Here is a 255,382-nt window from a genome sequence, read left to right as displayed (position 1 = left end):
AGATAAGAGGTTGGGGGAGAAAAAACAAAAAATCGTCTGCATAAGCCGCCACTGTGTGGTCCACCGACCCCACTCATACCCCAGCAATGTTCGTATTATTTCTCACATGTCTAAGAAAGGGCTCTAGGGTCAAAATGAAAATAAGGGGGGAGAGAGGGCAGCCTTGTCGCTTTCCGTTGGCTATAGGGAATGGAGAGGAGAGAAGGCCATTGACCGAGACCTGAGCCGTAGGGTGGGAGTACAGGGAGCCGATCCACTCTAACATGTTAGGTCCAAGACCAAGGTGTTTGAGTGTGGCAAAGAGGAATGGCCAACTGACTTGGTCAAAGGCCTTCTCTGCATCCGTGGATAGGAGCATGGTGGGAAGGCCCGAGGAACGGACATCATGGATAATGTTAATCGCTCTAGTAGTATTGTCCCGGGCCTCTTGACTTTATTACTTAAAGTGTCACTGTCGTTTAATTTTTTTTTCCACAGAAATCAATAGTCCAGGTGATTTTAAAAAAGTTTGTAATTAGGCAAATATGCCATTATCTGCATTCAGATGCACTGATCATTATCAGGAAATCTCAACTCTATTACATCAGTCGTTTCCTGTCTGTTCTATGGAAAGGGTTGGAGGGAGATTAGTCGCCAGCAGAGAGCAGAGAAAAAAGGAGGGAAATGTGTTAAAGTCGCTATTCAGAGGTCAGAGAGGGCAGTGCTGACCTCATAGGAGATAGTGGGTGAAGTAGCTGTAAATTAACCTTTTGTTGTCCTGTTTTGGTGCCTCATCTCCCTCCACCCCTCCCCTCTCCATAGAGAACAATGAAGAAAGGGGGGAGAGCTTCAAACTGCTTTTACATTATAAAAATGCATTTTTCGGATAATAAACCCAATTAAAAAGTTTCTTAACATCGCCTGTACTATGAAATGATGTGAAATGAAATGACAGTGACACTTTAAAGTCAACCCAATCAGCCAATGAATGCATGAATGAATGTTTGCACATTTGTTAGCTAATCACTGGCCCTATAACACGCAGTGTTATAAGCCTGTTTGGCTGATAATCCCCCCATGTAATAGGGCCCTTAAGCTCTGCAGGAATATCAATCGTGTAAGATTTACTCAAATTTCCCCCCCCCCCCCCCCCCCCTCCTAGATTGTGCAAATTTGCAGCCAGATGGTAAAATCCTTATATTGTATTTTGGGAACCAACAGTGTACAAACAAAACAAAGATGCTATTGTAATCTGGGCATCAAAGGCTACAAACCAATATAAATAACTACATTTTGTTCAGATTAGTTACACATCCTCTTTAAAGGTGTTTTTTCCCCATAACATCGACTACATTTGCTTTCAACATCTTGGGTCATATTGCCTAAACGGCGATTGACCACCTATGCATGGCCACCTTTTGCTAGTTAAACTGGATGGTAAATGTTTTATGTGACTCTTGGATAGGGGTAAAGAGGACATATGAGCTCTTCTGGGGCACCTTTATATTGACAGCTGGATGTTAACCCCTTGAGAACAAAAATCCAAAATGGCGGAAATCAGGGCACCGCCTCCCACAATAGACATCAGACCCAGTGGTCGAACCTTAACCCTTTGAGGACCAGGCCCAAAATGACCCAGTGGACCGCGCAAATTTTGATCTTAGTGTTTCCGTTTTTCCCTCCTCCCCTTCTAAGAGCTCCAGCACTTTCAGTTTTCTATCTACAAGCCATGTAAGGGCTTATTTGTTACAGGAATAGTTGTACTGTGTAATGGCGTCTTTCATTTTACCATAACATGTATGATGGAATTCCAAATATATTATTTATGAAGATATAAATTGGTGAAATCGCAAAAAAGAATGCAATATGGTAACGTTTGGGGGGTTCCTGTGTCTACGTAATGCACTATATGGTAATAGCGACATGATACCATTACTCTATAGGTCAGTCCGAACACAACCATATGCAGGTTTACACAGATTCTCTAATGTTATATATTTTTTAAAATGAAATCCTTTTTTTTGGCAATTAATTATAAATAAAATGGGCCTATTGTGACGCTTATAACGGTTTTATTTTTTCACCTACGGGGCTGTATGGGGTGTCATTTTTTCCGCCATGATCTCTAGTTTTTATTAATACCATATTTGTGAAGATCGGACGTTTTGATCACTTTTTATTAATTATTTTATATATATAATGTAACATAAAATCGGTAATCCGCGCACTTTTTTCCCTCTTTTCGTGTACGCCGTTTACCGTTCGCAATGACGCTTGTTATATTTTAATAGATCGGACAATTACGCACGCTACGGTATATTATATGTTTATCTATTTATTTATTTTTATATGTTTTATTTATATAATGGGAAAGGGGGGTGATTTCAACTTTTATTGGGGGAGGGGTTTTGGGGTAGTGTGTTAGTGTTTTTAACTTTTTTTTTTTTACACATTTGAAGTCCCTTTGGGGGACTTCTACATCCAGTACTTGGATTTTTACACTGATGAATGCTATGCCATAGGCATAGCATTGATCAGTGTTATCGGCGCTCTGCTCATTGAGCCTGCCTGTGCAGGCTCAGTGACCAGAGCGCCGATCGGACCGCACGGAGGCAGGTGAGAGAGCTCCGGCGGCCCGTTTTACCGATCGGGACCCCCGCAGTCACACTGCGGGGGTCCCGATCGGTAAGTGACAGGGGACTCCCCCTGTCACTTACACTTAAACTCCGCGGTCGCGCCGTGATCGCGGCGTTTAAGGGGTTAATGACACGCGGCAGCTCCGGAGCACGCTTCATAGCGGGAGAAACACCCAGGGCGTACAGTTACGCCCTAGGTCGTCTGGGGACAGACTTCCATGGCGTAACTATACGCCCTGGGTCGTCTAAGGGTTAATTATAAGTTATCACCGACGTACAAGAACCACTATAGGGCATATAAAATATAACTTTTAATGATTTATTAAAAAACACGGTCCATATACAACATAAACAGACATAGACACCCTATTGTGTACTATATATACAGTGTACTTTCCTCATGGGCACCAATGGATGGGGGGAAACATATGGCCTAATGGCATACAACCAGGGATGCTGGTATAATGCAATGGGGAGATTGTGAGGAGAAGGGGGGGAGGGGTGATGGTGCACCCTACTCTAGACCCAGATACCCTCTTTCCCTGCCTTTTGGGGTGCCCACCTCCTTAACAGGGTGGCCCCAACCACGATGACAGTCCCTCTCCTATTACAGGTACCTAGGAGAAAACAACAAACGAAGAGAGAGAAGACAGAAAAGTGTGCGAAAAAGTGACAACTCAAACCACCTACAACAAAATAAAATGCAGCAGTAGGATGTACAAATGTTACTATTAGGAGTACGTATTGGGTAAACCGCACTCGTTCGATGCGTTTTTGCCATTCGGTTCTCAGACGGGTTCATCAGGGAACAACTCTAGCACTCCAAAGAGGATGTGCCCTGCATTGTAACTGCTGTGAAGATCTTCTCTCAATGAAATGGACTTCTTATGATAGGATACACCAATACATGATATAACAAGTAACTTGTGATGCCACCTTCTGACCCAGCAAGCTCCAGCTAAGTAGCCTCATCTATACTTAATACTCTGGTACATCTGTATTCATAGACATTGGGCTTTTTTTGCATCACGAGTTACTTGTTATATCATGTATTGGTGTATCCTATCATAAGAAGTCCATTTCATTGAGAGGAGATCTTCACAGCAGTTACAATGCAGGGCACATCCTCTTTGGAGTGCTAGAGTTGTTCCCTGATGAACCCGTCTGAGAACCGGACGACAGAAACGCGTCGGCACGAGTGCAGTTTACCCAATATGTACTCCTAATAGTAACATTTGTACATCCTACTGCTGCATTTTATTGTGTTGTAGGTGGTTTGAGTTGTAAATTTTTCGCACATTTTTCTGTCTTCTCTCTCTTCGTTTGTTGTTTTCTCCTGGGCACCTGTAATAGGAGAGGGACTGTCATAGTGGTTGGGGCCACCCTGTTGAGGAGGTGGGCACCCTAAAAGGCAGGGAAAGGGGGTATCTGGGTCTAGAGTAGGGTGCACCATCACCCCTCCCCCCCTTCTCCTCACCATCTCCCCATTGCATTATACCAGCATCCCTGGTTGTATGCCATTAGGCCATATGTTTCCCCCCATCCATTGGTGCCCATGAGGAAAGTACACTGTATATATAGTACACGATAGGGCGTCTATGTCTGTTTATGTTGTATATGGACCGTGTTTTTTAATAAATCAATAAAAGTTATATTTTATATGCCCTTTAGTGGTTCTTGTACGTCGGTGATAACTAACCCCTTGAGAAACCACACCGTAATAGTACAGTGCAGACAGCAATAATTCGGCCAATCGATCGTTTAACGATTTGGTTTTTATAACAGTCAGCGTTTAGACGAATAAATCATTAGAAAAATTGTTTGAAAATTTGTAAGAAAAATCGTTATTGCGATGGTTTTTAAGATTGCTTAAGCCCATCTTTTACATAGGGTAAATCAGTGAAAGACTGTTTACATGAAGCGATCTGCGAATTTTCAGCGAACGACGAAAGACAATTTAAGAACACGTTGTAAGATCAAAATGAACGATTTCTCGCTCGTCGTTTGATCGTTTGCTGTGTTTACACGCTATGATTATCGCTCAAATGCGATCGTTTATGCGAAAATTTGAACGATAATCGTTCCGTGTAAACGCAGCATTAGGGGGTACAATTAAGAGAGCTAATACTGCATGGGCTACAGAAAGGAGCATTTTTATAATGACATTGGATGCCACAATAAGTATAAACTAACAGTTGCACCAGTACTATAGCATGTATACACACACGGGGCATAACTACCACTGTAGCAGTCATAGCGGCTGCTGCGAGGCCCACTGCATCAGGGGCCAAGTAGCCCACTCCTGCAATACACTGCACCCCCTGAGCCCTGAGATTTGTTTAAAGGGGTAATCTAAAGCAGACAACCCCTCTTCCTTTGCTAGATCCTCAAAGTTACATCAAGATGGCACTGATCCAGGCATCCAGCCTTTTTTTTTTTTTTTTGATCGAACCTTCTTTATGACATAAACGATTGACCTCACAGTTCTCACAGTTCATGGTTACCATGGTTACGACAGGGCCCCACAGTGAAGCATTAACCCTTTAGTGACTGGCGATGTGTTTTCTAAAGAGGTCACTAAACACCTGTGACCAAGCAGCTTATGGTCACTAGGAACACTAAATAATAAGAGCTTCAGGAAGACATGTACAGATAGTGGAAGATGTGATATGCCCGAGAACTGTAACCAGCATATACCTCCCAACTGCAAGGACAACCATAGAGGGATACATATGGTTGCTTTACATCAATAAGGGCCCTTTTATACCCACAGATTATCTGACAGATTTTTTTGAGCCAAAGCCAGGAATGGACTATACACAGAGACAGGGCCGTTTCTAGGTAATTTTAACTACAGGGCGAATCTTGCTAAATGCGTCCCCCCCGTTTGTTACTAGGGAGAAGCAGTGTGTGTATTATGGCATAGAGCAGTGTTATTCAACTCAATTCAGTGTTTTTCAATTTGAAGCAAAAAAAAAAAAAAAGGCATTTAGTGGCTCACAGGTGACGTCTTCTTTGTTCTGAGGCGTCACTTTCCTTTTCATCCTCCATCCGGCCCGGACCACCATGATGATTTCTTGCAGCTACAATTCATCTCTTCTGAACCTGCGAGGCAAACATCTTAGGCTCCGCACTTTTTCAACAACTTCCACTTTTTTTGTGTCATCTGCAGTAAAGTCAGTAGGTATGTGGGTTGCCCCCTGTATGTAGGATCCCCTGCTGTACCCCCATATAGTAATAGTGTCCACAGGCCCCCCTGTGTGCATCTGTATAGAAGTTAGGCCTCTCTGTGCAGGTTGCCCGCAATGTAGCCAATCTCCACAGCACGTAGCAGGTAGGGATCCCCCCAATAGTAAGCCCACCAGTATGTAGTATTCCCTCTTTAGGTAATCCCCCGTAAGTTAGCCCCCACCCCCTTAAGCATTTAGCCATAACCCCTGTAAGTAATCTCCCTGATAGTTAAACATCCCCCCCTATATATAGTAACCCCCAATGTCGGAGACATGGCAGTTTAGGTAGTTAGTTAGCCCCCCCAGCAGATAGCATCCCCATGGTAGGCACTCTCCCTGGTAGTTAGCCCCCTGCCTCTTTTAGACATCTTCTCTGTTAGTTAGCCCTACTCACCTGCTATGTAGGCATCCCCACTATGATTTAGCCCCCTCACCCCGATTTAGGCATCTACCCTATGTAGGACCCCCCCCCCCCACCTTACTCCCCTGTTAGATCATCCCCCATGCAGCCATCTCACCTGTTAAATACCCCCCATGCAGCCATCTCCCCTGTTAGATCACCCCCCATGCAGCCATCTCCCCTGTTAGATCCCCCCCATGCAGCCATCTCCCCTGTTAGATCCCCCCCATGCAGCCATCTCCCCTGTTAGATTCCCCCCCATGCAGCCATCTCCCCTGTTAGATACCCCCCATGCAGCCATCTCCCCTGTTAGATACCCCCTTGCAGCCATGTCCCCTGTTAGATCCCACCCCATGCAGCCATCTCCCCTGTTAGATACCCCCCCATGCAGCCATCTCCCGTTAAATCACCCCCATGCAGCCATCTCCCCTGTTAGATACCCCCCATATGCAGCCATGTCCCCTGTTAGATCCCACCCCATGCAGCCATCTCCCTGTTAGATCACCCCCCATGCAGCCATGTCCCCTGTTAGATTCCCCCCCATGCAGCCATGTCCCCTGTTAGATCCCTCCCATATGCAGCCATCTCCCCTGTAAGATCCCCCCCATATGCAGCCATCTCCCCTGTTAGATCCCTCCCATATGCAGCCATCTCCCCTGTTAGATCCCCCCATATGCAGCCATCTCCCCTGTTAGATCCCCCCCCATATGCAGCCATATCCCGTTAGATCCCACCCCATGCAGCCATCTCCCTGTTAGATCCCCCCCATATGCAGCCATCTCCCCTGTTAGATCACCCCCATGCAGCCATCTCCCTGTTAGATCACCCCCCATGCAGCCATATCCCGTTAGATTCCCCCCCATATGCAGTCATATCCCGTTAGATTCCCACCCATATGCAGCCATCTCCCCTGTTAGATCACCCCCATGCAGCCATATCCCCTGTTAGATTCCCCCCATATGCAGCCATGTCCCCTGTTAGATCCCCCCCATATGCAGCCATCTCCCCTGTTAGATCCCCCCCATATGCAGCCATCTCCCCTGTTAGATCCCCCACCCATATGCAGCCATCTCCCCTGTTAGATCCCCCCTATATGCAGCCATCTCCCCTGTTAGATCCCCCCCCATATGCAGCCATCTCCCCTGTTAGATCCCCCCCATATGCAGCCATCTCCCCTGTTAGATCCCCCCATATGCAGCCATCTCCCGTTAGATCCCCCCCATATGCAGCCATCTCCCCTGTTAGATCACCCCCCATGCAGCCATATCCCGTTAGATCCCCCCCATATGCAGCCATCTCCTCTGTTAGATCCCCCCCCATATGCAGCCATCTCCCCTGTTAGATCCCACCCCATGCAGCCATCTCCCTGTTAGATCCCCCCCATATGCAGCCATCTCCCCTGTTAGATCCCACCCCATGCAGCCATCTCCCTGTTAGATCCCCCCATATGCAGCCATCTCCCCTGTTAGATCCCCCCCATATGCAGCCATCTCCCCTGTTAGATCCCCCCCCCATGCAGCCATCTCCCCTGTTAGATTCCCCCCCATATGCAGCTATATCCCCTGTTAGATACCCCCCCATGCAGCCATGTCCCCTGTTAAATCCCCCCATATGCAGCCATCTCCCCTGTTAGATCCCCCCATATGCAGCCATCTCCCCTGTTAGATCCCCCCCATATGCAGCCATATCCCGTTAGATTCCCCCCCATATGCAGCCATATCCCGTTAGATTCCCCCCCATATGCAGCCATCTCCCCTGTTAGATCCCCCCCATATGCAGCCATCTCCCCTGTTAGATCCCCCCATATGCAGCCATCTCCCCTGTTAGATCCCCCCCATATGCAGCCATCTCCCCTGTTAGATCCCCCCCATATGCAGCCATCTCCCCTGTTAGATCACCCCCCATGCAGCCATATCCCCTGTTAGATCCCCCCCATATGCAGCCATCTCCTCTGTTAGATCCCCCCCATATGCAGCCATCTCCCCTGTTAGATCCCCCACCCATATGCAGCCATCTCCCCTGTTAGATCCCCCCTATATGCAGCCATCTCCCCTGTTAGATCCCCCACCCATATGCAGCCATCTCCCCTGTTAGATCCCCCCCCCCCATATGCAGCCATCTCCCCTGTTAGATCCCCCCCATATGCAGCCATCTCCCCTGTTAGATCCCCCCCATATGCAGCCATCTCCCCTGTTAGATCCCCCCCATATGCAGCCATCTCCCCTGTTAGATCCCCCCCATATGCAGCTATCTCCCCTGTTAGATCCCCCCCATATGCAGCCATCTCCCTGTTAGATCCCCCCCCCATATGCAGCCATCTCCCCTGTTAGATCCCCCCCATATGCAGCCATGTCCCCTGTTAGATCCCCCCATATGCAGCCATCTCCCTGTTAGATCCCCCCTATGCAGCCATCTCCCTGTTAGGTCCCCCTAATATGCAGCCATCTCCACCGTTAGATCCCCCCCATATGCAGCCATCTCCCCTGTTAGATCCCCCCATATGCAGCCATCTCCCCTGTTAGATTCCCCCCATATGCAGCCATCTCCCTGTTAGATCCCCCCCATATGCAGCCATCTCCCCTGTTAGATCCCCCCCATATGCAGCCATCTCCCTGTTAGATCCCCCCCATATGCAGCCATCTCCCCTGTTAGATCCCCCCCACATGCAGCCATCTCCCCTGTTAGATCCCCCCATCTGCAGCCATCTCCCCTGTTAGATCCCCCCCATATGCAGCCATCTCCCCTGTTAGATCCCCCACCCATATGCAGCCATCTCCCCTGTTAGATCCCCCCCCCATATGCAGCCATCTCCCCTGTTAGATCCCCCCCATATGCAGCTATCTCCCCTGTTAGATCCCCCCCATATGCAGCCATATCCCCTGTTAGATCCCCCCCCCCATATGCAGCCATATCCCCTGTTAGATACCCCCCCATGCAGCCATGTCCCCTGTTATATCCCACCCCATGTAGCCATCTCCCCTGTTAGATCCCCCCTATGCAGCCATCTCCCTGTTAGATCCCCCCCCCATATGCAGCCATCTCCCCTGTTAGATCCCCCCCATATGCAGCCATGTCCCCTGTTAGATCCCCCCCATATGCAGCCATGTCCCCTGTTAGATCCCCCCATATGCAGCCATCTCCCTGTTAGATCCCCCCTATGCAGCCATCTCCCTGTTAGGTCCCCCTAATATGCAGCCATCTCCACCGTTAGATCCCCCCCATATGCAGCCATCTCCCCTGTTAGATCCCCCCCATATGCAGCCATCTCCCCTGTTAGATCCCCCCATATGCAGCCATCTCCCCTGTTAGATCCCCCCATGCAGCCATCTCCCTGTTAGATCCCCCCATAGGCAGCCATCTCCCTGTTAGATTCCCCCTATATGCAGCCATCTCCCCTGTTAGATCCCCCCCATATGCAGCCATCTCCCTGTTAGATCCCACCCCATGCAGCCATCTCCCTGTTAGATCCCCCCCATATGCAGCCATCTCCCCTGTTAGATTCCCCCCCATATGCAGCCATCTCCCCTGTTAGATTCCCCCCATATGCAGCCATATCCCCTGTTAGATCCCCCCCCCATATGCAGCCATCTCCCCTGTTAGATCCCCCCCATATGCAGCCATGTCCCCTGTTAGATCCCCCCCATATGCAGCCATGTCCCCTGTTAGATCCCCCCATATGCAGCCATCTCCCTGTTAGATCCCCCCTATGCAGCCATCTCCCTGTTAGGTCCCCCTAATATGCAGCCATCTCCACCGTTAGATCCCCCCCATATGCAGCCATCTCCCCTGTTAGATCCCCCCCATATGCAGCCATCTCCCCTGTTAGATCCCCCCATATGCAGCCATCTCCCCTGTTAGATCCCCCCATGCAGCCATCTCCCTGTTAGATCCCCCCATAGGCAGCCATCTCCCTGTTAGATTCCCCCTATATGCAGCCATCTCCCCTGTTAGATCCCCCCCATATGCAGCCATCTCCCTGTTAGATCCCACCCCATGCAGCCATCTCCCTGTTAGATCCCCCCCATATGCAGCCATCTCCCCTGTTAGATTCCCCCCCATATGCAGCCATCTCCCCTGTTAGATTCCCCCCATATGCAGCCATATCCCCTGTTAGATACCCCCCATGCAGCCATCTCCCTGTTAGATCCCCCCCATATGCAGCCATCTCCCCTGTCATATAATCTGTTGGTGTAATAGGGCCCTAACACAACCAGCACACGCCCTACAACCTCTCTGTAACTGTCAGTGACTGCACTACTTACAGTGTCTGTGGTTGTCATGGTAATGCTGCCACAACTAAACATGGACGTTCTGCAGTGCCCTTACATGAGATGGCGGAAGCATGGGGGACAGATAACTAGATATAGATGTCTGGCCCCAGGTTTCAACAGGTCCTTGGGCCCTATTCCACGGGTCCTTGGGCCCTATTCCACGGGACGATTATCGTTCACATAATCGTTAACGATAAACGATCCAAACGACTGCTATTGCGAAAGACCTGAAATCGTTCGCCCATTTACATGGAACGATAATCATTACTTATGATCGTTCTTGTCGTCGCTATTGCGTTTGTCACTACTGTGAACGACATCTTATTCAATGCGAACGACTTGCGGACAAGCAACAATAAAAATAGGTCCAGGTCTTATTAAACGATCAACGATTTCTCGTTCGGTCGTTAATCGTTAACTGCTATTCAAATGAACAATTATCGTTTAGATTCGAACAATTTAGCGATAATCTGAAGGATAATCGTCCGGTGGAATAGGGCCCTTAGGGTGCCTTTACAGAGAGTTAACCATGCCTCCCAACTGTCCCGGATCTGGCGAGATAGTCCCGATTCTGGGGTAATGTCCCACTGCCCCGGGACAGCCCCAATTTGCCCCTCTTTGCACTCAGCAAATGTTGGGAGGTGTGAGTTAACTGAAAGATTTTTGAAGCCAAAGCCAGGAATAGCCTATAAACAGAGAACAGGTAATAAAGGAAAGACTGGGATTTCGCCTCTTTTTAAATCCATTTCTGCCTTCAAAAATCTGTCAGATAAATCTCTCTGTGTAACGCCAGCCTTTACAAGCCTCGGGGAGGCGGGAGGCCATGTTACTGGGACAGATCCTGCCCTTTTCTTTCCAGAGCAGGAAAGGTTTTGTGCTGCTCTTAGACAGTTCCTCACACAGACAGAGGTGGCAGCAGAGAGCACTGTGTCAGACTGGAAAAATACACCACTTCCTGCAGAACATACTGCAGCTGTTAAGTACTGGACTTGAGTTTTGTTTTTAAATAGAAGTAAATTACAAATCTGTATAACTTTCTGACACCTGTTTATTTGAATGCATTTTTTATCACTGGAGTTCCCCTTTAAGAGTCAGGTCGGTGTCGTCTGTCATGTATTCCTGCCCTCACATCTGCAGTGATAAAAGTGCACGCCTGTATATTGTCATGGCTACAGCGGAGATGCCGTATGCAGCAGTGACGCCCGTATACAGGTGACACCCGGGTCACCGCCCGCACCTCCTCACCCTCCAGCGGGGAAACACAGCGGACACGTCACACTCCCTCCTGGCCCCGCCCCCAACAGACGGCTTCCCCAGACTCCCGGCAGTGTGAGGTGAGTGGGCGGGTCCCTGGTGACCATGTGACCCAGCAGAAGGGCAGGGTGGGCTGGGCGTGTCGCTGAAGCTTTGACAGAGAGGGAGGAGAAACAACAAAGCGGAGGAGCCGGCAGAGGCAGCAGCGGCAGCTGTCACTGAGTTGGAGACCGGGTGAGGGCGCGACGGCGGCAGCAGCAGCAGCAGCAGGTGAGTCAGGTGCATGCGCGGCTGTAGTGCTGCTGTGTACAGCTGTGTGTGCTGCACTCATGTGCCGGTGCACTCGTGTCTGCCAGCCGTGCATTGTACACATGTGTGCCCGGACTGTAATATTACACACCAGTGCGTCACACCACACCCACACAGTGAGGAGGCTCCTCACCCATAGCCGCATTGTGTACAGATGGCTGGGACACCTCCTGGACTCTCTCAGTCAGAGTGTAAGAAGTGACTGCTGGCCTCTGTACACATGGGGGCACAATCAGCGCTGCGTTTCCTTCCTGACATGGGACCAGGAAGTGTCAGTAAGTGCAGACCTGCTGTCAGCTCCCTATGAAGTGCCAACCCTGCTGCTGGATAGGAAGCAACTAGTAAGAGAGTGTGCCAACCCTACTGCTGGATAGGAAGCAACTAGTAAGAGAGTGTGCCCACACCTGTAATGCTCCCTCTGTATAGAACTTATTGGTGTCATCCGGACTGGAGTTAGTAAAGTGCAGCAATTCCCAGTTTTCCTCCAGATGGGATTTGGTTTAGGACTCCCCTTGGTGCAGTACAGCAGCAGTGACCACCTCAGTCCCCATTGTAGGATGGATGGCAGCTGGTTAACCTCCTCGCTTTCTCTGGTCGGCCCTATTCTCCCTTAAAGCCCCCGTCCTCTTTTGTGTATTAATAATTGGAGTTATTGTAACGCTTCGCAGAGCCTCCTCTCCCCGTGGCCCCCAGAGATCCATCCCCCAGCTGCCTGCTCTCCTGATGCGCTAATGTATGCACGGAATCAATGATCAGCCACATTTAGGGATTGATTGACGGTGGGGGGAGGCCTCGTCTGGAGGGGGTGGGCTACACTTCTGTGACATTACAGTGAGAGGCAGAAAAACTGTCCACACTTAAAGGTATACACACAGTGTATCAGGATAGCTTTTAGCTGAAGTTCCTCTCTAGGGAATGACTTGCACAAAAGAGAAATTGGTAGAGTAGTTACATAAATGATGATGGAGGAAGAAGACGGTTATTACATAACATTGCTTCTAGGTATAGGGGGTTGTTTAGCTGAATCATTACAGTAGATAGGATGCGGGGTCTTACCAGTATTCCTCAACCTGCCGCTCTCTGGCTGTTGCAAAACTACAATTCCCTTTGGCTGTCCGGGCATGATGTGAGTTGTAGTTTGGCAACAGCAATAGAGCCGCAGGTTGGGGAACACTTGTCTGAACTATGAGGCTAAGGACCCTATTCCATGGGACGATTATCGTTCGAATTATCGTTACATCGTTCGGATCTAAACGATAATCGTTCGGTTGAATAGCAGCTAACGATTAAACGACAAACGAGAAATCTTTGATCGTTCGCAAATCGTTCGCATTGACGTTTGGTCGTTCACAGTGGCAACGAACGCAATAGCGACGACAAGACGATCGCAAGAACGATCATAAGTAACGATTATTGTTCCCTGTAAATAGTTGAACAATTTCAGGCCCTTCGCAATAGCGGTCGTTTGAAATCGTTTATCGCTAACTATTATGCAAACGATAATTGTCCCGTGGAATAGGGCCCTAAGGCTAGATGGCGACAAATGTTTGACAGCAAACCACATTTAAAGGGTACTGGTCACCATGATTTTTTGTGCAGATCAATGGGCAGACGCTGTACGTTCACATTGCTTTGGATCCCTCTTTGTCGACCAAGTTCCGTGCACAGGCCCTATTTATTATCGATTTTTAAATTGCCCTATGAAGAAGGGTTCACATACAGATCGTCAAATAAAAAAAAAGTACAGGCAACAAGAATAAAGTGACAGACTGGTACATAGCGAGAGAGGATCCTGCTGGCGAGGGTGTACAGCCTACGTGGTGAGTGGAGGGTATAAGAGCCTGGATGTGCGGTTAGGATGACAGAGCAGAATCAAAGGTGACCTCAAGGCAGGGACTTGTTGGACAAGGGAGAGAATGCAGCCATTGACTGTGATGGGTAGATCAGGGTGGGGGTCTGGAAAGAGATGGAGAAAGATGATGAATTCTGTTTTGTCCATGTTGAGTTTTAGAAAGCAGGAGTTAAAAGAGGATATAGCTGGTAGACACTCTGGGCTCATGAACAGAACTCCGCTGGTGTGGGATGTATCCAGGGCAGCAAGATCTTCTGGCGTAGGCCTAACTGCAAGACGATCTGCACAGAATCATCAGGACAGGTACCTTTTAGGTCATGCAACCAATATATTTTTGTGATTTGCTGTTGTGACTTTTTTATAGTTGCGATGTGGCTGTAAAAATATAGCCGTATCACAGAAATTAAAGGGAAAGTCCATGTCAAAGTGCCAGGGAGGTGAAAGATGGAAAAAAAATAACATGCACTTACCTCCCTGGCTCCAGTGCTGGTGCCCACATACTGCCCTGGCTGCTCCCTCATTTGAGAGGGGACCTGGGACGTAACATTCTAGGCCCGTTTAGCCAGTCAACACCTTTATCAGGGTCTCACCTCTGTTTCTGACTGGCTGAGAAGGCCTGTCACATCACATCACATCCCAGGTCCCCTCTCAAACCAGGAAGCGGCCGGGGACCAGAGCAGCGGTATGCGGGCACCAGCACTGGAGTCGGGGAGGTAAGTACATGTTGTTGTTTTTTTCATCCCTCCCAGCACTTTTGAAAAAAAATCCCCCTTTCTAGACTTCTCCTTTAATCACAGTCGGATTTTGTGTGACCGTGCTGTTATGGTCTTATTACAGTTGCATTGTAATCACATTGACAATCATTAGATACAATGTCACAGTACAACATTGCCATCTTCACGTAGTTTGACCAAAGCTGCCATGATGCCCTAGTCTTACTTTGGGGCTTTTGTAACCTAAAGGGTTAATAATAATAATAATATATAATAATAATTTTTATTTATATAGTGCCAACAGATTCCGCAGGACTTTACAATTAAGCTTTAACATTAGCAAACTAACTTTTTACACTTTGTTAAAGCAAATATAGCTAGCAAGCAGGACAAGTATACCCTCAGACGTGTTTCCTGCCCACGTCCCTGTAACGAGAGTGTACAGGGATCTCTAGGATCTCATCTGCAAAAACTGCAATAGCGGTGAAATCTGCTGTCAGATGTTTCATCATACAGTCTCGGGTTTTCTATGGACATTCACTTCACTGTGTTATCTAAGAAAATCTGAAAATGAAATGAGGTTTTCCCGCTGTAGACTTTATTTACAGGTCAGTTAGACATGTCATTAGTTTCACATCAATGGGGCTGTGACAGCCAGAATACTCGCTGTTGTATGCTGTTTATGTCAGGTCCATCATTTTAATAGAGAGAAAGCTATCTGTGCATGTTCATCCAGTAAAACCAGGAGCATACAGTAAGTGGACATGTTTGCATGGGCAGCTCCCCATTAGACGGACCAGATCCCCGGGCCACATCGCTCTCGACATAATGGTGCCGAGGAGTCCCACATATGTACAGGGATCCAGTTCTTCCTTAAAGGGGTTATCCAGTGCTACAAAAACATGGCCACTTTCTTCCAGAGACAGTCCCTCTCTTGTCTCCAGCTTGGGCAGAGTTTTGCTGCTCAGTTCCATTGAAGTGAATGGAGCTTAATTGCAAACCGCACCTGAACTGGAGACAAGAGTCGTGTTGTCTCTGAAAGAAATGGAAACTGGATAACCCATTTAATGGAAATGCCAGGTGCAACAAGCTGGATCTAACTGACATCTTTTCCACTGGCCCATATGCAGAGATGGGGGATCTTCCTAAACCTGCCAGGATTGGCCCTTTAAGCCATGTCCTCACTTGATATGCGCAGTTTTTCTGCAGTGACTGTTATGTTGTAGGGAGTGCTGTCCATTATTGTTTACTTTGTCAAACAGATAAGTAAAAAACCTTTCATAGGGTTTAGCTTCCTGTAGAAGGGAAAATTCCTAATGACTTTCCTGTATGCTTCTGTCATTCTAATACTTCACTTTTCTCTCTCCAACTACGTAAGCTGCTGTTCCTTTTTACAAACCGTATGCTGCTATGTTAAAAAGTGGTGAATGTCTTGTCGTGTTTTCCATGCTGAAGAACATACAATGGGTATAGGTGATGGGGCTTTATAAAAAAAAAAAAGTCAGTCCCCCACAGGTCTTGCAGCAGTTCCCGTCTTGTCTGGTCCTCCGCTGCTCCTGTCTTCAGCTTGTTTCTGGGACAAGAGCTCAGACCAAAACCTGCCTTCGTTTGAAATCCATAGGCATGTGGGGCTGTGTCATAGTTTAGAAGAGAAGCCGGGAAGTGATTAGATCCATGGGGAGGACAGTAAAGCAATATAAGGTTCTTTACTAAAGGCAGCTCATATATGTATGTGGTACACCTCTGATTTTACCACTTTGCTTCAGGGCAAACCCAATTATATATGCAGGTACAACATCTATATTACAGGTATAATAGCTCCCTCACTTCTAGGAATCCTTTCTACAAGATCTTAGAGTGTCTGTGGGAATTTTTGCAACCAAAAGAGCAATTGTGAGATCAGACATTAAAGTGGAACTATCAGCAGGTTAGATTAGTCTCACCTGCTGATAACTCGCTATTGCGCACAGGACGCTGGAGATGAAGATATGCCTCTTATTTTCTTCCTTGGTGGCATTCCCTTGCAGTTGTCAATGTAATCATGCCTCAGGTTAGGCCATTAGGAGCACTGCCCCACCCCAAGATCCGTCCTTGGCCGACTCGCCCCTTCTAATGATTATCAATGTAGTGAGCTGGCCGGGGGTGGGCCGCATCAGTTCTCTGGGGGCAATAGCACCTCCAGTGCTCCTATCGGCCTTACCAGAGACACAATTACCTGACCTACAATCTCCATTTTTTCCCATTAAATAACACTATATATTAGTATATATATATAAGTAAAAGACCAAAACCTATACTCACCTTCCCTGCTCCCCACCACCTCACTTATCACAGGAACTACAGTCCTGTTGTGCAGCACTTCTTGGTCTCTGTGTCAACACAAGCAGTTACCCACTTAGCCAATCATTGGCCACAACAGTCAATTGGCGGAGTTGGCAATTCCTAGTGCTGGCATAAATACCAGGAAGTACTGTGCAGAGCTAGGTGGTGGGGGAGCAGGAATGGCGAGTATAGTTTTTTTTTCTTTTACATCCTCTTGGGCATACTTTTTTTTTTAATAAAGAAATGCTCCTTAGAATAACCCTTCAACAACTTAAGAATTATATTTATAATCTAAATCAACTTCCTACTTATAATTAATTTTTTAGATGTGTGGCAGATTAAGTTCTTGAGGTCTTGTCAGTACCATGGACAGTGGAGTGAACTTTAAAGATCCTTGTATCATAGCAACTCATCAAATGGTTAAGCTTAGAAATGAAAAGCAGTTTAAAGTGATGGGATTTTATGTTTCTTATCATGTTTTTCCCAAAGAGAAATGGCTTTGAATCTGACACATAGAGAAATGTTCATCTTCAAGATAAATTACTTAATCTGGAATCTAAGAAATCTTTCTGTGGTATACATGCCTTCTTAAAGGGGAATTAAACCATGAGTCATCGGGGTGGTCCTTGGCGCAACAGCCTTGATGAATATCTCCCAGTTTGAGTATAAAAGTAGATTTATCAATCAAGGCAGGGTAGGGAGAAGCCACCAGGGACCAGCCTGATAACTAGTACTTCAGGCAGTATAAAATATCTCTACTCCTAGGCTATGTTCATACACAGTATAAGACCGGACGTTCTGTGACCCGGGCGGCTTACAAAATGGCCGGTCTCAGAATAGATTATTCCAGCCGGTACTGCAGTACCAGCCGGATGATCTTTGATGCCGCAGAGTTCTGTTGTGGACGCATCCGTGCGCGCCCATTTCAGAACTCCCCACTGCACACAATTCACTGAATAGCAGACGCAGAAAACTGACATTTCAGTTTTCTACGCTGCCGCTATGGATCCCGGCTGGAATGTATATCATGTGTATACATTCCTCCCGGGATCCCTTCAGCCTGCAGTACTACCTAAGTTACATGGAAATCACGGCTGTTAAAACAACGGCCGTGATTTCCATGGAACTTACGTAGTGTGAACATAGGCCGTCATTTATTGCTAAATCATAAATCAACGCAATAGCCCAAGATTAGTCATTCTTTCTCATTTTCTTGGACATATTGGGATTTTCCCATTTATTTTGATGGCTAATTTTGAAAAAGTGACAGCTGTCAGTTTTGGATTTTCTTCTCAGCAAGTAGAATTTTTATTGATTAAAACGCACTGACATTATGGCAATTGATTACCAGTGAAGCTGATTCAATTGACCAATTATGGCTGGACTTTCTGTAGTCGTGGTAACACAAAATAGTTTCCTCAACAAAAGAGCAAAATTGCACATCCGTGTATGTGTGCACCAGAAAATACCTAGTGTCCTTTATGTACTTTCCTGTAACTACAAGGTATGGTTTGCTGATTGAGCCGCTGAATTTGCTGACATGTAATTTGCTTGCATTGATTTTTCCACTGTATGCACTGTCTCTCTGGTTCACTGCAATAGTTGTGAATGTGTATCAAACCAGAAAAGACTGGTTCTCAAGCTGTCTCGAATATATAGATCATGGTTAATATAAGGGAAGACTACATGGACCAACATGTCAACAATCATCTATAGTTCTTTTAATAGAAAAAACAGTTTATCATATACAAATGAGAAATTGACTGTTTTTGGGATATAGCCAATATGTTTTAATGAACTTAATAAATTAATTGCACTTACTGATCTTTATGATTCCCTTGTTGTATGGGATATAACTAGATGTGGTTGTAATCTAACCATACATCCTATGGCTATGTTTCGTAAAAGTACGGTCGTTGTTGCCGATTGCAACAACGGCCGTTGTTAATATGAAAATATACGTTGCCGTCTATGGAATCCCGGCTGGAGCATATACACATAGTATACGCTCTGGCCGGGATCTCTAGCGGCACTACAAAAATTGACATGTCAGTTTTCTGCGGGTGCTATTCACCTGTCAGTGCACACAATGAAGCGAGCGGCTCCAGCTGCACGCTCCATTGTGTGCAGTGGAGAGTTCTGCTGCGGGCGCATCAGAACTCAGTGGCTCTAAAGATCATCCGGCCGGTACTGCAGTACATGGAACGCCGAACAGCCGGTGTCATACAATGTCATAAAAGAGCTTCATCCAATTTCTTCAGCCACTGGTATTCAAATGATGAATGATCGGACTCGAGCATACTCAAGTTGCACTCATCTCTATTAAAGAAAAGACAAGAGTCCTAGTTCAACCCTATGGTGTTGATCCAGAAGAAGGCAAAAAGCCTTATCAGGCAGATGCCAATTACCTCTTACTAGGGGAACAATTCCTTCCAGACTCCAAATATGACAATTAGAATTAATCCCTAAATCAACTCCCAGATATATAGGGGGAGATTTATCAAAGGGTGTAAAATTAAGACTGGTGAAAACTGCCCACAGCAACCAATCACAGTTCCTCTTTCCTTTCAGCACTGCCTAAAGCTGAGCTGTGATTGGTTGCTGTGAGCAGTTTGCACCAGTCTAAATTTTACACCCTTTGATAAATCTCCCCCATAGTGTCCTTGACTTATATTGTTTTTCAAAAAAAGGCATACCATGGTCTCATTGCTCTTAGAGTAAAGCATACCTATCTGTAATCATGGTAAAACCTTCTTTCCTTTAGATGTAGAGCAGGGTTGGAAAACCTTAGGCTTGTATGATAAACTTTCTATTACAAGGACCATATTCTGTATATATTTGAAATTAGGGCTAAGCGATTAATCTAATTAATTCGATTAATTCGCCTAGAATTCTAGAATGGATTTGAATTTCTTTGAAAATCGTACATTTGCGCTCTGACCTGCAGGGTGTAAGGGCTTGCAGAGCCTGGGCATGAGGTTACTGGGGCCCTCTAGCTTGAACGGGGCTTGGAGCGGCAAGCTGCTCCTCCTGCAGGTCAGAGCGCTTCCTGCTCTGGGAACCAGGAGGAGGAGGAGGCACCGTGTCCGGACCCTGAACCACGACAGGCCGGAGAGGCGGTCCACAGAGCCGGAAGCAAGATGGTGAAAGTTAGGGGAAGGGATCGGGCGGGAGCAGTGCTGCTGTGGTGTGGTATGTGTGAGGAGAGCATGACAGGTGTCAGGGGCAGAGCTGAGGTTGCAGCACCATGTGTCAAGGTCCTGTGGGGGACACAGCATAGACCAATCCACTATAGTACCCCCCATACCGAAAAGAGACACCATAACATAGAGAGGAGCCCCATACTGAAAAGTTCCTCTATACTATAGTTGCCTTCATACTGAAGAGTGTCCCCATAACATAAAGAGCAGTGCCTCTATACTGAAGAGTGCCCCTATAACACAGAGAGGAGCTCTTCTGCTGAAGAGACTCCATAACATTAAGAAGAGTGCCCCCATAATGCTACTACTCCTCCCACTCCTGATACTAGTACTCCCACTACTATGGCTAATACTACTCCCACTACTGCTACACCCTTCATCTTCTATGCTTCTACTAATACTACACCCCCTCATCCACCAAGCCTCTTCTACTACATCATAATTATAAAAAAAAAAGAGATAGAAATTGAGAATCAAGAAAAAGAATTTAAAAATTTAAATTTTATTTTTTGCCCATATCCCCCAGCCCTATTTGAAGAGCACTATTTGAGAGACGGCCTTTTCTGCTTCTATATACATTCATTGATGTGATTTGGTGGATCTCCACACCCCACCAGGGGCTTGGAGATATGCCTATGCATTTATTTTTAAAAACAATATCTCGCCATGAGAGGTACCATACCATAGAGAACCTACTGTATAAAAGGGCCCTGCGGGGTTCTTTAGAAATATGAAATATCTCTCCACTGTGACGATCATTGGAATTTATAGGTTATAGGTCTAAAGCCTGAGGCTGAACTACTGAGATTTACAGGACATATCTAGGTCTGATTTTCGTCAAGTGTCGGCTTGTCACAGAAACTGTGTTGATATTTATGTCCCCACTTATACATATGGCTGCTCATTTATGCCATGCAAATAATAGATATTGTTTGTTCGGTGAGTTTGCATTTTTTTAATAGACAATAAATATCTTTTCTCTCTATCTTCTCACAGTAAATAGGACCCCTCAGCTCCCCTGACACTTGTTTTAGTAATTTATTCTGCAAGAAGTTGAAGTTCTGGAGTATGTTGTGTCAGTACATTATTCGTAATAGAAATGTATAAGTAAATTAACAACTAGGTGTTACCAATTGGGAGGGATTGTCTCTGCATACACTCACACTGTCCAATCAGTGCTAATAGTAGTAGACTGCAAGGACACGCCCTTTTGACAAGGGGAATGGCAACATCCATTAGTCAACTTAGGCCAATGTTTAGGGGGAATAACAGAGAAATGACCCAATACAGCATTGTAAGAAAAGAGGCCCCAGTATTGTTGTTCAATGTGGAACGCAAGATTTGACTACACAGATATGTCCAGAGAGCTGACAGGTCTTTTAAAATGCCATCCTTGCAGTTTAGTTTACTATTTAATTAGCAATGTTCAAACTCTTTCTTGGGCCTTACTAAGGCGGTGACCGAAGTCTATGTTTTGGCTGCATTATCTTTAATTATTAACAATCTTATAAATTTTGGTGTAAATAATTCAGAGCATACAGTGACTGGCAGGAAATTGGAATGTCGCAGGTGACAAGTTCACTGCTCCCTTCATGGACAACATATTTTCTAGGTGTATAATGTTATAAAAAGTATATTCACACATGGCTGATATGTTAGTGCATGGATTTCTACAAACCACTTTCAGATGAATAAAGCAGAGAAATTTCTGGAATAAATCTGCAGGGTTTTAATTTAAATTTATTTTTTTTTTAATGTAAGGACCTGGCTTACGCAGTGAACAAGCTCATTTCAAGCTGACAGTGGAAGTCCATATTTTGCATGTAATCTAATAGGCAGGTCTAACACTGCACACTATTGATGTACATGCTAAATATCATGTTGTCAGACTGTCTCTAGTAACAGGGAGATCAATAAAACAAAAAAAAGTCAGTGGAGTCAGTGGCTTTTGCTATGTACTGGAGAGAATGGGAGAGAGCCTTATAAAACCTGGGCTGTGTACAGTACCTGCACACTGAGCTTGTGTACTTCCTCGAGAGGAACCACACTGTTCCTGCAAGGTAAATCAAGGGTTCCCTCTTACCTCTCACTGCCTGTAAAGCTTATAAAGGATTGCAGTTTAGTGCTTGCTGTGCTGCCGAAGCCTTCTGCCCCCATCACTTAGGGTAGGTTCACACTACGGAATCCGCGCTGAGAAGTTTTGGCGGATTCCGTGGCTCGTACCCGTTCACGGCTGTGCGCTTTTCTGCCGTTTCCATAGACGCCATTCTATGGCTGGGCCGATTCCGCGTTCCGCCGAAAGAAGAGACATGTCTCTTCTTTTGGCGAAACGCGGAATCTGCCCGGTCATAGAATGGTGCCTATGGAAACGGCAGCTATGCACTTGGCCGTGAATGGGTACGAGCCACGGAATCCGCCGGAAACTTCTCTGCGCAGATTCCGTAGTGTGAACCCACCCTTGCAAGGAAAGCCTTCTGAGATGTGGAGGGGATAGATGCGGGTGCATATCCAGATCACCTTGTGCTGACAAAAACACAGCCCCCACATGATATTCAATAGCTGCCTCTTGTGTACGTTGGGGAGCAGTTAGCTTCAGCCATCTTCCATCGGTTTACCTGAGGGATGTTTTTTTTTTTTTTTTTTTTGGGGGGGGGGGGTGTTACGTTAAAGGTCATAAAGTCTGGAGTAGTTACTGCACTACTGGATGGTGTCCTGTTGCAACAGCATATACAGAAGTCCTAACTATTTTAAGTATATGTGGTCAGTATGTGTAACCGCTATACAGGCTTACAAACCTCAGTTTGGTCAGGCTGGATAGTGTTTACTGAGCACACACTCCCTTTAACCTTTTGGTTACTGCTGTAGTCCTTCACATATTAAAGGTATATCTGATTGTATCCTTATTAAATAAATGTATTGTCAATGCAATCCTGCCCACTGTGTGTACACATCGTTATTTGTAAAAATTTTTGTGTTCCTGCAGCCGATAGAGAGGTATCAGCTGCAGGAACGTCCTGAATGCAGCCCGGCGGCCCGCAGTTTAACAGCGTCTGTTGCTATGCAAACCATGCTATGTTAAACCAGGGGTGAACATAGCCTATCCCATACTTTGGTGTTAAGACATCGGTCACTCCAGCACCTTTAGCTCCATGGTAGTCCTCCACTTGCCTCTGTTTACTTGCAGCAACAATGGCTGGTCTGCACATGCCAGCTGCAGATGATGACTGGCCACATGACATACATACTGATACCACTAGTGCTTCCTTATCGCACCTTATTCTCCTGCACAAGCTATTTAAAAATTCTGTGTAATCAAATATTCATCCATGATGACTGATGCTTCTAGCCCTACAGTATATACTGTCCGGTAGGAGACTTTGTAGGATATTTGCCAGGTTGAAATTCTGTACTCAGCCAGCAAATAATTGTAACTACACCGTGACTGTAATCCCTTGTTTAATACCACACCAGTGTAGCATCCTCTGGGGCAAAAGTTCAAGATTAACAGCAAAGACCACCACCATATATAAGGTGACATTGAAAGAAGTAGGGCAGTGAATGTGCTGGAGGCGACGAGCTTGTCAGTGGGGAGTAAATTATCTGTCATTGCCGGGTCAATAGTGCAGCCCTGTAATGCGGCATAGGGGGATCAGGGGCTCTCGTTCTGTTCTCTCCCTCGTATATACTAGTTTTTTTTATTTCTGAAGATCAGTGGTCTAGTGATTGGGAAGATTACCATGCGGCTTCCTCATTGTGTGCCTAGCCTGCCTCGTAACACGGACAGAATTCCCAGCTCGCTCCTCTCTGGTGTTTGTCTACGACAGGGCTGTCTCTGCTTGGCACTCGGGGACTGTCATACACAGAAGGTGGGTGCGGGGAATTGCATGAGATGTCTATTTAAAGTATCAGTCCTTGAGTATATATAAAGCATTGTATACTGTTTACATGTTTCATTTGTTAGTGGTCTGTACTTTATTTTTTTTTAGTAGTTTTTACTTCTGATTGCACAGAATACATAGAGGGATATTATTACTGTCTTAAATTTGGACTGCATAAAACTAGACTGGACAGGCAGAAGTATCTTCTCCCTGTGTCTGTGTGGGTTTAAACCCATACTCCCTAATGTAATAGGTGAATTTAGATTGTGAGCCCCAATGGGGACAGAGACCGACTTGAGTGATGACAAGCACTGTACAGTGATGCGGAATATGTTGGTGCTTTATGGATACAGGAATTATCAGCTGTATTTGTTGCATTTTGCTAGATTTGTTAGACTCTTTCCTTGGCTGGCTTGCTGCACACAGGTATTTTGCACACCATTGATAAATCAGGGACATTTTATGATATTGCTTGACAATGCTCTCCCTTCCTGGACACTTTTCAAATTGCCCATTGAGGCTCAAAAAGCGTCTAAAACATAATAAATCAGACGTACGTATGCAAAACAATGTTTTGTAGATTTAGAGACTGAAATTTGGCTGATTTTGCTTAGTAAATCTCCCTCTGTAACTACATTCTCTAAAGTTCTCCCATTCACTTGGATGCTGTCAAATGCGATACCTTCCAAATCCACAATGAAGAGTATGGCATTAACCAGGCTCACACTAATGCAAACAGTGAAGATGCAGCAATGCTTGCACAAGTGTCACTGCACCTTCAAACGGCTGATTGGACCCCTCTACCAATCTAACTAAACTGATGGCCTATTCTGAGGATATCTGTGCCCATGGGGCAGGATACAGGGCCTTCCCCTTACCACAGACATCCTAGTCTCAGCAACCAACGCATAAGAAAGCCTTAGTGGATGGGAAAGGGTCAAACAAATGCCAGGCCCTTCTGTCCCCGTGGAGAATGCAGGTCACATTGCTGTTTTTCAACAAAGGCCTCTATAGAACAGCTTGCAGTGGTCTAAAACCACAAGTAATGGCACTGTCAGAAACCTAACAGTAGTGTCATTGTGTCTGGATAGATACCATGCCCTGATAGATTGTTAGCCCTGTGTACCAGCTAATTTAAGGTTTGTTTCTATTGCAGGGTAACACTCTTGTTGGAGACATTTGCTTTGCCAAGTGGTGAATAAGCTGAATGCACAAGGTAAGGGACTCAGATTTTCTAATAATGTTATCCATCGAATTTAGTGTGCAATGGACAGGTTACACTGCGTGTGTAATAGATAGTGTGTTCAAATACTCCAGTATTTTTCATCTTTCTCTTTTCTTGGAAAAATGTATGTATGTAGGGGAATATGTAACAGAGCCAAGTTTGCGTTTGTCCCAAGATATCTCAATGTATATGTGGTTTTACACAGAAATTTAGTTGAAAAAAACCCATCTTTATTTAGCTCATCTGCTGCTTAGTATAGGAAATGTTCAGATGTTTTATGGAATGTAATTGAATTAAATATACAGTAATATATAGTATAAGTGAGGCACCAGGACTTTTCTTACCTCTGTATCCTGATACGTAAGTACAGAAATAGAATTTGTACACATTAACCAAATTATTTCCCAACAGAAAAGAGTGCATGGCTCTTAAATAATCCTGCAAAAGTATTTTAGTTGTTCATTTTAAACATATGCAATTATAGTCAAGTTTGTGTTACTTTGAAATCAAACCTTTTGGGCATGTGATGGTATATCCCACTTTGCACAAGCGCTGAATGAATGCTCCATAAAGGAACATTCAAATTTGGGATTTGGTATGTGTGAATAATGAAAACTGTGATGCCATGCCTGACCCATGGTAGCAATTTACCATGCGTGTCCAACAGACTCCATTGATTTGTGATGGGGTCACTGGGTTTTAGTGAAGTCCATCAAAGACGAGCCTAGCCTAATTTTATTATAATTGATCGTTTATCCACATTTGAATAGACATTGTCATTTCAAACAATTTCCCTCCTATTTGATGAGGGTCCATTTACACAGAAAGATTATGTGATAGATTATCTGCCAAAGATTTAAAGCCAAAACCAGTAACCGACTATAAACAGATCAGGTCATAAAGGAAAGTCTGAGATTTCTCCTCTTTTCAAATCCATTCCTGGCTTTGGCTTCAAATCTTTAGCAGATAATCTGTCAGATAATCTTTCTGTGTAAATAGACCCCATTCACTTAATCACTTACTAATTATTTCATTTACCAAAAATCTTGAAAGTCTTGGTCAGTAGGTGTCTCCCTTCTTTGCAGCCTGCTGTTAGCTTCTTGTTGTTAGGTTCAGCCAGTCTCTAGCATTAGAGATACCAAGACAGAACACAGAAAGAAAGGGTGGGACTTCTCCCCCCCCCCCCTTTTTTCTTTTTTCTTTTCTTCTTCTTCGATTGCTGTTTGAGCGTTAGCTCACTCCCTAGTTGGTTTACGTTATGCCTACCCACCCACCGGGAGCTGCGGATCGCCTTGGTATTTGCTTACTTTGAGTTTTATTTCTGACTTCTGCTGTACTCATGGCTATATCCTGTTGATATGATTATGTGTCAGTGCACCTGTGAGTGCAACATGTTGCTGTATATTTTTGTTATGTAAATTGGAAAAAGAATAAAATTGAGAATTTAAAAAAAAAAAAAAAGAAAGGGTGGGACTTAACTACTGCTATTCACAGGAGAATGTCTATACAATGTACCTGCAATCTGTGAGTCTGTCTGCCTTCTCTAAAGGATACAATTGGTGGATGAAAGGTAAATTAAGGCTTCTGTCTCCTCTCTGACTACATATAACAGTCTGAGCAGCTTTCCCTTATGTTCTTAATACTGCATGTACACAGTGATGCCTCCTTAATGCAATCTACCCCCGTCCCTTTAACTTGTAGTCATCAGCAGTTCAGTGCTTCCAAGTAACCCCTTTCTTTCTGTTTCTTTAATTTTTGCTTAGATAGCACCTTGTAATGTCATTGCATCAGTATTCACCTCTCTCCTCATGTGCCAATTATAGTATTGTACTTTAAATCACTCCCAAGCACAGTTCCAGCCTGGTCAGGTTGGTGCAATTTCATCAGCTCTAAGTAATGGCATAGCAGTGAGGAAAAGATTATGTTCTGTGATTGCCAGTAATACACGCTCACACGTATCCCGTCCCCCGTACCCTTTCTGGCCACACAGCTCAGCTTTGGGCCTGCCCCCTTAAATCGAGGGGAAGAAAAACAGCTGTTTGCTGTATAGGGCATTCTCACAGACTTGGTAACAGCATTATACCCTAACAATTCATTTTTTAAATTTTGAAATAACAAAATGTGTCCCAAGCACTAAGTTTTATTCCCTATGGCACAGCCAGTCCTATATGACAGTGTCTCAAGACCTCATACAAATATATATATATATATATATATATATATATATATATATATATATATATATATATGCAGAATCTATAAAGCAGAGATCCACATAGATCAAGTACGCCTGACAGCAAAACTACTACATTGAAACAGTAATTGGACAGCAGCCAATCTCCAAAGCGGCAAATGACATAACCCTTTTATTCCACAGACTATAAGCTGTGTGTGCTGCAGGCTGATTATATGATACAATCTTATAACTATGGAGACATTTACATAGAACAGCTCAGTGTGCAAGATACATTTTCAGGGTTTTTTTTACATGCTGGTTACAATGTAAATGCTTTTACTGTACCTCAACAGTTTGTACTAGAATTTTAATGTCTAAATTACGACAATATACAGGTTTATGTGCTAATGTAAAAAAGTTATTTTATATAAGGTACCCAGGGATGTGCAAAATAAAGAAACCAACACACAGCCTTAAAGCGTAACTGTCATTTCAGGGTCATTTTTCTGAAAACATTAAATATCAACAGTACAAGCGATTTTAAGAAACTCTGTAATAGGTTTTATGTACTAAAAAAGTTTCCTTCTGTACTGAAAAAGCAATCTCCCAGCCTCCCCCCTCACATCAGATGAAGCAGGATTTCTGTCTCCATTATGTGGCTATGGAGAGGGGAGGGGCTGTTAGGAGTGACTGAGCACGGAGGATTTCTGCAAAGCACAACACCCTGCAATCTTCTCTCAGTTCATAGATAAGCACTGACCTTTCTGACAACTGAATTTAGCGTTTTAGCTGCTCAGAGAGTCTGCAAACAGCTGACCTTCATGTCACCTCTTCCTGCTCCCTCATCTCCCTCAGCCCCTCCCCCCTTCATAGGCTTACAATGGAGAGAGCAGAACCCGTCTTCACTGGCTTCTCTGTAATGAAGACGTGTTTGCCTGATAATGCACAGATAAGAAGTCGGGGGGGGGGGGGGGAGGCTGGGAGATTGCTTCTTGAGTACAGAAGGAGGCTTTTTTGGCTGATGAAACCTATTACAGAGTTTCTTAAAATCGCTTATACTACTGATTTCTGCAATAAAAAAAAAAAAACATGACAGTTACGCTTTAACTTCCCTCGCTCCCCTAATCTCGCTGGGTTTATGCAGCCTCAGTCTCTGTTGCAGCCAGGAGACTATACACCACTGAAAGTATAAGTCTGTTCGGGTAGCTATGGGTCCCCCAATAGGTCGGGGCCCCAGGCTACCGCCCAAAACTGACCTATTATAATCCGCTACTGGGGACCAGTACTGCTGTCTTTCTGCTCAGTGACACATTCTTCATAAATGTGCTGCTTTTTGAGGCAGTTGGCCTGTTATATGTCCTTCAGCTAGTAGATTTAATATAACCTTCTCCAATGCATAGTCAATACATGGAGTAATGAATTCCACACTCTGTCATTGGATGCATTTCACTTTTTTGGTTCTTTATGGTTTAAATCATTGATTAATGTAGAATAATTCTTGCCTGCTGTTGCCTACACATATTGCACAATTTAATATCCAGTGTAGTCTTCAGTTCCCATATGCAGATGATTTACAGCTCCATTTGCCAGTTGTGCATGGTTTCTTTGTACTTACTTATGTAGGATTTCAGAAACTCTTTTTAAAGGGGTCCTATGAGATCAGAAAAAGGGTCTTCTTTTCCCAGTGTTTTAGAAATGGGCACAAGAAAAGTAACATCAGTGCTATAGGGACAAATGTCAGCTTAAGGGGTAGAAAGTTTTACAGTGCTCATGTTTTGAACCAGACCATAACAGGGTGAGGATTTCATTCATAAGGCAAACTTTATATAGCCTCACCCTTCCATCTATAACTTAATTGTTGACCACCTGCTCAAAGTACAACCACAGAGTGTGCCAGTCTTTTGCCTGACCCCAAAAAACCTGACATGGTAAAATTCTGGGTTTGACAAAAGATGGGGTTTTTATTTAAATATACTCTTGGGTGTTTTAAAACACATGTGTATGTGCAGAGTATTCTTCAAGGAAACTGGCTTAAGTTAGGATCCTGGTCGACGTCTTTATGTTAAGGTCGAAACCACAAATTCAGATATAACTTTATTAAAGCAGCACTTATCTGGTGCCTAACATATGGTGTGAATAGGGCCTTCCAGAGAAAAGACTAGTCTGCTGTTATAGATCAGTGAACGTGAAGGAGGGCTGGACCCCCTTTGATCCTTTTCTGCTCCACTGTGTATTTATAAGGTAGTGGGTACATAGCAGGATAGTTTTTGCATACTGTGATTCGCAAGCCATACATATACAGCCTCATCCCCTTTGTAACCAGAGCAGTATTTCCTAACCTGTGGCTCTCCAGCTGTTAGTTCTCATCATCCTCTGACAGACTGTGGCACAGGACATGATAGGAGTTGTAGTTTAGTAACAGCTGGAGAGCCAGAGGTTGGGAAACCGTGGACTTCTGCTTTAGTCTTGTTATATTAGGTTTATCCAGCAGGTGGCGATATTTGTACTTTATAGACTACAGTCTGAGGATCTGGCTGCACTAGCACAATATATTTTCCAGAACACATCTCTTGCATCTCTGCATTATATCTAGATGCTGTTTTTGTGCCCCTTGTTTATAAGTCACAGTAGCATGGCATCTGGGAGAACGAGAATACACAAAGCCCATGAAATACTTTTATAACAGGGTCATGTGGTTATTGATGTTTTCACGCTGTAAAGCTGAGTTATATGCTTGAATTTACTGGATTAAAGGGATTCCTGTAAAGAGTCAGATTATATTTTACACAGATGTGACATGCGAGGCTTAACTTGCTGCAATCTAATCTTTGATTTGTGTCTTTCTGAACAATGGAGATGCCCAGCAGTATTTCTCCAGGGCAGTGCATGGAAATTGTACAGCTCAGGGACGTTCATATTCTAAAAAGAATGTACATATTAACACACATTGGTAACATGGGATAAAATGGCAACACCACATATTGTCTGGGTGCCCTGTGGGAAGTCTCACTACTAGGAAGAAGCACATATTAACCATTAGAGCTGTTTGTAATATACATGGTGTATAACTTTGTTTTGTGGTTATAAATATCTCAATGAAGTATATGCATAGTGTTAAAAATGCAGATGCATCTGTATTGTATAAATCTGTTGTCAGTATATGTTTCTATTTAGGCCACGTTCACACTACGTATTTTATCCTTAAAAACGGCTGTTGTTGCAATAACAGACGTTGTTTAATGACAGCGGGCAATTTTATTGCAGACTATGGAAAGATGGCCGTAGTGTGTACCGTGTACACACTGTATACACTATGGTTGGGGTTCTCTGCAGCTGCGCAAAATAATTGACAGGTCTGTTTTGTGCGGATGCTATTCATTGATCAGTGGCCGTACAACAAAGCCTGTGCACACAATTTAAAGTACGGCTCCTGGCCCTACTTTACATTGTGCTCTGTAGCTAATAGGAGTGCGGTCACACCCAAATGTTCCTGCATTCCAATTAAAATGAAGTGATTTTCACCCGATACTGCAGGATGTATGCCAACACAGCTTGACAGTTTTATGACATTATGGATAGTGTTAGAGTATATTAGCTTATTGACAGAGAATGGAATTTATTCATACATTTCCATGAGGAATAGCACTATAAATGCATTTTTAAATCTTATTTTAAGGACATTGTACTGACATGTCAGGAGAGCTGGTAGGGCCTTTTGTTAGTTTTTTACCAACACAATGCATTCTAAACCAAGCCGTCACTTCGTGAATATAGTATAGGCATTCAGGGGTTTAATGAAAATGCACAGCCTTAAAACTGTCTATGTGTGTAAAGAAAGCATGGAGCGGCCATGACAGACTCTGCGGGAGGAGATCACATACTTCTCAACATCAGTGTCTGTCAGCCTGTGTGATCTCTCTGGGCTGTAGAAGGGAACATAGTACAGGATTGAAGCTCTGCTGATACATGCCACATACATACATGCCAGCTACAGCCACATCATGGATTCTCAGAACTGGTCAGATTTATAGGGAAAACTACCTGATTGACAAGGGACAGAGGACAACTGTCACCTGAATGAATAGTGCTGCAGCGCGATTCCATTTACTCTCTATGGGACTTCAAAACATTACCAAAATCTGAATTCTATATTTGGAAGCCCCATAGGTAGTGAATGGGAGAGGTGGATGAGCTTGCGTCTTGATATTCTGCCCAATTGGAGACCTAAAGACCTCCATTCTAATGATTGGTGGGGTCATACTTCAACTGATATACTAGTTATTCTCTCTCCTATGGATAGGTGGTAACTTGAAATAACCCCTTTAAAGCTTACATACACTTTAGCAAAAGTTGGCACTTTCAGTAGGGCCAGCTGACTGTCTAGTGTGTATGGGGCTTTCCCGACTCTTCCCCCAACAGATGATGTCTGGAGGGGGAGGGGAGTAGGATCAGGTATGTTGGATGTCAAGTGCCCGATCCTTTTGTTCTCTGAAAGAAAAAACACTTGCATGTATGGAGAGATCAATTATTGTATGTGTATGGACACTACCGACATATGTAAAAATCCTGTTGTTCCTGTTTACGGTGTCCATAGTCTCTATACATGATGCTGGATAGAACATTGTACATTTTTATTTTTACATTTTTCAGGTTTTATTTTTATGGAATTAAATCATTCTATCATGCTATGCATCATCTGCTATTTTTATCATACAGTTACCACTTTTCCTCCCCCATTCACCTCCAGTCTGATATTTCACAGTTTCCGTGTCTAGACCCTGCTGTATAACATTGCCTGGTTTCTCTGGGAGCATACAGGCACCAGATTAGACTGACAATGCTAAGCTCTCATCGTCGCACCATGGAGGTCAGGTGTTATCACTGCTGCTTTGTTACAGTGGTTGCTATGAGTTATGTAGTTGTGATAAGAGATTGTGCTTTTTAAGTGAATGTCAATTTGTGTTTGTTTCTTTCAGTAATTTTACTGTTAACATCTAAAATCTAAATAGTGTGACAGTGTATTACTGTGGGCAAAATGCTCCCCTTTCAGGAGGCTTCAGGAAATCAGAAGTGTGTCTTGGCCGTGAAAACGTAGAAGTAAAAAAAAAAAATTCTCACATGCTGCAGCAGTGCTCACAGGTGGCTTCTCCTTCGCTCTGCATGTGCATGAGTGAAATCACTCATGTGCCGCAATGCTGGTGGAGGTAGCAGCCTCTTATGGCTGAAGGTATAATGCTGTCTCCGGCCACAAGAGTGATTGACAGGGTGGGGAGCCAATGGCTCCTGGCCCGGTCAGTCACAGCGCCACTTTTAACTATATGCGCTCCTGATTAGCACCACATACTGTTTAAGGCAGGGCTGTGGAGTCTGAGTCGTGGAGTCAGAGTCTGAGTCTAAGCTGGTTTTGACTGGAGTCGGAAAAAATGTACTCCAGCCTTAAAAAAATCTTTAATACATTTAGAATGGAGTTTTGATGTGAATTTTATAAGTTTTGCTCATAAATATATATTATGAGCAACATTCTAATAGGACACTGGCCCTATTAGATAAGGGTGGTCGGGGAATATATCAGTAATAGAACACTGGCCCTATTACATAAGGGTGGTACAGGAAAAGTTGTTAGCCACTATTTGGCAGTTTGTTTCTGAGCTGGAAGAGTTCGTTGTGTGGGGGGAGATCTGTGCTGTTCTCTTCCTGGATGCTGGATGACTGTATATGAGTAGCAGTGTAATATGAAGATATCCTGTGTAATATAGAGGAGGAGGAGAAGAAGTAGTGAAGTAACCTTTGTCCTCAATGTGGTGTTTTCTCTCTGGGAGAAGAGTGTGTGTTTTTCTTCAGTGTTCTATGGCTGCAGCTGTGTGTGTGTTATGGCTGCAGAGTGTTGTGTGTGCTATGGCTGCAGCAGGTTGTGTATGTGTGTGTGTGCTATGGCTGCAGCAGGCTGTGTGTGTGTGTGTGTGTGTGTGTGTGTGTGTGTGTGCGCGCGCGTGCGCTATGTCTGCAGCAGGCTGTGTGTATGTGTGCCATGGCTGCAGCAGGCTGTATGTATGTGTGCTATGGCTGCAGCAGGCTGTGTGCATGTGTGCTATGGCTGCAGCAGGCTGTGTGCATGTGTGCTCTGGCTGCAGCAGGCTGTGTGTATGTGTGCTCTGGCTGCAGCAGGCTGTGTGTGCTTTGGTGTGCCCCCACAGTGACCCCTCTATATAAATGTGTGACCCCCTGTATATCACTATGGCTGACCTCTATATTACAGGCATCTGGCATTGTTAGCAGTGTTTCTTATTGTATGGTGAATATTAGTTAGAAACATAGAAGATTATCAGCAGGAAAAGACCACCTGCTCCTTCTAGTCTACTTCTGAGTTGTTCAGGACATAGAGGCTGGAGACTGGCTGCATCCTTCACACACAGGAGAAGCTGCTTTGTATCTTTCCTTGTTCCCTCAGAAGTTGCCCCAGGATCATGTAGGACATTAGGGAGAAGCTGCTGAGCCAGTGTGATAAATAACTTCCCTGGTATATGACTGGCCATTTATGAAGAAGCAGGAGCAGGAGTCGGAGCTGCGGCTTACCAACTCCACAGCCCTGGTTTAAGGGCCAGCATCAGCACTTTGTGGCACTTGCACAGGTGCTGGCGCCGGTTTAAGCTGCCAAGCAAAGCATCTGGAGCTGTCTGGAATTCTGGATGCCCCCATTTTTGATATTCAAGATGTAAAAATATGAATACCTTGCCCTCTATCAATCAGTTTTCCTTTTGCAAAGATGGACCCTTGCTATGGCAGGTGATTATAAAGTGCACTGCGTGAAGGAAAAGGCCTTGTGAGGATTTCCCGTGACAAGGCTGCCTTATAGGTTCCTGGTTACCTGTAAGTGCAGAGAGGTACATGTGAGGTTGCTGCTGACTTCTTCCAATGAGCATACTTTTATGGTGTTGTTTATCAGATTTCCTGCGGTACTCACACAGTCCCTTGGATGTATACATTATGGCCACACAACTTTTCCTAGGGCAATGAAACTGTTTAGAAACTCTCTTCCAGTCTAAAGCTTTTCCATGAAGAAACCTTTCCAAACAAGTAGATTTGCTCTAAAATTTTATATATCTGCTTTAATTTTTTTTTTTTTAATCTAAAGCCAAAATAAGAGTTTGGTTGTTTTATACTCTAGAATGCATGTAATCTTTATAGTTCTTTAAATACACCCCTTAGATGTTCATGGGAAATGTTTAAAAAGGAGAATGGACCACCAAGGATTTAATGACTTAAAGTTATCATAGTCTGCTTTATTTGTTTTGAGGATGACTTGTTTTAAGCTTGATCCTGAGCTAAATCAAAGCATGCTATGCCCACATTATCCCTTGCTTTAGTAAATCATAGCCTGAGACTCTTCTGGTTTACTGGTAGCTTTCAAGTGGGGTTCATCTGGTTTTGTTTCTGGTTGGTTTACAGCAATGGCTTTATTTAGAGATTACAACAACCGAAAGAATATTCCTTCAGTAAATAACAGTGTTTTTTTCCATAGTATGTTTATGTCCTTGTAATGAAATGCAAAATCTGCTTAATGAACATCTTTCTGCCGGGCACATTTAATGCGTTGTTTAGATTGAAGAAAAGAAGAATCACTTGATTGTCAAGACTTCCAAAGTACAAATATGTAAAAAGAAACATAAACTGACTTTGTTAGGTCACATGCTGAAAATATCCCATGGCTGCACACAGATCACAGATCATTACTTGCCTTTGTTCACATTTTACCGTCTTCTGTATATTGCTTTATCTGAAAATCTTGACCTAATCATAGATAATGCAAGCACTGCATATGGCTTGGATCAGCTAGGATGAGTGGATGAACTGCCAGATAAGTTAAGGTAGCAGTTTTGCACTGGGGTGTCTGTAGAGGCTCAATGGCTCCTCTTCCACATTGAAAGACCTTTCTTGTTAATGACACATGATACCTATACCTGCTGTTTCAGGATAAGCTGCCGTGTGTTTATTAGGTATCAGCACTAAAGATGAGCAAACCACGAGCATGCTTGAGTCGATCCGAACCCGAACTTTCGGCATTTGATTAGCGGTGGCTGCTGAACTTGGATAAAGCCATAAGGCTATGTGGAAAACATGGATATAGTCATTGACTGTATTCATGTTTTCCAGACAACCTTAGAGCTTTATCTAAGTTCAACAGCCCCCGCTAATCAAATGCCGAACGTTCGGGTTCGGATCGACTCTAACCCGAACCCGGTTTGCTCATCTCTAATTAGCACTATATCTGCCCATCATAAATATGTGGCTTTTTTTTTGCTCAGTAATTTTTAGTTCTTGCATAGATGATGTGCAGAGCCGAACGTCTATGGTATCACTGCACACACAGGAGGATGCACTTTTCTAACTTGTGTACAAAGCAGCAGCATGAAAGCCATAAAAAAGCTAAAATAAGCTAAAGTGTGTATAAAGCCCTGGGGTGAGATTTCTTACAGAGCAGTCTCATGGCTGTCTTTCTCTCAACCTATTTACCCATGCATCCCCTCTTTCATCTCCCTAGGAAGGAAGGAAGCATTTTTGTCTGGTAAGATATATTACAACATTTCTTATCTTTACTGTTGATCTATGCAAAGTTTGTTGTAACAACAGTGCCTACTTACTATAGTTTTCTTATTAGAAACCAGAAGAACCATCGGCAATTAGCAGCGGTCTAACTTAAAGGGGTTGTCTGAGATAAATTCTTAATTAGCCATGCTGCCGGGGTTTCTCTGCAGCTGCCAATACCTACGCCGCCCATTCTGTGCCTCTGTCAGCATTTTGACAACATATGGTGATTTGGCGTTTCCACAGGAAATGGAAGGTCAGCATGGAGTTCCCCGCAGTCCCAGGAAAATGGCTAATTTAGAAATTATCCTGGACATCCCCTTTTAATTAGCTTTTGCTTGTACTTGCTATGTACTGAAATGCCATTATAGCCAGTAGCCTCTAATAAGGGTTCTGAAGGGATGTGGTGATGTGAGTAACCCCCTACCCCTGTGATGATATAGCACGGTGTCTGGCAGGGACTGCCTCTCTGGAAGAGATTAGGGCCAATGTTACAAAGCATACCTAAAATGTTAATACCTAAAATACATAGACCAGTAACCCACCTGCGTCCAAGACGGGACACACTAACAACTGACCCTTAAAACATGTAAAACCTGTAATCCTTGTATTGCCCCCTTGTTTGATTGGTGTCTGAAAGTTGAATATTGTATGTTCTGTAACATCCTGTGTTTTTTTTGTATTGAGAACACCATGTGTTTGTAGAACTAAATTGTACACAGTACTCCCTGCGGTCCACTTGCATTACGGGCACCATTTGATTCTATGGCCTCTAGTGTTCAGTTACGTCCAATATGGTGCCGGACTGCACACATGAGAATGCCGCTCTTTGGTGACACAGTTTGCATTTTGATTAGTGCAAAGTCCATACTTCACCCATTTTTGATATAAGAATGCTCACATTTGACCAATCCTATACTCTAGATAGAGACGGTGGAACATGTGAGATGTTTTTCCCTTTGATCCCCTTTATCACTCACATGGTAACATTTACCCTGAGTACACAGCCTTTTGGGCTTGGCATTAGTACTGCATTATTTTCCATTGCTGCATTATTTTTATGTTACAGGTAATCCATGTTGTGTTAGGGGTCAGTTGTTAGTATTGTATTTTAAGTGTTTTTACTACTGTTGTTGGTCTTGTGAGGAGGCTTGTCTTCCTTTTTCTGCTTCTCTTTTCTATAATTGTGATTAAATAAAGTATTGTTTGGATGTGCAGCTCCCTGTGTACATATGATTTTTTGTTGTTCTCTTATCTTTGGAGGAGATGGTATATATACAAACGGACAGAGACTTCTTAGAACCCACAAAAACGTTACTCACAAGAGGTGCTAATGGTTGCCGATTCCAGGAACGTGTATACATGCATTGAAAGTGCTGCGCTTCTCACAAAGAGACACAGCATTTACACAATTTGCTGGCAGTTCTTGTGTGGCTGGAACTAAAATCAAATTCTCTTACTCTGGTTTCTTTTTTCTGGAGCCTACAATACACACACAGTCTCTGTTCCTAGTGACCTGGGATCTCTATAGACAGTCCCTTCAACCCGTGTGACCAGAGCTCTCACTACACACGCAGATTGGCTCTGTTACAGAGCTATGCAAAGCCCGTTTATTTCCTGCACCCGGAAACATTAACTCTCCACTGGCCTGACGTCCACGCGGTTTTATAGCTCTGTATTGTGCTGTGACACTGAGACAATACTTGGCTGCTACTATGCTAGGCCTAATTGTAATGCTCCCAGCAGGCCCATGTGCACATACTTGCAGTCGCTGTCTTGTTTCTCTGTTTTTGGTCTATGGTATACAGCAGCATTGCAAGCAAACATTATCTGGTCTAGGCGCAATTTTGTGGCATAATGCAAATAAGTACAGGCATTGTGTCTCTACATAAATCCCCAGAGCCGGACTTAAAGGGGTTCTATCAGCAGGTTAGACAAATCTGGGACGCTGAGGAGAAAGTTATGTGTCTTACCTTCCTCCTCAGCGCTGTTTCTGCGCTGTTAGTCGGGGTAAACTCCGTTCCGGAGCACCGTTTGCAGCACTACCACGTCATCCAGCCTGCCCCTTCTAATAATAATCAATGGAGGGGGCAGGCCACACGACATGGCAGTGCTCCTAAAGGTTCTCTGGAACAGAGTTTACCCCAACTAACATTACGGGATGGGTGCCGAAGAGTAAGGTAAGATACATACCTTTCTCCTCAGCTTCCCCGGTGCTATAGGGGACTATCAGCAGTTTAGATTCGTCTCACCTGCTGATAGTTCCCCTTCAATTGCCGGACTTAATAAACGTCCCTCTTGGTGTATGGAATTACATACTAAAAATGCAGAGCAAAAATACAACTCTGTGATAACCATACCCTTATTTATTGAAATTGTACTATAGCTTTTTACTTTTCTATCACTGGTGATAGGAATATGTAAGGATATGTTTGGCACATTAACTTTTCTTACATATTTAAAATCATCAAAACAATGTAAACTTCAGACCTGTAATAAATCTAATTTTACATTACGGGAAGACAGCTCAAGTGTGACAATCTACATGTCAGATCCTGAAGCAACTAATTGTCTCACCTGCATACTGTAGGCATAAAGACAGAGGCACTGCCGAATAGACAGCTGCTGCCTTCAGGCAGGTTATCCGTTTACCTCGGACACCTTAGACATCTGTCTGCCAGCACTATTTCTTTTCTGCTTTTGTCCTCAGTTTTTAATGATTTTGCTTAAAAAGAAAACCATGAAAGAGCAGCTGTCGTAATTATAAGGAAATTACCTATAGGAGTGCGGGTACATCTACAAGTACTACCTATTGTATCTTTTATCCACCTGCAATATTATGTGACCACTGTATAGAAGAATAACAAAACTGCTATACAACAGAAAACAAAACCGAATGTACCAGGATATAAGACAACTGCTTACTACTCTGCTTGCATGCCTCCGCCTGCTAAAAAAATACTTATGTTCTTGTTTACATCCATATATTGAAACCCATATACATTATGCTTCTAACATGTGAGGTTATGTTTCAATTACATAGTGTGTAAGCAATACATTTCACCTACCAGCAACAATGTAGAGTACTTTCCCACATCGTCTAACATATTTAGGTGGGGGTTGGTGTTTTAATCCCTTCAGACCACAGGAACTTTTCATGTTTGGGGGGACTACTGGAAAGCTTAACAAGCCCATAGTATAGGACTGATATATTACCTTTGGTTGTTTTCACTTATGTATAATTTTTCTAACTGAGCCCTAATATTGCCTTTACCCAGGATTACTGTTACATATGTTATTTTGCAGCTATGCTTTTAATTATTTTATGCAAGCTAAGGTTTGTTGGCTCCTGTCCCATTGCTATTCCAGCTCCAATGACTATATGCATAGACATCACTCGATTCATCAACAGAATATATTTCTTAGATGAGGATTTTAGATAGGGGAACTGGGAGGGCACTTGTACTTTGCCCCAGGGCTTGGTGTGAATAAGCCACTATGGCCATGGTATTTTGATAAAAGGACAGGAAGCAAATCTAATTGGGAAATATCCAAGGACATCATTATTTTATTCATTTTTTTTAACATATGGCTGGGTACGCATTAAAAAAATAATAAGAAGTGATACTCGCCTAACACACTCCCCTGCAGCTGCTATTCTGACATCTCCCTGCTCTACTTGTTGCTTAGTTTCCCTACATGTTGTAGTTATGTTTTGACTTTAGCATGTTAGGGTATGTAAAATCGGTGGAATTGCCGCCGCTCTCCACGCAAAGAATTGATATGTTAATTCTGTAAGCTGAGAGTGACGAACGTGGAGGTGCGCAAGCCCTCCCATAGAGACACTATGGGACACTTAGGCAGGCGGGATTCTGAGGTGGAGAGCTCCGCCACGGAATTGTGCCTATTTTTTTTTACTCAGTGGGAACTTACCCTTAGGGGTGAAACTGCCAGGATCCGAGGTTTCTCTAATGGTGTGTTTAGACCAGGGGTTGGGAATCTCTGGCTCGAAGGCCGCATCCAGCCCCCGAGATCTCCTAATGCGGCCCGCGGACTTGTGGACAGCATCCTTCTGTGTCCGGTGGTGTCATGCCGCGGCTGCCTAACACAGAGGAGGATGCTGTGCCCACCAGCTCCTCTCAGCCTGAGCGGCGCACGTCTAACTTCTCCTGCGGGCCACGCGTGATGACGTCATATCATCGCGCGCCGCCTGCTGGAGAAAACATGCGCTGCTCTGGCACGAACTGTAGGAGATGGCAGAGGACCCGGCCAGCGCTGGAGCGAGGAAAGGTGAGTGGAATGTTTGTTTTTATTTGGCACTAAATACCAGGGCATGACAGGAGGGGGTTAACTACAGCTATCAGGGAATGACAGGAGGGGTTAATTACAGCTATCAGGACATCACACGAGGAGGTAACTACAGCTACCAGGGTATGACAAGAGGGGATAACTACAGCTATCAGGGCATGACAAGGGGGGGTAACTACAGCTATCAGGGCATGACAGGAAGGGGTAACTACAGTTACCAGGGCATCACACTTCAGAGGGGGTTAACTACAGCTACCAGGGCATCACAGGAGGTGGTTAACTACAGCTACCAGGGCATCACAGGAGGGGGTAACTACAGCTACCAGGGCATGAAAGGAGGGGGTTAACTACAGCTATCAGGGCATGTCAAGAGGGGGTAACTACAGCTATCAGGGCATGATGGGGGTAACTACAGCTATCGGGGCATGACAGGAAGGGGTAACTACAGTTACCAGGGCATCACACTTCAGAGGGGGTTAAGTACAGCTACCAGGGCATCACAGGAGGGGGTTAACTACAGCTACCAGGGCATCACAGGGGGGGGTAACTACAGCTACCAGGGCATGACAGGAGGGGGTTAACTACAGCTATCAGGGCATGACAAAAGGGGGTAACTACAGCTATCAGGGCATGACTGGTGGGGGTTAACTACAGCTACCAGTGCACCAATTAGGAAGGGGGGTTAACTACAGTCATCAGGGCACCACTTTGGGGGGAGGGGGAGGGGGTTACTACAGCTACCAAAGGCACCACTTGGGGGTTAACTACAGCTAACCGGGCACTACTTTGCCTTGCACAGTATAACATTAAGTGCGACGGCCATGTAGTGTATGGCCCTCGAATGTTTTTATAAATGCTCAAATGGCCCTCGAGCAGGAAAAGGTTCCCCACCCCTGGTTTAGACAGAGAGATTTATCTGACAGATCATTGAAGCCAAAGCCAGAAACCGACTATAAACAGAGAACAGAACATAAAGAAAAGACTGAGATCTCTTCTCTTCTCAAATTCATTCCTGGATTTGGCTTTAAAAATCTGTCAGATAAATCTCTCTGTGTAAACCATTACACTGGGGACTGTCACTTACTCGCAGTGGGATATCAATTCTGCTCCAAGCATATCTTTTAACTGAAAATGACAGGCAAGGTATTCGCAGCGGATTTCGCTGCGAATCCACCGTGTGAAATCCGCTGTGAATCCATTACGTGTGAAACTGGCCTTAAAGGAGACCTGTCACCCCCGTGCCGGGGTGACAGGCTCCCGACCCCTCGTTAGAGCCCCCTATACTCACCTGATCCTGCCGGGTCCCGCTTCCTGAGCCGGTCGGGTCACAGAGATATCAGCGCCCGAATCCCGGCGTGCGCGCTGACAGCAGAGTCAGATGCCCATAGAGATGAATGGGGAGTCCGATGCTCCGTCATTCTCTATGGCCATTGGACTCTCCTGTCAGCGCGCGCACCGGGCTTCGGGCGCTGATATCTCCGTGACCCGACCGGCTCAGGAGGCGGGACCCGGCGGGGTCAGGTGAGTATAGGGGGCTCTAACAGGGGGTCGGGAGCCTGTCACCCCGGCACGGGGGGGGGGGTGACAGGTCCTCTTTAAAATGATTCTGCTTTCACATCTGCAGCCTATTTGGAGAATGTGGTCATACATGATGGTTTGTATGGATACATAGCTCCTGGAAATAAATGATGACCATGTGCCATCTATGAGGTCTCCTTTTATCCACATTAGTATGCTAAAATAAACTAAATGCTAGATAAGTTTATAAAGCAACTTAGAGCATAGAACAAAACAAACTCTGTCTGTTGTAGTTTCATAAACTGTTGGCAGGGAATTGGTGGCATTCAGCCTGCTCCGTCACGTATAGTCGGCAAAGATGTGAGAACTTAGAGAGTCTGTCAGTAGTCTAAAGCCCTTAAAAGTGCTGACAGTGCTATATAGAGGGCAGGAAGAGTCGTGAAAACATACCTCATGGTTTTGTAGGTTGCGTAATTTGCTTTGATGTTCCAGCCGCTGCTATTGCATATGTCCTGGCATTTCCAATAACGGGGGCCTGTATATTAAAACAAGTTTTTCATGGTCAGCCAGCCTGCATGACCATAACCGAAGGTATGTTTTCACTGCTCTTCCCAACCTCTATATAGTTCTGTCAGCAGGTTTGAGCTCCAAGACTCCCATTAAGTATACATATTAAGAAGTTTTGTTTGTATTGGGCAAACCTAATGATAATTTAACAAAGCCAACAAAAACTATATAAGAGGTTGGGCTCTTTTTCTTCCAGCAGACATGGTATCAAAGTTTAATAATGCATATACTCATGGTAGTAATATATACATGGCAATTGTACATGGCGTTGTAGACTTACAAAAAGTTCACAGGTTTTGCTAAGCACAGAAGTCAAATAATTTACATTTTGTAGAAGCACTAGTTGCCTTTAAGGACTGTCAAAGCTCTGTTTTTTACTTTATTGCCCTTTGTAAAACCTGACATAGAGCAGAAACAGAAATTAGGAATTCACTAGGATTTCAACTTCAGCCTGTTTGGTTAGAGGCCAGAAGAGGAGAATAGAGCAGAACACCAATGTTGTAGCACATGGGTGGTATCTATTGCTCATGGAAGAGAAGTCTATTTTACAGCAGTTGTGTGTTGTAAATAGACCCTCATGAGTGCTCTTACTATATAATCCGGCATACTGACTCTACTGCGGCCTGCTATATGCTATTAGCAGAATTTATTACAGCACAGACAGCTAATATAGTTTGATTGAAACCCACTGGTCTGGTCTTTTGGGAATTGACCAGCAGTATAGTATATCTGCACTAGGTGTTAGATATGCTTTAAATATGTGATGGTACAAAAATATTAATGCATCTGGCTGATATTTGCTCTTTTACTGTTCAAAGTTATAAAGAACTGTACATAAAGAATTTGTGTTGCTTCAGGTGACTTTTCTGAATGAGCTGCCATGTGTTTGCACATGAGGGATTAGCACTATATCTGGCCATTTTATATCTTGTATATAGAATTTTTCAGAAGATTTCTCCCAGTGCTAGGGGGCAGAACCTAAAGCCTATATCTAAAGTAGTTTCTTTTAGCGTATGAAGTTAGCCATCACCCTGTTTTTGCACATGTTTTTATAAGATCCTTGCACAAATAAAAATTGGAATTTTACTGGACCCAGGCGCTGAATGTTTTTCTTCTCTGTAAGTTTCCTCCCAATTGTCTCCGTGTAAAGCCCCATGTACCACCGGTATACCATGCCAGTTCAGGTACCGATTACTGATTGTCTGGCATTATTTTTGGTTGTAGCAGTAACCGGACACTTTTGAACTTCAGTGTCTGCTATACACAACACCCACAGAGGAGTGGAGCCTGCCATTTTGTGTCTGTGCAGTGCAGCAGGGAGCAGTCTAAACTTTGTTTACAGCCCTCTCTTACTAAACAGTCTCATAGCTGTCTCTTTACCTATGTACCCAGGCATTCCCCCTCCTATTAAACAATTGGATGCAGATGGGCTAACTGCAGTAAGATTTATCACTTACTAAAGTACTGTCTGTAGCTAAAATGCCTCTATATGCCAGTCTTTCTTGCAATTATATGAGCATACTACTAGGGTATATTTCCTGCCTGTGTGGCATCATATACTCTGAACAGAAGGTTCTCTCTCTTCTCAACCTCTCTGGAGGTCAAACATCATATGCCAGTTATCTTTAATTCCTGTCTTTCCGGCTTCCTCCCCGTCTCTCTTTGGGATTGTGTTTCAAATGCTGGGCAGCAGAAACTAGAGAGCAACAGAACATCAGTGTTTTCAGTATCAGAGAGTGATTATTTACAATTTTAGTGCATACCTTGCAACAAGAGAGTTTACAAGCAGCTGTAAATTAAGCCAGTGCCTGTGAGATTGGAGAGGGATCATGGAAACTATAGCTCTTCATATCAGTAATTCTAAACAGCCATAATGAACAAGAAACTAAATATAAAACAACTACTTCTGAGCTATGGCAAGATCATCTAATGAGCATCAATCAGACACATACACAGTATACACAGCGACCCCTTTTAATATTAAATATTAAACTTTTTTTTTTCAGATTTTTTACAGGAGCCATAAATAATTTTAGAAATGACCTAGAAATAATATAATGCTACAAATAGAAGAATACTGTCTGCACTCAGTTAGCATGTTAATGTTGATGAAGAGAAACACTAATTATTAACATAAAGAGGAATTCAGAATTTAGTATTTATAACACTGATGTCAACCTTATTACTCAGTCCCTTGAAAGGTAAAGCTTTACAGAGGCACGTTTTTTATTTTTTTCATAATATTCTCTATATTTCTTACTGTGTTTCACACCTTCATGGAAACCACTTTCTCTCACATTCTTTCAGTGTGTGGTTTTCTTCAGTCTTGAGGAAACAGAAAAATCCCATGAACATGAAACATCTGGAACGTTTCTGCAAGATAGAAAGAGCTCAACATTATAATCTTAGCCAGACCCGTGCACTATGAAAAAGGATAAATTATGTTTTTGTGGAAAAAAAAATCATCTGTTTCTACCAAAGACTTGGAAGAAGCTCCATTTTCATGTGTTTATTTTGTTATTCGTGAATATTTTGGCCGAAATAAAAATTAGAAGTTACAATGATGGTTCTTAGTTCTTCTATTACATTGGTCCTAGAAGTGTCCTTCTGTTGAAAGAAAGATATCATATCTTCTTCCTCTACTCCTTGTAGATATCCCCTCACACACAAAGAACCACCATGGTTTTAGTTAATCACTAGAGCTGACCGAACCTGGAGCACGCTCTTCTTCCTCCGAACCTGAGCCTTGCTCATTTAATTACCAGTGGCTGAAGAATTTGGATACTATCTACTACTTTAGTTACCGAGGATCAAATGCTGCACACTTGGGTTCGGACATCTCTATTAATCACCTTACTCAGTTCCATTTGTGGTCGCCACTAAAGGATGTGGCAACCACAACAGCCTAGTCTTTCTGCTGGGACTCTTTCACACCGCTCTATCTTCTGTGTCAGGTGCTACGGCAGAGGGAGCTCCTTGTTGCTTGCTAGGCCTGGTTGGCTATTTAAGGGGGCTTCAGTATTGATCCTGATTCTGGCCTTGCCTTTGTTCTTAAAATGACTTGTTAGCCTGGTACTTATTCTACTTCTGGCTCTGTCTCTTGGTTTCATTACTGACTATGCTGCCATCTCATTCTGTGAACTGTTGTAGCAGCATTGGTCAGGATACACCATCCGAATCAGTGATGCCAATGTGTGACTATTCTGGGCATGGCAACCTTGGGATCATCCTGCAGAGAAGTCTACTCTTTCTTACAGGGCCTAAGGGTGACTGTCATGGCATCCCTTGGACCCTACACCCCAGTCTAGCCTGTTCAGAATGGATTGCAGTTATGAGAATCATCTTTCCCAGGACGTAACTGTGACAGTGCTCTTCCATCACCCAATCGGTACAGATGCACACACTCTCTTACAAGCCTGGAGTTTCTCTGGAGTTGGGGAAATGATTACTAGTGTCTGACAGATGAGTCTTTTTCCATGTTGCCTTTAGTTTACTTGGTTACTCTGGAAACCTGTTTCAAACACAAATAGCTTCTAAATACACCTATGGAGTACAGTAACAAGTATTGTTACACACTGTCAGGTGTATTTGTACTATATAAAATGTGGCTCCTGTAAGCTCCTTGTGATTTCGGCCTCTTGCTTTTCCACGTCATTACTAAATTTCCAGTTACTTTTTGCAAGGTTCCAAAGCAGTGTTGTCATGGTAACTGCTATCATTTTACTGTGCTGTTTTTATGGGCTGTTCGTTATGGGGGCTTTATTATCCCTTCCTCGAGGTGCTCACATCCAAAAGACGCAAACCATGTATTTTGTGCAAAAATGTTCAACTTTTTTTTCTGATGTGTGCCACTTGCACCTGATGGGTGGACTGAGGGGGGGGGGGTGGCCTCCTTCAGCATTTGATTTACTTGCAAACATAAAAATCTGCATATGGTAGCCTCATATTTGCTGGATATATTGAGAGGCGCGCACCTCTAAATAAATCCAGCTGGGGCACAGGGGAGGGGATTTAGTTAAGACCGAAACTTGAGTACTCTTTACTTAAATCCATCTTTAAAAACTGAAACAGACTATGAGCTTACTGAGGGAACAGGTAACATGCTGCCTATATCAGGGAAACCTGATACATTGCTTTCATAGGAAAATCTTTATAAATCTAAAGTATTTTTTAACAAGTGCACTCCTGAGAACTCTGTTTAGCGTAGTAAGGTTCTGCACCACTATGAAGTACATTGGAACATGGTCATGGTTGAAAGTATGCTTATCTCTTGATGAGCTTATGTGTACACTATGGGGAGGAGTGCATAGGTAAGTTGCTGTGAAGGGCTCTTGTGTGTACCTTCCTGGACTTGGCAGTTAGCGCACTTTATAAGGATGTTACTTGAAATGGGTAAGATTTCTCAGTGCTGGTACTCATATGCTGGAAGAAAAATTGCCTTCTGGCACTTTATCAAAGTTCCATACAAAATAAGTGACCACAGTTATCTGTCCATTATGTTTGCTGGTTTATGTTTTTAAATTCTAGAATTTTTTTTTTTAATTCCTATTCTTGTTATGTAGCATACATGTCTGAGAAGCACTGCTTTTCTCTTGACTAGTTTGTGTACTGCAGCTTTTGCATGTTTTATAAATCTGTGTTCTAGATCTGTCTCCGTAACCTATTTAGAGTAAATGAATGTTTCTCTGGTTTTCACCCTCTTCATTTAAAGGCAATATGTCACTTACAAACATAGGAGGTAAGCAAGGACAAGAAGAGATCCAAGGCGAAAATTTCTCTGCAATTTTTGTGGGTCTTTACTTTTTTCCTTGGCTTTGGCTTATGCAGGGAGGGTGTTCAGTCTAGAGCGGAGGATGTACCAAAGGCCAGCTCCATTACTTATAAAAACAGTGACGGCAAAGTTTTAAAATTCTTTTTTTTAATGTACATTTTCTCATTGATGGATATCTTCGCTTTAATAATACTTAAAGGGGTTTTCCAGCTAAAATAGTTATCCACACGATAGCTCATCAGTCACTTATCGGCACTCGCGTTACACAGTGAACAGAGCCAGAAGCAGCTTGTCTATGTTCACTGTGTTGCGGCGGCGCCCTGTAACTGAAGCTCAACTCCACCCTTCAAGTGAACAGAAGCTGAGCTGCAGTTCACTGAGCCCCTGTTCACTGTGTAGTGCAGGTACCAAACAGCCCGCACCTGTGCCGGTCAATGATAGATGAGCTATCCTGTGAATAACTCATCAGTCTATTTTGGCAGGAAAACCCCTTTAATGGGATGTGGTGTAGTCTGGTCTAACCACAGCCAAGCCACGTTTTTCCCTTCTTTGCTGTCAGCAGTGTGTTAATCCAATGCTAAATATCTGTTATGTTTGAGTGGTTTCTTGGAATACGCTGCTTACTACAGTTTTTCAGTGGAGTTTTCAGGGAGCAAGTCTACAGCAACCAGTCTCGCAAAATACTCGGTTAATTTTGAATAGGCACTGTCATTTCAACAGACTTGGCGCAGATCAAAAGTACAAGTGGATATAAGAAACTTTTAAAATATATCTTATCAGACAAAAATGTTTACTTCTCTCCCCTTTCCTGCTAAACCCTGTCTTACATCCAGACAAATCGGAGTGTCCTGTAGTTAGCTCAGGAATATGATTAGACTAGACTCTGCAAGCACACATTCTCCGGAGCACCCAGAATTCCGGAGAGCACCATAGACGCACCCAGAATGTTGCTAGAATTCCGGATGCACCTACATGCTAGTCTGGGCCAGTAGAAACAGATTGTAGTAGAAACACACTGATGAGGGGCAACACCCCGAAACAGCTGTATGTGGATGGTTACCTGGCCTTGGTTTATCCCTTGTCATTACATTGACTTATAGGGCCACTTAATATGGTGGTTTTGGTGGTTTCCTAACAGGAGATACCCCTTGGCTGGGTCCTTCCCGGAGGGATATCTGGCTAGTCCTGTGTTTTGAGACTATTCAATGAGGCTCCACGGGCTCTTCTTTTGCATAGTCTGGGCCAGTGACACATAATGAGAAGCACATACAATTAAAGCGACTCTGTACCCACAATCTGTCCCCCCCCCCCCCAAACCACTTGTACCTTTTGGATTGCTGCTTTTAATCCAAGATCTGTCCTGGGGTCCGTTTGGCAGGTGATGCAGTTATTGTCCTAAAAAACAACTTTTAAACTTGCAGCCCTGTGTTAGTGGCCTAGAGTATCTGTGCCCTAACCTTGCACCACCCCTCCATCCCTCCTCCCCACCCTCTTCATCATTAGGAATGCCAATGGCAGGATTTTTCCTATTCCTCTGCAGTGAACATTGCACAGGTGCCTTAAAGATCCAGCCCATGTGCCGTGTTCACACAACTGATGAATAGGAGAATACCTGCCTGGGGCATTCCTAATGATTGAAGAGGGCGGGGGGAGGGACAGAGAGGTTGTGCCAGCCTAATGCACACAAACCCTAGGCCATGCTAGTTTGACACAGGGCTGCAAGTTTAAAAGTTGTTTTTTAGGACAATAACTGCATCACCTGCCGAACGGAGCCCAGGACAGATCTTGGATTAAAAGCAGCTATCCGAAGGTGCAAGCGGTTTGGGGTGGGCAGATTGTGGGTACAGAGTCACTTTAAAGGTAGCCATTGGCTCCTGGCCCTTTCAAACACTATTCTGTCCGAAGGCAGCATTATGCCTACAACCACAAGAGGCCATTCCCCTCCCCCCACCCGCATGTTAAAGCATACAATTGACGTTACTTATGTGCTTCCAGAAGATGAAGGGAGAGCAGGTGAGTATGACCTTTTTGGGTTTTTTCTTTTAACAGTTTTTACGGTCCGTAGAAAAGGCCATGGACCTGTGCAGGAGGCCTTAGCTTGCAGAGCAGAAATCTGCAGAAAAACGCATAAGATATATGATGACCAAATGTAGTACTGCTCTTTATATACACCATTTGAATAGTTTTTATTTTGTTCTTGTATACACCTTATTTTAGTCTGAGAAAAGCATGACTGCCTTTTATATATCTGTGTATATTGGCAATACCAAGCAAACCTTTTGTAACCTAATCACAGAGCAATTCTTAAGTTGTGTCTCGTAAAATCAGTTTGAATTGCACCAGTGATGAAGTCACTGGGTGGTGCACTGTCTGCTTCATTTAATTTTTTATTATTGGGTGTGGAACTAGTTTAAATATTTTCCAATATAATTGTTTACACCTTTAATTTTCAAAAGATTAAGACTGGTTCCTTTATAGGACAACTTTCATCCTTATAAATTGCACTTATAAATAAGTCTTCCTAGTGTACAGTATATTTCACACGTAAAGTCTTTTTCCAGGAATCGCATCCATAAGGATTTAATGTTATTTACTAGTTTTGAGTAGTTGATTCCAAATACCACTTCTGCCATGAATGATGTTTGGAAACTGTAACTCTTAACTAAATCTTCCTACTTATTCCAAAGCTAACTTGTCCCCTATGCTGTGGATAGGGGACAAGTAAGATATCACGGGGGTTCCGACCTCAGTACATCTTGGTGATCTCCATTTCGACCCTGGCTCCTTTATTTCGAATAAAGCCGTGGGTACGGCACGTGACCTGCAGCTGTATTCATTCTCTATGGAGTGTCGGAAAGAGCCGAGTACTGTACTCAGTTCTCTCCTTTGGCTTCATTCATTCTCAATGGAGCTGCCAAAGAGAGCCGAGTACTGCACTTGGTCCTTGTCCATCAGGAGCAAGACCTGGGTGAAGATTCTATCATGAATAGAGCCATTTCAGTAATATTTTTTCCTTTCCATATTGGATACTGGGACAGCACCTTTTAGTATATGAGTCATATTCCAAAAAGTAAAAACATATACCACCCATAATATGAAGTGTGTGCACTCCTCCCGCTCTAGATTGTACATTGGTGCCAGAGTACACATGTAAGGGTAGTGCCTTTGTGAGATCACAGAACCAGTCTGCTAGAATATCTGCTGACACTTAGCAAGTAGCAGAGCCATATGAAATAACATTGTGTTAAAAGCTTGGAGACAGCAGTGATACTATGACTCATCACATACAGTACATGGTGCACAAATGAAAGACAGTTGCTGTGAAACTCCAAATCCAAGGGGAAACAAATGATTTTCCCAGCTCATAGGTTTAAGACACAGTAATGGTATATGGCGTCAGTGTCTGGCTGCTGGGTCCCCATTCTGCCATTGCCTCCAGTAAACCAGGCACAGCCTTAAAAGGGGTTCTCTGGTTAGACAAAAAGTTTTTAGTGAATTAAAATTTTTTTTATTTATTACACTTTCTAATTACTTTTAGTATGGTAGGTGCCTCAAAATGCTGCCATCAGTGCCAGTCTCGCTTCACTTATTGGGTTGATCCAACACAGAAGGGGAGCATCTGTGTTGGCAGGGGATTAGTAATGCACTGGATGGGGGTTATATATTTATCAGTTCAGTAGCTTTCTCTAATCACAGCTAATGCAGACAGAGAGGTGACCTAGGTTAAACAGAACCAGATGGCTAACCTCTTTCCAGCATGTTGCTAGTCATGGGCTGACATGGTAGGGGAGCTCCCCCTGGTAGAGAACCTGGAACTATAGAGGGGACCAGCACTGACTAGGACAACTATCATACTTATTATATATCAGTAGGTGTAACCAGTTTTATTTTAAGCTCATAAAACTTCTTATATGGCTGTTACCATCAGGCCTGGGCTGAAGCACTGAAGGCGGGCCAACCCACTCCCAGTGGGAGGAAACCCCCACCCCTCTATCATGCAGCTCCATTGATTCTAATGGAACCGTGTCAAAGAAGGGCAGGGGTTTCCTCCCACTGGGAGTGAGTCCATCCACCTTCAGTGCTTCAGCCCAGGCCTGATGGTACATTCCCTTTAAACCTTTTGAAGCTGGCCATACAAATTAGATAAAAGTTGGCTGGACCTGACCTGACTGTTTTTGGTTGGATTTACCAACAATGTAATAAGTATGGGGGGCTCCCGTATCCCACCACTCCCAGCTGAAAAGAAACATATATCCTAAGCAACAATATTGCTTTTACCAATAGTAATCTTCATTGTGTGGCTGGCTTGACTCTAGGAACAATAGCTTGCTAACTTGATTGTGGACTTGTGGGGTCCTAGCATTCAGTATACCACTTATCCATCCATTTTTCCATCATTGTCTAGGTCATTTACTCCCGACCCAATGCCTTATAACTGGTTCTAATTTGAATATATAATTATGCAGTAATAGAACACATCTCTCTCTCGGCCCATTGGGGCATAAGGTCAACACCTAATAAAAACAGTTGAATTACTTTAAGCAAGTTATCAAAGTAGAAGTGTAAGTTCAGCTTTTTTATTCAGTCAGCGAACCAACTCTGTTACCTTGAAGTTCAGCTTGATGTGTTCTAATAAAGCATCTTATCACAGTTTACATCCACTTAACACTGCTTTAAAATATCTCACAGCTTTGTGCAGCTCTATTAGATGAAGCCCTAATAATAACCTCCCACATTTTCCTTTGGTTGCAATACAATAATCTGTTCCTGTGCTAAGTCATAAATAAAGTATACATATAAGTCATGGTGTATATTATGTCAGTTTGGAGAGTTCTTTGCTTTTCTTGTACATCTTCCAAGTCACTGCAGAAGTGTTTCAAGGATCTTTTGCTACTACAGGGAAGATGTGTATGCACTGTAGCCCTGAAAACAGCCCATTGTTACGTGCTGTAGACTTAATTTAGGTCATACGATAATAATGGAAAACAAATTGTAATAAAGGGTTTTTTTCCCATCTTAAAATGTGATGGTGTATAGTAAGGATAAATAATTACTATGTTCAATGGGTGTCCAGCCTCTGGGAATCCCACCAAGTCTGATAATAAGGGGGTGCATTTTTTCCCCTGCACTCTCACTAGATAACCTTTTCTTAGACCCATAGCTGTCTAGATGGCCCCATTAACCCCAGCCATCATACTGCCATGGCCACCAGGGACTAGACAAAGTCAGTTCTTGAAGGGGATGTGTTGGTAAAAAATTGGTAAAGATCCAAATAACATAAGTACCATGTGGCTATAAGGCTAGACGATTGGACCAGAGCATCTCCAATGCACAATGCCCAGGGTGCACATACATGTTAAAATCTATATTACACCTGGAGCTCTCATAGTTGGACTAAATATGGGTCACCATAGGCTCTTATTATTACTTCAGTTTGGTTCAGTAGATTTGCAGGAGGTTTGGGTATTATCATCAGTATGTTAAGCAGAATGTAATCTTGACCTTAATTCACATGACCATATTATTGGGCAATGTAAGGGCTGTACAGGATAGGATCCTGTCGCAGTCAAGTAGCAAAGCTTTTACAAATATTTTTTATTGCTTTCCATTAACCGAACCTGATTTTGTTATGAAAGAAAATATATATTGTTGGTGGATTTTTTTTTATTTTTTGTTAACTTAGAGTGTGTGTTTCCACATACAGTTAACATGGGTTAAGTGGGAAGGGGCTGGGGATCCTGTATGTGTGAACACACCCTTACCATATAAATTGTGTGTGTGTGTGTGTGTAATATATATATTTGGTTGGTTTAAGTGGTATGGGGTGGTATGATGACACTTGAACAATTCATTAGTTTTAGATTATTTTCACCTAGTTCTTTGGTAGTTTTGAAGACTCAAAGAAGGTTAAAGTTTATTTACACCTTCTCAGTCTTGTTGCTATATTAAATGGTATGCGACAGAGCAGTGCGCAGAGGAGGACACATTTGAACATTTTCCAGATCTGCCACAATCTATTCTTGGCATTCATTGTAGGCTTATAAAGCCTGACTTGTTTCAGTAGGACCTATGCAGACCATAGCCAGCTGGAGATGAGAGAGCTGAAAAGATCCACTCGCTCAAAGATGTTCACTGCCTGGCACATAGTCAACATGTTCCCAGCTCTTTCCACTCTGGCTGCTTTGTTAGTATCTGCTAAGCTCAGAGTTGCCACAAATGAGATCTCTGTGTCAATGTAGTGAACTGCTGGGAGCATCTGTGACCACTGGTCATAGCATTCTTTAGTAGAGCAGTTGCTTATTTCTGTTTATTGACTTGGGGAAAATAAGGTTGCCATTAAGGGGTATTCCAGAGAATATTTTTATGCACAGCCAGTGTAAAAAGGAATTAAAACCTATACTCTCCTTCCCTGCTCAGCCCACTATTCTGACAGAGCCTGGTCCTGCCATGCAGCACTTTCTGGTGTCTTTGTCAGCCAATAACAAACTAGCTCCATCGAAATGGTGGCAGTGGGGGAGCAGGGTACGTAAGTGTAGGATTTTTTTTTCTTTTGTACACTAGCCTGAGCCTGTGTCAAAGTTACTGTCAATATAAGTAGGGTTTTCAGTTAATGACTACTTTACTGCAAGAATGGAAACCTCTGTGTTGCAATTCTGTTCATTGTACCCTTAATGAAGTCATTTACTTTAGACCCAATACAGAATTCTTGTAGGTTCCGCCTAAATCTTTCCACTTGACTGTATATAGCATGAATAATACATTGGTTCATGTATTGTTATATACTTACTGCCCTTGTATTCCCAGGATATATAAGGTGCATATTACATATCTGAAATGTTTTTTGTACCCTGATATAAGGGATGATTTCTGTGGAAGCTATCAGCGAAGTAATCTGGTGGACAGTGGAGAGTTAAAGGGTGTTACGCATGGAAAGGATTACTGCAAACCTTACAGACATGGAAGGTTGTAACGCACTGAATCATTCTACCAGACATGTGTGCCAACATTTTCAGTGAAGTAATGTTTTCAAATTTGCATGCTAATTTTACTATAGCTTTGCATTTTTTATGCATAAATGCTGAAGATAAAGTGGCAGTTGTGGACCAAAATATGGAGCTAATGTTGACCCTTGGTTTTTTTTTTTGGTTTTTTTTTTAGGTGATTTAAAGGGACACTATCAGCAGGTTAGATAGATCTAACCTGTTGATATTTTCTTTTGCACAAAGAGCACTGAGGATGAAGGTATGTCTCTTACCTTCATCCTTGGCACCGTTCCTGTGAAGTTTTAATGTAGTCCTTTGAGCACTACCGTGGCCCAAGAGTGCCAATCCGGCCATCCCCAATCCGGCCATCATTGGAGCTCTGGGGGCAGTGCTCCAAATGGCCTTACCGAACAGAGGACGACATTAAAACTGTACAGAAACTGTGCTGAGGATGAAGGTAAGAGACTTAACTTCACCCTCAGCATTTTCATTAAACTAGCCACAATTCTTCTGTGCACAACTATTCTACAGCTAAAGGGGCACCCCCCAATCTGAAAAAGCCATTGCTATGTAGAACTGCTACTGTACTCAGTAGCCATGTATGAATTGCAGCATCACTGTTCTGCTGCTCCCCAGTGCTGTGTATCTCTAAATAATGATACCCAATGCTATACCAAAGGCTTTCTATCTGCAGTAGCAGGGGAAGAGGGAGCTGCAACTGCAGATTACCAGATGCCATACCCAATTCCAGACAAAGAGAGAATCTGGTATGGCAGTTGTTTGGGAAAAGGGAGCTACACCTGCACTCGTGCCAGTACCGTTTCCCTCCAAATCGTTTTAGCGGATGCAATACCCAGTGTTATCTGTCTCTGGCATCAGATATAGCGTTTAGTGATACACAACACTGTGGAGCAGCAGAGAGCATAGTGCAATGATACTGCAATCACTACACTGCTACTGTATACTGGATCCAGATTGAGTGGGGGAAGGGGGCTTCTTTAGCTGCAGTTTTGGCATAAAAGAATTGAAATGCATGTGAAGTCTTTTCATTGACTAAACTTAAAAAAATGAAAGCCCAGATTTACATGTCTGTATAACTAGCTGTACATCACAGACTGCACTCTACAGGACTCCCTGCGTCATAACTTATTATGATAGAATGAGCTCTGGAACAGTAAAACACTACACAGCTGTAGTCTTTTGTGATATCACTGTATTTTAATGAATATTGATTCCTGTTAGAGGTGAAAGCTTCGGTCTGTAACAAACAGCAAGCTGACGGACTTTATATCATGGACGTGTGAATCTGGCCTAACTTTTTTATTTATACAACAGTGAACAAAATGCACACCACCTGAAGTACGCCAAACGGACGTTATTTTGGCCTACATCAGGAAAATAGTTGGCCTGTGGCTATGCTTGACGTGTGTGCTAAAGCCCCTAGAAAATATCAAAGAATGCAACAGTTTTCTGAGAATTGCTATGCGTGTAACCAGCTTTACTATGATACCCTTGAACTGGCTCTGAATAAGCTAGATGCTTCTAGGCTGTGTTCACATATTGCAATAAGCATAGGGTCACACTGCGTTTTGTGCCCCCATCAAGGTATCTGGCAGTATCTCACCAAGAATGGGATGGTGATGGTGCTTTTCATTTCAATTGCCGGAGTCACATAGACACTCTATTAGTGCCGTACTCACTCATTTTAATGGGTAGCGGAGTCTGCTGCATTATTAAGTCCTGTTAAATTAGTGTATACAGTGTAGTAATTGTCTGTCAGCCAGTAGGTGAGGCTTTAGGCACAGTATTAGGTTTTATTGTAATGGCTGATTGTTATATGCTATACTAAGCAGTATCAGTCTTCCCTATCCTATTCCACTATCTTACTTGGCATGGCCCAGCATTATTTTTCATGCAACAAAAGTGTGCAGTATTTTTTCCTTTTTTATTTCAACTATATATAATTTTGATGCCGCATACCCATTTACAAAAACTTGATAAACATTCTATATGTCGTAGATTTCCTACAAATTCTTGACTAATGCTGTGTTTACACGGAATGATTATCGTTTGAATTTTCGCAATAATGATCGCATTTGACCGATAATCGTTCCGTGTAAACACAGCAAACGATCAAGCGACGAGCGAGAAATCGTTCATTGTGATCTTTCATGTTCTTAAATCAGTGTTTGTCGTTCGCTAAAAATTCGCAGATCGTTTTGTGTAAACAGTATTTCAAAGGTTTACCCTATGTGAAACATGGGCTTAAACGATCGCAATAACGATTTTTCTTACGAATTTTCTAATGATTTTTCTAATGATTTATTCGTCAAAGCGCTGATCATTCTAAAAACCAAATTGTTGCTTCAAAATCATTTAATGATCGATTGGGCGAATTATCGATTTGTGTAAACGCAGCATTAGATGTCACCATCTGCAGTGCAAATTGTGCTGCACAATTGTGGGCATATGCAAAAGCATTCGCCACACCTGTCCTCAGATTATGTGTGGTATTGCAATTTGATTCTATTCAACAGGACTGAGCTGCAATACCACACACAACCTGAGGTCAGAAGTGGTGCTGTGTCTGGTGAAAAGCAGTTATATTTTCATACATTTTATATTTTCCTAACACAAGTTACAGCTATGTAATTTAAGAGAATTGTTTAATTGACGCAACCACTGTCCGTATGATCTATTATGGCATATGGAAATAATAGAGGGGCTTGGGAGAACCCCCTATGAGCTCAGGACTTTAAACAAAGTAGCAGCTTTTTCTCTAGTAGTTTTTGGCCTCTGATCCCTGCAGATCATACCTTCCCCCGTGACGTGTGAAAGGGGTTTTAAGAGATATGTAAAAAGAGATTTATAGAAATAAACTGTACAGGTATATTCAGGCAGCAAGCACATGCATTTCCTCATGTCCCATTAAAATGAATGGGACAGTCAAAGAAATTCTGCAATAAATCTGCTGCATGTAAATTCACCATTCGGCCCCTTCTTTATTCATCCTGCAGTTCATCACAGTTTCCTTCCGGTGCAGTAGCAAAGTACCAGAGGGAAACTGATCTTTGAATTGATCCCATTTATTTAAATGGGACAGTTCAAACCATCTGGCGCTTGTATCTGGATGACTTGTAACTCGAAGGAAGGAAGAACACATCTTGCAGTGTTCTTCCGTCTGTCAACTTAAACAACTGATGGATAGTGAAAAAAAGGATAGGATACCTAGTGACAACCGATGCATTTTGCCATCAGTTGCCCTGAAAAGAAGCATACCAGACCACCTGATACAGTATATGTGAACCCATCCTTATACAATGGTTCAATTCTCCAATTCCATAGCATTTACGAGAGCCCTGCTTGTTGTTAGGCTGCATCCATATGTTCCAATGCACAGACTATATATATATATATATATATATATATATATATATATATATATATATATATATGATGTGCTATGGAACAGACTTAGGAACTCTTTGCCTCATCTTTTATTGACATGTCATGCACTCCGAAACTGTTTAACTCTCTGCACTACTGTACTGACACGGCTATTCTGAAATCCATTCTGTAGCACATTGTTCATATATACAGAACATGCATGGAACAATTGAATCTAGCCTCAGTGAAAGAAGACATTCTTGGAAAATCTGGAGCACATATCTTTCTCCTGCTCTGATACTTATGTATCAATATAGAATGTTTCAGTCTGGAGTCCTGGTCCTGTAGCTCACAGAGGCTTGTCTAGACATCTGTGACCCACCATAGTAAATATATGGTGTGTCATGGTTCTCTTAAAAGGAGACATTAGCAGCTAGAGCCCAGCACTAAAATTCCCATGTGTAGGGCTAAGCGGTAATTCTCCTGAGTAGGTGCATGCTTGCACTAATATTACTAATAGAACACAGTATGAGTTCTCCATCTGGAAGGCCAGGGCCTGTACGCGTCTGCTGGCCAGATGAGGTGTGTTGGCAATGTTTTACTAGACTCTAAGGCAAGAATATATCACATTGTCAGTATGCGTTCTAATACCATGTACAATCCGGATACTATAGATATAAGTAGATGTTTGCAGATTTAAAGCAATGTGGCACAAAAATATCCATCAATGCTAGCGAAGATGGAGCTAGTCCAAGAGGAGTACTATAAGAGAACAGGCACCTCCTCCTCCCACCATGTACAAGCAAGGAGCTGGAGACCTGACAACTACTACAGGCTTCTGTAAAGGTTCCTCTTTAGTAAAGAAGCAATAAGTGATGCTGCTTGTTTGATCATTTCTGCCATTGCTTGTCACCACAATACAATGAATGCACACGTCTAGTTACTGTGATTAATGGGACTTGTCACATGCTCCGCTCACTGTACACCGCCAGCATTACTCATTAGGGGGCTACAAATGAGTGCGGCCATGTGGCTGATTACATTGTCCCAATAATTATGTGGGTATATTTGGTGGAGTGTTTATATGGCCTATTATGTGCTGTATTTGTGGTGCACTATGGAGCAGTCCCCAGCACAGCCTGCAGACCTCCATGCTGCATCAGGGTCCATGATGTAGCCCTGCTTGCTGCACATTGCTGGAGAATTGTCTTGCAGTGAATAGATCTTTGTGTGCACAGCTGCATATCAAAGAGCTGAAAGGAAATGGTTAGAGGAAAAGCAGCCTGAGCTGCAGCACAGAGAGGGAGGAGGAAGAAGAGTCACAGGGGTGTGTAGAGGGATGGTGGAGAGGGAGGGGGGGGGATGTTTTTATCCTTTGCTGTTTTGCACATCCATCTTAGCCCGTTTACGTCCGCACTTCCCCCATATGCTGTGTGTGTTTATGTTCTGATTTCTGGCTGCATCTATTTGATATTAAGTGTGTATTGTGGAGCTAGATTGCAGGGATCTCGTGAGTTAGCTGGTTGCCATGGTAAGGCACCTAGTCATGTGACCAGGATGCTGCTCCAGGCTGTTTTGACGTCAAGCTATAGACAGAGAGAGAGAGGGAGGACGAGAGAGAGAGAGCGAGATCCGTGGCAGCAGCAGCAGCAGCAGGGTCGCAGCCTACCCATAGCTTACAAGCTGCATTATAAAGGGGCTGCAATTCACGAGCCTCATTCCCCACTGCAGACCAGTCCTTCTCATTTTAATCCTATTGAATCATTTCCCCCAGTTACTGGGACAGCTCCAATGCCGGGTCCTACCCAAACGCTGTCCCCAAATGGAGAAAACAACAACCACGACATCATCCATGATAATGGGAGCATCATTCCTTTTAGGAAGCACACGGTGCGGGGAGAACGTTCCTACAGGTATTGCCGTGCTTGCTGTGTCTTGTATGGAGCAGGGCAGGGGGGATTTTATTGGTTGTCATGTATCTGCATTGTAAAAGCTGGTGACATTCCCAGAGGTAGAAGGCATGTTCGGATGGAAAAGGCTTTTTTTGTGATTGTATTTGGGTTGTGGGAAGGAGCACGTCATGGCAAAAAAGAAATAGCGGATTAACACTTTAGATGCTGCGAATGTTGTCGCTCTTCTCTCCTGCTAAGCGGGGGTTTAAATATCACCAGGCGTGTGCTGGATTTGGCTCTGCCTTGTAGCAGGAAGGTTATGTAATTGGAAAGTAATTGGTGCCTGGTTACTGTATGGAGAAAGGTTCTAGCATCCAACGCATCCTCATGTACAAGGAGGCAGCCGAAACGTGCCCTGACTATTATATAATATTTCTCAGAAGCCATGTTGGAGGTCAGTGCCGTGGCTGGCATTACAATTCAATCACCACCATGTCTGTGCTTAAAGGGGAACATTGTGTTTTTTTTTTTTATGTGTTTCTCTGTAGAGCTGGTGGCAGCATGAATATAATAGATCATTGATCCATTCAACCAATTGATGTTATTGTCCTCATGCATTTTTGCTTGATTTATGTCAGGGCTGAAAGGAAAGGGCAGGAATCTGAGGAGTCCAGAGCTTTCTGGCAGCGTGCAGTCATCTCTTTTCTGTTTTCCTTTCTTTTCCTCCTTGATATAGCTGTTGAAAAACGGAAGGAAATGGTCGAGAAGCCGAGGGCTCGTGTGTGTGTGTGTGTGTGTGCTCGCTCCCTTTCTGCTGTTCACAAAAATAAGAATCCTTACTGGGCTAAGCTGCAGTCTGCAATGTTACAAGCCAGATTGATAGGGCTTTGTAAAGGTCCAGCTTTGTCATTGGTGGAAGAGTAGATTGTAGAGGTCAGAGGGTCATGGCTTTACTTAACCCGTTCTTTCCCAGCGACTATTCATCATTGTATTCAAGGTGGTGCTGATTTATGTATGTTTGGCTACTGCAGTGCTTCATGATAGCCACCACATAATGTCCGCCTAGCAAATAGCTTCATGTTTCCTTATCTATGGAATAGAAGACATCTGCAGGAAACACTTCTTCACCATGTGTGTAGTCTTTTCTTCGTTGTCTTTTTGCAGTCCTATTGAAGAAAAATGAATTGCATCAGTGCTTCTCAGAAGGGAAGCAGCCCTCGCGGCAGTCTGGTTTTACTACATACAGTATTGTTTGGCTGCTGGTGTGTTTGTCACAGCAAGGTGAGCTTGCTAATGTGGATGGGAATCTCTAAGGGGTCGTAGGGGGCCGGTCTCTTTTCCAGCACTGCAGGCGGTGTTTTGATGAAATGTATATTACCGTATCTGATGGTTGGATCAGTGGTGGTTACCTTGAGAAAATAATTTATTATCACATTCTGTACATGTACACAAATACCTGCAGTCTAATAGGGGCAGGTTTTCTGCCTGCATTAAAGAAACAACATGCTTTAAGAGTTGTCACATCCTAAATGTAGGCAGTCCTCTGATTCTTCTCACATTGCCAGTCACATCCACCATATTGAAGCAAAGATATGCTGTGCTGTCGGATCATTTTCATCTCTGTACCGCTTGGTGGGAATGTGAGGATGTTTAGACTGCTCCTTTTCTGACTCCTAAATTTATCTCAGACTATTAACTGTGGACACCTTAGATCCTGGTTTGCATTGGTGACTTATAGTAGTGACAGGTAGTGCTGTTGCATCAGACCATAGGATATCTGGGTTTAGACTCCACTATAGCCTTCAAAGTCGTTTGTTTACCCAAAGCCAATTTTGGTGCAGGCCTGTGGATAAATATTGGGACAGGAGACCCTCTTCTTTTTAAGGGTAAAGGCTCTCCCCATTTGTGGAAGAAGGGGAAACAACGTTTGTCGCTCCTTTAACAAATATAATATCCAGTTTTATAAATGTATCTCCAGTGATGCTTACAGTATTCATGTCATGATGACGGTGTATTTCTTATGCCATACACAGCGGTATATGGTATCATTGACTTTAACCTTGACCACAATGGAGCAAGAAACTAATGTGTGTTAAAATGGTGCTGAATGCACCTTCCAGTAGCAAATAGTAGCAGGGAATTATCACTAAACATGGTGGCATATGTTGAAAAAAGTGAGATCCCTAGCAAGGGCAAAATGGCCTTCATGCCATGTGACTTCTACCTCATTAGGACAGAAAGTTCTGCTGTTTGAGTTCCGCACATTTTCTTACCAGTAACAAAAGAAATGGGACCAACTAGGGCTGGGCCCCATAGCAGCCAGATTGACTGGCGCTTCGGTTTGTACCTTCTTGGCTAGACACTGTTGTTAAGTGTTTCCATCTTTAGTATGGAATATAATAAAGGCCATCCCAGAACCATCCCAGGACCCCTGGTGGTGAAGACCCCAGGGCAGTTGCTCCATTTGCCCTCTCTATAACCCATTTAGCAAATAGCCTCTATAGCAGGTATATAGTGTAGTGAAGTTTGCCAAGGAGAGGTGAAGCAACTTGCATGGTTTAGGGCTATATTACAAAGCCTGACTACTGCCCAATATGGAAGCTAATCTTTTAGGTTGGCTTTTATTCTCAGAGCCTATTATAAGGCTTAATATCGGGCAGCCAAGGCCACATGGGTGAATGCTGGATTGCTTGTGTTGTCCTTTCTCCCATTCTACAAATGGAAAGATTTTTAAACCTAAAAAATTTCACCTTTACAATTCCACAATGGGCCTGTTTATTGGCTGATCGCTGGGTTTGTTGCGTGGGGCAGTTATCTGTATGTTTGACTAATAATTATCCCATATAATACAGCCATTTTTAATGCCAGAAGGATGTCTAAACATTGTTTTAAAGTAAAAAAAATATATAAATAGTTAACTCCTCGGTTGGAGCATTGTGACAGGTTTCTTTATCACAGTACATTTATACTAGCCTCAGATAACCCTATGACCTCAGCTGTGCACAATAATCACAAAGTCTGATACAAGGCAAGTACACAAAATGCATGTTGGTATTTAGCAAGAGTTCAACTAAATAATGCAAAGCTAAAGTGCATGTACTAATATATGTCAGCCTTACAGGGTCCAAAAAGACCTTCTTTTCTACGTCTGCTGTAACACCTCAGCAGTTCCTAACAGACATCATTATAAGTCAATAAGAAAACGTGATCACAGCCTAAAATGTCATTTCTAATCTATAGTACGTTCTGTAACTCAGAATCAGTACATTATAAGCAAAGTACTTGCAAAATGAGTCAATATTTATGTATAATGGACACATATGTAAAATGTAAGTACTGTTTAAGGCTGGGTTCACCCTATGTATATTTGAGGCTGTATTTGGTCCTCATGTCAGGTCCTCATAGCAACCAAAACCAGGAGTGGATTGAAAACACAGAAAGGCTCTGTTCACATAATGTTGAAATTGAGTGGATGGCCGCCATATAATGGTAAATAACTTCCATTATTTCAATACAACAGCCGTTGTTTTAAAATAACAGCAGATATTTGCCATTAAATGACGGCCATCCACTCAATTACAACATTATGTGAACAGATCCTTTCTGTGTTTTCAATCCACTCCTTGTTTTGGTTGCTATACAGCCTCAAACATACAGCCTCAAATATACGTAGTGTGAACATAGCCTAAAGGTGAATATCCTTTGTTTGTAATCAGTTTTGGATTTGCCCACCAAAGGGCCCCCAGCTCTACAACCTGCACTAACACTGACTGCCCTCATTTCCTCTGGTTTGTCCCAGATACCCCAGTCCGACACTGTCTGTGATTTGTCATACAGACTGTATATAGTTTGTATATGACTGACTCATGACTTACTTTTTATAAGAAAACACCAGTATATTATCGGGTGGGGATAGATGTTTATTCCTACCGCACACTACAGTCTAGATGGAAACTGAAGACAATGGGGTATTTTGCCTTTGTCCATTATACCACTGGTGATGTATAATTTAATAGGTCATTTAGCTTTGAGTAAGAGTATTGTTAAGTGACCTCTATTATGTTTTAGCTGTTAGAAAAAATGCCTCAAGGTGGCCAAAAAGCCTAAAGCATGCTTTGTAAATAGGAACTTGTAAGTGAAAAGAAGATGATTATTCCTATCTGAAGAAGTTATTCCCTGGCCACATGATAGGGCATAAAAAGCTGATTGGTGGGGTCCAACCACTGGGAACACCTACCGATCCTGATACCGGGGACAAAATTATCTCCGGAATGAATGGTGCCTAAGACCAGTGCCCCATTCTTTCTATGTGGGCTGCTGATCATTGCTGAACACTGAGCAATGTTTGGTGGGCCCATAGAGCATGAATAGAGTGTTAGCCGCTTGGTGGGGGTCTCAGAAGTCAGACCCCCCCCCCCCCCCCCACACACACACACTTAATTATTTGTTCCTATCCTGTAGATGGGGGATAGCTGCTTTAGATGGCAATACCCCTTCAACATTTTGAATTCTGGATAGTATATCAGTGGCTTAGTGTTGGATTCCTGGGCTATCAGCTTTAATGCGCCTCAATAACTGTGTCACATTGTTCTCTGGGATTCTGTTAGTTACCTAGTATGCCAAGTGTGAACAGTCAGTCCTCCTTATTGACCATGTGGTTTAAAACATAGGGGGAGATTTATGAAAGGGTGTAAATATACACCTGGTGTAAACTGCCCACAGCGACCAATCACAGCTCAGCTTTCAGCTCTGGTAGGATAAAATATAAGAGGAGCTGTGATTGGTCGCTGTGGGCAGTTTACACCAGGTGTATATTTACACCCTTTCATAAATCTCCCCTATAGGGTTAAAGTTTCACAGCTGGCCGTCTATTTTTGTACATCTTTTGGCCTTTTTGCCGGCTGTGGTATCTGTGTAGATGCCATGTATCTTGCTGGCTAGACAGCTCAATATATAAATATTATAGTGAAATGAAGCTAGACACACCAAGGATTTTATGTGCATATTTGCTTTTCTCGTTCTTGGCAGTGAGCACAGATGTTTCAGGATTCTTGTTTTTTCTGCCAAGCACCTAAGTATAATAATATGGACACTTAGTTTGATCTAGTAAATGAGTTTCTTGGATTTCAAGGCAGTGCCCAAGATGAAATGTCTGGTCTAAGCTTAATAACATTCCATTTTATGATGAGAAAGGAGTATGTTTTATTGATGAGATCCAAACATACTTCTTACAAGAGTTTTTCCTAAACTATATAAATGAAGCTTAAAGGGGATGAAGCTTAAAAAGGTCCTACCTATTTTACTCCACTTCCTCCCTCTAGCCGTAACATTGAGATGCTCACTCATTGACATGCACTTGCCCCACTTGTGTCTTGGAGGGTATACTCCTGAGATGGTGAGAGAGAGAGATAATCAAGCACTGGGGATGAGTGTTCAGACCAACTGATCAGTAGAAGGAGCTGCCATGCTCCTCTTACAGCTTTCTGTCCATTAAACCTGGATGACCCCATAGACTTGCACTGGAAGTCTGCCCCACTGTCCCATTAAAAAATAAAAATAAAAAAAATAACTATATATATATATATATATATATATATATATATATATAAATATATATATATATATTATAATATAATATATAAAACTGTTTTTTTTGGGGGGGGAGGGAATTTCTGACTACTGGGACAGACTTCCAGTGCAAGTCTATGGGGTCATCCAGGTCCCAATGGACAGAAAGCTGTGAGAGGAGCATATATGTGTGTGTGTATGTGTGTATATATATATATATATATATATATATATATATATATATATATATATATATATATATATATATTATACATATATGCTTGAAAAAGATCTCAATGAGAGATCGGAACGTCGCACATTGATGGGTGAATAAAAACCTTTTTTCATTCACTATATACTGGAGTGCCGCCTCGTACAAACTTTCATATATATATATATATATATATATATATATATATATATATATATATATATATATATATATAATATTTTTTTTTTTTTTTTTTTTTTAATTGTACATATATTAATAATAAATGTATACCCTATCCTGTCAATAGCTCAGTCACTTGAAATCAAAAGGCTAAAATCCTGTTCGGATTTTAATTATAACTTGAGAGAAAGAATATCCCTGGCACTCGCCACGTAAACACACTGGCACTTTATTACTTCACAACAGGCATATACACTTGAAGAGGCATGGCTCCATCGGCCAATGACCACAAAGATAAAAATTGATGGCCTGTCAGCAGGATGAGCCATGCATGCTAATTCCTTGTTGATCAACTATTTAAAGAGGTCATGGCGGTCAGGCAAGCACTGTAACCTTGTTTACATCTGTATGCACTTACTTTCCATGACATATGTGCTTCTGGATATTGCGGCTGTGTTCCATTCACTTGAATTGACCACCACTGATTTTCCAGTGCATTGTCTTTGATTTAAAGGCGTCTTTGCTGGATTTTCATTTATTTATTTATTTTTTGTCATCAAAATGTAATGCTATTTTGGAACAATAACCCACTATTCCAGGACGCGGCCCTCTAAAGACCTAGTTAATGATTTGCAAACAAGATCCAGAGTCCATCGTTTAAACAAGGTGTTAGCACTGTTGAAATCTGCTCAATTACCGGAACAATGCAGAACTATTCCCAGCTTTATTTTGTAATCTGGAAATAAGAAACACATGCTTTTGAACTTTTTGTTTTTTTGTTTTTTGCATTCAAGTAAATAAAATCTGGGGAAATTGCAGGGGAAAAATAATTTAGTTCAAGACAACAGGAGACATAACTGTTTTGATTGGCTACTTTGTATCTCGCCACATATGGGATTGGTCAGTGTTGAATTGAACAATTTCTTTGATAGACAGAGTTAAGCATGTTTATGTAATACATTTAATAGCAGCGTGTGCGCCCAGTATACACTGTACGTAGCCACAAATGTGACCGGTTAAATGCAAATGGTAAACATCTGCTATCCATTTTCTCCTGTTACATTCACATCCCTGCCTGTTCTCTGCGGCATCATGGAAAAGGGTGGACAGGGACTTCTTATACAAAGAGTCCCATCCTGCACATAAAATCTCCTTGTTTCCTTGACCGTTAAATCTTAAAATGTGAATTGATACACAAATAAAACAAGGGGCCCTAAGGAGTTATTACATAGCACCGATTACACATCTGCTTCAGGAGCCCAGTGTTTCCTTAACCTAAAAGATGCAGTGGGAGCCGGGTGTAAATCATGCTGTACAGAGTAAATATTGGCTGCTCAATCTGGCCGGAGGCATGCTGGAGTATCTCATTCTCTCCTTTAGGCCTCATCTTCTGTTACTCTTACTGGAATACAAGGGTCAGGCTGACAATCATGCATGTTCTCTACATTTTTACAACAAGTATACAGAATATACATTATGTAGCCATGACTAATTGTTACCTATTACTAATTATTTATTATTTTATTTCTAGTAATAATAATAATAATAATAATGCTTTTATTTGTATAGCACACACAGATTCCGCAGCACTTTCCATAGTTTCTCCCTTTCCCCAATAGGGCTTACAATCTAAATTCACCTATCCGTATGTTTTGGGTGTGGGAGGAAACCCATGCAAACACGGAGAGAACATACAAACTCTTTGCAGATGTTGCCCTTGGTGGTATATGAACCCAGGACCCCAGCGCTGCAAGGCTACAGTGCTAACCACTGAGCCACCGTGCTGCCCAGTGTTTCTATAGCAGTGTTTCTATATACTGTATATACAATATTGTCTTTAAGGCAAAGCTTTATTAATACAGTTAACAGATTATCAGTAAGTCTGATTCACATCCCATTAGTCTCAAATTCACCCCCCCCAGCCTAATTTATACCCCCTCAGCCTTATATATAAATTCCCCAAACCTAGAATTTATACCATTGAGCTTTAGTCACACCCCAGAAGCCTTATGTTTACATACCCCTCAGTCTCATATTCACACCCTCTGAGCTTAGCAGTCAGGGAAAAGTGCAGATAGTGAACCATATAGTAAAATTCTATATTTTTGGAACAAGAGAGCATTTTGCAAAAAAAAAAAAAATACCCTTTAGAATCATGGCACCTGAGACTACAAAATGGTAGTCTGGTCCTCTGCAGATACATTGTTTGGAATTAAGGATGGTCCGAACCTGCCGAGGTTCGGGTTCGTATGAACCCGAACGCTCGGCATCAGATTCCCGCTGTCTGGCTGCTCCGTGCAGCGGGTGGATACAGAGGGAGGACCGCCTGGAAAACTGGGATACAGCCTATGGCTATGGCTGTATCCCAGTTTTCCAGGCGGTCCTCCTGCTGTATCCCCCCTCTCCACGGAGGAAGAAGACAGCGGGAATCATTGCCGAGATTTCAGGTTCGTACAAACCCGAACCTCGGCAGGTTCGGACCATCCCTATTTGGAATGTTAAAAAAAAAATAAGAAAAAATAAATTTTGTTATTGTACCGCCTGAGAACTTACAAACCTCGAAGGATGTGTTTACACATTCAGGTTTTAATTGCAATTATTGAATGCAAAGCCCAGAGCAAATCACATGTGGAAGACATGTATAAACGAAAGACTGAGACTTCTACTCTCTTTTAAATCCATCCCTGGCTTTCTATTCAATAATTGCAATTAAAAAACCTGAATGTGTGAACACAGCCCTAGTTGATTTTGTGGTTGTTATTGATGGGATCTTTTGTATTGGAGATTATAAATGTCTATTCTCTCCATATGCAAAAGGTGTTAAGGTTTATTCCTAGAAGAAAGGACTAATATTTGCATTGGTATTCTCCATGTTATATTTTATTGCCATATTTTTAGAATTTCTTTTTGTTGGATTTATAGATAATTTAATATATAAACAACTCAACTGGAATAAGTCTCTGAGTACCATATTACTGTATAGTTCTACTTATAGGTTGGGTCCACCAGTTTAGGTGCTGTATTTGTTGAATGCATGAGGCTGTCAAAGTTAATAGTGGTGTTTTGTATATTGGGTTTATTATATTGGTATATCTAGGAGACGTCTAAGTTTTTCTATAAATAAATAGCTTAAATGGCTTTTCACCAGGTCTGTTCTTGTGCTTACCAGTGCGGAAGGGCAGCGTTATTTACAGTTCAAAATACTAACTTGTTTTCGCCCTGTAGTAAACAAGTCTACCACAGTGCCGGGGGGGAAATTTGTATTTTCTTCATGTTTTTATTTTCCAGGCTGGCATCAGGATAGTGTTTAGTGATGGCAAACCACTCAATCGTGGGTAAAATCCACTGGAAAATTATTATATCTAAGTACTTAATTATGAGCAACATTGTATGAAAGTGACAACCAATCACTTCTTAACCAACCAACTTATTATCTTCTCATGTGTTATATACCTCATTATTTATTGTTGTAGAGATAATAGACTCTACTAGCAGCATTAGTTTGGCCAAATAAATACGGATTCAGCACATTTTAATTCTGAAATAATATTTCTGTTGTTTAACTTTGGGAATATTTATATGGCGGCTCATTGACCACCACTGAGACTCCATGGGGAGAAAATCTGCAATTATTTTAAAACTGAACTGTCTCTGACCCTATATATTAGGATGTGTTTATTGGTTTAAAACATATATTCTCTAATAATAAGAGCGACTTCAATCATTCCATTTCCTCCCTTATTATACATGGTCATCTTTTCTATGAAACGTTTATGTCACTTTTATCTGACCTAACACTGTGTATAATCTAGTGGATGTATCGCAGTGTGCTTACTTATTCTTTTTGTTTTGTGGCCCATTTAAGTCAAGACAATACTACTGCACCAATTGGTTTTTGTGTGTCCACCTGGCTAAGTTTTATTCAGATAATGCATGCCCTTCCCCCATTATTTGCAGCCCATTCTGAAGATTGGGTTTTGCTTGTTCTTTCTTATTCCCAAATTCCCCTCCCCCAATGTAATTATCCTTTTTGTCTCCTTCTGTGTCTTTGTGTGTCATTGTGTGTGGTTGCGTACCAAGGTGTGTACGATTATGTAGTAATAGTGCGTTTCATGTAAATGTGGCTTCAAGCCCCTGCTTTAGAGATAAGCAAACTGGGACAAGGTTCGAGTTCGTAAGAACCCGAACCATCAGCATTGCATTTCTTCTGTATTCCTGCTCTGTTGGGAAGGTGGAGATAGCCCGAGTCTGGCCTGGAAAACAGGGATTTAGCCTATGACCTAGGTTAATGTTACTTTTAAGCCAATTTTGATACATTTACAAAGTTGTTTTACTATACAAAAAAAGCTTACATGGTTGGAAACCATGAGCTATATTATTTAGACATTCTGAACTTTTCTCCAGTTTGCAGCATGGTATCTGTTCTTTTTTATTACGTGGTTCAGTAAACTGCTCTTGATTATTCCCAAATGTATTTGTGGAGCACAAGAAGCCAACTGTATTTCTAAGTGCATTACTGTGTGCTATGTACTGATAATAATATGCTTTATTTATATAGTGCCAGAATAAACATCTAGTAAATTAATTAAAGAATGGAGGACCTAGCCCATAAGAACTTACAATTAAAAGGAGATAAGGGGAGTGACACAATGGTTGCCGATTTAGCCTTGTAGACCGTCATTTTTAAGAACAATGAGGACTGATAATAATAGAAGTGAAACCAAGACGCTTAATAAAGTACCATAGCACTATTTCTAACGTATTTATGTTGGGTCAGACAGCTAATATAAGTTATTAGCTGTCTGACCCAACATAAATACGTTAGAAATAGTGCTATGGTACTGGTTCCTGTTAGAGTTGATGAAAGTAGGTGATTTCAACCAAACTGATTTGTTTGTCAAGTTAAAAAAAAAAAAAAAAAACAGTTTTAGAAATGTATGAAGAAAAGAGGCAGATAAGATGAGAAATAAGCAGGGAGTAGGGATGGTCCGAACCTGCTTTGGTTCGGGTTCGTATGAACCCGAAAGCTCGGCATCAGATTCCCGCTGTCTTCTTGCTCCATGCAGCGGGTGGATACAGTGGTAGGACCGCCTGGAAAACTGGGATACAGCCAATGGTTATGGCTGTATCCCAGTTTTCCAGGCGGTCATCCCGCTGTATCCACCCTCTCCACGGAGCGGGCAGACAGCGGGAATCATTTCCAAGAGTTCGGGTTCCCTAACCGAAGCGGGTTCAGACCATCCCTAATAGGGAGGAAGAAAAGGAAGAAGGGCAGGGATTAGAAGAAAATAAAAGGGGGTGGGGTGGATAGGAGATTCCATGTGAAGGACATAGGTTAGGCCTGTGAGCTCAACTTTTGGTTATCAACCATTTTTAATCTTGAGAATCTTGAAGCAAAAATTACAAAGTTCAAAGGTAGAGGGAAGTGTAAGTGATTTCACAAAGCACAACGGCCAGTTCCTTCTCCTTCCGAGTCTCATTCCATCCAGTGAAATTTAATATTCATTTTATTCAATCAACAACACACTCTTCTAATCTGGAAGGAAGTCTGTCATGCTTTAAATATGTCTTGAGTGTGTATGATTTAGGTGGCCATTATCCAAATGCTCCTTCCATGAAAGATCACTCAACCTGCGCCCATCATGATCAATCATATATGGCTAGTCAGTACTGTAACAGCCATTATGGGCTAATGCGTATTGCTGCATTGGCAATAACTGTTTACTTGACATCTGTTACCAGTTGTTAAACCATCAGCTTTCTTTGGCTTAGTGTGTTTGGCCATTGTTTGTGCCCTGTTGACAATTGTTTTGTATACTGCATGGGCGCAAGAATCTGGGGCACCACTTGCATAGTGTCCAGTATCAATAAATCTTTAGGTTAAAAAGAAAGTAAAGATTAATTTTATATTTATTATATTTTATCTATGTTTTTTTGTTTGTATTTTTAAAGCTGAGTAATGTATTCATAGCTAAACCTGGGAAGTGTTTGGTAAATCCATGATGCCAACTAACACTCATACTGATATTCTATGGCTGATGTTTCAGAGGTTTGGTAGAGCACAGCACGATTTAGCTTTAATATTCTTTATAAAATCTTGGAACATATTGGCTAATGCTTTTAGCTAAATAATAGGGACTGTAATAGTGGGATTAGCATGTAATAGTGTGGATTAATGACATATAGAAACATGGTATTACCAGGGCAGATTAAACACCCATCACACTAGTACTCTATCTTGGAAAGAACAGACGATTTTTTTTTTTAATCTAGGGAAAGTACAATTTGAAATAGAGACCACCAGGGCAGTGTGCTTAGGGGGACAGTATGATGAGGATACAAGCACCTTTGTTGATGAAAACAAGGAAATATGCTTGGATTTTATACAGGGATCTATTCTTAAGGATAAAAAATTACGCTATGACAAGTCCTATTTTAGTTAATTCTCATGATACTGTTTTATTTATTTATGGTATTATAACTACACTGCAACTTGCAGAAGCAGTGTATTGGTACATAAATGAAAGAAGATGTTTTTTATGATATATTAGACACGGCTACATGCCAAGTCTCCCTAACAAAGTTGATTATGTGAGTCCCTTTACTGGTAGACTCTGCAGTAAGCTGTTATCAATGGCAGAGTCACATTGTAATTGCTCTTGTTTGAAGAAATCAATGGCCATTTAGTGATTGGACTCTTGGCTCTTCCTAGTAATGGTTGCTCCTGAGTAAAGGATCTATTAACTTTGGTTGGCCATACCAATCTCTGTTGTGAATAGGCATATTTGGCTAAGGGGACAGAATAATAAAATCCAGTGTGACAGATCCTTGTTTTCAATCTGTTACTTTACTTTTTGCATAGCATATAACATGGACACTATTGGGTCCTGGCTGCAATATCCATGGACGACAGTAATAGCCATAAATTCATTGTCTGTATATCCTGATAAAAGCAGATTAGAAATTGTCAGCTATTAGGTATATTGAGATTCTCACCAGTCAAGCTTTTTCTTTAGTGCTGTGGTTGTTGTGATAGATCATAGGTCAGAGCATCACATTAATACTGCCATGAATTATTTTATTATAATCGTCATAAGTGAAGTGTTAGTGGGTTATGGCTGTAGCCGTAAATACATGACATGCAAATGACTCATTTATGTTGTGAAATTTAAAGGGGTTGGCCACTTACATAGTAAAATTGTTCAGTGTACAGTATTAGTAACTGCACTCACTGCTCAACTTACTGACAGAAGCTCCCTGTGTGCCCCATAGAGCTAAAATCAGACTCCCCTCCTCCAGTTTGTGCTGGCCTGCTCTGTAATGAGGCTGTCCATAAGATGGCTGACATGGTAGAGCATGTGACCATGCCCCACCCACATTGTCCTCCATAGACATATAAAGGCTCAGTGGTGGACACTGGGGGCGGAGCATGGTCATGTGTTTCTCCATGTCGGCCATCTTATGGACAGAATCATTACAGAGCTGGACAGCACAGGCTGGAGGAGGAGAATTTAATTTTAGCTCTGAGGTACACAGGGAACTTCTGTCAGTAAGTGCTTGAGTACAGTTACTAATACTGTACACTGAACTATTTTACTAGAAAGTGGCCAACCCCTTTTAACAATTTACAAAAAATAATTGCATACTTCGTTCAGAGGGAAAAAAACAAACATGTGCTTGAGGGAAATGATATGGTCCTCATACATCCTTTCCTGTAATTAGATAAAATTAATAAACAATTTATAGTTGTCACCAGCGGCCGGACTGGGTCCTTGGATGATCAAGTCAAAGTTGGCACCCTGCCTCTCCCCCTACCCTTGGTTTGATTGTGAAAGAGTATGTATCCAGGCTGTAGTTGCCTTGTAGTTCATATCTTTATTAAACATTTTCATGTATTTTAGAATGGCTCTTTATGTTCCTTTATTAGATTTTTGCCATACCTGAAATTGTATAATAAAACATTCTGATAGATGATCTAACCATTACTGAATTTCTAACCTCCAGCACATATTACCAAACATCTGTTCTTGATACAAATTCCATTCAGTACTTCTGCTGTTCTAGTACATTGTTGTATGACATATCACATAATGAGAAGAAAGCAGTCGCGTGTAGTAGCATTGCCTATGCTGGATGGAGAAAGTAATGTTTAATAGACTGAAGACTATTCTAGAACATAACAGATGTGTCTTTCCTCCTTAGTCCTTCCCCCATCAAACAAGGAAAACACCAGTCATATGCTGCATGATAAATTATAGGGCAGCTCATAGGAATGATGCTGTGAAGTGACCCGGCTAAGTGAACGACATCTAACTTCCGCTTCAGTGGATCATTGTACAGTGTCTTCTTCACATCACAGGACCAATAGATCACTATTGATACAGTCAGACTTGTAATGTTTTTTCACACATTTTTGAAGGCCTTAAGCATCTGACCCAAACCTGTTAATGCTATTAGAGTGTATGGTTTGTACATGATTTATTCAGGGGATTTATTCAGGGTTCTGACACTGTTCACACAGACAGTACAGAGTAACCTCAAATCTTCTGCTCGCCTGCAGCACCCGAGAGGTTACATCTGTCACCAAAAGCACAACCTGAAAGGCAGATCAATATCCACATGCCCCAACACAGCACTCAGTGCTCTGCATTTATTAATAATTTATATCAAATGACCTACAATTTTAGCATGCTTTCATGTTGCTAGGTCAGTATGGAGAGTTGTTAACTAGAAAGGCCATTAAAGGTATTAGAGTCCTATGATGGGCACTATGTATAAATGGTACATTGAATGAAAAACAAAGAATTATAGCCTGTTATGGACAGTATATTGCAATATAATCAGTAAAACTAAATAAATCACCTAAATATAAACATATATATAATTTCTTTCCAGTAAATAGAAGTACTTCACTTGTTGTTCTCCATCAAGTTGGTAAAAAATTACTATAGCAGAACAATAGAAAAAAAAAACTGCACTGGCGGATCCCTTACACGTCAGACATGAACGACACCCACTACTAACTTTAATGGGGTCCAACGGGGTTCTGTTGGGTTTATCGGACAAGATGGCACAGAATACTGTTTATTTTTGTCAGCTATTTAAATTGAGCCTGCAATGGAGGCACCTAACAGAGCCTCAAATGTAAGTGATGACCCAGCCTTAAGTACCTTTTACAAGGGCCAATTAATTGCTGACTGAGTGTTCCTAGTAATTGGTACATATAAAGGGAACAGCTGACAAACAAAAAAATGTTCATTTTTCGGCTGGTTGCATCTTTTGTGAGGTCAGAGTCATCGTTATCAGGGCTGCCTGATTAATCAGGCCATGTAAAGGCCCATTAAACAAGCTCCGATCACAGTGATTAGCGATTGTTATCAGGAGCCTGTAGGCCCATGTAACTGGGATTAAATGTTATTTACCTGTGAGTTGTCCCTAGTATTCGGGTAAGTATGTGTCTGAGCAACGGCATTGGCATTAGATTGTGAACCTTGGTGTGTACAAAGTCATAATACCTGTATGGAACACTAAGGGGCCTTTTACACGTGTCAATGATCAGCAAGGAGTGTTGCTAGAAACTCTTCATCGGCCGATAATCAGCTTGTGTAAAAGATAATCAGCCTGTGTAATAGATGCAAGGATCGTTCATGTGGCCAGGCAACGTAGCTGATCATGCAATACAAACGAGCGTCAATCTTGCTTATCAGTGTTTGTGTGCGTTCTTGCACAGCCCCATATCAGGCCTTGTAAAAGTACCTTTAAGGGATGAAATGTTGATAAAAATTAATAAATATAGTTTACAAAATTTTTGAAGCGATCAGTTTTAATAATCACAGCATCCAATAGCCACTAAAGGTGTCAAAACACTTTACACTCCCCCATGCCTAATCCTTTTCTTTCCCTTGAAAGAAATACACATAAAGGCTCTATTACACGGAATGGTCTATATCGGCTGTTACCGCTGATATTCGTCTTGTGTAATAGAAGACAACGATCAGCCGACATGAACGATGTCAGATGATCGTTGTCTCTCGTTGTCGTTCAACATGTTCAATAAAGGCCCTATTACACGGAACAATTATCGGCTGTATTCGGCTGATATCGGCTGTTACGGCCGATAATTGTCCTGTGTAATAGAAGGCAACGATCAGCTGACATGAACGATGTTGCTGTTGTTTGTCTTTCAACATGTTGAAATACAAACGACAATGATAACAGCGATCTTCTGCTGTTGTTCTGCGGAACAGGAGTGGTGGCAGCAGACCGCCGTTATCCTCTATGGGCTGTGCATAGGCCATGCAGCCCTGCCCCCCCGCACCTCTGTAGCGTCCCCTGTACTCACCCGCTCGCTGCCGGCGCCAGTAATATTGGCGTCAGTGAGCAGGGAACAAGGAGCAAACAAGTGATGACAGCACTTGTTTGCCTCTCTATGTCGCCCCGTGTAATAGGGGCTTAAGATAGCAACGATTTGCTGCTGTCAATCTGTGGAATAGGAGCTGTGGCAGCAGACCGCCGCTATCTTTTATTGGCTGCCCAGACGATCCAGTGATCACCCGGGCAGCCCCCCTGCAGCTTCCCACGGCCTCTCTTTCTCTTACCCACTCACTTCCAACGCATACAATAGCACCGTCAGCGAGCGGGAACCAGGAGCAAAAGAGTGCTGACTTGACAGGTCGGCACTTCTTTGCTCCTTCTTGTCGCCCTGTGTAATTGGGGCTTTAGAGTCTACCAAAACCCCAATCTGGGTATTTTATTGAGTTGTTTACTATGGGCAATACCTCTTTTGCTTTTTTACTATGCATTTTACACTAGCTAGCTTACAATAGTATCTTGTTGTAATAAACATGCTCCTTGCTAACAGTAAAAGGAAGAACATTCCTACATGAGGTATTGCCATTTTATTAGCTTAGCTGTGAAGTCTGCGAAATCCATTTATAAGAGACATACATTTTACTTTGCAATGCTAATGTGAATAATCTCTCCCCTTGGATATATGTTTTATAAGCTTTTTTTCCTGAGAAATCTACTTTATGGACTGGCTTAATGCCTGATGGCACTTCCTATTAGCTGCATGTTTAGTCTTTAAAATACAACTTTATGTAAGACTTTTATAGAACTATGTGGGATGGCTATTTTTTATAATGAGCAAAATTTTATTAGAATGCAGCGGCCTACCGATTCACTAAAGAGTATTACGTTGTGCCTTATGGCTCCGTTATATCTGTGTGTAGTTGTATTTGTGAGCACCTTGCTTTGAGTCAATAATGGCATTAGCCTCAAGTGACTTAAGAGGCATAATTCATTGAGCCAGCGAAGCAATTGCCTCATTTTCTGGCCTTTTCCTAATAAAATTAGGTAAAATTAAGTGGCTATTCTTTGTAATATCTACCCAGAAGTACCATGAAAGAACATCTCAAGGACTGCATCTGCATGGGTATTCGTAGATAAGATGTCCACCTGGAACAACCTTATATCCAGCCTAAGATGCAAATACGTGAATTAAGTTGACGTGTTGGAGCTTTTATATGGTCTCTAAACTAAGCATCTATGAGAATATGGCAGCTTAATAAGGTTGAAGAGATGTGAAAAGAAAAAAAAAACATGTGGGGATTGCTAGACTGTGATCCGAGTCATCCTAGTCCATTTGGTGTTGATGGTCTACTGTGGAATAGGATAAGAATTAATGTTATTACCATAAAGCAATTCTTTTCTGCATGCGTCATTGTCTTCCTATGCTTGTAATTAGAAGATTCTGCATAAACTACAGTAAGCTCCAACCACTGCCAAGAGCTGACTATATATACTATAAAGGCCTCCTGCTCATCATATTACACTGCACTGCCAGATCTCCCCGTGTTAATGCCTTCCACAGCTTAGCACCTTCTCCACTATATCTTTTTGCTTATGATACCTATGAAAGAATGGCTTAATACATCTATTAGCTTTTGTGTTGTTTCCTTTTCCCATGTTTAGATTAGCTTTTTGCTGCACACAAACTTTATAAATGTGTTGATGTTCATTCAGTTTTGTAGCCAGATGTGAGTTTTTCCTTGTGCTGCTGTGCAGACAAAAAAAAAAAACCTGAAGGGCCACAGTGGGGAATTGGCGCAGAAGCCCCTTCCTTCTCAGGGATCAAAACATGACGGCATATTCCACACATATGCCATCACTTTATGGAATGGGAATACCCCTTTCATACTTGCAATCCCCATAATTAACAGTGGCATCTTGTCTAAAGATCCCCATACACCTTCAGTAACTGACAGCCGAATGATCGTCTGGCCATCGGTTATTTCTCTGGCTCTTCCTCCCCATACACAGAAATGGTTAGCATGACCAAGCGTTCTGGGGTTCTCTATGGGGAAGGGTAAGTCACAGCAAGAGCGATCTCTCTGAGACTTATCTCTCTCTGAACAAAGGGGTCACCCATTATTTTCCATCACAGCCAACCCCTCCCACCCCTCTCATCATCTGTCAAGTTTTTAATCTGCAGTGTGGCATTTTATTACAATATATTTGCAATAAGATGCATCAAAGGGGATAGGAAAATGTTCATGATCATACCAGAAATATTATTGATTTGGGCAAAATGCTGTTGTACAAGTATACCAGCCATGTAATGTTATCTACCTTACCATGAGTTGTACCCAATATATTAGCACCATTTTGATTAATGCCAATTTATATATTTCCCTATACTGCAGGTGTATGTCTGTTTTGTGCACTGAATACATTTTGGTGAGGGTTTGTCATTTGCCTGGTAGATGATTGTGATAGATCACTGCAGATATGTCATTGTGGTTGCATAGAACTGACATCTGCGTTCATAAGGAACAGAAAGGCATTGAGTGATTCAGGTTGTTGTGTGTTGCGTGGCCATAGTTACTGTCCTTTTTAGTTGTGATGATTGAACAATTACATGGCTTTTTATATTCTGCTTGGCTTATACAGAAACATCTGTCTTGTACATCTGCACTTAAGTTATAGTCTATTGAAATTTAATCATATTACGTTATTCACATTGTTATGTAGAACATAAATATCCTCAAGATAGTTGGAAGGCTGTACACAAACAATATCAGCTATGGATGCCTTCCAGTTTAAAATCTTTTAAGAATCTGCATATATACTGTGCACCTGCCATAAAACCACTCTTATGTCAAGTCAGGTTACCAAACTTGTGTGTAAGGTGCTGTATGTAATGTACGTTTAGCGTGTATATCGAAACAATTCCTGGCCTACACTAAATGTGTCCAGAAGGTTAAATAGGCCAGTGGAGGCCAAAAATGTGTCCTCTTGACCTCCATCTGCTTATAAATGGGATTCAAGGGAATACCACACACACTATTATAGTATGTTTGTTCATATTCCAGGATTATAACAGTGAGATCATGTTTCTTTTGCTTCTTTCAGCATGGCAGATAGCAAAACAGTGGGATCATACAAATATCCAAGGAGGGAGCCTATCACCATGAAAATGCTGTTTATACTACCAGCCTCACGTTAGGAGCTAGAGAAGCCGAGCTGACTGATTTATAGTATGATGGATTCCAGATAATTAGTCAATTATTGATTGAAAACCTTGCTTGCTCTGTGCTTACGAGTCCTGTAGATGGTCCTGACGAGTGACTGACAGCTTTCCCTTTATGAGTGCATTCTGAAATAGCTGTCAATCACTGATTATGACCACCCACTGGCTTCCCATTGAGTTCAATCAATGAGTTAGAAGCTATTCAAGATTGTTAAAATTTGGAGATGAGTGAACCTCCAGCATGCTCGAGTCCATCCGAACCCGAACTTTCAGCATTTGATTAGCGGTGGCTGCTAAAGTTGGATAAAGCCCTACGGCTATGTGGAAAACATGGATATAGTCATTGGCTGTATCCATGTTTTCCAGACAACCTTAGAGCTTTATCCAACTTCAGCAGCCGCCGCTAATCAAATGCTGATTGTTCGGGTTCGGATGGACTCGAACCCGAACCCGGTTCGCTTATCCCTATTAAAATTAAATGGCTGAAATAGAATATAGTTTGAAATTTGATGTAACTTTAAGAGGTTGTCACACCATTAAAGAGGCATTCCTAGTTATATTATATTATTATTATTATTATTATTATTATTGTTGTTGTTGTTGTTGTTGTTGTTGTTGTTGTTGTTGTTGTTGTAGTAGTAGTAATATTATTATTAGTAGTAGTAGTAGTAGTAGTATACTTAAGCACTAGACTGAGCACAGTTTAACATCTATACTTACCTAACTCCCTCCCGCTGCTGCCATTCTCCTGGAGCCAGTCCTGTTTCAAAGTACTTTTTCTGTTTTGGGTCTGCACATGCTCGGACAATCAGCTGTTGAGGCAGGACCCTGCTTATCACTCATTACTTATCCACAGGATAGGAGGTAACTGTAGAAGAGCAGGGGGTCTGACTGCTGAGACCCCTTGCACTCCCTCACTCCATTCATTGTCTATGGGCACTGGTATTCCATACATATACAGTACACATTTGCTAGATCCACAGGAAGCCAATTACTCTCTTATTGCTTCTAGATTGTTTCAGGAAACCAAAGTACCCAAAGGAAGTAAACCGATTTATTGAAAGCATACAAACTCCATGTAGTTGGGTTCCAACCCTGGAATCCAGTGTTGCAAAGCAGCAGTATACTTGGCCATCCTGTTGCCATATAATTTTGCTATATTGAAGAATATGCAGCATTTTTTATATTAAGTAGGAAACATACCTTAAATGTGCTGTCTGATTCTTTCCCATACAAACACTAAATGTAAATCTTAGTCAATAGATTAGGAACAGCTTTGCATTGGGACCAGTCTGCCCATTCTGTGCACTGTTTTATATGTGAGCTTTGACTGCTGCAAAAATGAATAAATCTCATGTTTGTTCTATCTTTTCTGCCCACTAGACCCTGCTTTAACTAATCTTCACCCTCTTCTTTACATTGTATTCCATGGAGCGTCAGTTTTCCTTCTGTCTTCACCTAATTCACATGGAAACTGAATGTCTTCATAATGCGCTCCCCTGCAGCGTGTGAATCTGAAATCCACCATTCACAGGTTAATTACTTGTACAGTCTGTCTCCTTCTGTCTAAAGGTTTGCTGGAAAACAAGGACTGTCATTTCCTTCCCTTCATATAATCAGCCTTGTATGATGAAGCACATGTTTGACGGCTTGGAAGGGGTTCCCTAAAGACATGGCAAGGCTCTCGGATAGTAATTTGTAGTAAAATTCCACAGTTCCCCTGGCACTCTTAAATACTCTTGAGGAATTTTAGTTACAATGGACCAATTGAGTTCATAAGGGAAGCTTCACTTATTCTCCAGAAAAAAGAAGGGAGAGACATGTTTTACAAAGCACAAGCATATTTTCCATTTTACTTATTAAAATAATAATAAAAAAAAAACTTTAAATAAAAAAAGTACCAAACTTTCCTAGGTGCTAAGTTACTTGTACATACGTGTAAGAATAAGCAGATATAACAAAATAACTATTATGTAAAGTAATATAGGTAGGCATCTCATAATGCAATTTTCTTTTCTTTCATTACCCTGTTGACACTGGCATGGTAATCCAGGTGGTGCGGTAATTTTTTTTAAAACACTGCCCTGTTCCCACGTTCAGCGGCATTTTTTTCTCGTGTACAGCCCACTCTATGCACTGGAGGCAGGCCAGGCGCCCCCCGTGTAATGATGTCCCCTCCCCTGAGTAGTGTGCCTCCAATAGAATCAACCTGGTGTGTGACCAAGGAGAGGGGATATCATTACACTGGGGGCGAGTGTAATGATATCCCCTCTCCTTGGGCACAAGAAGGAAATGTCACCGAGCGCCAGAACTGGGCAATGTTTTGAAAAATGAACCGTGCCACAGGGATCACAGCGCTGGCACCAACAGGGTAATACAAATTTTTTTTACCCCTGTAATTACCCCAGTTGTTACCCCTTTCCCTGTAACAACTGGTTTAGAAGTCTACTATTTGGAACATAATTTTAATATAATAATACATTATATAGCAGCAGTGCTGTACAGAGCTTTTCATCACTCATGTTGATTCCTGCTCCAGTGGGACATGCAATCTAAATTGTAAATGAACCTATAAATATGTCTTTGAAGTGTAGGGGGACATACACACTTAATGAAGATGTTGTCCTTAGATTTGAACCCAAGACCTCTGTGTTAACTGTGCTGTCATCAATATGTCACTAATGTACCGTCAACAGAGGTTCTTTGATATAGTTATTGGCTACTAATTTTTTTTTCAAGAAATAAGTTTCTAATTAAATTGTACTAAAGCCTCTGCTCCCACAATGCTCTGCTCAATAAAATGTGCACTGTGTTATGTATAAACAGGTCATAGCTTTGGCTTTCCTTTTTATATTAAAACATTTGGTATGGAAATCCCCATCCTTGCCTTCATTCCAAGGCTTTTACGTCTGTTCACGAAACAAGAAACTTTTGGTTTTGTACTAGTGATTCACAAACTGCTTATAATGATGAGTTGCGCATATCTATCTATGTAAATACAGTATGTATATGTCTGTGTGTGTGTGTATATATTTATATATAAAATATATACACGCGCGCACACACACACACACACACACACACACACACACACAATCCTTTCTTGTCCTTGTTCTACTCGGCTGCACATTCCATTGATTTCTGAGAAAGGAGAAGTCTTTTTTTTTTTTTTCTCTTTAGATGAAGTTGTTATTAAAGGACAATGCCCATCATTCCTAGCTGGTGTTGTCAGTGTATTTTTATACATGTGTATTGTGCAAGGTGTGCTTTCGGTGTTCATATACTGTGTACCTAGATGTATCTTAGTGGCAATCTATCACTATTTTTTGGTGTGTCATCTGTGCATATGATACTTTGTAATATATAGTATAGGGAAATGAGCCATCATTCTTCCCTTCCTGCCTAACCACTCTCTGTTAGTGTTCAGAAACTTGCTCAAGCTGTAAACCGGTAGATGATGAGAAGAAGAGGGGGATGCAGCTGCAGCTTCTCATTCATTGTTTAGTACAACTGAATGTTAGGTGGAGGAGGTGAAGCATGGCAACAAAGGGAGACATCTGGTTAGAAGCAGTGAGCACAGACCTTGCATCACATCCCAGCCTACTCAGAATGCATCAGGAGACATAATATAAAAAAGCTGATTGGACACAGCCTTTCTCACTGCATATTTAATATATTGGATACATTACTGTCACAAGCATCACATCTTGTCAAAGGCAAAGAACTCTTTCATATCTGTCTGCAAATGGGTCATCATCACATGGTTGTAGCATGCAACCTGACATGACTGGCACACCAAATCTGCTTATATTGGTGCTTTTCTGGCAGACCACACAAAATAGCATTGAGGACAACATGTTTACACCAGGACATGAAATATGCATCAATGAGATATCATATATATGGACTGTATAGTGTCTAAATTGTTATGGCTGTTGAAGCACCCACTGGAAGCCTAGTGAGAAAGTCCTGGATTTCAGGTGCCATGTGCCAAGTTTTGTGTAATATCCCACTATTTTCCATTGACGTTTAAAATCAGCCCCACCCTGTCATTGTGCTCAGTCCCCAGTCAAAAACACAGCAAAGCCTTGTCCACCGGAAGGATGCGTGGAGTGGTTACATAGAGCTTGTCCTGTGACCTATGTACTTTAAGAGCTGCTAAGGTCCCCCCTAGATGCTGAGACCACTGGGCGCCATCATTGTGCATCATTAGCAGAGAAGGCCAATGAGGTGTGGCTTGAGAAGTTGGATGGCGCCCTAGGGAGTCTTGGAAAACCTGGAAACAGCCATAGGCTGTATCCATGTTTTCCCTGCAGCCCTAGGGCAGCATCGAACTTCTCAAGCCACCAGGAGTCAAATGCTGAGCGCTCGGGTTCAGAGAACGTTGCTGAACCTGAACAGTTCGTCAAGTCTGCTCAGCGCTGCTTGTTATGTCTGATTCCACCCATTGAGGCCTGTGCCCACATTTACTATCTCTTTGTTACTCCACATGCACCACAATGGTGGTGCACAGCACTTGAGACACATTTATTGTGCTGTGTGCGCCAAAACCCCCCCAGAAAACGGCAACTTGTTGAATGAGGGGGAATGGCAACAAGTTTACTGCGATCATGGAGAAATCACAGCAAGCAATTCAATATCATCCCAAGAAATAAATGTTAAAGGGGTTATCCAGTGCTACAAAAACATGGCCACTTTCCCCCTACTGATGTCTCCAGTTTGGGTGGGGTTTTCAAACTCAGTTCCATTGAAGTAAATGGAGCTTAATTGCAAACCACACCTGAACTGGAGACAACAGTAATGGGAAAAGTGGCCAAGTTTTTGTAGTGCTGGATAACCCCTTTACGTCCTTGCACTTTATTTAGCGACTCTGCATAGTAAAAAGAACAGTCTACAAGGTATTTAGTTACAGGCCAATTGCCTGCGTGATCCCAGATTTTACTTGAATACTTAACTCACTACCATTAGTTAATTGTAGTCGCTTCAATGGCCTGAAAAGAATATTGGCCATCTACATCAGCAGATTTCATAGACTTTCATGTGCTGGATGAAAAAAAAAAGTCTGTTAAAACAAATTACTCATATTGTAACAATTTCTACCACACCCTTATGTGGCATTTTACAGGAAACACAAGACGCTTCTGTCAGTGAACTGTCCTTTCAAGAGCCAGGAAGAGATGCTGAAGTATAATAAAACCGTTATACTGCGCCATCAATGCAGGAGGAGATCGGCTAGCCGCAAGGTTTCCCGCTAGCCGTCAGTCTGACTCCATGAGATGTAACAGAGCATTTAATAAACTGAGATCTCACTAGAGACAGAACAGATAAAAATAGTTACAAGTGTTCAGAAAGCCGTCCGTATAGGTGGCATTGCTATAGCAACAAGTCTGCAGTGCTAGTGTATGGAGCGAAGAACACAAGTAGATGTGTCAGCAGCAGGAAGGCTATAATGGGGGATCATCTATTAGTTTTATGTCTGATTGTGAGGGAGTTATGATCTGTAATAACACAAGGAAGAATACAACCAATGCATTGAGAAGTAGAGATAAGTAGTGTGTGTGTTCTTAAGTGTACTTTGTCATGAGAAGAATTCTTGTTACTTGTGGAACAAGGACAGAATACTCCATGTGAGAGCGTATTGTCAGAGCAGGACGTATAGACTGTGCCGGCCATGCTACACGACAGATGCTTCTGATTTGTGAGAATTAGTTCTGTAGCAAAGCAAGAACCAATTGTCTGCATTTCTTTTCGGAAGTTTTGCTTTGGTTAAAGAATGATTTGGATTACAAGTGAGGTCCTGGAACTAATTATGCTCGTAATCCAAGGCACCACTGCACTTCTTTGGGCTCAAGTGTCAAAAAGGCCATGCTGAGTTACAGTATGCATGTTATTGAACTCCCCACCCTCCTCCCTGTGCTGGACCTTGTACATCAATCAGTTGAGGCAAAAAAAGAATGAGAGAGGGAAAGGGAGTGCATGCTGCGGCTCAGCAACACCTCCTTCACACATGAGCCCTGACTGTGATATAGAGCTGACCTGTTCCCTTAAAGATACATTGACAAAAGTTGTAAAACTTTTTGCATGGACTCTGGGCTGTGGTAGGCCCAGACATCAATAGGTACGGGCTGCCGAGGTCCAATAGAATACAATTGACAAGACTTGCAGCACGTCCATAACTTTAGCATAATATGCATTGATTATTGCTGCCTTAGTTACACAAAAACTCACGTGTAATTTTACTGCATTAGACAAAGTGCATTGCAAACAGTGCAAAGGTTATTTGCAACAGTAGGATGTGGAGCTAGGCGATATGGCCAAAAAAACCCTTTTTTTTAAGATTATAATTGATTCTTGATTTAAATCTCAATTAATTAATTTTATTTATTTATTTTTGCTAAATAAGCACAACATTCACCATATCCTGTTAGTCTTAGCACTGTCAGCTTATTCAGGGAAGCCAGGCTTTCCTCATTAAAACTGTCCACATCTAGCATTTGTCCCGTTCCCCCTTTTGACCTTAGTCTGCAGCTTGTAGTCTTCTTGAAATTTGGATACAAAAATGTGCTGGCGAAACAAACTACTTTTAGGTTCACATCTGCCCTGTTTTATTCCATTGGAATTCATCGGCAAACAAAAAAAAAACAGCCTTGCTGGATCCACTGCATGCCAGATACCAATAGCATCTGACGGACAGGGTCTGTCAGACTACGACCATGGTGCCAAGTGTATTACTGGATGAAATAGTGCAGGGTGATGTTGTCCATTATTTTCAGTGGAATCTACAACAGAGGCTCCAACTTTGATATGTGATGTATGGGTATATAGGTTTGATAAAATAAGCTGTCACTTTCTGATCAATGATTGTAGTAATAAAAGGGCCGCAGCAATGTGGAAAGTCACCTCCAGAACTTCTACAGTACTGTACGCATTCAGTTGATTGGCAAGCCAGGTTCTGCTGACAGTGGCAGGTACTACTTACCCCATAGTGGATCTTTGCCTCACTTGTATGAGATATTTAAGGTATAGGAAAGTATTAGGTAGATACAGTAGTTATATTTTATTTCTTAAATCTTGTAATTGTCTCTTTAGGGGACAAACACACTTGGCGCATCCGCAGCGAGTCCTCTCGCTGCGTATTTGCAGCGAGACTTGCTGTGGATCCCGGCCCTATTCTTTCAATGTTAGACAAAATCGCAGCAGGGATGTACTTCCCTGCTGCGAGTTTGTCCTAGCCCGCCCATTAACCCCCCGGACGCCGGAGCATATATTTTACCTGATCCCGGCGTGGCTTGCTTCGGCGGTTCCCGAAGGCTTCAGCAAGCCTGAGCCGGGATAAGGTAAAGTATATGCTCGCTCCTGTGCCCGCATTTACTATCTCTTTGTTACTCCACATGCACCACAATGGTGGTGCAAAGCACTTGAGACAAATTTATTGTGCTGTGTGCGCCAAAAAACCCCCAGAAAACGGCAACTTGTTGAATGAGGGGGAATGGCAACAAGTTTACTGCGATCATGGAGAAATCACAGCAAGCAATTCAATATCATCCCAAGAAATAAATGTTAAAGGGGTTATCCAGTGCTTAGTGGGAGGGAACCCTAGCCCCTCTATGATAGGGTTCTATTGATTCTAATGGAGTCAGGTCATGGAGGGGTGGGTCGGCCCGCCTCCAGTGCTTCAACCTGGGCCTGGTGGTACAGTCACTTTAAATATCATTTGGCAGCTGATGGTGCTTTGTGTGTTCATTTTTGACTTTCTTGTGTTTGCCAAGCTTTTGTTTAATCTTGTGTGAAAAGAATTTGTAGAATTTTCTAAACTCTAAAAAGAAAATGCACTGATGTTGTATTGTGTTAATGAAGTTGCTATAATAGCAGCTATCAGTTCTTGGAAGTGTAAACTATGGAAATCGTCTATTGGAGGGGTTGTGATTGATCCAAGTCTGTAATGATGCCGGCTTCTGGTAGATGTTCTGATGTAATCATCATTGTGGAGTCTTACAAATCACTTGGAGCTGGACCGACCGGCCATTTACTGGGAGATTTTAAAATAATCTTTGCCCTCGAAAATAATTGTGAAGTTTGTTTGACAAGTTGTGAGTTCTATTGTGGTTCAAACATTTTTATTAAGCTTACAAAAGCAAAAGCATGTCAGTTATATACACATATAGAGTGGTCTACTAACATTAAAGGAGAAGAACATTTTTATTAAAGTATTGTATTGCCCAGCAGAAGTTATTCAAATCACCAATATACACTTATTATGGGAAATGAACAAAAAATCCTATTTTCACTGCACTTACTATTGCATCAAGGCTTCACTTCCTGGATAACATGGTGATGTCACGACCCGACTCGCAGAGCTGTGCGGGCTGTGGCTGCTGGAGAGGATAATGGCAGGGGGACACTGAGGGACACAGGGCACTGGAGGGACACTGAGCATCCCTCTACCATCATCCTCCCCAGCAGCCACAGCCCGCACAGATCTGGGAGTCTGGTCGTGACATCACCATTTTATCCAGGAGGTGAAGCCTTGATGTAGTAGTAGGTGCAGGGAATAAGTGTATATTGGTAATTTGTATAACTTTTGGGGGGCAGTTTTTATATTGAAAGAAGGTTTGGTGATGCTCTTTCTCATTTTCCATTTTTACTATCCATAATATAAAATAATATTGAAATCTTGCAGTTTTCATTCTCACCTCTAGGTCTAAAGGTCGAGGTAAAACTAATTTTTACCTCTCTCATAGGGCCCCGTATTAATGGAGAACTCATGGAGAACTAATGGAGGATTGGGGTGGGGGAGCATAGTCAAGAATGTATACTTACTGCTCTCTGTGCCCCCGCAGCGCCAAGTCAACAGGCTCTCAGACCCCTGTCGGATGTCATTTTCTACTTGCTTCCTGGTACGTCACGACTCGGGTGAAAGTAGCTGACTCGCCTAATGGATTGCTCACTCAACCAGTTGGTGACTTCATCTGTCCAATCCAAATCACTGACTGGCTAAGTGGACAATCCATTACCTGGGTCGTGATGTTGCAGGAGGATGCCGGCGGGGTTTTGGGAGCAGGGACATGGTGATGTGATGGGAAGGGAATTGGTAAGTATATGTTTATTATGTTCCTTCCACCCCCTTCCCACCGGACTTTTAGTCGATGTCCCTTGGAGTCCCCTGAGATTCCGATGATGATGAAGGTCACAGCTTATACTTACTTTCTATGAAGCCAGCTGGGCACATAGATTCATATCATAGGCTAACTGCACCAGCAAGATGTAATGTATGATAATTGCTGTTAAGGTCCAGGCGGCTGTGCTGTACATGTACATCACATGTCGCCAAGGGGTTAATGGGAACATGTTATATGGTTCTACTTAGTGATTGACTGCTATGTGTGCATATGTATAGAAGTGTCAAGGAAAAATTATCTGTTGCATGTACACATGGTCTTAGTGTCAGGTCGACCAAGGCCACAGTATGAGCTGTATTACCCACCAAAGTGTTCTGTTTTTTTCTGCTAACGTATTATTATTATTTTTTTTTTAATTCTAAATTTTATTCACATCTGCTGACGTATTATTATTCAGTATCAGATAATTTGTTATTTTCAATCTTATAATACATAAAACACGCTAATACATGCCAACACCTATTATCACCATTGCTCTATTATGGAGAAGTAAACTTTCTTTAGTTGATCTTGTACAGTTTTATATCTTGGGGGGAGATCTATAAATATTTAAATGTCCTTCCTGCTGGGAAACCTAGTGATAATCATTGATAGACTTACTTTAAACTGTTCCTAAGAAAAATACTACGGAGAGGAAATAGTAAATTAAAGCTGCACAGCGCTATAAATAGAACAAGACGGGAAAGCGTTTTGCAGCCAAAGCACTATAAATAATTCTGCTGCAGTATGGAGGCCAGGTTAGTCCAGTTCTAATGGTTTCCCAAAAACAGTCATTATTAAAAATGCTTGATAGATGACCACAGACCACCTATGTAACTGTAATGGATTGTTCTAATGTTAGCAGACCAACCACATGCTGTTTTATACACTCTACTGTGTATTTTTTGGAAGTAGTTTTACCCAAGATCTTTTAAGTTGGTTGCTTATTTGTGCATTACGCTGCCTTTTGCTAGGGTTGTCATATATTTTCTTTGGACAAGATGAATAGCATTCAATGGGAAATTAAAGTGTAGATATTTACAGGCCCCTGATCCACAATAATAGAATTGTATGAATGCCTGCCCCCGGATAATTATAGGCTCAGTCTACCCCCCCCCCCCCCCCCCCACACACACACACACACAAACAAAAAACCTTTTACATGTCAGATATGAGAGATATATCAAAAGTTTTGATCAGTCAGGTTCTGAGTGGCTAGACCCTGACCATTGCATAGAATGAACGGCTAGACTATTGCGCTGCTGTGCACTCCTCTTCCCATTCTATGTCTGTCTGACCCATAGACCTGCGTTTTGTGGCCATCCAGGTTCCATTACACAAAGCTGGAAGGGAACGAACACTATGTGTACCTCTCCCTACTTGTTCTACCAATTGGTCATTGTCTGAACACTCAGACCCCGAACAATCAAAACTTTTGACATGTCTCTGTGAGATGTCAGAAGTGTTTTCCTACTGACAGGTACCCCCCCCCCCTCCATAAAGCAGAGATACTAGACTATGTTTACACACTTCTGGATCTGTTTGCAGGCCTATTAAATTCTCTCATTAATGTCTGTTGTATAAATGGGTATAATAAAGTCTTCTATGTATTGTACATAAAAATCCAGTAATGTACTCCTAAAGTGCTCATACATATTGGCAAAGTCAGCTGAACCCACCGATTCTGGTGAGACCAGCTGACTGTTTAGGGGTGGGCTAACTCTCCCCTGGTAAAGAAGGATTGGGTGTATTGAATTTCAATGTCTAATAATTTTATTCTCAAGGGCGATAAACCATATCTAGAGCCTTACAGATGTACACCCAACTGAACCACGCATTCATGTGTGGGCGGATAGAAAGCATAGCTGTGGGACCAATAAACATTTGGCCAGCAGCTGTTGAAGGTGTATGGCCACCTTTTGATGGTACCTCCTCCTCTATCAGAGCAGTTGACTCATAGCATTTTATGGTGCTTCCAAGTGTTGTCTGTCTGTGGTATATTATACACGAGACATTAGGCCAGACCGACTCTGAGTGCAACATTGGAATAGTTCTGCATCTCCGGGTAGCAGTTAAAAACTAGTACCAGGAAATGGAGAACTGTTCAAGTCTTGAACCTTCATTTCTCATAGGCTGGTTAAAAATGAGAATCTGTTTAGTAGCTGCTGTGATGTCTCCACTTGGCACTTGCACTGGTTTGCATAAGTCTGTCGCTGTGTATTTCAGTGAATGTCTCCGACCATATGTAAACGATAGGGCCACATTGAGGCCCCAACCTAGTGATGACCATATGGCACCATATGCTTATCTGTGCTTGCAAGTTCAGCACTGGACACTCTTAGACTTGTGATGTAACCTCAGCAATAATGTTTACAGCTGTAGTCCTTTACAGTGTCAAGCATGGGAAGAGTTTGAGCAGTAACGGGATTGTAATTTTTTATGCTAGTGAAAAAAAGAAAAAAATCTGTATGGACTGTGAATCCAGTTAGTGTTTTACGCTCCAGCTGAAAACAGCCCTGCTTTACACATAATTGTACTCTGCTTTTGTCACATTCTTTGGACATTCCCCTTGGAGCTGTTGCTGGGTATGGTTTTTGAAGTGTTAGATGCTTACCATACTGATCCTTTGCTAAGATTTCAATCTCTATGTCATGTTTGTCTTTACAGCTGGGGAATGGCGGTCAACGTGTACTCTACCTCGATAACCCAGGAGACTATGAGCAGACATGACATCATTGCATGGGTGAATGACATTCTGTGTTTAAACTACACGAAGGTTGAACAGTTATGTTCAGGTATGAGATCCCTATTAACCTGTATAGCTTACTGGCTTCAGAAATTGAATAATGTTTTAAGAGAATGTGTAATCAATTTAATTTAAGTTGTATGAATTGGGCTATGTTCACACACACAAATATAGAATACCAAAATACGGCTGGAAAAATAAGAGTTCAAACAATTAAAAAAAATATATAAAAAAGAAAACTGCAAAAACAGGTTGTAAATATTGAGTATTCAGCCTACTGTTCAGTATTTTTATGCCCCATATATGCCATTTTATATGCCATATTTTGCTTTTATTTTAATATGTGTGAACATAGCCTCAGACGTATGTAGACAGACTGTAATGTAATGTATTGTGTTACATATATTATTATTTATATATTTTTTTAATTATTTATTACTTTTTTTTTATTAGAGGCCCAAATTCTTTCTGTGCTTCCAATGTAGTTAGTACAGCCGGGTGTGTGTGCTTTATGACAGCTAAAATTTAAAAGGATATTGGCAACTTGCAAAGTTATCATCTATCTACAGGATAGGGCATAATAAGCTGTTTGATGGGGGTCTGCGTGCGACCCCCACAAATCATGGAAAGGGTAGTAAACTATCCTGGTAATTTCCAGGAGCCCCATAGAGAAATATTATAGTCCTGTCCATAGATACTCCAATCATTCATTTGGGGGATCATCGTTCTCCATTTTTATTAGTTGGGGTCCTTGCAGTTGGACCACCACTGATCAGGTGTTTGTCCTGTAACGTGGCGGGTTAGAAATACCTCTTTAACCCCTTCAAGACTGAGCCCTTTGATGCACAAAAGTCCGGGTCAGATAAATGTGATGTTCCTCTCTGCCTTCTAAGAGCCATAATGCTTTTATTTTTCCACCTACAGGGCTGGCTGAGGTGTCATTTTTTGCACCATGATCTCTAGTTTTTATTAATATCATATTGGTGTAACAGAAAATTTTTTATTGCTTTTAATAAATTTTTTTGTTATGTATAATTTTATAAAATCTGCAATCCTGGTGCGTTTTTTTTTTTTTTTTTCGTTTACGCCATTCACCGTGCGGGAACAATAATGTTATATTTTAATAGATTGTACAATTCTGCACGCTACAATATGTAATATGTTTATTATTATTTTTATAATGGGCAAGGGGGCCTTTTAAACTTTTATTGGGAGGGGGTCTATTCGGGTTTTTTTAATACTTGTATAAAACTTTTTTATTACACCTTTTTTTTTTCACTTTTATCACTGTAAAATATGCAATCATTAGATTGCATGTACTTATCTATGCTATGCCATAGCATAGATCAGTGTTATCGGCAATCTATGTATAGAGCCTGCCTGAGCGCAGACTCTATACATGGATCGCCCATCCGACAGGACAGAAGTCAGGAGTTTACCCCTGCCTGTCGGCACATGCACGGCTGTGGGGGTCTCGATCACTCAGTGACAGATGCTTGATCTATCACTGAGCACCTTAAACGCCATGATCGCTGTAGATCATGGCGTTTAAGGGGTTAATGAGAGTCGGCTGCGGGATTGCAGCTTTTTCTCATTACCTGCGGCCCTGGACTTTGATGTGAGCGGGATTGCTATGCTCCTGCTCATATCATTAACCCCGTCACAACAGAAACGTATAAATATATTCCTACTGCCCACTGGGTATGTGCAGTAGGAATTTATATATACAGATTGCTGACGTGAGGGGGTTAATAAGAGTTTACAAATAAATCTTTTAGATTATTAAAATCTTCAGGAAGTGAGGGGGTACAGCCTTTTCCCATTCCTATTCTGCTCCAGGGGTGCTTCTCGTCTGTATACCAGGCTTGGAATCTCAACCCCATTTTTCAGAACAGAAAGTAAATTCCATTAATTTTCCCATTACATTGATTTTCCTCATCCTGTGAATGAATATATATATATATATTCGCAAAGTTTGCACTCTGGAAACTGTAATGTGTCAACACTTTTAAATGTAATATTTTTTTTTAATATGACTTTAAAAAAAATCCCCAGAAAAAAAACTTTGTGTAATACCACTGCCAAATATTTATTTCTTTTTTTTACAACCAGGCACATGCATTCAGTATTTTATTACTATTACATTTATTAGTGCAGTATTGTTTGCTGTAGATGGATTTAGAAGTTGGCCTTCTTTTATTTTGATATTGATGTGATGGAATTAATGGACTGAGAGAAGATGGTGATTTATGAGGTTTTAGGTTGGTCAACCATACTGCTTTTATTATTCGGAGAAATAATAGAAACTTTATTACAAGGTAGGGTGGTCACTCCATTCCAAGCACATACTGGAAATTTATAAATATGTGGTAATAATATTCATTGCAAACAATAAGGGCATTTTATCGTTAAATGTAATCAGTTGGGCATATCTATCAACATTTTATGCTAGTTTAGTACATATGTTGAAAAAATATGGTGCTTTTTTCACCTAAAATAGTTTGCTGATCAGTCTGGTACACTCTGCCCCTGTCCTCCATTGTGTCTCCATATTAAAGCCATTTACATCTTTTTATTGCACGCGCATTCACCTCCAAATCGCATCCATAGCTGCCAGCAGTTGGTAAAACATGTATTTTGACTCACACTTGGTCAGCACACCTTAGGAAAGCGTAGGAGTCTGTAAAGAATGATATGGTATTTTTTTTTCTATTTTACATTGGTTGCTAAAGGAAACATATTAGCAAATGGGAGATGACTGTAACATGCAGTTACAAAATGGAGAAATCCAGCACATGTTGCCTTGCTTGTAGATAAAACCAAACTTTTTATTATAATAAAAAGGGACAAGGTAAAAACAAACACCTTTTAGGTACATATTGATCAACAAAGACATTTCAAGCCTCTAGTGCTGGCTCCTAGTCATAGTTAACTGATCTTTGGTAGACTGACAGTGCGCAGCCATTGGTGAACACTAGAGATGAGCGAACCTGGAGCATGCTCTAGTCCATCCAAACCCGATCGTTCGGCATTTGATTAGCGGTGGCTGCTGAAGTTGGATAAAGCCCTAAGGCTATGTGGAAAACATGGATATAGTCATTGGCTATATCCATGTTTTTCAGACAACCTTAGAGCTTTATCCAACTTCAGCAGCCCCCGCTAATCAAATGCCGAACGATCGGGTTCTGATGGACTCAAGCATGCTCGAGGTTCACTCATCTCTAGTGAACACATGAGGGCATAGTTTTCAGACACACGCTTTTACCTGTATGTGGGAAACAAACCCTAGAGCAGGGGTGGACAATTAATTTTCCCATGGGGCCACATAAGAATTAGGCCCCGTATAGTAATATCATCTCATTTTATGACCCCCCCATATAGTAATAATGTCCCCTACTGTGCCCTCTATATAGTAATAATGCCCACTACTATGTCCCATGTAGTAGTAATGTCTCCTGCTGTGCCCCCATATAGTAATAATGCCCCCTGCTGTGCCCCACATAGTAATAATGCCTCCTGCTGTTCACCACCACACATTACCCATTGTAATAATAATCCCCATGTTGTGAACAGCTCCCCACCCACAGTAATAATGCCCCTGCTATGCACCCCCACTCATAGTAATAATGCCTCCTGTTTTGTACAGCCTTTCCCGCAAAGTAATAATGCCCCTGCTATGCACCCCCCCAAAGTAATAAGACCCCCTTTTTTGTACAGCCTCCTCCCCAAAGTAATAAGGCCCCTGTTTTGTACAGCTCCCCCCCACATCCATAGTAATAATGGCCCTGTTTTGTACAGCTTCCCCACCACAGTAATAATGCACCTGCTATGCACTCCCCACGCATTGTAATAAGTCCCTCTGTTTTGTACAGCCCCCCCATCCACAGTCATATTGCCCCCCTGCTGTATACAGCCCTGCTCATAGTAATAATGCCGCCAACATAAAACAAATACATGATACTCACCTATTCCAGGAAAGCAACAGGTTCCTCCATTATTGCACCTGCTGGACACGTCCCAGCTACTCATAGGCTGCGAGCATGAAGAGTCCACAGCCTATGACAATGAATAGAGCAGCATGACACTGACTATTCTGTCCCTTATGTTCAGCCCATTCATCCTGCAGTGAGCAGACTGAACATTAGAGAGACGTCACATACTTAGAAGCTGCACAGCCACAACTTCTAGGAATGCTGAAAGGTGACGCAGGTAGGGCAGAATTAGTTAGCGGGCCACATGTGTCTGCCCTAGAGGGGCCCAGTATAGAGTGGGTGAAACAGTTTGGGTAATGAACAGTACTTTTTGGGGGAGATTTATCAAAAAGGTGTAAAGTAGAATTGTCTACCAATCAGATTCTACTTTTCATTCCTCACAGAATCTTTGGATAATGAAGGGTTAAATCTGATTGCTAGGGGCAAATTAGACAATTGTACTTTACTCCAGTTTGATAAATCGTCCCTAATTTATGTCCATTGTCAGCTTATGTCTCAACCAACAAAAAGTTATGCGAGAAAGATAAGGCTTAGTGGCAGTCTGTAGGTGAAGCATGAATAGGTTTCTTGCAAATTACTAATAATATAAAGGATCTATTTTCTAAATTATACATTTCCTTTATGTAAGGCCGTGTTCACACAATAAATTCAACCCCATCATGGTTCTGATAACTTCTTGAAGCTGATTTACAGTAACTATAGTTTCTTCCTTTTTTCCCTTTAATTTATTTGAAGTGTGTGAAGGAAAAAAAAAAGTCACTGCTAAATGAAATCAATGAGACATGGACTTCACCCAGTTTTAGTAGACTGTGTCACTGAATCCACGTCAGAATGTGCATAAAAAGAATTCAGTATGAATGGCCCTTACTGTAAATAAATGTGGGCGGATTGGTAACAGAGCTGAATAGTAGAAGTTACAAGGAACATTGTATTTTTTACATTTTCCCTGGGAAAAAGAGAACTTTCTGATACTTCTCAAGAATGGCAGACACATGTGGGATAGAGGTCTTATATTGTTACATGATTTAGAATGCCTAATATGCTAGTTTTATACTGTTACTTTGTGTGTGCTATGGCCCTGGCTTCTTTACTGTATATCTAATGTTTACATAAAGCTTTATCTTTCTACATTTTATAGTACTGTATGTGTTTAAACCCATATAAATCTAGTCTTGCTCTCAGCTGAGCAGTGAATATACCTATATTCACTTTAATGGTCTGTGACAAAAGACAATTTTTTTTTCCCCTTATCTTGGAAATCCCCTTCAAATCATTGTGATGTAGCGTAGATGTGATTTTCCTCTTGTTCTAGTGTTTACATGCAGCCCTACTATGATCAGTCCCAGGGGAAGGAGAACAATTGTAAGTAATTTAATAGCAGAATTGCAATCAGACTTCTGTTTTATAGAACAATAGTTTATCCTCAACTAGCGAGATAAAATAGGACCATAAAAAAAGCCTTACTGATGTCTAAATACATGATTTTCAAGGAATTAATGGAGATTGCTTTTGGCTTAATGTTCATTTATGCCCATGGCCAACAAATGTGTTCATTTTCACATATTGCATAGACCTTTGTTCTTGTGACATTTGAGAACATAGTGCGGTAAAAAGCTTCTTTTATTCTAGTGAAGCAGGGACATTACCCAAAATTTTTAAACAACAGAGCCCAAAATGGCCTTAAAGCGTAACTGTCATTTCAGGGCCATTTTTTTGAAAACATTAAAGCGCAACTATAAAATATTTTGACCATTCAGTTTTAGTTAGCTTAGGTCATGATAAGACTTTTTGCAATATACATTAATAACCTAAAATGAACAGTTTTTTAAATACATAAGGCTGACTATGCCCTTATAGCCCTCTCTGGCTCTGACTTATTTCTGCATTCCTGCTGGACACGCCCCCTCCCTGGAGATCCGTCCTGAGTGTACGGACTCTGACAGCAGCATCAGATAACAGCCCTGACACAGAGAGAAACATAAACAAACCCTCCTCCCCCCTCTTAGCAGCACGTTCAGAGGTCACTAAGCAGAGCTGAGGGTGTTGTGTGTGTGTGTGTGTGAGGAGCAGCGCAGGGGAAGAGCTGGATGGAGGGACAATTACTCAGTGTTTCAACAAGGAGGGACATCCCAGCTATGACTTCAATGTGCTGCATGAGGGAGAGTGGGTGAGTCACTGAGGGGAGGACTACAAGTCCCAGCACAACACAGCTGTAGTCCTTCCATAGTACATATAACATTCACTATCAGATGTCTGAAGCAGGTGACCCACCTCCATGGCTGACATTATCCTACAGTGTAATGAGAGCAGGTGACTGTATCTAATCCCACTGTGTGTGATACCATCTGCTGGGGCTCTGTATCTAATCTTACATTGTGATACTGTATGCTGGGGCTGTATCTAATCCTGCTATGTGTGATACATCTGCTAAGGTGCTGGTCAGTGAATGGAGGGACCCAGCCAGGGAGATGAGGAAGAGGCCACGCCCACTTTGTCTCAGCCAGGAGAAAAATTCATTTATTCCTCTGAGCCAAACAACTGGGGATATCTCAGCGAATGTACACACTATCAATGCAGTTTAGGGCTCTTTTTAAAAGGTAACACGAGGGCTTTTTATTTGAGGAATTTCAGTTTTTGGCTACTGAAATTATAGTTGCGCTTTAAATATCAACAGTTCAAGTGATTTTAAGAAACTCTGTAATAGGTTTTATAAACCAAAAGAGTTTCCTTCTGGACTGAAAAGGCAATCTCCCAGCCTCCCCCCTCACTGCAGAAGGAGCAGGATTTCTGTGTCCATTATGTGGCTATGGAGAGGGGAGGGGCTGTTAGGAGTGACTGAGCACGGAGCAGTCTTGTAAAGCACAACACCCTGCAATCTTCTCTCAGTAAGTTCATAGATAAGCACTGACCTTTCTGACCCCAGAATCCTGCGGTTTAGGTGCCCAGAGAGTCTACAAACAGCTGACCTTCATGTCACCTCTTCCTGCTCCCTCATCTCCCTTGGCCCCTCCCCTCTTCATAGGCTTACAATGGAGAGAGCAGAACCCGTCTTTACTGGCTTCTCTGTAATGAAGACGAGTTTGCCTGATAATGCACAGATAAGAAGTCAGGGGAGAGGCTGGGAGATTGCTTCTTGAGTACAGAAGGAGGCTTTTTTGGCTGATAAAACCTATTACAGAGTTTCTTAAAATCGCTTATACTACTGATTTCTGCAATAAAAAAAAATATGGCAGTTACGCTTTAAGGATCGCAACAATTTTTAATTTAGCATTTTTTTTTTTACTCCTTCCTCCCCTTCTAAGAGCTATAACTCCTGAGCTCACTTTAAAGCGCCGCCGGACACACTGGCGTACCGTTACGGCATGGGTCCTTAAGGGGTTAAAGGAGAAGTCTCACCAAAGTTAAAAATCTCAGGAAGGGGGTGCAGGAACATAATAAAAAAGCATACTTACCCATCCACATACCCTTGTCTCACCTATCTCACCGCCCCTGTCAACCATGTCATTCTCGGCAAGCAGCTGTAGAAGCTGCAAGACACTGACGGCTGGCAGGAATTGGTAAATCAGAGTTTCAGTGGCACAGGGATGGGTAAGTATTAGAGATGAGCGAACCACGAGCATGCTCGAGTCCATTCGAACCCGAACTTTTGGCATTTGATTTGATTGGTGGCTGCTGAAGTTGGATAAAGCCCTAAGGCTATGTGGAAAACATGGTAATAGTCATTGGCTGTATCCATGTTTTCCAGACAACCTTAGAGCTTTATCAAAGTTCAGCAGCCCCAGCTAATCAAATACCCAACATTCGGGTTCGGATGGACTCAAACCCGAACTCGGTTCGCTCATCTCTAGTAAGTATGCTTTCTTTATTATGTTCCCACTCCCCTCTTCCTGCCTGAGATTTTTTTTTACTTTGTGGGACATTTCCTTTAAGGGTACAAACCCACTTGACGTATTTGCTGCGTGAATCAGTCTTAAGGGTACAAACCCACTTGACGTATTTGCTGCGTGAATCAGTCTTAAAAATAAGCAGGCAAAACGCAGGTTGGCTTTATACGATTGTTCTGCATTAAAATACGCAATTGCGTATTTTTGAAGCGTGAAGCTTGTTGTTAGCAAAGCATCAGTTGTTAAAATACGCAATTGCGTATTTTTGAAGCATGAAGCTACATGCGTTTTTCACACAGGTTGTTAACAACTGATGCTTTGCTAACAACAAGCTTCACGCTTCAAAAATACGCAATTGCGTATTTTAACGCAGAACAATCGTATAAAGCCAACCTGCGTTTTGCCTGCTTATTTTTAAGACTGATTCACGCAGCAAATACGTCAAGTGGGTTTGTACCCTAAGGGTACAAACACACCGTATACGCAGCAGATACGCAGCAAATACGCAGCAGATCTGCAGCAGATTTGATGCTGTGTTCAGTTATTTAGATCTAATCTGCTGCGTATTTGTTGCGTATTTGCTGCGTATCCGCTGCGTATTTGCTGCGTATCGCAGCAGTAAATACGCTGCGTATACGGTGTGTGTGTTTGTACCCTTAAGTATCTTTCTTTTGCCCTGGGGTTTCCTAGAGTGGAAAACTTTATTCATTCCTTTCCATTATATGTAAGTTCCTCATCACCCACAGTGATTCAGAGTAGAAATTAATCATCTCTGTAGATAGCTGGCCTTACACTGACATGTTCTTGTAGCTATAAACTAATATACTTCATATATAAACCAATGCAGAATTGCTGATAATTGGTTGACTATCTAGGTTCACATACGTTCTTTACCAAGAAGTTTGTAATGGGTAAATGAATGTCTGACAGCTGTGGCTGATAAGGATTTATTCCTCACTATGGTGTTGTGTGTATAAACATTCCTAGGATGGGAATGTGCACATATTAGCTACTCTTAGTTGTGCTGCACCATATGGTTTGTAACACAACATTGCACTGTAAGCACTGACATATCTTCTGGACATGTTGCAGATGTTTATTATGTCTACAGTCCTACTATATATGACCGGTTGCAGCAATAACCTCTAGGGTGTTTATGGATAAGATGACCACATTGATTTGGGAATAAGGAAATTACTCATACTACTGTATATTATGGGAATAATGTTAAAATAAGGACTATTTTTCCCCCTGTAAAACATACCCATCAAAGCACAATCTACAGCAGTGATCAGAGATGTAAGTAGGGTTCCAGGTAGGGATGGTCCGAACCGAGTTCGGTTCGGGTTCGTACGAACCCGAACCCTCGGTAATGATTCCCGCTGTATATATATATAGATATATATATATATATATATATATATATATATATATATATATATATATATATATATATATATTATAATTTTTTTTTTTCTCTAAAATTTATCCTGGGACTAGGGATGGTCCGAACCTGCCTGGGTTCGGGTTCATATGAACCCGAGCGCTCGGCAGCAGATTCCCGCTGTCTGCCCGCTCCGTGGATACAGTACGAACAGCGGGAATCTGCTGCCAAACGTTTGGGTTCATAAGAACCCGAACCCCGGCAGGTTCGGACCATCCCTAGTCCCAGGATAAATTTTAGGAAAAGAAAAAAAAATATATATATATAAATATAAATATAAATATATATATATATATATATATATATATATATATATATATATATATATATACACACAGACAGTGGTGCCTTGGATTATGAGCATAATTCGTTTAAGGACCGTGCTTGTAATCCAAATCCACTCTTAAACCAAAGTAAATGTTCCCATAAGAAATGATTGAAATGCAGACAATTGGTTCCCCTCCCCCAAAAATAATGATTTTATATTCTGAATAACGTGTAAAACTAATGAAACAAACATTTAGAAACAGCTGAATATGTGATATTATAAGTTACTGTAGTGTATAGTATCAGCATATGGTATATAATAGCAGCAGCGGTTTGTAGATAGAGGATGGAACTGCAGATCCCCATAATGCAGTAGCGCAGTACAAGAAGCTAGAATAGAGAAGAAGGGCTGCTCTCTAGGGGGGCACACTGAGGTCTGTGTGGTCACATGACACTAATGGAGAAGGGGACTGTGTTCAGCATAGACCAATCAGGACTGACAGACTGCAGGGAGCATGAAGGAAGGAGCAGAGTATATGTGGGCACAGTATAGCAGCACTCTCTGGGGAGAGAGGGGTTACAGCTATGAAGAGATTACCTCCACTGTCCTGTCCCCTGATACAAGCCCCAGCCTGAAGTGGATCTGCTATGATTTGGAAGGTGAGGGAGACTTCCTGGGTCAGAGTACAGGGCTGTAGACCCCGCTATGCAGACCATGTCCCTCCCACCCACTCGCCCTCCCTCCCAGTACAGGGAGCTCTTAAACCAAGCTACAGTTTTGAAAAACTTCTCTTCTTGTAAAATGCTCTCAATCCAATTTACTCTTAAACCAAGGTACCACTGTGTGTGTGTGTGTGTGTGTGTGTGTATATATATATATATATATATATATATATATATATATATATATATATATATATATATAATGTGTGTGTGTGTGTGTGTGTTACACGTATATAATAACATAAGACATTTTTCCATGTATGATGATACTGCATGTCTCTAAATATAACATGTTAATAACCCAGTATACAGAGACTGAGATTAATAATACCAGTATTGAGTACCTCTACACCAAGGCCACTACCATCATCACAAAACCGTAACTGCATAATACCATTATACAGTTTACTGAAAAAAATCCACTGTATAAACACATATTACCAGTATACACAGGACAAATAACCATAACCACTACCATTATCACCACATAGTGACTGTATAATACCACTATAATAAAATAAATAAAATCCCCTATATAAAGACCAGTATTCTCCTTAGAGAGTACCCATTGTTATATACAGTATATATTTTTTTCTTTTAAACAACAGATCCTGGGCTTACTGACAATCTTGTAATATACTTTTCATTTATTTTTTTTGGGGCATAATGTGTTTTAAACCTAGCCTATCTTTTCCTACACCGGGGGCCGCTGTGTTCACAAATGGTAATTGGGCCTCTCTGTGCCCCTATATACCCCATACGCAATCACTCTCTGTAAGTAGCCTCCCGTTTATGCAGTAATCTTCCTCCATAGTAAAGCCCCTATTACACAGAGCGACTGAGAGGAGCAAACGAGCGCTGTCAGCGTTTGCTTGCTTCTCGTTCCCCGCTCGCTGGCGCCTCTATAGGCATCCCCTTTTGTAAAACACACAAAATAAAAATAAAAAAAATACATACTCACCTGGCTCCCGATCCAGTTCACCGTTGCCACCTCCTCCGAGCTATGTGAGCAGCCTCTTGTGGATGGAGGCACAATGTTGCCTGCGGCCACTAGGTTGGCTGGCCGAGATGGGAGCTAATGGCGCCTTGCTCTGTCAGTGCTCTGTCACTTATTAAGGCCCCGTTCCCACTGAGCAAACGTAGCAGAATTCCGCGATGGAATTGTCCGCTGCGGAATGCCGTTAGCCTCCCGCTCATAATGGGAGTCTATAGGAGGCGCGTACAGAGCAGGAGCTCAGTGGGAACGGGGCCTTAGAGCGTGTGTATTTTAAAAGCACATGCATCGGCACCAGTCTGCTCATGGTGATGTACACACTATTTTGGCTCATTGGTGTATGTATACACTACTGTATATGTATGACTAAGTGTACAGTATGGAGCTAGCACTATAAAATAAAATGATTTTGCTAAATATGCTACAAAATGCCTATGCTACAATAAACATCATATATAATGTAGTTTAAGGCTACGTTCACACTACGTAAGTTTCCGGCCGTAGCGCGTTCCGTGAATAAGCGGCCGGAAACTTACGTAGTTTGCGTACAATGGAAAGTATACGATCTACAGGCGCACAGTTCACACTACGTACGAACTTACGCCCAGATCGTATGCGGCGCCGTGAAAAATTAACCAGACCATTATTTCGGGACGGAAATGCCGTAACTTACGCCAGTAGCGTAACATGCGGTCCCGTACGTAGTGGTGATTTCTTCATTTTGCCAGCTTTTTGTTCCGATCCAAAAGGTTCTGTGGGGTGTCCGGGGCTAGGCGAAGATTTCCAAGTAAAAGACCGCTGTCAGATCGCTACAAAGAGCGCTCGGGAAGCGTAAGTACGCTACGGGCGTAAGTTCGCGGTCCGTACGTATCCGGCCGCAACTTGCGTAAAGTCCCGGCCGGAGTTTCATACGTATATGTCCGGCCGCGAAAAATATGCGGCCGGACATATACGTAGTGTGAACCTAGCCTTAGGGTGCGTTCACACCTACAGGATCTGCAGCAGATCTGCATCAGATTTGATGTTGTGTTCAGTTATTTAAATGAAATCTGCTGCAGAAAATCAGCTGCAGATCCTGTAGGTGTGAACGCACCAATAAGATGTTTCGGTAATGTATAATTACATAAAATTATTAGTATTGTAATGGTTGTATAGTTAATAAAGCATTACACAGTTTCTGTAACAGAAGCTGAGCCAGGTTACAGAAGGCACATCTTGATGTTTCTTTTTCAGACTACAGTGCATGTTGTACCCGCCGAGAAATGACCGTTTTAGCTTACTTGCAGCTTTGTGTCTATATACTGTATACTATTGTACATTTTTGCCCTATGTAGCTCTTTTCTATAACAGAAGCACTGAAATTTGTAAGAAGCTTATAACATATTGTGTATGAGCCAGTTATCATCCTGATCTGTAATTGGATGAAAAGACTTAACAACTCAAGCCCCATCACATTCAGTCACTTTTGTTGGCAAAAGTTTGGATGGGCTGACAAAATAATGGCTGATTGCTTGGTAAAGTATGCTTTTATAATCTCTTGTTCCTTGCTCTTGTTCTGAGGGCTCATGCAGACCTTTAACATTGACCCGCAGCAGAAAGTACGGTTAATGATTAGTCGGATTAAATTCCCAAGAGGTGCGCCATTTTCTATTTAAGTATTGTGGTCAGTCTTCTGTAGGAAAGAGATTTATCAGCGGCTAAGAAAATACATTGAAATACTCCTTATAAGGATTCTCAGCATCAGACGTTCTACTCAGTACTAGCCTCCCTGCGTCAACAATTTCCTCTATTTCATATTTATAGATCAGCAGAATCCTCCTAAATACTATCTGATCTATCATCATTCCCAAGAAATCCATGTTTGAGGTGTTGGGAGCAGCTACAGGCTGTAATTTACTATTCTGATCTATGGATAAATTCATATAGACTTTGTAATGATATTTTCTGTAATAAAATATTTAAAGGGGTTGTCCAGCCAAGACCCCTCTTTGTGGAATGTCAAGGGGGGGGGGGGGGGGGGGTGAGTAAAAAAAAAAGCCATAAAAAAACAAACACTTACTTCCAGTGTGATTCTAGGTTTAGAGACGTAACATAGCAGGCCCATTTAGCCGTGTCCCGCCTCTGCCACTCAATACCTCAGGGGGCTTGCTATATCTCATCTTAAAGCCCTGAAGCACACTGGAGACCAAAGCAGTGTAGTACAGGTGGGAGCTAATGTGCTTCTGGTTATTGAGATGTGATGTAGCAAGCCCCCTCAGGCATTGAGTGGCATAAGAGGGACATGGCTACAGCCCTTGAATGGCTAAATGGACCTGCTATATCATGTCTCAAAACCCGGAAGCACACCAGAGACCGAAGCTGCGGAGTACGGGCGGGAGCCAGATAGGTAAGTGTGTGTTATTTTTTTTAACTCACCCCCATCCCAGCCTTTCCTCAAAAGGGGGCCCTGATAACCCCTTTGCTATAAATATTTAATATCAGCAGATTTTTTTCCTTCCTTAAAGGGAACCTGTCACCCCCCATGCAGGGATGAAGGCCGCCCGAACCCCCCCCCCCCCATTAGAGCGCCAGATACTTACCCCATCTCGCCAAATGTCCCGCTCCTGGAGCCAGTCCCGGGATGGAGATATCCTTGCCGAAGGCCCGGCGCGCGCGCTGCATAGGTGAGTCCAATGGCCATAGAGAAAAAATGGAGCCATCATTCTCTATGGGCATCAGATTTATCTCTGCAGCACGCGCGGCGAGCTTCCGACAAGGATATCTCCGTCCCGGGACAGGCTCCAGGAGCGAGACTTGGCGAGATGGGGTAAGTATCCGGGGCTTTAGTGGGGGGTCGGGCGACCTTCACCCCGACGCAGGGGAGTGACAGGTTCCCTTTAAAGAATCATTTTATTTTTAGTTGTCTATTGACTAAGCTTATTTTCTAATGGTATCCTTTATTTTACTATATGATATATTTTGGGAGAAAATAAAATGTGTGGCGAAACGGAATGCTATTTTTGGAGATTTCCTTTTTATGGTGTTTACGCTGCGGTAAAGGACATGTTAACATTGTTCTGTGGTCAGTATGATTACAGTGATACCAAATTTATATAGTTTCACAGCTTAAACCATGTGTTTATATTTTTTAACTGCCTAGATGCATGATTGTTATAAACAGCGGCATCTATGGGGGTAAGTGGCTAGATTTAGAGTTATCTCCAATCCAGGCCACATGTGCCACATGTCAACAGCAACAGGTAACAAATGGGGCATGCCATGAATGGAGCTTGCTCTATGATTCCTTTATGCTTCCACAAATGTCAGTGTGCATTAGTAATACCCTTATAGCCAATACAGTACAGCCAGGGTTCTGTAGTTTGTATAGGAAGATATTTAGGTAAGAGTCGGCTATTCGCTCAGTACTTACTATCCAATAATAAATTGGAGTATTTCCATCTTTCTGGAAATAAGTCACAGAAAAATATAGTAATACAACCTCTGTACTTAACTACGGTAGATCAGATTCCCCCGGGGTATGTTCTTTTGGCAAGAGTGTATATAGTGGTAGTGTGAATCTGTTGGCTGTATACACCTTGTTATGTGTGTACAGTGCCTGAGGCTGGAGAATTACACTATGTGACTATATTGGTCCCTGAATAGTTTTCCTGACAAAGCATGATAAATCATTACAGCAGTGCATGTACTGTAAATTGCTTTAGCAGTATCTCTCGGCATCTGCATTATACATCAATCCAGTCACCTGTTATTAATGTTTACTTTCGAATCCACCTTGTACACAGTAAGCTGCAAGGAAATGTCTGAATACTTTCTATTATACCCACCCAACTTTCAGGTTGGCACATCGACAAATATTTCTGATTAATTTACAACTTTCCTTTCTATTTGTACTGTGTGTCCTGAGAAATATGGTTTTATAAAAGTTCTCGTCCTTGTATTACTTTGACACTGGCATTATTATAACAGTCAGTTGTATTAGAGGATGCCAAAACAAACAAAAGAGCTAAATAAATGCGCACAATAAATAATAGTTATGTTCCGATTTAAAACCCAAAATATGCATTGTGGTTATTGCCCTCTCATAATATACAATTATTTCTGCTACACTGCTAATACTGAGTGGTAAAGAGATATGTCTCAGACCTCAGATCACTTTATGGCTGCTGTTATTGAGTGAGAATGGTGTACTGCAGATGTGGCTGGAATATAGCTGGGAATAGGTGATTCCCGCTACTTTGAAGTGTAGCTATGATTATAAATAACTTTCCACAAATTAATAGTACAATAAAGATCAGAAAAAAATGTAATAAAATTACAGAAAAATGCTTTTTATCTTTTTATCAGAAAAATGCTTTTTATCTTTTTATCAGAGTCCTTTCCTTTCCTCCAAGCCCATACCTCTTTAACTGTTCACTCTCAAAAGTTAACTGTAACCTGATCTCTCAGTAGAGCTTGAAATCCATCTCTTGAATTCTGTATGTTCAGTTAAAGTGAATGTGTCATGATATATAAAAGATAAATATATAGTTAATGCTTGCCTTATGTATAATGTCAGTTTTCATTTTAATTTCGCAGCACCAGGGGTCCTCTTAGTACCCCATTGTGCTGCTCATGCTTCTGCACTAACACTTAAACGCTGCGGCCCTCTTGTGTTAAAGCCTAGGCACCGAGGGCGCAAATGTACATCCACGGTTGTTAAGGGGTTACCATAACAATTTTTTCTTTTTGGCCAGTTGATGACAGACCCTCATGGTCTGGAAAGGGGTTGGCTTTATTTGACATTTTTGGCTTGGAATATGTTTTCAATGAAAGAACATTTTCAGAAATATTGTTCACCCTTTACCCAATGTCATAAAAAATGTAAGGCCACAGAGTAAAATGTGTATATCTGTGTTATCGAAAAGATTGTACACCAGCCAATAATACATTTGATGGTTGTTCAACCATCTTACTACTTCTGCATAATGTATAGGCCACATTAAATAGATTTATATCTTCTAAGGACTCATTTAACCAAAGAGAGGATTAGTAATTTTTTTTTTAGTAATTATAATAGAGTGTTTGGCATCTTCTCTTGTATTCATTTATGATATTGACCCATCAGCACATGGACCTTCTATATATCTGAACTTCTAAAGCCAATGGCTGTTATGGATATTATATGTTGGGTCATAGTAAAAGTAGAGTTTCGTGTTCTGCGTTTGGTTTAATAGTTATAATTTTACAAAGACAGGTACACATGAAAGAAATGCAGGGATGTAGTTAGGCGAGGACAGCTGGCTGCCACGGCCTCCATAAAGAAACTTTGGCTTGGCTGAGGTATTTAGGTAGAGGGCTTGGGCAATAAACTGAGCTTTCCTCCATTAAAAGAAAGCCCAGCTATGGCTCTGTTAAAAAAGTAAAGTATGGCAATGATGACATAAAATACAATAAAAGTAATTTACAATAACAGTACAAAAGACTAATAATTTTTATATCACTGCACCTTCATATTTGCCATTTGCCTTAAGAAGTATACTAAAAAATAAAATTGAGCTTCTTGGTTGTAGTTTATTCCAGCACTCCCTCTTTCCCATTTTTCCCCCTTTTCATCCTTTTAAGTCATTTTGATCCAGTGAGTCTTTGTTTGCTGATGACACAGTTTAGGGGATAGGAGAGAAGGGGCACACACCCGAGACCAACAATACCAAATCCCAATTTCGGAGAGACTGACTGACTGAATATCTTAAATATGCAAAAGAAGAGCCCGTGGAGCCTCATTGAAGAGTCTCAATGAGGCTCCACTGGCTCTTCTTTTGCATATTCATGTTTCCCAGGGGGCAATGCACCTAGGACTTTACTGCATTGAGCGCTTTCACTAGCAGCCGGCAGTGTTGTCGTTTGGCTGGTCTCCCTAAGTTCAGCAATCTGTTTCTCTTATGAATATCTTAAAGAAATTCTTGCATGCTCAGTTCTCAAGGTTAAGCTGGTAGTAGAGGTTTTTGGCTCTTTCCACAAACATTGGACCAAGAGCTATTGCAGAGTTTGCTTACCCCACCGACCAGAAAACTCATTAATGTGAAGGAAATGAAGGGTTGGCCTTGCTGGCTTTTAGCTGCCCACCAGTTTTGTTTTCCAGAAGACTAACCACCACCATTGCTGCCTGGCAGCGGCTTACCTGTACTATTTTCATTCACAACACTTGAATGGTCGACCAAGCCTAGTATACATGTGCATGGGGTGAACAGGAGGGATATCCAAATGTTAATGCGGCCAACAGCTATTAGGGTCCTATTATACTGGATGATTATCGCGTGAAAAGTCGTTATATTGTTCAAATTTAAACGATAATCATCCTGTGTAATTACAGTCATTGATTGAAAAATCGTTCATGTGTCTTTGAACATTGATTTACATCTGACCCTAAAATCATCATTATTTCTTCGCTAATTGTTCATTGGGATCATTTAAAAAATTGCATTTATTTCCAGGGGTAAATATAGCTCAGACTAAAGCCTCTATTACACAGGGCGACACAGAGGAGCAAATAAGTGCTGTCAGTGCTTATTTGCTCCTCGTTCCCAGCTTGCTGCTGCCGCTATTACACGTGGTGGCAGCGAGCGGGTAAGTGCAGGTGAGCCTGCGGTAGGGCTGCCCTGGTGACCGCTAGATCGTCCGGTAACCCATAGAGGGCAGCAGATCGTTGCTATCACAGTCGTTTGTCTTTCAACATCTTTCATGTCGGCTGATCGTTGCCTTCTATTAAACGGGGCGATTAATATGGCCGATAATCGTTCCATGTAATAGGGCCTTTAGAACCACAAATCTATCTAGTCTTTATTTACAGTATATACTTTGTCTTTAGTGAAAGCATTTTCTGCAAAAAAAAAATGCACAATTGCAGAAAAATGGAAATTCTCATAAGCAATCCCAGACAGTATATTTCTTGCCATTGGATATATTAGTAACAACAATGTTTATTTTCTCAGAACATATTAAGTGTTCTCCTACATAAGGAGTTGGACAGCACGCCTGATGACTATGTGATGACAGCACACTACTTTTCCAATCTGTTAAGACCATGTGTATGATTCTCCTGGCTTCTCTCCACAGGTGCTGCCTACTGCCAGTTTATGGATATGCTCTTCCCAGGATGCATAAGCCTAAAGAAGGTCAAGTTTCAAGCCAAGCTGGAACACGAGTACATTCACAACTTCAAACTGCTGCAAGCCTCATTTAAAAGAATGAATGTCGATAAGGTATAATTTTGGCAGAAAAAATTAGTTCATAGTTCCCGCTGTTATTGCTGTCTACTGAAAGTTTTGGGAAAATGCAGTCTGGCTGGGTAATGACTAAAATAGTAGGTGGCAAAGTGCCAGAGCATGACTTGTATCTCACCAGCATCTCCTGGGAAAATTGCAGGGCTGTTGAGTCTACATGAGATCAGGCATCTGTCATTCAGTAAGTTATATGTAAGCATGGTTACACTGGCCCTCTTTCTTTATTGGGGCTATATTTTATACAACATTTCTTAAAGCTGTGTAACCCTTTGTGTTAATGGAAAATTGCTCTGCAGAAATCTGGACATATAGTATGATAGTAGGTACAGGTGAGACTTGTTTGTATGCATGTTTATGTATTACAGTATACAGAGGTCTTTCTTTACCTGCCTTCTTGGCTCAACATATCCCAACATGAGTAGTGGGAGCTTCCAGTGCTGGGGGGTGGGGGGGTGGCCGTGAGCTGTGGAAAAATCCTTCTTAGGATATCTAATAGAGATACCTACATCTTTATTAACGTTTCGAGAACAAAATGAACAAGACAAAATGCACAAGGACTAAACAATATATGATACCATAAAGCTGAAAACACCACAGCAAGCAGATTGCCTGGAGATAGAGAACACGCAGAGTTCAAGAATGCAGCATCACATAAAACCAGAGGAATGAACCTGAGGTCAGGAGGCCGAGCCTAAAGGCAGAAGAGGGAACTGTAAAACACAAGATAGGATCCTTCTGTCGTAAAGACTGTCACTACTCCTAAAATACAGAAGGATTGTTTCCACTAGTGACCAGCAAAGACTGTCGATAATAGTAGTTAAAAGATTAAATTTCATCCCTACTATAGCTTTTTTTTTTTTTTTTTACTGTTTTTCCCCACTTGCAAACTGGTTAAAATGCGCTTTTTATTGATGCTTGAGTGCCAGGGACAATTATGCCCAGTATGTTGTATAGTACTGACTATGCATAGTGTTGTATAGAGCATGGAGCCTTATCACAGGTTAGGTGGGTATGAGCTGTGCACAATGGCTATGTAAGGAAGTACTGAAATTTCACTGTACATTCTGTACCATGGCTCTCCTTCGCATTTTTACATTTCTCATTCCAGAAACACAAATCCTAGAAATTAAATGTCAGCAGCATTTATCAGCCATATTTACTTGTATTGCCTATATTAGAAGTATGGGAGAGTTAAAAGTGAAAGCAGCTATCGCACCCTGTATTCTCTGAAGAGACCAGCCAGTCAAATAGCAGATCGGCACATCACATCAGTCCCTTTGTTTCTGCCTTTGACAGAATACAGGCACATTAAATGGCACCTGTATTCTGCTGACAGCACCAGGGACAGCACACAAAAGAATTCACATTCTCCTCTATTATTTAAATCAATGTCATGGAAGTATATTAGGGAATTATAATTACTATGCAGCTCCGTGTCTTCAAAATGAGAAATTTCACCTTAAGCACATTGACATTGCTGAGTTTTAGCAGGAAATAAACTATTTAATGGCTCATTTGTAGGCAGTATTGGCCCATTTACTTTTGTGCCAACCCTAGAAGTAGCACACTGCACCAACACTGCAGCCACAAAACAAGCACCTTTACCATAACCAGTAATACGTGTCTGTTCCTACTTTTTTAATAAAACTGGGACAGGTTTGCAGATTTAAGGGAGTATTACAAAGTAATCTAAGTAAGATAATCCAAGGGAAGCGAGCGTCCACCTGTCAGCTCATCACTATTACATGCACAGACAGCAAACTGGGGGCAGCGGGAGGGGTTGCCAGAACAATACTTAGATCGTTTGGGTGAACTCAACAGCAGTCTACTGCCACCACTTCTACTACATGGAGCAAGTTGTTTGCGAGGCCCATTGAAGTCAACAGTAGTCTGCTGCCACCACTTCTATTAAATGGAGCGACACTGAACAGACCATTGCTAAACAAACCTGAATCTTTAACATTTTGAAAGACCACGATCAACCAGCATTGTGCATGTCAGCTGATCGTGGCCTTTCAACATGTGCTATTACACTAAACTATTATTGACCTGAAAGGTCGGTAATCGCCCAAGTAAGGCCGATAATCATTTAGTGTAATACATGCGTTAGTTATGTGACTTTGCCTAGCACACCTTCATATGTATATACAGGTAAACCTTACTTCGTATACAGTGAATACTCCATGTGATTTCATGGTATGAATAGGTGACTACCCATTTAGTAGTAGTCTAAAAATATATTGGCTGAAGATTACTTATCACTTGTTAACATGACTCTCTTACTATCTCGCTCTCACAAGATAAACAGTAGTGTTTTGTCTACTGATTCTCATACTGGGTGAACTAGTTCTGCAGACTAGAATATAATTCAGTTGTACAGAGGAAAAATAGATCTAGTATAACGTAATTATTGGCCATAATGAGTCCATTTAAGATGTGCTTATCTATTTTTTCCTGCTGCAACTTGGTAAGTGGTGAAGCCAGAAAGGGATCATTCACAAATACTAAACAAATAACAATTATGCTTTCTTTTTTATTCTGTTTTTGAAAATAAATAAATAAAAGCCGAGCTCTGATTGGTTGCTATGAGCATCATGGAACATTTTCTGTTTAGACATTTTTTGTTATATCCCTCATTGTATTTAGTTTTATATTAATTGCCTTTCAGGCTTAAAGGGAAACTATCAGGAACTTAGACGAATCAAAACTGCTGATAGCCTCTTACAGCGTCCGGGACACTGATGAGGGAGGTCCTGTATGTGTGTTACCCTCCTCCTCCTCCCCGCCGGTCCCGTGCTGTTAGTTGGAGTAATCTTCCCTCTGGTGCACCGTTAAAGGCACTACCACGTTGATGACACGGCAGGGCTCCTAACAGTGCACTGGAGCGAAGATTATACAGATTAACAGTGCAGGACCGGTGCAGAGGAGGAAGGTAACACACATACCTCCCTCATCAGCATCCCGGGCGCTGTAAGGTCCTATTAGCAGGTTAGATTTGTCTTTCCTGCTGATAGTTCCCCTTTAATTTCTCATAACTGCCAAAGAGTTAAAGTGATTTTGTCACCCTTCTCAGCGCCATTCTTAAAGTTATATTGTGGACGTTACATATTTTACCGCATAAAGGATTTCTTAGTGGTCTATCCCCTCAAAAATGCATGTTATTGTTTGCGGACAGTGCTATTTTCACCATTTTATACATATGATTATGGCGTCTTCTGGTGCACTGCAGGGGGGTCCAGTGCCCCCAGTGCATAGATGCGTCCGCTCCTGGTGACTCATGCCTTCTGAATTCCCCCAGCCCTGCACTGCCTACAAACTCATCAGACCAGATGACTGTATTATCTTATGTACTGTAAATATCAGGAACTGGGCTGCAGATTAAAACCAGCACCAGACAGGCAGAATCAGCGCTGCAGTGCTGATAAGGTCATGTGGAAAACCTACTATATGTATTAATGTGGTACATTCACTTTAAGCATTTGAACTTTTTTTTAAATACTTGATTACATGATCGACTGTTAGGGTACACTATAGAATTTGCGCAGATTCTGCAAGGAATTCAAGAGGATAAGTTTTCTGCTTGGAATTCCTCGCCTATTGAGCTCTTGCAGAATTTGAGTGGAATTTGAGCAGAATTTAAGCACAATTCAAGAGCCATTGACTTCTATAGGATTTTTCTAACGGAACCCACCCAAAGAATTGACATGTCATTTCTTTGGGCGGAACACGGATCCGCAATGGATTTTTCCTAAAGGAAAATTCAGCCATGTGCACGAATGAGCGGGAAGCCCATTTTACACAATATAAAATAGAATTGTTTATATTTAACGGGAGGAATTTCGACCGGATTCTGCTTGTTTTTTTTTTTACGTGGAATCCACTTAAAATTCTGAGCAAATTCCTCAATGTACCTTTACATTTAACTTCCTTATTACTGGTTATTCTTCAGGTCATACCAGTAGAAAAGCTGGTTAAAGGACGATTCCAAGACAACCTGGACTTTATTCAGTGGTTTAAGAAATTCTTTGATGCTAACTATGATGGAAAGGAATATGATCCCATGGAAGCCAGGCAAGGACAAGATGCTCTACCACCCCCAGATCCCGGCGAACAGATCTTCAACCTGCCAAAAAAGTCTCATCATGCCAACTCTCCCACAGCAGGTACGACCTAGATCAAAGCACTTCATCTTTATTAGCTAAACATCTTTTTAGTAATCTTTTATGTCTGTGATCAAAAGAGATGGTTTTATATAAAGAAGTATAGACAGGAGATTCTGATTCTGTTATGGTACATGGACACTCGGTGGTACAGAGCTGCGTGACTGAATCATATTTTGGGAAGGGTATTTCATGTCCTTAGACAGTGTTTTGCCTGTGAGTTGTAATGCCTGAAGAATGTGAGTTGCTGTAAGCATCATTCCTCCATGGACTCTAGCTGAATTTCACTATCCCCTTGGTGCACTGTCATGTCATGGCATATATAATGTGCATTTCCTCAGGGTCCAAGCCACCTTATATGACCTCCTATTCAGACTGATGAAATGGAATCTGGATTCCATGATTGTTTCAGTCGCCTCTGTTTTCTTTTCTGACAAAAAGTCACTGTGACAACTGTATTTCTATCTATCTATCTATCTATCTATCTATCTATCTATCTATCTATCTATCTATTTGATTGTCTTAAAAAAGAAACCAAGTGAATGTTCCTAAATCTATTCTCAGAACTTTACAGACACCTTTATTATGTTGAAAAGTATGTTTGCAGGATATTTGCATAAAATTAATGTATTGGTATAAACTTTTTTTTTTTTAACTTTGAATACTATTTAAATACTGCAAGGAAAGCCTGTCTGAGGGCAACATAAACTAGTGACAGTCACACTGATCATAACACTGTGTTACTTATCAGCATTCATTATCACAGTATATCAGGTGCAGCCCATGGATCCTCTCTATCATGTGCAAGCGCCATACAGTCCATACTATTTCTGAGGCTCCAAGCGCTGCTGATTAATAGTTTTCTTCTTATGCACAACAATGGCAGAAAGCTGTCAGTGACTGGAGGCTGGAGTTATGTTAATGGCTGCTGCATACAAGGACTTTAGGCTCCCACTGTACTTTGTGAGCACACTCCACAGGTACTGTCATAATGAAATCTGGAAATATTAGAGGCCAAGTCATTATGTAAGACTCTTTGTAATGTTCCTTAAACTATTCCTTTTAGTGCCAGCAATATTTTAGCCCTAAAGGGGTGTACTTGTCTGTTACAATATTAAGGTAGATTAAACATGTTCAAGTAACATCCACATGAGTACTAGGATTTAAAATTTCACAGCAGAACATGCCCACTTGTTGTTTTTCCTGGTGCCATCTCTTCTTCAGAAAAAGACTAAACACACATCGCTGTCTACATAATGTAAAAAAAATGTGACTGATAGACCTGGTCACACTTCCTCCATAGTTTATGAACGTTTTCAGCAGTGAAGTTACAGGGATGAGCAGACATGGGCCCCTTGACTGTCCTGAGGCTATACACCAAACTGTGATGTCCTGTCTGCTCCACCACCTTTGTATCATATCCATCTTCAGCAATTTTTCAGCAATGTTTGCTATTACTGAGTGATTTGGCCCTTGTCATAGTCCCTCGGATCCTTACATTTGCCCATTTTCTCTGCTTCTAATCAGGGGAGTAGCTAGGATTCATGGGGCCCCATAGCAAACATTTTTAAGGGGCCCTCCCCTACGCACAACACAAAGCACTGCGTATGTGTGTGTGTGTGTGTGTGTATGTGTATATATATATATATATATATATATATATATATATATATATATATATATATATATATATATAATCTGCTTTACTGCTGGTGCACTGCACATTTTCCCTTCCTACTTGATTGCCAGCTGGAGAACAAAGGTCAGAGGTTATCAGTGCAGTGAAGCAGAGATCTCTGTCTTCTGCTTGTTAAAGAGGATGTACCATCAGGTACATCCTCTTTAATCTGACCCAGGGATAGATCGGCACCGTCACGGGGAAGCCGTTGGCGTGGTCCATTTTTTGAACCGCAGCCCGATTCCCGTGTACGGTGCCGTTCTATCCACGGGTCCCCGGCCGGAGCTGAAGCACAGGAGGCAGGCCGACCCGCCCCTGATGGGCGGAATCCCCCGCCCCTGTATGACATGCTCCATTGATTCTTATGAAGCCACATCATAGAGGGGAGGGAATTCCCTCCCACTGGAGGCGGGCCAGCCCGCCTCCTGTGTTTCAGCTCCGACCCAGGACCCGTGGATAGAACAACGCCGTACACGGGAAGCGGGCTACAGTTCAAAAAACGGTCCACGGCATCGGCTTTCCTGTGACGCTGCCAATCTATCCCTGGGTCAGATTAAAGAGGATGTACCCTCTTTAATCTTTTTTTTGTGATGCAGCATGTAAGTAAATATTGGGTCACTTGCACACTGCAGTACATAAGGGGTTAAGCAGAAGGACACACACTCTTAACTTCTCCCCCGGGCCCCCTCGTGCACGGGCCCCATAACAACTGCCTACCCTGCCTCTATAGTAGATACGCCACTGCTTCTAATCAACTTTGCTGGTTACAGTATATAGTTGTCAGTTCCCATTTGACAACATTACTGTTTTGGTAAGTACAGTCACAAGGGGGCCTAGACTGGAAGTAATTTTCTTGTGATCTGACTATTGTGAGTGAAGGAAGGATTTTCTGTCTGGTCGCTATTATTCTCCCTGTGATAGGTGCTCTGGCCTTGTTCTCTATTTCATGCTTGTCCTGTAAGGAAGTGTGCACATTAACCCCTTAGTGACCCATGACGTAGCTGGTACTTCATGGTGCCGCGGGGGGTGTTCAGTGCCTCTATTAGCCGGCGTGGGTCCCGTTGCCGCGCCGGCTAATTAAGCACTTCAATGAAGTGTCAAACCTGACAGCTGCATTGAAGGGCTTCAGACCTCATGTACCTGGTGTCTAGTGGGACGGATTTCCCCACCGTGATGCGATCGCATGGGGGGGGGAAGAGATCCGTTCTTCTGCCTGTGCCGGGCCCCCCTTTTCCCATTTTATAAATATAAATTAATAAATAAATAAACATATTTGGTATCGTCGCGCACATAATCGCCCGAACTATTAAATTATGACATTCCTGACCTCGCACGGTAAACGGCGTCAGCGCAAAAAAATTCCAAAGTGCAAAATTGCGCATCCAGAAAAAATGTAATAAGTGATTCCAAAGTGCAAAATTGCGCATCCAGAAAAAATGTAATAAGTGATCAAAAAGTCGTATATGCGCAATCAAGGTACTGATAGAAAGAACGCATCATGGCGCAAAAAATGACACCTGACACAGCCCCATAGACCAAAGGATAAAAGCGCTATAAGCCTGGGAATAGAGCGATTTTAAGGAACATACATTTGTTAACAATGGTTTGAATTTTTTAAAAGCCATCACATAAAATAAAAGTTATACATGTTACATATCATTGTAATCGTAACAACTTGAGGTCAGTTTTACCCCAGGGCGAACGGCGTAAATGCAAACCTCCCAGAAATCAAAACAAATTTATTTATTTTTTTTTTTCAATTTGACAGCGCAAATAATTTTTTCCGGTTTTGCAGCATATTTTATGGAAAAATAATGCCTGTCATTGCAAAGTACAATTGGTTTCGCAAAAAATAAGCGCTCATATAAGTCTGTAGGTAAAAAAATGCAAGTGCTATAGACTGTTAAACATAAAATGGAAAAAGCAAAAGCGCAAAAATGAAAATTGACTGACCGTAAGGGGTTAATAGTGTCTGATCAACATTGTCATCTCTGTGACTAGCTCTAGACAGTTGTCTAGTACAAGTCCTTAACTTGTTCTTCTTAGTTCTTTTAGTTTTTAGTCTTAGCCTGTAACTATGTACCTCACTATTTTACCATATGGGACATATATTTTTAGTAATACCAGATTGGGGTAGGGGGGATTCTGTGCTGGTGGGAAATAATACACACATACCTTTGTGTGTGAGGTAATCCTGCCTTCAGTAGAAAAACTATGCAGTCATGTGAACTGGAACTTGTCCAGATACAAAGTGCCTGTCCAACAGCAGTTATTGCATTCCTATCCTTAAAACATGACTGACCACAGTGGATGGGATCATTGAGAGTGATGTGAAATGTTTAGAGTGGAAGACAGGAAATGTCCCTTTTATATGTACAAAGCATCAGAGAACAGTGGATCATATGGAGCTACTAAAAGCAATACCACTGTGAAAAGTATGCAGAGGCTATGCTCCCCATTATTAGATAGTGTATTGCACATGTTTAAAGGATGAGCTGTACTATAAAGGTTAAGTAGTGTTATTAGAGATTTGTAGATGAACATGGTTTTTATAAGGATATACTTTATCATAGAGGCTATCACATGTATCTTGTAAAGCATTTTGTCATTTATTGATATTGTGAGAATACTTGTTATACGGTATACTGGCTGATGTATAACAGACTTTTAGTATAGTTTATAGAAGGTAATAATTTGCCATTGGAAAGCACAATACTGTACAGGCTGTTGTAAAGATATGTAGCCAGGTGATGTTCTGGGAGAAAGCAGCAATTCTGCCTGAAAAAATATTAGGTAAGTGTGATGGCGTATGCAGGGTTTTTTAGCTTCTACTCTGTGGAATCCAATGATTTTACTTGGTTTATCTATGACTTCTTCATACTAAAATTGACTACAACATATGGAGGAGGGTAAAGAGTTGCAAGTAATTAATCAAGTGCTCTAAAAGCTGCTCTACAGAGTCTAATGCTGGTCAGATCTCTGCTAGGTGCGGCACACGTTACACTCATGGAGGAGATTTATCAAGAGCTGTGTATTAGTACACTGGTTTTTATAAAGCCCTGCGCACATAAATCTGTCAGAACCTGTGTTGCATGGCGGGCGCGAAAATCCACTCCGGAGTCAGAACCTTATCATGGAGAAAATGCAAAGGTTTTTTATTTTTTTTTTCAAAAATGTGCGACTATTTCCTGGAGTATGCCAGGGGCGCAATTGATAAATCTCCCCTTGGTGTGGAAGCATTATTTACTTCCTATTAGCCTTACACTACTAAGATATCCCACAGTGTTTTATACAGATTACAATTGTTCACTCCCTGTTTCTAATAAAGTTATTAATCTATTTTCTATTTCTACAGGCTGTATTCATAGTAAACCAATTAGGCTGGTATGTTTTTTTTTTTTTTAATTATGGAAGGGGATTAGCCTGATATTGGCAGGACCAGCCAGTAGTGGATTATAATAGGGTCATTTTGGGGCGGCAGCCCGGGGCCCTGAGCTCCTGGGGGGCCCATGACCACCCAAAAAGACTTATACTTTTAGTGGTGTATTGTCTCCTGGCTACACTTCCACCATGATTTGCAAAAAATCACTGTTTTCTTTATGGCAATTTTGCACAAATCAGGACATCATGACATGGCCTATAGTAAAGTTAATCCGCCCCTGGGACCAGTCAACTGTATAATGAGCTGCTGAACTTTCTCTTAAATGGGTTGTCAGAGTGAAAATCTTTTTCTTTTCAAATCAACTAGTGTCAGAAAGTTATATATAATTTCCTTATATGAAAAAAATCTCAAGTCTTCCCATACTTATTAACTACTATATGTGCTGCAGGAAATGCTTTTTTATTTTCAGTCTGAGACAGTGCTCTCTGCTGACATCTCTGGCCGAGACAGGAACTGACCAGAAACCTCCGGCCTGCTTGCAGCTAGGCAGGCTGTTTTACAAAGTCCTGTGGATATGCTGTAACTGACTGTGATGGAAAAACCCCTTTTAAAGAGTGTTTTAGAAAAGAGCAGTTTTCTGCTAGTATTTTACACACACTTGGATTTATCCTGAGATCTATAATTTGTTGAGAACTGACTGTACAGGTCACTGGATCTGTATTCAGTTCAGTGCTCTGTAAAACACATACATGTAAACTGCACATCTGGATGTAGAACCTGGAAAAAGTATCTCTACCCCAATTAACCATTGATTAACATAGGCTTCCTCCAGGACTACAACCTGCAAATCTCTTACATTAAAGTCAATAGCCTCAGCATAGCTAATCTCTGTACCTGTTATATACTGTTCTACAATAATGCATAAGGGTAGTAAGGACATAAACGATTATTATTGTTATTTAATTAGAGCACACTGTTCTTTAATACCATTTCTGCAACAGCATCATCAATGGGAGTGAGTCGGGGGCACCATACACAATAGACAGTTGGCTATAGTCTGCAAAGCCGTCTTTAGTCTGCGGTGTATGGGCAGCATACCCTCATACCCAACGTACCCTTTATAGATCAGTGCAGTTATCTGGCTCTCTTTCTTTGCATAGTCACTGAGGATTTTTTGTTTGCGCCATTACAAGGATCAAAGACTAGAACGCTGACTAAGGAGACTGGGGTCACTGTTCTGGCATGTTGCATCTATTTAATTATAAAGGAGGTATTACCCATCATGCTTGGTAGTTATCATGAACAGACTTACCTTGCTTTAATATGCTGTGCACTGGAATGTGAACTACTGTTCTTTTGTATCAGCTGTCTTATTTTGTAAAGGATGGCACGAATGCTGTAATGTCGGTGATGTGCCAAAAAATCTGCTGTATGCTGTATCTGATTAATAATGAAGGAAGCATAACCTGCCAGATTCCCGGGGAGCCTGCTGCCTAGCACTAAGCATGATTTCTCTGGCTTTCCTGACTTCAGCTGTGTTGAGACTACACATTACCATCCACATACATGGCATGCAATGGAACGTGAACTATTTTTCTTCCATATTGGGCCTACTCTGAAGAAGTGTCTAGCTATCCAGTGGTCGTGATGTGATGGGATGTCTCCTGTTTGGAGAGAACTATTTCTTGTCCTGTACTTTTGGTACAGGTACAGTAAGTAGCTTGGACTAACTGGGACTGGCAAGACCAATAGCAGAACAGTGAACAGAGATATATCATTAAAAGATATGTTGAGAAGGTAAGAAAAGAATAGTTTATTGATAGTAATTTACCCCCGGGATACTATCTTCGGGGATGATATCTTTCTTTAGATGGCAGAATTGCTATTGTACTGTACAGTAGCTTGGTGAGATTCCTCTGTATACAGCTCTGAAGACATACAGTTCATTCTCTCTGTGTTTTGATATGGCCCCAAAATCCCCAGATCTCAGTCCAATCGAGTATCTGTGAAATGTGCTGGAAAAACAAGTCTGCTCCATGGAGGCTGTACTTTTACAACATACAGGACTTCTTGGATCTGCAGCTAATATCTGAGAGACTACAGGACACCTTCAGAAGCCTTGCGGAGTCCGTGCCGCCATGGGTCAGAGCTGTTATGGCAGTATGAGGGGAGCAAGCACAATATTAGGCAGGTAGTTTTAATATTATAGCTGTTAGTGAGATGGAAAGAGATGGATTATGTATCCTTAAATACAGCACATTTTTTAATTTATTTTTTAATTGGGTTAATGAGACTCCAAATCTTAAAAGGAAACTGTTTCCATAGCAATTCTTTCTTATGCTGTATAATTCAGTCAAATTAACATCTGTGATTCCTGAATCATTAATATGGTTAGCATGTCAAACTCCAATACCAATTATATGCTCCACTTTTCTCCGTAGGACAACTACAGCTATCTGAATGTTCCAGAGTCCGCTTATTTTACCTTTATTAGTGTAAGCTGGCTATCTGGATTCAGGTCTCTTAGTGTTTAGGGTACTATTACACCGGCCCATGGGGGCTCGATAATAACTGTAAACGAGCGCCGATCGGATAGATCGGTGCTCGTTTACTGGGCCTATTCCACGGCCCGATTATCGTTTAACAAGTGCTGGATGGACATAGTTACCAACGTCCTTGCAGCCCTTGCTTAGACTTTATACATTACCTATCCAGGCTGCAGGGCTCCTCTTGTGGTCGTCTTCTCCCCGGGACCCGTGCGCTGCAGCTTCAGAGCGGCCTACCTGAGCTGGCCCGGCCAGTGTTTGGCTGAGCAGCCTGTCAGCTCAGACAGGCCGCTATGAAGCTGGAGCGCGCGGGACCTGAGGATAAGACGATCGCAAAAGTAGCACTGCAGCCTGGATAGGTAATGTAAATTGTCAGTCGCCATCCGCACACCGCTTTTACACGTCACTTTTACACGTAGCGATGTGCGGTCGGCGCCCGACAATTAAAGGTTCAAACCTATATTAACGATCAACCGATAATCGTTGTCAACTGCTGATCGTTGTTTTTATTCCATGGAGCGATAATCGGCCAAATCGAGCCGATTCGGCCAATTATCGTTCCGTGGAATAGGCCCCTTAGGCAGAATCTCCTTGGGTGATTCTTATTGTCAGAAGAAGTCTGTGCTGCACACTGTGTAGATCACCTGGTCTTATAGATCCATCTGCCTTTCCCTGGTCTACAGTCCTCTTAATCAGTCTTAATCATTTGACATACAGTCTGTACATATGACGTATTGAGGTTATCTTGGGTAAAAGCCAAGTTTGGAAATTGCTGTTTTTGCTATCCTATATGACTTACCCAAAGGGAGATGTGCTTGGCTTGTTACATTTTTTCACTGTCTCTTTAGGATGAGCTGCTTTTTGATAACAGTAAAGGTCACATAAATGGTTTAAACATAGAGGAAATTTTCTCATGCCACGCTTACAGCACATGGGAATTAGTGAAGATGGTACAGTCAGTCTTCTCCGCCCCCATTTTCCCCTGAAGGTACTCTCTGAGAGCCTAGTGACTCATAATAGTGTCTGGAAAATGCCACTAGATTAAGGGATTGCTAAAAATAAGCACCTACTGCTTGAAAGGGAAAAATAAAATTGGCAGAAGGCCCTACATGTTTGGGTCTCTCTGCTCTTTCGTGAGAATAATGTACCATCTGTAATAAGGAGAGTTACCAGTTCTTCTGCAGGACATTCCTTAATGTAGAAGCAACCTACCGTCAGTCATTGAAACTTTTTTTTATTGGTTTTCTTATGTAAACCTGTCAGTAGCATAATCTGATCACATGTAATATAAGTTTCAATATAGTACAGTCATTAGTTATCAGTTTGAACAAGTTTTACTTATCAGGATTCAGACTAGACAGTCATCTTGTACACAGTTGTTCGACTGATGTGTTTTATAGAAAGTCTGTCAGGAAGTTTTAGCTTACTAGGGATGTTGCTGGATAGCGACATAAAAATAAGTTCAAACATATTGAGTATGCATTTACATAGCTCCAAAATAATAATAATTTATTTGGTCACACAAGTGTCCTGGAGGAATAGCCATGTCACTAAAGTGTTGCAGCTTCCCTTTCATAAAGGGAAGCTGGAACAGGGTCCTGCAGGTCAGATAACAGTCTCAAATGGGAATACCCCATTAGTGTATTAATGAACATCTTTTCTTAAAGGGAACCTGTCACCAAGACAATGCTATCTAATCTATATACATAATGTTATAGAGCAGGAAGAACTGAGCAGATTGATATATATCTTTATGGGAAAAGATTCAGTTTACCTTGTAACATGTTCATTGAAATCCCCGATCATTCTGTGTTAAGGAGTCCAGTGGGCGGTGTCACTTAATGGACTGGACTCTTTAGCATGGAACCCTCAGAGATTTCACTCAATAAATGACAAGTTATACTAAACAGTTTCCCATAAAGATATACACTCACCGGCCACTTTATTAGGTACACCTGTCCAACTGCACGTTACCACTTAATTTCTAATCAGCCAATCACATGGCGGCAACTCAGTGCATTTAGGCATGTAGACATGGTCAAGACAATCTCCTGCAGTTCAAACCGAACATCAGTATGGGGAAGAAAGGTGATTTGAGGGCCTTTGAACGTGGCATGGTTGTTGGTGCCAGAAGGGCTGGTCTGAGTATTTCAGAAACTGCTGATCTACTGGGATTTTTACGCACAACCATCTCTAGGGTTTACAGAGAATGGTCCGAAAAAGAAAAAACATCCAGTGAGCGGCAGTTCTGTGGGCGGAAATGCCTTGTTGATGCCAGAGGTCAGAGGAGAATGGGCAGACTGGTTCGAGCTGATAGAAAGGCAACAGTGACTCAAATAGCCAACCGTTACAACCAAGGTAGGCAGAAGAGCATCTCTGAACGCACAGTACGTCGAACTTTAAAGGAAGATGGGCTACAGCAGCAGAAGACCACACCGGGTGCCACTCCTTTCAGCTAAGAACAGGAAACTGAGGCTACAATTTGCACAAGCTCATCGAAATTGGACAGTAGAAGATTGGAAAAACGTTGCCTGGTCTGATGAGTCTCAATTTCTGCTGCGACATTCGGATGGTAGGGTCAGAATTTGGCGTCAACAACATGAAAGCATGGATCCATCCTGCCTTGTATCAACGGTTCAGGCTGGTGGTGATGGTGTCATGGTGTGGGGAATATTTTTTTGGCACTCTTTGGGCCCCTTGGTACCAATTGAGCATCGTTGCAACGCCACAGCCTACCTGAGTATTGTTGCTGACCATGTCCATCCCTTTATGACCACAATGTACCCAACATCTGATGGCTACTTTCAGCAGGATAATGCGCCATGTCATAAAGCTAGAATCATCTCAGACTGGTTTCTTGAACATGACAATGAGTTCACTGTACTCAAATGGCCTCCACAGTCACCAGATCTCAATCCAATAGAGCATCTTTGGGATGTGGTGGAACGGGAGATTCGCATCATGGATGTGCAGCCGACAAATCTGCGGCAACTGTGTGATGCCATCATGTCAATATGGACCAAAATCTCTGAGGAATGCTTCCAGCACCTTGTTGTATCTATGCCACGAAGAATTGAGGCAGTTCTGAAGGCAAAAGGGGGTCCAACCCGTTACTAGCATGGTGTACCTAATAAAGTGGCCGGTGAGTGTATATCAATCCACTTGGCTCCTTCTGCTCTATAACATGATGCTGATAGCTTAGATAGCATTTTCATGGTGATGGGTTCCCTTTAAGCATTACTTTTACTTGCTGAATATGTACATCTTTTATGCAAACCAGACAATAGTTCTGAGATGCGTAAACCCACATTGGATCAGGCCAGAAGCCTTCTATACTCTACAAAGCCACAGAAATAAAAACAGGAATGTAAAATATTTGTAACAGGAATAAACAACTAAGTACAACAAAAAAGCCAGATTCTATGGGATAAGGCGACTAGTACAGCGCGTTAGGGAGAATGTGCGAGAGGCCAGCGTGGTTGTGGCCAACTTTTCATTTACATTGTCACACACACACAGTAGACGGATTACTGATGTGTTAACTGAAATTGTATCGTATCAGGATCATCCTCAACTACGCTTCTAAGCAGGCCAGACACAAGCAGCAGCATTATAGCTAATATTAAGAACTCTGCCATAAATGTGCTCACTCTGATAATAGGGAATGGGGAATAAGCTGCTGCCAGACCAGTTTTGGCATAAACATATCTCATGCATTTTAACACACTCAATCTTTTGTTCTTGTAGAAGTTGGAAGGCCCCCATATACATAAGATTGCCAAAATCACTGGGTTCGTGCAACTTAGCTTAAATATGGCCATCCTAAGACTGGTTCTATAACACGATTCTGCAATATGTTTCATATAAACGTTAGTGACATGTCAAACTGGGATGCCGGCATATATGTGCATGTACTGGCACAAGCCCCATTGACTTAAATAGCCTGGATGTATTCAAGTATTAACAACATTTGGTTTATTTCTCAAACAGTCTCAGGACTGAAAAGTATGGTGTGCTGCACTTTTAAATCCTAAAAAATACACTCTGTTAAAGATTATCTATCTATCTATCTATTTATCTATCTATCTATCTATCCTCAGCTCCTTCTGCTCTATGCTAAAAGATTAGATAGTATCTTCATGGGGACAGGTTTTCTTTTCAGCTCCCTAGATGATGCTCCATCTCTCCAGTCATATACTAATGGGATTGTAACACTAGAGTACTCCTTTTACTGAAACATATATGTAATCTACAGTATATGTGAACTATGTATACTGTCACTAGGTTGTTATTATTTTAATGGGTTATGTTGGGATTCTTTCTATCTCAGGAGCAGCAAAATCAAGTCCTATTGCAAAGCCAGGCACCACATCATCTCGTCCATCATCTGCAAAGAAAACAGCACCCACTTCTTCAGTAAAAAGCGATAAAGATTTGGAATCACAAGTTGCACATCTTACTGAACAGGTAACTTAGTGGAATGATCTTTATAAAGCACCAGCTATATGCGCATGTTGTTCTTACTATATTGTATATTCAGGATTTACTGTACAATATGTATATGTAATCTTAGTAACTGAGTATTTGATTTTAGCAAGATACGTACTATTTACCCATCTTTCATAACATCAGTATTCATCTTTAATAACCTGATATGATTCTGGAAAGGAATTATGTCTGACAGTCCTATGTCGAATTATGACTGGTTCTTCTTTATTAATCCATAAGATTATTTGCATGTCATAGTCAGTGTGCTTTATGAGAATGCAGACCCTGGGCAGACACCACATATAAGACATTGGGCCATTGTAGCTGTATTTTGCTGATCGGAAACAGGAGGTGTTTCATCTGGTAACAGGAATAGATAAATCTGTAACAATTGCCTACATTGTGTAATATAGTATACCAATCTGCAAACCAATATGTGGTAATGCTATACAATTCCTCTGCCGTCTGAAACATGTGGCATTTGAATTATCTGTGGGGTTTGTTATTATTATTATTATTATTATTATTATTATTATTATTATTATTTCTTTATTTTTATTTATATTTTATTTTTCTAATCCGGACGTCTAGAGAACTAGGGCTATGCAACCTACATACAGTATATGAGATGCAAGTGACTGGAAAGGTTGAAGTATCCCATTGATTTGAAAAGAGTCTTGAAGTGTTGCAGAGACATGTTAAAGGACAAGTGCCATAAAAACCTTTTTCCCAGTAATTGAAGCACATTACAAAGTTATATAACTCTGTAATATGCTTCAATCACCTATCTGCCTCCCTTCCCTGTCTTTTCCCCCCTCCACCCCCCCACCAGGAAGTGTCCTGACTCACACAGACCTGATTACTGTCGTCACCGTCACCAGGCAGCAACTTCTTGTGAGGATGAGTCATCAGCAGGAGGGCTGCTCTAGGTCCTGTTACACCAGCCCTCCCCTCCCCAGTCCAAGTGTTGGCTTGCAGTTGTTCAGCCAATGGGAGCTGAGCAAGCTGAGTCACCTGACAAGGCAGGGGAGGGGGCTGCTGTAACAGGAGAAGGAGCTGAGAGAAGAGCTTGGTGACGGCGACGACAGTAATTAGGTCTGTGTGAGTCAGGACACTTCCTGGTGGGGGGTGGAGGGGGGAAAAGACAGGGAAGGGAGGCAGATAGGTGATTGAAGCACATTACAGAGTTATATAACTTTGTCATGTGCTTCAATTACTGGGAAAAAGTTTTTCATGGCACTTGTCCTTTAAAGGTGTTGATCGGTTTGGGTGCTTAGAATCCCACTGATCTTTAGAGCACTAGAAGGCGCAAGAAGTGTGCGACTGATTATATGACATAGTAAATCTACAGAGCCCATGTTTTGCAGTGAACTGGAGATCATAGCGAGCTGGGGAGAGAATTTCTCAGCCATGCGCTTTTCCTGCCTCACTTTAACAATCATTGGGGGTCTGTAAACACAGACCCTGACCAATCAATTTTTTTTAATATGTCTCTGTCACATGAAAACAACATGACATAAAAGCACCATGGTAAAATAAACTGCTGATAGATCTAAATAGCAGCTAGTAAAGTGTAACACATATTAGCGGCATTTTCCCCCACCTGTTTGTCAAAGACTCAGACAGGTTGAAAAGTCGTTCATATGCACTCGGACACACAGTAAAGATTGGAAGAGTTCTCTTTATTGTGTATGTTTTGGAATCTCTCTTTTGATGTCTCCGTGACAAGTCCTAAAGGGTTCCTGTCATTTGATAAAAAATTCAAAACTGATATCTGGTCATGAATTCTTATGATTAAAAGTTATTGTGGTCATTTTCATCAGGTGCATTCATTAAAAATTGCCCTAGACGGGGTGGAAAAGGAAAGAGACTTCTACTTTGGAAAGCTAAGGGAAATTGAACTGCTGTGCCAAGAACACGGACAAGAAGGTGATGACCTTGTCCAGCGGCTAATGGACGTGCTATATGCGACAGATGAGCAGGTAAATTTCTGTGTACAAAACTAATAGAGAATAAGGCATTTGCAACAGTTTCCTACTTTACAATAGTAAGAACTTGTTTCCTAAAATATTTGAGGATACAATGATGAGTGCTGGATTCTGCCTATTCCCATATTGCCAAGCATATTTCACTAGAACTCTACCAATGCCTGCTTATAGATGAGGAAGGTTTCCATATAGGGATCGTCGTCTATTACTGTACATATGGGGTATTTTCTGTACATTATGACCTGTTTTCATGTATTGAAAAAAAAGAAAAAAAAAGTTAAAAAATTTGCATCTTTGCATGGTTTTTAGGCTGCCCATACAAACTTTTCAAAAAAGTGAGGCTTAACTTAAAGAGGGCAGGGCTTCATGTACCCACAGGATCTAAAACTTACACCTGCACACTGGCTTAGTTTTAGCTGAGATATCTGCCAGCTCTAAGCTGGTGTTATTTTCACAGAATCATACAGGGCAGCCAGGAATGTACTTACATTTGTTGAGATTTGTGCGCCTGTTAAGTAAACTCCCGCTAGTGTATTCTCCACCAATTTTATTAAGACAGACATAAAATGTTGGTCTTAGGAAATACCCCCCATAATGTTGAAGCTGTTTAGTTACTGCATAAAGGGGTCTTTACTGTAAGAACTGTGAAATAGCTTTCCATAGGAACAAGGAAAGCTCATTTTCTTAGGGTCCTATTACACGGAGCAATTTTTAACGATTAAGGACTAATGATAAACGATTGCAAACGAGATTGTTTATCGTTAACCATATTACACAGAACGATAGTCGTTAGTTAGGATGTTTACTATGATCGTTATTGTGATCGTTACTATGATCGTTTATTCCTTCTGATCCCAGCAAAACAATAAACAATGTGCTATTACACTAAACGATTAGTGAAAAAATGCAGAACTTGAGTGAACGAACGTGGAATTACAGCGAACAATTAGCGAAGGATTAACAATGATTTTAGGTTCAGATCTAAATAAACGATCAACTGCACACAAACGTTTTTTTCGATCGAATTACACAGTACGATTATCGTTTAAATTCGAACAATATAACGATTTTTTGCACGATTATTGTCCCATGTAATAGGGCCCTTACTCTTATCAACTTTTCATGAATCATGTCAGAATCAAGGCTTAAAGGGCTTTTCCTCCTATAAAGTTATAGTATAGCTGTAGGGTATGCAGTCAGTGGCGTAGCCACCGTGGTCGCGGGGGTCGCCGCCGCGACCGGGCCCGCCACAAGGGGGGCCCGCGGGGCCCCCCGATCAATCACTCTTGTGACCGCAAGCATTGTTTTGCTTGCGGTCACAAGAGACTGGCTCCGTCTTTCCCACGGCTTCTGCGCGGCTGCCGGGGGTGTCGCGTCTTACCCCCGGCAGCGCGCGCATCCCAGGAGTTCTGGGATGCGCGCGCTGCCGGGGATAAGACGCGACACCCCCGGCAGCCGCGCAGCAGCCGGGGACAGACCGAAGGCGAAGGAGTGAGGATCAACGTGGGAGCGCGATGTCAGGTGAGTTAAGTTTTGTTTTTTATCAGCCTGTACGGGTGGGGGGAAAGGAGGGGGGCCATCTATGAGGGTGGGGGGAAAGGAGGGGGCCATCTATGAGGGTGGGGGGAAAGGAGGGGGCCATCTATGAGGGTGGGGGGAAAGGAGGGGGCCATCTATGAGGGTGGGGGGAAAGGAGGGGGCCATCTATGAGGGTGGGGGGAAAGGAGGGGGCCATCTATGAGGGTGGGGGGAAAGGAGGGGGGCATTTATGAGGGTGGGGGGGAAGAGGGGGGCATTTATGAGGGTGGGGGGAAAGGAGGGGGCCATCTATGAGGGTGGGGGGGGGGAAAGGGGACCATCTATAAGGGAGGGAGGAAGGGGACCATCTATAAAGGGAGGGAGGAAGGGGACCATCTATAAGGGAGGGAGGAAGGGGACCATCTATAAAGGGAGGGAGGAAGGGGACCATCTATAAAGGGGGGAAAAGGGGACCATCTATAAAGGGGGGAAAGGGGACCATCTATAAGGGAGGGGGGGAAAGGGGACAATCTATAAGGGAGGGGGGGGAAAGGGGACAATCTATAAGGGAGGGGGGGGGAAGGGGACAATCTATAAGGGAGGGGGGGGGGAAGGGGACCATCTATAAGGGGGGGGGGGGAAGGGGACCATCTATAAGGGAGGGGGGGGGAAGGGGACCATCTATAAGGGAGGGTGGGGGGAGAGGGGGCCATTCATAAGGGAGGGTGGGGGGAGAGGGGACCATCCATAGGGGAGGGTGAGGAGAGAGGGGGCCATCTATAAGGGAGGGGGTAGAGGGGGCCATCTATTTGGGGGGGCAACATAGGGGGAGAGGGAATACACAGAGGGGGGCATATATTAGGAGGTCACAGAGTCAGGGCTACCCACTAAATGAGGGTGTAAAGGGGACAGTACAGATGTGCAGTGTGTAGAGAGATGAGGATGGTGTCAGAGTGTGGAGCCTAATATATCTGTCTGGCAGATTCTGTGGATTCGTGGCTCGGAGAAGTTCTCATAACGGCCCAGGGCAGATGGAGAAGATAATGAAAAGGAAAGAACTCCGATCAGAAAAGACGTCTCCTGTGAGTCACCTGATATAACTGCACAGTAATGTATATGGTGTATAGAGCCTGTGTAGATCTGGGGCCACCTCTATATGACTGGATGAGGTGATTTAGTGTACTGGATTTGGTCAGTAACAATATGGTGGTGATGGTAGTGGTTGTGGTGTGGCGGTAATGTTTCCTCCCTATATACTGGTATTACTGGTAATATTGGTCTCAGTATAGAGGATTTGGTCGGTAACAGTATGGCGGTAATAGGTAATATCTGTCTTGGTGTGTGTGTGTGTGTGTGTATATATATATATATATATATATATATATATATATATATATATATATATATATAATATATACAGTGGTACCTTGGTTTAAGAGTAACTTCGTTTAAGAGCGTTTTGGTTGAAGAGCTCACAGTTTTTCAAAATTGTGACTTGGTTTAAGAGCATTGCTTTGGTTTAAGAACTTCCTGTATTGGGTGGGAGCGCGAGTGGAGAAGGGGCATGGCCTGCATAGCGGGGTCTACAGCACTGTACTCTATAAACACCTTCCAAATCATAGCAGATCCCCTTCAGGCTGGGGCTTACATCAGGGGACAGGACTGTGGGGGGGGGGGGTAATCTCTCCATAGCTGTAACCCCTCTCTCCCCGGACAGAGAGTGCTGCATGTATGTGCCCACATCTGCCCTGCTCATTCCTTCATGCTCCCTGCAGTCTCTGTCAGCCCTTGTGTTTCCCATCCTCTCCATTACTGTACAGTACAGAATAATAAATATATTTGGGGTGTGGAACCAATTGTCTGCATTTACATGATTTCTTATAGGAAAATTTGCTTTGGTTTAAGAGTGGATTTGGATTACAAGCACGGTCCTGGAACGAATTATGCTCATAATCCAAGGCACCACTGTGTATATATATATATATATATATATATATATATATATACACACACACACACACACACACACAACAATAGCATCACTTGGTCGTGAAAGGAGGGGGGGGGGGGACGGGGGGGTCGTGAAAGGAGGGGGGGGGGGGGCCCAAGTTGGCCTCTCGCACCAGGGCCCAGGAGACATTAGCTACGCCCCTGTATGCAGTCATTTAATAGGCAAAGAGTAGCTGACCTCTAAGCCCCCCACGATCATGAGAAGTAGCTCTGGTTTTACCTGCACAATGGCGCAGGTCAGTGTAGCCCCATCATGTAAAAGAGGCCAACTGAAGTTCTCTGCACAGACATCACATCTGTGAAAGGAAAGCTTGAAAGTGCATCCAGTGCTGTCCTAATGGTATGCCATTAATTTATAAGATGGAAAATCCCTTTAAGGCCAAAAGTTCTCATAATGTCACATCCTATTGTACAAAGTTTGGATATAATGTCTGAAAACACAATGTCCTCTCCTCTAAACACAAAGTGATTAAAGATTGAGTAAAACAAGCTTTTCCCTTCTGATTGTGGCTGGAATGTGATTTCCATCCTTTGCCCAGATCCTCTCCATTATTATTATAATCTCACTGCTGGAAGCCAGTCGTTCTGTGCTGGAGGGCAGATTACTTACTTCAACAACAAATTCTTCCCAGCTGAATGGTCTTTTCTTGTTTCACATAACTGACAAAGGTCCATGTACCTGGGTGAAGGCCGCCATGAGAAGGATGGATGCATAGTAGGCAGACAGATTCACCCAGAAGGTTGGTTATGGTGTCACTGTCAGAGTAATATGAGATTAACAGTTCTACTTTATTAAGATTCTTAGAGGAAAGGAAAGTGACATTGCCTGTAGCAGCTGGTTACATTATAGCCATCATTTCTGTATTTGAATAAGAGGACACATATAAAGCATTGATTTCATCTGGAGATATATATATATATATATATATATATATATATATATATATATATGATTTATTCTTTATTTTTTTCTTCTCCTGTGTTGTTCTTTTGACAGGAGGGGGTTTAGTGTCACTTTTATATTCACATTGTGATTTTCCTGATCCAAACACAACCGTATTTACTGTCCTCATCTGACCTGTGGATTACTGTAAACCCCTTTCCATGCATGAAATGTGTCAGCCTTATGGATGGCTTTTTTTCTCTATTCTCTAGAATATTTTACATATAAAACATGACAAGAAAGGAATGTATGAAATTAAATGTGTACATGTGTAACAGCTATCTAAAAACAAACCTCCATCAATGTCCTTTGACCCCGTGAGACATATTTTCTACAATTACATATTAAGGCACAAAGACATTTATACAGAGGAACATCTGCATGTCCAGAGCTAATGCTGTAAATAGGTCATTCTTCACAAGGAGCACATTGGTTTTCTTCTGCCTCCATCTAGTGGCTGTAAGTGGTACATGCACTGTTCATCTGTATTCATGCACTGTCTTGCTGAAGTCATCATAAAAGCAGGGTGATGAGCAGATTGCAGAGATAATGAAGTGATTTGCTTTGTTATTACTGTAAATTTGCTCATCTCTAATAAAAACAGAACTAAGACCTGCAACAGTAACATCAATGGCTTAAACATAAAAAGGAAGCGGTTTAATAAAACCTTATGTGTAAGGCTTGGTTCACACTATGATAATATAAGTTCCCCATTCCTACCCTATACAATGATACGCTCCATACACACACACATCTATGTACTAAGAGCATGGTGGATTTCTAGGTATCCTTTACTTTTCTAATAAGTCACTAAAACAATAATTTTTTCCTTATCCAGGAGGGCCAAACAGACCATCATGATGGCGATGATCATGACCATGTTCAGGATGATCCACAGCAGCAGGACGAGTACTGACCCCCACCTCCTCCCTTCACCCACCTCACTGTTGTCATTTCACGTGGAACTTTCTTTCAAGAGAGCAATGATGTGTGGCCAGTCACTCTCGGCACACCCCTACCATGTAATGTACTATAGTGAGCGCCAGCAAACCACTGCATTCTGTACCAGTTACTTTCCCAAGGCGTGTTTACAGAAGTTATTCCAGCCCAAGCAAAATTGAGAGGCGTGGGGCTACTCTGCAGCAGCTTGTACCACTTGACTGTTTCAAATTGTTTTCAGATCTTTTCCCATATTTTTTTATTTATTTGTAATTGAGCTATTTCCTTGTTTTCCAAACTGCTTGCTTCTAATTGTAATATCGTACAATATTTATATATACATGTCATACATAGGAACCATCACTACCACGTATCACGAATGTAAAAGTGCTAAGTTAAAAGAAAAAAAAATTACAAAAAAATAAATAATAAAAACATACACATGTCCCATGTTAACGTATCATGTTAAGGAGAAAAGGTTGCTGGCATGTAGATGAGAATGTGTTGAGTTCTTTTAGGGGGAAGATTTTGGTTAATATGTACCAAAAGGAAACAATTGCACTCAATATGTGAAGATCTGATCACTATCCTACATATAGCAAGGATTCACCCATCTGATGCCAGATGTCTCCCAATATCAGAAGAATGCTGGAGACACTTCGCGGTAATGTATTTGTTCCTAGGTCTTCCATAATGTCAGGTTTTTCCTTTTTCGTCTTGTGCAAGATAAAAACATTAGGTTCCTGAGCCGCGTACTTTTTCTCCCCTAAAATAGCCAACACCTCCTGGTACAACTTTTTTGTGAACAAAATACACGTTTTATTAATATTTTTTCTAAGAGTTTGACTTTTTTAATTTTGTTATTGTTGAAGTAGTAGGAAACCATTTGCAATACATAGAATAGTTATGAGATATTGGCGTTGGACTGAAGCATGCAGGGCTCATGCAGCAGAGGACCTATAGTGGTGGTACAGATGGGATTATTATTTGCATTATACCTTTTTTATTATTAATAGTATAACTGCATACTCTGATGTTGTTTTACTATTTAATATTCGTATTGAAATAAAGAACTGTTCATTTTTCCCAAGTAGCAGAAGGCTTGGGAGCCAATAAAATTTCCCACAACAGTCCAATACGAACTTTTTGTTGCTGGGTCATGGTGAATATGATATATATCGGTGTCATCAGACTCACAAGATAATAACATAAGATTTTTTTTTTAACTGCCAAGGTAATAGAGCCTTACATAGAAACTATTATGTAAAAGAAGAATACGGCAACTGACTTCTCTAGAATACATATAATCACTTAATTGACACCTGCCTAAGCATTAAATGCAGTAATCCTATGTCAGCAGCAATATCATAAGGCTGGGCTATGCTTGTTAAGCCGTTGTAGTGCACTATATTTCTCTGAATGCAGTATTAATAGACTACACCAGTACTGATATAATCTGCCCGGTATATGTACTACCTCTACTATTTATCAGATGTTTGGATGGCCTATCAAAGGCTTTGATGAATACCTTCTTAGCAAGCATCATGGAAGCTATTAGTACATTCATCAGTGGATGAAGCAATTTGTTATCTCAAACCAATATTTCTAAGTGTGTAAAATATAAAAGCTCTTACAATCAGTGATAGTGTCTAATACAAAAAGCTATAACTGGGCACCGATAAGATGCCTGCCTAACCCTATGGGAACAGAAGCATCGGGTTATCAGATTACTGATGCCACTGATTCTAGTGAATTGTTATGCTTCATCATTATGAGAATTAGATTAGCCCTCCAAATGGCTTTCTCACCTATGTATAGATCCTATGGAAGCAGCATGTAAAAGTGGAAATTGCTTGAGAACTGACAATTAAGTGAGACTGTGTTCTATGGATTGTACTGCTGTATATTTACCATGCCTATTGTTTTTCCTCTTTCAGTATATATATTTTTTTCTGTTCTATTTTTTTATTTTTCTGGGTAGCACATCATACAAAGTTATATATGAAATGTAAACTGAAAGGAATGTAAACATATGTATTGTTAAATATAAATAGGTAATGAAGTCCTGATTAGATGGAAAAAGTCTTATTCGGATGTATCACACTCATTTTACCATACACATGACTTGTCGCATGATAGAGTAGGTTTTTTGTCTATGAATATGTGAATAACTTGCGTTTTATCTTTTTACATATTTAATAAAAAAATGTATATGTTATTAAAAAAAAAAGCCAATTTTACCAACTATTCAAAATGGGACAAATTGTAACTTTTGTCTGTCTGTTATTAAACCACCACATTCATTTTAAAATGCATTTTGTCTATTGCAGTTTCAGCTGAAAGGATATGGGAGAAATGATCATGAGTCCTATTTGATTAATAAAACACAGCCCAGTTATGAACGTGATCTGGTTTCCTTGGTTCACTGGTATAGGGTGTGCATCAAGGTCTTGTTAAGATGTCATTGTACAGACCTTCTCATTCAGTGATTGGGCAGGTCCTGCTCCAACATCACATTTTGGGGGGGAGGGGGGGGATTTGTTATTGTTTTGGACTTAATAAAGTGTGTCTGAACAGGAACCGGGAGGATGAACATGGTGATAACCCTTGTTTTATTTTTTATTTTCATCTTTACTGCAGATCCATCAATATATCCAAAATTGGTTCCGGAATACCCCTTTAGGGTATGTGCACTCTACAGGATCCCGACGGAACACCCAACACGGATTCCGCAGGTTGCACTCACTCACGGGTTCATTCTTCATGCGGATGGCAGAATCTGTCAAACTATAGAATGAAGTCTAGAGCAGCAGAGACATGCGTGGCTGCGAGCGGCGGAATCTGCGGAGGGTGTTCCGTCGGGATTCCATAGTGTGCACATACCCTTAATAAGAAAATGCTACACATGTAAAATGTCTGAAAAATTTAACAATAATAATTTACACACATAAGTGGTGATGTATTAAGGTTGATGCCCATGCCAAAGTTATTTTACAAAAAATTAAAATCAGCACAACTATAAATATTTACATTACTAAAGTATACACTGATCAGCCATAAATCACTGAAGGGTGAAGGTAATAACACTGTGTGAAAAGGCCACCTGTCAAGTGGTGGGATATATCAGGCAACATAGTGAGCACCTCACTCAAACTCACACTAAGGAGGACAATGTCAGGGAGTTGACTAACTCTTATCATAGCAGACTTCTGTGTGTAATGGCAGTCAAACCTGCTGTACCTCTTCAGTTTAAGTTGAAGGCTATGCTTTAATACCTGCAGAGTCCTATTCTGTTGCTAAAGCTAGCATCAGTGTAATCGGTGCAAATACCCAGACTATTGAACAGCATCAGACATGCACAAACTGTGTTTAGTAGTAGGCTTCTTGCATGTTAATCATGCCTGGAGGGGCATGACTACCAATAGATCACTGTGACTTTTTGCATCCAGGGCCGATTCTAGCTCTTCTGCTGCCTGAGGCGAGAACTGAAATAGCGCCCCCCCCCCCTCAACTGAGATCAACATCATATAAACACCAAATAATTCCACCACATAATGACTGCATATCAGCACTCCATAGTGACTAAATACTATTACCAATATTGCCACTACAAGGGAAAAATTCCACCACTGACTGATCAATACCACCAGTACTGCTACTGAATAAAAAACACTGTATAGAGTCCAGCATTACCCCCACACAGTGACAGTATAGTGATCAGGGTACAGTTACATCCAGTGACTCACAGGTGACGTCTTCTCTCATCAGAGTTGTTCACTTTCTCTTTTCTTCTACATTCGGATCCGACTCCATCATGAAGACTTCTGTTAGCCATGACTTGTCCCCGCAGCATCTATTGGACAGACGTTTTAGGCTCCACAATTTAGAAGATCCCTTCTGCATCTCCACACTATTATAATCCCCATTCTCTTCATGTAGTCATAATCCCCCCAGGCAGTTATAATCCCCCCATCTCCTCCTGTAGTCATAATCCCCCGTGTCCCCCATCTCATCATAATCCCTCCCCCCACCTGTGTCTCACCATCTCCTCATATTCCTCCTGTGCCCCCCATAATCCTCCCATCTCCTCATATTCCTCCTGTGTCTCCCCATCTCCCCACAATTACCCCCTGTATCATCCATCTCCTCATATTCCTCCTGTGTCTCCCCATCTCCCCACAATTACCCCCTGTATCATCCATCTCCTCATATTCCTCCTGTGTCTCCCCATCTCCCCACAATTACCCCCTGTATCATTCATCTCCTCATATTCCTCCTGTGTCTCCCCACAATCATCCCCTGTATCATCCATCTCCTGTGTCTCCCCACAATCACCCCCTGTATCATCCATCTCCTGTGTCTCCCCACAATCACCCCCTGTATCATCCATCTCCTGTGTTCCCCCATCTCCCCATAATCACCCCCCGTATCATCCATCTCCTGTGTTCCCCCATCTCCCCACAATCACCCCTGTATCATCCATCTCCTGTGTCCCCCCATCTCCCCACAATCACCCCCTATATCATCCATCTCCTGTGTCCCCCCATCTCCCCACAATCACCCCTGTATCATCCATCTCCTGTGTCCCCCCATCTCCCCACAATCACCCCCTGTATCATCCATCTCCTGTCTCCCCACAATCACCCCCTGTATCATCCATCTCCTGTGTCCCCCATCTCCCCACATTTACCCCCTGTATCATCCATCTCCTGTGCCCCCCATCACCCCACAATCACCCCCGTATCATCCATCTCCTGTGTTCCCCCATCTCCCCACAATCACCCCTGTATCATCCATCTCCTGTGTCCCCCATCTCCCCACAATCACCCCCTGTATCATCCATCTCCTGTGTCTCCCCACAATCACCCCCTGTATTATCCATCTCCTGTGTCCCCCCATCTCCCCACAATCACCCCCTGTATCATCCATCTCCTGTGTCCCCCCATCTCCCCACAATCACCCCCTGTATCATCCATCTCCTGTGTCTCCCCACAATCACCCCCTGTATCATCCATCTCCTGTGTCTCCCCACAATCGCCCCCTGTATCATGCATCTCCTGTGTCCCTCCACAATCACCCCCTGTATCATCCATCTCCTGTGTCCCCCCACAATCACCCCCTGTATCATCCATCTCCTGTGTCCCCCCACAATCACCCCCTGTATCATCCATCTCCTGTGTCCCCCCACAATCACCCCCTGTATCATCCATTTCCTGTGTCCCCCCACAATCACCCCCTGTATCATCCATCTCCTGTGTCTCCCCACAATCACCCCCTGTATCATCCATCTCCTGTGTCTCCCCATCTCCCCACAATCACCCCCTGTATCATCCATCTCCTGTGTCTCCCCACAATCGCCCCCTGTATCATGCATCTCCTGTGTCCCTCCACAATCACCCCCTGTATCATCCATCTCCTGTGTCCCCCCACAATCACCCCCTGTATCATCCATCTCCTGTGTCCCCCCACAATCACCCCCTGTATCATCCATTTCCTGTGTCCCCCCACAATCACCCCCTGTATCATCCATCTCCTGTGTCCCCCCACAATCACCCCCTGTATCATCCATCTCCTGTGTCTCCCCACAATCACCCCCTGTAGCATGCATCTCCTGTGTCCCCCCCCATCTCCCCACAATCACCCCCTGTATCATCCATCTCCTGTGTCCCCTCATCTCCCCACAATCACCCCCTGTATCATCCATCTCCTGTGTCCCCCCATCTCCCCACAATCACCCCCTGTATCATCCATCTCCTGTGTCTCCCCACAATCGCCCCCTGTATCATGCATCTTCTGTGTCCCCCCACAATCACCCCCTGTATCATCCATCTCCTGTGTCCCCCCACAATCACCCCCTGTATCATCCATCTCCTGTGTCTCCCCACAATCACCCCCTGTAGCATGCATCTCCTGTGTCCCCCCCATCTCCCCACAATCACCCCCTGTATCATCCATCTCCTGTGTCTCCCCACAATCACCCCCTGTATCATCCATCTCCTGTGTCCCCCCATCTCCCCACAATCACCCCCTGTATCATCCATCTCCTGTGTTCCCCCATCTCCCCCTGTATCATCCATCTCCTGTGTCCCCCCCATCTCCCCACAATCACCCCCTATATCATCCATCTCCTGTGCCCCCATCTCCCCACAATCACCCCCTGTATCATCCATCTCCTGTGTCTCCCCACAATCACCCCCTGTATCATCCATCTCCTGTGTCCCCCCATCTCCCCACAATCACCCCCTGTATCATCCATCTCCTGTGTCCCCACAATCACCCCCTGTATCATCCATCTCCTGTGTTCCCCCATCTCCCCCCATCTCCCCCTGTATCATCCATCTCCTGTGTCCCCCCCATCTCCCCACAATCACCCCCTATATCATCCATCTCCTGTGCCCCCATCTCCCCACAATCACCCCCTGTATCATCCATCTCCTGTGTCTCCCCATCTCCCCATAATCACCCCCTGTATCATCCATCTCCTGTGTCTCCCCACAATTACCCCCTGTATCATCCATCTCCTGTGTCCCCTCATCTCCCCACAATCACTCCCTGTATCATCCATCTCCTGTGTCCCTCCATCTCCTGTGTCCCCCCCCATCTCCCCACAATCACCCCCTGTATCATTCCTCTCCTGTGTCCCCCCATCTCAGCAAAGTAAAACAAAAAACAGGCCAGCAGCTACTCACCTCACCACTCCTTCCCCCGCTGTCCCTGTGGCCTCCTGGATGCTTCCTGGTCAGGCTGATCACAGATCTCATAGAGCAGCCTGACCAGGAAGACATCACTGGCTGCTCCAGATCACTTCTAGATCGCAGCACTAACACAGCCTGCAATCTAGAAGTGAATGGCACAGAGCAGAGAACTGATAGTTCCCTGCTCTGAGCCTCCTGTCAGCTGTGTGTGCCTCCTAATAAGGACACAGACACAGCTGACAGCAGGGGGCGCTCCTATAGTGCAGAAGCAGGGAGTCCGGCATCACACTGGAGTCCCTGCTTCTGCACGTATATTCCGTGGGCGGTACGCTATTGGCGTAGCACGGCCCGGAATATGCATACAGGAGCAGAGACACCAGTCTATGGCTGATCTCTCTGCTCCTGTAGTCAGTGAGCGGTCATGCATATAATATATGCATGAAAGCTCACTGTGCAGGGGCGGCCAGTGCCGCCCCCTGCAGGGTCCTAAGAGCTGCCGCCTGAGGCGAAGACTTCACTTGGCCTCATGGCAGATGCGGGCCTGTTTGCAGCCTTAACTCTGCCCCATGCCTGCTTGCGGGTCCTTTGCATAGTGCACACCAGAATTTGCCTATTCTGTTTGGCATATTAATTTTTTTCGTTTTCATAATTGCATTTCAAATACCATCACTTTTAATTTTCTCGATGTAGCTATGTGGGTCAGTGCAATTCTGGCAGTTTATTTATTTGCACAATAAAAACGTCAAAACTTTAAAGCAAACAAAACATTTGTTATTCCTAAAAGGGAAACTGCATCTTCAGTCCTTCCATTGCGAACATAAAACTGCATAATATACTTCAGTGTATAATGCCTGCCTGTCAGTATTCTATTAACATGCTGACTATTAAGCCCTGCCATGACCTAATAGGCTTTTATATATTACATACAGTATCTGTAGATCATTGTTTACACTACAGAACACGCAAGAAAATTTCCATGTGAATTCTTTGGACAGACGGCAGATTGAACTTGAGAAATTCAGTGAGTCAATGGGACAGCCGAAACTTCAAGTGGAGGCGACCAGGAGCGGATTAACTTTACTATAGGCCCCGGGCTGTTTCCCAAGCCTGGGCCCCCCAACCCCACTGTAACTATGGCAGCACTAACATGGTGTTCCTAGTACAGGATAGATAATGTCATGATGCCCTGATTTGTGTAAAATCGCGGTAAAAAAGCAGCGATTTTTTGCAAATCATTGCTGTACTGTAGCTAGGAGACAATACACCATCGAAAGTATAAGTCTTTTTTGGGTGGCCATGGGCCCCTAAGGAGCTCAGGGCCCCGGGCTACCGCCCGAAACAGACCTATTATAATCCGCTACTGGAGGCGACCATGTCGCCTCAGCTTGAAATTTTCTTGCATATTCAATAGTGTCAACATACCCTTAGGTCTTTAGCAGAGATGAGTAAACCTTGAGTCCCACTAAAATTGGTTCAACCTTTCATTGTCTTCCTGCTGTATTTCTTCTGTATTGTCCCTCTATGTAAAAACAAGCAATCAGACCAAACTTCCTAGGGCACTGGAAACTTTACAAGTTATGTCAATGAGTATTAAAAAATATACACTAATCAATTTCCCTTCCTGTAATACTATTGCCACCTCTGAAGGCTGTAGGGTATTCACACACAGCAGATTTATTGCAAACATTTCTGTGACTCCTATTCACCAGAATGGGGCTTGAAGAGATCTGTGCACATTTAAAGAATCAGAGGTATGCTGAGATGTAGCCTGGGTCCATAGCAGGCTATGGACAGTGTAGGATCCACACAACATTGATTGGTAAGTCTAAAGGTCCACAATAACATTTTGGGTCACTCTAACGTAAGACCTCAATGCTTCTCTATGGAAAAAACAGAGCTTTTATGTGAAAACAATGCTACCTGTATAACAAACCATCCACAGCAGCATGCTTTGGCAATAATGTGAACAAAATAATTGCATTAAAACTTTTTTTTTAATTTCTTTTTAAGGAACAAATAACAAAGAAAATTAAATACATTGATAATAACATTTAAGATTGTATAAAATGTAAACCTTAAACTGGTTATATACAAAATAAAATAAAAAAGAAAACTCTGGCTTCCTTCACCATTGATATACCAGCTCTGCAGTCTGCACATGACAGACTCCCATTTGCTTGTATGAAACAAGATATTCAGAGACTTCATATAGTTTCTTCAAGCAAGACAATTAAATGTCCAAATCATTTGTCAGATCACTTCCCTAAAAGATAAGAGTAAAACAATAAATGTCTCTGATAATGCTAGTCTAGGGGACGGTATCAGTATTACAGAGGTGGCCTTGTGTAACATGGAATGAAATAATCGGTATTAAAATACATATAAGCGCACATACTTTGGGTCACTATTCCTGAACCAGGTAAATTAGAAGCCAAAATTCAGGGAGTCCATTGATTTACAGGCCTGGTACCAACACAGTATAAAAATGTTCACAGCAACATAAAATCATGTATGTCAGTGGTGTAGCTTCAGCGGTCACAGCAGCTCCCCACCCCCCATCTTTTAATGGTGCCACTAGTATTGAGCATCTAGGGCATGTGCACCAGGTCCCTGGGCGAGCTCCACTTTCTCAGGACACATAACGTTGGGATTTATGACACTGGTAAGGCTCAGGCCAGTTTAGGCCTCAACCACTATATGGTCACTCTATGGTCTTTGAATAGTGTTTTTTATCCAGTCACTCAGTAGGTGATAGAAATGTATTGGCAGCCTCACTGGGCCTTGTATAGTGGATTTTGTATAGAGCATTTTGTTCAGTAAAACTATTAGGATAATATTTTGTTGTGGTATTCGTGTGTATAGTATGTTGTGAGATTATACATGCACATTCTGGCTATGTTCCCACAATGTAATTTTCTTTGTGAAAAAAACCCAGCCATTTGATAACGACGGCTGTAAATAATGATCTTTTACCTAAAAAGACGTTATGGGAACATAACCTCTATAGTTTTTTTTTTTTATTATTAAAGCCTGTAATTTACAGATACTGTTTGGCTGCATTGTTTATGTCTAATACACCTATTAGTGTCATACATGCACAGTTGTATGGAGATATTCTGGTTTTCTCAATTGGTGTGAGTGGGATCCTTAATCTAAGGGCAAATAATGGCCGTAGTTGCAAAAAAAATATTTGCCCTTATTTTTACATTGTGGGAATATAGCCTAAAGGGGTAGTCTCATCTAACTTAGTTATACTTGTAAGACTCATCAAGTTAAATTTATTTGCAAACAAATTCATTTAGAAGACCTGCTTACTTCTGCTGATTGTTGACAGCTTGTTGTCAAGGTTACAGACCACTGCTCTGCTCTAAATGCAGTCTGGGTGGAGTATAAATACAGTATACATATTTATATATATATATTATACAGTGTATATACACTATCTTGCTACACATCTGCATTATAGCAATATATACACAAGCAAGATTACAGTTTTTAGAGCAGAGTGGTGGTCTGTAATCACAGGTTGCACCAGGTTGCAGAAGCCTTTAGCCATCTTCTGCTCTCTGGACAACCCCTTTACACCACAGTACCCCCATGAAAAAAAATGTTTGTTACTCTAAGAAACCCCAACATTGATGCCATTATGGTGTTATTCACCAGCCACTGTATTGCCATAACCGAGCCTGTTTGCAAGAGTGCATTTGTGATGTTATCACACACGCTTACACTTGTTCAGTAAATCTGCCACTGGATTAGAAAGGAATGGGAACTAAAAAGGAAGAACTTATACTTCTACATCCTGCCGTGTGTGACAACAGCCTTAGCATATACATTTTGCAGCTTTCGGCTCATACATGGCTGGTCACACCATTTTTAACTCTATTAGGAAACAAAGTCAACTGCTTACGCCAATACACAGACTACCACAGAGACCCTTATTACTGCTGTAGTTCATTAAAGCCATCAATGGCCTATATTAATAACTCATAATACAGCTGTCAAGTACAGTGAGGAAAATAAAATCAGCAATGTTTAATCCATTTCCCAATAGTTTTTTTTTCCTTAGATCAGTGTTAGAAACTAAGATGAACGCTTCCTTACATTGCCAAGTATAAGAAACTTACATAATGAGAAAAAGTTTGGAGTTCACTGTACATGTCTCCAGAACACACTATTATCAGTATTTACAGCACCTTGCTTACAGTTCTTTAAATCTAATAAAAATATAAAACCTGTGGATTCAGGTCAGTTATTCAGTCTGCATACCGCTTCTTAAGAGAGAACACATAAATATGGAAATGTCTGCTCAGTTGCTTTCCCTAGGGGGAAAAAAAACATGCTGTAAGAATACATGATGAAGCAGGATTCTCTTTAATAACAATGTATTTCTAGAACAATGGGTGTTTCTGATTAAGCTGATAAACCTTATCATGTTTCAAAGCTTGGTGCACCATGATGTTACTGTGTGTTGTGGCACTAATTGTGTTTGTACGCCATGAAGTGCAGTACCATGATAACAAGATCAAATAGCCAGATATCCCTAGCCTGTCCCAAGGGGTGCCTCCAGATGGGGAGATAACCAAACCACCCTGATAGATAACCCCTATAGATATCTGGCTATTCCCGTGTTTTAAGACTCATAACGGAGGCACCACAGACCTTTTTTTTTTGCATTTTTAAATGTATAGGGGGCAATGTGTCAGTGGAAACTTTTGAGGGAGTACTTCATTGTTTTTTTTTCACTGATCTCTCTGAGCTCAGTGATTGCTGTGCTTTGTTGGTCATTATTTTTCATTGATCCTGCTAGCCAGAATTCTGTTCCACACTGATGAGGGGCAAATACCCTGAAACAGCTGTCTGCCTTGGTAAACCCTTGTCAAGTTGCAACACTTACAACAGAGTTAGACTTTAACACAAAAGGGGCCACCCTGGTGTTTTCCTATTTATGTTCCAATACTTACAACCAAGTGGGACTTAAAGCGAATGTACCATCAGGTACATTCGCTTTAACATGACCCACGGATAGATCGGCGCCAGCGCAGGGAAGGCGTGGCCCGGTTCCAGTGTATGGCGCTGTTCTATCCACGGGTATCGGGCCGGGGCTGAAGCCCTGGAGGCGGGCCTTGGCTTCCCCAAGTGGGAGGAATCCCCCACCCCTGTATGACGCAGCTCCGTTAGATTCCTCCCATTGGGGGCAGCCCGGTACCCGTGGATAGGATGGGGCCGTACACGGGAACCAGGCCGTGGTTAAAAAAAATGGACCACGACACCGGCTTCCCTGCGCCGATGCCAATCTATCAGTGGGTCATGTTAAAGCGAATGTACCTGATGGTAAATTCGCTTTAAGGGGTTAATTTTACCATTACCTACTATATCAACCAGTAAACCAATGTAAATTTTATACAAACCTGAAGTTCACAAGCCGCATCCAGGCATGACAATGCCAGGACCTGTTGACTCTAAGGGTCCTTTTACACAGACAGATTTATCTGGCAGATTATTAAAGCCAAAGCGAGGAACAGACTATAAACACAGAACAGGTCATAAAGGAAAGACTGAGATTTTTTTCTCCATTCCATTCCTGTCTGTGGCCTCAATAATCGGTCAGATAAATCTGCGTGTGTAAAAGGACTCTAAATCTTATAACAAGAATGCAACTAGAGATGAGTGAACCTTGAGCAAGCTGGGGTTTGACCGAACCTGATTGTGCAGCATTTGATTACCAGTGGCTCCAGAAGTTGGATGCTGCCCTAAGGCTGTCTGGAAAACATGGATGCAGCCAGAGGCTGTATCCATGTTTTCCAGGACTTCCTAGGGCTGCATCCAACTTCTTCAACCACCAGTAATCAAATGCTGCACAATCAGGTTCGGACAAACCCCAGCTTGCTCAAAGTTCACTTATCTGTATGGCAACCACTTTTTCACAGCAATGTATCCCTCCCATCATCCTTGCAAACATGCATGCTCAGCTCCCAGATCCTACCATCTGCCACCCAGGAGGGTCAATGAGCTGCCTCGATATACACTCGATCACTACCAATTTAAAAAAAAAAAAAAAAAAAAAAGAATATTCGTCAAATGCATTCATTTCGATATAATAAAAATAACACTTACCACACAAACTCCATAATGAATGTGAGCAGCAGTAGTGAAAGCTGTGACCACAAAGAGGGTAGGCTCTTCCAGGGCCCCAAGATATCCAGACACAGCTAGACCGACCACTAAAGCCAATGGCCAAAGAAGCCAATGAAAGGCTTCAGATCTGGTGTTACTCATCTGGCATATAATAACTCTGCACTGTCAAATAAAGGTATAAATACTGACAAAATGAAATTAGGAAATCTGCCTACAAAAGTATGAAGCACATGATGTATAATTTAAACAGAGATAAAAATTAGAACATGAATTCCTTACTTTTCTATTGGCATTTAAGGCTGTAACTTGCTTGGGTTGTTTTAGAAGATTTAGTACAGGAAAATAAATTGCATAAGGCACTGTAACAAAACATTAGCTATAGCAATGACTTATCTCAAATTTGCTGCTTTTACAACCTCACCACCACCAAAATGATGTGTATTACAAACAGGCTTGCAGGGCCAGGCAGTTTTAAAGGGGTTGTCCAGCGAAAATCATTTTCTTTCAAATCAACTGGCGTCAGAAAGTTATATAGATTTGTAATTAACTACTATTAAAAAATCTCAAGTCTTCCCATACCTATTAGCTGCTGTATGTCCTGCAGGAAATGTTTTATTTTCAGTCTTACACAGTGCTCTCTGCTGACATCTCTGGCCGAGACAGGATCTTGACTTGAGATTTTTTAATAGAAGTAAATTACAAATCTATATAACTTTCTGACATCAGTTGATTTAACCCCTTAAGGACAGAGCCTGAAATGGCCTTAATGACAGAGACAAATTTTATGAATATGACCAGTGTCACTTTATTCATTAATAACTTCAGGATGCTTTTACCTATCCGGCTGATTCTGAGATTGTTTTCTCGTGACATATTGTTCTTTACATTTCTGGAAAATTGGAGTCGATACTCATAACGAATCTTTATGAAAAAAAACCAAATAACGTGAAAAAATGTGAAAAAATGCATTTTTCCAACTTTGAAACTTTTTTGCTTATACAGAAAGTGGTTATACCACATAAATTATATATTAAATAGCATTAGCAACATGTCTACTTTATGTTGGCGGCATTTAGTAAACGATCTTTCATATTTTTTAGACAATAGGAAGCTTAAAACATTAGCAGCAAATTTCCAAATTTTCAGTAAAATTTCAAAATCAGATATTTTTAGGGACCTGTTCAGGTTTAAAATGTATTTGAGGGGCCTGTATGTTAGAAAGCCCCACAAAGCACCCCATTTCAGAAACTGCACCCCCCACACTCTGCAAAAGCATATCCAGAAAGTTTTTTAACCCTTTAGGGGAGTCACAGAAATAAAAGCTAAGTGTGTAAGGAATTTGAAAATTTTAATTTTCTGTGCAGAGATTTTATTGTAATCCAATATTTTTCATAATTATAAACCTATTACCAGAGAAATGCACCCCAATAATTATTGCTCCGTTTCTGCAGTTTATAGAAATACCCCATATGTGGCCCTATTGTGCTATTTGACGCAACCACAAGCCTCAGATATAAAGGAGTGCCTAGTGAATTTCAACGCCTCCGTTATATTTGGTCATTTTTGACCGTACCACTTCAGGTTGGCAGAGGCTCTGGGGTGCCAAAACCTAAAAAACACCCCTAAAGGGACACCATTTAGAAAACTACACCCCTCAAGGAATGTAACAAGGGGTGCGGTGAGCATCTGGACCCCACAGGTGCTTCACAAATTTTCCGAACAATGTGGCGTAAAAAAAGAAAAATGTATTTTTTACACTAAAACGTTCAATAGCCTTCAATTTTTCATTTTCTTAAAGGGACAAGAGGAAAAAAAAGATACAAAATGTGTAGCGCAGTTTCTCCCGAGTACGGAAATACCCCACATGTGGCGATAAAGCGCCAAGGGGGCGCAGGACGAGCCTCCAAAGGGAAGGAGCGCCAATTGGCTTTTGGAAGCTGAATTTCACTGGAAAGGATTTCAAGGGCCATGTCGCATTTACAGAGCCCTCGTGCTGCCAAGACACTGGAAATCCCCCACAAGTGACCCCATTCTGGAAACTACACCCCTCAAGGAATCTAACAAGGGGTTCAGTGAGCATATGGACCCCACTAGTGATCATCAAGGGGTCAATATCCTCACTGCACCTCTTGTTAGATTCCCTGAGGGGTGTAGTTTCCAGAATGGGGTCACTTGTGGGGGGTTTACAGTGTTTTGGCAGCACGAGGGCTCTGTAAATGTGACATGGCATTCATCATCTATTCTAGCCAAATCCAACCTCCAAAATCCAAATGGCGCTCCTTCCCTTCAGAGGCTTGCCCTGCGCCCACATGGCGCTTTATGTCCACATGTGGGGTATTTACGGACTCAGGAGAAAATGCTCTACACATTTAGTTTTTTTTCCCCTCTTTTAACCCCTTGTGAAAATGATAAATTCAAGGCTAAACCAACATTATATTGTAAAAAATGTAATATTTCATTTTCACGCCACATTGTTCCACATTTGTGCCCGTCACCAGTGGGGTCCATATGCTCACTACACCCCTTGTTACATTCCCTGAGGGGTGTAGTTTCCATAATGGTGTCACTTGTGGGGGGTTTCAACTGTCTTGGCAACACAGGGGCCTTTTGAATGCAATATGGCCCCTCGAAATCCATTCCATCCAAATCCAGCCTTCAAAAACCAAATGGCGCTCCTTCCCTTCGGAGGCTTACCCTGCACCCGCATGGCGCTTTATGTCCACATGTGGGGTATTTCCGTACTCAGGGGAAATTGCGCTACACATTTAGTGTTTTTTTTATATCTTTTAGCCCCTTGTGAAAATGAAAGTAAACATTTTACAAAAATTACACTAAATGTTGGTCTAGCCTTGATTTTTCCATTTCCACAAGGAGTTAAAAAAGTAAATGAACACAAAACGTGTAGGGTAGTTTCCCCTGAGTACGAAAATACTCCACATGTGGATATAATGTGCCATATGGGCAAAGGGCAAGCCACCAAAGGGACAGAGCGCCATTTAGAGGCTGAAATGGAGGATGGAGGCCATGTCGCAATTACAAAGCTCCTGTGCTGCCAGGATTGTAGAAACCCCCAACAAGTGACCCCATTCTGGAAACTACACCCCATAAGGAATCTAACAAGGGGTGCAGTGAGCATATGGACCCCACTGGTGACGGGCACATATGTGGAACATGTGCCGAGAAAATAAAAAATACCATTTTTTTCATTTTCACGTCCCAAATGTGGCCGTCACCAGGGGGCCATATCCCCGCTGCCCCCCTTGTTAGATTCCTTATGGGGTGTAGTTTCCAGAATGGGGTCACTTGTGGGGGGTTTCTACTGTCATGGCCGCATAGAGGCTTTGTAATTGCATCATGGCCTCCTCTAATGGGAATGGCGGCCATACCTACTTAGCTGGGGAAAAGGGACAATTCTAATTTATTTGGGGGTATTAGGCCAGTTATTAGTTTATAAGGTTGGAAATGACAGGTGTCCATCAAACTCAATTTGTGTTGATCCAGAGGAAGGCAAAAAACCCTCGTAAGGCAGACAACAGTAGCCTCATCACAGGGGAAAAATTGGTTCCCGACTCCATAATGGCAATCATAATAATCCCCGGTTCAACATGACCCCTGAAATAGGAATAAGGGACAGAATTTAGATTATGTAGAACTCCAATGACGTGTGGTGCGCCTTGAAGCGATCCAGTATGCAGAGGCCGGGGTGATCAGGACAGGCGTCACACTGGAAAATGGTGTCCTTCCTGATCCCCCTGTTACGCCACACTCTGCACTTCTTCTGGGGTCTCCCTATCTCCAGTGTGGGGGACGTCACCTGGAAAATGTTGTCCTGGTGCAATACGGGGTCCTTCATATCCAGAAGCGCTGGGTCCGCTCCATGGCTGCTAAATATTAGGGCTCTATTACTGCTTCTGATATGTTCGGATCGTGCCATAAGCTACAGTAGCTCGGGCAGCGAGGGACCGGGAGAGGGGGTTGCTGGTATAAAAGTTATCCACAGGTGGTGACCTTTATCCAGCAGTGGGAAGATCAGGTCCCAAACTATCTCCCCACTAACTCGGAGGATGGGGGGGCATCTGGGGGCTGGATTCGGGTGTCCCTTCCTTCATACACTCTAAGGGTACGTGCACACTGTGGAATGGCGAAGGATAACCCTTTGTGCATTCCGCAGCTTGCACCCACCGGCGGACTGATGCGGGTGCGCGTCTCCATCCGTCTCATAGACTCCATTCTATGCACGGGCGGGTTCTGCTCTCCGTCCAACATGTTCATTCTTTGGATGGACAATGGAATCCGCCCATGCATAGATTGGAGTCTATGACACGGGTGGAGACACGCGCCCGCATTAGTCCGCCGGCGGGTGCCAGTTGCGGAATGCACAAAGGGTTATTCTTCTAAATTTACGCCCGATGTCGTTAAGGGGTTAAAAGAAAAAGATTTTCGCTGGACAACCCCTTTAAGTCACCAACCCAAGCCGTGTAAACACATGGTAGAGATGTTGTGTCCCATCTACCTAACAAGAAAGACCATTAGGAAGTAGAGATGAACACAACTCAAGCATGCTCAGGTCCACTTGTTTGGAATTTGAATGCCAGTGGCTGAAAAGGTTGGATGCAGCTCTAGGGAGTCCAGGAAAACAGCCTATGGCCATGAACATCGGCTGTTGTTTGACACGATCAGTGTTTGATGTGTTAAACAACGGCCGATGTCTCAGATGTTCACCTGGCTGATACTTCAGTACTGGCGGGGGTGAACATCACTTCATTTTAATTGAAATGTGGGTACATTCAGGTGTGCCCGCACTCCAATTAGCCATAGAGCACAATATAAGGTACGGCCGTGAGCAGTACTTTACATTGTGTGCACAGGCTATTTTGTACAGCCACTGAATAGCCGCTGCACAAAAAAGAAATTTAGGTTTTACTGTGTAGCTGCATGAAACACCGGCCGTAGTCTATACGGAGTGAATACACTACGGCCAGTGTTCTATACACTACAATGTAATCACACACTGTCAATAAACAGCGGCCGTTGTTTATTGTAAAAACACAGTGTGTGAACGTGGCCTCTGGCTGTATCAATATTTTCCCAGGGCTGCATCCAACTTCTTCAGCCATCGGTATTCATAAACCGAAAGACTGGACTGGAGTATGCTCAAGTTGTGCTCATCTCTATTAGGAAGATAATAAAAAAAAACTGTTGCCTAGAGTAACCAATCAGATATCAGCTTAGATTTTACCAGAGCTCTTTAAGACATGAAAAGTAAGCTCCGATCAGTTGTTATGGCCAATAAAGTCATTTATGTTATTTATGTTATGGCCAACAAATTATACTATTAGACATTTTGTTATGTTCCTCAGTGTCACAAAACAAGTTTGCTTCACAGTTCTACAAAGAACATATTCAACTAATACTTACAGTCACGTTTGAGAAAAACACACCAACCATCCATAAAAATAACCTTGGCTGTCTGTCCAGGATTTTACATGGAGAAAAAATGGTCCAGATAGTCAACAAAATAAATAAAAGGGAAGGAGAAAATAATGGTAAAAGTCCTTCATATATAGAGCTCTTTAGCAGGGTTTTCTGTCGATAAGCTCTGCAGACAGAAGAGGTGGAAGATGTCACTCTAGACACCAAATTATTATTATTTTATGGTTCCTTATACACTTTATTCTGGTTTTATATTACAATTATTGAAGACAAAGCCAGGAATGGATTTGAAAAGATGAGAAGGCTCAATGTGCCTATGCACCTTTAAGGCTGCGTTCACACTACGTATATTTCAGTCAGTATATTTCAGTCAGTATTGCAACCAAAACCAGGAGTGGATTAAAAACACAGAAAGGCTCTGTTCACACAATGATGAAATTGAGTGGATGGCCGCCATTTAATGGCAAATATTTGCTGTTATTTTATAACAACGGCTGTTATATTGAAATAATGGCAGTTATTTACTGTTATATGGCGGCCATCCACTCAATTTCATCATTGTGTGAACAGAGCCTTTCTGTGTTTTTAATCCAATCCTGGTTTTGGTTGCAATACTGACTGAAATATACGTAGTGTGAACGCAGCCTTAATATATACTATTAGGAATATTTGGTTTGGGAGGGGGGAGAGGAGTGTTTAGGATGAATCTATAATGCACTCTAACCTTTACAGGTGAACTTAATGTGACCAACTCTAAAAACTTTTGAATGCACATGTCCAACTGTATCAGTACTTTTTGCACAACTTGCTGTTCTCTAACAAGGAGGTGGTGCTTGGTGGTGCTTGGTGGTAATGGTGTTACAGTGTGGGCAGGTGTTTAGTCTATACCCAACTGCCCTACACTCTGTGAATAGTACAGGGACAAGTCCATACTACTTGACCAACATCATTAATCCAGTCATTGTGACTAAACAACACAGGACTAACTTCATCTTCATGAAGAACAATGCTCCAGCTTATCGAGTTTGCATTATAAGGGAACAGCTGCTGGAGATTGGGGGAAAGTGGCCTGTACTTTCTCCAGACCTGAATCCCATAGAAAACCTATATGATCAGCTGAGTAGTTTTGGCTCGTAACTCTGTAGTGGGAGTGAGATGCCCTGCCTCAGCAGACTTGTGAACAGCATGAGATGTCATTGCTAATCTGTAATTGATGCTCAAGGGCACGTGACAAGTTATTGAGACACTGAAATTTATATTATGGTATACCCATCACTGGTATTGCCTTTTGTTTCAATAAATTGTTTGAGAAGAGGAAATCACCATTGCATGCTTCTACTTTAATTCCCTTATTTATACTTTTCTCCCACGCCAATCTGTTTCTGGCTTTGTAAGCGATAATTGCAATTATACACCCAAATGTGTTAAAGTAGGATAAGTATAATTTCTTCACTAATTTAATTTCTCTTCTTCAATCTTAAAAAAAGTGGTACACTAAACCTACAGCAAAGCAGACATAAGGTAATGGCATCTAGGTTTTGTTAAAGGGGTATTCTACTAAAATTAAACTCTTAAAAAGTTGCTGCCCTGGCGCAGAATATAACAAATATTCTTACCTTTCCATGCTCCCCTGGTGTTCTCCTGCAACATCTTCATCAGGAGGCGGGATCTTTCAGACGTGACCCAAAGATAATGTAGGAGGACACCGGGGGAGCAGGGAAAGGTAAGAATAGTATTTCTGTTATGTTCTATGCCAGGGAAGCAACATATTAAATGTTTAATTTTAGCAGAATACATCTTTAAATGCATAAGCACAACATTTTAATGTTATATTTAAAGGAAACCCGTCACCATTACTGAACATTATGTTTTAGTAGATCCTTGTATTCCCCATAAAATAACAGTTTAGGAATATATTTTCTTTTAGCTCTGTGAACTTCTGTTAATGTTATTCTTACTAAAAATTAGTTGGGGTGGGTCCCTACACAGTCAAGTACTATCAGCTCTGATTGGATAGTGCCAAACAGTGTAGGTACAAGCCCCCAATTGGTTACACCCACTTGGTAATTCAATTACACATTTGAAATAAGAATAACCGAGGAACAGCACAACACAGAACATAAAAGAAGATCATTCAGAATTGTTATTTCACAGGTATTTCATATGTTGCCTAAAACAGACAGGACAGGAAAGGTTACAGGTCATCTTTAATCAAAACAATAGTTGTATAAGATAAAAATTTTTATAATTAATAAACATGAAATAAGAACTACATCCAGTAGTAAACTTAAGAAGAGCATAAAGGAGAAGTCCAGGGGGAGGCAAAAAAAAAAATAATTATGGGACGGGGGTGGGAAACATAAAAAAGGGGTCATATTTACCTATCCCAGTGCCTGTGCAGCGCCGCATCCTGCTTATGGACCCTGCCAGCTGTCTTCTTTAGCTCCCCACTGTCTTTGTCACAACACAGCTGACGGATGGCTAAATCCCCCCCTCCCCACCCCCCCCCACCCCCCCCACCCCCCACACCCCCCACACACACACACACCGGACTTCGCCTGTTAGGGCCCTATTTCACCAACAGATTATCTGATATAGGAACGGACTATAAACAGAGAACAGGCAACAAAGGAAAGACTGATATTTCTCCTCTTCTCAAATCCATTCCTGGCTTTGGCTTAAAAAAAATCTGTCAGATAATCTGTTGGTGTAATAGGGCCATAAGGCATAGTTCATCTACTTGATAGGAAAAATAAAAATTTGATATGGCACAGAGACATGTTTAATTCCATGAGATTGAATCTGCACAGATCTCTGAAACCAAAGGCCCCCAGCACCTAAACTTTGGGATTTCGCTTGGAGGTCTCCAAAGGTCTCAGATGTAAATGTTTACAGCTCTCACACAGATTTGAAATCTTTGTGATTTTCATCAACATTTAGTCAGAAAATTTAGCTACAATGATGCTGCTTGATGGTCACTTTTAGGCTGGGTTCACACACAGTATATTTCAGGCAGTATTTGGTCCTCATGTCAGGTCCTCATAGCAACCAAAACCAGGAGTGGATTGAAAACACAGAAAGGCTATGTGCACTTAATGTTGTAATTAAGTGTATGGCCGTCATTTAATGGCAAATATTTGCTGTTATTTTAAAATAACGGCCGTTGTATTGAAATAATGGCAGTAATTTACCGTTATATGGCGGCCATCCATTCAATTACAATATTGTGTGAACATAGCCTTTCTGTGTTTTCAATCCACTCCTGGTTTTGGTTGCCATGAGGAACAAATACTGCCTGAAATATACTGTGTGTGAACCCAGCCTAAAGGTATACCTTTAAATAAGGTACATAAAAAATATATAAAATAACAATCTAAGTCCAGTGTCACTGCTCCGGCCTACCTCACTCCATCCACTGCAAGTTTGTGGATCCTGGTAGTGTAAAGTTGAATGGGTCAAATACCCGCAGCGGAATTTTCATTCTGCTGCCAGCATGTGACCCGGCCCCTTTAACCCCCCCGCCACCCCCCGGCCTGGAGCATACATTACCTGCTTGTCGCCGCGGTATGTTTGAGGCTCCCGGCTTCTCTCACTCCCCATCAGCCAATCAGTGCTGCTGTGCACTGATTGGCTGATAGGGAGCGAAGGGAGCCTCACACACAGCCGCCGAGCAGGTAATGTATGCTCCGGGCCGGGAGCTGCGGGGGGTTAAAGGGGCCGGCTTACATATCCACAGTGGAATGAAGATTTCGCTGCAAACTCGCAGCATGAAATCCGCTGTGGATCCGGTATGTGTGAAGCTACCCTTACACTTAGTTATATAAAAGAATAAAATGCGCTCAAATCCATACAGGCTTGTATGTTAAAATAGGGAGGGTTACACATTTCATTTCATAGAAAGCAATGCAAACATTCAGCACATTTACCTCTTTAGCATGCATGTTTAAGTTAAAATGCCAACTTACTTAACAATATTATACACTGTTTGGGGAAGGGCGATTAGTAAACTGCATCCTGAAAAGCAGAAACAAATATTTGATAAAATTAGTTTGTTATTTTCTAAAAGTATTGAGAATAGATTTCAAGTATATAATTTATTTTATAATTATGACATTACAGACATTAACTGGTTGATGACACAGGACTAACATGCTCATCCTGGTGCCATTAACAGTGTATAGAGCGGGTTTAGAACTCAAGTCTGTTCCACACTTGCCGCCTCACAGCTGCTATCAGCATCTGGGGTAACTGCTAATATCCAGAACAGAGCGATCGCCATGTTGGCTATTTAACCATTTAGATGGCCTAAACATACCTAATCAGTGGTTTAGTGGTCCGGATCAGCTCCCCATGGCATAATCACAGGAAGCCAGTCCATTGCCAGTACTGCCAGAGGCCTCTTCTAGGCCTCCCAGGCTGCCTGACTCTGTGATTGTTTCAGCCTGTCTCCAGCAGGCTGAAGCAATTGAGTGCTCAGATTATGGCTTAATGCAGTTAAACCTCTTTAATGTTCAGCCACTGTCACAACAAAAAGCAAACAGCAATGTAATATGTCATTTATATATTTCTTAAGGATACATACCAACAAGGAATGTAATCAAGAAATCATGCATGTATACATGCAGGAACACAGGTTTATGGAATGTTTCTACTCCAACTATAGCAGTGAGGATGTAAACCAAAGTCATTGACTAAAAACACAAGGATAAAATCATGGTTAAGGCTTATGTAAATGTAGTCATACACATAAGATGGACATTGACAATTGCTGCCGATTTTGGTAGGATCAGCTGACCATCTAGTTTTCCAAAAATGTTTACTTATTCATTTTCCAACAGATAATAAAGTAAGATAAAAACATCAGAAAAACAATGGCTTTATAAGTGTCAGTTTGCTAAACAACAGGTTCATGCTAAAGGTGCCAAACATTATGACACCAACTAACCATCTAGTGTTAGAAGTTGTCAGGTGAAAAAAAGGTTCAGGTATGTTGGATTTCAACATGCCCTATCCTTTGTTCCCAAAAGAGATAAGCCGCTGCTAGAGGTGTCATTAAAACACAGCAATCGCTGAACTCAGGGAGACCAGCGACAAAAAAAAAAATCAGATGGAGTACTCACTAAAGAGTCTCCACTGATGCATTGCCCCCTATAAATTTAAATATGCAAAAGAAGGGTCCGTGGAGTCTCAGTTACGAGTCTCAAAACACGGGAATAGCCAGATATCCCTCCAGGGGAGGGAAGCCTATTGCCAAGGGGGTACCTCCCAGTGGGGAGATCACCAAACCACCCTGATACGTAGCCCCTTAAGTCCCACTCGGTTGCGAGTATTGGAACACAAATAGGGAAATACCAGGGTGGTCCCTTATACGTCAAAGTCTAACTCTGTGGAAAGTATTGCGACATGACAAGGGTTTACCAAGGCAGGCATCCATCCACAGACGATCGTTTCGGGGTAGTTGCCCCTCGTCAGTGTGGAGTAGGATTCTGGCTAACAGGGGCAATGAAAAATAGACCAACAAAACACAGCAATCGCTGAACTCAGGGAGACCAGCGACAAAAAAAAAAAATCAGATGGAGTACTCACTAAAGAGTCTCCACTGATGCATTGCCCCCTATAAATTTAAATATGCAAAAGAAGGGTCCGTGGAGTCTCAGTTACGAGTCTCAAAACACGGGAATAGCCAGATATCCCTCCAGGGGAGGGAAGCCTATTGCCAAGGGGGTACCTCCCAGTGGGGAGATCACCAAACCACCCTGATACGTAGCCCCTTAAGTCCCACTCGGTTGCGAGTATTGGAACACAAATAGGGAAATACCAGGGTGGTCCCTTATACGTCAAAGTCTAACTCTGTGGAGAGTATTGCGACATGACAAGGGTTTACCAAGGCAGGCATCCATCCACAGACGATCGTTTCGGGGTAGTTGCCCCTCGTCAGTGTGGAGTAGGATTCTGGCTAACAGGGGCAATGAAAAATAGACCAACAAAACACAGCAATCGCTGAACTCGGGGAGACCAGCGACAAAAAAAAAAATCAGATGGAGTACTCACTAAAGAGTCTCCACTGATGCATTGCCCCCTATAAATTTAAATATGCAAAAGAAGGGTCCGTGGAGTCTCAGTTACGAGTCTCAAAACACGGGAATAGCCAGATATCCCTCCAGGGGAGGGAAGCCTATTGCCAAGGGGGTACCTCCCAGTGGGGAGATCACCAAACCACCCTGATACGTAGCCCCTTAAGTCCCACTCGGTTGCGAGTATTGGAACACAAATAGGGAAATACCAGGGTGGTCCCTTATACGTCAAAGTCTAACTCTGTGGAGAGTATTGCGACATGACAAGGGTTTACCAAGGCAGGCATCCATCCACAGACGATCGTTTCGGGGTAGTTGCCCCTCATCAGTGTGGAGTAGGATTCTGGCTAACAGGGGCAATGAAAAATAGACCAACAAAACACAGCAATCGCTGAACTCAGGGAGACCAGCGACAAAAAAAAAAAAATCAGATGGAGTACTCACTAAAGAGTCTCCACTGATGCATTGCCCCCTATAAATTTAAATATGCAAAAGAAGGGTCCGTGGAGTCTCAGTTACGAGTCTCAAAACACGGGAATAGCCAGATATCCCTCCAGGGGAGGGAAGCCTATTGCCAAGGGGGTACCTCCCAGTGGGGAGATCACCAAACCACCCTGATACGTAGCCCCTTAAGTCCCACTCGGTTGCGAGTATTGGAACACAAATAGGGAAATACCAGGGTGGTCCCTTATACGTCAAAGTCTAACTCTGTGGAGAGTATTGCGACATGACAAGGGTTTACCAAGGCAGGCATCCATCCACAGACGATCGTTTCGGGGTAGTTGCCCCTCGTCAGTGTGGAGTAGGATTCTGGCTAACAGGGGCAATGAAAAATAGACCAACAAAACACAGCAATCGCGGTGTCATTAGCCTATTCCCCTCTGCTTAATGAGGACATATGCATTATTGGCCAAGATAAGGGGGGTTTGAGTAGAATAGGTGTTGGATGAACTCTACCCTACATCAACACGTCTGCTGCGTTCAGAGGCTATATAGACAGGGAGCTATTGGTTCAATACCCTGTCACAGTACACAGTTGATATGAGCAATTAAGAACATGAATCCCCCATAAATATTTTAATACCACAGGGAAAAGTTTAATGAGTTAGGTGGCATCAAAACTGCTTAGACCCCTATACAGAAGTTGGGGAGGGGAATGGAACGAAATCCAGAGTCTGTTGCATGACTGAGAAAAATCTTGTTTGAGGTCTATGTGGCTACCACAGCAAGTATCCAAGAAATAGGCTCTTTTGGTTAAGGCATGCAACTCCCTGTATTGAGGTGGTCCCTGTCAGCTATGATTGACAGCTCTAGTAACCAATAAGAAGTACCTCTATAGCTAGTAATGATCGCTGCATAAAGGGGCCAGGGCTGCTATCAATACAGAGGTTCTGAGCACCTAACAAGTAGAGCCAGCCTCCTGGGCACTTGTCATGGCTTTGGCTGGGAGATAAAAAAAAAATATTTCTCTGACAGGCAACCTGCATGACGAGGCAACAGGTATTGTTACATTCTCCTTCTTATCTTCTGTATAAGGCAGCCAGCAGTTCTGGTGGGTCAATACTGCTGACAGGCTCCCTTAGAGAGGTTTCAGATGCCGAGATACTTGTCTCGCGGAGGAACAAATGCACTGTAAGTATTACTGTCTCCACTACGCATCTATATAAATAGCATCTAGTCTAGAAAGAAGGTAGAAATAAGACAAAACTTCTGGCTCACCAACTGGCTGATATCATATGCCCACGGAAGAAAGAGAACTCCAGTGTTGTATTTTTCCCAATGTGAGAGCATAAAGGTGAAGAGTACAACACTAGTTACAAAATACATCTTCACTGGTGTTAGTCCAGCTTCTCCTGAATGACATCCAAATATTGAGAACAAAGACAGCGGAAATATAGACGCTGTCCAGCTGTCAAGCCCATGGTCAAATAACTCTCCCAAAGGGCTGCTGGACTGAGTCCGTCTGGCATGTTTTCCATCAATTGAATCTGCAAACAACAAACAATTGAAACTCTAGTTGGTCCATGAAACATGAACACAATTCATATAACATTTCAGCAAGTGAATGTGTCCCCCCCCCCCCCCTTAGACCTCAAATATATAGAAAGAACCATTGCAGAACCACATGTCTACACTATGGACCTGTACTGAACTATGTGCTGCTATGTTGTGACTATATAAGCTGTTGTATTCTCTCCTAGAAGAAGTGAGAAGGGAGAAGTATTTTGAAAATCAGCAAACAAGCATTTTCAAGCTGCAAGAAAACTTAGTATTAGGCTATGTTCACACTACGCAAGTTTCGTAATAATCACGGCCGTTGTAACAACGACCATGATTACTACGGAACTTACATAGTGCTGCCTTCTAAAGAATCCCGGACAGAGTGTATACACATAGGGGGAGATTTATCAAACATGTTGTGAAGTGAAACTGGCTCAGTTGCCCCTAGCAACCAATTAGATTCCATCTTTCATTCCTCACAGACTCTTTGGAAAATGAAAGGTGGAATCTGATTGGTATACACTGCAGCCAGGATCCCTAGCGGCGTGTCAGTTTTCTGCGGCCACTATTTAATGAATAGCGGCCGCAGAAAACCTGTCACTGCACTCAATGGAGCATTGTGTGCAGTGAGGAACTCAGTGGCAGTGAAGATCATTCGGACGATACTGCAGTACCGGCCGGGTTGATCTCCTCTGACACCGCCGTTCCATGACCCGGCTGGGTCATGGAACAGCCGGTGTCTTAAGCCATGTGAACATGGCCTTAATCCGCAGAGTTCTGTAGGTCTATTTTCATGCTACAATTGTTCTAATTGTTACAAGGACATTCCCTCCTAGAGAAAAACATAGATTGCAGGAGTCACAATAATGTTACAACTTTTTGCAAACTGAAATAACTAACCCTAACTCTAAGGCTATGTTCACACAACGTAAGTTTTGTATCAATCACTGCCGTGGTTGCCTATTTGCAACAACGGCCGTGATTAATACGCGAAGGGAATCCCGGCCAGAGTGTATACACATAGAATACACTCCGGTTGGAATCCCTAGCAGACGCACGGAAAACTGACATGTCAGTTTTGTGCTGCCACTATTAATTGAATAGCGGACGCACAAGCCTGACAGGTCACACAATGCAGAGTGCGGCTCCGGCCGCACTCTCCATTGTCGGCTATGGTGAATTGGGATTCAGGCCCACATGGATGCGCCCGCATCCTAATTCAGCACAAATGAACATCATCCGGCCGGTACTGCAGTATCGGCCGGGATAATCTTTACTAACACCGGCTGTTCTGTGACATGGACGGGTCACAGAACGGACGCTGTTATACACTGTGTGAACCTGGCCGAACCTGGTATAGCAATATGATAACACATTAATGTTGGAAATGCAGAAAATTTGCTCCAAGCACTAATATAAATTTTATGTCAGTTCATACAGATACTGGCTGGTTCATGTGGCTTTTATTTGCCCTATTGTGTATTGCGGGACCACTGTACAAATCAAGTAATTTTTTACCTTTGTATTATCTCTATTTCCTTTTAGATTGTAAGATTGTAAGCTCTTGTGAGCAAGGCCCTTGCTCCCCCTGTTTGGACTGTTGCTTTGTTTATTACACATATCTGATTTTCCTTGCACGTTTACTATCTGTATTGTAAACTATTCTAAAAATAAAAAATATTTTTTCGTATCAGTTTCAGATAAGACTGAGTGTCCTGTATCTGATCTTAGAACTGGCTTTGCTGCCCTCGGCAGTCAGAGTTCAGCTTCAAACTTTCAGTACTAACTAAATTAACAATTATGATGAATTTTAACACAATATTCTCAGTTCTATAAATAACTATTACAATCTTAAACATTTCCTATGAAACGTTTCCTATGTTACATAAATTATCATACCTAATGCATAGGCCAAAAAGTTTCCCAAAGCAGCAGAGATCCAAATCCAGTTAGGAATATGCTGATTGCTAATAGCTGCCAATAATTATGAGAAGGTTTAATATTAGTACAATAGGCAATTATCGATATGGACCAACACGAGGGAACACTTTACAAATAAAAACATTCAAAACAGAAAAAAATTCTGAGAATCTTTAAAATGAGTGCTTTTAGGCTTCCAGAAGTGTTTCCATAAACAATGGTGTAAAGAATGTAGAGTCCACGGCCTGTGATTGGCTGAGCGTCCAGTGGCCTGTCTCGGCCTGTAACTGACTGAGCGGCCGGCGGCCTGTCAGTGCACGGAAGGCAGAGCTGCAGACACCAGGAAAGGCCTCCGAGAACACCAGAGAAGGCCCAAGGATGCCGGAATACGTGGTAAGGTGAGTTAATATTTTATTATTTTATACTAGAGGCAAGGGCTGCACGGACATCGCTAACAATGTCCGTGCAGCCCTTGCTCCACAATAATCAGCCCACCTAATTACTCAGTTAAATGAGCGCTTTTGCACTAAAGTGCATTCTGCGCCACTGGATTAAGCCCTCCACCCCCACTATAGGAGAAGTCAGTGAATACATGAACTCCATTCTACAACATGAACTACTCATTACCTTACGTAACAAGGAATAACTGTCTAAACGCTTCTTCACTAATTGGAAAGCCTATATACAATCGTGGAGTTCAGCAGCCAAACGTTCCCAGTTGATACAACATTTTAAACTAACAACCTGGTACTGCCAGGCTGACTTGAAAGGGGAACAAGGCAATCTCAAGCTTCCTGACCCCACCGGATAGACTCACTCTAATAGACTTAGGCACCCTTGGAGAGGGACTATGTACAGACACCGCTGCTACACATGACCTACCCCGCAGTCTGTGGCCCATCACATTACACTCAACGCCCTACACTTCTCTCACCAAGATACTCTGACATACCGTTGGCTACTAGGTAAAAAGACATTTGTTCCCATCGCAAACAACATTGTTCTAGTGTGGACTATGCTAAAAAAAAAAATAATTCTGTTTTCTTTTTGTTTATGGTTACGGTTTCACTGAATGCTACCTGGCAAATTATTACTACAGTATGAAGCACACTTTGCTCCTGACTCTATCTTCTCTGGGCTTAAGTTTCTTGTCCGCTTACTGTCATAATTAGGGATGAGCGAACCGAACCGTTACGAACCAGATTCGTTACGAACTTTGCAAAAAGTTCGGTTCGCTACGGAACCAAACTTTCAAAAAGTTTGTTACGAAGTTCGTTAAAATCGCAACAGTGTCGCAAAACTGTATTGTTTTCACAGAATGGAAGAGAATACAAGGAATTATTACTCCTATAATCCCTTTTATCCTGTTTTTATGTGAATATCAAGGTGTGTGACGTCCCTACAGGAACAGGAAGTGTCTGAGCGTCCCTGCTCTTTCTCATTGTGTGTCTAGACATCAGAGAGAGAGGAGCTCTGTGCTAGTTAGGGATGGAAAGCACATAGATAGATAGGCAAACAAGTAGATAGCTACAGGGGGGTAGAGAGAGGGAGAGATAGGAAGTAAAAAACTTGTGATATCTAGGGAGAGATAGGGAGATAAAAAAAAAAAGAGAGAAAAGTGAGAAGAGTCAGAACCAGCTACCGTTCTGTGACTGAGGGGAGACGTTAGTTGTTGCTGCTGTGGTGGTTGCCGTCAACCCCGTATAGTTGCAACCAAAAAAGTTGTTAAAAAAAAAACTAAAAAAGTTAAAAAAAGAAAGGTTGTTTATTCGTTCATTTGTGATAACCTGTACATTGCTGCTTTGCTGGATGCTGTCAACCCCGTATAGCTGCCACCAAAAAAGTTGTTAAAAAAAACTCCTAAAAAAGTAAAAGAAAAGAGGTCGTTTGTTTGTTCGTTTGTGATAACCTGTAAATTGCTGCTTTGCTGGGTGCCGTCAACCTCGTATAGCTGCAACCCAAGTTGTTAAAAAAAAAACCTAAAAAAGTAAAAAAAAAAAAAAAAAGGTTGTTTGTTCGTTTGTGATAACCTGTCCTCAATAATACTGGCCTGGAATCGATCAACTCCTGCCTCCTCCTGCTCCTCAAGCAGTCTGTTTTTAATTATACCGGCCTGGAATCGATCAACTGCTGCCTCCTCCTCCTCAAGTAGCCTCTCCTCCATAATACTGGCCTGGAATCGATCAACTGCTGCCTCCTCCTCCTCAAGTAGCCTCTCCTCGATAATACTGGCCTGGAATCGATCAACTGCTGCCTCCTCCTCCTCAAGTAGCCTCTCCTCGTTAATACTGGCCTGGAATCAATCAACTGCTGCCTCCTCCTCCTCAAGTAGCCTCTCCTCGATAATACTGGCCTGGAATCGATCAACTGCTACCTCCTCCTGCTCTTCAAGTAGTCTGTTTTTAATTATACTGGCCTGGAATCAATCAACTGCTGCCTCCTCCTCCTCCTCCTCAAGTAGCCTCTCCTCGATAATACTGGCCTGGAATCAATCAACTGCTGCCTCCTCCTCCTCCTCAAGTAGCCTCTCCTCGATAATACTGGTCTGGAATCAATCAACTGCTGTCTCCTCCTACTCTTCAAGTAGTCTGTTTTTAATTATACTGGCCTAGAATCAATCAACTGCTGCCTCCTCCTCAAGTAGCCTCTCCTCAATAATACTGGCCCGGAATCGATCAACTGCTGCCTCCTCCTCCTCAAGTAGCCTCTCCTCAATAATACTGGCTTGGAATCAATCAACTGCTGCCTCCTCCTCCTCCTCAAGTAGCCTCTCCTCAATAATACTGGCCTGGAATCGATCAACTGCTGCCTCCTCCTTCTCCTCAAGTAGCCTCTCCTCAATAATACTGGCCTCGAATCGATCAACTGCTGCCTCCTCCTCCTCAAATAGGCTCTCCTCGATAATACTGGCCTGGAATCAATCAACTGCTGCCACCTGCTCAAGTAGCCTTTCCTCAATAATACTGGACTGGAATCAATCAACTGCTGCCTTCTCCTGTTTCTCGACTTGTCTCTTCTCAACAATACTGGCCTGAGAGGCGAGCAATCAACTGCTGCCTCCTCCTGCTGCTCAACTTGTCTCTTCTCAACAATACTGGCCTGAGAGGCGAGCAATCTACTGCTGCCTCCTCCTGTTTCTCGACTTGTCTCTTCTCAACAATACTGGCCTGGGTGCAATCAAGTGCTGCCGCATCCTCCTTGTAAACTTTTTTTTTCAATATTTTTTGTCACTATTCTGGCACTTTTATTCACTATATTTTATTATTATTATTCCTATTATTATTATTTATTTATTTTTTTCTCATTATTTTTGCACTCCCCCCCCCACACTTTTTTCATTGTAATATCAACTGCAACTAAACAAAACTATACCCTATCACACTCCCACTATTGTAGCTGCAATTATTCAGCAGTTAGAGCAAGGTTCGTTTTCGGTTCGGACGAATCCGAACAGAACTTTTCAAAAGTTCGCTCATCCCTAGTCATAATGATGGAGACCTCACCTACTTCTGTTACCCTGCACATACTCTAGTATGTATACTGTTATACCATTTGCAAACGGCTGTAAAGTGCAGATGCTGTTACACACTGGACTGTTCAAATGTGTTCTCTCACTGAATAATGATTCTCTTACTCTTCATTTCTGTACATGATTCCTTTTGTGAAAATTTTTCAATAAAATATGGTTTAAAAAAAACACCCCAAAAAACGAGTGCTTATCTAGCAGATTGATGCTCATTTACAGTTTATGTTCGGGCTGTGTACTAGGACCCTTAGTCTCTCAGATTTGGAACGCTAGGAGAAGGTCATTCCTATATTTACAGTCCAATGATCTCTGAAATTTAACAAAAAATGTAACTACAAAATGACATCTTTGCCAAAATGACCCAGATGTCCCATTTTATGTATTTATCTTTTAGCACCACACATTTGGGTGGTAGTTGCCATATAATATGGAATTCTGGATATGTGATAGTATATGGCTAGTGGCCAAGTTTACAATTTACATAAAAGTTAAAAATGTTGAGCACAAAAGAACATAATAATAATAATAATAATAATAATAATAATAATAATAATTAGAGTCTTAGAAACTACCCTTACTTGTAGATAAACATAAGTCTTACCTGATGCTGAGTAGTCCCAGTCATAACAGCATAGTAAGATATAATTTACTAAAATTATCAAGAATCCTGAGAAAGTTAACATGTTCGGAGCAATCCAAAGTGGCACTATCTGACCAAAAAACAGAAAAAGTAATGGCACTATTAGTATAGAAGCTGTTGTATGAGAGCAACCTATTCATGTGCCCTGCCTATGATACTAAAGGGTTAAAGGGTATTCCCATCTCAGCTAGTTATCAGCTGATCGACTGATGGGGGTCTAACCACTGGGCCCTCCACCAATTCAGAGAATGGAAACAGAATTGTTGCACATTTTAGAGCACATATTTAAAGGTTTTAATCATGTTCTCTCTTCCCCTTCTTCCCTCCGGACTGTACAAATTTGGTTCCTACAAGTTCTTACTAACTGGGAAGGAGGGCTCCCCGGTCTCCTCCAAACCGATTGCAGATGCCAAACTGGTTAGGAATTTGAAAAGAGATGGCGGTGTCATGCGATATATGTAACTCCCATTGACTTTAATGGAAGTTGAGTAAACAACATAGCATTGTGAGTTATGTAAACAGCTTTAGCTTGTAATATTAAGTTTTTACACAACTCCCATTAATGTTAATGTGAGTAATGCAAATTGTGTAATGCAACTGGCTAGGCTTTTATTGACTCCTTGACCACCTTTGGCAGGGTTCAGCAGGTCACGGGGGACTGGGGGCCCTCGGTCTAAAGATAGATTCAGGAATCAGAGGTTAGACCTTCATCAGGGGGACATATATGACATAAATTTCCCAGATAGAAATACCCTTTATGACTTCCCTGATATGTTTCATGCTTGAGACCTTCCAGTGTTTTTGTAGCTCATCTTTGGACCCGCATTAGTTTATCAGTATCTTTTTGAAGATGAGTTTTTCATCATCACAAAGTCATAGTTTACCAATGCAAAAATATACATGTCTGGATGAATAATGATAACATTCAGTAGTAAATAACAGGGTAAATAAATCCTACCTGTACAACTCTGTTCCATACATGCTGCATAACATATACAGATAAGGGATTTGTGTCCACTGCACTATACTGAAAAAATGTAATATGATTAATATGTAAAAAAAAAAAATGTACGTAATTATAAATATCACATGAAACTGACAGCATATAGAATAGTGGAATACTGGATAGCAAAATAGGCTCAACTATTAATGAACAGATATGAATGAATAAATGAACAGCTAATGATTTTGTATCAGTCTGCATCCATTGCAATGCCCTCATATTTTAACATTAAAAATTAAAAACAATAAATATTAAATACAGTGGTACCTCAGTTTAAGAGTAACTTGGATTGAGAGCATTTTGCAAAAGGAGCTCACAGTTTTTCAAAATTGTAACTTGGTTTAAGAGCATTGCTTTGGTTTAAGAGCTCCCTGCACTGGGTGGGAGAGCGAGTGGAGGAGGGGCATGGCCGGCATAGCGGGGTCTACAGCACTGTACTTTGACCCAGGAAGTCTCCCTCACCTTCCAAATCATAGCAGATCCACTTCAGGCTGGGGCTCACATCACGAGACAGGACTGTGGAGGTAATCTCTTCATAGCTGTAACCCCTCTCTCCCCGCAGAGTGCTGCATGTATGTGACCACATCTGCCCTGCTCATTCCTTCATGCTCCCTGCAGTCTCTGTCAGTCCCAGTTTCCCATACTCTCCATTACTGTACAGTAACTTATAATATCACATATTCTGCTGTTTCTGAATGTTTGTTTCATTTGTTTTACATGTTATTCAGAATTAAAAAAATCATTATTTTGGGGTGTGGAACCAATTGTCTGCATTTTAATTATTTCTTATGGGAAAATTTGCTTTGGTTTAAGAATGATTTGGATTACAAGCACAGTCCCGGAACAAATTATGCCCGTAATCCAAGGCACCACTGTACTTCTTTTGCAGATGGTTTCATTTTATTGATCTTTTTTAATTCTTAAAAGTTAGGCGCTGTATACCAAAGGGTCCTGTGACCATCATTGCAGCAATGTGAAGTGGGGGATGAGAACAACTGTGCTGAAAGTAGCAAAGATTAAAGGGGAACTACGAGCAGGCTAGACAAATCTAACCTGCTGATAGCTCCCTATTGCACATGAAGCGCGGAGGAGGAGGGTATGTTTCTTATCTTCCTCCTTGGCTTTATTCCCATGCTGTTAGCAGTGTAATCCGTTAGGAGCCCTGCACCGCCCCTAGAATGCAAGCCAGCCTGCCTGCTCCATAGGCTGGGGTGGGGCAGTGCTCCGGACCAAGATTCGTCTAACCTGCTGATAGTTCCCCTTTGAAATAGTGAACAAAGCTTTGTTTGCTATTTTACCACAATTGTCAGCAGTGCCTGGAGTTTATACATAGGTAATGACATTTAAAGGGAACCTGTCACCCCCCGTGCCGGGGTGACAGGCTCCTGACCCCCTGTTAGAGCCCCCTATACTCACCTAATCCCGCCGGGTCCCGCTTCTGGATCCGGCCGGGTGACGGAGATCTCAGCTGCTGCAGCCCGGCGCGCGCGCTGAGAGATGAGTCCAACGCTCATAGAGAATGACGAAGCGCTGGACTCTCCTGTCATTCTCTATGGATGTTGGACTCATCTCTCAGCGCGCGCGCCAGGCTGCAGCGGCTGAGATCTCCGTCACCCGACCGGATCCAGAAGCGGGACCCGGCGGGATTAGGTGAGTATAGGGGGCTCTAACGGGGGGTCGGGAGCCTGTCACCCCGGCACGGGGGGTGACAGGTTCCCTTTAAGTGTCATATCTGGTTTATCCAGGCATAGGTAGACACATCTTAAATAAATAATGTATTCAAAATGTCTACAAAATGCTGAAAAAAGGTCTAGGCATAACAATTCAAACAATAATTTATGGTAATGATCGCCTAGTTTGTCAATGAGGCTATGTTCACACGTCTTTTTTATGCAAATAACATCCGTTATTGTACAACGACAGCTGTCAATAATGATTATTAACATTACTTACGGCTGTCATTATCAAACAACAACCGTTATTTAGCCTAGAAAAGATATTGTGTGTACATTGCCTATACATACAAATATATATATATATATATATATATATATATTATATATATATATATATATATATATATATATATATATATATATATATAATTTTTAGAGAGTGTTATTTCCACAACTTTGTTATATTCTGCTTACATGAGATGCTAAGGTGATAAGCTATTCTTTATTAAAAGGAATCAAAGAATTGATTTTAGATTTCTTATATGATACTTGGTAACAGCCATTCACGGATCCTGGACTCTCTACACATAGACTACATGTACTTGAAAGAAAGTCATGTTTCAAGAATAACAGGAAGGACAACTATCAATATCTCAGTAACAATGGATTAAGGTGTGTACTAGTCTACTAAAGAGGAAATTATATGTGTATCCAAGAGTATGCATTTGCAAAAAAGAGAGGGATCAACTCATTTAACCCTACTCCGAGTATTGTTCCTTTTTCCCCCCAGTTAGTTCTAATTCTATAGTGGTATTTAGTTTTTTGCTATGATTGAAAATTTACTGCTTTTTTTTTTTTTTTTTTACTATAACACGAGACGATTATCGTTAGAAAAATCGTTAGATCGTCTGGATTTGAACAATAATCATTTATTGTAATAGCAGACAAAGATTAAAGATCAATGAGAAATTGTAGGTCGTTTGATAGAATTTGGACCTATTTTTATCGTTGATTGTTTGCAAAGCGTTCGCATATAAAAACACGTTGATCGGTCATTCGCAGTAGCCAAAAAACGCAGTAGCGATGACAGGACGACCGCACATACGATCATAAGTAACAATCATTGTTCCGTGTAATTAGGTAAACGTTTTCAGGTCGTTCGCCATAGCAGTCGTTTAAGATTGTTTATCGCTAATCAATGAAAAATCACTTCGTGGAATAGTACCCTTAGGCTTTATTTCTCGTGACTTGAATGAAAGGTCCAATTAACCCCTTGTTATATGTCCAATCTTTTTACCCAGCTTTGTCTATTTCTCTCTGTAGGGTGCCTACTGAAAACAATGAGCTCAGTGAACATATGCTAATTATGTACAAGTACTTTTGCAATAATTTGCTGCAAAAAACAGTAATAGAATGAATATGAGAAGTAATAATTTTATCTACTGTCTAGATTTGGTCATTGAACTCCCAATATGTTTCCAGTATCTCATTGTGAAACATTCAATTGTTATTTCCATTTTCTACTATGGTTATTAAGGGTTAATAGGTAGGTAGTACCATCTGCTCTCTAAACTAGAGATATGAAACAATAGTGATTTATCTTTTACAAGGTTATTGAATGTTTGCCAGGTGAGGTGCTGACTACATAGTTTACTATTAACTGACAAACGTACCAGGAGGTGCTATAGGACTTGCTGTGATAAAAGGCAATAAATGTAAAAGTAGTACAAATGTACTTGTCATTAGCAAAGTGTAATGCATCCACCCACTGAATTCCCAAAGATGGATTTCCATTGATCCATCCAGGTTATAAGGGAAGATAACAACATAGGCATAAAACATAAATTTAGACCCTATTAGCCTTTTAAAAGCTTTAAAAACAATAAATGTTAGTATATAGACATCAGAGAAAGGTTTTACATGGCATTATGTCATTCTGGATTTTACATCTGGATTTGTAAGCCAAGACTAATAACGGGTCCACATGAAGTGTACATTTTCCCATCAATGTTTTCACTGTGTAGGTTTCACTACTGGTTCTGGTTTAAAAATACTGATGCAAAATACAGACTATACTGCTGTGTAAAATGGCCCAAGACCAAGTCTGAAAGTGGTAATCTGGAAGCAGAATTTTTTCAGAATTTTGCAGGTAGTAAGAGTTAAAATAACCCATACTCACCTTCCTTACTCCCTCTTGCCGCTGTTCTCATAAAGCTCTAGGCCAGCTGGGCAGCACATCCGATAGGTGATGTCCCATCTTAGGGCCCTATTACACAGGGCTATAATCTGCTGAATCAGCCTGATTTGTGCTACGTAATAAAGACAATGATCAGCCGAAGAGACTATCATTAGCTCGTAATGTCGCTTAAACCGAAAGCTGATGACTGTGTAAACATAATAATGCTTCTCACCTATGCTCCTTCGGTGTCCTGAAGTCTTTTGACGGTGTTCCCTGCTCAATGTACCGGGGGTTGGGGGGGGGGGGGCGCAGAAGTGTAAGTGGTAAATGGGGAATGCGGCAGAATGCTTCAGGACACCGGGGAAGGTAAGTATGAACTTTATGTAAAAAGCAAGATCTTGACAGACATTGCTAATGATGTCCTTGCAGCCCTAGCCGCACAATCATCAAGACGTGATTTTCCAGACCTATTTTTTTTAGACACCCTTCAGGAAAAATCTTGAACCCTATGAGTCAAGAAACTATCCAAATTATCTGCTAAGAAATCCAGACAGATTTTTCCAGAAGTGTGCTTAATGTTTCAGAATGTATCAAAACTGTGGGGAAAAAAAATTGTCCAAGATAAGAGCATTACACTTGGACACTATCTAGAATGGTTGATAGCAGTTAACAATCAAGAGTATAAATGGATAGAACATGACATAAGGAAACCTTTGGAGCTAATATTTTGGTAAACTAGCCTACTAAAAATTTTTGGATCCCCCAAACCCAATAAATTCAAAGATGGGATCTTGCCTGGAATATCTGTTGATGATTTGGGTTACCAAGACAAGGTGACAGAAACACTGGGCTGAAGTACTAGGAGGAGGGCAGCGAGAGAAACTTAATTTATATAGATGCATTACATACGGTTCCATTATGCAACATTGGCCTGTTAGCATAACTATAGGATGGCAGTTTAGGGGAATACAAAATTGCGATAGGTCTATGAGGCTTTGGGAGACAGCTGACCATTCATTGCCTATATTGTACATAAATTATAAGGCTGTGTTCATGTTAGATGATAATCTGATGTGTATTTCTGTGGCAAAAAAATTAGGAGGAGGCACGTCACAAATCCTGTTTACTTACAGTGGAGAGGGACGGTCAGTACATTTGATGTGATATTTGATCCATGTAAACATAGTAAGATGTTCTTGAAAACTGATGGTTTTGCTTTAGAGAATTAAAAAAAAAAAGCCTGATCACAACCAATGCATTTTTTTGCATTAGTTCTGGCAATAGTTATGATCTGTTGAGGTAGAATGAACTGAACAGGATGCAACTGATGTTTGTAAAGCTAGAGTTACTGGATCTATCACAACATATAAAGATGGTACCCCACGGTATCTAAAAATAGTGAGGTCTTTTTTCTCTTTTTGAAAACATGCAAGAAAGGCACGCACTATGTTAAATACACCCAGGCTATGGGGGATAATCTCTCAAGAATCCAACGTCTAGCATGAAAGGAGTTGCAGGCATTAGATGATGTAGCGTTTAAAGTAGCGGACAAGGGACTGAACGTTGTATTTTGGCCTACTGCCACATATGAATATGAGGCAATGCGACAATTGAGGTATATAAACCCTTACAAGACATTATCCCATAACCCATTAGGGTCATGTTCAGTAGAATTACAAAAAAAATTTGGACCATGCAGTTGAGGAAGGAGTTATCCCTAAAAAGGTTTATGATGGGCTTTTACAAACATGTCCTCAGATTCCAACATTCTACCTCCTCAAGGTCCACAAAGATCCCCTCAACCCACAGGGGCACCAGATTGTGTCAGGGGTAGATAGACTCTGTGACCCTGTTTGTAGATTTACAGATTTTTATTTGAAACCTTTGCTTAGGCTGGGTTCACAATATGTTTTTTGCAATCCGTTTGGATAGAAAAAACGGATGCATGTGTGTGCATTCCATTTAAAAAACAAAAACAAACACATGTTTTTTTTAAACTTACATAAAAACGTAGTCGACCTCATTTTTGTGTCCGTTAAAAAAAACTTTTTTTTTTTTTTATAATACACACATTACAAAAACAGATGAAAAAAAAAACCGGGTAAAAAAAACGTAGTGTGAACCCATCCTTTGTACATTATCTTCTTAAATGAAAAACACATTATAAGCCCTGGCGAAGATTGATGGAATCTTTGTGGAATCTGAGATTTTGAGGTTTTTGGTTTTAGATGTTGAATTGCTGTATACCTGCATCAGACATGATGATGGTTTAAAAGCAGCCAAATTCTTGGCTTCTGGATATGAGTCATTGGGACTTCGACAACTACAATTTTGACGCATCATTTTTTGTGTTCAAAGATGTTTTTTATTTAGTCACACGGCACTGCTATGGGGGCGACTTGCGCGCTCTCATACGCCAACCTCCTTTTTGGCTTTTGGGAGAGGGGGGTGTTCCCTGTGGGGACGCCCAGGCTGTTTTCCAGGTTAAGTGCTGGCTTAGGTATATTGACAATGCTTTGTTTGGCAGGGGTTGGAGTCCCAATTGAAATGCTTCATGGAGAAGCTAAACCAGAATGATGTTAATATGAAACTGAATTATAAAAGTGATCCAAAGAAAATTGAGTTGCTTGACATTCTAAATGAATGTAATGGAAATGGCATGCTACAGAAGGACGTGTTCCATAGATCAACAGCAACAAATTCCTTGTTACACGCGACATCCACTAACACACCAGCAATGATTACGGCTGTGGCAAAAGGTCAATTCTTAAGAATGAGGCAGATTTGCTCCTCTGAAGCAAAATTTACAGCCCAAGCGAAGGATCTTAAGGCTCGCTTCAGGGAAAGGGGCTATAGTAAAAGAGTGATTAAAAGAGGCTTCAGAAGTGAAAAAATACAAGAGGGGAGGACATATTACAGACAGTAAATAAAAACAAAAACAATTACACCAGATCTGTCAGATCATCAGATTTGTGTCTAAAAAGAATTGCAGATGGCATATCATGAGAAAAGTTCTTCAGAAACATTGGCCTGTCCTTTGTACAGACACAGTGCTGGCATTTAGGCTATCCACAGTCCCTGTAATGACGGCCAAGAGGGGAAAAAATCTTAAAGATTTGCTAGTTAAAAGCCACTATGTGACAAAACCAGCAAATCGTTTTGGAGCAGTACGTCAGAGAACAGGTTGCTACCCTTGTGGCAACTGCGTTGCATGCCCCAATATAGCCAGAGTAGGATCGCTTATTACAGCAGATGGTATGTGTCTTGCACCAGCACACACAGGGAATCCTATCGGCAAAGAGTGTGGATGATGAAGACACTTTAAAAACAGTTTCCTGCCATATTTTAAGAACTTTAGATCAGATGTGGTAATTTTTGAATAGTATCATCATGTGAAGAAAAGATACATTATTGTCTATGAACTATGTCCATAGCGTTTTTGTGTATGTTTACAGAATGTATGAACAACAGCCATTGTAGTCAGTGTCAAAAAACGGCCATTGTTGCACTGAAAATTGCATTGAAATCAATGCACAACGGACGTAAATAATTGACATGTGTTTGCATTGACTTCAATGCAACACGTTTCTCTATGACAAGAACGGCCATTGTTTTAGTTGAAAACAACGGCCGTTGTAATAAAAATATGTTGTGTGAACATAGCCTTAGATTAATAGGTTGTTTTAAATACACAAAGTTCATTACATATGTTTTTTTTTTTTCATGTCAACTTGCAACAGAATCCGGCCTGCAAGTGCAGATGTAGGCCACTAGAAGAAATAAGATCCAGTTTTGGTTAATTAATTATAAGCCCTTTTCACCTAGATTGCTAACACACAGGCAACAGAACCCTGCTTAAGTAAACTCCTTTCTAAAAAATTGGAGTGGTGAAATACTATATTGATATTATACAGAGGAGGGAGTAAATGTCTATGGGTGTATTTTGCTGTTCTTAGCAGTTTGATTTTTAAAAATGGAGGACACTTATTTATTTGATGCCTGGTAAACCAGCAGTTTCAGAATGATAATTTGTGCACTACTTTTGCACCAATTTTGTTAGGTATTCAGGTTTTTCCAATAAAATGCTCGGTATCTCATTTTTTGGCACAAATTTTGGGGCAAAGTGCCGAGCACTAAATAAATGGCACAAAGTCCAGCAAAAAGTACAGGGAAAAGTATATTTATTAGGCCCACATTAACTGTATATGGACTGAACTGTTTGAGAAACCCCGGCAAAAATGAAAATTTTGCTGCAAGTGGGAAGGGGGGGTCATAATGAAGATGCTCTACTTACTGGTCCCTGTGCCCCGCAGCACAGCAACATAGGCTCATGGACCCGGCCAGAACTCATTTTCCCCTGGGTCCATTGTCATCACGACTCGGGGGAAAATACCCGACTGAGCTGATGGATTGCCAGCAGTGTACCGTCTCAGTCACTGACTGGATGAGCGGGCAATCCATCAGCCGGGTCATGATGTTCCAGCAGCAAGAGATCGAGGAGGCTGACGAGCAGTAATGTGGCTCTGCAGGGCAACAGGGATGGGTGAGTAGAGTTCTTTTATTATGTTTCCCTGTGCCACTGACTGCAGCCACATTTTCCACTTGGCCTCCTAAAGTTCTCCTTTTTAACATGCTCAATCCTAAATTTTGATGTTTAAAAAGAGTCCTTGGAGCCTCACTTAGGAGTCTTGAAACACAGGACTAGCCAGTTATCCCTCCAGGGCAGGGCCCAGCCAAGGGGTGGCTCCTGTAAGGAGACCACCAAAACCACTGTATCAAGTGGCCCTTTCAGTCATAACACAGGAACAGCACATCACAGAGCTAAAAGAAAACATGTTGCAGAACTGTTATTTTACAGGCACTGCATGCATTTGCAAAAAAAGAGACAGATCAGTAGTTGTCACAGGTCCTCATTAAGTCCCTCAAGGGGACTATTATAAGCAATAGTGTTGAGCGAGCACTAAAATGCTTGGGTGCTCGAGTAACTTGCTTAAAGAGAACCAATCATGGACGGAAATGATTTTTTAAAATTCCCTAATTAGATGTAAATTATGATTTTAATAACATTTGTAAATATATTTAATTATTTTTACAGCTGCGTTTTTTAATTATTCTTGTTTTACTTCTATAAGGAAGGGGGGGATAAGGAATCTATAAGGAAGGGGGGGAGAGGGGGACATCTATAAGGGAGGGGGGAGAGGAGGGCATATATAAGGGAGGGGGGAGAGGGGGACATCTATAAGGAAGGGGGGGAGAGGCGGACATCTATAAGGAAGGGGGGGAGAGGGACATCTATAAGGGGGGGCAACATAGGGGGAGAGGGGGCCATCTATAAGGGGACAACATAGGGGAGAGGAGCACAACATAGGGGAGAGGAGCACAACATAGGGGAGAGGGATATTATAAAGGGACAACATTGGGGGAGAGGGGAACATCTATAAAGGGACAATATAGGGGAGAGGGGGCCATCTATAAGAGGACAACATAGGAGGGGCCATCTATAGGGGGGGCAACATAGGGGACCATCTATTAGGGGACAACATGGGGGGCATCTATAAGGGGGACAGCATGGGGGGCTTCTATAAGGGGGGCAACGTAAGGGGGCTATTTATAAGGAGGGGCGACAGAGAGGAGGGCCATATAATAAAATGGGATCACATAGAGTCAGCCTTCCCACTAAATGAGGGTGTAAAGGGGCCAATGCAGATGTGCAGTATAGAGAGATGAGGATGGTGCCAGTGTGAGGAGACTAATATGTTTTTCTGGCAGATTCTGTGGATTTGTGGCTCGGAGAAGGAGATGGAGAAGAAAATGAAAAGGGAAGAACTCCGATCAGAGAAGACGTCCCCTGTAAGTCACCTGATATAACTGTACTGTAATTTATATGGTGTACAGGACCTGTGTAGAGCTGAGTGTGTTGATGGCGTAGTGGTCGATCGAGAGGGGGCGGGCGGGGGGGGGGGGGGCCCAATCAAAAGTTTGCTATGGGGCCCAGCCATTTCTAGTTACGCCCCTAGGTTAAGGGGCCGGCAGAATTACATACACGCAGCGGTCGTTCAGACCGCTGCGTGTATGTAGTGAAAGTGATCTGCCAGGACCTAGCCGACTCGGACCGTTATTAACGCTGCGAGTCGCTAGGTGTGAAGGCACCCTAAAGAGTAATTGAGTACACCCTTATACCCACTGTTCCCGTGTACCCCACTGGGCCTGCTGCAATGATGTCATGTACATTGTTCATGTGATGTGACAATCAGTAATCGTACTGGCCAAGTGCTGCATATAGTGACATTGTTCATATGAGCAGTAAAATACCAGCTTTTACGTTTAACAGTTCCACCTATTTGTGTAGGAATCTACATAGTTGACAATAGACTTTTTTTAACATATTATCCCATATGCAGCTGCAATTTATTTTAAAATAGAATACACCTTTACATGCTTTAAAATCATGTGCAATTACATAGCCTAGGCGTTGCATAAGTAAGATTACATAGGAATTATAGTCATTCTAAACTAACAAAGTGAGTGCATTCACATGATCCGGAACAGCACTATTAGTTATCTTATAGATGAAACCAATACACCTGCATGAATTAAAAAGGTTTTTACCTTATACTTGTCAAAACCAGTAAGTTGATCTGAAGTGATATACTGGTCGCTAAACATGATGCTTGGGTGCCGAGCTACAAGTCAGCTCCTTTCTTCCCCACAATATCTAGTCTGTAACCGTCCTCCCCCAGGCAGCAGGATACAGGTCCTGTAGTTAAGCAGTCGGCTCAGAAAGTACAGTTAGCGTACGTGTGTGTCAGTCTATGCCCTGCTATCTTATCTGGGAAGAACACAGTTCTTGATGTCACTAACCAGGAAGGCAGGTATTTAAGAAGGAAAGGTATCACCTTGCTTGTATAGGCGACAAGCTGCCACTTTTGGAAAACAGTGAGTGAAGTCCTTTCTTTTTCTTTTCCAAATTAACTGGTGCCAGAAAGTACCAGAGATTTGTAATTTAGTTCTATTAAAAAAATCTCAAGCTGCTGTATGTCCTGCAAGAAGTGGTATTCTTTCCAGTGTGGAACGCTGGAGAGGTTTTCTATGGAGAGAGTTTCTGACACGGACAGAGATGGCAGCAAAGAGCACTGTGTCAGACTAGAGAGCATACACCACTTCCTGCAGGACATACAGCAGCTAATAAGTACTGGAACACTTAAGATTTTTTAATAGAAGTAAATTACAAATCTCGGGCACTTTCTGACACCAGTTGATCTGAAAGAAAAAAAAATTGGTGAACTTTTTTTTAATCCCTTCGTGCTGCAGCTAGTTTGGGCCTTAATGACCAGGCTAATTTTTCAAAATCTGACCTGTCTCACTTTATGCTCTTATAGCTCAGTGATGCTTTAATGTATGCTAGCGATTCTGAGATCAAAACATCAAAATATCATGAAAAATAAAAAATTAGCATTTTATGAACTTTGAAATTTGTATCACATAAATTAGTTACTAAATCACATTACCAATATGTCTTCTTTATTCTGGCATAATTTGGTAAACATATTTTACTTTAGGGTTTTACGGGGCTTAGAAATTTATCAGCAAATTATCACATTTTCGTGAAAGTTTCCAAAACTGATTTTTTTAGGGACCAGTTCTTTTTTTAAGTTGATTTAGAAGGCTTGTATACTGGAAACCCCCATAAGTGACCCCATTTTGGAAACTACACACCTTAACCCCTTAGCGACCCATGACGTATCTAATACGTCATGGCGCCGCGGGGGGTGTTCAGAGCGGGGTCCCGCCGGGACCCCGCTCTGAACGGCGCTGATCCCGGCTGACACGTGCAGCCGGGCAGTGCCTCTGTTAGCCGGCGCGGGTCCTGACAGCTGCATTGAAGTGCTTTATGCACACTATCCCTGGTGTCTAGTGGGTCGGATCTCCCCCCCGCGATGCGATCACGGGGGGAGATCCGTTCTTCTGCCCGTGCCGGGCCTCAGCGTCGGAATGACGCTGATCCCGGCTCGGCAGTAGATTGCTATGGCCTGCAGCAGGCCATAGCAATCTATGACCAATCTCATGGATCTTTGCTGTGTATATACAAGCCCCCCAGGGGGGCTTCTAGTGTATGTAAAAAAAAAAAGTAAAAAAGTGTTTTTATTAATAAAAAATCCCCTCCCCTAATAAAAGTCCAAATCACCCCCCTTTTCCCATTTTATAAATATAAATAAATAAACATATTTAGTATCGCCGCGTGCGTAATCGCCCGAACTATTAATTAATCACATTCCTGATCTCGCACGGTAAACGGCGTCAGCGCAAAAAAATCCCAAAGTGCAAAATTGCGCATTTTTGGTCGCATCAAATCCAGAAAAAATGTAATAAAAAGCGATCAAAAAGTCGTATATGCGCAATCAAGGTACCGGTAGAAAGAACGCATCATGGCGCAAAAACTGACACCTCACACAGCCCCATAGACCAAAGGATAAAAGCGCTATAAGCCTGGGAATGGAGCGATTTTAAGTGACATATATTTGTTAACAATGGTTTGAATTTTTTACAGGCCATCCGATACAATATAAGTTATACATGTTATATATCATAGTAATCGTAACGACTTGAGGAACATGCATAACAAGTCAGTTTTACCATAGGGCGAACGGCGTAAATGCAAAACTCCCCGAAATCAAAACAAATTTGTTTTTTTTTCAATTTGACAGCGCAAATGATTTTTTTTCCGGTTTCACAACATATTTTATGGAAAAATTATGCCTGTAATTGCAAAGTACAATTGGTTTCGCAAAAAATAAGCGCTCATATACGTCTCTAGGTGAAAAAATGCAAGCGCTATGGACTTTTAAACATAAAATGGAAAAAGCAAAAGCGCAAAAACGAAAATTGGCTTGGACCTTAAGGGGTTAAAGAATTAATCTAGGGGTATAATGAGCATTTTGACCCTACAGGGGCTTGAGGAAAGTATTCACAATTAGGACGTAAAAAAATGGAAAATTTTAATTTTACAATTATACGTTTAGATTAAAGTTTCTCATTTTCAAAAGGAACATGAGAGAAAAAGCACCCCAAAATTTGTAACGCAGGTTCTCTTGAGTACAACGGTACCTCATATGTGAGCGTAAACCACTGCATGGGCACACAGCCGGGCTCAGAAGGGAAGGAGCGCCAATTAGCTTTTCCAATGCAGATTTTGCTGAAAACGTTTCTGAGCGACAGGTGCGTTTGCAGTGCCCCTGTAGTGTCAGCAGAGAGAAAACCCCCCATAAGTCACCCCATTTTGGAAAGTACACCCCTCAAAGAATTCATCTTGGTGTGTGGTGACCATTTTGACCCCACAGGTATTACAGGAAAGTATTCAAAAGAAGACAGTAAAAATGAAAAACTCGAATTCTTCCAATAAAATGTTCGTTTAGTTTGAAATTTCTCAATTTCACGTGGAACAAGAGAAAAAAGTACCCCAAAATTTGTAACGCAGGTTCTCCTGAGTAAAAAGGTACCTCATATGTCAGTATAAACCACTTTATGGGCACACAGGAGGGCTCAGAAGGAAAGGAGCGCCAATTAGCTTTTTCAATGCAAATTTTGCTGAAGAAGTTTCCGAGCGCCAGGTGCGTTTGCAGCGCCCCTGTAGTGCCAGCGGAGTAAAATCTCCCAATAAGTGACTCCATTTTGAAAAGTACACCCCTCAGAGAATTCATTTTGGGGTGTGATGAGCATTTTGACCCCACAGGTATTAGAGGAAAGTATTCAAAAGTAGACAGTAAAAATGAAAAACTCAAATTTTTCCAGTAATATGTTCCTTTAGTTTAAAATTTCTCAATTTCAGGAGGTACAGGAGAGAAAATTCACCCCAAAATCTGTAACGCAGGTTCTCCTGAGTAGAACGGTACCCCATATGTGGGCATAAACCACTGTATGGGCACACAGCAGGGCTCAGAAGGAAGGGAGCGCCAATTTACTGGAGCAAAACAGCAGCTAATAATAGTTATTAGAATAGCACTGTTACTAAAATAAAACTTGCGGTGGTCAGAAGCAACGTGGTGTGGTCAGAGGCAACGTGTGGTGGTCAGAGGCAACCTGCGGTGGTCAGAGGCAACGTGGCATGGTCAGAGGCAAAGTGGCGTGATCAGAGGCAATGTGCGGTGGTCAGAGGCAACCTGCGGTGGTCAGAGGCAACGGGGCATGGTCAGAGGCAACGTGGCGTTGTCAGAGGCAACGTGGCGTTGTCAGAGGCAACGTGGCGTGGTCAGAGGCAACGTGGCGTGGTCAGAGGCAACATGGCGTGGTCAGAGGCAATGTGCGGTGGTCAGAGGGAACGTGCGGTGGTTATGTGCACTCTGGGGGGTTACATGTAATCTGGCGTAATTACGGGCAACTTGGGGGGGACGGACACATCACTTTTTATCCCGTCATTAATCATTTATGATGACAGGGGATAAAAAGTGCCGGCAGCACATGGCACGAATGATCAGCGGTATATAGTATATACCGCTGATCGCTTGTACTGGGATCCTACAGGGGGGTCCCCGATCACTTCCCCATGCTCTCCGCTACCTCCGGTGGCGGAGAGCATGGGGCTTTCATTCATTTTTACTTTTCCATCACTGTGAACAGACATAGTCTGTTCACAGCGATGGCGGCGGCCATCTTGGAAATGATGACCGGGGCACTAGGGGGGCTGATCTGAGTTCTGGGACACACTTATTTCATTTCCCCCCGCCGTGGAGTCACGGTGGGGGGAGATGAAAGGCAGCGGCGGCACCGGCAATGCCGTTACCGACGGCCGCTGCTATAACATTAATAGCAGCGATCGTCGGTATGGGGGGCGGCCGGGACGGACCCCTCACACTGCCCCAACCCCTCAGATACCTTCGGTAGCTGGGGTGGTGGGGTGGGGAGCGTTCCCGGCCCCGCTATCTTATTCTCTGCCATTGCTGTAAAAAGCTGATGGCAGCAGAATAAGGCCCCTTAGTGACCGCCGTAAAAAGCTGTATCGGCGGTCACTAAGGGGTTAATTCTCCTTTCCCCTTTTGGTCCCAACACGCACCAGCTGCTCCTATCGTCAACAACCTGAAATTCCCCTTGGTTCCTCCACCATTTTTAGTGATGAACCAATAAAGGGCTTTTGTGGATAGACGATTTAATAGGGGTGAGAGGGGTTAGATGGATCTGCCATTTCTCCTCCATATATCACATCCCGGTAACGCTGGGCTCACACTACGTTTTTGCAATCCGTTTTTTGCAAAAAACGGATGAAAAACTGAGGAGAAAAAACAGATGCAACTGTGTGCATTCTTTTTGATCCGTTTTTCAATTGACTTCCATTATTAAAAAAAACGGATCCGTTTTTTTAGCGTACACAAAAACTTGGTCAACCTCATTTTGTGTCAGCCTTAATTAACCTATGAACTTCAGCCCCTGGAGATCAAACTGCTCAAGTATTGTTATCTCTGAATGCTCAGCTAACACATTACGTTACATTCACCCCTTCCTTACCATAACAGTTTTATGGAGGTCTCCATGTCAGGCCTCTTTACTTATGTCCCTTCAGTTTAACCAATCTGTAGTCAGCTGAAGGAAGAAAAAGGTAGCATGGTGCTGTTGCTTGAAGCACTGGAGTCCGAAAGTAGCAACATCTGCATGGAGTCTGTTTTAGGGTGGAATTCTCCTTGGTATTCTGGTTGTCTCACACATTCAAAATTATACTGAAATATGGTGCTAGGAAAGACAGGGAATCTATAATGTAAATAATGTAAATATAAATATATTGGTACTATATAAACAGCATAAAAAGAAGTTAATATTACAAAGCAATCTGTAATGTGTCAGATCCAGGGGCAGATTTACATATACAATACATAGTAAGAAATAGAACAAGAGAATGTGTTAAAAGTACACTGAAAAGCTTTCCAAACCAGATATTTTGGCCATTTGCACTCTGTAGGCACAAATGATAGAAAACCTTTTTTCTAGCGCCACCTATAGGTAGTCTAAAATCAATGTCCGACACGTTATAATGAATTCACATGAAGCAGGTTTTTATCTGTGAGTTTCCGTACATAGTCATTAAGTGGCGTCACTTTTTTTCTGCACAGGTCATGTGGTGAGGATTCTACGTGAAATCAACAAGATGTGAATTTTAGTGCAAAATCCTCGCGTAACATTGTGCACCTAAAAATCTTTTCTTTCAAATCAACTGCTGCCATAAAGTGCCAGAGATTTGTAATTTACTTCTATTAAAAAATCTCAAGCCTTCCAGTACTTATCAGCTGCTGTATGCCCAGCAGGGGAGGTTTTCTATGGGGATTTGCTGCTGCTCTGGACAGTTCCTGACATGGACAGAGGAGGCAACAGAGAGCACTGTGTCAGACAGGAAAGAAAACACCACTTCCTGCAGGACACACAGCAGCTGATAAGTACTGGAAGACTTAAGATTTTTTAATAGAAGTGAATTACAAATCTCTGGCACCAGTTGATTTGAAAGAAAAAAAATTGGTGAACAACCCCTTTAATGTTCTAGTGTGAAATCTAAACAGAATCTGCAGCACAATACTGGGCTTACCTTATAGACACTGCTGCCATATGTTAGCAGCTGTGTCAGTACACTAGCGCAAATTTATAAACTTTTTGGAGCTCCTGACATCATATTTAATCAGAATTCTATGTATGTGTGAATGGTCCCTGACTTGGGAACGTATGTGGTGGAATAGTGTGGAGCTTCCTGCTACTCCATAAAGCTGGACCCCAAAAAATACAACTCTACACAGTATGTATATATATATATATATATATATATATATATATATATATATATAGTTTTTTTTTAATAAGTGGCATTAATGATAGGTATACGTCTGTGTACATAGGGAATCCAAACACTGCATACCATTAGTGGACCCTGCTGACACAGTGTGAACTGACCCCAAGCTTTAAAGCAGGGATGGGGAACCTTTGGCCCTCCAGCTGGTGCAAAACTACGATTCCCATCATGCCTGGACGGCATGATGGGAAGTGTAGTTTCGCACCATTTTGGGGGGGGCAAAGGTTCCCCATCCCTGATATAAAGCATTCCTTCACCAGAAAGAAGTCCACAAGAAATACCTGTACTTTACATCTATGGCCAAACTGCAGCTCCCCTCATGCCTGAAGGTGGCAAAGCTTTGGCTGTGCAGGCATGATGGGAATTGTAGTCTCACAGCAACCCGAGGGCTGCAGGTCTGTTGCTCTCTATGGAAACAAGGCATATTCAGAGCCCCATCCCGCTACACACAGGCTAGTACACGGAATCCCATTAGTACGTTAGAAGCCGAGCGCAGCCCCAACAGCCACTCACAGAGCTCGGTGTGACGTCACGCCCCGCGCAGCCGCATAGCACAGGACTTGCACACATTCCTATTGGCTCGCTTCCCGGCCGTCGCTGACCAATCCGAAGTAGAGACTGAACATGGGCGCCAGAGATCAAGAGCGACGACGTGCTGGGTGACCTGAAGCTACGGGAGGGAGGAAGGGTCACACTGAGCTCATCCCCTCAGAGCTCCTCATACGGTCACGATGCCACACGGGAAGGTAACGCTTCGGTAGTTACTTCCGCAGTCGTGTCTCGGCCCCTGCCCTCCCGCGTAGCTGTCAGTATATAAAGAGTATACGTTATAGAGAGGCCGGTCACATCCTGACAGGAATCCTGCTAGTGACAGACATGGCAGTAACTGTGCTCAGGTTTACAAGCAAATCAGCGCATGTATAAGGATGCTGGTAACTAAGGGGTTACTATAATATTACTATAGCAGGACTATGGGCAGTGCATGTACTGTGTGACACAGGTCCCTGGCACTGAGGCGTCTGTAGCCGCAGTCCATGTCCCAGCCTCGGGCAGTGTTCACACAGTTTTTCTTGTCTTTTTTATTTTTTTTTTTACAAAAACTGGAGTTTCTAGTGTTGATGGGATCTGTCACAATATTGGGGTTCGGCAGTGTTACCCTAACTCTTGGCGTTTGATTTCCTAGTGAGTCCTGGGAGCATGGATAGTCACAGGCTACACGCGTGGCCTCCTGGCGGCCCTAGGACGCATCCACACTCCGCAGCCTCGGGGATGATTGAGTGATTGGGTAATGGTGCCGGATTCCAACACTTTCACAGATCCGCTCAACGCTATTGGTTCTGCCTCTGGCTTTGGCCGTAAATAACACGTCTTAAAGGGTTTCATCTCAGGATGAGGAACACATAACTGTTGTCTTCAAAAACGGCACCACGCCGGAGGTTGTGTGGGGTATCACAACTTGCCACATTTCTCTTCAGCTGAGCAGCAATGCTACATAGACACGTGAGCCAGGAGTGGCGCTGTCTCTGGAAGAGAGCAGTTATGGTTTTCTGGTCATCAATAACACCTTCAAAGGAGCCTGCACGTTTTACCACAGAGAACCGTCACCACTGCCAGTCATCTGATGGGGAATTATAATTACGCCTACCATAAGGTGTAAGGCATCCTCTCGAAAATATGGCCGTCCACCACCACCCACCGCGCCTCACCCCCTCCATCCCGGTGCTTGTCCTATGCTGTTTGCATCCCTCCCCAGGCTGCTTGCCACTCTCCATTGCTCACCTCTCTATCCCTCCCCAGGCTGCTTGCCACTCTCCATTGCTCACCTCTCTATCCCTCCCCAGGCTGCTTGCCACTCTCCATTGCTCACCTCTCTATCCCTCCCCAGGCTGCTCCTGATAAATAAGACATAGTCCCTCTTTAGGAACAAAAATTAATATAAGGCACTGTCTTATTTGGGGAAACACGGTACCACTCTTAAAGTTCCTAGGCATCAGATCACCCTAAAATCCAAGTATTCTATTTACCCAACCAGTGTCCTGGAGGTGTATCCATAGCCTTCTGACTTCACTCAATTCTGGTGACAAGCATTGGGGACATAGATTAAAGAGGACATTCAGAGAGCAGGAATGGTCCTAGCTTTTCTGCCCTCCGATACTCCATTTCCCCCGTCGGCCCATCTGTGCTGATACTTTCACAGATGAGAGGGGTGCAGCAGCATGCTGTGGGCATGATCTTGCCCTCACGCAACGTCCAAATAGCCGTCCGATGTTGCCACGGCATGATTTGGATTTTGAAAGTTTGAAACAGTGAAACTTTGAGGTCCTGATACAAGTTCAGAAAATTAGTTCAGCCGTCAGTTATCTCTCCTGTCCGTCCTTCCTGCACACAGGAATGTTTGACATAACCGAGCATTCCTGAGTTCTCTATTGGAGGAAGGGGTACACTACAGCTTATCTCTCCTTGGACAAAGGGAGAAGACTTTTATGTAAGACCGTCATGCGAGTACGCCAGTCTTGATAAATCTCCCCCATTGTAAAGATACTGAACGTGGAATCCGGCCATTCTTACATCACAAAAAAAGAAAGGAGATACAGTAAAAAGTAATTCAATAGGAATTTTAATTAGCTTAGTCTCTTTATAGAAATTTGAGTGTTGAAATATCCTTATGGATTCTGTAAGGATTATTTTAGGGTGCAGTCATCATGAACGTAGATAACATCGTCAAATCCAAACCATTTTGGGATAGTTGTTACTGTTTTTGCTCCATGCTGAGCACATGTGATTTCCATATTTCCTGAAGCTGACTATAGAAGATTTATCTTGGCACAGTCCATTGGAGTACAGCCAATAATTCTTGTGATGTAACATCTCCTGAATTTTAGTGCTTTGCTTTGTAGTACTGAAACTGTAATTTTTTAGATTTATGTAGATTGCATGGATAGGTAGGTAGGTAGGTATGCGTTGTTGATTTCCCAGAGGATCAATAGTCACAGGCATACAGCATGTAATTTTACATAATCAGATTTCTCAGCATGAAAGTATTTACCAGCTTTTCCTATACAGTGGTGCCTTGGATTGCTAGCATAATTCGTTCCAGGACTGCGCTTGTAATCCAAATCCACTCTTAAACCAAAGCAAATTTTCCCATAAGAAATCACTGATAGGCAGACAGTTGGTTCCACACCCCAAAATAATGATTTATTATTCTGAATAACATGTAAAACAGATGAAACAAACATTCAGAAACTGCAGAATATGTGATTTTATAAGTTACTGTACAGTAATGAAGAGGATGGGAAACACAAGGGCGGACAGAGACTGCAGGGAGCATGAAGGAATGAGCAGGGCAGATGTGGGCACATACACGCAGCGCTCTCTGTCCGGGGAGAGAGGGGTTACAGCTATGAATAGATTACCTCCACAGTCCTGCCATGATTTGGAAGGTGAGGGAGACTTCCTGGGTCAGAGTACAGTGCTGTAGACCCCGCCATGCAGACCGTGCCCCTCCTCCACTCGCCCTGCACCTAATACTGGGAGTTCTTAAACCAAGTTACAATTTTGAATCTTAAACCAAAACACTCTTAGGGTGCCTTCACACCTACCGGATCCACATAGAATCTCACTTCTGTGGATTCGAAGTGAGAACCGCTGCGGATCCGGTACCATTCACCCCTATGATAGCACATATTCGCAGCGGGATTAACATCCCGCTGTGAATGTGCTTTAACCCCTCGCTGTCCGCAGCCCCGCCGCCGCATTAGCCCATCCTCGGCCGCATCCCCCATCTCCGGCCGCATCCCCTATCCCCGGCCACATCCTGCAGCCCTCCGCCGAGAGCATAAAGTACCTGCTCGGCGGCGCAGCTGCAGTGAGGCTCCCGGCTCTGGTCCCGCTCATTAGCGAGACCGGAGTCGGGAGCCTCACTGCAGCCGTGCCGCCGAGCAGGTACTTTATGCTCTCGGCGGCAGGATGCGGGCTGCTGGATGTGGCGGGGGATGGGGGGATGCGGCCGAGGATGGGCTAATGCGGCGGCGGGGCTGCGGACAGCGAGGGGTTAAAGCACATATTTACAGCGGGATGTTAATCCCGCTGCGAATATGTGCTATCATAGGGGTGAATGGTACCGGATCCGCAGCGGTTCTCGCTTCGAATCCGCAGAAGTGAGATCCGCTGTGGATCCGGTAGGTGTGAAGGCACCCTTAAAGGGGTTATCCAGCGTTACAAATACATGGCCACTTTCTTCCAGAGACAGCCCCACTCTTGTCTCCAATATGGGCGGTGTTTTGCTGCTCAGGTGCATTAAAGGGGTTGTGCGTCGGTAAGCAATTATTCACTAAATAACACACATTACAAAGTTATACAACTTTGTAATGTATGTTATGTTAGTGAATGGCCCCCTTCCCCGTGTTTCCCCCGACCTACGCTAGACCCGGAAGTGTAGTGCTCTATACTCACCTGATTTGTGTCGACCCCCGTCCGCCATCTTGTGACAATGATGTCATCTTGGGGCGGGTGGCCGGCACTAGGGACGGTTGGAGCCGTTCGGCCGCCCGCTCCAAGATGACATCATTGTCACAAGATGGCGGATGGGGGTCGACACACACAGCCCTCTGCTGTGTCATCAGCTGCTCAGCTGCGATTGGCTGAGCACAGTTATGCGCAGCCAATCGCGGCTGAGCAGCTGATGATGCGGCAGAGGGGGGCCGGCACAAGGGACGGTCGGAGAGGTTTGGCCGGCCGCCTGAAGATGACATCATTGTCACAAGATGGCGGACGGGGGTCGACACGAATCAGGTGAGTATAGAGCACTACACTTCCGGGGGTGGAGTGGGTGGGGGGAAATACAGGGAAGGGGGTCATTCACTAACATAACATACATTACAAAGTTGTATAACTTTGTAATGTGTGTTATTTAGTGAATAATTGTTTAGCGCCGCACTACCCCTTTAAAGTGAATGGAGCTTAATTGCAAACCGCACCTGAACTGGAGACAAGAGTCGTGTTGTCTCTGAAAGAAAGTGGCCATGTTTTTGTAGCACTGGATAACCCCTTTAAACCAAGTTACTCTTAAACCAAGGTACCACTGTACTGATTTAATACCGATGTTTCACCCACACATACATTACTATATTTTAGCATAACATCATCATGTATGCTTTGCCTATCTTGGTGTACATATGGACCCTGTGTATAAGCCTAGGTTATGGTTCAGTCTTGCACACATTACCCATTAAAGGAGAAGTCCCACAAAAATTGAAAATGGCAGGGAGGCAGAGGGGTGAGAAAATACTAGTAAACCCACCCCTACTGGTGCCTCGTAGCGCTTCTACAAGGTCCTGTTTACATCAGCCGGGGACCTGCTGCTCTTGTAACTGCAATGTCATGTCCTCCAGCCCACTCAGCCAATCATTGACTGGGGTGGGGCACCGCCCCAATCACCGACTGGCTGAGCTCTGACATTGCGGCTGGAAGGGTTTCCAGCAAAAAATGACAGCCGGCTGCTGTGAATGGGACCCTGGAGTGGGGCAGCGGAGGCATAGGGATGGGTGAGTTCTCTTGTTTATTATTTTCTCTAACCCCCCGCCTGCTGATTTTAGTTTTCGTGGAGCGTCCTCTTTAACTTTCACTATAAATTACTATTATTATTATCATTTTTTTTTTTTTTTTGCGCAGTCTTAAAAAGTTGTTGTATTTTGCCTAGATGTGTCTCTGAAGGACAGGCTTTGAATAGATACCTTATATCTTCTACATATGCCAGAAAACATTTCCTGCCTTAGATATCATATTGAGCAGAATACAATGTATATTATGAAATTAGAATGACCAGTATTAAAATCCTTAAAATGTGTCACCTTTTATTTTTCTTTTTTACTGAATGTTCTTTTTTTGGATCTATTTCTATTTTCTGTAAGTTTTACAATTTAGCTTTTAACCCTTTCAGGAGGAAGGACATAACTGTACGTCCTTCTTTGCGTTGAGTTACCACTCAGGGACGTACAGTTATGTCCCAGAATGAAACGGGTGAAGGAGCGCATTGTAGTGTAATGTGTCTGTAATCAGGCAATCAAGTAGTGATGTCTCCATGGTGGGACAGTAAATTAAAGTATAACAGTAAACAAAACACACACACAAATAAAAATAAATAAATAAAGTACACAACGCACAAAATCCCCATAGCCCCCAATGCAAGAATAAATGTAGAAAAAAATAAAAAAGTACACATATTCAGTATTGCCTCCTGCGTAATGACACTGGCAATAAAATTATCACATAACTAAACCCGCCCGGTGACTGCTGAAAAACGCTTATTTTGTCATTTTTTCATGAAATGTGGGCATTTTTCTCATGAAAATTGTAAGAATATCAGCCAAATTATACCACTAACCTTAATTACAATATGTCATGAGAAAACAGTGTCAGAATTGCTAGGATAAGTTATAATATCACAGAGGTGTAACAACATAAATCTTAAGGCACTATCTGGAGCGGTCCTGAAAGGGTTAATACAATCTTATGGGGGCCATATAGAAAAAAATAGAAACTAATCAAACTAAAAACACAAACAATTTTTCAATAAAAAAAAACAAAACACATTATTGTTTAAAAATGTAAAACAACGGAAGGCCCATAATTGGTACTATAAAACTAATGTGTTGTAAAAAGTCAATGTGTTCTTTATACTGTCCCATAAACTGGGTGAAGGATAAAACTGAAAGCAATGCTAGAAGTGGCCAAAAAGTTGTATGTACAAATACAAACCTCAGCTCATCCCATATAAAGCAGTCCTGTGGAAAGACCTCCAAAAATTTTTGACCAGGAAACCCCTTTAAAGAAGTACTTGCAGTTGTGCCAAAATGAACAAAAAGGCATGTAAAAAAATCACAGAGTGCTATATTCCTTTATTCTTGCATTCAGTCCTGCTCTAAGACCCCTGATAACTGCCCTGAGCCCTTAGAGACTGGACTGGATGTGGACTGGAAGTCCCTTTCATAATGCATTCCTATGAAATTCTTATTGTGAGTCTGATAGTGAGTGGATAAGGTAAGTGACGTCTGACACATGAAGTGCTTCTTAAGGGTGCGTTCACACCTACCGCATCCGCAGCTTATTTTTCCGCGGAAATCCGCAGGTCTGGTAGTGCAGATTTCAACCTGCGAGAAATCCGCATATGTGTGCGTTTTGCGTTTTTTCTGCAGCAAGTTTATCGCAACTGAAATGTCAGTTTAAAATGTCTCTCATTCTAAACAGACATTTCAGTTGCGATAAACTTGCTGCAGAAAAACCGCGAAACGCACACATATGCGGATTTCTCGCAGGTTGAAATCTGCACTACCAGACCTGCGGATTTCCGCGGAAAAGTAAGCTGCGGATGCGGTAGGTGTGAACGCACCCTAAAGGAAATAAAAGATACCTGTGGCACATGGCCCCCCTGCCAGATCAGGATCTATATTGAGACATGAATTATTTAATTTGCCCTGTATTGATTATTGCCTGTGTATTCCCTAATGTTCGACCAACAATAAACGCAACTAATCGTAAATTTAATATTTGCCTTTTAGGGGAAACGGAAATCGGATAAAATGCATGCACCTTTTCCAGACGAGTTGGATCATGGCGGCAAAAAATCCTCAACAAAACCTACCTTGGTTCCTCGGTCTCTCAGTAAATCATGGATGCGTTGTGCTGAAGGATTTGATGGATGTCAAGCTGATAAGGTAATACATTATTAAAGGGATAGCCCACTCAAACATAACTTTTGACATGTTGCTGCCCATGGTGAGAGTAACACATCATGCCATACTTGGTATTATATATTCAGTCTTCTTCTTCCAGTTCTTACCTGCTGCTTACTGCTGAAAACACAAAAAGCTGTGAGCTTTTCTGTCTCCCCCTTCTCACCCCTCCCTTCTGAGACAGCTGATGTAAACAAGTCCCTGACTCCCTTTATCATTTGTAGCTTATTTGAAATGTTGGGAGGATTAATTACAGTGAGTTCATAAGCAACTTGACCTCAGAATAACCCTTTCAGCATTACAAAGAAGCTACACTGTTGCAGATAAAGCCAATCAGGGACTTGTTTACATCAGCTGACTCAAAAGGGAGGGGAGAGGAAGGGGAGACAGAAAGAGGCTCACACACATCTTTGTGTTTTCAGCAGAAAGCAGCAGCTGAGAACTGGGAGAAGGAGACTTCTCTGGGAGAATAGATAATTGTAAGTATGGAATGAATTCTTAGTCTCACTATGAGCAGCAACTTATCAAAAGTTTTATATTTGAGTGGAGTACCCCTTTAAGAATTTGTTCACTATGTCTTTAACTGGAGGTATACATCAGAAGGATTTTCCTGTGTAAATTTAAAATGACACTGTCACCCCCTTTTTGCATTCCGACTTCTCTACACAGGTGTAAAGGGTAAAATTAGCCGTTTTCGTACCTTATATTATATCATGCGTCATGATGCTTGTTCCAGTAAAAAGTGATCTTTTATCAACTGCCTATTTTGATACCAGGGCGGAGCTTCACGGTCGAAGCACCACTTAGCCCCTCCCCCAGCCATTCTAGTGGGGGTGGGGCCTAGACCTTAAGGCCAGCCCTTCCAATGGCGGCTAAGGGGCGGGGCTAAGTGGTGCTTCGGCTGTGAAGCTCCGTCCAGGTATCCCAATCCGCAGATGATAAATGATCACTTTTTACTGGAACAAGCATCATGACGTATGATATAAAATAAGGTACGAAAACTACAAAATGTACCCTTTTACACCTGTGTAAAGCAGTCAGAATGCAAAAGGGGGTAACAGTGTCACTTTAAGATTAAAGGCTCTAGTGAATACAACTGTAGAAGCCCATAGTCATCCATGTTAAGGGTAAAAACACACAGGCCAGATCCGCAGCAGATTTCTTGCATCCAGCTGCGAGTATGTAACTGAGAACCCCGTTAACCCCCCGTCGGCTGGAGCATACTGTACCTGCTTCACACTCCAGCTTGCTTCGGGGGCTCCTGGCTTCTGGACATCCCGTTTAGCCAATCAGTGCACTGCGGTGGGGCAGCGAACTGATTAGCTGAGCGGGAGATTCAGCCAGGAACCCCCGAAGCAAGCCGGAGCATGGAGCAGGTAATGTATGCTCCTGCCGGTGGGGGGTAAACAGGGATGACATCCCGCTGTGAGTATGTCTCATAGAAACCAACAGGAAGGGATCCGCAGTGAATTTTACAGTGAATTTGCAGCGGGAAATCCGCTGCGGATGCGACCTGTGTGTTTGTACCCTAAAACAGAAAAAATGTATGCATTATCTTACTAGTGTTTTGTAAGGCAGCAACCCAGAATTTGTTAAGTGGATAAAGGTCTCCCAAGATCTATTAGTAATATAATTCACCCACAGAGAACATTGTCTAAAAAACTAGCAGATGTTTATTTCATTTCGGATATTTATATTTTTTGTCTTCATTTGTTAGCCATCCAGATCATCTGGAAGAAAATCACAAAATGTTCAGCTGTTAGCCCACTCACTTGTGAATGATGAAGGTAAATACGAACTTTACATCCTACAGTATTAATTGTTGGTACATAAACAAAAAAGTACTGTCTTTCCACTTGCCACCTGTAATGACATATATTCACACAGTCTATCTTCTGCATTAATCACGGCCGTTGTTTCAATTTGTAACAGCGGCCGTGATTTATACAGAAGATACGTTGTATGTAAATGAATGGAATCCAGGCTGAGCATATACACATAGTATACGCTCCAGCTCGGATTCCAACCGGCTGCATGAAAAACTGATTATTCATTCTGTGCAATGTGAATTGGGTTGCGGGCGCACACTGAAACGCCCACATCCGAATTCAACAGAAATGGAGATCACAGAACAGCTGGTGTTATACGCTGTGTGAACCCAACCTCAAGGTGTATTCTGGGCAGGAGCCTTGTGCTAGTTGAAATAAAGAGACACAATGCAGGAAGTCCTGGTCATCTGAACACTCACAGAGAAGGCAGTCATGTGATTGATGGACACATTGAGTTGTGCCATGTGTTTAGTCTTTTTTTTTTTTTTTAAAGGCTGGTTGGGTTTATGCAAAAAATTTCCATCTGTTTTTCTGGATGTTTATTTTTAATGTACAGAAAATCATAGTGAATCATATATTTTTGTGTACATCAAAAAAGTGGATCTATTATGGTTCATTTAAAAAAAAAAAAAGCGTAAGTCAATTGGAAAAGGATTGTGCAGTATGGCATACAGCAGCAACCATTTTAACCCTAATATATACATTAAACAGAAGCAGAAACTCTGTGTAAACCTAGCCGTACTACAGAAATTACTTTAGAAATTGTGTTCCTACAGATGAAAGTCAGAAAGATCCGGCTGATATAGTTTGGAGTTCCAGTGATAATGACAAGTCAGATGATGAAAGCAATGTGACAGATTCTCAACCCGATATTTCAGATGTGTCCTCACAAAGCACAAGCAGATCACAAGAAATAAATATTCCTTTTTCTTATAACAGATCAAGTGGAGGTAAGTATGTCTTAGCCCATACATGATTTTACGTCTGTTACTAAGCGACTTTCTGCTTGGCTGCCGCCATGAAAAGGAAACAGCCTAGCAGTCTGACAAGGGTCTCCTATGTCGGTAACATCTCAGCATGACAGCTGAGCTGCTGTATCAGGGCTTATTCCCACATCCCATATTTACAGGCCCTATGGACAGAAAATTCCTGTAATGGAGTGTTTCCCCGCCTGTCATGATGTATCAATATCATGCCGGCAGTGGGGAAACTGTTTGCATCTCTGAAAGTTTTGTCTCATAAAGAAAGTTACGCAGACTGCCAAACTGTGTTTCCAGAAGTAAGCAAAAGAAGATGGATATTATTGATTCAGTACATTAAAGCTTTGTTCACATCAACCTTGTGGCTTCTATTTATACCGGAAGTCGTAACACAGTGCTGGATTTATCCAATAGTTCGACATGATTGACAAAATGGTGGAACGCTATATGTTTGCAGCTACTATAATCAAATGTGTTTTCCACCACAGGTATTGAGCCTCAGATTACTGACTGGCAGGATGACAGTGACTTGGAGTGTGGTCACAAAGAGGGAAGTGTGTCTGAAGCGTCTGAGGTGGAGATCTCAGACTCTGACTCAGTGTCCGGTGATGTGTTACCATCTGAGAGTGATGCAGAAGCTTTGAAAGTAAGTTCTGCTTTTTCACTGTTTGAGGAAATGTTGGAGCTTCTGCTTGTTTCTAACACAGTCATTACTTATGCATGAGTCTTACTAAAGCAAAATGTTTTGCCTGTATGGTGCAGCATAGGCCATTTTGTTTTTATGCAACTTTTAAGCAGCATGGTATAAAGGCTCCGATATTCACAATGCATGAGAAACACGGTGCCGATATGCAATGAATTATTACCTTTTTATGCAACTACAACCTAACAATGAATTACAAAGATAATACAAGAAAATAATTTCCCAGTACATACCGTTAGTAAAATATGCCGTTTTCTTTGTGATCTTGCCCCGTTCCCATAAATAGGATAGACCTCATAATACAAGAGGTACTCAATAAAATGAAAGGGAAGGGATTACAGTAATGTGGCTAGTTACTCATTGTTTCCAAATGTTTTCAAATCAGGACAGCCACAAACCTTGTATGTCAACTTGTAGAGGGCATAGGCTAGTAATAAAGAATAATATAGAGGGCCTTTTGTATGGGTTGCCTATACCTGGTTTGGCTTATGTGCCATATACATTATTATGACATGCTAGCAGAAAGCTAATAAGGCCACTGTTTACATCACTATCAATGGGTGGCCATATATAGACATAAACAGCAGTATAACGTCTTTTTTTGCTGAACTACCCTTTTTAAACAAGCCCAACATTCTCAGATATGCAGGGTTAAAGTAAGGGGTCATTCACACGATTTCTGCAATCTGTCCGTAGTGTGGACTGTGTCCTGCGGAGTGGCTCTCGGAGCTCCCCGCATCAAGATCTACTCCCCAGGACACAACAGATTGCAGAGATCGTGTGAATGCCCCCGAAGAGTTCTTTGCTACTTTCACTTTAGCCCCGTGGAGAGGAGAGGGAAGGGCAGTGCGGGAGGTTGGCAGGCTGCAGTGGCACAGTGCGACGTAAAAATCCTTAGTGCTCCGTCTGTGTCTGTATGACTGCAAATCACCCCAGGAAAGGGGGTAAAATGTACAGAGACTATACTTGCTCTACGATGTAACACAGTGGCCAGATATTTGTTGAGAGTAAATAGGTGAATTTAAAATGCTGTACCCACATTTTGTGATGCTGTTGTTTGCAGGGTATTTTGGTGTTTTTCTGCTCTGACACTAAAATAAGAAAATGCCAGAAAAAAAGGCAAACTACTGGAAGAACTGCGGACTGTTCTATGGGCCGTTGTGGTTTTTTTTCTTTTCAGCTTCAAAAAATATGCCACGCAAAATTTTCACATTGAACGCAGTAAAACATGATAAATAGTTTGAATAATTTTTGTGCCTTGAGTTAAACTTTTCTTAAATCCAGTCACAAGTGGATGGATAGTAAAGGCTGGGAACGTTCTGGACAATGACACTTATTAACGAGACAGTTAGGGAAAATGGAAATCTTCAACATGAAGTGATAGTATTGTAAATACTGCATATAGGGAAGCAGCTGTATATAGATCAGATCTGATACTTCAGTTTATCATTCTTGTATCTGTAAGTATGTAAGTGTAACAGCAGGGGGCAGCAATGTTCTATTGATGATTTTGAGAAGCAACTTTTCTCTGATCTATTTGCATTTAAGGGGTTATTTCAACATTAAACATTACATCTTATTAACAGAATATGTGGTAAATGGCTTATTGTGGTGGGTCTGACCACTGGGACCCACTTTGATCTCAAGCACATGCTTGACCTCTGCTGTATTTACTTTCATGGAACTTCCAAAGATAGCTGGCTCCTGTACTCAGCTATCATTGGAAGTCCTATAGAAAGTGGGGGGTAATTTTAAATCTTTAAAGGGGATAGTCAGGCTTAGAAAAACATGGCTGCTTTCTTCTAGAAACAGCACCACTCTTGGGTGTGGTTTTGTAGCTCAGTGCCATTGTATTAAGTCCCTATTACATGGGTTGACTAGAGGAGTAAACGAGCGCTGTCAGCGCTCGTTTACTCCTCATTCCCCGCTCGCTATTTTACGTGGCAGCAGCGAGTACAGGGGAGGCCGCGGTGGGGCTTCCCGGGTGATTGCTAGATCTTCCAGGCAGCCCACAGGGGATAGCGGCGGCAGCAGATCGTTGCTGTAGAAGTGACAAATGACAGCAACGATCAATCGACATTGTTCATGTCGGCTGATCGTTGCCTTCTATTAGAACAATTATCAGCTGAATATGGATGATAATCGTTCCGTGTAATAGGGCCTTTACTGTCCAAAGTTTTTCTACAGAGTTGGAAGCATACAGTTGTCTGACATTTCCTGGTAAACTGAAGTGTTAAGATTTCCCTTCACTGGAACAGAGGTTCTTCATAACACTCCATCTGACTCCAACTCCGCATGGTATTGGGCTTGGTAAGGTAAGGCTTGCATGCATCTGCTCAGCCATCGAAATCCATATCATGAAGCTCCCAGCTAATGCCAGAGGAGTTTGGAGTCAGGCGAGCCTTGGAGACTTTTATGCAGGGTGTGTCTGAGTATTCAGTGACCTTGTTCTCTAACTTTCCTTGACCTATACTTCATGGCAGTTACTATGGTTCCTAAATGTTTACACTTTTCAATAATGTCACTCACAGTTGATCATGGAAAATTTAGGAAGGAAGAAATCTCATGAACTGACTTGTTGCAGCAGTGACATACTACGGTATTAACATACAAAAGTAGAATTTGCTCAACTCCTTTAAAGCAACACATTTTTCATAAATGTTTGTAAAGACTGCATTGGTAGGGGCTGGATTTTATACACCTGTGTCAATAAGACTGAATGAAACAGCTAAACCTGGTACATTTGTCCATATAATATATATGCATGCTATCCTAATCCTTTTCCACTAACCCTTATTCCCATGTTCTGTGCACGGTCTGTAAATATGGACGGTTTGCTACGGAATGGAGTGAGGTGCTCCCAGCATTCTGTTCCATGATGATGGCAGGTGCTCCGAATCAGTTTAAATCCTTGCGCTACTCTACTAACACAGCCGCACGCCTGCGTCGGTACATTAGGATGAAGATTTAAACAGATTAGGAGCTCCCGCCATTATGATGAATCATAATGCTGGGAGTTCCATGATTCCGGTCCGTAATCATGGAAAGTGTGAATGCGTTGGAGTTTTATTGCAGCAATGCAATGAAGGAATAATTACTGCAATCAAATGATGCAGTAACACAATGAAAATGCATGTAGTTTATCTATGGTTTCACTCAAAGCAAGAAAATGAAAATAAAAATGGATCATAGTAAAACAAAGCAAAAGAGATTCTTTCCACAAGGTGGATATTGTGACAATGCCCTTACTAGTTTATAGCCCTGTAGTCTGTGTGTTCAGCGAATGTAGTTTAATTTAGCTGACAGCTATTAGTTTGGTTGTTCTGACCCCAGAAGTGTAGACTCTGGCAATGAGCCACTATTCTTTTTGTTTTCCAAAGAAAATGATTCCTACACTGGGAGAATTGTGTAAGACAGAGACTAATCTATGTACCGCTGCTTTCTCTATTGTGTGATATACTGGTAGTAATGTACTGTGTAATGTACACAACAGTGACCATACAATTTAGGTACAGTAAATGTCTTTCAGACCTGTTGATAGCTGCGACACTGTCAAACAATTTCTGGGGATGCTTATCTCCTAGCAAAATAAAAAAAAAGATTTTTTATTTCTAGGAGATAAGCATGACTGTTGGCTTCCACCACAGCATATCCAGGTCCCTGTTGAAGCAAACATGCACTCTCAACTGATCTGACAGTGCATGTTTATGAGGAAGTTCTGGGAGACAGCTGTCGGCTATCTTATGTGTAAAATCAGAGTAACATTTAAGTATATTAGAAGCAAACACAGGAGATAAGAATTTATTTTGTTGGGGATCCCCCCCCAATACAATGCGCCAGGCATGTAAGCATGTAGACCTGTAGCAGGCAGGCATTGGTTGGTGACTGGTTTATCCACCTTTATCTGCACTGCCTTACTTATAAAGATGGCCGGACCATGCTAAAAAGGAAGGACTTTGCCCCTCTGCCATTTCGTCACAAACCCCCTCTTATGGATGGATAATTATGGATGGATAATTATATGTATATCTCTGTGATGTCTGATTTATGTCTATGTATGGACCCCCAGAATTGTAAAGGGCTGTGGAATCTGTTGGCTCTATATAAATGAAAATTATTATTATTATTATTATTATTATTACAGAATATAATTACAGTGACCTGTTGGTGAGGCCTTACGACTGGAATTGAGAAGCACTGGTATAGAGAAGTTTCTTTCTCTGTCCTCCTGCACAGCTCTGTTATTCTCACTTTTTTTTTTTTTTTAATCCAAATTATTTTTATTGAAATATTTGCATTTTTCATTAACAAACAAAAACTCCCCAGAGGGCATACCCTCCGACCCCAACCCTCCCTAGCCCACCCCCCGTTCCTCAGTCCTGTCAGTTCCACAGTCCTTGTTGAGTATGCATAAAAGTCTGCAGACCATGATTCTCGACCTCCTCCCACCACGTGAGTGGGTCTGCAATTGAAGAATGTTCACCAGAGACAAATAAAGGTAAAGCACTTCCAAGCAGCTTAACTGAGCCCTGTCCTGCACACCTCTCACCAGCCAGCGGAGACAAGGTACCAGTAATGTTAGCATAGATCATTCCTCCACCCTGCCCACCTCACCTCCCAGCCTGTGTATGAGACCCAGCTGACCCTAGTCCAGGGGTCGCCAACCATTTTCCCCAGATTTTCTCAAATTTCTTGGATGCTTTGCGTTGTTCATACGCGTACCTCTCCATGCCAATCAGCCAATTGACCTTCCCCACAAATTCCGAGTTTGAAGGAGGGGTCTCGTCCAACCAATGCTGCGCAATGAGTTTACGCGCCATAAATAGAATGCGGGCTACTGCAAGTTGTTCTACCGCGGGTAGTGCTACGTCTTCAACATATCCTAACACATAGACCAGAGGAGACTGTTGCAGTGCCACTGAATATGCTTTTTGTATGGCCGACGCCACCCCTCTCCAATAGCGGAACAGCTTGGGACAGCGCCAAAACATATGTAGTATCCCCCCCTCATGGACATGACAACGCTGGCACATGGGCGTGTCCCGAACCCCTACGCGGAAGAGGAACTGTGGAGTACGATATACTCGGTGTAGCAGGTAGAGGTGTGATAGCCTATGCTGCTCCCCCAAGGACAATTTAGGTGTCATTTCCATTATTTCCGTCCATTGACCTTCCTCTATAGGGCCTATGTCTGCCTCCCATTTCTCCCGTAGTTGAAGGGGAAATTTATCCAGGTGCTTGGACATAATATGTCGGTATAGACAGGAGATAAGTCCCTTAGTGGATTCAGAATCCCCTACAATATTCATAGGTGGCATATAATGTACGTCTGATGTCAGTATGTCCCCTTCCGCTTCACATGCATGGCGGAGCTGTAAATATTTATAAAACTGAGCATGGGGCAGCACAAATTGACTCTGCAGCTGGTCAAACCGCTTCAGCTGGCTGCCATCATACAACTGCACTATCCTCCTAAGTCCCGTGTCTCTCCAGGCAGAGAACCCCTCCAGAAAATACAATTCTCCCAACCATGGAGTATCCCATATGGAGGTGTATTGTGTGTAGCCCGTGACCCCATATAGGTGTCGAATCTTCCACCATAATTTATGGATGAGTAGCAGCGTTGGTATCCGAGGGCTGAGCAGCAATATCTTTTTAGCTTCCAGGGTTTCAAACAAAGAGTCTGACTGTAGGTGGTTTCCGAGCAAGGCTTTGTTCTGGTCGCCCCCATCACCCACTTCCCATCCCCGCAGGTGTTGTAACTGGGCCGCAAGGAAGTACATTGCCGCATTGGGAATGGCAAGACCCCCATCATCTTTAGCTCTTTGTAAGGTCTCCAGTTTGATGCGGGGATGTTGGGAACCCCACACCAATGCACGGAAGAGAGAGTGAATCTTGCAGAAAAGGCGAGAGGGAAGCCACACAGGAGAGTTATGTAAAATATATAACAGCTGTGGCATCCATATCATCTTCACCAGATTCGCCCTGCCCACCACTGACAACGGCAACTTACGCCAAACCGCCAATTTCTGCTGAAATTTATCTATCAGAGGTGTCATGTTCAGTTTCTCATATGCTCTGACCTCTCTGGAGATAAATACTCCCAGGTATTTAAACGTACTGACACTCCTCAATGGGATGGCCGGATCCAACTGCAGAGTGTCTTCTGAGTCTACTGGCATGACGACCGATTTATCCCAATTTATCGTAAGCCCCGAGTACGTGCCAAATTCATCTATAGTGGTCATGGCATTAGAGAGGGAGACGGAGGAGTCATTAAGGTAAAGTAATAAATCATCGGCGTACAACGCCACTTTATCCTCCCTCGCTCCCCTTCGAAAGCCAGCCACCCCTGGATGCGAGCGCAACATGGAAGCTAAGGGCTCTATAGCCAGCGCGAATAGCAACGGGGATATCGGGCATCCCTGCCGTGTTCCCCTATGAAGCGGAAAGGATGAGGATAGCCCACCATTTAATCTCAAACGAGCCACTGGAGCAGAGTACAGCAGTTGTATAGATGAGAGGAACACTGATCCAAACCCCATCCGCTCCAATACCGCCCACAAGTATGACCACTCGACGCTGTCAAATGCCTTGACAGCGTCCAATGAGCAAACCACTCGGTCCCCGGGATCATCTACTGGTAACTGTAAATTTAGGTGTAGTCTGCGTATATTCAACGCCGTGGATCTAGCAGGGATAAATCCCGTCTGATCGGGGTGTATCAAAGATGAGATGACCCCTGAGAGACGAGTAGCTAAGGCCTTAGCTATGATTTTAATATCAACTGGAAGTAGGGAAATAGGCCTATAGGAATCAGGAGTCAAAGGATCTCTCCCAGGTTTTGGTAAGACCACTATTATCGCCTCCTGCATAGACACTGGCAGGGTGCCTGATTCCAATGAGGCGTTCCATAGTTCCAGCAATTTGGGGAGCAGGGGTTTCCCAACCAATTTATACAATTCAGCCGGGAGCCCGTCCGATCCTGGTGCTTTGTAATTATGTAGTGAGGTTACCGCCGCTTCTAATTCTTCTAAAGTTAATGGTGTGTCTAAGAAGGCCTGCTGTTCCGATGTAAGTATTGGCAAAGAGATACCGCTCAAAAACTGCGTCACCTGAGTCGGAGTAACCGTAGTGTGGTGAGAATATAACGTTAAATAATAACTTCTAAACACCGCCAGTATGTCCGTCAGTGCTGTCACTACATCCCCCTCCTGATTCCTAATACCTGTAATGTACGAGGGGTCCCGTTGAGCTCTGGCTACCACTGCCAGAATGTGTCCCGCCTTCTCCCCCTCCACAAAAAAGGAATGTTTAGCAAATGTACGCTTTTGTGCTGCAGACTCCATATCAAATATATTGACAGCTTTATGGGCCGCCTGAAGCCTCCGGGCAGTAGCCCCTGTCGGTTGCAAGATATGCTGCTCTTCCCTCTCTCTTAAACCCTTCAGTAGGTCCCTACGCAGTTGTCCCCTTCTTCTTTTCACCCCGGTGATACGCTGGATAAAGTGACCCCGTAAGTATGCCTTCATAGCATCCCATTCCACCTGGAGAGACACAGAACCCCCATTTAACACAAAGTACTCCTCTATTACCGGAATCACCGTGGTCGGATCCAAAACGGTCAACCAATGCGGGTTCAGTCTCCACAGGCCTCTCCCGACCACCCCGGAACCAGGATGTGTTAGTTGAAGTTTCATGGGTGAGTGATCTGAGAGAGTCCTGGGGAGATAATCAACACCAGTTATAAGATTTAACATATGTTCAGAGCAGACAGCTAAATCGATTCTGGATAGGGAATGATGCGTGGATGAGTAACAGGAATAAATCTGCTCCCCCGGATGTCTCTGTCGCCACACGTCTGTTAAGGACAGTTCTTTTAGCATTTTCCCCATAGCAGTAGCACCAGCGGCCAACGTTACTGAACCCACGCTGAGTCTGTCCATGGAGGGATCAACCACTGTGTTGAAATCCCCTACTATCAGGAGAGGGACATCCGGGTGAGCCGAGCCAAACTCCATCACTCTATTTAAGACCGTGCAACTATAAGGATGCGGAACATAGACCGCAGCAAGGATGCATCTGATCCCGTAAATAGTACAATATAAGCAGATAAACCTACCCTCTTGATCAATTTTACTGTCCATGCATGTGAAGGGAATATCCTTATGCACCAGTATGCTCACCCCCCTAGAGTATTGCGTGTGAACAGAATGGTAACTCCACCCCACCCATGCACGCCTCAGGTACTGAGTGGTATCTGCGGTCAAATGTGTTTCCTGTACACACAGTACCACTGGATGATACTGTCGCAGGAAATCGAACAGTGCATACCGCTTATCCGCATCTCCTAAGCCCCGCACATTCCATGAGATCACTGTAAGTTTGCTAGCCATAGTCACTACCTAACACATATCCAAAAGAATTGCCATGCTGCCCAGTGGACAGATCTGTGAACATACAAATGTTCAATAAGCTAAGAAGGAAATCATACTGCCATACTAAGAGTGGCCACTGGGCAGCAGAGGCATACCGGTTTCTGAACAGAACATGCAAAGCAAAACATTGCCCTATTAAGACTAGCCACTGGATGGCAGAGGCGCGCAGGTTCCCTAGCATATCATATAGAGTATAACATTTCCATACTAAAATTGGCCACCGGGTGGCGGAGGTACACAGGTCTCTAGACAGCTCATACAGATAAATACGTTGCCACCCTGAGAATGCCCACTGGGTGGCAGAGGTGCACAGGTGACTGCACTGGTCATGCAAGTGGAAAAAAAACGTAAGGCCCCATGTGGATCCCGACACTTGAAGAAAAAAGGAAAAACCCCTCAACTGAAAACCAAACAACCCGGTTTCCAAAAACAAGGCGATCTGCACCCAAAAAATCTGCAGATTAGGGCACCAGTTCTCCATGACCGCAACACAATAAGCAAACAGTCGGATAGAATGCAGTGAGAATAAAGCAGGACGGGTCCCGCTTAACACAGGAGAAGTGTAATCCTGCGGGCCGGCAGGAAATTATAAAACAAGTGGGGGAGAGAAGAACATAAATACTCTCCAGACACCCGGACAGTTTCCGAGGGCAACAAGACTTTAACATGAGTAGGTAATTCCTGAGCTCAGGCCGGTACATCACGATGCGGGCTGCGTCCTCCACGTAGATGTTGTTCTTCTTGGTCCAGCCAGCGCGTTGCATCCTTTGGAGAGGTGAAGAAATGAGTATCTCCTGCCGCCACTACCCGCAGCTTGGCCGGATACAGCATGGCATATGGCACTTGGAGATTGCGCAATCTCCTCTTCACCTCCAGAAATTGCGCCCTCTGTTTCTGGACTTCTGCGGAATGGTCAGGGAAGAAAGATATTTTACTGCCATTAATAGTAATCTCTGGTAGATTCCGGGCTGCCCGCAATATAGTGTCACGATCACGGTAATGGAGCAATTTCACCAATACAGCACGAGGTGGGGAGCCAGGCGGGAGGGGTCGGGTAGGCACCCTGTGAGCCCTTTCAACAGCATACATAGGGGACAGGTTATCCTTCCCAAAAACCTCAGAGAGCCAATTCTCAAAGTATTCTGTGGGGTGTGCACCTTCCATTCTTTCCGGCACTCCCACCAGTCGTACATTATTCCGTCTCAGACGGTTCTCCAGGTCATCTGTTTTTAATAGCAACTGAGAGATAACTTGATCGTGTTTGCGGGAAGTCGTGGCAATAGGCGCAACCTTATCTTCCAGGTCCCCTACTCTGTGCTCCACTTCTGTGGTTCTGTCACTGACTTTGCGTAAATCTTGGCGGAGAAATCCCACTTCACCCTGCAAGCTGCCCACTTGTTGTGTAAGAGAAGAAATAGCAGCATTACATTTGGTGATAGAGGAATTGCATTGTGAGACTGCCAGCAAAATGTCTCTCAGCGTGGGCTCTTGTGCACAGACAGTCCCTGAGGTATAGGGTGGGATGCTGCTCTGCTGTGCTTCCCCTGCCACAGCCTCCATGTATTCCTCTTCTCCCTCTGTGTCATTGCATCCCCCAGCCATGTGTGTCCCTGAGGGGGCAGTCTCTATGGGGCTGTCTTCTATAGTGTCCCCCTCCACCGGATCATACCGTACACATCCATTGCTCATCCGTGGGGTCGGTGGCTTCTGGAACGCCGCCAACTTGGCAGCAGTTCCTGCAGTGAGCTGCCTTGTGCTGCGCGGCGTGTGAGGCGGCGGGCCGGCGCCATCTTGGATTTCTCGGCCGCCCGCTCCCGCCATGGATTTCGGCTTTTTGGGGACTTTTGCAGCCATCTGTCCGGTACCGGAGTGCTGCCCGGACCTCTCTGTACCCCTCGGAGTGCTGCCAGTGAGGATGGTGGCCCGCAGGAGGAATACTGTGCCGGTAATCAGCGGGACCCGCGGGAGCTCTCAGACCTCGCGTCCGCTCACATGCCCGGCTAGGCTCCGCCCCCCCTGTTATTCTCACTTACTGATTGGTCCATGCTGAACACCCCGGTCCCCCCCTTCCCCATTTCTGTCATGTGTCTGCTGTGTTATCAGGTTTATGCACTTACTATACATTATACTCCGCATGCTAATGGCATATTTAGCGGTTTCTAAATGAATGTTTGTTTCATTTGTTTTACATGTTATTCAAAATAAAAAAAGCATATTTTGGGGGGTGGGGGTGGAACCAATCGTCTGCATTTCATTGATTTCTTATGGGAAAATTGGCATTGGTTTAAGAGTTATTTCAATTACAACAGTGGTCCTGGAACAATTATGCTCGTAATCCAAGGCACCACTGTATACATAATTAATAGGAAGATATATATCCAGGAAGTAAAGAATAATATATGTGTGCATTGTTGTCTTTATTTAACTTTCAGGTAACTGATATGTGTGAGTGATGTCTAATCTCAGCTCACCTGACCTTTTGCCTTAATTTTAGCTGGTAAACTATGAGGTCAGAAAACCATTATGCTGCTGGGCTTTATCATTCAGCCTCTTGTACAGTACATACCTTGTACAGTACATAACCTTTTACCTGCTTTTACTTTTTACTGTATTTGATAAGTTAGTCATTGGTATAGTTTCTGGTAATTAATGTTATTGCTCAAACCAGATGAAGCTGGTAATTCCTTTATATTTCCCCAAGAGGGAGCCAGAATTCAGTTTAATATTCATTAATGTGTTGACATTGAAAAAATAAAGAAAAAAATGATACCCCCCCAAAAAAGTGTGTGTGTGTATATTATAATTATATATATATATATATATATATATATATATATATATATATATATAAAATATAATTATATAATATTATAATTATATATAATATTATATATTTATAATATACACACACACACTTTTTTTTCACATTTTCTTCTTTATTTTTTTAATGTCAACACATTAATGAATATTACACTGAATTCTGGCTCCCTCTTGGGGAAATATAAAGGAATTACCAGCTTCATCTGGTTTGAGCAATAACATTAATTACCAGAAACTATACCAATGACTAACTTATCAAATACAGTAAAAAGTAAAAGCAGGTAAAAGGTTATGTACTGTACAAGGTATGTACTGTACAAGAGGCTGAATGATAAAGCCCAGCAGCATAATGGTTTTCTGACCTCATAGTTTACCAGCTAAAATTAAGGCAAAAGGTCAGGTGAGCTGAGATTAGACATCACTCACACATATCAGTTACCTGAAAGTTAAATAAAGACAACAATGCACACATATATTATTCTTTACTTCCTGGATATATATCTTCGAATTAATTATGTATACAGTGGTGCCTTGGATTACGAGCATAATTGTTCCAGGACCACTGTTGTAATTGAAATAACTGTGAAACCAATGCCAATTGCCAAAATTATATTTATATATATATATATATATATATATAATTATTATTATTATTTTTATTATTATGATTATTGTTTATTTTTTTTATTGTCGTGTGTGTGTGTGTGTGTGTGTGTGCGCATATAAACTGTATATATATATATATATATATATATATTTTGTATCATTTTGTATTACACAGTATACATCCTTTTTATCTCTGGACAAAAAAAGGATTTAAAGGGTATTCCAGTGATTTAGTTATTTTTTTATATTAACTGGTGTCACAAAGTTATCAGCTGCTGTATGTCCTACAGGATGTGGTATATTTTAGTCTGTCTGACACTGTGCTCTCTGCTGCCACCTCTGTCCATGACAGGAACTGTCCAGAGCATGAGAGGTTTTCTATGGGGATTTGCTGCTGATCTGAACAGTTTCTCTCAAGCAGAGAGCACAGTGTCAGACTGAAAAGCATACACCACTTCCTGCAAGACATACAGCAGCTGATAAGTACTGGAAGACTTCAGATTTTTAAACACAAATAAATTGCAAATAACTTTCTGGCACCAGTTGATTTAAAAGATTTTTTTTTTACCCCAGAGTACCCTTTTAAGGGTGCGTTCACACCTACACGATCCGCAGCAGATTTGATGGTGCAGATTTGATGCTGTGTTCAGTTATTTAAATGAAATCTGCTGCGGATCCGGTAAGTGTGAACGTACCCTTAAAGGATATACCCATCTTGCAGTGTTATGTACTATTGCCATGACAAAGCATAACATTACAATTGATAGAGGTCTGACTTTGGTACCAACTAATGTGGTCCCTTCAGGGTTCTTACTGCACAGTTGCATAATTATCCACTTGCTATACAGGGAACTGCAGCATAGTTTTTTCTGTGGGTTGGTTGGTGAATGTTATCCTAGTGTTGTCCTATAATTCAGCAGCAGAAAGAGAATTAGCCGATCACTTTTGCTCGCTTCCACCACCAGCATACAGCTGACTTTACCAGGGAGCCCTCTGTACTCTTATAGGTTACAAACACACTTGCCGGATCTGCAGCGAGTCTCCTTGCTGCGTTTTTGCAGCGAGACTCGCTGCAGATCCCGGCCCTATACTTTCAATAGCAGAGAAACTCGCAGCAGGGATGTATATCCCTGCCGCGATTTTGTCTGCAGCCCGCCCCATTAACCCCCCGGCCGCCGGACATTATACATTACCGGGTCCCCGTTCCTGCTTGGTTCGTGCCGGGAGCCGCCAAAGCAAGCAGGAGCCAGGATCAGGTAATGTATATCCTGCCCAGCCCCCGGCCGCACGATCGCCCCCCGGCCGCACGATCGCCCCCCGGCCGCACGATCGCCCGCAGCCCCCAGCCGCACGATCGCCCAGGAGCCCCCGGCCGCACGATCGCCCGCAGCCCCCGGCCGCACGATCGCCCCCAGCCCCCGGACGCACGATCGCCGCGCAGCCCCCGGCCGCACGATCGCCCCCGGCCTCACGATCGCCCGCAGCCCCCGGCCGCATGATCGCCCCGCAGCCCCCGGCCACACGATCGCCCACGGCCCCCAGCCGTATGATCGCCCAGCGGGGGGGGGGGGGGGGGGGGTTTGGGGGCGATTGTGCGGCCAGGGGGCTGCAGGGCTGGGGGCGATCGTGCAGCCGGGGGCTGTGGGCGATCGTGCGGCCGGGGGCTGTGGGCGATCGTGCGGCCGGGGGCTGCGGGGCTGCGGGCGATCGTGCGGCTGGGAGCAGGTGGCAATGGTGCGGCCGGGGGCTGAGGGGCTGGGGGCGATCGTGCGGCCGGGGGCTGGTGGCAATGGTGGCGGCTGGGGGGATCGGGGCTGCAGGGGGGCGGGCAAGATATACATTACCTGATCCCGGCTCCTGCTTGCTTCGGCGGCTCCCGGCACGTTCCGCCCGGCCAATCAGTGCGCTGCCCCGCCGCAGCGCACTGATTGGCTGGGCGGGCCGTGAAGACACCGGGAGCCCCGAAGCAAGCAGGAACGGGGACCCGGTAATGTATAATGTCTGGCCGCCAGGGGGTTAATGGGGCGGGCTGCAGACAAAATCGCAGCAGGGATATACATCTCTGCTGCGATTTTGTGTTCCATTGAAAGAATAGGGGCCGGATCCGCAGCGAGTCTGGCTGCAAATACGTAGCAAGGGGACTCGCTGCAGATCCGGCAAGTGTGTTTGTAACCTTAGGGTACGTTCACACTTACCGGATCCGCAGCAGATTTCATTTCAATAAATGAACACAGCATCAAATCTGCACCATCAAATCTGCTGCGGATCTACTGCAGATCCTGTAGGTGTGAACGCACCTTTATAGCAGTTTTAGGGACTGCTACCTTAAAAGCAGCCAGCAGCTTCCTATTGTGTTTCTTATAGATTGTTTGTTTATGAGAGACTGAGCTAATAAATATAATTTCAGCTCACAGTTCCTTGTGGACAGTGAAGGAAACATAAGGGGGTTGCTGTACGATGAGCTGTTTTGGAGTAGGTGACCCATATATTGTTCTTTCATATGAGGATAGTTACCACCCTGTGTAAAGTGTAAACAAGCCACAGAGGGAATTCCCTAAAATAGTCTCACCTATTAGCTTTTCTATTAGCACTTATAATAATCCTGTTATTACTTAGCAGTAACTTACCTGAGCCAGACATTGCAATGCTACTGCTGCTGCACTGTCTATGAAGGTAACCGCTGTACTCACAAAGGGGGTCTAGAATTTTGGGAAATTTAGAGGATGTTGCCGCTACAAAGTTTTAAGTAACACGTCTACACTGGCAGTGTCCTATCATGCTGTAATAACTGAGCCAACACTTGACCAGCTGTATATATCAGTATGTATTGGTGCATGAAGCCTTCTCTTTTGATCAGAAATTCCTTTTGTAGACATTTCTGCAAATAAAAATCTGCTCCATGCATCTGAATGGGATTGTTTTGGAGTGAAGCACATGAATTTTGAAAAGCCTAATTTAATAGAATTCAACAATAACAGAATGACAGATCAGCTGCTGTCACTGTCCACTCTTCTTCCAAATAGTTCTCTGCCTTCAAGTACTGAAAAGGTCCTGCTGAAATAAATGAATAAGGGTATACAGGTACAACTAGTGGAAGTTTGTTTTATTTTGTTACTAATGTTATGTAATCACACACAGTGTAGATTCACAGAAAGCTGACATCTGACAAAGCTGCCAATGTGTTTGAGAGGCCGTGCATAGAAAGTGGCTGTCAGGCAAACAGCTTGACCTAAGTGCGTTGGCATTTTTTTTCTGTTTGTTGCATACGGCTTTATCATAGGCACTGCCAATCCTCAAATTGCATGTCATTATGTCATCTGTGAAATATTATGTACAGTAAAGTTGGAAAGTATGTTATGTAGCTGTTAAACTATAATTCTGATACTGACTATACAGGATAAAATACTATATTTATTAAAGGGGTACTCCAGAGAATTAGGATTTTATTTATTTACTTACTTGGCTAATACTTTTTTTTTATAAAACAATGTGGCTGTATACATAGTTACCCGATCTTCCGGCGTCAGGAGCAACTGCACGCCAATCGGGTGAAGATTTGTGATGACAGATACACTTTAAACAGTGACAAGTCCATGTGTAGCCTACAGTTATTAGTAAATTGCAAATGCTAGCCACGGCCAATAGAATATGGGATTAACTGATAATAGTGCACAGCACCTGGATTTGACACTGGCACTCTTTTAACGGTCCCCTCTGTTATTCAGAATGCCAGCCGCGTGTACAAGTGCTCTGTGTAAGAGCTCCCTTAGGCCACATCATCCAAAACCATGGCCCGTGCCTCCACCATACTAAGAGTTCATTCTATATGCAAATATGTTGATTTGGTGCACTTCGGGAGTGACTACCAATTTGCCCCTTGCTGGTCCACGTAAGAAACTTACCTTGATCCTTAATACCCATATGCTATAAGGACATATCAGCAGAAGATATGAATATGTATATTATACAGTATATATTCACTGTCTTGCTATACATTCTGTATATACATTGCATAATAGCTCTGTATACACCAGCCAGACCACTGTTTGTAGAGTGGTCTATAACATTGACAATGAGCTGTCAATAATGGGAGAGCAGCATATCAGGAGAAGGACACAAGTCTGCGAAATGATTGTGTTTGCAAAAATATTTAACTTGTTTGGGCTGATTTACTAACAGGTTCCCGTCAGCAAATTGTTGGCTTTTTGTCCATTTTCCCTCTCTATTTAGTTTTCCAACATATTTACTAAAAGTGTGTAATACAATTTTTTAAAAAAACTGACAACCCCTTCATTTTTGTCCAAAAAAACTCGCCATGTGGGTGTGTCCTTCAAAACCTGCCACGACCCGAGGGTCGGGTTTAGTGTTGTCCTGTGAAAAACCTTCCGGATTTACCTAGGGCGTGCGCCACATAAATGAATTTCACACATAAAAGAACAGACACAAACGGCAGCATAATGGTTCAAAAATGACAGCTTATTAGTAAATGAGGGCCAATGAGCATAGCTATGTTAGTTGAGGTGAGAATACCGCTTTGAGATGATGTCTGTACAGAGAGAGAAACCTGCCTGGGATCGGTCAGACAATGCCATTCCTTATCGTAAACCCCCTGTAAATTATTTTTACAAAACTAAATAATTTAGAGAATCTCTCCTGGGGGTCGATGACAAAACACAGACAATACTAACAGTTTTTGTGGTTTAGCCCATAATGATGTAATGCTCAGATTCTTGTGGATTTGTTTCTTATAGCATGCACTAGAGTAGAGAAGTGTCAGTGTTATTCATATTACCCATTCATATCAGCTCTTTATAATCAGAAAATCTGGAATCTAGATTGGTGCCATGGGTAACACCGACCATGAAATAATATCCGTATGTAAACACCAAGCCTATTTTAGCAGTGTCCTAAAGCTGATTTGCATTTGTAAACAGTGAGGTCTGTCCTGGTTGTGGCCAAAGATTAATCCCCGTAACATGTTCATGCTGGTTTGTGCCATTTACATAATAGAATAAAGGCCCTATTCCACGGGTCGTTTAGAGGAGCAATATCGTTCGTATTCGGCCGATACGAACGATATTCATCCCGTGGAATAGAGTGCAACGATCAGCCGACATGTTGAAAAACAAGCGACTGATATAGCAGCGATCTGCTGCCGTCGCTCCGTTGAATAGGAGCATCGGCAGCAGGCGCTGCTGTATCCTATGGGCTGCCCGGACGATCAGCGATTCCCCCGGGCAGCCCCCCAGCAGCTCCCCGCCGCCCCTCCCGCACTCACCCGCTCGCCGACGCCGCGTTGAATAGCGGCGGCAGCAAGCGGGGAACGAGGAGCAAACGAGCGCTAATAGCGCTCGTTTGCTCCTCCAAACGACTCGTGTAATAGGGGCATTAGTCTTCTTGGAGACTGTGAAACCCTGTATAAGCACTGAGGCTGAACTAGTTTCAGATGTTTAATTGATGAATAGCATGAGAGCTGGCTGAACGCAACATGAGGATATTTCTCCTGTGGAATCACAAGCTTAAGCCCCTATTCCACGGGTCGTTTAAAGGAGCAATATCATTCGTATTCGGCCGATATCGGCCGCTACGAACGATATTCGTCCCGTGGAATAGAGTGCAACGATCAGCCGACATCGTTCATGTCGGCTGATCGTTGCAGTCGCTTGTTTTTCAACATGTTGAAAAACAAGCGACTGATATAGCAGCGATCTGCTGCCGTCACTCCGTTGAATAGGAGCATCGGCAGCAGACGCTGCTATATCCTATGGGCTGCCCGGACGATCAGCAATCACCTGGGCAGCCCCCCCGCAGCTCCCCGCCGCCCCCTCCCGCACTCACCCGCTCGCTGCAGCCGCGTTGAATAGCGGCGTCAGCGAGCGGGGAACGAGGAGCAAACGAGCGCTAATAGCGCTCGTTTGCTCCTCCAAACGACTTATGGAATAGGGGCATCAGATGATGGTGGCTCCATGTGTAATTTGCTGTTGAATGGTAAATGTTACTAGCGTAGAGCTAAGTTTCTAAGGAAAAACTCCATTATGTTAAAGCCCTTGGTCCTGAGCCTTTAACAGCTACACTAGACCGCCCTTTTCTTTGCTTATATTATGCTGGATTAAGTAACTGGGGATTCCATTAGCACAAGCCACTTTGAGCAGGGCTCTTAGTTCTGAACTTTTAGGTTTTAGTGAGTGCCCTGCAATGCTGTGGCTATAATGAATTTTCATTACATGTATTGAGGACTGCATGTTTTCAGATCCCCTGCAGTCAGCTGCTGGCTGCTTTACTTTCATATACCGAGAAATATATTGCACACATCCAATTCTTTTTTTTTTTGCAGAGCATAAAAGTCCCTTCTCTCTTTTTATTTTATTTATCCCTTCTTCTTTTCAGAACCTGGTCCTACAACTGGGGTTTGTGCAGCATTTCTGAATCGCTAAATGCACATTTAGAGCCACCTCTCGAGTGGCACTCTTTAGAGTGCAGCTACAACAAAGTGAGATGTCAGACATATCAGGTTTTCAGGCCTGAAAGTTGTTTTTTAGTACATCATTATGGGTACAGCCACCTTATCTACGCTGATTATAACAGGATTTAGAGATATACTTTACTGCAAACCGCATGGACATAGGGAAAGTAGACTGTTTACTTCTATAGAAGAGTTTTATAGGCATGCTCTGTTACCTGTGCATGCTCTGGCCATTCCTTTGCCCCTGTCATTAGAACAAACCTTTGGCAAGCCTCAGAGACATAAAAGTTTAGATCCCCTTGGATCTCTAAAATGAGCAGGGAGGAAACCATCAGGATTGCCTACAGGATTTCCCAATTAGGAAAAAAATATATTGTAACATCTGGAATTCCAGACCCTTTCCGGATATCCATCAGGCGCCATAAAGCGTAAGAAATTCTGAACGTTCCCATAGACTTCTATGGGGGAATGTGTGACCTTTTTTCTGTAACCGACACTTTTGAGGAAAAATTCTGATGAGTGTCTGTGCTCAATTAAACCCTATGGGTGAGTAAATCTATCCAGATTTCCTTATAAAAAAAAATCCAGATAGATTTTCCTGATGTGAAGGGGGCCTTAAAGGGGTATTCCCCCCAAAATTATTTTTGCATGAATACGTTGCCCACCCATAGCTTTCCATCTTTCCAATATAAATTTATTATGGATTCTGGACAGTTTTGCTGCTATCTAGATGCATTCACCCCCCCCCCCCCCACCGAATGCATAGAATCATCAGCTCTCAGTCCAACCCTGACACACTCCCTGCTTCTGGCTCCCACCCTCCGACACGGCATCACATGTCTCAGCCTCTTCAATGGGCCAGGTTAGCGCTTCTACCCCAGTCCACTGAAGAGAGGGAGGATAGTGAGACAGTCACAGCTGCTGCTGCTGTTCACTGTCTGCCTCACTAACAGCACCCAGAGCTCACCCGCCCCGCACCCTGTATCCCCCCACCCGGAACGTATCCACCCCCCGCATCTTACCCGGCCGGCCGCATCAATCCCCCGTGCATCTCACCTGGCCGGCCGCATCAATCCCCCATGCATCTCACCTGGCCGCCCGCATCGCCACCCCCGCACCAGCGTCTCACCCGGCCGGCCGCATCAGCAACCCCCCGCCGCATCTCAACCGGCCACTGATCTCACCCGCATCTCACCCGGTTGCTGATGCGGCCGGCCGGTTGAGACGCCGGTGCGGGGGTGGCGATGCAAGCGGCCGGGTGAGATGCACGGGGGATTGATGCGGCCAACCGGGTGAGATGCGCCCCCACATCATTACATGGTGGGGGCAGGCGGCCAGGGACCGGATCACATGCACTTACATGCCGGCTCTTCTACCTGTGGCTCTCCCGGCTCAGGCAGAATTACAACTCCCTGCATGCACGGAGAGAAGGCTGAGCATGCTGGGAGCTGTAGTTCTGCAAGAAATAGGAAAGCCACAGCTTCTGCTGGGTGAGACGCAGGGGGGAGGGATCGGCGATGGAGGGTGGCTGCGGGCTATACTGGGGGGGCACCTGGAGATCGCGCTGTAGGGAGGGGGAAGGGGGTCGCCGGGAGATCGCTTTGGGGGGTGGGGAGGGGGGGCTGCACTCACAGGCCAACGGGTGAGCTGCGGTGGGGGGATACAGGGTGCGGGGCGGGTGAGCTCTGGGTGCTGTTAGTGAGGCAGACAGTGAACAGCAGCAGCAGTTGTGACTGTCTCAGTGTCCATACCTGATTTCCAGCTGAAGATGACAGCCAGCAGCGGTGAACAGAACCCAGGAGCTGTGCAATTAAGGCACAAGGAGGGGTGTGCTTACTTGTTCATTATTTTCTTATTCCCCCTGCATGCCTGCCGATTCGATATTCATGGGACTTCCTCTTTAAGGGTCTCTTACACTGGACGATAATCGTGCAAAAAAAAAGTTAAATCGTTCGAATTTAAAGCGACTCTTTACCCACAATCTGCCCACCCCAAACCACTTGTACCTTCTGATAGCTGCTTTTAATCCAAGATCTGTCCTAGGGTCCGTTCGGCAGGTGATGCAGTTAAAGAAAAAGCTTTTAAACTTGCATCCCTATGCCAAACTGGCGTGGCCTAGAGTATCTGTGCCCTAACTTTGCACCATCCCTCCGTCTCTCCTCCCTACCCTCTTCATCATTTGGAATGCCCCAAGCAGGTATTCTCCTAAGGCTAGGTTCACACTGCGTTTTCAGCATCCGTTTAACGCATCCGTTTTTTGCAAAAAAACGCATGAAAAACGGATTGCAAAAAAACGGATTCATTTGTGTGCATCCGTTTTTCCATTGACTTCCATTATAAAAAAAAACGGATCCGTTTTTTTTGGCGGACCAAAACGGACCAAAAAACGTTGCTGACCCTATTTTTCTGGACGTTAAAAAAAACGGATCCGTTAAACGGATGCTGAAAACGCAGTGTGAACCTAGCCTAATTATCAGCTGTGTTCTCAGCTAGATCGTTAAGGCACCTGTACAGTGTTTACTGCAGATGAATAGGAAAAGTCCTGCCAGTGGCATTCCTAATGATGAAGAGGGTCGGGAGGAGGGACGGAGGGGTGGTGCAAGGTTAGGGCACAGATACTCTAGGCCATGGCCGTTTGGCACAGGATTGCAAGTTTAAAAGTTGTTTTTTAGCACAATAACTGCATCACATGCCGAACGGACCCCAGGACAGATCCTGGATTAAAAGCAGCTATCCGAAGGTACAAGTGGTTTGAGGGGTCAGATTGTGGGTACAGAGTCACTTTAAGCTATAATCCTCTGATGTAAAAGGGGCAGTGATCAAATGACGAATGAAAAATCATTCTTATGTCATTGATCACATCTTTTGAGCTGACTTCAAAATATTCCTTAATCGTTCTCAAGTCTTTACAATCATCAGTGTATATATACGAATGCAATTCATTGTTTATGTATGAATGCAATTGCAATCATATTTACAATCGTAATTACAAACGCATTAGCAACTTTTCGTATTCTTTTCTCTTCTAGTCAAAATGCCTATTGTTTAAAAGAGCTAAACGAGCATTTTATCTGTGCGTGTAAAAGGACCCTTAGACCCTGACCTATGAAGGAAAACCTTTGAATAAAAAATTTTTAGGGACTTATTGGTATTATTCATGTCTTATTGCTTCTGCCATATTTGATGGGAAGAATACGCAGAATGCATCACTTTTTATCCTTTTAAAGTGACACACCCCAAGATAAGATGGAACTCATTGGACCCTATTATGTGAGTGGGGTCCATCTGGTGCTACTGGTGTCCACCATGTAATAAATCCACTTTTGTGCTCTTTTGTCGGAACAGAAAAAAGTGACTTCATAACACAGATGTAAACACACCTTATATTAGTCAGGGACATTTATTATGAATAGTGACATAAAGAACATGTCCCGGACATTTGTCTTATAAAGTTACAGTATAAATAGCATCAAAACGTGTCCCAGCTACGCTCTTCATACATGAGCCCCTTCAGCATACTGCGTTCTACCTCCTGGATCTTCAGCAGTGTGAATTGAAGTATCACCCATATCTGAATCTTCCCCTTTTATCTCTAGCTTGGTGCCTTTGAAGCTAGGCGAGTCGTTTTCTCAAATGTCTGTGAGCCTCACTTGAAGAATGGACCCATGTAGTTTCAAACACTGATTGGTCACATTTAATGTAAGAAAGTGCTTTCCTGAGGTCACTGACAAGGACATCTGCATGACATGTGTAGAACATTTCTTCAGTGTAAGGTATCAGAGTTGGCTAAAGCTAACTGCGCCTGTGTAAGCGGCTACATGTAGGAAATTATACTCATTTCTATATATTTCAGGTGTTTGTATTTTATTTATTTATTTTTGTTATGCTCTAATGTTTTCTTTGCGTAGGTGTTTTTGTATCCTTATGTGCTTTATAGCACAGGAAAATGTTTACAAGTTTTCTTAACCTGCACACATTCTATACATTCTGTTGGGTTATTTTGCTATTAATTATAGATACATAAGCATGTTGAGACGTGAACTGTGACACACATAGGATGAAGAAGACTTCCAAAATCGAAAGGTAAACATGATTGACTGCTAGAAATATGCATGTTGTACCAAGCCATAGCTATTTTCTTGCTAAAACAGCACCATCCATGTCCTCAGGTTGTATGAGGGATTGCAACTCGGCTCCATCCACTTCAAAAGAACTGAGCTGCAAAACCACACCCATACTGAGGAAGGAGAGGTGTTGTTTTTGGAAGAAAGCAGACATGTTTTTTCCCATACTTATTAGCGACTATATGTCCTGCAGAAAATGTTGTTTTATTTTCAGTCTGACACAGTGCTCTCTGCTGACACCTCTGGCTGAGACAGGAACTGTCCAGAGCGGGAGAGGTTTTTTATGGAGATTCATAGAAAACTGAGACGAAGTTCCTGTCTCAGCCAGAGATGTCAGCAGAGAGCACTTTGTCAGACTGAAAATAAAACATTTCCTGCAGCTAATAAGTATGGGAAGACTTGATATTTTTTAATAGAAGTAAATAACAAATCCATATAACTTTCTGATATCAGTTGATTGGAAAGAAAAAGGTTTTCGCTGGATAACCCCTTTAGGACGGAGCCACTTTTCGTTTTTGCGTTTTAGTTCTTTCCTCCTTGTGTTTAAAAGGCCATAGCACTTGTATTTTTCCACCTAGAGACCCACATGAGCCCTTATTTTTTGCGTCACTAATTGTACTTTGCAATGACAGGATGAACTTTTGCATAAAGTATACTGCAAAACCCAAAAAAATTCAATGTGTGGTGAAATTGAACAAAAAAACGCATTTCTTTTATTTGGGGGGTATTTGTTATTACGCCATTCGCCCTGGGGTAAAACTGACTTGTTATGCACATTCCTCAAGTCGTTACGATTAAAATGATTTATAACATGTATAACTTTTCTTTTATCTAATGGCCTGTAAAAAAAATTCAAACCATTGTTAACAAATATATGTTCCTTAAAATCGCTCCATTCCCAGGCTTATAACGCTTTTATCCTTTGGTCTATGGGGCTGTGTGAGGTGTCATTTTTTGCGCCATGATGTGTTCTTTCTATCGGTACCTTGTTTGCGCATATATGACTTCTTGATCGCTTTTTATTACATTTTTTCTGGATTTGATGCGACCAAAAATCCGCAATTTTGCACATTGGGATTTTTTTTGCGCTTACGCCATTTACCGTGCGATATCAGGAATGTGATTAATTAATAGTTCGGGCGATTACGCACGCAACGATACCAAACATGTTTATTTATCTATTTACTTTTATTAAAAACATGGGAAAAGGGTATTGATTCTGACTTATTAGGGGAGGGGCCTTTTTTCTAATAACATTTTTTTTTTTTTTTACACTTATACTAGAAGCCCCCCTGGGGGACTTCTAGTATAAGTATACAGATCTCTCATTGAGATCTTTGCTGTATAGCATCTGAGTGCTGTATAGTATAGCACTCAGATGCTTTCGGCTGCTGCAGCTGCTACAAGCGGCACCCGGGACCGCGGCGGTTCAGAGCAGAGTCGCCGCGCTGCCCCGCTCTGAACACCTCTCCCGTACGTCATATTTCCCCGAGAGGTGCTCAGAGCGGGGCCGCACGGTGACCCCACTCTGAACTGCCGCGGTCCCGGGTGCCACTTGTAGCCCGGGACTTTGGGTATTAGCGGGCACGGTCCCTAAGAGGTTAAGGCTGTAACATAAATTGTTTTCTTACCAAAAAGCCGGCAAGGCTGTTTACAGTGTTTTTTTTTTTTTTTTTTTTTTTTTTTTTAAATACAGTGTTTCGCATAAAAGATCCCCTTTCATCATCATCCTTTTGCCCCCCTTAAAAGGGGTTATCCAGCGTTTGCAAAACATGGCCACTGTCTTTCATAGACAGCATGACTCTTGTTTCCATTTTGGGTGGAGTTTTGCAATTCACTTCCATTGAAGTAAATGGAGCTTAATTGCAAACCACACCTGAACTGGAGACAAGAGTGGTGCTGTCTCTGAAAGAAAGTGGTCATATTTTTTCTCACGCTGGATAACCCCTTTAAGTGCTGCTGTCAGTTTGTGTGATCTGGACTGTTAGTATGGGCACTGGATATAATAAATCTCTTTCCACTTTGGCAGCTGACAATAAAGTTCTCTTTTACTTTCTAGTAAAATGCTGAAAAGAATTTGGAAAAAGTGTATCCACCAGTACTCTGCTCATTCGATGGGCATGCTTATTGCTATACACTTTGAATATCTATTGTTGCCAGGCTGCTCCACAGCCCCTTCAAACAGCTTAATTTCGAGGGTGCTGAGAATGGAACTACCAATGTTCTGCTATAGGCCGTGATTTTTAAAAGCCTTTATAACCCTCTGATTTGAATTTGGTACTTTCCTTTTTTTTTTTTTTTTTTATAAAATTTTTTTTTTGAGATGGTACCATTAAATTTAAAGGACGACGCTGGCTTCACGGATGGCAGTTTCATTAAAATGGGATGGAAAAAATAAAGGGAGGACTTCTACTTCTCTTTCCTGTTGGATCTACAGGAAAGAATTAAGGCTGAGTTCTCACATAATGTTTTGGTCAATGTTTAGGCCTCATTTTGGTCAGTAATTTTGAGCCAAAATTTGGAAGTGGGACCAACACAAGAAAAACTATACTTAAATGATTTGCACCCTTTCCTGTATTTTTTATCTACTTCTGGTTTGGGCAAAATGTTTGACCAAAATACTACACGTGAACCCAGACTAGCATATACTACAGAGCTCTTGCAGATCATCATCTTATCTAACAACATGTATTCCAGTAATGTGATCCTTGCAAAAAGAGGAACAATTCTCACATCAGGTTCGGAACACACAGATTGCCCAACAGAAGAGCACAGATGCTTCCTGTAAGTATAGAAAGCAATCTTACTTTACCACAAAACCACAGATTTCACCTGACCGGAACTCAGCAATTCTGGTCATTGGATGATGCTGCAGCTGCACGCTTTTCTTGTTTGTCCTTTGAACAGAGTAGGTCACTGCACAGTGTATTGGCAGGCCGAGGCTGATTGATCTGTACTTTATGTAATATTAGGCTGAATGCACCAATATCTTACCTGCACCGTTAGGTTGGTAAACTATCCCCAAGGGAATCTGCAGGTAACTCATTTCTCTTCTTGGAATGATGACTATTGAAAGGCTGGTTCCTTTCATGTTTTAAAATAAATAAAACGCCCAAAAAACCCTGCCATGGTAGTTTTGGTTTTTTTTTCATAAAAAACACTGCGTGTAATCTCAAAAACATGAAGACTCTACATTTACATGTCCACTTCCAGGCTATCATGCTATTTGGTACCAAGGAAAGCCTTGAAGTTGTGAGTCCTGGAAGTTGTGAGGTGCGGACTTCATGGATGGATATGCTTTTTCAACCAAACTTGCAGAATCAGTTTAAATCAGGGAACACTGTCAGGGAACACTATCCTGTTGAAGGATGCCATGACCTTAGAGAGTACCTGTGCCTTAAAGTGGTACTCTGGTTATAATAAAATATTTTCAAATCAACTGATGATAGAAAGTTTTTCAGATTTGTGAATGACTTCTATTACAAAATCTCAAACCTCCCAGTACTTGTGAGCTGCTGTATGTCATGAAGGAAGTGGTGTATTCTTTCCATTCTGACATGGTGCTCTCTGCTGCCAGGAACAGGAACTGTCCACAGCAGGAGAGGTTTACTATGGGGATTTGCTACTGTCCTGGACAGTTCCTGTCACAGACAGGGGTGGCAGCAGACAGCACTGTGTCAGAATGGAAAGAATACTCCACTTCCTGCAAAATATACAACAGCTGATAAGTACTGGAAGGTGTGAGATTTGTTAATAGAAGTAATTTACCAATCTGTATAACTTTCTGACACCAGCTGATTTGGAAAAACTTTTTTTTTTTTTTTTTTACCGGAGTAAAACTTTAAAGGGGTATACAGCAATGTTTAGGTTGTTTGTATGTTTCCACAGTCTTGCCTCCTTCCATGGTGTATTCTGGTGCCATCTCCTGATAAGCAATCTAGAGAAATATGTAATTCCTTGGATCAGGTCACCATCTTTATTTGTTTGCTGCATGGTCCAATTCTGATACTGTGGGAATGGCTCAGATGGCGTGGTCTTATTTACTGCACATCTTATCCTTCTCAAATTCCCAGGTTAAATCTCACAAATCCTGCTGACAATTTTCCGGCAGATATATGAAAAAGCTTGGAATTTCATATTTGCAGCTTTTGCACTGTGGAGTTCACAATTTTAAATCTGTAGGGGTAACAACCGCAAGGCATCTGCAACAAAATCTACAAGCATATTTGCAGGAAGTTTTTGTATCCCAACCTAAACATGCACACTTGGCCATTTTCTATAATATTAGATTTATATTCTCACTTTTCTTTTTTACCAACAGATACTAGGCTATGAGACACATCAGCAAACCAGTTAGATCTGTTTCTTACTGTGGAAAGTCTCATAGTTGGCATCTTCTGTAGTCAGGCCCTCGCCACTATGATTTATTGCCTCCGCTTTGAAATATCAGGTGTTGTCAGCTTAAAATCCAAATTGTCCACGGTGGCTGTGGTTGGGAGATTATAGATTAGGTTAGTCACTGAGGTTATGTTATGTGTTAGTTATGGCTTTCAGATCGGTTCTATTGTTTATTCATGCGACCTACATTTGTATAAGTGATGTGATGTCAGACTTTCTGGTAGAATGATGTGTCGGTAATCAGTATTAACCTAGATTTTTCTTATTATTACTTGTTAATTGCTTCCTGGAACAAACAGCTATCCACCTGACGTAATAGTATTCAGTGCTTTCCTATGTGTCTATGTCAGCAACATAATTATTATGTCCCTCACTTGCTTATGCAAAACTACAGTTTTACAGACTTGGTCATTACCGTTATACACAAAGTGTATTCAGTAATTTAGGCCTTAATAGATTCAGACAATGAAGATCGGGTGGCAGGCACAAATTACTGCAATTATTTACTTTCATTTTTTCATGCCGTTTAAATCCTTACTTACGATGCATTTAAAGTGAACCTGCCATGTTGAACATGCTGTCCTATCTATGTGCAGTGTGTGCGCCAAGCAGATCTTGTGACAGGACTAGCTTATGTATTCTCTGTTTAAACCTTATTGGGTTTTTTTTGTAAATTGGAACAGTCTAAAAAGTTGATTATGTAAACCTTCAGGTCCTCTGCTTACTTTTCTTCCTGTTCTATCATTTTGATTGTTTCAATATCTTGACTACTGTTTGTTAAGAATCGCTAAAATTTCCTTCTCACAGTTTTTGCTCATTGGTTTTCATTTGACTATTTTAGGGAATAGGTCCCATCAGCAGGTACAGCAAATGCAATGTTTCAACCTGAGGTCTTTTGTCAAGCATGACCTTTTATAGGTCGAAAAGTTGCATTTGGTGTTCCTGTTGATAACAAAAAAGCTTGGAATCTGATCACATACGGATGTTGTTGATCACATACGGCCCTCTTCAAGTCAAGTTTACCCTCATATGAGATTGTGGGTTATCCAGCGTGCACCCCACCTCTAATAACCGGCCATATTGAATGCTTTGTGGACTTCTTCATGGTGCTGTTGTACCCTATACGCTTGATTATATCCTGAGTTATATCTTGTCATCTGCTATGCAAGGTTATCTAGCGCCTATTGTTAAGATAAATGAGGAGATTGAGGAATGAAAAACTAAAGGCCCTATTATACAAAATGGTGATTATCGGCCGTATTCTGGCCGATAATCATCTTGTGTGATAGAAGACATAGATCAGCCGATATGAACGTTGCTGTTGTTTATCTTTCAACATGTTGAAAGACAAACGACTAATATAGCAGCGATCTGCTGCCATCACTCCGTGGAATTGGAGCGGCAGCAGCAGACCGCTGGTATGCTCCATGGGCTGTCCGGACGATGAAGCGATCCCTTTACTCATCCGCTCGCTACCTACACCAGTGTAATAGCATCGGCAGCGAGCGTGTAAAGAGGAGACCCGTGTAATAGGGGCTGAAGCTGCTTCTCATATCTCTTTATCATCCAGGAGATAATAGCATAGAAAAATGAGTGCAAACAGGAACAGGTGACAACAAAGGAGACTGTTAATAAAACAGGACTGTTAGATGGCATATGGGCATTACAGCACTAATTTATACTCTATATTGGGGAAATGTTCTTTGATGAAGCTGGATAGTGTCACAAATGGCAGTGCCTGATGACGGCTCTTGTCACATGATGACAATCAGATGCTTGGTGGGATATTTTAGAGGACTGTTTATTGAATACTAATGCAGTACTTTATTTTTAGCAACCTTTGAAGAATTCTTACTAGTCTTGCTGTAACAGAGATCCCTCACTGCCACCTTCAGATTTGTATCAGAAGATTACCTGTAGATATGTGATCCAAGTCAGTATGCGGGTGAATAAAGTTTATTGTGCCTGTGAAAGATAGCGTGACAGCCGCGTTCTCTGCATATTCCTTGGCTGCAACTTCAGGGTCCGGAAGTGAGTCAGTGCTTTGTTTCTGGCGGCAGATCGCTGTCTCTCTCTCTCTCTCTCTCTCTCTCTGCAAGGTGTGCTGGAATTTTCCAGGTTTAATGTGGGAGGTTACTGAAGGATCAGGGAATGGGTGTGTGCTTATTGGGGAAGGAGGGGGGTTGTATTCCTACCTGCACAATGTTTTCTCAGTTCTGTTCATGCAGGTTAACTCTTTCTTCACCTTCTGTCTTCAGAAGAAACAGAAGACGCATAAATGGAGCCAAAACATGTGTGTTTCTGCGGATTAGTGTTGTTTCTAATTAATTGCTTGAGTTATTTTTTTGTTTTTCTTAGTTTATTGATATGAAAATATATTCGAGTCTTCACTCTGGTCGAGATCTGAACACATATTTGCACTAGTGCCAAGAACACTATGTTCTGTGAAGTCATTTGTGACGTTGGGTCATGGAAAATTGCCAGATGTAGTCAGGTTCATTCCAATAAGTTTCTGTGCTGGCTCCAAAGCAGAGGAACGTCAGTCTTGTTTTCACATGATAGCAGGCTTCTCTGTTGTTCATAGCAGCAGAGATTTTTCATGGTGCTTTATATTTCCTCTGTGTGACACCTTGTTTTATATTTTGTACACAGGTAATTCACAAATTTGTCGTCTTTTTTTTTTTTTTTTTTTTTGTGACTAATTTTACTACATACACATGTCCAGCTTCCTACCATATTTTTTCTGCTCACCACCCACAATGTCCTCTTTCCTATTTTATCTCTCTAATGTAAACCGATAAAAGTAGATCCCTTCTTCATTGCCAGTGTCCACATTTTCCACTACCTGCTTCCTCTCTGGAATAGATGGTTATGAAGTAGCTCAATAATATTGCAAAATGTTAGAATCGGTCATTCAACACGAACACTATGTTCACCTGACGGATTAAAGTCAGACGTATGTTTCAGCAGCAGAAATCCAGTGCTAAGCCTAAGGTTGGAACACTGGATGTGCCATGGCTTTCCTGCAGATCTGCAGCAAATTTGCATGAGGATTAGCACTATGGTCTTTCAGTGGGGCTAATCCTCTGGGTTTCTGCCTGAAATAAGTGACATTCTGCCATTAAAATTTTCTGCATCTTGTGAATGGGGTAGATAAAACCCTTTGCTTACATGGGATTTGGATACTATGGAGTTATGTTACTTTATGGGGCTGCTCACATGGGTCTACAAAATTCACACATATTTCTGTGTCCCTGTCATTAGAAGAAGAAAAAAAAAAAAAAAAAAACTTTTGACGTCAAACGTTTCGATGGTTCTTGGTCTGGGCATTCAGATGTCCACCAATTGCTAAAAGGAGTTGGGAGAAGCGTGCAGCTAAGCTTGCCATCTCGCTGCAGAAGACTGACTCAATAGGCTTACTATAGAGTCTGTCTCATGCAGCAATCCAGGGAGAGTAACCAGGTTCCACCTAGCAAATAATGGAAGTCTGAACTCCCATACCACGACCAATCAAACTTGGCCAAGTGACGAATGACAAGGACTCTTTAAACACTCAGCATGCAGGATTTTTCACATAGTTCAATATCTTCAATAAAAAACAGCCCAACATAATTTCTGACGCTATCTTGATGACGTACTGATGCAATCTCATCTGTAATGCCAGCATATTGGATCTTCGCTCACAGAGTTAATTACATGTGTTATTGCCGGTGTAATCTGTATTTTAGTTTATTGTATATATCCCTTTTGGGCCTTCAGGTGAATTACTGTACTTTTTTAGTGTCTCCTTTCTGCAGTTTTCTCTAAAGCTTTTTGTTGAGTCGGAATGAATCTAAAAGCTGAAACGGTAAGGAGGGGTTTGACCCATCAGATTCAGGTTAGTTCAGCAGAGGGATATGAGGTCAAAGCATAAGCAAGTCACCCACTAATTCCTGTATTGCTCTAATTGTTTGTTCAGACAGTGCTCACTTTTGGTGCAGATTTGTCATTAAAAACCCATGCCAATTTATGGGGCAATACATGTAGTAGGGTTTCCTAAACCATGTTACCTGCTGCAGAAGACCCCAGCGTGTTGCAGTCCTTTCCTGCAGCTTGAGCAGTCCAAAGAGGAGAGGGTCTGAATGCTTCCACTCAGAACAGAAGTTATAGGCTTAGTACTCTATTGTGAGTTCATGGTAGTTTACAGTCACTGCAAATAGCAGCAATGTTCAAATGAATTGCTATGGGCCACCACGTTTATGAAGCTGGAGCACAGGAACAATAGAGATGTTGCCTAATCAGATTCCCGCTGTCAGGTGTCTATTACCGGTAAGAAAGTGAAATCATTCCTGTATGTGATTCCTGTTTGTTTAATATCCATACTGCATACTTAAATGTTTGCCTTGTTGTAAACCAGTCAGATATGATAACACCATGATGTAACTGTTCTTTAAAGAAAATTATTCAATGGCTATGTTGACACACTGTAAAAATGATGGCTGTCTTTATTGCTCGACCATCATTTAAAAGGGTAGTTCACCAAAAAATGTTTTCTTTGAAATCAACTGGTGCCAGAAAGTGACAACTATTTGTAATTTACTTCTATTGAAAAAAAAAACCAAAAACAAAAAACAACAACAACACAAGACTTCCAGTACTTCCAGCTGCTGTATGTCCTGCAGGAAGTGGTCTATTCTTTCCAGTCTGACTCTCTGCTGTCACCTCTGTCTGTGACAGGAACAGGAGCAGTAGCAGATCCCCATAAAAAACCTCAACTGCTCTCCAGACTGGAAAGAATGAACCCCCCCAATAAAGATGGACATCATTTCAACGGTGTGAACATAGCCTATATAAAACACCTAATAAATAAGGATGTTAAGTATAATCCACAAATAGTTATACTAGTAGATACAACTACACCATCAGAGTGAAAGCACTTCTGGCGTCTGTGGAGTCATAGGCCCAGATTTATCAATCTGTGTTAAAGAAAAACTGGTGGGATTTGCAACCAATATAAAATAATCCATCGTCATCACAGACCCCTTTAATGTCTCAGAGAAGTGGTCTGTTTGTCCATCACGTGTCTTATAGTGGGGATTTCTTCTGTGGATTTATTGTCAAGACCTATTCTGGATATGGTTCTGTGCTTGCGATTCCTGATTAGCTAGACATGCTTTAGCCTATTAGCAAACTTCCAGTGAATTTTAAGTAATTCTTTGGCATTTTATGTAAGGGAGGAAACTGAACAGGCAGTGAAGAGTATCTTCATACAGTTCCCATGGATCCACACCCCCTGCTTTGCATTATCTGGAGTGGCCCAGACTTGCTTGTTGGCTGTGAACCTGACTGCGTAGGAGACTGATGATTGATAGTTTTGAGCCTCACGTCACTCACCTGAGGAATGTTAGGGAATGTTCGGAAGTCTTTGAATAATTTTCAGGGCTGGTTTTATTACCTGTTTCAGTAATCTTAATCTTACTATAAACCGTATATATATTTTATAATAGTGTGTATGTATTAATCCCATATAATCGGAATCCTAGTCATATACTATATGATGATTACAGTCTCAGTGAAAATACATGCACAGATATGAATCAGCAATAATTTATTTAATAGATTAAGTTTGAATAGTTAGGGCGCTCGTACACATCGGCCCAGATTTACTAAAACTTAGAGTAGACCATCTTCAAATGCGCCAGATTTATGAGGCGCAGGCTGTGTGATAAAGGAGCAGCTAGTTTTCATCTCTTTTCACGCTCGCTGACAGCGCTATTACACGTGGCGGCAGCGAGTGTGTGAGAGCAGGGGGGGGGGGGGGAGCTGTCCAGGTTGTAGCTTGATTGTCCGGGCAGCCTATATAAAATAGCGGCAGTCTGCTGTCACTGCTCCTATTCCACGGAGTGATGGCAGCAGATCTTTGCTATCCTGGTCGTTTGTTGAAGGACAAACGTCAGGAACGATCAGCCGACATCGTTCATGTCGGCTGAATGTTGTCTTCTATTACACCAGACGATTATGGCCCAATGATCGTTTAGTGTAATAGTGCCTTAAGACAAGACGATAAATTGCTAGGAAAAGTCATCTTGCGATCGTAATTGCGTTCATATATATTGTGAATATTCATAAGGGTACAAACCCACACACCGTATACGCAGCAGATACGCAACAAATACGCAGCAGATTTGATGGTGCAGATTTGATGCTGCGTTCAGTTATTTAGATCTTATCTGCTGCGTATTTGCTGCGTATCGCAGCAGAAAATACGCTGCATGTACGGTGTGTGGGTTTATACCCTAAATGTGTTTATTTCTATATATTGTGAACAATGATTTTTTACACCTAAGACTTGATAACGATTAACAATGATTTTGAGGCCCGTTCAAAAGATGCAATCATCAATATAATTTTTTTTTTGCATGATAATCATCCCATGCAAAAGGCCCTTAAAGTGACACTTTTACATCATGGTGCTTGTTCCAGTAAGTGTTCTTTTATCATCCATGGATTGTGCTACCTGGGCGGGGCTTTACGTCCGAAGCACAATTTAGCCCTGCCCACGTCACCACTGTAGCCCCCACCCCTTGACATCATTGGTGCATTAGCCCTGCCCCCTCATCGGCCATTGGTAAGGGCCGACCTAGAGGGGGTGGAGCTTAGACTTTAGGCTAGCCTTTTTCAATGGCCGCCGTGGGGGTGAGGATTATTTGCCGATGACGTAGCAGAGGGCGGGGCCTGCTGTTGTGATGTGGGTGGGGTTAAGTGGCGCTTCGGCTATGATGCCCTGCCCAGGTAGCATAATCCACAGATGATAAAAAGATCATGTTTTACTGGAACAAAAACCATGATGCATGATATAAAATAAGGTATGAAAACTGCAAAATTTACCCTTTACACCGGTCATAATGCAAAAAGGGGGTGACAGACCTATTTTTTAGTTTACCTAATAGACTCTAGAATTTTAAACCAGATAATGGACATTTTTTGGCACACAGTAATGCACCTTAACACCCCTTTTTGCCGAAGCCAAGCTCTTTTTCGGGGATAAAAATTATAATAAATGTGGAGAATAGTCATGTACGCTACATTTTAGAGAGAATTCTAGCGCATATCCATCTTGTACATCTGGGCCAATGTCCTCGTGGCCTGATCTAGCACTTGCAAATACCTCTGATTGCGGTAATTTTAATGCAGAATATGCCAAGGGAGGGGAGAAAAAAATCTTTTAAAATTTATGTTTTTCAAAATTTCTTTAACATAAATTTTTATAAGTGACAGGTTTATGCTCCGCACCATAGGTCTTTTTCTGTGCAGTGATCAAGCAGATTTCTTCCATACCAGCCTGCAGTACTCATACATATTATTTGCACTGTAAATGCTGTGGGACTGTACCTTGCAAGGAATTTTCTTATAATTGTGCAACATTTCTATAGCAGTGTGATCTTGTGTTGTTATAATGCTAGATCTTTAAAAATACAGTCAGATCAGGTCAAAGGTATGATTTAGTTATTTAGGCTGTAAAGTGTTGTCATTTTAGGCAGCAAAAAAAAGTCTGGTAAAGGTGTATGTTTACAAATAACTACTTTCACGATGTGTTGTCATGTATTTTACACACAGGCACAAAAGGAAAAACTATGTAAGGTTAGGTTAGGTTCACATGCCTAAAACTAGCCTTTCACTTGTGGCATAAATTAGCACAATGACCAAGGAGTGCCATTTGTAAATTAACTGGTTTTTGAGGGATTTAAAAAGCATGGCCATCCACGCTGTAGAGTCTCACAAAAAACAGTATATAGTTACATATATGCCAAATAGGGTAACTTTTTAACTGTGTTTGGCACATTAAATTGAATTGATCCCAAGGCTGCACACCGTGGTATACATCAGACATATACCACAAGCGGAAGGTTAACTTGTAACTTTTAGGGACTCTGTACCCATGATCTAACCCCCCCAAACCGCTTGTACCTTCAGATAGCTGCTTTAATCCAAGATTTGTCCTGTAGTACGTTCGGCAGGTGATGCAGTTATTGTGCTAAAAAACACAACTTTTAAACTTGCAGCCCCGTGCCCAACGGCCGGGGCTTAGAATGTCTGTGCATTAGGCTGGCACAACCTCTCTGTCCCTCCTCCCTGCCCTCCTCATCATTAAAGAGTCACTGTCGTATTTTTTTTTTTTGCAGAAATCAATAGTCCAGGCGATTTTAATAAACTTTGTAATTGGGTTTATTAGCCAAATCTGCCATTATCTGCATGTAAAAAGCCTTTTCCCAGGTCCCCCCCTCCTTCCTCTTTTTCATCCACTCTGAAAAATCTGAAAATTGTGACTTGTTGCAGGAGACGTCCCCTGTCTGTTCTAGGGAGAGGGGAGGGGGGAGGAGGAAGGAGGGAGTTAGCCGGCAGCAGAAAGCAGATAACAGAGGATTACAGGCACGGAGCTGGGTGACAGCTGTAATCCGAGCTCAGACAGGTCACTGGTGATGGTCAGAAGAGATATCCCGTGAGGGATTTGTAGATTAACTCTTTGTTGTCCTGTTTTGGTCTTTTCTTTAGCTCTCTCCATAGGAGAACAATGAAGACAGGGGGGAGAGCTTCAAACTGCTTTTTCATGATAAAAATACATTTTTCGGATAATAAACCCAATTACAAAGTTTCTTAAAATCGCCTGGACTATTGATTTCTGCAAAAAAAAAAATTCACGACAGTGACACTTTAAAGTCACTTCAAATAAAACTAACTTTTGACATGTCATCAGGTATGTAAAAAGTTATTGATCACAGTGGGTCTTACTGCTTAGCCCCACTGTGATCAAGAGATATATACAGGGAGAGAGTGCGGCAGCAGAATCCCCTCTACGGCTGTATCTCCTGATTGGCTTATTCCAACAATGTAAGTCTATGAGGCTACATTGTCGGAATTAGCGAGCGGCCAAGGAGTGAATGGTACGGATGGCCTATGCCAAAAGTTATTTTTAATAAGAGGTACTCTTTAAAGGAAATGTACCACTAGGTACATTGCTATTTTTGGGTTTTTACATGAACAGACCAGCGCCAGCACGGGGATGTTGGTGCCGCAGTCCTTTAACTGCCACCCAGTTCTCGGGCACGGTTGTAGTCTGTTACCAAGCATCAACCAGACATAAAGCACTGGAGGCATACCTGTCGGCCCCCAAGGTGACGAAACGCCCTCCCCTCTGTGATGCGGCTCCATTAGAATCAGAGTTTTGTCTTGGCCTGAAATGTGCTGCAAACCTTGCCTCTTAGGGCGCCTTTACACAGAGAGATTTATCTGACAGATTTTTGAAGCCAAAGCCAGGAATGGATTTAAAAAGAGGAGAAATCTCTGTCTTTCCTGTATAACCTGTTCTGTGTTTATAGTCTGTTCCTGACTTTGGCTTCAAAAATCTGTCAGATTAATCTGTCTGTGTAAAGGCGGCCTTAGTACCAGCCAACTCGGCTATGCTTGGGAAAATAAGTTCAATGTAGTCACCAGCTGACTATGCTTAAAGGGGTAGTGCGGCGCTAAACAATTATTCACTAAATAACACACATTACAAAGTTATACAACTTTGTAATGTATGTTATGTCTGTGAATGGCCCCCTTCCCCGTGTTCCCCCCACCCAACGCTAGACCCGGAAGTGTAGTGCTCTATATTCACCTGATCTGTGTCGTCCCCGTCCCCCATCTTGTGACAATGATGTAATCTTCGGGCGGGCGGCTGAACTGCTCCAACCGTCCCTCGTGCCGGCTGCTCTCTGCCGCGTCATCAGCTGCTCAGCCGCGAGTGGCTAAGCACAGTTATGAACTACACTTCCGGGTCTAGCGTGGGTGGGGGGAAACTCAGGGAAGGGGGCCATTCACTAACATAACATACATTACAAAGTTGTATAACTTTGTAATGTGTGTTATTTAGTGAATAATTGTTTAGCGCCCCACTACCCCTTTAAGCATAATTGGGGCCCATGCTTGTCCACGCTGGGTTACTTGGGCAGGTCATTTTGTAAGTTTCCCAACGTATGTGGACCTGGGTGGCACAGATTGGGGTCTGAGCAAGCCCTCTGATTTTCACACTGACTATATAGTGGTTGTCCAGGGAAAACAAAATCTGCTCCATACTGTAGCTATACTCGCCTCCCATGGTCCCTCACAGAGCCACTGGTTATAGATAGGTCCCCACTCTGGCTTATACAAGAGGCGCCTCATGGGTTACACCCTCTATGAAGTCCATATGATGTAACAGGAAATAAGGGCAGAGGTTATCCAGATAGGAACTTCCGTTTAGAATAAATCAAAAATCTTTTTTCTATATAAAAACAAACTCAACTCTAAAACAGAGCAACAGTATCTGGAATTATTATTTCCTGTAACCTTTTCTTTCTGCATATTGATTTATGTATTGTTCTTGCTTGGAGAGTCCAGTAGCAGTAGGTTTATATTTCCATGTCTGGCTTCCTGCAGCATTAATCAGCATGGCCAAGCCTTCCCTTTAGCCTCACTGTCAGCAGTCCCTGTATGAGCCACGCTTTCTGACAGGCAATATAAGATGGGGCTGAGGAGTATATTCCCATTTTCCAAACAGTGCAGTAATTTATAATTCTTATCCTCTAAAACAACAAAGGATTCAAAATAAATTATATTGCCAAATGTGATCTCCATAAATTATAATTTTTTTATGCTTTCTCCCAGAAAAGTGGGAACACTGTAAGAGCGAGCAGAGTAGCAATACTTTAGACATGGCTGTCTGGGTACATCATCAATAGTGTTCTCAGAAAAGAAAGAGGTTTTAAAGCTTTATTAAAAAAAAAAAAATCAGAGGGACAGGTGATAATAGATATAAGAAACCTAAAACCATTATACTAACCCTCAGCTTAATCCTGGTCCATCACTGTCTCCACTCAAGTCTCTGGCAGAGGTGCAATGGTGAAATCCAGTGGCTTTGTGCACTTCCTCTTGCACATGTAATTTTAGGTAGCTAAACTTGCGATCAGGCCAGTAACTGTGGCTTAAAGGACAACTCCAGCCAAAAAGTATTTTTAATATGTTATTACTTATGGAAAGTTCGACAAATTCCTAATGTACATTAATTATGGAAAATACACATATACTGCTATTTCCCTTAATTTAGTAGATCACGGAGGCTTCAGATTCAGTAAAAAAAAACGTGACGTCACAAATTAGTTGTAATTCTAATGGAGTGTCTAGCAGGGGGCGCACTATATATAGAAGTCTATGGTGCTGTATTGTGCCTATAGAAGTGAATGTAAAGTATGTAATGTATGTATACTATGCTTTATTGATTGAATATATTTATGGAATATTTAGGGAGCAAGTGTCCTAGCTCCCCAAAGTATTACATAAATGTATTCAATCAATACATTAAGAGGGCACCGAGCAGAGAGGAAGACAGGTGCCTGTGCATCTAAATACCTCCCCCCTCCCTCCCTGCTCAGTGCTGTGGGACACACATACACTGTACTCCTCCTCCCATCATCTGCTCATAGTATAAGCAGATTATGGGGGAGTAGTACCAGGGGTTATCCCCATCACCTGGAGCAGCGGTGAGCTCTGCAGTCCCCGGCAGGGGATGTGAACTGCAGTACAGGGGCAGCATTGGCGGCGACAGGGGGTGGTGGTGATGGGGATAACCCTGGTACTACTCCCCCATCATCTGCTCATACTATGAGCAGATGATGGGAGGAGTAGTACAGTGTATATGTGTCCCACAGCACCGAGCAGGGAGGGAGGGGAGAGATAGTTAGATACACAGGCACCCCTCTCCCTCTCTGCTCGGTGCCCTCCAAATGTATTGATTTTAATACATTTATGGAAATACACTATATGGGCATTTCCCATAATTAATGTATATTAGGAATTTCTCTAACTTTCCATAATTAATAACATATTAAAAAATACTTTTAGCCAAACTTCTCCTTTAAAGTGACACTGTCACCCCCTTTGTGCATTCTGACATCTCTACACAGGTGTGAAGGGTAAATTTAGCACTTTTCATACCTTATTTCATATCATACGTCATGGTGCTTGTTCAAGTAAAAAGTGTCCATTTATCAACTGCAGATTGTATTAAGTGGGCATGGCCTCGCGGCATTAGCGCCACTTAGCCCCGCACACAAAGGCACAGTTAGTCCCGCCCCCTTGGCGCCCTTTGGTTGGCAGACGTAAAGGGGGTGGGGTCTAGACCTTTCGGCCAGCCTGTTCCAATGGCTGGTAAAGGGGGCGGGGCCAACTGTGGCATTGTGGGCGGGGCTAAGTGGCGCTAATGCCGCGAGGCCCTGCCCACTTAACTCAATCTGCAGTTGATAAAAGATGACTTTTTACTTGAACAAGCACCATGACGTATGATATAAAATAAGGTATGAAAAGTGCTAAATTTACCCTTTACACCTGTGTAGAGATGTCAGAATGCACAAAGGAGGGGACAGTGTCACTTTAAATACAAGCGTAAAATGGCATCTGATACCTGTGTTGTGGTCTGGAATAAGCACTAAAGAAGATGCAAGCATTGATGCAATCGAATACACAAAAATAACCTTAAATGAGCAGCTTTAGCCACTCCCATCCCCATTTTTAACGTTAGTAGTGTATAATACTTAAACCCTGTAGCCGATAGTCTTTATTGGGTAAATAGGCTTGCTGTTGAACATAGTAAATTAATATTTAGAATATTATGTGTTCTATGTTCAGATGTTCAGACGCTGTCTCAATAATAGCCGTTCCCTGTAATTGGCCATTGTTTAATGTGAACTATGGCCGTAGTTAATGATCATGATCGTTAATTCTGGCCGAAGGTAGTGTTAAACAACAGCCTTTCTTGCGGAATGACTGTTGATATAGCATGAGAACATAGCCTAAGGTGCATTCACACATACATGATCTGCAGCTTTGATGCTGTGTTCATTCATTTAGTATGGGTATGTTCACACTTAGTAAACCAGGCGGTATGGTGCGTCTGAGCACCCGCCGCGGAATCCCGCCTGCCTCCGTGTGTCAATGAAATTCCTCACGTGCCTCTGCTCTCTGCGCACCCTCAATCTGATAAAATACATGATAAAAAAACTAGTTTATTAGTTTTTCATTCATTAAACTGAGCAGAGAAGACAAACAGAGAATATTCAGTAATAATCTCTATCCTGGCAGACATTGCTAAATTGGCTGACAGCCTAAGCAACCTTAACAAAGAAATATATAAAAATGACAGATATAATGACAATATCTCTTTTAGTTGTTGTGTGCTTGAGTTTGCGTTACATTGTTTGAGAGGCTAGTATAACATTTTTATTAGTAATTTAACCCCTAGCTGCACCAGTCAGTAATAGTATATAGTTGTAGGAGGTTAGTTTACACAAACAGTGACCGGGAGCCGCAGCTAAACTGTCCACTGATAGCTGTCAGTTTAGTGTAACTGCCACTGGACCCCCAAAGGGGCCCAGCATCGGTATAATCGCAGATATTGTTGGATTGGTGTTGGTAATTGGTATGGGATGAAACGGAGGATTAACTTGGAATCTCTACAAAGAAATTGCTAATTTTAACTTACTTTGCAGTGAAATACCTAAAGGGTTAAAATACTATGAATGTCATTGTGAATACTTGAAAGGGTTAAGATTTCAAAATGGGATGATTTATGAGGATGTTTAGTATACAGGCCTCTAAAATATATTCCAAAACTGATCTGGTTCCTAAACAATTTCTGAGTTTGAAATTTTTATGAAAATTTTGAAAATTGCTACTAAATATTAACAGCCTCTAACATCCTAAAAAAGCAAAAGCATTTTCACCAAATGCTGCCAATATAAAATAGACATGTTATAGGTATGAATTAATAATTTTTGTAGTATTACTATCTTCCTTATTGGCAGAGACTGTTAAATTTAGAGAAATGCTGTTTTTTTCACAACCTTTTGGACTTTTTTTTTTACAAAAAATTTCTAAAAGTATCAGCTTAAATTTTCCACAAACATAAAGTAGAATATGTCACGAAAAAACTGTCTTGGAATCACAGAGATCGGTAAAAGTATAAGTTATTAATGCATAAAGTGACGCATGACATGTTTGGAAAATGTGTCTCTCTCTAAGGGGTTAAAAAGCACTGATAAATATCTGAAAACATCTTTTATGAAAAGCAAACCTAGACCTCTCTAAATCACTGGTGACAGTCATTACAAATTTACTTGATCATTTAAAGCAGGAAATGTAGGAAAAAATAAACATTTTATGGTCATAGAGGATGTCATACTTTCTTACACCTTTACGTTGTTCTGTGAGTCATGAGCCTGTCTCTTAAATACTGTAGTTTATTCTGTTTAGCGGAACACAAAGGGAGTGGATGAGAAATTGTACTTTTATAACCTACAGTCAGGGAAGTAATAACATTCAGGTTTGTAGTCCTGTACTAATGCAAAGGAATGTAAAAGGAAAAGGTTATATATATTTTGGGGCATGTCTCTTAAAGAGGAATTCAACACACATATAGCATTTGAAAATGCCTGACATTTTGGGACTATGACGATTTCTGGCAGGTCTGTCTAGATGAAAATTCTTATCAGCTGTGAGATCCTTGTGAACCTCACCTAACGTGACCATTACTTGGGCTGCCTTTACACTAAGAGATATATCTGAAAGATTTTTAAAGCCAAAGCCAGGAATAGATTTGAAAAGAGGAGAAATCTCAATCTCACCTTTATGACCTGTTCTCTGTTTATAGCCTGTTCCCAGCTTTGGCTTCAAAAATCTGTCAGATAAATTTTTCTGTGTAAAGGCACCCTTAGGCTAGGTTCACACTGCGTTTTCAGCATCCGTTTAACGCATCCGTTTTTTGCAAAAAACGCATGAAAAACGGATTGCAAAAAACGGATTCATTTGTGTGCATCCGTTTTTCCATTGACTTCCATTATAAAAAAAAACGGATCCGTTTTTTTTGGCGGACCAAGACGGATCAAAAAACGTTGCTGACCCTATTTTTCTGGACGTTAAAAAAAACGGATCCGTTAAACGGATGCTGAAAACGCAGTGTGAACCTAGCCTTAGCTTCATCTGAAATGACAACCATAACTGTTGAAAGTTGTAGTCCTTTCCCATCAAATCTCAAGTTAAGAGCAGATTATATACATACTTAAAATGTGAATGTATGTACGTTGTGGATTATAGCTAGTGTATGTAATGTTTCCTTGTGGAAAACCTATGTCAGACATTTTGATCAAGTAGGGTCTGGGGTTCAGACTGTTACTGATCTGTAAACCGAGTCAGCAGAAGCATGCAGCTCCCTGGCTCTGTGTTCAGTGCGGCTCCTTGCAGACACAGGCTCCATAGACTTACTATAGAACTTGACTGGTCAGAGAAGTCGGGGAATGGAGTGCTCACTAGAGTTGAGCGAGTCCTAAAATACCTGGGTCCGCGTTACTCGAAACAAACATCTTTCAATGCCTACAAATCGAAGATGGAGTTGGTTAACATAAGGAATTTTAACTCAGGATGAGTTAAATTTCCTTTTTCTGTTTTTCATTTTTGTGCATTTCGTTCCTTCAGGGGACGTTTAAATAATATATACAAATTAGAAGGGAAAATTTAATAGCATTGAAGGCATTCCCCCGCCTCACTTTCAATGTGTTTTACAAAAAACTATTACATTGTTTCGTTCTAATTTTTGTATATGTTATTTAATCATCCCTTCAAGGAACGGAATATACAAAAATGAGGGGGGGGGGTGAATAGGTATGGTGAGTTATAACTGATGGCTGGACAGTTGTTCGGCTGTCACTTATATGAGCAGCATCCAAGTTTTCCATAACACAGGTGCTCACTCACATACTTCCCAGTGCGGTCTGAACCAGTCAGAAATTTTGACATATCTGTGTCACAAGTAAATATTTTTTTTTAAGTGACATAATTTAAAAGTTGTCAGCAATGGTGGTTCAAATTTATTTACCGTAATTTGTTGTTAGTACAAAGTGTGCTCCTTTACAAACAAGTGAGCTTCCTGTTGAATTGAAAAAAAAGTGCAAAACCTACAGCCAGATGCTTTATTAATATGATTGATTTGCCAATTTTACCACAATAGGGGAATTTTCAATGCTTTCACCCCCCCAAAAAAAGTTGCAATTTTTGGTGCAGCACTGTCAACATTTGCTTGCAACAATTAGACATCAAAAACAGTAACTAATTGCCCCCCGAATGTGTACACACACAAAAAAAACCTTTGGCACTTAAAGTGTCTATCTATGTTCTTGTAGTGTTACTAAATAGTTGACAGTAAAGAGCAGAGAGTAAATCCCCACTTCCCTTGTTCTTCGTATGCCTAAGGACAGAAGATTACTTACGCCAGCATCTTCCTTGTCCAACACACAAGGAAGTGGCTACTGCAATTTCCTGCCTAGAGGTGGTTGACCTGAGTTCATCTGATGTGTCATTGTGTACATTATCTGAAGCTTAACATGTTGCATCACTACAGTGTCACCACCTTCTAAATTGAGGAACTGTCCAGAGAAATTGTGGTTTAACTTACAGAAATGGGTGAGACAGACTTAAACACTAGGTACAGCTTGTAATTCTATCTTGTGCGTAAAATAGTAGTCATCTAATCCTTACTCTGGCTTTATTTCTCTCATTTGCATTGTCAATATCAACTGCACTTCTCTTCTTGGTAAAAAAAGGACATAATATTACATGTTATGAATATATAGGGTAATCTTTATAGTCTCCTGCATGTCCCATTATAAAGTAGCACTCATGCTCCTTAGTTGACACATGCAGATTTACTACATTATTCATGTGTACCTCCTAAATAAAATGATAGTATGAAAAAAAGATGTTGCACATAGATCTGTAAGTTTACATCCAGAATATTTTTTTCACAAAGGCCAGGATCACCGAACAGTGTGTTGCCTTCCTGGTGCTGGAAATCTACACATTGCAGATCAGGTTGACAGATTGCTAGGAGGGGCTGGTAAAGATCCAGAGGTCATGATGCTCACTGGTACTAATGACAAAGTTAGAGACTTTAAAAATAATTTCAAGGACTTAGGTTGCAAGCTTAAGACAAGGACCTCCAAAATAAAATTGTTCAAATATTGCAGGTACTACATGACATACCAGAGAGGAGGAATAACAGAGACATGGTTGAATTACAGCTTTGACTGGCCTATTAACTTTAGGGGGTACAGTTTATTCCCAAACCATCACAAAAATTGGTAAGGGGGATGGGTGTGTAAATACTCGTCCACACTGCAGGAAGATATATGAGAGGGAAATGAAAATGTAGGGCCCGTACGGCTTGAAATATACAGAGAGAATAATAATATACTCAGTGTTTGCTATAAGCTGCCAAATAAAACAGAAACTATTACTGAGGCAAATAGATGAGACACCAAGCCAACATGATGTCATTATTATGGGGGACTTAAACTACCCCAATGTAAACTGTAAAGTTAACATGGGGTGGAGGCTTACTTGACTTAAAGGAGAAGTCCGGAGAGGAAGAGAGGACACTGGAGGGACACAGAGCATCCCCCTGCCATCATCCTCTCCAGCAGCCACAGCCCGAACAGCTCTGGGAGTCGAGTCTTGACATCACCATGTTATCCAGGAAGTGTAGCCTTGATGCAGTAGTAAGGGCAGGGAAAAAAAGCACTTCCGCGCTGCGGAATCTGTTTGCGCTATACAAATAAATATATCTATCTATCTAAATGTCCAAAATTAGGGTACCGGCACTCCAAATATTTTGCACTAGTGACTAGTGGATCCGCAGTGCTGGGGTGGCACCCGCTCTCTTCATTCATTGCCCGTGTGCCGTGGATTTTTGATTTTTGTTTTTTATCTATCTATCTATCTATCTATCTATCTATCTATCTATCTATTATATTATAATCATTTCCCATAATTAGTGTATGTTGGGGATTTGTATAACTTTTGGGGGGCAATATAATACTTTTTCACTGGACTTTTCCTTTAACATTAACAAAAAGCAGGTTGAGGGATACCTAGGAAATGGTAAACATATTTAATACATTTTATTTTTTCCTTTAGTAAGGAGTTCTGTCCAGGAGCCACAAAAACACTGAATGGAAGAAAGGCAAATTTCGATCAGTTTAGAGAAACTGTCATTATAGATTTGGATAATGTCCTAAAAAATAACATTACAGACACTGACTGGGAAATCTTTCTGTCACTATGGGAAGTATATACTGTATGGAAATTAAGGGCACAGGAACAGCAGAAAGCCGATGTGGTTGAATAAAAAATGTGAATGAGGTAATAAATAACAAAAAGAGAGCAATTCAGCTAATAAAAACAGGAAGGCAGTGAAGAAGCATTAAAAAGCTATCGGGAAATAATAAAATATGTTAAAAAAAAAAATAAAAAATGGCGCGTTGCCAAAGAGGGTAAAACCAAATGTTCTTTAACCTCTTCACGTCCACTGTATATATATATATATATATATATATATATATATATATATATATATATATTCGTACTGCACATGCAAAATTCTAAATTGTAATTTGGTTTAAGAGCTCCCTGTACTGGGTGGGAGCGGCAGTGGGGGAGGGGCAGGGTCTGCATAACGTGGTCTACAGCACTGTACTCTGACCCAGGAAGTCTCCCTCACCTTCCAAATCATAGCAGATCTACTAAATACAAAATCCACCAATACAAAAAAATGTATAGCTCCACATCAACATGGATTTGAGGTATTGTTCCTGTCAAACTAACCTGATCAGTTGGTATAAGGAGTTAAAACTCGTGGATCGCTAAATATCGTACATCTTGGTTTTTCAAAAGTATTTAATACTGTGCCACATAAAAGGTTGGTACATAAATGAGACTTCTGAGTTGTTATTAAAGTGGTTGGCCACTTAATAGTAAAATTGTTCAGGGTACAGTATTAGTAACTGTACTCACTGCCCTTATTGACAGCAGCTCCTTGTGTACCTCATAGAGCTAAAATTAGTCTCCCCTCCGCCAGGCTTTGCTGTCCTGCTCTATGTTGAGTCTGTCCATAAGATGGCTGACATAGAGAAGCATGTAACCCACCCACCCACACACCCACACACACTGTCCACCACTGAACCTGTATATGCCTATGGTGGACACTTGGGGATGGGGCATGGTCACATGCTCCTCTATGCCTTCCATCTTATGAGTAGATTCACCGCAGAGCAGGGCAGCCCAGCCTGGAGGAGGGGAGTGTGATTTTAGCTCTGAGGAACACAGGGAACTGCTGTCAGTGAGTGCTGTGAGTACACTTACTAATACTGTACACTGAACAATTTTCAGTGTCAAAGAGGTTTTTCCAGGCTCCTGGTCTGCTGCAAGATTGACTTCTGAAAGCGGAGTCCCAAAGAAAGGTCAGGTATAGGCGAGGGAGTAAGGAGGTGTCACAATTTGTTATTCTTCAGGAGCTTTTTGACTTCATTCTATAGAATAAAAGCCTTTTTCTCTAAGATTTGCTTATTTGGTATCCTAGACGAGGAACACTGCTTGCACCACCAGAGAATATTTTAGATGGAGGTATTATTTATGGCTAGGAAATCCGCAATATGGTGGCTGGACAGTAGGCCACCCACGGTACGGAAGTGGAAAACGCTAGTCAACTTAATGTTGCCTTATGAATATGTATCTTATAAAGAGAGGGAATGTACTTTAATAAGTTTAATAAAAGGTTTAATAAAGTCTGGGGGCAATGGTGTTCCTCTACAAATTATTCCTCTAACCAATATATGAGATCTAGGAATGGATCTAGTGGGAGGGTATGTATACGATATATAGGTGTTTTTAAGGGCTGGGAATGTCTGTATATTTTGTGCCAATTCTGTTTCAATACAGGGAGTAAGCTCTCGTTTGGATGTTGATGTGATTCCCCCCCTTGGACGCTTCTTATATAGACAACAGCAGACTGTTCAAAACTTTTCTTGTTTGTATCTTTATTCTGGATTGTGCATTTTGTATATGCATATGCTGTATTTATTGACAAACATACCTCAATAAAACTATTTTTTTTTCAAAAAAAATTAAAAAATTTCTGTATTCTGGAAGCACAGACAGATACATGAAAGGTAACGTGTCTCCTTGTCCTAACTGCTATCTAACAGTGTCAGCAGTTTGGAACATGAATTACAGCTGACAGATTCCCGTTAAGTAATCACGCAGTACTTATAGCCCAACAACTTGCATTGGCCAAAGAGAACCATAATTGACAGATTCTACATAGGCACTCTGTGCCTTTCACTGATAAGAGGAGGTTCACTCTGAGCACATTTGACAGATGTGACAGGGTCTCGATACGCTGTGGAGAACGTTCTAATGCCTACAACATTCTCCAGCATGGCTGGTTTGGCAGCGGGTCAGTAATGGTGTAGGGAGACATTTCTTTGGAGGGCCATACAACCTTTCATGTCTTAGTCAAAGGTACCCTGACTGCCTTTAGGTACCGGGATGAGATCTTCAGACCCCTTGTGAGACCGTATGTGGGTGCAGTGGACAGGATGTCAGTAGCTCCTGCATGATCAAGGTAATGATACTGGACTGGCCTGTCTTTTTTTTTTTTATTCATGTCTGAGAGAAGATTCCTCGTGAAGACGTCTGCTAGTTCATCAGAAGAAAGCCCAGGCATATTTCCATGCTTCCACTTAGGTTGGATCAGCCTGTAATTTGATTTTCCACTTTGATTTTTAGTATCCTTTCAAATCCAGACCTCCATTTAATATTTATTTTGATTTACATTGATCATCTCTATATTTTATTTTTCTCACCACATTCTACTATGTAATCAATAAAGATTTGCAATTGAAATATTACATTAATTTAGATCTAGGATGTGGTATTTTGGTGTTCTCTATTTTTTTTGGAGCAGTGTATTTTATAAGAATAATAAAATATTTAGTTATATAGCAACAGCATATTCAGCAGCACTTTACAATTGTGAGTGTTCCTATACACAAAAACGTAGACATCACTAAATTGCACACAAATTATCCAGACAAAGAGAGTGAGGGTTCTGCTCACAAGAGCTGACAATCTATGAGGAATATGGTTAACACAAAAGGCAGAAAGTGTTTTATACATTGGTCCAGCCATATCTTCTAAATTAGGTACAGATCCTGGTGTGAATAAGTCCTTATCAAAAAAGATGTTCCATAAAAAAGCGCAATTATGTAGTAAAGCAGCCATGACAAGAGTGGTCTTACTATTGGACTGATATGGGTGATCCTGAATTGTGCATGTCATTTGGGTATAAGCACTTTATTATGTCTGTTGTATAGAGTCAGTATAGTTAAAGGGGTATTCCCCCCCTAGAGCCCGTGAGAGTCGGGTGGCGGAGCTAAGGTGAGTGACACACTGTGGGGGCGGGGAACAGTGCGGGTGAGCGCTGGGGGGGGCACAGTGCGGGCGGGCTTGGGTGAGCTCCGGGGCTGGGGGGGCACATGGTGCGGGTGACGGGGATGGCTGCTGTTAGAGAGGAAGACAGTGACAGCTGCACTGATCACTGTCTCTCTCTCTAACAGCAGCCACCCCCGTCAGTGTCCTCCTTCACTTCAGTGGACTGGGTTAGAAGCGCTAACCTAGCCCATTGAAGAGACAGAGGACATGTGATCCCGACAAAGAGGGTGGGGGCCAGGAACATGAAGCATTGTCGGAGTAGACTGAGATTTGATGATTCTATACGTTTGGTGCGGGTGAATGCATCTAGATAACAGCAAAACTGTGCAGAATCCATAATACATTGATATTGGAAAGATGGAAAGCTATGGGTGGGCAACGTATTAATGCAAAAATAATTTGGGGGGGATATCCCTTTAACTATAAAATGCTTTCCATCCTTTATACTGTAAGTTGATTTTGTTTTTTATATTGCAACCTCTGAATTTAGTACAGAGTAATAAAGATCATGTAAGGACAAGAAATAAGCTGTGAAATATGTGCTTCTGCTGTAAACAATGCCATGGACAATGACATTGTTCCGCCTAGGGATTTGATATTTCCTTGTTGCATTCAAAGTAATAATGTTCCTTTACGTAAGGTAATTTATGGTTGACAGAGTATAGTTACATTTGGTATCTACAGTACATCGGTCAGTAAACTAAGAACTGGTTTTTACTTGGGTAAAACTGAGGATATTTCTTTTTGTTTGTCGCACTTAATGAATGATAAGTAAACACTGTAGAAAGTGAGCTTGATGTTTGAAGAAACGCGATAACCTGGGAATTTCCAAGCCAGAACGATAAGTTGCCAAATATGTTCACGCTGAAGGGTCACAACCTTACCAAGAACAGGGCTGAACACCATTGAGCGTTGGCTATCTGTCTCCATAATTAAAAAAAAAAACTGCTTTGTTGTCGAAAGAAGACCAGAAAAATTCCAGTGACAAAGGTTTCTATTTCACACTTTATTTGCAAAGCTAATAAAAACCAAGATATTTGCACAAACCATGGGAAAAATGTTATCAACCCACAGATCCTTCCAACGGAAGAACTGGGGAAATTTGAGGCCAACATCTTAAACCCTTTTGTCATGTTCCTTGAGTCATTTGTGAACACTTTGTGCAGTGTGGCAGGGAGCATTACCCTACAAAAAACAGCTACTGCAGTTAGGTAATACCTATGTTATGAAGAGGTGTACTTTGTTAGCAGCATAGGTAGGTGGTATTTGTCAAAGTAACATTCCCATGAATGCGAAGACCAACATTTTTCCAGCAAAATATTGCCCAGAGCATCATGCGTCTATGCCAGGGGTGTCAAACTCAAATACACAGTGGGCCAAAATAAAAAAATTGGACAAAGTCGCGGGCCAACCTTGATAATTATTGAAACCCGAATGCCGCTGGCACTGTCAGAGCAGCATTCAGTGTTCCTAGTACTGTCAGTGGTGTGCGTCTCCCAGCCCCGTGCACTATGATAAATGACATGATGAATTACTATGACACAATTACACCCCAACCCATATAATAGCCAATCTCCCAAAAATTGCCCCACATATTAGCCAACCCTTCGAATAGTGCCCAAATAGTAGCCAGCCCCCGTGTGTTTCCAATATAGTAGCCAGCCCTCCCTAATAGTCTCTTATAGTAGCCAGCCCTTCCCCATAGTCTATTATAGTAGCCAGTCCTCCCCCATAGTCTTATATATAGTAGCCAGCCCTCCCTCATAGTCTCTTATATAGTAGCCAGCACTCCCCAGTAGGCTCATATAATAGCCAGCCCTCCCCAATAGTCTCAAATAGTAGCCAGCCTGCCCCCAATAGACGCTTATGTAGTAGCCATGGCGGGCCAGATGTATTTAAAACTCTGAATTGCCCGGCAGTCCAAAAATGATGGCACCAAGGGCCAGATTTGGCCCGCGGGCCAGAGTTTAACATGACTGGTCTATGCAGACTTCTCTTCTTTCTATAGCATTAGCAGAAAACTACAATTTCCATATTATCTTGATAGCCAAAGGCATGATGGGAATTGTAGTTTGCAACAGCTAGAGGGCCTGAGTTTGACACCCCTGCTATAGTACATGCAGGTGAAACCCCCCCCCCCCTTAATTGAGGTAAAGAAAACACAAACCCCTCTCTGTTTAAATTATGTAAATGTGATTCATCTAACTAGGCCACTTCCTCTCAATGTCCAATGGTCCAGTTCTGCCTGTTTGCCCATTATGGCTTAAGTTCCAAACTTAAGCCATGGTAATCTTTCAAGTATTGGCTGGCCAAGAACCTGCCTATCTCTACTTAGAACTGTAATTCCTAACAGCAGTCAAATAATACTTTTTATCATGTCATCCTAGTAAATCTGTGCCCCATGACTGGTATATAAAAAAAAGGTGTTTGCAGAAGATCCCACATTTGTTTATTTCTCATCTGATGCCTTACATGCTTTAAACTCATGTATAACATGAGTTTCTTTTTACCAAAAAAGGGGAAAAATCTAGAAATAATTCTATACATTTATGATCCTAACATCTGTGCAGCAGTAGTTGTCTGTCATGCATGAATGCATTAAATGAGTCTTGAATACAGTAAATATTAGGTCTGTCTCAGAGGCTTTTTCTTCTTGCCTGGAATTTCTGTGGAATTGTATCTGAAGTCCCTTCAAACTGAGGTTAAGTATTTAAGAAAGGTAATTTGCGGAATATATTGCAACAGAAGCCTAAATTAGGTTTTATATGAATAATTGTCGGATAAATCAGTATAGGAAGAACAGTGGAATTTGTTTTCCTGGAGTTAATAGTTTGGAATGTGCTGATTTCTAAAAATGTTTTTTTTTTTTTTTTCCATATAATGCTGTGGATGAGTCTGTTCTGGCGAAATGTATCTCTTTCATTTAAACCTAGTATTTATCTAACAAAGTGACTGCTACCAAGGTCTAATGCAGTGTTATTCTGACTTTAACATAATTCTTTTTAGATTTTGTACCATATACAGTAAAACTGCCTTTCTGAATCACTAGATTGTGTGTGATTTTGTTACTAACCCGTTAACATTGTGCAGTAAAACTTTAATGTGCCCTACTCTGCTTATCACCCCCCTTTCTAAAAAGTAAGAAACACATGCTCACCTGGCTCCTGGGCTGTCCCCTGGCATCTTCTTCTCTTTAAAGCCCTTAAAGCCATGTCACTCCAGCGCTAGGGAGCTGAAGAAAACAGTAGCATCAGGCAAAATGCTGCGTATAGCCTTGAGTGTCTGTCAGGGCAATGAGCCAATGGCTTTCTGCTCTGTATGCCACTGTATTTAACTATAAGTACTTATAAAGAGCCCTTAGAGTTAAATATATATAAGCACAGCCCCTCCCACCAGGTGCGGGCCCGGCACCTGTCCATCCTCCCCTGGTATCCTGCCCCCAGTGTCCTGCTCCTTAACCCTTTCTGTGCTGCAGCATTTGTCACAAATGTAGTTTACATTTTGCAACATAGAAAGGTTAAAAAGCATGGCCCAGGACATTTTTGCTTCATCTCTACTGCACTGAGGACCTCCGCACCTGAGTGCAGCACATTTTTCTACTTGAGGTTAGCCTGAGAAAAGCCTAAGGGTGGAGGTCATCAGTGCCGGAGTGATAAAGCATAAATGTCCTGTGCCCTGCTTTTGTCACATACTGTATATACTGCAGCATAGAAAGGGGTTGAAGAGCAGGGCACAGGACATTTATGCTTCATTGCTCCTGCACTGCTTTTTTATAATTATTATTATTATAATTAATTATTGTGGTTGTACTGCCATGTTTAGTTTGCTTTTGAGTTTTTGAGCCTTTCTTAAATGTGTTGCTGTCATGTAAAAAAAAGACTTCTGACTTTGACATGTCAAAAGATTCATCCCTGCTTAGCGTATGTTCAGCTTTTCCAGCTTTTTCCTTTGCACCACCTTCCTTAAAGGTCTATTTGCGCAAAAAATCTGTTGCAAAAATTAGTAAATTAAGTGACCTTCACAACTTAGTCTTTTCTTAGAAACAAAAACCCATAACATCTAACGCTGATTAAAGAGTTTAAATTTTCGCTCATCTACTTCATAAATGTAAACATACCATACTTTTTATGAAAAGAACCGCCATTGTTTTCAGTTAAACCAATGGCCTTTGTTTTTCATAATGCAATGTTTTGCTAAGAAGACAGACGTTGTTTCACACAATGTATTGAACAGTGGCTGTTGTTTGGCTACAACCGTCAAAATAATCTTGTAATTTATTTTTGGCCATTGTCCTTAGACTTCAATGCAATTTTTCATTTAAAACAACGGCCGTTGTTTTGAGTGCCAAATAATGGCCGTTGTTTATACGTAGTTAGAACCTGCACCAGATTTTGGCACCTCCGTCTCTGGGCATGTTTTTTCTCTTTCCTACATGGGTATTTTCCCTTTTATTGCTGTATGGCTACATGAACTGTATTTCTTAAGTTTGACCCCTTGCAGGTCTTTATATCTGCTTTTTTGTGTTATGCCTTCCGCAGGTATCCAAAAGAAATAACTGGCATGGTTGATACAGATCTTCAATCTTAACGTTCCTTAGTTTATGGCTCTTTGTTGCTTTTTGTTTTAGGCTGTGGATATTGTTGAATATTCTTCCGATGATCTACCTGATGAACCTACTATTCCAGCTCCTAGGACAGATGTGTCACTAGGTGATGAAAATGCTATGAACTCTAGTGGGAAATCAGCAAGTGACTGGTTGAAAACTGCACAGGTTCTTCTCCAAACACCAGAAAAGAAAGCAGATGTAAACTTTAAGACTCCAGAAGACTCTGCCAAGAAGAAAAAACGTTTTCTAAGGTAGGTTTTCCTTTTGCAGTTCCCTTATAACCATTTATTGTTTTCCTATTGTGAGGAATTCAGAGCTTGAGATATAAATCAGTCTATACTACTGAAGTAATTCTACTTTTTCAGAAATTCTTAAAGGGATATTGTCACCCCTTTCCATATAAAGAGTTCTCGGCACCAGTCTTAAGCCTATATTATGGACATTTCATATCTTACCGTATAAAGGATTTGTTTGTGGTCGCTCTCCTCAAAAATGCATGTTATTGTTGGTGGACAGTGCAGTAGGGGTGGTGCTTAACAGCCATGGAACCCCCATATCTCTGCCCACATTGGTACTGTAGCCCCCCCCCCCCTTGACATCATCACAGTCTAGGCGTCCGCTCCCCAGGCCACTGGAATGGACCACCCTAGAGGCCTAGGCTCCGTCCCCTCTAATTTGGCTGTCATAGAGAGGACGGGGGCTATGCCTCTAGGTAGGCCCATTCTGATGACACTGGGGAGGGGCCTAGATGCCTATGATGATAGAGGGGGCAGGGCTATGGCGTCTATATGTGGGCAGAGATATGGGGGTTCCACTGCCATTAAGCCCTGCCCATATGGCACTGTTCACCAACAATAATATGCATTTTTGAGGGAAGAGACCGCAAAGAAATCCTCAGTTACATGTGAAATGTCCACAATATAAGCTTAAAGCGCAACTATAAAATATTTTTTTCTATTTATTTTTAGTTAGCCTAGGTCATGTTAAGAAATTTAGCAATTTATTGTAATAAGAAATATTGAACCGTTTTTGAAATATATGTGTCTAAATGTCCCCTCAGAGCTGTGAGTTACTTGTGCAATTCTGTCCAGGTCTCCTAGAAATCCGTACTCTGCCTAAGCGGCAGCTTTGTGCGGATTTCCATATAGGTCTGCCCCGGTTCCGCCCCCCTGCCTTTATCCCTTCCCCTTCACTGGGCACCTTCCTGTATCGCTGCCCTCATGTCTGCCCGTGCTGTTGCCCGGCCGGATAGCTATAAGCTGACCCCCCCCCCCCCCAATCGGTCTGCCCGCCCTGATTCCCGGATCACTGTTAGCCGACACCCCAAATCCCTCCCCCCCCCCCCCCCCCGGTCAGTCTGCCCGCCCGCATCGCTGCTAGCCGACAGACCCCCTCTCCGATCGGTCTGCCTGCCCGCAGCGCTGTTAGCAGACACCATTCCCCAAACCGCCCGACACTGCCCAACTTCCCCCCTTCCCCGAATCGCTGTTAGCCGACACCCTCCCCACACGAGCACACACAGGATCACTGCCCGTGCTGTTGCCCGCCCGGATGGCTGCTATCTGACACAGACACGCCCCCATCCCCCCCGGATCGCGCTGCCGACATGTCTGCTGTTCGCCTGCCCGCCAGCTAGCAGAACTCTCATTAGAGGGCCACACATGGTCAGCGATCCGCGCCGGGGGGGGGGGGCACGGCCAGTGTTGGCGGGTTACAGCGCTGCCCATGTCATGTCTCCTGCCTGGCCAGATCGCTATACCTCTGTCTGCCCCTCTCCCTCACATCATCATGTGAGGGAAAAGGATGATGAGCGTGATGATGTGAGGGAGAGGGAGGATGATTAGGAGAGGGAGAACGGATGATGAGAGTGATGAGAGAGGGGTATGATGAGAGGGGATCATGAGAGGGAGAGGGGATCATGAGGGGGATGATGAGAGGGGATGATGAGGGTGATGAGAGAGGGGGATGATGAGAGGGGATGATGAGAGGGAGAGGGCATGATGAGAGTGATGAGGAGGGGTATGATGAGGAGGGGTATGATGAGAGGGGATGATGAGGAGGGGTATGATGAGAGGGAGAGGGATGATGTGAGAGACATCGAGTGGGAGGGACTGCACAAATTATCGTTAGATTATTCATGTGGCCCCTTGCGGTCACCTTGTAATAAAGCCTTTTTCAATCAAATATTTACATTAGTATTACCAAAGCTGTGGCTCTATACCTGTGACAAAACTACAATTCCCATCATGCCTGGACAGCCTTTTGCTGTCTGAATGATGGGAGTTGTATTTTTTACCCAGCTGTAAAGCAACAGGTAGAAAAGTATAAATGCATCATTTCTGCCTTCCATTTGGCTCTAAAGCTAAGAAGTTACGCTTTAAGAAGGGTGCTGAGAACTCCTTATATGGAAAGGGGAGTGACAATATCAGTTTTAAGAGGCACTGTCACAATTTTTTATAAATTATCAATAAGGGTTGTCATTGCAAGTAGCTTTGTAATTTACAAGTTTTATTTATTTATTTTTTTTAACCTATTTCTTTTTTACCTTTTTCTATGTTTAAATAAACCTTAAAGCAACTCTGTACCCACAATCTGACCCCCCCAAACCACTTGTACCTTCGGATAGCTGCTTTTAATCCAAGATCTGTCCTGGGATCCGTTCAGCAGGTGATGCAGTTATTGTCCTAAAAAAACAATTTTTAAGCTTGCAGCCCCATGCCCAACGGCCGGGACTTAAAGTATATGTGCCCTAACTTTGCACCACCCCTCCGTCCCTCCTCCCCACCCTCTTTATCATTAGAAATGCCACTGGAACATTTTCTCCTGTCTGAACATTGCACAGGTGCCTTAACGAGCCAGCCCATGTTCAGTATTCACACAGCTGATGAATAGGAGACAATCTGCCTGGAGCATTCCTAATGCTGAGGAGGGTGGGGAGGAGGGACAGAGAGGTTGTGCCAGCCTAATGCATACACAATCTAGGCCACGCCAGTTTGGCACAGGGCTGCCAGTTTAAATTATGACAATAACTGCATCACCTGCCGAACTGACCCCAGGACAGATCTTGGATTGAAAGCAGCTATCTGAAGGTACAAGCAGTTTGGGGAGGTCAGATTGTGGGTACAGTCGCTTTAAACATGTGGCCACTAGGTGTCTCCCTTTTTTTCAAACTGCGGTCCATAATTGCTTAGGCTAATATTTGGTCTTTTCTCTTTTCAAGTAAAGAGACCAAACATAGGAAGGGACCTGTGCAGTCTGAGTCCTTTGCACAGAAATGGGATACATTTGTTTCTATTGCATGTGTGCTATAAATAGCAGCAGAGTGGTTTCTGGCGTAAGAGCCTGTAAGGTAATTGCCTGGCATGACAGTGACGTGTGTTCAGCTTGGGATGAGTGTGTCTGTGGCGTGTGCTCGTGTGAGCTGTATACCATTTTCAAGATGTGAGCGACTGCCTGCTGTGTGATTGTCTTTCTGGCCTGGCTAGTGTGTCAGCGTCTGGTGTGCACGAATGGTCTTGTTTGACAGAGAAAAGTTGGTTTCTACTTTATTACAGTGATGAGTGGACCATGGTAAATGATAGAGAGGAGTGAACCTCGAGCATGCTTGAATCCATCCGCACCCGATCGTTCGGCATTTGATTAGCGGTGGCTGCTGAAGTTGGATAAAGCCCTAAGGCTATGTGGAAAACATGGATATAGTCATTGGCTGTATCCATATTTTCCAGACAACCTTAGAGCTTTATCCAAGTTCAGCAGCCCCAGCTAATCAAATACCGAAAGTTCGGGTTCGGATCGACTCGAACCCGAACCCGGTACGCTCATCTCTAGTAATTTGTGCTACTGAGGCAGAATTAGATCATGAAGGATTTCTTTTTGTGCTAGGCAACTAATATATACATTTATATAATTATATGCTTATAAAATAATATGAAAATGATATACAAACTGTACCATGTGTGCTACAGTTAGGACCAGTTCACAAGGAGTGAAAGCGGCGGATAGTTCCGCTGTGAAATTCCACCACTTTTCCGTTTAAACTGTCCCTTACTACCTCTCTCTTGGAGCTTTCCTCAAGGCTGTATTACACATCCCAATGAGCAGTGTAAGCGAGCACCGATCTGCTAGATACTCGCTTACTGTGCCTAGTAGGTCCATGCAGCCCTTGCTTTTGCATGAAAAAGAAAAAAAGTTTACATTTATGTGTCCAGGATCCCCAGTGTCCTGCAGCCTTTTCCCTGTGTTTCCTGCTCCCCCTAGCCACCTCTGACACTTCTCGGCTTTCACTGCTTGAAAAACGTGTGTAATTGAAACGTTGGAAAGTGAGAGTAGAGGGAAGATTTGTTTAGAAGTGCTGCCTTGGATTCCATGTTCTACATAGTTTATTTTGGTTCACTGACCAGGCCCTGGAAGGCACTCACCTTTACTTAATTGCTTCTTTTTCCTGTGCTGTTCGCTGGTTGTTGGCCTACTACCCTTAAGGGCCTTTTACATAGGCCGATTATAAGCCAGAAGCGTTGCTAGAAACGCCCTTCGGCCGATAATCTGCCAGTGTAAAAGTGTCAGCAAACAGCCGAGGAGCGGGAAGACACCAGATCCTCTGCTGATCACATTTTTTGTGTTGCGTTAAAATTTATCTCTATTGGCCGCACATCTCCCTGTGTAAACAGGAGATGTGTGACCAATAGCACAGGGAAAAACTGAAAGCACGGTCCGTTTCCAGCTCACACAACCAGTGCATACATACTGTACCTTCTGCACTGCTGTGTAGTCCGGCAACCCACTGTCCCACTCCTGTGGGGTTTGTTTTTTGCCATGAATCTCACTGAAAAACCGGCATGTAGCTTCCAAATTTTTTAGATTTTTATTGGTCTGGAGAATGGAAATGTTTGAGATAATGCAGCGGAGGCAGCTAAGGTAAAAAAAAAAGAAAACCTTACAAAATGAATCCCAATCACCACATACAAAATATAATATCCATATAAACCAGGTAACCTGAACAAAGAGCAAGGTGAATTTAAAAATAAAATAAAACCGTGGAGATGCGGTAGATAAACCAAAGTATGCACAGCTATTACTGATGATAAATGGTTCCAAATAAGTGATTGTCTGAGATCAAACTTGCATTTATTATTCTGACCATGGAACTATAGGTGGGTTGAAATACAGCCGTCAGCAAGGGATTCCTTAGCTGCATTGAGATAAAACACATCAAACACCCCAACAAAAAGAAAATTCAGCAAGAACCTACCAGTCTATGCAAGAAGGCTTTACTGATGCAGACATTCAAACATAAAATTCAGGCTTGTGGTTGGACAACAGCAGATCAATGGGTGATGGCCATTTTGCACTTCTTCTGACCCATCAAACACTGAGACTGGATACGGATTTGTAGATTATGACTTTTGATGGCATGTTAAAAATATTGCTAAACAGTGCCCATACACCTTCAGTAACTGTCAACAGTTACATCTCCAATCCTCCCCATACGCATGAATGCTAGGCACATCTGAACATTCATGTGTTCCTTATGGAAAGGGGAAGGAAAGTTGTTGCCAGACTACAACAGCAACAGCTTTTCCCCCCAAAAACAAAAAGGTCAGGTACTCAAAATCTTTCATGCCTGACCCTTCACTCCACTGAGATCGGGGGAGTTGGGAGGCCGCCATACAACTTGCACTATTGGCCAAACTGGCTACCAGTGACAGGTTCAGCTGCTTCCTCTAGGGCTTACAGCAGCCACTAGTTACTGCTGCTATTTACAAATCTATATAGCTTTCTTGCACTGGACTTGCAAAATGACAACTCTGGCAAAAAATATTGTATAGGCAGGGGGTGAGGGGGACATAATAAAGAATGTATACTCACCGTTCCCCTTACCCCTGCAGCGCTGTTTCAACAGGCTCACGGACCCCGCTGTAATTACATTTTCTCCCCACTTCCTGGTACATCACGACTCGGGTGAAAGTACCTGAACTGGTTGATGGATTGCCCATTCAGCTAGTCAGTGACTGCAGCAGTGTCCAACCCCAGTCACTAACTGGCTGAGCAGGAAATCTGTTAGTTGGGTCGTGGCATTACAGGAGGATGCTGGTGGGGTCTGGGACTGATAAGTATGCAGTCTTTATTATGGTCCACCCACCGCCTGCCTGCACTGTATTCTTGTTTTTCTCGAGAGACTTCTCACTTTAAAATATTTTTCTCTTTAATACCTTTTTAATCCTTTCATGTCACAGCCATGTTTCATCTTTGCACTTTTGTTTTTTTCTGCCTTGTGATTATAAAAAACAAACATATTGCTATCATTTTTTCATCTATAGACCCATTTTTGCTACACCAATTGTACTTTGTAGTGATATGCTTAAATTTTCCATAAAATATGCTGCAAAGCAGGAAAAAATATATTTTTCGCCATTTAGTAAAGCTGGCATGTTTTCTACGTTCCCCAAGTCAGTTAGATTAAACTTTTATTTTATTTTACTGCTTTTTAAAAATTAAAACCTTTAAAAACAAACAAACTAAATGTGTTTAACTCCTAGGCAACCTGGGACGTTCCAGTACGCCATGGGTGCCTGTCCCCAGACGACCCTGGGCGTACCTGTACATCCTTTGCTATGAAGCTCCGTTAATGTGTAAGTTTAAGTGTAAGTGACAGGTGCAGTCCCCTGTCACTTACCCTTAGGGACCTGATCGCTTTATCGGACCGCCGGAGTTGTCTTACCTTCCTCCGTGCCACAGGCAGGCCCAATGAGCAGAACACCTATAACACTGATCAATGCTATGCCTATGGCATAGCATTGTACATTGGCTGCAATCTAAGTATTGCAGGTAAAAGTCCCCCAGGGGGGACTTAAAATGTGTAAAAAAAAAAAAAAAGAAAAATGCTTTTTTTGGTCTATGGGGCTATTTGAGCTTAGGGTTTGGTAATTTTTTGTGCCATGATCTGTACTTTTTATCAGTACTACACTTGCATGTATGCGACTTTTTGATCACTTTGTATTCTTTATTTTTTTGCAATTTCGTTAATCACAGTGTTAAATCAGCAATGTAATAATTTAATAGTTGCGGTGATTCCACATGTGCCGAAATGTTTAAATGTATTTTAGTGTCAAACATATCAAGTTTATTGAAGTGCAAAAGAATGCAATAAACAGCAATTTGGCTAAACATGGCTGGTATAAATAAACCGTATAGGAAATGTCAGAGCGCAATCTGACAATCAAAACATAGGTGTTATTCAATAAAGTACCCAAATAAAAAATAAAAGGAAAGGTATTGTCAAGAGGTAATATAATAAGACAGGTCTGCCACATGTGCAGACATAAACCAAGGCGTCCAGAGCCTTTCGAACGCAGCCACAGAGTCCCCCCTAATAGCTGAAATCTTCTCAGACAATAAAATATTGTTAATATGATCTACAACCTTGTCTAAATGTAGGAAAGGCTGCTTCCAGTTCGAGGCAATGTGAATCCTAGCTGCCATCAAAATATATTGAGCTAATTTAAAGGCTCGGAAGGGGAGCCTAGAGGGCTTGACCCCAAAAAGACATGCTTGGGGGGTTTTAGGGTATGCTCGGCCAAGAATGCTCGTAACCATATGGACCACCGCCGTCCAAAAGGTGTGGACTATAGAACAAGACCACCAAATGTGCATCGATGGCCGAGCAGCCATAAGAAGCCCTGTGTAAGACCTTCAGGGCCGTTTTGGTCAAGGATACCAGCCAACTCCCCTTGCTAAGAACCTCACTACTCATTTTCCACTGTAGTGGAGTTAAAGGGGTAGTCCACCCAAATTTTTTTTCTTTCAAATCAACTGCTGCCATGAAGTGACAGAGATTTGTAATTTACTTCTATTAAAAATTCCAAGCCTTCCAGTACTTATCAGCTGCTGTATGCCCAACAGGAAGTTGTATTATTTCCAGTCTGGAGAGCAGGAGGGGGTTTCTATGGGGATTTGCTCCTGCTTTGGACAGTTCCTGACATGGACAGAGGAGGCAACAGAGAGCACTGGGTCAGACAGGAAAGAAAACACCACTTCCTGCTGGACATACAGCAGCTAATAAGTACTGGAAGACTTAAAATTTTTTAATAGAAGTGAATTACAAATCTCTGGCACTTTATGGCACCAGTTGATTTGAAAGAAATT

At 42.4% G+C, this 255,382-nt stretch overlaps 3 protein-coding genes across 14 annotated transcripts in view; 2 read left to right on the top strand and 1 right to left on the bottom strand.

Moving 5' to 3' along the window:
• The first annotated feature begins 11,924 nt into the window (after positions 1-11,924).
• Positions 11,925-135,374, top strand: MAPRE2 (microtubule associated protein RP/EB family member 2). Of its 3 annotated transcripts, none has more exons than XM_069957643.1 (8): positions 11,925-12,037; positions 25,201-25,260; positions 90,770-90,897; positions 109,245-109,390; positions 113,361-113,574; positions 125,508-125,644; positions 127,489-127,647; positions 132,963-135,374. In XM_069957643.1, exons 3-8 carry the CDS (start codon positions 90,777-90,779, stop codon positions 133,038-133,040), a joined length of 855 nt encoding a protein of 284 aa, XP_069813744.1. In that variant the 5' UTR covers positions 11,925-12,037; positions 25,201-25,260; positions 90,770-90,776; the 3' UTR covers positions 133,041-135,374. The 3 variants fall into 3 exon arrangements, with proteins under 3 accessions (XP_069813744.1, XP_069813743.1, XP_069813742.1); XM_069957642.1 differs by having other exon boundaries at positions 11,925-12,040; XM_069957641.1 differs by lacking the exons at positions 11,925-12,037; positions 25,201-25,260 and adding an exon at positions 59,090-59,475.
• Positions 135,375-141,733: 6,359 nt separating this feature from the next.
• On the bottom strand, positions 141,734-183,737 carry LOC138783210 (ethanolaminephosphotransferase 1-like). 7 transcript variants are annotated; one of them, XM_069957611.1, is made up of 12 exons: positions 183,682-183,737; positions 181,845-182,084; positions 166,449-166,517; positions 165,452-165,560; positions 161,304-161,378; positions 159,123-159,391; positions 155,912-156,020; positions 155,295-155,343; positions 151,315-151,495; positions 145,876-146,058; positions 143,994-144,080; positions 141,734-142,021 (listed from the first exon to the last, which is right to left on the bottom strand). In XM_069957611.1, the coding sequence occupies exons 2-11, from the start codon at positions 181,845-181,847 to the stop codon at positions 144,015-144,017; spliced, it is 1,113 nt and encodes a 370-aa protein (XP_069813712.1). In that variant the 5' UTR covers positions 181,848-182,084; positions 183,682-183,737; the 3' UTR covers positions 141,734-142,021; positions 143,994-144,014. The 7 variants fall into 7 exon arrangements, with proteins under 7 accessions (XP_069813712.1, XP_069813713.1, XP_069813711.1 ...); XM_069957612.1 differs by lacking the exon at positions 183,682-183,737 and adding an exon at positions 183,450-183,633; XM_069957610.1 differs by lacking the exon at positions 183,682-183,737 and adding an exon at positions 183,461-183,633.
• Positions 183,738-183,764: 27 nt separating this feature from the next.
• Positions 183,765-255,382, top strand: part of SPIDR (scaffold protein involved in DNA repair) — a 349,427-nt gene continuing 277,809 nt past the window's right edge. For 3 of the 4 annotated variants that reach the window (XM_069957606.1, XM_069957607.1, XM_069957602.1), the window contains exons 1-6: positions 183,765-183,914; positions 190,728-190,883; positions 192,619-192,688; positions 193,507-193,680; positions 194,199-194,356; positions 247,262-247,491. In XM_069957606.1, the coding sequence (XP_069813707.1) occupies positions 183,900-183,914; positions 190,728-190,883; positions 192,619-192,688; positions 193,507-193,680; positions 194,199-194,356; positions 247,262-247,491 (803 nt within the window). In that variant the 5' untranslated portion in view covers positions 183,765-183,899. The other variant, XM_069957603.1, reaches the window with a different exon arrangement.

Source organism: Dendropsophus ebraccatus, chromosome 2 (genome assembly GCF_027789765.1).
Source record: "Dendropsophus ebraccatus isolate aDenEbr1 chromosome 2, aDenEbr1.pat, whole genome shotgun sequence".
NCBI lineage: Eukaryota > Metazoa > Chordata > Amphibia > Anura > Hylidae > Dendropsophus > Dendropsophus ebraccatus.
The sequence above is the reverse complement of the archived record's forward strand: the minus strand, read 5'-3'. Positions and strand labels throughout refer to the sequence as shown.

Bases quoted from the DNA above. Each gene is read 5' to 3' on its own strand.
- LOC138783210 (XM_069957608.1), bottom strand. From the start codon at position 177,014: ATGTTTAGCGACCAGTATATCACTTCAGATCAACTTACTGGTTTTGAC. The intron at 166,518-176,957 runs GTAAAAACCTTT...ACATTTTTTCAG, and splicing joins CTGGTTTTGACAAGTATAAG to TATAGTGCAGTGGACACAAA. The intron at 161,379-165,451 runs GTAAGACTTATG...AATTATTGGCAG, and splicing joins CTGGGACTACTCAGCATCAG to CTATTAGCAATCAGCATATT.
- MAPRE2 (XM_069957641.1), top strand. From the start codon at position 59,120: ATGCTGCTCCAGGCTGTTTTGACGTCAAGCTATAGACAGAGAGAGAGA. The intron at 90,898-109,244 runs GTATGAGATCCC...TTCTCTCCACAG, and splicing joins GGTTGAACAGTTATGTTCAG to GTGCTGCCTACTGCCAGTTT. The intron at 127,648-132,962 runs GTAAATTTCTGT...TTCCTTATCCAG, and splicing joins TATATGCGACAGATGAGCAG to GAGGGCCAAACAGACCATCA.